We start from the raw sequence: 288,358 nt of genomic DNA, 5'->3' as shown, positions 1-288,358 counted from the left end.
CCATGCAAATAGAAATGAAAATAAACCTGGGGTAGCAATAATCATATCAAAGTAGACTTTAAAACAAAGTCTGTAATAAAAGACAAAAAAAAGGGCATTATATAATGAAAAAGGATCAATTCAACAAGAGGATATAACTTTTGTAAACATATGTGCACCTAACATAGGAGGAACTAAATTTTTAAGATAAATATTAATTGAAATAAAGAAAGAAATTGAAAGTAATACAATAATAGTAGAAGACTATAACACCCCACTTACATCAATGGATAGATCATACAGAAAGAAAATATGTAAGGAAATAGTGGCCTTAAATGACACATTAGACAAGATAGACCTAATAGATATCTACACTACATTCCATCAAAAAAAAAAAAACAAAAACAGAATACACATTCTTTTAAAATGCACATGGAACTTTCTCCAGGATAGATCACAATCTAGGCGACAAAACAAATCTCAGTAAATTTAAGAACACTGTAATTATATCAACCATCTTTTCTGACCACAATGGTATGAAACTAGAAATCAATTGTGGGGGGGGGGGAAAGGGAAAAACCCCTGCAAACACATGAAGACTAAACAACTTACTACAAAAATCCAGTGGGTCAATGAAGAAATCAAAGAGGAAATCATAAAATACCTTGAAATAAGTGAAAATAAAAACACAACTTTCCAAAATCCATGGGACACAGCATAAACAGTTCTTTGAGGGAAGTTTATTGCAATACAGACCTAACTCGAGAAACAAGAAAAATCTCAAATAAATAACCTAACTTTCCACATGAAGGAATAAGAAAAAGAATGAACAATGCCCTAAGTCAGCAGAAGAAAGGAAATAATAAAGATCAGAACAGAAGTAAATAAAATAGAGACAAAAAAATAGAAAAAGATCAACGAAACTAAGATTTGGCTTTTTGAAAAAATAACAAAATTGATAAACCTTCAGCCAGACTCATTATGAAATAAAGAGGCCCAAATAAGCAAAATTATAAATGAAAGAAGAAAAGTTACAACCAATATCTCAGAAATAAAAACAATCACAAGAAACATTTATAACACAACAGGTGAAACAACATAGAAGAAATGAATATTCCTAGAAACATACAATGTTCCAAGATTGAATTTGGAAGAAACAGATAATCTGATCAGACCAATTACTGGTATTGAAATGGAATCAGTAATCAAAAAACTCCTCCAAAACAAACGTCCAAGAGTAGACATCTTCACAGGGGAATTCTACCAAACATTTAAAGAAGAGTAATACCTATACTTCTCAAACTATTTCAAAAAAATGAAGAGAACACTCCTAAGCTCATTTTACAGGACCAGCATTACCCTGATAACAAAACAAGAAAAAGACACTACAAAAAAGACTATTACAGAATATCCCTGGTAATTATTATCTTCAGCAAAATATTATCAAACTAAATTCAACAATACATTAAAAGAATCATACAACATGATCAAGTGGGTTTTATTCCAGGGATATAAAGATGGTTTAATATTCACAAACCAATCAATATGGAACACCACATCAATGAAATAAAGGATAAAAATCACATGATCATCTCAATAGACACAGAGAAAACATTTGACAAAATTCAACATCCACTTAATGAAAAAACTCTCAACAAAGTGGGTATATAGAGACTATAGCTCAACATGATAAAGGCTATTTATGACAAACCCACAGCTAACATCATACTCAAAGGTGAAATCTGAAAGCTTTTCTCCTCTACGATCCGGAGCAAGACAAGGATGCCCACTCTCACAAATCTATTTAACATAGTATTGGAAGTCCTAGCTATAGCAATTAGACAAGAAAAAAAAAAGCATCCAATTGGGAAGGAAAGAATTAAAATTGTCACTGTTTGCAGATGACATGATACTATATATAGAAAACCCAAAGATTCAACCAAAAAACTATTAGAACTAATAAGTAGATTCAGTAAAGTTGCAGGATACAAGATTAATATACAGAAATCTCTTCCATTTCTATATACTAATAATGAACTATCAGAAAAAGAAAGCAGAAAAAATCCCATTTACAATAGCATCAAAAAGAATAAATTACGTAGGAATAAACTTAACAAAGAGGTGAAAGAACTGTACTCTGAAAACTATAAGACATGATGAAGAAAATTGAAGCCCATACAAATAATAGGAAAGATATCCTATTTTTATGGATTGGAAGAATTAATATTGTTAAAATGTCCATATTACGCTAAGCAATCTACAGATTCAAGGCAATCCCCATCAAAATACTCATGACACTTTTCACAGAACTAGAACAAATAATCCTAAAATTGGTATGGAACCACAAAAGATATTGAATAGCCAAAGCAATCTTGAGAAAAACAACAAAGCTTGGGGTATCACATTCCCTGACTTTAGACTATATAACAAAGCTACAATAATCAAAGTAGTATGGTACTGGCACAGAGACAGACACATAGACCAATGGAACAGAATAGAGAGCCCAGAAATATACCCACTCACGTATGGTCAATTAATCTACAATCAAGGAGGCAAGAAGATACAATGGGAAAAAAATCATCTCTTCAATAATTGGTGCTGGGAAAACTGGTCAGCTCCATGCAAAAGAATGAAACGAGATCATTTTCTCACACCATATACAAAAATAAACTCAAAATAGATTTAAGACCTAAATGTAATACTTGAAACCATAAAACTCCTAGAAGAAAACATAGGCAGTACACTCTCTGACATTGGTATTAGCAATATTATTTTGGATCTTTCTTCTCAGGCATGGAAAACAATAGCAAAAATAAACAAATGGGACCTAATCAAACTTAAACTTTTGCACAGCAAAGGAAATCATAAACACAACAAAAAGGCAACCTACTGAACAAGAGAAGATATACGTAAATGATGTCTGATAAGGGGTTAATGTCCAATGCATAAAGAAATCATACAACTCAATATCAAAAAACAACCCAATTAAAAAATAGAGGACCTGAATAAGCATTTTTCCAAAGAGGATACACAGATGCCCAACAGGAACATGAAAATATGCTCAACATCACTAATCATCAGAGAAATGCAAATCAAAATGACAATGAGATATCACCTCAATCTTGTCAGAATGACTATTGTCAAAAGGACAGGAAATAACAAGTGCTGATGAAGTTGTGCAGAAAAGGAAACCCTAACACACTGTTGGTTGGACTGTAAACTGATAGAGCCACATGGAAAATAGGATGGAGGTTCCTCAATAAACTACAAGTAGAACTAAAACATGATACAGCAGTTCCACTCCTTGGTATATATATAAATAAAACAAAAACACTAACTCAACAAAATATGCATTCCAATGTTCATAGCAGTATTTTTAAAAATTTTTATTGGAGTACAGTTGCTTTACAATATTGTGTTAATTTCTGCTGTGGTAACATATTTAGGTCACCACAGAGCACTGAGTAGAGTTCCCTGTGCTATACAGTATGTTCTCACAGTATTGTTTATAATAGCCAAGATACGAAAGCAACGTAAGTGTCCATCAATAGATGAAAGGATAAATAAGATGTGGTATATATATAAAATGGAATATTACTCAGCCATAAAAATATGAAAATTTGCCATCTGCAACATGGTTGGACCTGGAGGATATTATGCTTAGTGAAATAAGTCAGACAGAGAAGGACAAATACTGCATGTTTTTACTTACATGTGAATCTAAAAAATAAAATGAATGAACGTAACAAAACAGAAACAGATTCACAGACACAGAGAACAAGCTAGCAGTTACCAGTAGAAAGAGGTGTGGGGAAAGGGGAAAGATAGGTGAAGGAGACTAAGAGGTACAAACTAATAGCTATGAAATAAGTAACTTAGAAGTATGTAATGTACAGCACAAGGAATATAGCCAATATTTCATAATAACTTGATATGGAGTATAATCTATAAAAATATCCAATCATTATGTTGTACTCTAAAAACTAATATAATATTGTAAGTCAACTAAATTCAATAAAAGAAAAAAATAAAACATATCTGGTAAGTAAAATATGTATACATATATATATATGTATATATATATATATATATATATATACACAAATATCCAGTACACATTTGAAAATGTGCTGAATTGCATTAGTCATTATAAAAGTGTTAATTAAAAACCACAGTGAGCTACCACTACAAAATCATTAAAAAGGCTAAAATATAAATGGTTAAGAATACCAAGATTTGGTGAAGATGTTCAGCAACTGGAATTCTCATACACTGGTGGTAAATTGGTACAAACATTTTATAGAAATAGCTTTACTAAACCTAAGCAAAAAAAATACTCCATTGTCTAACAATCCCACACCTATATAGATATGTATCCAAAAGAAACACATTACAATGTTCCTAGTAGATCTAATGGTAATAGCTGATAATTGAGGAAAACCCAGACACCCTTCCATAGTATTCTCCTATAATGGTATCAAAGGTTGAATTCTCTGGATGACGATTCTGAGATGGAGCTCAGAATCAGTTCAGGATGTTTATTAAGGATCAAAACCTGTGAAAAGAAGAGAAAGGAGGTACTGATTGAACAGAGGAGAAGTGGAACTTTGATGCAGGACCAACAAAGCCCCATTCAGAAACAGGTGGGAATCTTGGTCATGAAGATTACCCATAAGAGTTGTCTAATTTGGATTGAAATAGTTGAGACTATGTAACATTTGTCACACTCAGTAACCAGATGTGGACTGTCCCAGGGAGTGCAAAAGGGAGGAGATTCTCTGCAGCTGAAACAGAACCTGTAGAAGATGACAGCCAGAGACCATTTGCAGACAATGCTCCTGATAGCTGTGCAGCTAGTCTTCCTTGAAGGAGGATCTGAGCAGTCCATCTCAATGATCTCAATTAACGGAATATTCTATCTCCAATGACAATGAACAAACTATTGCTATATTAAACATGGACAAATCCTACAAACATCATGTTAGTTGAGAAAAAATGGCATAATTCTATTTATATGAAGTTCAAAACTAGGAAAAGCTAAACTTGATTTTTAAAGCCAGTATGTGATTACCTAAGAGGAGTGGTTAGTGACTAGGAGGAGCCAAGGAGCTTCCTGGGTGACGGTGATGTCTACCTATCTATTGATTGCATTGTACAAGAATGTGCTCACATTGTTAAAAGTAATTCAACACTATTCCTTATGATTTGTTCACATTTCTGTACGGACTTTATGTGCTAGGAGAAGGCAAATAAAAAGTGATTGATAGTTATGCCTCCAAAAGGTAGCAACAACTTCCACAGAGCAGAAACAACAGGTAATGCAAGGAGAGACAGATAGAAACCCACTGATCACAGGGATTATAAGACACTTCTCACCATTAAGTGGATAACATAAGGGTAAATGTAGATGATCTAAAAAAAAAAAAACTAAATCAAAAGTATGTGGTGTATATATATATTAGAACCATGATGAAAATACAGTTTTTCTAATGCTTATGGAACAGTAAGAACTTCCCTTATATTAGACCACACACAAAAAACACATCTTAATAGTTCCCAAAGTATCAAGGTAATGGAAACAGCACAATGAAAATAACCCAAAATTAATAACATTTCAGAAATGAAAAGGCCCTTACACCGGTAGGTAAAAAATGACCTGTTAAAAGGGAAATACAAAGCAAATTTAGAGATTTCCTTGAAAATAAAATGAAAGTAAATGTATCAAAATTTATGGGCTACAGCATGAAATGCAGGTAAAAAGTTCCCAACTCTTTTAGACATACACCAAGCCTTATCAAAACTTTGTGAATTTTGGAGATTAATCCTTTGTCAGTTGCTTAATTTGTAAATATTTTCTCCCATTCTAAGGGTTGTCTTTTCATCTTGTTTATGGTTTCCTTTGCCATGCAAGAGCATTTAAGTTTCATTAGCTCCCATTTGTTTACTTCTGTTTAATTTTCAAAAATAAATTACTCTAGGAGGTGGCTCAAAAAAGATCTTGCTGTGATTTATGTCAAAGAGTGTTCTTTCTATGTTTTCCTCTAAGAGTTTTATGCAGCTCAATATCAAAAAAACAACCAACCCAATCAGAAAATGGGTGGAAGACCTATAAATAGACATTTCTACAAAGAAGACATACAGATGGCCAAGAGGCACATGAAAAAATGCTCAACATCACTAATTATTAGAGAAATGCAAATCAAAACTACAGTGAGGTATCACCTCACACTGGTCAGAATGGCCATCATCAAAAAATCTACAAACAGTAAATGCTGGAGAGGGTGTGTTGAAAAGGAACCCTCTTGCACTGTTGGTGGAAATGTAAATTGATACAACCACAATGGAGAACAGTATGGAGGTTCCTTAAAAAACTAAAAATAGAATTACCATATGACCCAGCAATCCCACTACTGGGCATGTACCCTGAGAAAACCATAATTCAGAAAGACAATGCACCCCAATATTCATTGCAGCACTATTTACAATAGCCAGGTCATGGAAACAACCTAAATGCCCATCAACAAATGAATGGATAAAGAAGATGTGGTACATACATACAATGGAATATTACTCAGCCATAAAAAGGAGCAATACTGGGTCATTTGTAGAGATGTGGATGGAATGTCATACAGAGTGAAGCAAGTCAGAAAGAGAAAAACAAATATCATATATGAACTCATGTATGTGGAATCGAGAAAAATGGTGCAGATGAACCTGGTTGCAAGGTAAAAATAGAGACACAGACATAGAGAACAAATGTATGGACACCAAGGGGGGAGAAAGGGGGGTGGGATGAATTGGGAGATTGGAATTGACATATATACACTAATATGTATAAAACAGATAACTAATGAGAACCTGCTGTATAGCACGGGGAACTCTACTCAATGCTCTGTGGTGACCTAAATGGGAAGGAAATCCAAAAAAGGGGGATATATGTAAACATATAGCTGATTCACTTCACTGTACAGCAGAAACTAACACAACATTGTAAAAAAACTATACCCCAATTAAAAAAAAAAAAACTTGGTGAATTGAGTCATACTAATATTTTTTCTTCTTAGAATATTCTTTCTTCAGTTTCTCCCTATTAGAATCTTATCCTGCATTTCAGATCCATCTCAAATTAACACTTTCATTGAACACGTCTCTTTGTGCTCCAAAACCAAATATAAGCTTGCCTTGTTTAATAAAGATATAAATGAATTAATTTACATTCTGTTTGATTTCAAAGGTTTAAGTAGGCACAAGAATGCATTTATATATCTTTATGGATGTTTTATTTTCTATTGTTTCTTGCATTTTGTTTATTTGCCAATTTTTATGAATCCCCAATTTAACCCAGGAGGTAGGCCAAATTTTATACATCTATTAAATATATTGACAACTTTGCTTTGGCTTTGTTAATAGATAGTACTAGATAAATATTCTAAATGAAATCAAAATTGTTGAAAAGTTATTAGTCCATTGTATTTATCCAGTCTTTATTTTCTTCATCAAGTATATTTCTTAAGTTTTAATATACAATATACAATTGCAAGTATGGTTTCAGCATTTGTATATGTACAAACTTCTATAGACTCAAATGCAGTGGCATACAACTACACACATTCTAACTCAAGTGAAATTTTTCAATTTTGAATCAGTATTTCTTAATAATTTTTTGAAGAGATTAATATTTTAGATGGAAGAAACTGACATCTTTTTCCCAGTATCTCTATATGAACAATAGTCATTGGTAGCAGTTAAGGGTGCCTAATGTGTGATGAGCATATTTTAGTTCACTCATGACTTTCTCTCTTGCTTCTTTTATCTCTTAATAATAGACTGATAACTTTTAATGTTATACCCCGTTCCTTTTTATAGCAGAAGCTCAGGTCAGTTCAGGTTGAATTTTCCCAAGTGCTTTGATAATTATAAGAACGTTTCTGGTATGTAAGTGAAAACTACTGGTATAGAATCTAATATATCACTATGCCAAAGAATAAATGGTGGCAGCATTCCAGAAAGGATTGAATACATTGAATAGTTGTTAATAAGTTTGTTACTCAGGGGTGATTATTCTCTGTCATTTTCCTTCTCTGTGCTAGCAACTCCAAAAGCAGTTTCTCTAATGAATTATTGAATCAGCCAAGATAAAATAATATAAATGAACATACAGAAATGTCTATTAAGTGATACAATCCTAAAGAGTTTTACGGACTCACTTATTATGTAAAATAATTTTAGATAGCCAAAGAACACAGAAACAATAAGATGAATAAGTACCACCCTGTGACACAAGAATTATAAAAATATTAGTTATATATAAACATGGTCTTAGTAAAGGTACAGTTTAACTATCTGTTTTAGACTGTGAATGTAGAGGAAGCAAAAAAAAAAAAGTAGCTATTTCATGTCACCAAGTCTTTTTTTTTTTTTTTTTGCCGTACGCAGGCCTCTTACTGTTGTGGCCTCTCCCGTTGCGGAGCACAGGCTCTGGACGCGCAGGCTCAGTGGCCATGGCTCACGGGCTTAGCCGCTCTGCGGCACGTGGGATCTTCCCGGACCGGGGCACGAACCCGCGTCCTCTGCTTCGGCAGGTGGACTCTCAACCACTGCGCCACCAGGGAAGTCCTAAAGTATTTTTACAATGAAGGGAGCTGATGTTCTTATTTCACAAAAATTAGTCACTTGATTCACAACTTAGACATTTATAAGGAAAAAATTGTATTGATACTAGTTTTGTTAGATGCTTCCCACAACCAAGTGGGAAAATTATACTAATGTGTTTTCTTCTTTAAAAATTCTTGCATCCCCTCTTTGTTTTCCATGACAAATATATACTAGAGACAAAAAATGCTAAACTTTCAGGTAAGAAAATGTCACTGCGAGAAAAATAAAGATGTTAAGGTCATTAAGTTAAAGAAATGATTTTAGATACTTCTTTGTCTTTTTTATCATCAATATGGATACAAATTGTCCCCTTCATAAAATCCTGAATTTTCAAGTATCAGCTATTAGTTTTTAAAATCATTTACTCAGAAATATGCCAATGTGTTATATATATTTAAAAATCATCTTTAGCCTCAAAATGATTACTTAGGTTAACACTTACTATTAAGAAGTATGGGCTTTATTGTTCCATGCTCCTGTGTTTTGGTCACTTCCTTGACCTGCTGTTTTGTCTTGGAAAATTTAGTTTACTGCTTTGAGCTTCAGTTTTCTCATATATACAATGGTCAAAAACAGCTACTTTATAGTGTTAGTCTAAGAATTAAGATAATAAATAAAAAGGGTCTTGCAGAAGTCTGGCTAATATAACTGCACAATAAACAGACACCATTACTATATAGCATAATATCATTAACTCTACTGTTATTATAAAATATTGCATCTGTCACACTATCTCCTTTAGATTTTTCTGAAATTTTCCTTCAGCAAACCCTATGGTTATTTTCTAAACTTCTATGAACACGAGGGTGCTGGGGTTATAACCTTTAACAACAAGAATCTAGAAAGATACAGCCTTCACTCAACACATGAGGGATAAACTTGCTCTCTTCTTTACAATGGTAAAATAAGTGGTCTTTGAAGTTTGTGAAATTAGTAGTTATTTCAAAGTTTACTTAGTAGAAAGCAATAAACCGTCAGTTAAAATAACTTCACATTATAGATTAGAGTACAGTGACATAAAACAGCAAAGCACAAAAGGTGTGTTTAGCAAATATTTAATAAACAAAGAATAAATGGAGTGAGTGGCCTGAAATCTATTACTTTAACACCTCTTCCTTCATGCTGCACTGGACCATAAAGTCCTCCACTTTCTAGTGACTAATATAATTAATTTACCAATTGCTCATAGAGAGTTCTTCCCTTGGAAGCTCTAAGAGACAGGTCTTCATGTCTATTTGGTATTTCCTGTCTTGCTTTCTCCTTAAAGAAATTCTGCCCCTTTGGTGACATAAACAGTTAATGAGATTACTATGGTCTATTGTTTATTCATCAAAGCATGCATGCTTTTATCATAAAAACAAAAATCTTGCTGTCAGAAAAGTATTAAAAACATTAAATTGTGACATATGAAAATTTGCTCAATTAGTGCTACAACCTTATATAAATCACTTAATTGTTCCTGTATAGGATATTTATGTTTAAACTGACAAGATGTTACTAGAGATAGATAATGAAATATTCAAGTATTAGAGAAGTTTAAGGAAATTATCTAGATATTGCAGTATAGCAAATGACATAATGAAATGAAAATAAGTGTTATGTGAATGTTTATTTTTGCCATTGGTTGCATACAAACAATTGCCATACATACAACAAACCATTTTCTCATTCTCTTCTATTCTCTTTTCCACTATCACTCAGATCACCTTCCTTAATCTCTGCTCCCATAAAAGCAGAAGCCAAGGTAAGGATCAAAGGGCAAGCGGTTTTTCTGAGAGATGCAGAAACAATCTCAGAGCAGTAGAGAGGCGAGATGGGAAAGGGTAGGAAGCCAGCACCCACAGAGATCAACTAGAGTTTAACCACATGGAGAGATTATGAGAAAGGATGTAAACAAAAGTCTTAGGTTTTTTGTACCCTAGGAGTCAAGGGAGAGGGAAGTGGGGTATATATATACTGATTCCTGATCCTCTTGGAGATTATGCTACACCTGGGGAGTGTAATTCCCTGGCATGTCAGTATGACCCCCGAGGGAGAGAGGGTTTCACATAAAGCCCTCAAACACCAAGATGCATATCTTGCAATCAGAGTATGGAGCCTACTGGAGTAGGCTGTTACGGTAAGGTATAAATATTTTGGGCAGGGCACTTACAGCAACTGTACACCAACTTCATAACAGGCGCAAAAGAAATGTTACTCTGCAACTGTTCACAAAATTAGCTAAGAGAGACAGAGACAGAGGAGAGAGAATTTGAGTGAGCTTTTTTCCTCTCCTATGACTGTCATTTTCCTATTTTATAAGGATGACATAAATAAAATTATAAAAAAATCAGTATCTTTTCATATAACCATATTTGTTAGAAGTAAATATACAAGTAGATACCCAACTAAATATTGCAGAGCTCAAGAATTGTAAAAAAGAAGAGGGTTCGTTTGGAAAGAAAATGGTGGGATTCTTATTAATTTCAGAATTATTTAAGCTCAGTTTTATTTTCATGGTTTTTTAATTGTATGCAAGTGAATGAAAAAATTTTTCACATACAAGCTATTTTCATACACTAGCAGTTTATACAGACAGACTTCAGAGTTATAGAGAAAAGGCTCACATTCCTTTCAGTGACAACATCCATTATACACTCCAGTGGAAGAATTTGTTTTTTCTGTTTATATATTCAGATAATAATAACAGATTATTTCTTAACAATGATTTTTTCAATCTCTTTCTCTTCTTTATCATTGTGGAATTTTTAATACGAATAAGTAGATCTGAGTTTTGACCCACAGAAGTGGAGAGCAAGTGCACGGACAGACATGTCTATAGTCTCCAACAGTCTTCACAGCCAGAACAATTACTCAGGTTAATGAGGTATCCAAGCTCATGAGTGTCTGATGTGCGGCATTTGACACCCATCAATTTAATTCCTAGACTCATCAACTTTTAGTGGGAGATTAAACTATGGCTAAGGTTGGAGTAAATGCTCGTAGACTCTAAAATTTATCACGATATTAATAATAACAGATCGCAAATGATCAAATCCACAAACAACTCTTTTACTTCACTTATATTTTATCATAAATATATAAGCAAGCCTAAAAACAAAACCAAATGATATATTTTTTTAAAAAGACCACATTATTTTCTGTTGTTCACAAGCATTCTTATTTCTAGTCATTTATATTCATACACGTGTGTCTACCGTGATGTATATTGTCCTCTTTACTCATGTTCAAATAGTGATGACCCCAAAATATGACAATATACACCATCATTTTATAAATAAACTTTTTTTTCATTTTAGACTGGTTTTGGATTTACAGAAAATGTGTAAAGACTGACAGAGGGTTCCAGTTTGCCCCACAGCCAGCTTGCCCTATCATTAACATCCTACATTATTATGGGACATTTATCATAAGTAATGAACCAACGTTGATATATTCTTATTAGCTAAACACCATACTTCATCTGGATTCCATTAGGTTTTCCTTAATGTCCTTTTTCTGCCCCAGGACCCAATCCATGTTACTTTATAACATTTAGATGTCATATGTCCTTGGTCTCCTCTTTACTGAGGGAGTTTCTCAAAATTTCCTTGCGTTTGGTGACTAAGACTTTTGATAAGACTGCTAAGATATTTAGTTTTAGTCTAAGACTAAGACTGCTCAGATATTTTGTAGAATGTTCCTCAGTTGGGTTTGTCTGATGTTTGTCTGATGGTTAGAAAAAAGTAAATTTTTAGGTTTTGGGGAGGAAGGCGACAGAGGTAAAGTACAATGGTCATCCTATCAGATCAAGGGTACATATTTCAACATGATTTAACACTGATGATGTTAACCTGATCACTTAGCTGAGACAGTGTTTGTCAGGTTTCTCCACTCTAAAGATCTTGGTTTTGTTTTCTCCTTTCCATACGCTGCTCTTTGGAAGCAAATCACTAAGCTCCACTGACACGTAAGGGATGGAGTATTAAATTCCACCTCCTTGAGGGATGGGGACCTATATAATTCATTTGGAATTCTTCTGCACTTGAGATTGTCATTTCCTCCATTTATTTAACTATTCAATCAGTTATTTATATCAACAGAAACGCATGAATATTTATTTTCTACTTTGGGTTATAATCCAATAGTATGTTATGTATTTTGGGAGCTCCTCCAGGTTAGTCCTTTTAACACACCTCCATCATTTTGTTTTTTTGAGCACTTCTTCAATCATATCTTAAATATTCAATTATGATCAATAGGTAGGGAGAAAAGCAACTAACCAAACAAGTCTTGACACCAGACAGGTTTAACTAAACAGAAGCTCCTATTCCCTAAATATTACAGTTAAATTTGTGCTTCATTTCTGTTTGTGTATAGTACATGCAAATCTTGATATTTGAAAGTACTGAGACCTGTTGTACTAAGATATGTTTTACTCTGTCTTTTGATGTTACATTATGTCAGAAATAATTTAGATTTTATTTACACTGAACATGAATTTTAATTGATCTTTGAATATAACCATGTACATTTATGATATTTACTATGTATTTTTCAATGCTTATTAACTATGGATTATTTTAAAAATCATTGGTCCAACAAGATATATGAGATATTTAAAAAGCATTTCCCTGATAAATAAAGATTTTTGTTTTCAAGATACAATTTAATAAACTACCTTTACTGGATCTACAAATCATACATTGAATATATTTTTAAATGATTGATAAAGCAAATAATTTTGTTTAAAAAATGGTCAAACTGTACAGGTTAAGCTGATTTCCCATGAATATTATGCTCACAATCCACCCTACTCTGTAAAGATAACCACCATTACCAGTTTACTGTCCTCTTTCTCAATTGTTCAATATAGTTACAAACATTTAAGAATCTAAGGAAAAACATAGTATTGTTTCTATTTTCATTTTAAATACCTTCTCTGTAACTCATTATTCCCACCGTGAATTGGGTCTAACAGTATTTATGCCTTACAGGAATTTGAGAGGACTATTCCTGTTAAAATGATTCATTCTTAGGTCAACATCTGGCATACAGAAGCATATAGAAGTTTTTAAAATATACTGAGAATATTTTTATAAATACACATAAAACATCTTTCAATATTTTTCAACCATTGCATTGGATTACACAGAATATGTATCTGTATATTTTATTCAAATAATAACTTATGAATTTTTACATTTGTTTCAATTTTTGTTTACTATTTCAAATCACTCTGTCACCATCATTCTTGTGAAAGTTGCTTTGAACGTATATGTAAGTGTAGAAATGCAAGTATGTGGTATTTTAATAGGTATTGTTAAATAGCCCTCCAACATGCCTACAACTATTTATACTCCAACATTTATATCAAATGCTACTGACATTGGATATACTCAAACTTTCAATTTTTTGTCATGCTGATTTGTAAATAAGGGCATTTCTTAATGTTAGTTGTAACTTCCTTGATTACCAGCAAAACTAAACACGTTTTCATCTATTACTAAAGACTAGAATGTCTTATTCAGTAAAGTGTCAGTTCTTATTATTTACTTCATTTTCTATTCAAATATTTGTCTTTTTCTTTCTACATTTTATAAATATTTTAAATATTTCCTATAAATCTCTTTGTTTTTTAACTTTTTAAGTGATATTTCTTTTTGGGTCAGAAGTTTAAAATCCATCAATGTAATCCATCTTTTACATTTTCTTTGCATTTCATATTGTGTCTAAGACTTATTTTCCAATATTTTCTTCTAATAAAGTATTTTTGTCTATTTTTCCTTAAATTCAACAGAAATTTATTTTGGTGAACAGCATTTTATGGATTTATGTTTGTTATTTTTCAAATAGTCAATTGTCACAAAACGATTTATTGACCTGTTCATTCTTTCTTTAATGTCTCAAAATGCCACTGTTATAGTTAATTCTCAAACTAAACTTTTCCTGAGTGCACTATTTTATTCTACTTTTTTTTTTCAAAATTACCTTGGCAATCTCCTGTTTTTTCCTTTTGTATGAGCTTTACAGTCAGTTCTTCAGGTTACATGAAAACACTGTGCCAATTTCTTTAATATACTGCACCATATTTACATATGAATTAAGAGATACATTACAATGCTGATCATTTCTACACAGAAACATATGTTCCTTTATTTAATCATCTCTTTATTTGGGCAGTTTTATATTTCTCTTTATATGGGTATTGCACATTCTTATTAGTTCTGTTCCAATTTATTTTATAATATTGCTATTTCAGATGACAAATTCTTTCTCATATTTTGGAGTAGTTTCTGTTGATGCATAATAAACCTATTAACTTTTATATTACTACTGTATCTGCTCATATCATTAAATTCTCTTGTTTTGTTTCTCAATTGATTTTGTTGCATTTTCTATATGAATTATATTTTCTACAAATAATGAAAGATTTGTCTCTTCTTTTCCTGTGTTTATACTTTTATTTCTCTTCCACAGTATTTATTTTACTAGAAGTCTATGGGCTTTCCTACTGAATAGTATTAATGAGGGCAGTCACCTTGCCTGTGCTGCTTAATTCAAATTGCTTTTATTATTTTTCTTTTCACTAAGTATGAGTTTTGAGGAAAATCTCACTCTTTACTCTTTCTCAAGCAAACACACACAATCACATCAGAAATGGATGATGAATTTTCAAAAATATATTTGGAGCTTCAATTGAGATTACTATATTTTTGCTTTAATATATTTATAAATATTTTCCCTTTGATATTATTTTTAATGTTGAATTATTTTGTTATTGCAGTGCATGAATGAGAAACTTACTTGGTTATAATATGTTATTGTTTTAATGCACTAATATACATTTTTTTCCTTTTTTGCAGTCCACAGGCCTCCCACTGCTGTGGCCTCTCCCGCTGTGGAGCACAGGCTCCGGATGTGCAGGCTCAGTGGCCATGGCCCACGGGCCCAGCTGCTCCGCGGCATGTGGGATCCTCCCGGATCGGGGAATGAACCCATGTCCCCTGCATCGGCAGGCGGACTCCCAACCACTGCGCCACCAGGGAAGCCCCTAATGTACTTTTAATAATATTTTATTTAAGATGTACACCTCCACATGAATGTATGAGATTGACTTATGTGTTTGGGATTTATTTTGTTGTTTGCTTGCCTGATTAAAGTTAACTTGTGTGTTTTCCTCTATTCTTGTATTTTTTATGCTGCCCTTAACTACTTTTGATAGTGGGAATATTAATATCATAAAATAAATTGAATAGCTTCTTTTCCTCTTTTGTGATCTGCAATATTTTAAGCAATTTGGAAATTATCTGTTCCCAATATTTAGACTCTAAGCATTTTTCAAACCATGTTGGCTTGGTGTCTAATGTAAACATAAATCTGTGACTTCCTTCTTATATTATTATGGATTCTCCAACTGGGGGAGTGGCAAATGTTTAGAATTTCTATAAACATAGTATATTATCCACTGGATATAAAAATGTATTAGTGTTAAGCCTTAAACAGTAATAGCTTTTATTTTTTCAGCTTGAAACTCTCATTATTAAACCCACTGTGTGAGTTTTCAAAACTGAATCCAGCCAAAGCTGGGTATAGGAGAGGAGAGATGAGATAGAAAAGCTTTAATTTGGTGAAATTAGAATTTTTAACACCTTTAAATTATGACTATGCATTAATACCTGAGAAGTTCTAAATATAATCTATGGCATCTGTGATCACTTTTATTTAGTGTAAGGGCAGGAAAGAGTGATCCAACAAAGCCAATTTGAAAAAGTGTAAATAAAAATAAATAATAAAGTTGCTTTCTGTTCACTCCTAACAGACTCCAGCTTGCTCTATAAACCCATTCCATCAGCAAGCAGTTATATTAAAATCTTTAGAATCCAGCTCTTACCACAGTAAAGAAAAGTTTTTTATCTTAATATGAAGATCATTTTATCTCCCCATTGCCTAGCCCATGCCTATTCCAGAAGAACACTATTGTTTTACCATCACATCACTATTAAAGTATTTTTCTAAAATGAAGGAATCTTTCAAAATTAATTCAAACCTCCATCTCTAATGAAACAGATAGTTATTTTTGATTAACACTTGAAGTCTAAAAATGGCTGCTATTCTCACCTTGAGCTCAATTCTATATTTCAACAATTCAGAAAATGCAACCACTCTAAAGTTATAGTCCCAGCACCTAGAGCTACATCCTACTATTTAATAAGTACTCAGTAATATTTGACATATATATTTCAAAAACACACATAAAGACAGACACACATTCACACACAGGAGAAGACAGCAATCCCTTTTAATTTTTTTCAGATCTAATATGCTGTTGTGTCCTAAGTCATTTTCCTGCCCTTATGCAGACAGTATGAAAGCAGAGAACTCCCGAGTGAGCTATCTTGATTTTATTATCCATTCATGCTCAGAGAAGTATGATAAAGATCTCCTTCCTACTTATTCTCTTTGTTATGTTGATGTGCAAACATAAATTTAGCTAAAAATTTTTTAAAAAACAGGTTCTGCAGAGGTATTGAAGCATGATTTTGAGTACTAGAGACAGGACAGGACTTTAAAACATCATTTATCCCCTTTAGGAACCTAGCACCTCTTTGCCAATGAGAACACGAAGCAATCAGGGCAACTTATCAATTGGATAAGAAAGGCTTGTGGCTTGTTTTTATGTCTTTTCTAGAGTTCTATTACCAGGAATAAAAAACCCAATGTGCTACAATATATTATAATTTTACTTTTTTGCACTGATTCTTTAGACTTTACACTATATTTGACAGTTGTATGGTCCTAAGAACAAGGATGGCTGCTTCAGCATTTTAACACATTGAATTGTTTATATTGTAGTGTTTCTAGAGAATGAAAAGCAGAAACACCCTCAGTTTTTTTATCCCCTGTTGCCAGGCTTTGTCTATGTTGTTAATGAAGCCAATGAAATTCTGATGAAAGCAGTAATCTGTAAAGGAATGTCTGGCATCAGGTAAGAACACTAATATAGAACCAAACTGTGAGGCACATGAATTCCATAGAAAGGATTTGAGAATTTTGAGCAACACAATCCTGATTCCATCACCACCACCCTTATGTGGGGAAAATGAATTGTCACTGAATTTAGAGGGAAATAATTTTAGCAACTCTCTCTACCTACTCTCAGAAGTTATGTCTCCACCATCCAGCTCAGAATGGGGCATAAATGATATTAACATGGAAAAAAATACCTGAACTGACCCTCAGTTGTCTTGAGCTTCAAAGGGAAACATGACTCCAAATAGAAGCTAGCAGGTGATCTGAGGTGGTCAAAGATGTAAAAGAAAAGTTTTCTCAAAAAAACTTGGCTTCTTTTTGATTCTTGTATAATAATAAAAAAAAATAGAACATGCCTACCAAGGGTGAATTTCCAAATGCATGCTAAAAATATAAAAAGTCAAAATAAGGGAGTTTAATTAGGGGTAGCATTCAGGGGATTTCTTCTTTACCTTAAAGAAAATGTAATGAAAATCCCTAAGAAATATGTTGTCAATATCCAGCAGATGACTTATACGCAGAAAAGGAATATTATTACACAAAACATGTCCTTGGAGTAAATTTTTTATGAAGAGTTCTATATCCTCCAATCTGTCCTATGTGATAAACTATCTTTTATGTCAATGCTAACATTATCAACTTTATCATAGCCTAAAATGAAGTACAGATGCATAAAAGGACAAATTACATCCTGTCAATTGCTTCAACCATATTTTAAAAAATCACAGAACATTGTCCTTTTCTGGGAATATAAAACAAGATTTTAAAAATTTGTTAAAATAAAGCTAGAACTAATATGACATTTAAAGCCATGACATTCTAACATTATAAATCCTGGTGACCTGAATCTCTCTCTCTCTTTTCCCCCTCTTCCTCTCTCTTTCTCCCCTACACAAACTTTATTAATGGACTAAATTCAGAGATTAACAATGGTCTCCTAAGACAGTAAGAGATCAGCTTAAAGTTGCTTGGTTTTTTTTAAATTTTTTATTTTGCTCGACTACTTAAAGTACTTTTAAGGATTTGCAATCTTTCCTAATGTAATGATAATTCAACTTCTAAAAGATCTTCATCAGACCTATGGATTCAGGGATGTGGATGTATGAATAGAGTCCAAGTTCACTGAATGCTAATCTCATCCCTATTGGTGATTTATGGTATGGAACTGGGCAAACTGCCCAACATCTCAATTTTCTCATCTACTAAAAGGAAACAATAAAAGCACTTCTCCTGAAGGAACTGGGTGTGGTTCAACTGGTCAAATATGTTAAATATTAGATAAACACATTTCCATAAATCACATTCACACAAGGAAGCCTTTTCTTGTTCAGATTCAGAAATATTCAAGTGAGATTTTTTAAAGCTTGCCCTTAAAAAAAATCAACATTTTGTTCATTCAGGATTTATCAAAGGTGCATGCTTAGTAAGGCCTTAAAATGCATGCTGCTAAACCCACATGTTTATTATGAACTGATCTTTGACTCGCTGGGTGGGAAATACACCAAGAGGAAAGAATAGTCTCTTCAATAAAAGGTGTTGGGAAAACTGGATATCCACATGTAAGGTAATGAAATTGAACTTTTATCTTACACAAAGCACAAAAATCAGCTTAAAGTAGATTAAAGGCTTAAATGCATGATCCGAAACTATAAAACTCCTAGCAGAAAAGAATTTCAAGAAGAAGAAGCTTCTTGACCTTGGTCTTGGTAATGATTTATTGGATATGACACCAAAGCACACAGTCAATAAAAATAAAAATAGAAAAATGGAATTATATTAAACTAAAAAGCTTTTACACAACAAAGGAAACAGTCAACAGAACGAAAAGGTAACCAGCAAAATCTGAGAAAATATTTGCAAATCATATATTTAACATAGGCTTAATTTGAAAATGTGTAAGGAACTCTTAAAACTCAACAGCAAAAAAAGCAAATAACCCAATTAAAAAATAGGCAAAGAACCTGATTAGACATTTCTCTAAAGAAGACATAAAAATGGCAAAGAAATATATGAAAAGATGCTCAATATCACAAAGCATCAGGGAAATGCAAATCAAAATCACAATGAGACACTGACAAAAAAAAATCACAAGGAGATATCACCTCACCCTCTATTCGGATGGGTATTATCTAAAACACAAGAGATAACAAATGCTGTCGAGGATGTGGAGAAAAAGAAATCCTTGTATACTGTTGGTATGAATGTAAATTGGTACAGCATTATGGAAAAGTAGCAGAGAGTAGAGGTTTGAGGGTCTTCAAAATTTTAAAAATAGAACTACTGTATGATCCATCAATCTCATTTCTGGATATTTACCCAAAAGAATTGAAATCATGATCTCAGAGATATTAACAGTCTCATGTTCATGGCACCACTATTCACAATAGCCAAGATGTGGAAAAAACCTAAATGCCCATCAATAGATGAATATATACAGAAAATATGGTATATACATAAACAGAATATTAGCTTTAGAAAGGAAGGAGGGGCGGAGTCAAGATGGCAGTGTGGGAGGATGAGGAATTCATGTCTCCCCATAACTAGGGCACCTGCCAGACACTGGTGGGGGACCTCAAGGGAAGTTCATAGCAATTCAATCTCACCGCAAGAAACAAGAAAAATCTCAAATAAACAATCTAACCATACAACTAAAGCAAACAGAGAAAGAAGGTCAAAGAAAACCCAAAGTCAATAGAAGGAAAGAAATCATAAAGACCAGAGCAGAAATAAATGAAATAGAAATGAAGAAAATAGCAAATATCAATAAAATCTGGTTCTTTGATAGGATAAACAAAATTGATAAACCTTTAGCCAGACTCATCAAGAAACAAAGGGAAAGGATGCAAATCAATAAAATTAGAAATGAAAAGGGGGAAATCACAACTGACACCACAGAAATACAAAGGATTATAAGAGACTATTACAAACAACTATATGCCAATAAAATGGACAAGCACGAAGAAATGGAAAAATTCTTGGAAAGGTACAATTTTCCAAGACTGAACCAGGAAGAATTAGAAAACATAAACAGACCTATCACATGTAATGAAATTGAAACTGTAATTAAAAATCTTCCAACAAACAAAAGTCCAGGACCAGATGGCTTCCCAGGCAAATTCTATCAAACATTTAGAGGAGAGCTCAGACCTATCCTTCTCAAACTCTTCCCAAAAATTGCAGAGGGAGGAATACTCCCAAATCCGTTCTACAAGGCCACCATCACCCTGATACCAAAATCAGGCAAAGATATCACAAAAAAAGATAATTACAGACTAATATCACTGATGAACATAGATGCCAAAATCCTTAACAAAATACTAGCAAACAGAATCCAACAGCACATGAAAAGGATCATACACCATGATCAAATGGGATTTGTGCCAGGAATGCAAGGATTCTTCAATATACACAAATAAATCAATGTGATACATCATATTAACAAATTAATGAATAAAAACCATATGATCATCTGAATAGATGCAGAAAAAGCTTTTGACAAAACACAAAACCGATTTATGATAAAAACTCTCCAGAAAATGGGCATAGAGGGAAACTACCTCAACCCAATAAAGGCCATACATGACAAACCCACAGCAAACATCATTCTCAATAGTGAAAAACTGAAAGCATTTCCACTAAGATCAGGAAAAAGACAAGGATGTCCACTCTCGCCACTCTTATTCAACATAGTTTTGGAAGTCCTAGCCACAACAATCAGACAAGAAAAAGAAATAAAAGGAATACAAATTGGAAAATAAGAAGTAAAACTGTCACTGTTTGCAGGTGACTTGATACTATACATAGAAAATCCTAAATATGCCACAGAAAACTACTAGAACTAATCAATGAATTTGGTAAGGTTGCAGTATACAAAATTAATGCACAGAAATCTCTTGCATTCCTATACACTAACAATGAAAAATCAGAAAGAGAAATTAAGGAAACAATCCCATTTACCACCACAACAAAAAGAATAAAATACCTAGGAATAAGCCTACCTAAAGAGGCAAAAGACTTGTACTCAGAAAACTATAAAATGCTGATGAAAGAAATCAAAGATGATATAAACAGTGGAGAAATATACCATGTTCTTGGATTCAAAGAATCAATGATGATACCACTCAATACAGAGTGAAGTAAACCAGAAAGAGAAAACAAATATAATAATGCATATATGTGGAATCTTGAAAAATGGTACAGATAAACCTATTTGTAGGGCAGGAATAGAGACACAGACATAGAGGATGGACATGTGGACACAGGGTGGGAAGGGGAGAGTGGGATGAATTGGGAGATTAGGTTTGACATAAATACACTACCATGTGTAAAATAGCTAGCTAGTGGGAACCCACTGTATAGCACAGGGAGCTCAGCTCGGTGCTCTGCTACAACCTAGATGGGTGGGATGCGGGAGGTGGGAGGTTCGTCCAAGAGGGAGGGGATATAGGTATACATATAGTGGATTCACTTCATTGTACAGCAGAAACTAACACAACATTGTAAAGCAATTATACTCCAATAAAAAGAAAAGAAGGAAATTTTGCCATTTCCTATAACATATAGAAATTTGGAGGACATTATGCTAAGTGAACAAGACAAACACAAAAGAACAAATGCTGCATGATCCCGCTTATAGTAGAAATCTAAAATAGTCAAGCTCATAGAAATAGACAGCTGAAGAATGGTTACCAGGGACTCAGAGAAGGGGGAATCAAGGAGATGTTGGGTACACAGTTTCAGTTATACAGGATGAGTAAGTCCTAGTGATCTAATGTACAGAATAGAGCATATAATTAACAATACTGTATACTTAAAATTGGTTAAGAGGGTAGATCTTATGTTAAATGTTCTTACCACAAATAAAAGAGAGAGAGAGGGAATTTTTAGAGGTTAAGTTTATATATTATTTATGGTGAGAGCTTCATGAGTGTATACTTACCTTCAAATTCATCAAGATGTATATATTAAATAGGTACAATTTTTTACATGTCAGTAATGCCTCAGTAAAGAAAAGACAAGCTGTACTCTTGCCCCCTGTAGATATATCCATACACATACCTATGCTTGTTTGTTGAACACCAAGCTGAGAGCTGATATTGACCCAGGAAGATTAAACTTTAGTGCAGGATGCCAAGTAATTAGATAAGTGACATTAGATCATCACTTATAGTCCTGTGCAGTCATGAATGACAATATCAGCTCAAACAAGGGTAAAAGAATGAAAGCCAGGGGTTTATAGAAGGCCCTGGAAAGCAGAGCACCTGCAAAAGTTAAGAAACACCAGGCCAGAACATATTGCCGGCTTTTTCCAGCAGCCATCGGTACAAATAAGACAATTCCTGAGCCAAGTCAATGAATTCACTGTAAATGTTATTTTCCCACATGTGCCCTTTCAGGGGTGAAAATTACAGTAACACCTGTTCTTATCAGAACAGAGTAAACATGTCCTATTACAGAGAATCTGCTGTCATTTAGCAATGGCTTAAACTGTTCGCGATTATTCAAGTCACAAGAATGACTTGCAAATTCATTGTTGAGGGTCTATTATTTTCCCCTATTTTTATTTTCAATAAATGTTTTAAATAATTAAATATTTATACATCTTTTTCATATGTTTTATTATTTTAACATCTTTATTGGAGTATAACTGCTTTACAATGGTGTGTTAGTTTCTGCTGTATAACAAAGTGAATCAGCTATACATATACATATATCCCCATATCTCCTCCCTCTTGCGTCTCCCTCCCACTCTCCCTATCCCATCCTTCTATAGGTGGTCACAAAGCAACAAGCTGATCTCCCTGTGCTATGCGGCTGCTTCCCACTGGCTGTTTTACATTTGGTAGTGTATATATGTCAGTGCCACTCTCTCACTTCATCCCACCTTCCCCTTCCCCCTCCCCGTGTCCTCAAGTCCATTCTCTACGTCTGTGTTTTTTTGCCTGTCCTGCCCCTAGGTTCTTCAGAACCTTTTTTTTCCTTTAGATTACATATATATGTTAGCATATGGTATTTGTTTTTCTTTTTCTGACTTACTTCACTCTGTATGACAGACTCTAGGTCCATCCACCTCCCTACAAATAACTCAATTTCGTTTCTTTTTATGGCTGAGTAATATTCCATTGTATATATGTGCCACGTCTTCTTTATCCATTCATCTCTCGATGGACATCTGATTTTTTTAAAAAAGGAAATCTGAAACACTGAAATCTAGACAGTTTGTTTTCTTTAACTTGTCTTTGCTTCATATTTAAATGAGAAATGTCTACATACTTATTACTCAATCAAATTAATATTTTTTAAGTTTTTAAAAAAAAATTTTAATGGATTTTTCTATTTTAAAATAATTTTATAACAACGTTTTCTCAAATTCAAAACACAATTTGGGAAACAATGCTTTTAAGCACATGCAGAAAAAATTTTAATGTCTCCATCTAGTATTGTTAATTTCAAATAATCAGTAAAATTAAAATTCAGATAAACTAGATATATATCATACGTATAAAATAATTTATAGACTTTGTTTATTTAGAAAATGCAATACAGTTAATTTATAAAATGATTTATGGCATTATTATATAAAATTATATTGGCTATTATATAAACTATTATTGGTCAAAAATATGTGCTTGTTTTTTCATACAAATAATGCCACTTAAGCTTCACATATGAGATAAAGAAAACTGTGGAAATGATTTTATGTAATATAGTTTGTCATTGCTGTGTAACAAACCACTCCAAAACACAGTGGCTTAAAAAGTGAAGATTCATTATTTCCCATGAGACTATATGTCAGCTGGATGGTTCTGTTTATCTGCTCTGGGTGTGGCTGATCTCATCTGGGTTTGCTCATGCATCTGCAATCAGCCCGCAGGTCGGATGGGTGCAGGCTGGTCTAGCCTAGCCTCACATGGGTGATTCAATGGCTTTGTTTCATGTGTTCTCCCCTCCTCCAGTGGTCTTTGTCAGACTCATTTTCATGTAAAGGGAGGAGTCCAGGACAGTGAGAAAAAGCACTGTTTCAAGGTGTAGTATCAGACCTTGGTGCACCATTTCTGCTACAGTGTTCTAACGGCCAAAGTAAGTTACAGGTCAGTTCAGATTCAGAGTGGGAAAATAAATTGCACTTCTTGACAGAGGAAGCTATAAGGTCACATTGCAAGGACCATATATAGGTTAAGGGGAAAAATTGGGGCCACTTTTGCCATTAGTTTATCACAATGTCTAAATTTCAAATAAGGAAACTGCAAGAAATTTAGAAATTTGAAAAATGTCAGTACAAAAAGTTTTAACGACATCTGATTCAAAATCTAGAAATATTTTTGTATTTCCATATCTGTAAGGTTGCTCAATATGTCTTCAAAAATACTTTAAACAAAACGTAGCAGCAATTGCCAAAATAGAATAAGATCTCATATTAAATTATTGTTAGCACTACAACCTGAGATGAGAAAATTTTTTTAAAAAGCCTTCACTGGAATGCTTATATAGATTTCTAAGAAGTGGAAAGTTTATACAACTCAAAGATTTCAGTACAGTCTTAGCATCAGCAGTGTCCTACTGCTAGAATACAATTAAAATAATTTTTACTTCACTAATCTTCAAACCTAATTATTTTCACAAAATATCCCAGCAGTTTCAACCTACTTCTCACAAATCTTTATATCTTAAAGTTGTTTTGCTGTTTTCCCTTGCAACTTCATTACTTCCATAAAACACAAATTAATTGAAAAAAGTGTGAAATAAATTGAATAAGCCTAATTGGCTCTAATCAAGTAAAAACAAATTATATCTTAGAGTAAAAATCTAGCTACTTATGTGGTCAAAATCTACAAAATGTGATTGTTTCTACTACTTGATTGGAAATTAAACATCCTGTAGAAAACCCAGGTATATAATACTAGAAGTATTAGTGATCAATCCTGGGGAAAAGGTAAACTGTAGGATACAGAACTTCATTTTCCTGAGGTATGGCATTAACACAAATTTTTCAGAAGGTATACAGTTTATTGTCACAAAATATATTGGTAAACTATTGCTACATAACAAAGGATACAAACATTTAGTTACTTAAAACAACTATATATTTAGCTCACAATTCTGTGGTATGGGAATTTAAGCTCAGCGGGGATGTTCTGCTCCAGAGTGTAATTTAACCACATTTGTGGTTAGCCTGTGAGTTGTCTTTTGCTATGCTAGCTGGGGTCTCTCAGACATACTTGGAAACTCAGCTGGGACATCTGGTTAACTGTCCACTGATCTATGTTGTCTTTCTTCCTCTAATCCCCTAGTTTGGGTTTATTTAGCTGAGAGCCAGGGGTGCAAAAAAATCAAGTGGAAGAGTGTATAGCCTCACAAGACCTGGGCTTAGAACTGAAACCCATTACTACTAGCTCACTGCACTGGCCAAAATCAGTCACAAAGCCAGACCAGATTAAGGGGGTAGAAAAGTAGAATCCACTTGAAAGGAGGTATGAAGTCACATTACAAATGCATTTATGTATACAGAGGAATGCTTGTGGCCAGTCTTCCAAATGATCTTCTTACAAAATTATAGTTCACAGGTTTTTGGTTGTTATAATGGATGATCGGGGGTGAGGGAGTGATGTAATGGTTTCTAGTCATATAGAGGCCAGAGTTGCTTCTAAACACCTTACAATACACAGGGTGGTTCCCCCACACAAAGAGTCATGGAACCCAAACTATCAATAGTTCAGAGGTTGAGAAACCGTGATATGGGGAGCATGACTAAATTCTTCTCTTCTGGATGGATGATAGATTCTACAATATAGCCTAAAAGTGAATTACTTTAATTAACTTATTTTTGGTATTCATAGAAATTGAATAGAATATATTTACAGTATTAACTTTGTTTCCATTGATTTAATTATACTGCCACTACATTACAGAGCTATTTTTATCACATATTACTCTCCAGATTTTTGTCATAGGCAGGCATATTTTGATAAAGTGACAATCAGTTTACCCTGCAGCTTTCTTTGCTTAGAATTATATCAAGAAAATGTTGCTAGGTTGTTATATATTCTTCAAAACTAAAATAGTCCTTAATAAGATATATATAATGTTTCATCAATTGGTCATTGTCTAATTTATTTAAATTGCTTCTGGATATTTAATTAACTGTCTTGTCATTCTAAATAATACTAAGGTTACACATAAATAAACTTGTATATACAAATAATGGTTTTAAAATTTATTTTTAAGATAAATTATTATATGTAGGATTATAGGCTAAAGCATAAATACATTTTTATGATGCTTTAGAACATTGTCAATTTGATTTCCATTGAGTTAAAGACCTCATCTCCACCAATATGTGTATATATTTTATTCCAGGATTTACAACATTGAATATTATTATATTTTTAATTTTCCCTAATCTGTAATGCAAAATTTATCATGCAGTTGCTTAATTTGCAAGTGTTTAACCTCTAGTGAATTTAAATATATTTTCTTATAACCCTTTATAGCTAAGGGATCTTGGCAAATTAGTTACCCTTGATGAGCCCATCAAATATAGATACAAATAATACATACTTCACAGTAAGTCAGAAAGTGCATGAATAGCACTTAGCCTAGTGCCTAAAAAATAGTGTTCAATAATGTTGACTATTACTTTTTAAATGCCTCATATTTTAAAATAATTTTATCTTGTGTAATTTTTTCTTGATCTTTGTCCATTTGTCTATAGAAGATATAATGCACTTTTAGCCATCTGTATGAATAATTCAATCTTTTAAAACATTAACCCATTTTTTTCATAATTACTCAAAATATTACCCATCTTTTCATATTCCTTTCTATATGTGGAATCTCCTTGAAAGTGTAATCACATTTTTTCCATCAGTGAATGGCAAACTTACACAAAGCAGGTGTCACAGGATCAAGTACACCACTATGATGAAATGGTAATATAAACAATGCTTATATTTCAAAATGGAATCTCCAGAATTTCATCTTAGTGTATGGTCTCCTGTTCACTACTTCTATCAACAGCATAGATGCCATACAATTCAACTTTTTGCTTGACATGAAACTAGGAAGTTAGATATAATTTAGATATCAAGTCTTGGGCACAAAATGATCTTGACAAGTTGGAATGATATGCCAAATAAAATTCAATTCAACAAAGATTTATCGAATGCCAGTAATGTGCAAGATATGTGCTCAGTATGGAAAGCTATTTGTACTAGACTCTAAATAAACCACTTACACATAATGAAACAAGACTAATATTCATGTCTATATAACTATCCAAAATAAATTAACTAAAATAATATACTCTGATGCTATATTATAGAAACTTTCTTTATCCAGGACATAATAATTTATAGTCCCATTCTCCATATCAGGGTTTCTCAACCTTTGCACTACTGGCACGTCAGCTGGATAATTCCTTGTTTTGAGTACCTTCACTGTGCATTGTAGGATTTTAGCTGCATCCGCTTCTCTAGATGCCAGTACCAACCCACCCCCCACCATTTGACAAGCAACATTCTCTCCAGACATTTCCAGATATCCCCTGAAGAGCGAAATCACCCTGGTTGACAACCACTAGTCTTACATGTAAGCACATCAGCCTACTTCCCTACCACTCTTAAAAACAGACATTAACAAATAGGTGAGGAAAGAACCAAAATGGCAGAGGACTTTATACACATGTTAAAAGAAGAATGCTTCTCTGTTGTTTCCTTAATGAGCTTGTCTAGACAAGAAAAGCCTCCCAGGCCACTTAATGACAGCTTGAAATTTTAAAAAACTTTTTATAGGAAAGCACCATCACGAAGTAGTTAATCTACAGCCATCTTCTCTGTTCCTGCTAAATGTCAGACACTGGGCATACAAGTCTGTACATAGCAGCCTCTGTGCTCAAGGGGTCTAGATGTCAATGGAGAAAATGGTCATTAAAAAATTACTTTTAAATAAATCTCATTCACTTCAATTGTGCAAGGTGCTCTTTAAGAGAAGTATCCTATAAGATGGGATTATTTAATAGAAGACTTTAGCCTAAACTGTGGGTTTAGGAGATGATTCCTAGAGAGAAAATAATGTTTAAGTTGAGACTTGAAAGAGTAGTTAAGTTTGGAACTTCCCTGGCTGTCCAGTGGTTAGCCCTCTGTGCTTCCACTGCAGGGGGCGCAGGTTGATCCCTGGTTGGGGAACTAAGGTTCCACACACCAAGCACAGCACCGCCAAAAAAAAAAAAAAAAGAGTAAATAAGTTTGAAGTAGCTGTGAAGTATGACAGTCCCAAGATGGAGGAGAGTGTGTGGGACTTGAGGACCTCAGAAAAACCCAAGTAGCTCAAGTAAAATGAGAGAGGTAAAGAGGAGGGCAAGATGAGTTGCAGATCATGCTGGAAATTTTGAGAGCATGTTGGGATTTGAGATTATAAGACAATTAAAAGTTATTAAAGGTTTTTAAAGAGATGAGGCATGATCATATTTTCTGCTTTGAACAGACTGTGTTTTGTGAAGTCCTGGAGGGTAACTAAGAACTATGGATGGAAAATACAAAGGAACCAATTTCCAGCTCTCTTCTAAATCCCACTTTTTTTTTTTCATTTTTTAATTTATTTTTGGCTGCGTTGGGTCTTCATTGCTGCATGCAGGCTTTCTCTAGTTGCGGCGAGCAGGGGCTACTTTTCGTTGTTGTGCATGGGCTTCTCATTGTGGTGGCTTCTCTTGCTGCAAAGCATGGGCTCTAGGCACACGGGCTTCAGTAGTTTTGGCACTCGGAGTTAGTTGCTCCGTGGCAGGTGGAATCTTCCCGGACCAGGGATTAAACCCGTGTCCCTTGCATTGGCAGGAGTATTCTTAACCACTGAGCCACAGCGGTTATGACTTAGGACTTTTAGGGAAGTCCTAAATCCCACTCTGCTGTAATCCTTGTATTTGCTTGACTGATCAATATACTGGAACCAAAATTCCCATATGCAGCACTTATTGATTATGTAAGTGGTTTTGAAAATGGTCTACATTTTAAGAAAACTTCTGTTCTCAACAAAAATGTTTGCTCTGATTCTAAAATGTTCAGTCATTTTTTCCTATCTAAAAATTAAACACCGTATAAGAAGTTGTAAACTCATCACTGACCTCTTTTAGTAGTGTTGAATTCATCGTTCAGTACTAAAAGAACATTTGACATCATTGCTTAAAAATTTCTTTCTTTTCTTACAGTATTCTTATATACACATCAAAGGGGACTTTGGTTTTGAGTATATGGAATTGTATTTGTATATAACTGGCATCTGATTATGTTTTTGTCAATACAAATTTGAGAGCAAATAAATAACCACTCAGTAACATTAGTGAATGATGCCCTTGTAATTTTCTCCTTGCTACTATGATTTTAATAACAAACATTCATATATAAATTTATATATAATTATATGTGTATATATGTATGTGCATGTACGTATCATATACATAAGATAAATTTCACATACCTCATATGAAATATATGTATTATATATTTTTTGTATTTCTACATAAAGTAACTTCATTAAATCATTTTTTTCAGACAAGGTAATATGCCCACATCTTCTCTTTGAGCAAAAATTCCTAAATGTTTTCTTGATTTAGAATATAAAATCAAATGCAGCCAGTTTAAAAAGAAATAAATACTACGATAAATGTCCCTGGTTGAGTTCACTCAACTTTAAATCTAATCATAATTCACCTTTGCACAACAGCAGTATCAGAGTTCCCAAGCTTCGTCTCAATTACAACAATTCCTGATTAAAATGATCACAATTTGCCTTCAATGAAAAGTTTCAATGGCTCATTATAATCTATTATCGAAACAAAAATACAGATGCCTTATCTAATTAGAATCATATATATAAAAAGCAGACTATTCATTTACTTTTGAATTTTGTCATCCTGTTGTGGAGAAATCTGGGACTTTGGCATCAAAGACAAGAGAGTTTAAATTCCCCAGTTTCACCACTTATGACTCATGGAACAATGAACAAAAGATCCTTGGTTTCTCACTTTTAAAATGGTATTGTCTTACTGTATAGCATTCTCATGAGGGAGGGAACGTTAGCAAAGTGTGCTTACTAGACAATCAAAATTAGTTTTGTCCCTCTTATAGAGGAAAATTTTGGGTAGCCAAATTATTAACAGTCGACATTAACCACTGGCTAGCCAAATGTATCTTGTCATTTATAGAATAAAATGAAAGAAGGTGAAAATGTTTCATTCTGAAGACTAATCAATAGGCACCAATAATTTTATTATGATCCAGCTCACCTCAATGTTTCATTTCCATTAATCCAGGAACAAAATACTACAGTAACATGATAGATAATTAGAGGCAGATTGAAGTAATATTTCGCTATGAAGTAATATAGAGTATTTCTGAGCTCATATCCTGTTTTGAGATTAGTGCCCCATCCAACCAGGAACACCATCTAGAAACCTGCATTGTCATTCAGGTAACTCTCACTCAACTCTCCAAGTCTGCCAATAATCAAATCCCGTTGGTTTTCTCATATGTATCATTCTGAATCTGTTTTCTGTTCTTCATCGAATCTAACATGACTGAAGGTCCAAATTCCTAAGGTTGCTTTCAGCATCTTCTCTGCTCCCTCCAACTGACATTCCACATTGCATCCAGAGGAATGTTTTCAGAAAGTAAGCCTAATGATGTCATTTGTCTTGCTCAAAATTATTCAGGAGCCCCTTCGCCAGGCACCCAAGTTCTTTCAAGATCTGAACGCTACCTCTTTCTTTGGCCTCACCTTCTATCTCATAATTGTTGAAATGCATACTCCTGCAATCTTAACAAAGATAAGGCATTCACCACATGATTTCACAGCACTGCACCTATTGTTCTCTGAATCCTGGATGTCCTAGCTTGTTTGTCTGATTGATCTTCAGTATGCTATTCATGTGCCAGCATGTCTCTAAAAGTTTCTTTGATCTGCACTCTCACAGATTAATTCCTTATTACTCTAAATTCTTTCCTTTTTTAGAACATAATATATTTTTGTATTAGTTTGTTTACATGTCTAAAATTTAGTCTCTTGAGGGAAGGAACATTATCTTATTCAGAGCAGGACATTTAGATATAGCTGTATTTAATGTGGGAATCATGTGGAGAGTCATTTCGATACAGTCAGGCATCGAAATGTCTCTGTCAAAGTGCAATGTATTTGACTTTCATGACACTTCTTCCCTTGTTATATAGGATTTTTACATTCCATTTTAAAAAATGTTACATTCCTATAATATTTTAAATAAAACAAAATTCGTAAGGAAATAAACATATAAAGAAATAATTTTAAGTCCATTAGAACTGAGATCATATTCCTCCCAATGACACGACCTCATATCCTTCAGGGCTCTGTTCAAATGACCATCTTAGTTAAGGCTTCCTTGCCCACCCTGTTATAGGATGCAATGCACACCAAAGTTGCACTCCATCTCCTCCTTCCCTGCCTTGATATTTTCTGAGGTACTCATCAATGTCTGCTACAATCATGTGTGTGTGTGTGTGTGTGTATATATATATACACACACATATATATGTTTAGTTTTTGTTTTTTGCCCTCTTCCTACTAGAATGTAAACCCCATGAGGAAGGAATTTTTGTATACTTTTTTCACATAAACATTTGTTGGCTGAATAAATGAATTTGTCTTAGTTTTGTTTACCCCAACAAGAACCAGAGATCTGATTCAAATACAAGTAGTTTATTTGAGAGATGATCCCAGGAAACATGGGTAGTGGACCAGTTAAGGGGGATAGAAAAAGGACAGTCATCAAAGTGTTGTGTGTTGTCAAGTCAGTTACCTACCACTGTGCATAACAGAAGTTTCACCTTGAGGGAATATACAGAACATGTACATCAGAATTACGACACCCAGTAAGTGAGAAAGCTGAGGTATTGATACCTCAATTACAGGAGGTGATGACCGCCTCCCATCAGTCACTGGTTGACAACTGCTTCTAGGGGTCACTATTTCTCCTGCATTCCTAGTCTGCTGCATGGAAGCAAAGAAGGTTTTGGCTACTAGAGGAATCCTCACACCAAGAAAAGCAGGTCCTGGCATTTAGAAATCAAGCCAGTGTTTACTAAAAAGGAAAAGCCCAAAGGATCTGGGCCAGGTACCAACAGCATCCACTAGAGATTTATAAGAAAGTGTCAGGATATATTATATATAATGGATATAGTGTTTTATACACACACACACACACACATACACATACATACACATATATAAAATGTATTGTACACATCAGAGTTTTCCATATCTTTACATAGAAAATGAGGTCGATTACTCTAAAGATAAAAATAAGGTATCAATGAATTCAGAATTTCAGTTAAACTATCTGCTTTAATAAATTTTCTATTTATGTTCAACTTTGCCTCTCCTCATTTGATTTCAATTATACAAAAGAAAGGTGCACTACATTGATTGGATTGTATACCAATCTGACCCTGAAGATGCTGAAGAAATTTAGGTTATGCAAATGTTCACAATATTCATAAAGTTTAGGACAGATGATTTAATGAGTTATCACTTTATGAACTGATTCAAAAGCTCCAGGCCAAGAAGATAATTTCCACAGAAAGTACAGGAAGAAGTTAATGAAGCAAAACAGGTAATTGCTCTAATGAAACAGGAAAAAGAGGGCCTCTTAACTTCCTGATATGTGGAACACACAATGACATGCAACATTATTTAATTAACACTTGCTTTGGATTGAGACAAAAATTGATCATTAGACTTAATATAATAAATTTATAATATTTAAATCTTCTTAAATTCCCAATATATCATAATTTGGCTATGGAATTTGGTGATGTTAACCTTTAACCATAAAGATATGTTGATTAAGCTATTATTAAATCAATAGTGAACACTAGGAATATATTTACTGAATTTAAGAAATGAATTATTTTTAAGCACTATGAAAGCATTTACTAGAAAGCCTGCAAGGCAACCCTTTTTCTACCTATGTTATTCACAGTCAAAACTGCTTAATTTTCTTTTCAACATATAGATGGCTAACTTATTCTTGGGTGTTTTTATAGCAACAACAATCTAGGATGGCAATTTTCTTGTGTCATTCTGAGTACCTAATTTTATGAATCTGGATTTCTTGTAAAATGGTCCATAATTACAACATTACATTTACAATCAATGATCAATTTACAAATCAATTACAAACACACTAGTGAACAGAATTTACAAAAACTATGTTCATACTTATTTTCAAATATGTATTAAGTTACATACATTAATTCACATTCTTTGTTTCTTATATAACAAAACACACTTTAGAGTCACTAAATTTTTTTTTAATTTTCAGGAGATTACACATCATCCTTTTTCTTTTATGTTTAGAGAATGCATTCTCATCACTAATATGACCTCTATATTTTTAATTTATTGAATCTTACTTCAAACAAAATAGATATATTTGTATATATAAGAATTCACATTATAAATAAATATATACATTTATAATGCCTGGAATGAAACAATTTCAGCTTACTGACAACATATTATAAATAATGCAGAAGAAGAATCAATCACACTAAACTATAGAGCATAAACAAATAGCCCATGTACATTGATTCAGAAATATTATAAAGTACATAGGAAAAAATCAACAAGGGCAAAGTATTTTCTTTGAAGAAACTAATAAAATTAATAGGCACTTCACAAGCCTGATCAAGAAAGAATATATCTTTCCCAAATTAAAAATAAAATAAGTAACATGAATAATTTAAGCCAATAACTGTGAAAAATACTATCAAAAATAACTACCACAATGCTCCTAAGAAACACTTAAAATTCTGTACTGTCAAACTTTTACTCTCCTCTTTTATATCAGATTTCTGTATTCTCTGAATCCAGTAATTCCAATGTGAGCATCCTTTACAAGTCTGGTTTTCTTGTGTTGTTTATGAGTGAGCCAAGTGTTGAGAAGAATAGAAGACACCCTCAGAAAATAGTTTCTAATTTTATGTGGTCTGTATCTAACAGAAAAATATTTTTCCTTTGATTATAGGCCCAGAGCAAACTATAAAATAAGTCTTTTTAAGAGATTAGTATTATCACTTTCCTGTCATCTTCCAATTTAAAAGGAGAGAATGTCTTAAGTGAAAATGAATGAATGAATGAACAAATAAATGATTCAATACATCACAGATAGTAATAAAGTATAGTAACCAAAACCCTCCTGGAGATTATTCACTAAATTTCAGATAAAATTTGAATAATTCTGATTAAATGCTGCCTGACTTCAGTGCATTACTCCGCTCCCACAAGCAAAGTAAACAACATAGATAAATTGAGTAAATGATGATATGCAAAATGTGTGTACCATTTTTTAAAGAGTCTCTATGGGATAGCAGAGAAACTTTGCAGAGGAGGTAACCAACCCCTAAATCTGAGAAAGTGGAGGCAGGAGGACAGGAAGCTGAGACATGAGCAGGTACAAGTACCAAGTTGTTGGTGATGATGAAGAGGCTGTGTGGAGGCAGGCATCTTCCTGGCAGCTGAAGAAAGGGTCATAGTGAGGATGCCGTGCAGAGGTGAGGCTGACCTAATATCTAAGAAGGTGGCAGTGAGGTGGCAGCTAAGCAGAGGTGATGGAGTGTCAAGAGTCAAAGTGGTGGAAAAGGGACTGAGCAAAGCCAAAAAAACTTTAGGGTAGTAAAAAATTTCTTGCATGTCAGAGAACAATTTACAAACATGGCATGTTGGCATACTGGAAAAAAATGCTGAGGTATTGCATTTGAATTGAAAATATTGGTGTAAAACACTTGATTTAAGGTTTTAGTTATAAATAAATATATAGGTAAGTAAATATATATGTACTATATAAATGTATATAAATATATACATATATATGTAAAATATATATGTATTTTCATTGAAAGAATATACAGTTTGTGAAAGAAATGGCTAATTCCAGGGTTAAGTGAGGAAAATAAGATGAGCCTGGAAAATCTTTTGCAAGAAAAAGTAAGTGTTGAAAAAATGATAGGGCTACATCAACATGCAGAAGGGACTCACATGCTAAATCTAGAACAATTTAAGCATCAAAATAAATAATGATAGTAAACAGAATACAGCTCACTGATTAAAACAATTATCCATGAGTCTATATTGATAAAAATAGAAATAAATAGCTTCACGAGAAGGGAAAACATCTACTTATAGTAAAAAGATAATTAACAGCTGCAGAAGAAATGATGGCAAGCATAGTGGTGGTTGATTCACACAGGAATCATCAATGGATGCTTAGGCTAGTGAAAGTTTGAGGAGGAGTAGAATATTGGCATAGATTCAGAGTAGCTTCCAATGAAATGCTTACCAATTACAAATTGGAAAATGTCTTTCTGGAGGGAAAAAAATTTGGAAGACATGAAACTGACATAGTGATCAAGGTTACCATCACCATTAGCAGGATAAGTCCTCAGCAGGCACCTCCTGATGTGAGGCATCTTAGACTAGCACTGTATCAGTTCTATGGAATTTCTGCAAATAATGAATGACTTAAGTTTGATTGGAGGAAAACATCAAATTCAGTTCATTCATAAAAAAGAAACTGTCAAGGTCATACAAGAAGAAGGGAACTGGAAACAGTTACACATTAAAGAATGGAATGACATGTCAAATAGATGCCACACATGATCTTGGATTGGACCTAGAACCAGAAAGAAAAAAGAAACATTGTCTACATGGATATAAATAAAAACAGTTCAAGAAATGTGAATAAGGTCTGTGAATTTAATGGTAGTGTTGTATCAAGGTTGATCTGCTGTTGTCATCAAGGTAGGTTGACCATCTGCCCTACTATGCCCAGGACCAACCAGATTTTACCACAGAAAGTTCAGTATCACAGAAAAACTTTCCCTAGTCACAAAAAGTCACAAAAGTACACTTGCTTTTGAGGATAGGTGCAGAAGTTTTGGGGAAAATTACAAAACTCATACTATAGACAGAATATGATGCTTTTGTATGAAATGAATACAGCATAGATTATCTCCCTTCCATAGTCAAGGTTGCTGTTTTTACCCTGACCACTGATATTAAAAATTATGATTTGTGAGTCTCAAGTATGAATTACTCATTGTTACACCACTCTGAATGATGTGACTTAAGTGTGCAAAGTACATAGGTTGTAATCATTACAGTAACAGTTTACCATTAGCAAGATCAAGATGGCAAAGTTGGAAGACCCTGAGCTCAGCTCCTCCCATGAATACACCAAAACTACAACTATATATAGTATAAATCTCTCTGAAAACAAATAGACGACTAGTAGAACAGTTCTTCTGCAACTAAGGATATAAAGAAAAAAACACACTGAAATGGATAGGAAGGGAAGAGAAGTGATCAACTCAGGACCCACATCTCTGGCAGGCAACCCAAAAGAAGGGGATATCACAAACTTGGAGATCTTCACTAAGAAGGAGGTGTTCAAGCCCCACATTAGGTACTCTAGCCCTGCAGTCTTAATGGGTTTTGGGTACGTTCACAAACTTACTAGCTCTGAGTCTCAGCACAGAGGCAGCAGGTTGAAAAGCACCTGGCACTTTAGCTGGCCTGCCGAAACTGTCCAAGCACACCTCCAGCCAGCACTTGGTTTCAGCTCCAAAACCTTTCCAAGTCAGCAGCCACTGGAGTACTGCAGGAGAAGCCCCAGCCTACCTCAGGCTCCAGCTCTAGAACCCTGGCTCTATGCTGACCCCACCAAGGAAGCAGCCACCAGCTTGCCCCAAGAGAAGCAGCAGCCCACGCCACACTCTGGCTCCAACACCATCACCAAGGTGGTAGCCTCTACCATACCCTGGTAGAAGCCCTGGGCCACAATGGAATCCAGCTCTAGCCCCTCTGGCTTCAGCCCACCTCTGTCAAGATGGAAGCCCCCAGTGTACCCTGTGAGAAGCCCTGGCCCCTGCCTATGTTGTCTCCAACTCTCCCACCAAAGCCACCAGGCACATGCAGTCTGCAAGCATTGCTCCTACACAAGGACATACTTCCAAGACTGGCATAGTCTTGAAATAGTTTTGCCTAATTTCACAAAGACAAAGTGAGAAAGTCAAACAAAATAAGAAGACAGAGGAATATGTCCCAAACAAAAGAACAAGATGAAACTCAGAAAAAAAAAATTAATGAAATGGAGATAAGTAATTTATCTGAAAAAGAGTATTCATAAAAATACTCACCAAACTTGGGGGGAAGAATAGAGGAACAAAGTGAGAACTTCATCAAAGAGTTAGAAAATAGATACCAAAAATATAGGGGAAATCAGAGCTAAAGAATACAATGAATGAAATTAAAACTGCACTAGAAGGAATCAACAGAAGATTAGATGATACAGAAGAATGCATGAGTGAACTAGAAGACAGAATAGTGAAAATTACCCAGTCAAAACAGCAAAGAGAAAAAGGAATGTTAAAAAATACGGTTAGTTTAAGGGACCTCTGAGACAACATCAAGTGTACTAACGTTTGCATTATAGGGATCCCAGAATAAGAAGAGGGAAAGAGCAGAAAACATATTTGGTAAAATAATGGTTGAAAACTTTCCTAACCTGGGGAAGGAAACATACCCATGTCCAGGAAAAACAGAGAGTCCCAAACAAGATGAACCCAAAAGAGATTCACCCCAAGACATATTATAATAAAATGGCAAATGTTAGATATAAAGAGAGAATTTTAAAGACAGCAAGAGAAGAACAAAGAATCATGTACAAGGGAACCTCCTATAAGGCTATAGGCTGATTTTTCAGCAGAAACTTTGCAGTCTAGAAGGAAGTGGCATGATATATTTAAAGTGCTGAAAGGAAAAATTCCACAACCAAGGATACTCTACTCAGCAAAGTTATCACACAGAATTGAAGAAGAGAGAAAGAGTTTCCCAGACAAGCAAAAACTAAAAGAGTTCACTGCCACTCCTACCAGCCTGACAAAAAAAATGTTAAAAGGCCTTGTCTAAGTGAAAAAGAAAAGGCTATACCAAGAAATAATAAAATATGTGAAGAAAAAATCTCACTGGTAAATGTAAATAGGTAGTAAACGCACTGGATCAACCACTTAAAAAGAGAGTATGACGGTTAAAACACAAAAGTCATAAAATCAATAATAACTACAATAAGTAGTTACTGGAAGAGAGTAAATGAAGAAGAAAAGAACAGATGAACAAGTGGGATTTATTCCAGGGATGTGAGAATGGCTCAGTATCCATAAATTAATCAATGTGATAAACCACATTAACAAAAGGATGGATAAAAATTTCATGATGATCTCAATAGGCACAGGAAAAGCATTTGACAAAATTCACATCCATTCATGATAAAACTCTTATTAAAGTTGTCATAAAGGGAACATACCTCAACATAATAAAGGCTATTTATGACAAACCCACAGCTAACATCATACTCAGTGGTGAAAAGGTAAAAGCTCTTCCTCTTGGATCAGGAACAAGACAAGGATGCCCAATCTTGCCATTTCTACTTAACATAGAATTTATTAGAGGTCCTCGCCACAGCAAGCAGACAAAAGAAAGAAAAAAAAAGGAATTCAAACTAGAAGAGAAGTAAAATTGTCACTATTTGTAGATGACTTAGTATTATATATAGAAAATCCTAAAGATTCCACACACAAAAAAAAAACTATGAGGACTAATAAATGAATTCAGGAAAGTTGTAGGATACAAAAATCACCATACAGAAATCTCTTGCATTTCTGTACACTAATAATGAAGTATCATAAATAAAAACCAAGAAAACAATCCTGTTTACAATCACATCAAAAAGGACAAAATAGCTAGCAAAAAAATTTAACCAAGGATGTGAAAAACCTATATTCTGAAAACTGTAATACACTGAAAGAAACTGAAGATGATAAAAATAATGGAAATATATCCTGTGTTCGTGGATTGGAAGAATTATTACTGAATCTAATACTAATTGTGTCAGTATTAGTATCTGTACTACCCAAAGAAATCTGTAGAGTCAATGCAAACCCTATCAAAATTTCAGGGGCAGAACTACGGTAAATAATTCTAAAATTTGCATGGAACCACAAAAGATCCCAAATAGCCAAAGAAATCTTGGGGAAAAAAACCAAAAAACAAAGCTGTAGGCATCACACTCCCTGACTTCAAAGTATACTACTAAGCTCTAAGCTATAGTATTCTAAACAGTATGGAACTGGCATAGAAATAGACACAGAGACCAATGGAACAGAATAGAGAGCCCAGAAATAAACCCACACACCTACGGTCAATTAATCTTCGATAAGGAGGCAAGAATACAAAATGGGAAAAAAACTATCTCTTCAGCAAGTGATGCTGGGAAAGGAGGACAGCTGTATGTAAATCAAAGAAGTTATAATACACCCTAATTCCATGCACAAAAATAAACTCAAAATGGCTTAAAGACTTAACCATAAGATATGACACCCTCCACATATGGTCAATTAATCTAAGATGAAGGAGACAAGAATATACAATGGGGAAAAGGAGGCAAGAATATACAATGGGAAAAATATGCAATTGAAGCACCACTTCAATAAGTGGTGCTGGGAAAACTGGACAGCTACATGTAAAAGAATGAAACTAGACCATATTCCACACAATATACAAAAGTATACTCAAAATGCATTAAAGATCTAAATGTAAGACTTGAAACAATAAAACTTCTAAAAGAAAATGAGGGCAGGATGCTCTTTAACATAGGTCTTAGCAATGTTTTTTTGACTCTGTTCTTTCAGGTTACGGAAAGAAAGAAAATAAACAAATGGGACCTAATAAAACTAAAGAGCTCTTGCACAGCAAAGGAAACCATAAACAAAACAAAAATGTATCTTCCTGAATGGGAAAAGATATTTGCAAATAATATGTCTGATAAAGGGTTGATATCCAAAATATTCAAATTTCTTATACAACTCGATAGCAAAAAAAATCAAATAATCTAATTAAAAAATGGTCAGAGGACCTAAATAGGCATTTTTCCAAAGAAGCCATACAGATGGCCAACAGGCATATGAAAAGATGTGACATCACAAATAAGTAAGGAAATGCAAATCAAAACCACAATGAAATATCACTACACGCCTGTCAAAAGACAAGAAATAACAAGTACTCACGAAGATGTGAAAAAAAAAGAAATCCTCGTATACTATTAGTGGGAGTGTAAATTGGTACATCCACTATGGAAAACAGTATGGAGGCTCCTCAAAAAAATAAATAGAACTATCATATGATCCAGCAATTCCACTTATGGGTATTTATCCAAAGAAATAAAAACACTAATTCAAAAAGATATATGCGCCCCAATGTTTATTGTAGCATTATTTACACTAAGCAAGATTTGGAAACAACCTGAATGCCTATCAATAGATGAATGGGTAAAGGAGATGTGATATATATATATACAAAATGGAATATAACTCAGCCATAAAAAAGAAGGAAATCTTGCTATTTGTGACAACATGAATGTACCAAGAGGGTATTATGCTGAGTGAAGGAAGTCAGACTGAGAAAGACAAATACTGCATGTTTTCACTTATATGTGGAATCTAAAATGCAAAATAGATGAATGAATATAACAAAACAGAAACAGACTCAGAGATACAGAGAACAAACCAATTGTTGCCATATGGAGGGGGCTGAGGGGCTGGGCAAAATAGGTGAACAGGATTAAGAGGTATAAACTACTAGTTTTAAAATAAATAAGGCACAGGGATGTAACGTACAACACAGGGAATACAGTCAATAATATTATACTTACTGTGGTGTAAAATCAGTAAGAACGTTGAATCACTATGTTGTGCACCTGAAACTAATATAATATTGTATGTGAACTATACACTACTCAATACTGATAAATAAATATATAAATAAACACATTCACTCCAAAAATTATCCCATAACTCTGAGTTATACTATGAAATCAACACATATTAACCATTGAACAACTGCTTTCTTGTTTACCAAGTAACACTTTTGTCTTCATTATTTCTATTAAAAATTTGTTATTTCCATTTGTTTTTGAAAAAGCAGTTTGTGACAGAAATTATATCAGCACTTAAGAAAATAAAAACCAACCATAGTGACACTAAAAATTGTTCATCTTTGACATTGCTGTGGATTAACTGTTGTGCTTTTTTATCCAGATAGTCTAGTTTACTATTAACATTGTGATTATTAGGATCAAGTTTTCTAATGGTTACTATAAGAAAAATGAGAATGATTACAATATCAATGCCATCATGATATAAATATCACCAAGAAAGAAGACTAATCTGCTGTGTATTTTAAGAGAGAAGAACACATACAAATGGATTAGGGAGGTTAGTAATCTAGAGAGGGCATACTGGACAATATATAGAAATTAACTGGGGACTAAGCATAGTGGAGCAACAGCTGTGAAAGTACATATGAATACTGAGTATGTCCTTAGCATTGGGAGTGCAGCGTCTTAACCACTGGACCACTAGGGAAGTCCCCGAATACTGAGTCTAATGAGTATAGGATAAGACAGGCAAGTTTTTCTAAAGCAATCAAAAGTTTGTATCTACCAAAAGGTCACTAACTGCTTAATTGGAAATAGCAGCACTGAATTAACTTGGACATAGCACATTAACAAATTACTGCATGGTTTCCTTAACTGATCTATGAAACTAAGTAAATTTACATTACCTGTATCAGAGGTCATAACTACTGTCCTGTGGGTGGACAAAAAAGAGATTTTGATAACAGATGTGTTAGCACTTTACAGTGAAGAGCTGATTCTATCAGATCATACCAAGGACCATGCTTTCTAGACTAAGTGATGCACAGAATCATAGCAACAACAAAAAATGTCCCTACTCCCAGCTCTCAAGTGCTTTGATTTTTATAAAGGATTATCAAAGTATATTCTTGAAATCTGTGAAGATTATAAGGCAACTTGAGAAAACATATAACAAAGAATCATTAATATCTGCCCAAATAAAAATCAGACTTTGTTCACCTATTTGTATATTCAGCAGACAGTTCAAATATACATTTTGGCAAATTCTTTTCAGTCTATAACATCCTTACCAAAGAAAATGATATTTTCTTCTGAATATCTTTCATACCTTGTACATAACACTGTTAAAATGGGTGTGATTTTCCTGTCTGTGATATTGAAGCTTTCATAATTTTTTTGTCATTTTCAGTTTTCTCAAAACATTCAGAAGCACTTTATGAGACTTTCATTTTATAGAAATTGAAGAAGACAGTCTCCCTAGACATGTGCCTACACAATGGCTATCATTGTCAGAAATATTTTTTAAATTAAAATGTTGGCCAATTGTGCCATCATATTTTCAAAATGTGAGACAAGAAGAACGTTCTTCTCTAATGTGGAAATACACTGTGAATGAGAATCATTAAAAGATTTCAGTAAAACAAAAATTTATGTTTTGTTTCTCCAAAATTATTTGTTGATATTTGAAGAGGTTATAAAGAGGAGAAAATTATGGACTGACTGACTGAACCTTAGTTGTTCAATGTTATGTGTAGGTTATGACAAAACTATATAGCCAAAAAACCAGCCTCAATTCTTAGATACAAGATTGCTTCAGAACTCAAAAAACCATCAAAAAAGGTGCAGCCAATTTTAAAAGGACTTTCTCAATTTCTTTACTAAAAATATAACTCATTTGAAATCCACCTTCAATTTCACAATTCAAATCATCTCTATGCTTTAAAACCATTTTCTCTAAGAAAGAGAGGTTTATCCTATGAGCTTCAGAGTGTAGACATGGATAGTCTGTATGATGAATTTATAGATGCAAAAGACATGATTGAAAAACAGATGATCTACCAGAATAAGCTTGTAGATACACAGAGGCTGGACATTTTTGAAGAGTTGGAAGCTAATTCCTACCAGTCTAAAAACCTGCTGTTACTAATAAGTAAAATTCTAAGTATTAACCTTACCTCACACCATATGCAAAAATTAACACAAGATCTGTCAAAGACCTAAATATAAGAAGTAAAACTATAAAACTCTTAGAAGGACATATAGTGGTATATACTCATGATCTTGAATTTGGCAATGGATTCAGATATGACACCCAAATCACAAGAAACAACTAAAAAATGGATAAATTTGACTTGATAAAATTTAAACTTTTGTACATCAAAGGCTATTATCAAGAGAATAAAAGGTAACTCACAAGAATGGGAGGAAAAATTTGCAAATCCTATATCGGACAAGGTCTGGTATCCAGAATAAATAAATAAGTCTTAAACTCAACAACAGAAAAATCTAGTTTAGAAATAAAAAAAGAATTTGAGTTGACATCTTTTTCCAAAGAAAATTACAAAAATGGCCAACAAATACATGAAAAGATGTGTAATATCATTAGCCACTAGGAAAATGCAAATCAAAACCACAATGAGATACCACCTCACACCCACTAGCATGGCAACAATAATAATAATCGTACTGAAAGTAAAAAATGGTGGCACGAATGTGGAGACACTGGAATCACTGGACATTGCTGGTAGAAATTAAAATGGTTCAGCTACTGTGGAAAACAGTTTAGTGTTTCCTCAAAAAGCTAAACACAAAATTACCACATGATGTAGCAATTCTAATCCTAGGTTCACTAGCAAAAAATTTTAAAAATAGGTATTCAAGCAAAAACATATACACAAATCTGTATAGCAGCACTACTTACAATGGGCAAAAAGTGGAAACAACCCACATGGACATCAACAGATGAATGTATAAACAAAATGCAGTGTATCTAAACAATGGAATAGTAGTCAGTGAGAAAAAATGAATAAAGTGCTGGTATCTACCACAACATAGATGAGCCCTGAAACATTAATTGAAAGAAATCAGACACAAAGTTCACATTATATAATTCCATTTATGTGTTATATCCCAGAATAGATAAATCTATGGAGACAAAAAGCAGATTAGTGGTTGCGCGGGCCTTGGGGAAAGAAGGAATGGTGAGGGACTGCTTAATGGGTAGAGGGTTACCTTTTGGGATGTTGAAAATATTTTAGAAACAGAGATAGATTATGGTCATACAACATCATGAACATACACTTTAAAATGGTAACTTTGTGTTATGTGAATTTTTCTTCAATAAAAATTGTTTTTTAAAATATTAACATTAGTTCAAAAACTTCGAAGTATTCCATGATTAAATGCTTCTGTCGAGAGTATACTTAGCTTGATGTCATCACATTGGACTGACATAGAGGTAAGTGTAATATAGGCTTGACCAAAGTGGAGCTACAAGACAAAGTGAATGTTATGTTTGATGGTATTCAGTTCTACCACCATATAAAAGAGTGAAAATATCCTACTGTACCATGTGAAGGAAAAAAAAGTCATTGTTATTTTTATTAAGTATTAGATGATGCCTATTTAATTAGCCTTATTGTTTTTACATTCTCCTTTTAAAAACACATTTAACTATTTTAAGAATATCCAATAATATAGCCTAAAAACTATAAATATCAAATAAATATTTTTAAAACTAGGTTATAAATTGCTGTATCAGAAGACAGAAGGAGGGATCTAGGGGAAGATGGCGTTAGAGTAAGACGCGGAGATCACCTTCCTCCCCACAGATACATCAGAAATACATCTACATGTGGAACAACTCCTACAGAACACCTACTGAACGCTGGCAGGAGACCTCAGACCTCCCAAAAGGCAAGAAACTCCCCACGTACCTGGGTAGGGCAAAAGAAAAAAGAAAAAACAGAGACAAAAGAATAGGGACGGGACCTGCACCAGTGGGAGGGAGCCGGGAAGGAGGAAAGGTTTCCACACACTAGGAAGCTCCTTCGCGGGCGGAGACTGCGGGTGGTGGAGGGGGAAAGCTTCCGAGTCGCGGAGGAGAGCACAGCCACAGGGGTGCAGAGGGCAAAGCGGAGAGATTCCCACACAGAGGATGGGTGCCGACCAGCACTCACCAGCCCGAGAGGCTTGTCCGCTCACCAGCCAGGGCAGGCAGGGCTGGGAGCTGAGGCTAGGGCTTTGGTCAGAGCTCGGGGAAATGACTGGCGCCGTGAACACAGCCTGAAGGGGTTAGTGCACCACAGATAGCCGGGAGGGAGTCCTGGAAAAGTCTGGACCTGCCAAAGAGGCAAGAGACTTTTTCTTCCCTCTTTGTTTCCTGGTGTGCGAGGAGAGGGGATTAAGAGCGCTGCTTAAAGGAGCTCCAGAGACCGGCGCGAGGCGCGGCTAACAGCGCGGACCCCAGAGACAAGCATGAGATGATAAGGCTGCTACTGCCACCACCAAGAAGCCTGTGTGCAAGCACAGGTCACTCACCAGACCTCCCCTCCCGGGAGCCTGTGCAGCCCGCCACTGCCAGGTTCCCGAAATCCAGGGACAAATTCCCCGGGAGAGCGCATGGCGCGCCTCAGGCTGGTGCAACGTCACGCTGGCCTCTGCCACCGCAGGCTCGCCCCGCACTCCGTACCCCTCCCTCCCCCTGGCCTGAGTGAGCCAGAGCCCCCGAATCAGCGGCTCCTTTAACCCCGTCCTGTCTGAGCGAAGAACAGAGGCCTTCAGGTGACCTATATGCAGAGGAGGGGCCAAACCCAGAGCTGAACCCCGGGAGCTGCGTGAACAAAGAAGAGAAAGGGAAATCTCGCCCAGCAGCCTCAGGAGCAGCGGATTAAATCTCTACAGTCAACTTGATGTACCCTGATCTGTGGAATACCTGAATAGACAACGAACAATCCCAAATTGAGGAGGTGGACTTTGACAGCAAGATTTACTATTTTTTCCCCTTTCCTCTTTTTGTGAGTGTGTGTGTGTATGCTTCTGTGTGAGATTTTGTCTGTATAAATTTGCTTTCACCATTTGTACTAGGGTTTATTCCGTCCTTTTTTTTTTTACTTTTTAAAAAAATTTTTTTTCTTAATAATTATTTTTTTATTTTAATAACTTTATTCTATTTTACCTTACTTTATTTTCTTTAATTTTATCCTCTTTCTTTCTTTCTATTTTTTCTCCCTTTTATTCTGAGCCATGTGAATGAAAGGCTCTGGGTGCTACAGCCAGAAGTCAGTGTTGTGCCTCTGAGGTGGGAGAGCCAACTTCATGACACTGGTCCACAAGAGACCTCCCAGCTCCATGTAATACCAAACAGCAAAAATGGTCCAGAGATCTCCATCTCAACACCAGCACCCAGCTTCACTCAACGACCAGCAAGCTATAGTGCTGGACACTCTATGCCAAACAACTTGCAAGACAGGAACACAACCCCACCCATTAGCAGAGAGGCTGCCTAAAATCATAAAAAGTCCACAGACACCCCAAAACACACCACCAGACGTGGACCTGTCCACCAGAAAGACAAGATCCAGCCTCATCCACCAGAACACAGGCACTAGTCCCTTCCACCAGGAAGCCTACACAACCCACTAAAAGAACTTGAGCCACTGGGGACAGACACTAAAAACAATGGTAACTATGAATCTGCAGGCTGCAAAAAGGAGACCCCAAACACAGTAAGATAAGCAAAATGAGAAGACAGAAAAACACACAGCAGATGAAGGACCAAGATAAAAACCCACCAGACCTAACAAATGAAGAGGAAATAGGCAGTCTACCTGAAAAAAAAATTCAGATAATGATAGAAAAGATGACCCAAAATCCTGGAAACAGCATAGACAAAATGCAAGAAACAGTTAACAAGGACCAAGAAGGACTAAAGATGAAACAAGCAATGATGACAGCACAATAAATGAAATCAAAAATACTCTAGAAGGGATCAATAGCAGAATAACTGAGGCAGAAGAATGGATAGGTGACCTGGAAGATAAAATAGTGGAAATTACTGCAGAGCACAATAAAGAAAAAAGAATGAAAAGAAATGAGGACAGTCTCAGAGGCTCTGGGACAACATTAAATGCACCAACATTCGAATTATAGGGGTTCCAGAAGAAGAAGAGAAAAAGAAAGGGACTGAGAAAATATTTGAAGAGATTATACTTGAGAACTTCCCTAATATGGGAAAGGAAATAGTTAATCAAATACAGGAAGCACAAAGAGTCCCATACAGGATAAACCCAAGGAGAAACATGTCAAGACACATATTAATCAAACTGTTAAAAATTAAATACAAAGAAAACAAATTAAAAGCAGCAAGGGAAAAACAACAAGTAACACACAAGGGAATCCTCATAAGGTTAACAGCTGATTTTTCAGCAGAAACTGCAAGCCAGAAGGGACTGGCAGGACATATTTAAAGTGATGAAGGAGAAAAACCTACAACCAAGATTACTCTACCCAGCAAGGATGTCATTTAGATTTGATGGAGAAATTAAAACCTTTACAGACAAGCAAAAGCTAAGAGAGTTCAGCACCACAAAACCAGCTTTACAACAAACACTAAAGGAACTTCTCTAGGCAAGAAACACAACAGAAGGAAAAGACCTACAAAAACAAGCCCAAAACAATTAAGAAAATGGGAAAAGGAACATACATATCGATAACTACCTTAAATGTAAATGGAGTAAATGCTCACACCAAAAGACATAGACTGGCTGCATGGATACAAGACTCATATATATGCTGTCTACAAGAGAACCAATTCAGACCTAGGGACACATACAGACTGAAAGTGAGGGGATGGAAAAATATATTCCATGCAAATGGAAACCAAAAGAAAGCTGGAGTAGCAATTCTCATATCAGACAAAATAGACTTTAAAATAAAGACTGTTAGAAGAGACAAAGAAGGACACTACATAATGAACAAGGGATCGATCCAAGAAGAAGATATAACAATTGTAAATATCTATGCACCCAACATAGGAGCACCTCAATACATAAGGCAAATACTAACAGCCATAAAAGGGGACATTGACAGTAACACATTCATAGTAGGGGACTTTAACACCCCACTTTCACTAATGGACAGATCATCCAAAATGAAAATAAATAAGGAAACACAAGCTTTAAAAGACAAATTAAACAAGATGGACTTAATTGATATTTATAGGACATTCCATCCAAAAACAACAGAATACACATTTTTCTCAAGTGCTCAGGGAACATTCTCCAGGATAGATCATATCTTGGTTCACAAATCAAGCCATGGGAAATTTAAGAAAACTGAAATTGTATCAAGTATCTTTTCCGACCACAATGCTATGAGACTAGATATTAATTACAGGAAAAGATCTGTTAAAAATACAAACACATGGACACTAAACAATATACTATTAATAACGAAGTGATCACTGAAGAAATCAAAGAGGAAATAGAAAAATACCTAGAAACAAATGACAATGGAGACACGACGACCCAAAACCTATGGGATGCAGCAAAAGCAGTTCTAAGAGGGAAGTTTATAGCAATACAATCCTACCTTAAGAAACAGGAAACATCTCGAATAAAAAACCTAACATTGCACCTAAAGCAATTAGAGAAAAAAGAACAAAAAAAAACCCAAAGTTAGTAGAAGGAAAGAAATCATAAAGATCAGATCAGAAATAAATGAAAAAGAAATGAAGGAAACAATAGCAAAGATCAATAAAACTAAAAGTTGGTTCTTCGAGAAGATAAACAAAATTGATAAACCATTAGCCGGACTCATCAAGAAAAAAAGGGAGAAGATTCAAATCAATAAAATTAGAAATGAAGAAGGAGAAGTAACAACTGACACTGCAGAAATACAAAGGATCATGAGAGATTACTACAAGCAACCATATGCCAATACAATGGACAACCTGGAAGAAATGGACAAATTCTTAGAAATGAACAACCTGCCAACACTGAACCAGGAAGAAATAGAAAATATAAACAGACCAACCACAAGCACTGAAATTGAGACTGTGATTAAAAATCTTCCTGCAAGCAAAAGCCCAGGACCAGATGGCCTCACAGGCAAATTCTATCAAACATTTAGAGAAGAGCTAACACCTATCCTTCTCAAACTCTTCCAGAATACAGCAGAGGGAGGAACACTCCCAAACTCATTCTACGAGTCCACCATCACCCTGATACCAAAACCAGACAAGGATGTCACAAAGAAAGAAAACTACAGGCCAATAGCACTGATGAACATAGATGTAAAAATCCTCAACAAAATACTAGCAAACAGAATCCAACAGCATATTCAAAGGATCATACACCACGATCAAGTGGGGTTTATTCCAGGAATGCAAGGATTCTTCAATATACACAAATCAATCAATGTGATACACCATACTAACAAACTGAAGGAGAAAAACCAGATGGTCATCTCAACAGATGCAGAGAAATCTTTCGAGAAAATTCAACACCCATTTATGATAAAAACCCTCCAAAAAATAGGCATAGAGGGAATTTTCCTCAACATAATAAAGGCCATATATGACAAACCCACAGCCAGCATCATCCTCAATGGTGAAAAACTGAAAGCATTTCCACTAAGATCAGGAACAAGACAAGGCTGCCCACTCTCACCACTCTTATTCAACACAGTTTTGGAAGTTTTAGGCACAGCAATCAGAGAAGAAAAGGAAATAAAAGGAATCCAAATCGGAAAAGAAGAATTAAAGCTGTCACTGTTTGCAGATGACATGATACTATACATAAAGAATTCTAAAGATGCTGCCAGAACACTACTAGAGCTAATCAATGAATTTGGTAAAGTTGCAGGATACAAAATTAATGCACAGAAATCTCTGGCATTCCTATACTCTAATGATGAAAAATCTGAAAGTGAAATCAAGAAAACACTTCCATTTACCATTGCAACAAAAAGAATAAATATCTAGGAACAAAGCTACCTATGGAGACAGAAGACCTCTATCCAGAAAATTATAAGACATTGATGAAAGAAATTAAAGATGATACAAATAGATGGAGAGATATACCATGTTCTTGAATTGGAACAATCAACATTGTGGAAATGACTCTACTACCCAAAGCAATCTACAGATTCAATGCAATCCCTATCAAACTACCACTGGCATTTTTCACAGAACTAGAACAAAAAATTTCACAATTTGTATGGAAACACAAAAGACCCCAAATAGCCAAAGCAATCTTGAGAACGAAAAACGGAGCTGGAGGAATCAGGCTGCCTTTCTTCAGACTATACTACAAAGCTACAATAATCAAAACAGTATGGTACTGGCACAAAAATACAAATATACATCAATGGAACAGGATAGAAAGCCCAGAGATAAACCCACGCACATATGGTCACCTTATCTTTGATAAAGGAGGCAGGAATGTACAGTGGAGAAAGGACAACCTCTTCAGTAAATGGTGCTGGGAAAACTGGACAGGTACCTGTAAAAGTATGAGATTAGATCACTCCCTAATGCCGTACACAAAAATAAGCTCAAAATGGATTAAAAACCTAAATGTAAGGCCAGACACTATCAAACTCTTAGAGGAAAACATAGGCAGAACACTCTATGACATAAATCACAGCAAGATCCTTTTTGACCCACCTCCTAGAGAAATGGAAATAAAGACAAAAATAAACACATGGGACCTAATGAAACTTAAAAGCTTTTGCACAGCAAAGGAAACCCTAAATAAGACCAAAAGTCAACCCTCAGAACAGGAGAAAATATTTGCAAATGAAGCAACCGACAAAGGATTAATTTCCAAAATTTACAAGCAGCTCATACAGCTCAATATCAAAAAAACAAACAACCCAATCAAAAATGGGCAGAAGATCTAAATAGACATTTCTCCAAAGGAGATATACAGATGGCCAACAAACACATGAAAGAAGGTTCAACATCATTAGTCATTAGAGATATGCAAATCAAAACTACAATGAGATATCATCTCACACCAGTCAGGATGGCCATCATGAAAAAATCTAGAAACAATAAATGCTGGAGAGGGTGTGGAGAAAAGGGTACACTGTTGCACTGATGGTGGGAATGTGAATTGGTACAGCCACTATGGAGAACAGTATGGAGGTTCCTTAAAAAACTAAAAATAGAACTACCTTATGACCCAGCAATCCCACTACTGGGCATATACCCTGAGAAAACCATAATTCAAATAGAGTCATGTACCAAAATGTTTATTACAGCTCTATTTACAGTAGCCAGGAGATGGAAACAACCTAAGTGTCCATCATCGGATAAATGGATAAAGAAGATGTGGCATATATATACAGTGGAATATTACTCAGCCAAAAGAAATGAAATTGAGCTATTTGTAATGAGGTGGATGGACCTAGAGTCTGTCATACAGAGTGAAGTAAGTCAGAAAGAGAAAGAGAAATACCGAATGCTAACACATTTATATGGAATTTAAGAAAAAAAAAGAAATGTCATGAAGAACCTAGGGGTAAGACAGGAATAAAGACACAGATCTACTAGAGAATGGACTTGAGGATATGGGCAGGGGGAAGGGTAAGCTGTGACAAAGTGAGAGATTGGCATGGACATATATACACTACCAAACATAAAACATATAGCTAGTGGGAAGCAGCTGCATAGCACAGGGAGATCAGCTCGGTGCTTTGTTGACCGCCTGGAGGGGTGGGATAGGGAGGGTGGGAGGGAGGGAGACGCAAGAGGGAAGAGATATGGGAACATATGTATATGTATAACTGATTCATTTTGTTATAAAGCAGAAACTAACACACCATTGTAAAGCAATTTTACTCCAATAAAGATGTAAAAAAAAAAAAAAAAAAGAAGACAGAAGGAAACATGCTAAAATAGTGTTATATTTTTCTTTTTTTATAATTGGTTTAATTAGTAATACAAATTACTACTAACTGCCACTGTTAATCAGTCCTATTTAAATAATAGCATTTGTGTAACAAAAACACAGAATAATACATTTCAAATAAACACCTATTTTTCCTATATTTATGTTAAAATAACAATATGCATGTATATCCTTACTGATTATACATTATATAAAAAATTTTGATCTTGTATGGTTGTGTACTGGGTTGACCTAAAAAGTTGGTTATCCTATTCAGAGGGTTTTATGGAGTAATAAAAAAAAGTATACTCCTTTAGGGGAAATTCCCACTTGAGAATTTAGGAGTAAAGAAGCATTACATCTACAGCTTGCTCTCAAATGGTTGAAAGGCTAATGATAATGGGTATGGCTATAGATACAGATGATATAGATACAGATACAAATACATCCAATTAAACATTTTCACCAAAAAAATAAATTGGAAAAAAATCACTCTTAAGTTACTTTAATTCTTTACACATTATACACTAGCAAAAATATGTTAACTCTATGTCCTTTGTGTTCTTGCATAAGCAAACATATATGAAACTCTTTGAATTTTAATCATTATAAATAAATGATCTTACTATGCCCCTCAAAAAAGTTTGGTGAAAAAATATACCCTTAGCTTCTCTAGGACAAAATAGGATCACATCATATTCGAATTTAGCATCCTCTGGCACAGAGCCTGGCACAGTGCTGCTGTGAAGGCAGATGGCCAATAAGCAGCATATGACGGGAGAGAAGAGGGACACATGAGACAGGACCGGAGCTGATCTTCCTACCCACTGTGTGGCATTAGGCAAGTTACTGGACATTTCCGTGCCCCCATTTATTCTCTGTAAAGCAGCAAAATCAGATTCTATGATGCCATCCAGCTTTAAATAGTTATTTCTTTAATTCCATGGACAAGTAACATAAATATGATCATTTGACTCTGTGAGGCATGTGCTGAATTTAAAACATAAGTAAAAGGGCAATCTTTTCTTTATCATTTACATTGCCATGTTCTGACATACCAACAAAAGGACTGAGTATCTTAAGAGAGAAACCACAGATGTTTGGATGTTCACATTGGCTTATTATCAAGATGCTGAGCCTGACTGCTTTGAAGTGAAAAGCAAACGGAATATCTCTGGAGGATGAAGCTTCCCTTGAGATTTCTCAAATGTGTTTGGTTCTGGCAGGGCCACTCAGCCCTCCAGAGCATTATTCTCTTACAACCCAAACAACTGTCCATATTTTGAAGTGACATTCTGAATAATTTTTTGTTCTAATTATTCAAATAGCTCCACATACTTCAGTTTAAATGTCCTTTAATAAAACTGATGTCATGTCCTTAAATTTTCCTGAAAATTGTATAGATAGAAGAACATTTAGAGACATGCATATATACATAGTTTTCTCAGGGAAAATATAGTATACTTATTTCCAAACTGTTTTATTATTATCTTACTTTTTATATATCCATGAGCAATGTATAAGTTTTTAAAAGATGCAAGTGGACAATTAAGGCATATTTCAACTTAGTTCTTGTTTTCTTTAAACATAATTCAACCAATAGTCAAATCTATTCTTAGTACCTCATCAATTTTATAAAGCTGACTTGATTGATAGTGTATTCCACTTGAATTCATCCACAGGAATGGTGAAAGATAGATTTTATATTCATACTATTTTATTAATACATTGATATTTATTTTCATGTTGCTATCATTTAATTATGGCTCATATCTCACTGGGATCCCCAAGGAGATGCAAAATCTCCTCCAGTTTTAGGAGCATCAGGAGGCCAAGAAGATGTAGAAAGAATTTCTCTTAAGGGGCTTTGAACTTTGTAGGTCCATATTTTAACAGTTGTGTCCCACAAAAGAATAACTAATTCTATAAGACATTAATAGGCATTCAGAAAATAAAATCATTTCGTGGTCAAATTTAGGTAGTACAGAATCCTAGATTCCTTTCTTGGAAATCCATAATACCCAGCTTCATTTTAAAGCTCTGAGAAGTCCCCAACTGAAATAAATCAGTTAAAAAAAAAGGGGGACCTGAGTCAGCTTTTTAAATTTATCAGGCTTCCTCCTGCCTGTCAGACCTGGTCCTCCCTTACTGCCTGGAGATCCACTGTACTCTAAACCCAGCTCTGGCCCAGTCTACCTTTGAGCACCTTTGGGTGTTTGTGGGTTGCCCAGAATTTTCTGTAGACCCTCATAGTCCATAGACTCTAGCCTCAATGGTGCTTCCTTAAAGAAAGCATAAAGATCATTTAATTACTAGAACAAATTACTTTTGATGTCCTCCAGGCTTTAAAATGATTCTTAGTCTATTTCTTACTCAACCTTCCTCTGCTGAAAATTTAGCAGGGCTGTCTTAAAATATCCCTAAATCCTAATGTCAAATAATCACTGGTTGAAGGGAGGGGAGATCCTTAAAATCTGAAAACTTATCTGGACACAGGTACATTCTAGCATTAAAATCAGGTTCAGTCTGATGTATGCTCTTCTAGTAATCCCTTAAATTGAATTTAACTTTGCCTTCTCTACTTTTTTTTAATGTAAAACTGAACTACATTCATGAAAGTGTTTCAAGCTGGGAAGGTTGTATACTCAGGAGGAAGTTCAGTTGTATCTTCTATGCATAAGTTACCTTCTTTTGGGCTTTAATCACCCACCACATTTGTTGTTGTTATTGTTTTCATTTCTGTATCTTGGTGTAGTGTTCATTTTGGGTGATGAGGTAAATATTAAAAAAATATGAACCCTGATGTTTTAAGGATAAAGTGCAACAGTGGAAATGGAAAAAGAAAAATAACATTCTCTGTACCCAACTCTCAGGCACCTGATCTGTGTTTTCTCATTTAACACTCAACAATCCTATGAGTTGGGCACTATATTCTCCAAGTTGAAGATGAGGATTTAAGTTCCAGATTTTCTTTTTTCTAAAAAGAAGATGATCAGCAACTATATTCTCTAAATTTCCCCAATATATCAATAGGCTATAAAATGGTTTGGTGAAATATAATATTCAAATATTAAGTAATTAACACTATTAAAATCATTATTTGAAGTTAGCTCATTTGTTTACTTTTTTGTGAAATTCTGATCCTTCCTTTTGTCCTTTGATACTACATTTACATCAGACTTCAAATCTGAAATAACGATTGGTTATATAATTTAAATAATAATTTCCATAACATTTACTTACTCATTATTCAGGACTGATCAGTAATTTTGGTAAGGACCTCCCAGATTATCTGAGAGGAAAGTTTGATAGTTTCCTCTAACTGTTCTATTCATTTAAATAGAGTACTCTCTATCATTTAAAAAGGAAGCAAAATAAACCCAGATATCCATGCTACACAATGATAAATGATCTAGCATTAAGACAAGCTGGGTATGAGGTGAGTTATTTCCAGAGGGTTCATGCCAATCACCCAAATGACTTGATCGATACCATTCACTATGATACAGTACAATTGCAACTGGAAACCCACAATAAATAAATGGTTGTTGAAATCAAAGCTGGTCAAATTCTTGCCAACCAGTTAATTGTATTTAAGTGCTCAACGTTTAAACACTCACACGGATTTACAGGTTTACAGAAGCAAATGTAAACTTTCTAGTTCTAAATTCATTGAACAAGCAAGGCGCTGTGAAAGTAAATTACCACTAACCCCATCAATAAAGTCAGGCTCCAGACACCCTACACTATATGTCAACATATAAAAACTAATAGTAATGATAGCAATATAACAAATGGTTTGATCTGATCTTTCAGTGACTACTTCAATAAAGCTCCTACTTCTTTTTTTTTTTAATCTTTATTGGAGTATAATTGCTTTACAATGGGGTGTTAATTTCTGCTTTATAACAAAGTGAATCAGCTATACATATACATATATCCCCATATCTCCTCCCTCTTGCGTCTCCCTCCTACCCTCCCTATCCCACCACTCTAGGTGGTCACAAAGCACCGAGCTGATCTCCCTGTGCTATGCGGCTGCTTTTCACTAGCTATCTATTTTACGTTTGGTAGTGTATATATGTCCATGCCACTCTCTCACTTCGTCCCAGCTTACCCTTCCCCTTCCCTGTGTCCTCAAGTCCATTCTCTACATCTGCGTCATTATTCCTATCCTGCCCCTAGGTTCTTCAGAACCTTTTTTTTTTTTTTTTTTTTTTTTTTAGATTCCATATATATGTGTTAGCATATGGTATTTGTTTTTCTCTTTCTGACTTAACTTCACTCTGTATGACAGACTCTAGGTACATCCACCTCACTACAAACAACTCAATTTCGTTTCTTTTTATGGCTGAGTAATATTCCCTTGTATATATGTGCCACATCTTCTTTACCCATTCATCTGTCAATGGACACTTAGGTTGCTTCCATGTCCTGGCTATTGTAAATAGAGCTGCAGTGAACATCATGGTACATGACTCTTTTTGAATTATAGTTTTCTCAGGGTATATGCCCAGTAGTGGGATTGCTGGGTTATATGGTAGTTCTATTTTTAGTTTTTTAAGGAATCTCCATACTGTTCTCCATAGTGGCCATATCAATTTACATATCCACCAACAGTGCAAGAGGGTTCCCTTTTCTCCACACCCTCTTCAGCATTTACTGTTTGTAGATTTTTTGATGATGGCCATTCTGACTGGTGTGAGGTGATACCTCATTGTAGTTTTGATTTGCATTTCTCTAATGATTAGTGATGCTGAGCATCCTTTCATGTGTTTGTTGGCAATCTGTATATCTTCTTTGGAGAAATGTCTATTTAGGTCTTCTGCCCATTTTTTGATTGGGTTATTTGGTTTTTTGATATTGAGCTGTATGAGCTGCTTGTAAATTTTGGAAATTAATCCTTTGTCAGTTGCTTCATTTGCAAATATTTTCTCCCATTCTGAGGGCTCTCTTTTGGTCTTATTTACGGTTTCCTTTGCTGTGCAACAGCTTTTATGTTTTATTAGGTCCCATTTGTTTATTTTTGTTTTTATTTCCATTTCTCTAGTAGGTTGGTCAAAAAGGATCTTTCTGTGGTGCATTTCTTTGCTAAAATTTTAGTAATCTGCTCTTCTATTTATCAAAGGGAGTAATTTAAAAGTAACTGTAGCCTGCAATTTGAGCAGAAGTAAACAAAAATTTTCCCCTTGTCTGTAAGGTTTTTATTTGAAAAAGACCAGTGAATGGAATGCATCGATGCTCCATATAGACTACGGATATGATATACCCCTCTCCTGAAAAATGAAGAATGCAAATGAATGGAAACTGGCTTCACAAAGGAAATGAATAGGTATTCCAAATCCTTATAAATTTCTTATTTCTTCAGCATACATAACTAGATTTTATGCCAGATCTGAAACATTTTAGAACTATGTAATGCATCACTAAGAGCTACTAATTATTGAGAGGTAATTACGTGACAGATACTGAGATAAATGCTTTACATACATTGAAAAAACTTTAAACAGTATAAAATGATGCCTATGAGGGAGTTCTTAGTAACCCCATTTTACAGATTATGGAAATTAGATTTTAAACATTTAGTAAGTTGTCCACAATAACACTGTTGAAGAATGAATGGTTCAAGGATAATCCAATGTAACCACTGAGTGGAACTACTGCACTCTACTGCCTTTCTGATTCTCCTTATTATGAAGCATAAATTTTCTATATAAATGGCAGCATTTCTTTGCCTGCTGTTGTGTAGTGTAGACTCAGTCTTCTAAAGGAACAGTGTGAGTACAGCTGTATGACAGACATGATGCTTTAGAAATACCCAGACACCTGGAAAACCATAACAAATATGACTTGGTAATCAGCTCTTTCCCAGAGCTGTGATGTCTCACATGTCAGAAGTGGTAAGCACTTCCCAGAGCTCTGACAAAATTACGCCCAAATGAAATTTCTTCCTCACTAGGGAAACTCGAGAACAATGAATGACACTGGTACGGCATTTACAAACCACAATCCTGAATGCACAGGGACTTTTTTTTCCTCTCTAAACAACCACCAATAAACAAATCCTTAGACTTGCCTATGGGGAGTGATGTGAATGCAATCCTTACAGCAAATGCTATGGTCACAATAGTAATTACAGAAAAAAAAATGACTTGATACTTCGATCCAAGAAATCAGACACTAGACCAATCTAAATCTTGGGATGGAAACCCAGGTGCAGATTTACGCATGTGTGCAGAAATGACTTTCCTTCAGCTCCCTTTTGAGCCCTCTGCCACTCTGCTGAGTTCAGACTTCTACAGGGAGTAGAGAAATCATGTCTAAGTCCCTGGTATGTCATTTCTCTGCATGGCTCTTGGACATGCACAAAAATATTGCAGATGCCAGCTGTGTTCAAGGCTGCAGTATGCTGATCAGAAATTCTTTCCTCTCACTAAAGAATAAACCTGAATTGAGACTCAAAGAGGGAAAAGGGAAAATGCTCTCACTCCTTTGGGGTTTTAGCAGTAGCCATAGGCTTCAATAGTAAAAATATGTGAAAATAAAGCTGAATTATCATAGAATCTGTACAGTTTTTCACCCCAATTTTAATTTAGTTAGTTGGCTCAGTTAATGATACATATCTTTCAACATACCTCGTTGGCACTACATGGCACATGAACTATGGTTAAATTAACTGTATTTGATCATATAATTTGGCAGGATTCCAATAAATATTTTTTGGAATGAATGAATGAATCACTGATATAACTAAACATATATTTTACAAGTCGAAGTAACATCTTTCCTTTATGCCATAATTATTGGAATGCAAACTGAAAGTAAATGCATATATTTACTTTTACTCAGACCCTTTGACCCTACTCAAGTGAGAAAACCTCCCCAATTCCTAAGAAATTAGTAGAATGCCTTTAATTTAAGTGGAGCTTCCCTCTTCCTGGGATTCTAGAAGCATAGGATTGGAGTTGGAGTGAGACCTTTCCTGTTCAAGTGACACACTCCACAGCAACAGGAAATATTCACATGTAAACACTGAAGAAGGAAGGATATTGACTATAATTAACTGTAAAATTTCTAGGAAAGAAGAAAAAGGGTGAATTTCAATGGCAAATAACTTTAAAAATTCTCAAAATTTTTGCACGTTCTGTATATGAAAATAGAGATAACCAATTCCTTCTATAAAGTATCACTTCACTAAATTTAGCCTAGCGATATGATCAAGACATCTAGATTTTTTTCCCTTAAAGGAGTATGGAGAAAGTTGGAGGAGATAGATAAAACATAATCAACAAAATGTTGATAGTGTTTTGTAACTCATGGGGGTTTATTGCACAAGTTTCTATGTATGTGGTGATACCTTACAGAAAAGCAAACAGAATGTATTTTCTCTACAAGTAAAATCCATTCTTACCTTTTCTAATGTTTTCTCATTCCTATTCACTCTCATTCTTTATGTTTGTTTCATTTTAAAGATTCATATTGTACCTCTAGAAATTCTTAAATTGTTTTTACTATGTTATTTGAAATAATATTTATGTACTGGTAGATTATAAATAACATATTAAATATGCCTAACAGAATACCTAGAACATTGTAGTTGATAAATATGTTACAGATATTATTTTTATTAACTTCTATAATAGATTTAAAGGATTTTTAAAGAAGATATGAGTATGATATCACCATAATAAAAATAAGTTTTTTCAAGTCCCCAAAAGTTATGGGTGTATAAAATCTCCCATCAATTTACCCTTACTGCATCAAAGACTGCATCTTGATTCCTGCAGTTTGTGACAAAAAAAATTAACTTGTGAAGACCAACAAATAATCAAGATGTTATCATCTAATATTCAAATAGCTAAAAATTCTGTTACATTCTAATGATGCTTGGATTCATCTAAAGGTTATATCTCTTTATCGCTATTTCTTAATTATTTAGGGAATAAGGGGGAAACATTTGGTATCATTTATACAAACTACAGAAATTTGGCAGAATATGAAAATCATAAAATAATTCAAGGCATTTATTAAAATTTATTCATAACTCTAAGGTGGTTACATTAGGAAATGGATAATTTAACCCTTGTATAAATTATGCAATTGAGTATAAAACTGCAATGTTTCTAATGTAGAAACATAACTAAGAAATAAAACTGATCACTGTCATTGTTCCCAATGAATTTTTTAAATACACTTAAACTAAGGTTTTAAATAATTCATTTTACCTATGTGATTTCAGAATAAAGTCTTTAACTGAGAGATACATGAAGGAATAGGAACAAGATAAATATAATTAAAATTACCATTCAAAAAAAGGAAAGGCGTTAAGGATTCTCAGCGATAGTTGGTCACTAGTGAAAAAAAATCCTGGTGGGCTAGAATTGCAAAACTCCTTTCCTGGCAATAAAATGGGTTCCTCATATAAACTCTACCTCAGCATTCTGAGAGTAACACCTTTCCAGTTTCTTCTGTTGCCACGGTTTACCCTCTTAGAGATTATTTCTTCTCCTTCATCCCTTGGGGACATATAAGAAATGGATGTTAGAGAGTGGATTCTCCCCAGAGGCTGTCTATTTTCTCCTTGCTCGTCGTTGGAAACTTGAAGGTTGCTTTTGAAATTGAAAAAACACAGGGGTTTTTTTAATGGTTTCTTTGGTAACATGACTATCTCAAAATATATTAAGCATCTGATCTATTTGCTTGCAATTGGTTCCATATGCCAATAACCATATCCAAACTTCTTTTCTGGACTTAACAATTACATTAACTCTGTCTTATTTTACTGGCTTACTTGATTGGCTTTAGCACCTAAGTCTCTGGGCACAGAGGTAGCCATAGATTTTTTAATGCTGTGAAGCCCCAAATTTGTGGACCTTTCCATATCTTTCTCTCTCTGTCTACACACTTAACAATTCTTGCCTGTGACAGATGGTGGGTTTTTATATAATACTTTGTTAAATACAGCTAGAAACAGGTATGGTATGCCAACATTATGGCTCTATATAACAATTTCCCTCAAAGCTGTAGGCACTGTAGAACATTTTCCTTCCAGGTCACTATAGATGACAATTTTACAAATGTTTGGCCAAAGCCTCACAGGTCCTAACTTGCAGCGTCATTTCCCTACATCTGTTACCTAACCACTTAACCAAAGCCACATATTTTAAGGATCTATTATGTGGCACTTATTCCTGGGATCAAATACTGTGTCAGGCAGGGTTCAGTGCAGGAACCATAAGCCATTGCTATGTTTTAAGCATAAAGAAGAACACAGAGAAATAGGCTCTTATTAAACCTTATAGGAAATAAAGAAACATGTTCAAGCCTGAGCCTCTTAAAAAGATTCCAAGAATAGAGAACCGGCTCATCAGGGGAGCTATTTCCTTTGAAACCACCACTGGGGACTGTTCATTATGGCCTACATCTGCCACCACTGCTGTAGCATCCTGAACAAGACAAAGCTAAAGACTCAGCATAAATCAGGGAATATGGAGTTAAATCAAGAAGCCAATGCAACCCCCACTGTTTCTTGACACCTAGGAAGCTAGAAATAAATACTGAAATCGGCGTCAGGATAACGATTACTTTACTAGCTGATTCGCAAGGCGCTATAGCACTATATGAATAGTATCTTTCTCTAACTCGTACTTTTCAAATCTACATGAAGGATTTCCTTTGCACAATTTAATTCACACCAAGAACACTAACTCCAAGGGAGTGTGGAAAGAAAATTCAAAAAGATACTACCATGGCCAAAGCGAGATAATAAAGGATAGAAGCCAACTGTGTGGTAATGGCTGTGATAGGAAGAATTCTCCATCCCCTAGTTATTCCATCAAATGCTAATCTAGTTACTGCTGAGAAGGGATTTTGCATATGTAATTAAGATTCCGATCCTTTTAAAAATGTTTTCATTGAATATATTTGACTTATAATATTGTGTAAATATAAGGTGTACAACATGTTAATTTGGTACATTTATATATTGTAATATGATTGCCATTGTAGTGATAATTAGCACCTCTAGCATATTACATAATTATCCTTTCTTTATAGTGGTTGGAATAATTAAGTTCTAGTCTCTCAGCAAACTTGGTGATTATAGTATACTATCATTGTCTATATTCACTATACAGTATTGTTCATTAGATCTGTAGGGATTATTTACTATTCATTGCAAACTTGTACCTTAAACAGTGTCTGTCTTATCCCCCCAGCCCCCATCTCCTGGTAGCCACCATTTTACTCTCTGATTTTAAGTTTGCCTTCTTTAGAATCCACATATAAGTGGTATCCTACAGTACTTGTGTTTCTCTATCTGACTTATCTCACTAAGTATAATGTATATGCTCAAGGTCCATCCATGTTGTGACAAATGCCAGGATGTCCTTTCTCATGGCTGAATAATATTCCATTCTGTGTGTGTGTGTGTGTGTGTGTAACTCATTTATCCGTTCACCTGTTGATGGATCCAACCACTATAGAAAACAATATGGATAGTAGGATACAAGATTAACATTCAAAGATTGGTTGCATTTCTTTACACTAAGAATAAAATGTCAGAAAGGGAATGCAAAAAACCAATACCTTTTAAAATAGCACCAAAAAAATAAAATACCTAGGAATAAACCTGACCAAGGAGGTGAAAGATTTATATGCTGAGAACTATAAAACATTACTAAAGGAAATTAAAGAAGATTCAAAGAAATGGGAAGATATCCCATGCTCTTGGATTGGAAGAATTAACATTGTTAAGATGGCAATACTACCCAAAACAATCTACTGATTTAATGTGATCCCTATCAAAATACCCATGACATTTTTCACAGACCTAGAACAAATTATCCAAAATTTATATGGAACCATAAAAGACCCAGAATTGCCAAAGCAATCCTGAGGAAAAAACAAAACAAAGCAGGAGGCATAGCCCTTCCAGATGTCAGATGATACTACAAAGCTACAATAATCAAAACAGTGTAGTATTGGTACAAAAACAGACATACAGATCAATGGAAGAGAATAGAGAGCTCAGAAATAAACCCACACACCTATGATCAATTAATCTTCAACAAGGGAGGCAAGAATATAAAATGGGAAAAAGACAGTCTCTTCAGCAACTGGTGCTGGGAAAGTTGGACAGCTTGTAAAATCAATGAAGGTAGAAAACACTCTCACACCATGCACAAAAATAAACTCAGGGGGCTTCCCTGGTGGCGCAGTGGTTGGGAGTCCGCCTGCCGATGCAGGGGACGCGGGTTCGTGCCCCGGTCCCGGAGGATCCCACGTGCCGCGGAGCGGCTGGGCCCGCGAGCCATGGCCGCGGAGCCTGTGTGTCCGGAGCCTGTGCTCCGCAACGGGAGAGGCCACGGCAGTGAGAGGCCCACGTACAGCAAAAAAAAAAAAAAAAAAAAAAAAAAAAAAAAAAAAATAAACTCAGAATGGCTTAAAGACTTAAACACAAGACATGACACCATAAAGCTCCTAGAAGAGAGCATAGGCAAAACATTCTCTGACATAAATCACACAAATGTTTTCTTAGGTCAGCCTCCCAAAGCAATAGAAATAAAAACAAAAATAAACAAATGGGACCTAATCAAACTTACAAGCTTTTACACAGCAAAGGAAACCATAAAAAAAAAAAAGAGAAAACCTACTGAATGAGAGTATATTTGCAAATGATGCAACACACAAGGGCTTAATGTCCAAAATATACAAATAGCTCATACAACTCAACAACAAAAAATCAAACAACCCAATCAAAAAATGGGCACAGCACAGGGAGGTCAACTCAGTGTTTTGTGACCACCTAGAGGGGTGGGATAGGGAGGGTGGGAGGGAGACACAAGAGGGAAGAGATATGGGTATATATGTATATGTATAACTGATTCACTTTGTTATAAAGCAGAAACTAACACCATTGTAAAGGAATTATACTCCAATAAAGATGTTTAAACAAACAAACAAACAAATAAATAAATAAATAAAAATTTTTAAATATGGGCAGAAGACCTTAATTGACACTTCTCCAAAGAAGACAGACAGATGGCCAGTAGGCACATAAAAAGATGCTCAACATCACGAATTATTAGAAAAATTCAAATCAAAACTACAGTGAGATACCACCTCACTGATAAGACTGGCCATCATTAAAAAGTCTACAAATAACTAATGCTGGAGAGGGTGTGGAGAAAAGAGAACCCTCTTGCACTGTTAGTGGGAATGTCAGTTGGTACAGCCACTATGGAAAACAGTGTGTAGATTCCTCAGAAAACTAAAAATAGAATTACCATTACTATATGATCCAGCAATCCCTCTCCTGGGCATATACCCATACAAAACTATAATTCAAAAAGACACATGCACCCTTATGTTCATAGCAGCACTATTCACTATAGCCAAAACATAGAAATAACTTAAATGTCCATTGAGAGATGAATGGATAAAGAAAATGTGGTACATATATATGATGGAATACTACTCAGCCATAAAAAAGAATGAAATAATGCCATTTGGAGCAACATGGATACAACTAGAGATTATCATACTAAGTGAAATAAGTCAGAAAGAGAAAGAGAAATACCATATGATATCACTTATATATGGAATCTAAAATATGGCACAATGAACCTCTCTACAAAACAGAAACAGACTCACAGACATAGAGAACAGACTTGTGGTTGCCAAGGGGGGAGTGGGATGAGGGAGGGAAGGACTGGGCGTGTGGGATTAGCAGACGTAAACTATCATATAGAGAATGGATGAACAGCAAGGTCCTACTGTATAACACAGGAAACTATATCCAATATCCTGCGATAAACCATAATGGAAAAAAATATGAAAAAAGAATGTCTCTATGTGTATAACTGAGTCACTTTGTTGTACAGCAGAGATTGGCACAACGTTGTAAATCAATTATACTTGGACAAAAAAAAGAAAAATATATATAGAGACTCCCCAAAAAATTAAAAATAAATCTGCCTTATGATCCAGCAATTCCACTTCTGGATATATACCCAAAGGAAATGAAAACAGGATTTAGCAGAGATATATGCACTGCCATGTTTATCACATCGTTATTCACAATAGCCAAGACATGAAAACAAGATTATGGTTCTGAAAAGATACATTATCCTGAATTATCCAGGTAAGTCCAAGCTAATCATATGAACCCTTAAAGGCAGAGAAAATTCTCTGACTGGAGGCAGAAGAGATGCTGCAGAAGAGGAAGTCAGAGAGATACAAAGCTTGAGAAGGACTCACCCTTTGAAGATGGAGGAATGAGGCCAACCACCAAGGAACATAGGGGCCTCTAGAAGCTAAGAAAGACCTTAGGCCAGCATCCAGAAAGGAAATGGCAACCTCAGTCCTATGGCCACTCTGTGGGTCTGAATTCTGTGAACAATTTGTATGAACTTGGAAGCAAATTCATGCCCAGAGCCTTCAGAAAGGAATGCAGCCCTGCTGACCCCTTGATATTGGCTATGGGAGACTCTAAGCAGAAAACCAGATGAGTCACTCTGTGCCTGAACTATTTTTTACACCATTTTATTGAGGTATGATTGACATGTAAGAAGATGTGCATTTTTCATGTGTACAACTCAATGATTTGGGGGTAAGTATACACCTGTGAAACTACCACCATGTGCCTTAAATTCTGACATACCAAATAGCGAAATAATAAATATGCTGTTTTTGCTAAATACATGGTAATTTGTTATGACAGCAATAAAAAACTAACACACTAACAGGCCATTAACACACTACACTACACACAGACACACACAGACACACAAACACATTTTTAAAAAGGTCAGGGTAGAGGATTCAGAGAATAGATAAGTCACTTCTGCCCAGAGTTCTCAGAGAAGATTCCACAAAGAAGATGGGATACGGTCTATCTAAGGCTTAAATAAATATAGTAGAGTAGAGAAGGGAAGAAATTTTATGAGTGACAGAAATGGCCTAAGTTAGAAGTCATTCAAGAAACTACAGGGCTTCCCTGGTGGCGCAGTGGTTGAGAGTCCGCCTGCCGATGCAGGGGACACGGGTTCGTGCCCCGGTCTGGGAAGATCCCACATGCCGCAGAGCGGCTAGGCCCGTGAGCCATGGCCACTGAGCCTGTGCTCCGGAGCCTGTGCTCCGCAAGGGGAGAGGCCACAACAGTGAGAGGCCCGCCTACCGCAAAAAAAAAAAAAAAAAAAAAAAAAAAAAAAAAAAAAAAAAAAAGAAACTACAAATCAGATCCATTTTTATGGAGAAGGGGATGGCAGAGCTGATGTTGAAGGACAAAACTGGGAGGAAAAACTGAGACCAGCATGTGGAAGGGCTAAATCAAGAGCTTATTAACAAATTTCAGACAAAAGATTCACATCACAGAATAAATCACAAATGAGAAACATGAGACAAAGCAGTGTATTGCTATAAAATAAAGTACTATTCAAGTTTTTACCAAGATGTTTCAGCTGGTCCATCCAGTTTGCCCTATTATCTCTGAATTTTCCTTCCAACCTGTGGAAATCTTCACCCCAGGAAACCAGCCTCTTAACATTTCTGTACATAAATTTGCTGCTGATATATGCCTATCTATGTCTTATAGTTGCTTAGTCTTATTTACGATTATGTCTATACAATAACGTAAATGATCCAAAAGGAATGAGGACATTATGTGAGAAAGCTCACTATGCCTACATATACCTGTCAGAGATCAGAAGAGGAAAAATATGTTTTCTGTAATTTGCATAGTCACATTTCTAACACACGGGCACTACCTTTTCCCATAACAAATCGCTTGCATATTACACAATAACTTTCTATCACTCAGTTATTTAATTCTGCTATCCATTCAGCAGTAGTCAGATTTTATTCAAGTATATCTGATTGGTATTTATCCTTTTAAAATCACCAGATTCCCTGACCCCACTTTCATCAACAAATAGTTTTTAATTTCCCACTGAAGTATGTCAATGTGACTAGAACACACACATTTGAAGTACATTTATTTTTGCTTGCCAGCGTAGAAGGCTGGTTCTGGATAAGCATCTGTAAACTGAGAAATACAATCACAAAAATAAACAAACACATGCAATGCCTTTTAGCAGGTTCGTGGATGCCTGTGGAGCTGCCATCCTCAGATGATGCATCCAGCTCATTCCAACTGGAACAGCGTTGAACAAAAATGCAAGGAAATTAGGTCCCAGTTTTGGTGCATGCTAGCAGTAAACTCTATATATTTCCTTCTTTCCTCCGCAGAATGGCAGCATTTCATGCTAACATGAGACATCAAATTTCTCATTTAAAGTTCGATTTTCACACACTGTATCTCAAACAATTCACTTGCTATAACTTCAAATACAAATTGGGAGAATCAGCTACATGTGTGTGAATATGAACACTTAGATTTTAAAGCAGACATTTAGTACTTTCACTTATTATTTTAATTTGGTCTCATATTTGGACTATTTTTAAAGCTTTTTTAATGTAAATTAAAACTTTTTTAGAAAGACATCTTCTACTGTCACAATAAGTTTTAATATATCAAAGGTACAGCTAATAGATCTAACAGAAAAGCCAACAACAATATTCATCTAAAGTTTCAAATGTTGTACCTATTTATAAATTTGGCAAACTTCTAGAGATATCAGAAACTTATTTTCTCCTCTGGAAAATGATCGATCTAGTATTTTATAAATTTATTTATTTATTTATTTATTTATGGCTGTGTTGGGTCTTCGTTTCTGTGCTAAGGCTTTCTCTAGTTGCGGCGAGTGGGGGCCACTCTTCATCGCGGTGCGCGGGCCTCTCACTGTCGCGGCCTTCTCTTGTTGAGGAGCACAGGCTTCAGACGCGCAGGCTCAGTAGCTGTGGCGCACGGGCTTAGTTGCTCCGCGGCATGTGGGATCCTCCCAGACCAGGGCTCGAACCCGTGTCCCCTGCATTGGCAGGCAGACTCTCAACCACTGAGCCACCAGGGAAGCCCCAATCTAGCATTTTAAACAGAGGGGAAAAAAACCCTAGACGATTTCATTATAAAATGTCAATTTCCCTGCCTCTTTTAGATCTGGGGTAAGAGAATTTAGACCAACTTTTCTAATCAGTCTCTCTTGCTCCCACTTGGAAACTTCCCCTCCTCTCACCTAAAAAACCTAGCAATGTTTTAAACACAGAAGACAAAAAAAAAAAAAAAAGGAAAGAAAGAAAGAAAAAAATGGTTTTATTTTAATTTGGCTTATGTTGTCACACAGAATTGATTAGCTTTCTTGTAGTTACATAGAAAGTTTAGCATTCCCAGTTCAGGCAAGAAGGATGTGCTGATATTCAAAGTTACTGAGGATCTCTGTGCAGATGACTTAAACCACAGTATAAACACACGGCTCGTCGTTATCTGGCATTTCTCCCAGTTGCCTTCTTTATCATTATTTTGTGAGCATTTCTAAATACTGACCGATGTCTAAAATGCGCTTGAAGATGAGACCTCATTTTATTTCTTCTAGTATCTGGGATATTCCAACCCAAATTAATATATCCCTGGAGGGCCTCACCAATAGAACATCAAAAATTAAGAAGCAAACTTATGAAGTAGACATTGACAACGAATTGTCATGTAACCAAAAGCTGAGGGCTTTCTCAAAAATTAGTGGATTTTTTTTCTGGTAGACCCAACATCATCAAATCCTGTACAACTTCAGAAAGTGTTAGCACAGTTGAAATTATAGAAGATCTTTGGCTGAAAAGTATTTACTTATAATCAATGCAATTAAAACCTGATGATTAGGCCTATCTCTGGATTTTTTTCTTTACTGTAATTTACTGAAAATATTTCTTCACTCAAACAATAAAAAATGAAGGTTTGAAGATGGCAATATGTGCTCTAATTTAGAAACTTAAGAATTTGGGGGTGTTTCTGGAAAGTTTTTGTGCTCTTTGTTCCCTTATAATAACTTCATGGTAAATAGGTTATCACAGTTAATTACCTTGACATGGCTTCTGTTTGTGAATTGGAAAGGGGATAAAACAGATAAACTTTTGAGAACTTCAAATATTTGGAGGTACAGTTTAAAGAAATGGGGTCGATATGAATTAAGAAGGTAAATATGTTTAGCAACTGGAAATACTCAGGTGTATTGACTTACAGAACAATCTAAGTGTGAAATCTCCTTAATCATACACGTCCCAGACCATTAATTACTGTTATATGTAATTATTACAAAGAAGAGATTCTCACTTTTCCTAACACTTTGGAAATTTGACAGTAACTATATGTTTCTCCTGTAATGAGAAGCCTTAGCATGTATTTGTTATCAAATCTCAAAGGCAACTAAAACTAAAAATGGTTCTAACCTAAGGAAAGAATACAAATGCAAATTCTTGATGTGAATATGGTTTTCTTAAATCTATAGTCAGAACCCATTAGAAGTCCTTCAGACACAGGTGAGAGAGTTCCCAGAAAACATGAGGAGCGGAAGGCTCCTTCTGTTATCTCAGCCTTCATCATCCACAGAAATTTCTAAGTTGGCAGAGCAGATGCACAGGTTAATAAAGACATTACAGAAAAGATTTTCAACATGAGTTCTCAGACGGTTATAAGAACCCTGCTGCTCTGAGCCCCAGGTTTGAGAAGTGGGTCATATGTTCTTGCTTAAGTTCACCAGCTCAGTAGTATTTAGGAGAATAGACCACCTGTTAGGTGGGTAATGTATCCCAGCGGGAGGTCTGCACTAGCACCAAAAGGTTATCATGAAACTTATCCCTCATTTGCCCTCTTTCTATATTTTATCAGCATAGAAATGTTGGAAGATGGTAGAAATGAAACATATAAGCATTTTACCTCTTGGGTAAGCATTTTAGAATTTGAGCCCTAAATTCTTCTCACAGAAGTGACTGTGAGCTGTCAGGAACTAGCTTTCAAGCACAGCAGGAACCTTGATAAACAGAAGGAATAATATCTCCATAGGCGACTCTGAATACTGAGAATAAAGGGAAGATAACAGCAAATGAAGGATATTATTGAAAACACGGTTTAAAGTGGAACCTTTGAATGTTTTCCTCCCTTGGAAGGTTGTATCGATTTGCTCCAAAACACACACAAGCAAACATTGTTTTTATTGTGTTCTTATGAAGTTGTGATAAGGCGCCAGGGTCTGAACATATGAAAAAGCAAAGATGATAAATGCAAAGATTAGTGTCCTGAGGAAAATGAAATAGTAGGTGTTTAGGTGCATATGAAAGCATCTTGATAAATTTCTTGTATCTGAAGCTTGTGAGCTTTTATTTGATAAATAAAAACCAAGACACTGAATAATTTGATTAGACTTTGTAATACATTTACCTTATTGAAAATAACCTAACTAAATTCAAAGGCTATCTAGAAGTTGAGACAGTAGTTGGTATTTCTGCGATGCAGTAGCTAAAATTTCACCAAAAACGCAGATGTCTGAAAGAAGGGTACAGAGACTCTGTAATGTTTTCTATTTAAAATGCACTTCTTGGGCCCTCCCATACAAAACTTCTTATGCTCTTAGCCTTCCCCAACTGGACATACTTCAGGGATCAAGGCTCTACTCAGTGACCTCTCTGCACCTCAATTGCTTCTGCATCCCTCTTTGAAATGCCTTTCTCTTAGAGAATAAAACATTTGAGTCCACCACCTACCTTAGGTGTGATTCCAGGAAGCAAACTCTGAGAACTGGAGGTGCGTGTAAGTGATTTATTAAGGACAGGCTCCCAAAAAAATCTGTATAAGGAAGGGGGGGTGGTGTAGGACAGTGAAGGAGAAGACCCCAAGCTAGGGCAGGATTTCAGAAAAAGGCCCAACCTCATCATTATCAGACTCCCCAACAGTAATATTTACTGCTAAAATACAACAGAATAATTATTTCTGCGAGAAAACGATTTTAAACCAAAAGTACTTTCCATTACCAAGTGTAGTAACTACTTCCATGTCCACCAACAGACAGCCTGAAAACACACCCAGTTAAAAAAAAGAAATTCTGTGATGAGCGTATCAGCTAACATTGGAACTGTTTCAGTAAAACTCTCTGGTTGTAAAGGTCTCTGGTGCAGAGGTCTCTGGTTGAAAAAATACATGTAGCCATGAACTTGTTAACATATCTATACTTTCTGAGAAACTTCGTGCTGAAAACTAACATAGCCTCCCATTTGCCCCTGGAGTACCTGAAAGATACAACTGCAAAATTTCCCAGGAAGGACACATCCTCACAGTAGGCCACAAAAGGTTCCTATGGATCAAACTCACAATCCACAAATAACCAACCACAACTTAGTAGTTAAAAAACATATTATGCTTATGATTCTGTGTGTCAGAAATTCCAGCATGGCACAGAAGAAATGGCTTCCCTTTAATATAAAATGACTAGAGCCTCAGATAGGAAAACCGAACAGCTAGGGGTGACGATGTCTGGGGTTTGGAATCATGGAGCTGCATCTCCTCTCCCATGTCTGGTGACTGATCCCAGACGTACCTTCACATGGTTCCTCATTCTCTGGGCTTCCTTCCAGAATAACAGTGTGAGGGTGGTCAGACTTCTTACGTGGTGGATCAGACCTTCAACATAGGGGGGCCCTGTACACAAGGAGAAAGCTACACTGCCCTTTCTGACCTAGAGTGTTAGTTTGGGTCCTTTGAAGAACAGCATCAAGATGGGAATTAGTTGTGCAAGAGATTTATTGGGTCATACACCAGTGAAGGAAAAAGAGGAGAAAGCCAGAGGAGGCAATGAGCATTTTCAGATGGCAATGCAGGTCTGACTCTTATGAGGGAGGGAGAGAAGGGAGAAGTTTGGATAGGCAGAGTCTCTGACTGCAGGACAATCCAGAAAGGTATTAGACAAGCTGATGGGAAGTCTTTAAGCCAAAGATTCATGTCAAAGGAGTCCCACATCTGGTAGGAACAGGCCTGCCTTAGGGTCCCTACTATATTCAGTCACTGACTGGAAACAGCCCATGGGAAGCATCATCTCAACATGAAGGCTGGGGTGGATCCAGAGGGCAGAGACTGAGTTTGTCTTTCATTTAGGCTCCCCACAGCAAATAAATCTGACAGACACATCTGCATGTGGCCAAAACGAGCCTCAGAAGTCATGCACATTCTGCTACAATGCATTGGTTACAAGAAAGCCATTTAAGTTTGCCCAGATTTTAGAGGAAGAAGCATAAACCCCATCTCTCAACAGAAGGAGTGTCAAAGATTTTACAGCCATTTAAAAACAAATAACTACCGCATCTATCTAAGTAAAAAATAACAATAATGTTTAAAATGTATAAATCAAAAAAGCATTATGAACAAATGTTTAAGAAATATGGAGGAAATATGATCTAACATGCAAGATGAATTATTAAAATTCTTTTCCACTGGGAAATAAGACCTGTGTTTGGGAAAGAGTCTAATAGGATACCAGTCTTTTTCATTATAAAATGTTTATTACTATTTAATTTTTGAATCATTTGCCCTTGTTACCTCAATAAAACTAAACAAAAATGAACAAGTAAAGCTTACATTCCCATCCTTAAAACCTTTCTGTGCTTTTCCTCTTGCCAATAAGATCAAGTCTAAACATTTAGTGTATAAGATCCTTCATGATCTGACTTAGCTTTCCAGATTTCATAATACTCAGCATCAGGTGTCTTTTGTTAAGTTCAGCTGTGGTAACAAAGTCCTAAGTCTCAGCTTCTTCCAACACAGCTCAGTGGCTATGCTGTTTCTCAGGATCTAGGCTGAGAAACAGCCCTACTCAGGACATGCTATTCTCTTGACAAAGGCAAATGAACAAGAAAACTGGCAAAACCAACAGGGGCTATTAAAGATTCTGCTAAAAACTGCATGCTGTCACTTCTGCTCATATTTCTCTGACTGAACCAAGTCAATGACTAATTTTGATATTAAGAGGAGACAAGGAGGTGGGGCATACGCCTCCCTTAGCAAGTCCGGCAACAGGTGGGATGTCAATTGCAATCTACCACATGCAATTTCTGTCACAGTAGAGGCTATACACACTTTAGATTTATTTCAATTTCTAGAACACACCCAACAATATTTCCTTCCTGGCACTGAAATCCTATGATTTAAGAAATTTGTTAGGTCATAGAAGTTCAGCCCAGCAGTAAGCACTGTGGTAAAATTTCTGTCTCCGACTGAGTTCACATCTTGATTGTCATATTTGCTTTTAATTAGCAATTTTCCAGAATTATGGGATCTCTGATTTTGGAAATAGCCACAGTTAAGGATGGAGGTGGGGAGGAATATGTGTGAAACAGATGTCCTAGTCTGCTTGGACTGCTATAACAAAATACTATAGACTGTGTGTCTTTTAAACAACAAAAATTTTATTTTCTCATAGTTCTGGAGGCTGGAAAATCCAAGATCAAGGTTCTGGGAGGGATTAGATTCTGGTAAGTTCTCTCTTCCTGGCTTACAGATGGCCTCTTTAACCTCACATGGCTTTTCCTCTGAGCATGTTCAAGTCCTATTAGATTAGGACCCCGCCCTGATGACTTCATTTAACCTTATGAATCTCCTAAAGACCCTATCTCCAAACACAGTCAAAATGGGGGTTAGGACTGCAACAAGCAGTAGGAATAAGTAAGAAATAAGAAGATAATTTATGAAAGACTCAGATTAGTGCTCTAGCAAACAGACGTAAAGATGGGAGAAGATGAGGGGCTATGTCTTGAAAGCACATCTGAGAATGTAAAGAACTTTGTAAATAGAAAATGCCTCCCAATACAACTCAAAGAAATGTGCATAGTGGAAATGTACCAGAGGCTAGCCTAGGGTTCTTGACATACAACTGTCACTTGCCAGCTAACTTCTTCCTTCCATTGCCTCATTATGAAGGAAATGGAAATAAAATATAAAGCTATATCAGTACAATCATTTTTCACCTAGTACATGTGAACTCATGTCATGTTGTAATGTCAAAGAGCAGTAAAAGGAAACAGTAATATGTAAAAATAAATGTTAAAATGGAAAAATGTTATGAAATATTAATAACAATAAAACTGCCTTTGGGATCATGGTCTACATGAAGGGATTTCTTCGTACCCTTGCCCTTTTCCTTTGCTCTTTTGTATGTATTTTCTTCAGCTCCAAAACATGAACTTACCTATTCTCTCCCCTGAGTAATTAGCCTTTAAAATACATGCAGCTAGCTGGAAATACGTGTGGTTCATTTGAAGTGGTTAGTTCTTCAGAATTCTATCCTTAATCCTACATAGTATTCTATCCTTAATCCTACACAGCATCATTATTTGGATAATAATTCACTTTGTAAAATTTAAGCCAAATTCTAATTTCAGCTCTGAGATTTTTAACAAGAGATTAAAACAGAAAAAGTGCTCATGCAAGGAACTTTTCTCTAGGTCACCTCACCCTATGATTGTACTGTCATCTAGACAAGGGCTATTTCACTGTAAGAAATAAAATCCCCACTCTCACTTTATAACTGTCCCCAGTGACCAGTTGCTCCTGTGGTGTCCTTCACAGGTAAGCCTTAGTACCGACAATCTGGTCACTTCTTGGGAGTCCATAATACCCCCAGGACAGAGTAAAAGGCCTGGCACCATTCCATTTCACATAATTGCACTCTTCCTATTTAACATCCCCTTACATTTTCAATTAAATATAACACTTCAGTCTATCAAATCCCTATGTACCAATGTATGGTTGCTATGTTCTAGTTTGTTCTTCACTTTCATGACAGGTAGTTTGCAAAGTCTGTGAATTTACAGTGTTAAAGATTCTATGTAAATGAAAACTACTATCAATTCCATCACAGATCTGACTTTGCCCATTATGAAGGACCTACACACCCTCAGTGCCTTTCCCATGATGTTGGTAGCTTGCCTGGAATGGTATTTGGGTATTGTCCAAAAGTTTGTTGTCAAGTGACCTTTGCTGTTTAAGGGGAAAGATTAAAAATTTTACACCAAAGAAACAGAATCTAGATGGATTGGTGCTAACAGGAAGTGAATGATGAAAGCACATCACATAACACTGGAAGAGGCCATAAAGCTCCATAAAAGCCACCTGCTCTCTAGGCAATTATTTCAGATAATAAAATCACACTAGCCCACTGGTGAATTTACTCATATGTTTTCAATTCAAATGAAATAACTATGGATCTAACATAAAAATCTCAGCAATGGATTTCTGCTTTCAAAGAATAATAGCACTTAACCATATGAAGACCTTTGTAAAGATCTTATACTTTATTTTGAACACTTACACTTTACAATGCATACCAACCCTTTTCTTAACTTAATTCTCCCAATAACCTTTTGTAGTAGTACATGGGTCATCACTGACTACAGTGGCTAGCAATAATTTTGCTCTCTTTATGGTGTTTTAATAATATTACTTAGTTTGTAACCAAATACATAGAATGCAAGTATAACATTTTATTTTGTTCTTCATGACATGTCTGAAGATCTTCTCCTTCCAGCAAAACCATAAAGCTCTTAAGCTTTATACCTATACTTTATAGTGTCTAATGGAACTTAGGACACAAAGTACACATTACATGAATGCTTACAGATGAGACGTATCTGGCCCTGAGAGTTAACTGATTTGAGTCATCGTAGCCAGGTAATGGAAATACCAAATCTAATTGTAAGTTTTCTGACTCAGTGTACAGTTGGCTTTTCTACTCATTGCAGAATTACTCCATTGGGAGATTTGCCCTGAGCATCCTCAGCTGCCCTTGGCCCACCTTTCTGGATGGGATATATCACAAAGTAGATGATGCCATTTCCACCCATTGTGGTCTTATTCACCTAAGAATCAATCTGTGTTTTTTTTTTAAATTAAGAGTTAGAAGTACATAAATCCACAGCATCAAATCCTATTAGTACATTAAATCCACAGCATCAAAAGGGCTTTTCTAGCTGGTTAGGAAATCTACTCAAATATAGGCATGGAAAAAAAAGCATACTTAGGTTTTAAGCAGAATATAATCAGTAACCACAAGCTGCATCTGAGTGCTGATCATTAACAGCACTTTTGTCCCTGGGCCAGTTACTAGACTGCAAGTCACATTTCCTCTTTGCATAGAACAGTGCCTGGCAAAGAGTAAGTGGTCAATACACGTTTAGTCATTTCAATGGCATTATTTTTTAGAATCGTAAACTTTCTAATATGCTTAAGTATTCATTCAAGGGGCTGTAATATGAAAATAATAGAGAAAATGTGGGAGCTTGAGTATTTCCTTTTAGGAAGACCACAGGGATATTGCAATTTCAGAGAAGAATTTGAGTTTGGTGGCAGCTGGGACCATGAAGAGCCTACTGGGAAAAAAAGTTCAGAACGGTGGAAGTTAGTTTCCAAAGGGCCTGTATTCTTGAGGATGTATGAGGATGCAGCAGATTAGAAAAGGAAGTAGCTTTTAGGCAACAAACCCTCTATTAAGCACTTCACATACATTACTTTGCATGGTCCTTGAAGCAAACCCAAGGAGTAGGCTCTGCTATCTCTTCTATAAAGCTTGAATGTACATTTCAGGGAAATAAAAGTCACAAACAGGTCTTTCTTACTTGAAAATATTTGACTTGACAGTTTATCCTGTTGCTGATGAAATACAGGGAAACATAAAGATGAGAGTATAGGAGAATGTTGATGAACGGAGGAGTTTGAGGTACAATTTATAAGGGAGAAAACTGAGATGGAATGCCATGCAGGATTAAGTATCTTCCAAGGTTCAAATGGCTCAGCTCAAGGCACCAGATCTGCTAAGGCCAAGACTGTGGAACACTGTCCAGGAATTCCTATGAATGTTGGTGAGTTGCTTTAGTTTTCCTTAATGAGGATGGGGGACAACTAACTTGAGGAAGTCCAAACTGGGTAGGGTCCCAGAAGTTTTGGGCTTCTTGTGTTGTACTGCGTGAAGCTTGAAAAGACCCAAACTCTGAAGATTCCTCATCATAGATACAGAAAGGGATGTAGAGCTTTGGCTACAATCTCCAATGCAGTGGTTTCAACACTGGCTGTTTTAACCCTTGAATCACGTGGAGACTTAAAACTATTAATAAAAGATGTTATCTGGACTTCAGTCTCAAAAGACTCCAATTTTAACTCATCTAAAGTCTATTACTACTTATCTAGAGCTCAGTTTTAGTTTTTGTTTGTTTGTTTTTCATTGTTGATTTTGTTTTAAATTCCTCCTGGTGATTAGTGTCTGAATCTAAGTTTGAGACCCACTGATAATCCGTCCCCTCATCATTAATGGAGGAGGTAAATTCATATCTTAGAGACAGAAAAAGAGCATGAATATAGTCATTGAAGAATAAAATTGAAAACTGATCATTTTAAATAGACTCAAAACTACATTAAAAACCTAGAAAGTTGAACAAACAATTCTGCATTCCAAAGAACTACATGGGCTAAGCACCACAATTTAAAAAGGAAATGGATCTATATGGCATGTTTAAGATGAAAATTCTAATTTGGGACCAAAATACAAGCAGTTTTCTTCACCTTTAAAGTCTAGAAGAATTAGACAAAAGTGAAATCAAAGGCACATAACCAAAGGAGGAAAATATAGTCTACTAAAATATTGATATTTTCCTTTGTTTTCTTGTATTCTTTGATTAGAAAAACTTTCATCTTTTTATTAAGTATTATGATAACAGGAATGGAAAAATAGTTACTTGTCACTAAAAGAGGGACTCAGCAACTAGTTTAGAAAAAGCAAATTAATTTTCAAAGCATACACTTATTTTTTACTGTACATCAAACTATCCTTGAAGCCTAAAGTTCCATTCAGTATTGTTAATAAGACATAAAAGGCACAAATCTAGCCATGTTTTGGGAAAGTTTGCATCTTTTGTTGTTTGGTTTCTGTTTTGTTTCGGGGGGATTGTTTGTTTATTTGTTTGTTTTGAATTGTAAGTCAGAAATAATTAGATTTTGCATTCTGCTAAGATCATCAAAGCTTGCCTACTTGGTTTTTGGAGGTTCAGAGCCCAAGCAATACGGAAGGCCTTAGTAACAATGTACTTATATTTGCAACTATATTAAATTCAGTGCAGCCCTGGAAATTAATATGCTCTGCCTGACAAGAGAAAAGCTCAACCAAGATACATGCAGACACGTGGCTTTGTTCACTGTGAGAAGCTCTACTAACCAAGCACTCTCCAGTTTTATTAATTCTTCCTGACTGTTGGGTCTTCCTGATTGTTTGTTTGTTGCCATTAGAATATTTCTTTTATAAATTCTCTCAAGGTTGCCATATGTTGCTTCCTACCATCAGTCAGGGGTGGACTGGAGCAGCCAGCAGAGGAAATTGAATTATGGCAGAATTGAGGAAGAGTGTAGCCATTTCTTTCTTACTGAAATACAATTTGGTTTTTTCAGCTGGCAATATGGAATTAGGGAAAATTGCTCAATGAAATAACTATGGCACCATCCAAATGGACAGAGATTTACTGCTAACTTTTTATAGAAGTTAAAGGATAAAACATTTTATAGCTCACATGACAAAATTATAGTAGTCATTTTGGAGGTGTTTATTTTTTAATTCAACATTGTAAGTAATCTACACATATTTCCTTTTTGAGTATTTTTCTGAGTAAAACTCTAGATAGCTAGATTGTTCTGTTGCTGATTGTTTTAATATGAAACTAGCACAATTTAAATTTCTCCCTACAACCAGAAGAAATCTATTGAAAGATCTTCAACAACATTCATGGTAACACAAGAAACACTTTTTAATACTAAAAGTATACAGACAGTGTTTAAAAAGAAATAGGTTGCAAGGTAGAAAAAATTAGAAAGTATAAATAAATAAACACCATGTCTACCTGAATATATAACATGTTTCTACTGTGAAGGTGCATTCATTGTTTGAATTTTAAATTCTACATCTCTAGAGAAAAAACATTGTGGAAAAAGAGATTAGGTTTTAGTCCTTATTCTGCCCTAAACTTGGTGTATTTTATTAGCCAATTACATAATCCATCTATCTCAGTTTCTCACTTTAATTAGTTAATATTTACTGTGTACTCAATAATGCCTGCAAAGAGAATATCAGAGCACTGAGGGCAGAATATGTTTGAAAAATATCAAGGAGGTAAGTGTGGGTAGAGAGGAGCAATCAAAGAGAAGTGATGACAGAGAAGAACAAGAGGTAACAAGTACACCAAATTGGGATTTTACTGTGAATTGAGAGGGAATATATTGGACTAATATAACAGAAGAACGATTCCATTTTTAAGGTGTATCTCTGTTTACAGTGTGAGAAATAGTGGTGAAGGAGGGATAAAGCAAAAGAGGCATGGAAACAAGTTATGCTCTATTTCAACTGAAGAAGAGAGAAATTATGGTACTGTGGTGCAAAGAAGCAGCAGCAGAAGCAGAAGAAAGGAGATAGATTTGAGGTATATTTTGAAAGTAGAACTATAAGAATTTGCTGATATATGGGTGGATTGTGAGGAAAAGAGGAAAGTCAAGGATACTCCCTGGGTATTTGGTCTCAGGAACTAGAAATGTTCAATTAACAATTATGAGATGATAAAATGAGAGAAGCAACATCAGGACTTTGGTTTTAAAGTCATTCGTTATACATCAAAATGAATTCTTTGGACAGTCAGCTTTAAAGTCTGGAACTTACAGAATAGTCAGGCTTTGAGATATAAATTTGGAATTCATCACCATGTAGATAGAATTTACATCCATAAAAGAGGATAATACAATTTAGATAGTGAGTCTATAGAAGAAGTTCAAGAAGTAAACCATAGAGCATTCTAAGGGTGAAAAGAAAGTCTGAGGAGGAGAGAAGAGACCAGCAAAGAGGACACTACAGGAACAGGTGGTGAGGTGGGGTAGGAGCCTCAGAGCCAAATGAAGGAAGTATATCAAGAAAAAGAGGCTGATCAGTTGCTCCAAATTCTGACAATTGGATGAGTAGCATGGGGGCAGGGATTAGACTAGACAATCCTGGATTAGATTCGACATGGCAATTTTGAGGTTATTGGTGACTTGGCGAAAGCTGTTTCAGTAGAATGGTAAAGATAAAAGTCTGATTAGACTAAATCCAAAGGAAAATGAGTGAAGAGGAAGTAGAGAAAGAGAATATAAATTACCTTTGGAGGAATTTCTCTCCATAGAGAAGTAGAGAAATGGAAGCAATTGATGAAGAGGATTTTGGACTGATGAGAAGGTGACTGGGTTGTTTTTGTTTAGGTGTAGAAGTTATTATAGGATATTTGTATACTGGAAAAAAGGAACTAATGAATCAAGAGAAAGACGGAAGAACTGCAGGAGCAATGTCCTTGAGTAGGTGAGAGTACATGATTCCTACTATACATGTGCAGGCATGGATCACTGTGAATAGCATAAATCATTCATCCAAGGTAATAACATCCAAGTGTGTATGTGCTCAGATGCTTGAGGGTAGATAGGTGTGGTGATAAAGCTTACCAAAGTTCCCTTCTTATTGTTTCAAAATTTCTCAATAATCTAGAAAATGAAGCCATCAGCGGGTAATGAAGAGAAGATAATTGGTAGGAGTTATGAAGAGAAAAGTTGAAAAGGCCAGCTAAAACCATAATACTCAAAAAATAGAATTCATAGGGCTGAATACTAGAAAAGAGGAATCAACAGGCAAAGACCTCTATACATATGCACAGAGCGATCTTGAATCTTTCTCTGAATATCAGTCTGTACATATGTAAAGGGAAATTCCATGATGCTGAATGAAGAACAACTTTTAGGGAAAAAACAATTATAGGAGAGCTGTGAGCTAAATAATTAGCAGAACACACTAAAATCCAATGAGTGGCCAATCTTTAACTAGCAGGCATGTAGAAACCTTGGTGACTACATGATGGCAGCCATTGAACCCACAGGAAGGCCATGCCTCAGTTGTGGGGCTAATTTAGCCCAAGTGTAAAGGTTATAACAGATCATCTCTTAATAGGTTAAAAAATGTTAAAGGAATCAAACTTGCACCCAAACTACCTAACTTAAGGCAAGAACAAAGTCCAAGACTCTTTAAAGAAAAAAACAAACTACACATTTGACAATGTAAAGTATACAATGGCAATACCAAAAACACCAGATATGCAAAGAAAAAAGAAAAAGAAAGAAAACATGACCCATAAGCACTGGGGTGGGGGGGGGGAGAAAAAGAGCCAGAAATGACAAAGATAATAAGTTAATGCAAAGAGGAAATATAAACTAAACAACAGATGAGATAAATAGACAATACCGACTAAGATGGTAGATTCAAACCTGGAAATATCAATAATTACATGTAAAGGAAATAATCTAAATATATCAATTAAAAGTAGGTCTTTTCAGATCAGATAAGAGCAAGACAAAATTATTTGCTGTCTAAAAAGAGATACATCTTAAATTTTAAAAAAGAGAGGGAAGTTAAAAGTAAAGTAATAAAAAGAGATATAACATGCACATATTAATCAAAAGAAATATGAGTGGTGAGATAAACATCAGAAAGAGACTTCTGGACAAGAAATAATACCAGGAATAAAGAGGGACATTCCTTAATGATACAGGATTAATTCACACAGAACACATTGCAATCCTAAATGTTCAAAATACATGAAGCAAAAACTGAAAGAACTGACAGGAGTAATAGACAAATCTACAATTGTAGTTGAAGATGTTAACAGACCTCTCAGCAGCTAATACTGATAGAACAAGTAGACAAAAATAAAGAAAGAGAAACCCATAAACTATGCCATCAACCAACTGAACCTAATTGACTTTTATGAAACACCCACCCACAGTAATAGTGAGTGGCATAATGGTCCCCCAATTCATGTCCACCTGGAACCTCAGAATGTAAACTTATTTGGAATAAGAGTCTTTGCAGATGTAATTAAGATAAGGATCTTAAATGAGATCATCCTGGATTAGGGTGTCCCTAAATCCAATGACACTGTCCTTATAATGACTGAAAAGGAGAAGACACAGAGAAGATGATGTAGAGATAGAGGTACAGAGTGGAAAGATGCTTCCACAAGCCAAGGAATATCAAAGATTGTTGGCAACTACCAAAAACTAAGAGAGAGGCATGGAATGGCTTCTTCCTCAGAGCATCCAGAAAAAACAAACCCTACCAACACTTGATTTCAGACTTCTGGCCTTCCCGAATGGTGAGAGAATAAATTTCTGTTGCTTTAAGCCATCCAATTTGTGGTAATTTGTTACAACAACCCAACTACAGTGTAAGGCACATTCTTTCCAAGTGCAAATGTATCTTTCAACAGAATTGAAAAGTCTTGATAATTCCCAAATATTGAGATCATATAGAGAGAATTGCTCAGAATGCAGACTGCAACAAAATTAAATTAGAAATCAGCTACAACCATAAACAAGATGAAATGACAACCCTCAGAGTGGGAGAAAATATTTGCAAATGAAGCGACTGAAAAAGGATCAATCTCCAAAATATGCAAAAAGTTCATGCAGCTCAATAGCAAAAAAACAAACGACCCAATCCAAAAATGGGCAGAAGACCTAAATAGACATTTCTCCGAAGAAGACATATAGGTGGCCAAGAGGCACATGAAAAGAGGCTCAACATCACTAATCATTAGAGAAATGCAAATCAAAACTACAATGAGGTCATCACCTCACACCAGTCAGAATGGCCATCATCAAAATATCTACAAACAATAAGTACCAGAGAGGGCGTGGAGAAAAGAGAACCCTCTTGCACTGTTGGTGGGAATGTAAACTGATACAACCACTAGTTTCTTAAGGAACCCCCATACTGTTTCTTAAGGAACAGTATGGAGGTTCCTTAAGAAACTAAAAACAGAACTCCAATATGATGCAACAATCCCACTACTGGGCATATGCCCAGAGAAAACCATAATTCAAAAAGATACATGCACCCTAACGTTCACTGCAGCATTACTTACTATAGCCAAGACATGGAAGCAACCTAAATGCCTATCAACAGAGGAATGGATAAAGAAGATGTGGTATATATACATGATGGAATATTACTCAGCCATTAAAAGGAACGAAATTGGATCATGTGTAGAGACATGGATGGACCTAGAAACTGTCATACAGAGTGAAGTAAGTCAGAAAGAGAAAAACAAATATTGTGTACTAACACATATATGTGGAATCTAAAAAAATGGTAGAGATGATCTTATTTGCAAAGCAGAAACAGAGACACAGTTGCTCTTTGTAACTGCAAGTCCCTTGAGCTCAGGGTCTTGATGGATAGAAGGTAAATGAATAACAACAACAACAAAATCAGCTACAGAAAGATATTTTGAAAATTTGCAAATATTTTGAAATTAAACATTAAATTTGTACATAAATCATAGGTCCAGGAAGAAATCACAAGGCAAATAAGAACATACCTTGAACTGAGTGAAAATAAAAACACAACATATCAAAATCTGTGGGGGGCAGTTACAATAGCAATTAGAGTTATGTTTTGTTTTAAATGCTTCTACCAGATATTGAGAGAGAACTAAAATCAATGATTTAAGAACACATGGAACCAGAAGAATATGAGCAAATTAAATCCAAACAAGTAGAAAGAACAAAAAATAAAAATAAGAGATGTTAATAAAATAGAAAACACAAAGAGAAAAAATAGTGAAAAGATCAATAAAACCAAAATGTAGTTCTCTGAAAATATTAAAAACATTTATATACCTCAGTTAGAATCATCAACAATAACAAAAAAACCCCATGAATTACTAATAACAGGAATATAAGAAGAGATTCACAGATCCTACAGACATTACCAGAAGGAGGGAAAATTATGAACAATTAATGCCAATAAATTCAATAATCTACATGAAATTTAGAAACTACTTGCAAGACAAAAATTACCAGAACTAACTCAAAATGAAATAGAAAATCTGAATGGCTGTATTATTTATCAGTAGAATTTTCTAATGAAAAATGCATGCAAAGAAAGCCCTCAGACCTTCATGAATTCTGTAAAATACTGTTAGGAAGAAATAATAAATTTCATACAAACTCGTACATCAACATGTAAATGGACACAGTGTAGATCAATCATAAAATAGAATACTACTCAGCAGTACAAATGGACAAACTACTAACCCTGCAAAAAGACACATGATGCATCTAAAAGTGTTATACTGAGTTTAACCAGACCCAAAGAGAGTATATTATATGATTTTCTGTATGAAACTCTAAAAATGTGACAGAAGAAATTGAACTTGATGATTAGCAATTCACCTTAAATTTTAAATTCTATGAATTGATGGAAATTGTATTAATTTCCCATCTATTTACATTTTTAATATCTTGCTAGGCTGTATTTATTTACCTTAAAATAATCCTACTATTTTTGTTATACCATTCCACTCTTAACTAGTGAATGTCTTTTTTTTTCTTTCTATATAAAGTCCTAACTATAGAAACTAACCCATTTTTACTAAATTAAGCCATTATAATATACGTGAATAAAAAATACCAAGAAATGAGAAATTGTGCATTAAATAGATTTTTCAGATTAAGCTTTTCTATGCATATTATTTTCTGCCCATTTGCAAGTATTCTCATATGTCATGTTTCCTTACATGACACCTACATTTGAGACTATTACATATTACATATATATTATAATAAAATAACATTGTATTCCTTTGGACTTCTTTTTCCTAATAGTAGCTAAGTAAGAGTAGATGTGAATATTTGAATTTTATTTAAGTCTGTTTAGTGAAACATTTAAGAGCATGTAACCATTTTTCACATCTCTTCAACACATTTTAGGGTTGAAAGAAAAAGTTGGCATTATGTTCTGAGCTATTTGGGTCTCTTATTAAATAGACAGTAAATTAGAAGAATCTTAATTAATGTAAATATGAGTTCAGTCTCTGTTCAGGTATCCATTCCTACATCTAGAGAGACTAAAAATTTCTTCCAGAACAGGTTTTCTATTCATTTTTCACACTGATTGTCTCCAGACCCAGGAAGAATTAAAAGTTACAGGTTTCACCTGTACATAGACTTTTAAACAATGTATCCAAGTTTTGCTGAGCTTTGGAAAGTATGCTGAAGGTTTGTTTTGTGTTCAGGGCAAAGGTTGACTTCTTCCTTATTACAAAATATTTTGCTACCTCAATCTTTCCATGAAACAAGAGACAGAAATTCCCTCCTGAAAGTCACTGCCTTGCAGGAATACAGAATTACAAGTCAAACAAGAAGGCCTCAGGAGAAACAAAAGTTAATAACAAGTGACCTTATTTGCATCCACATTCAATCAAACAATTCTAGGTTTGTTGGCTTAGTGAGAAAATGATTTTTCCTTTAAATCCTCACAGTATGTTCTTTCTACTATCCTTCCTAATCTCACCATGTTAAAATATTTCCTGTTGGTGGAATCCTGAACAAATACAGTGTTTATATTAAAAGACAGAAGTATCTATAATTGATCTCACATATGCAAATCTGTTTATTATAATAAAGGATAGCTTAAAATTTGGCAGACACTGACCTCTGAGATAATATAAAGACAATAGTCCAGGAAGACTATGACCGTTTCTCTTTAGGATTCATAAGTAAAAAGATAAGTGATCAGTATTAATTGTGAATAATACAAGCATTCCCCAAAACAGATAATTCAAAATAAAGGGAATAAGCATACATTTATTCTTATTTAAGCATGCAAAAAATATCAGATTGCATGCATTATTAAGCACGCAAAAATAAATCTTCTGAGAGAATCTAGGCTTAAAAATTCTTGTTTGCAATCATTATTGATACATTCATCTGTCTGTACTTTGAATAAGAGATCAATGCTAATAATTAATTTTGGTAAACTTCAGACAATATATTTACTTTGCATGAATGAGAGCTGATAAGATTCCAAATACTTCCTATAGAAAGCTCAGTTATCTTCTTTGAACTTAAAAAAAATCAATGACTGGGGCTTCCCTGGTGGCGCAGTGGTTGAGAGTCCACCTGCCGATGCAGGGGACACGGGTTCGTGCCCCCATCCGGGAAGATCCCACATACCGCAGAGCGGCTGGGCCCGTGGGCCATGGCCCCTGAGCCTGCACGTCCGGAGCCTGTGCTCCGCAATGGGAGAGGCCATGGCAGCGAGAGGCCCGCGTACCGCAGGAAAAAAAAAAAAAATCAATGACTGACTTCAATATATGGAAAAATAACATATAAGATTTAAAATCCATATAGAATACATACTTGAGTGTAAGCAAACGTGTATATTGTGCATATGCCTGTTTACAAGGAAACAATCTCATAGAGAACATTGTACACACCCTAGCTATCTATTCCTCAATTATTTTAGTATTAATTTTGTAAATAAATTTTAATGAATATTAATGTGATCTCAATCACGTCTTTTTGATGCATTACCAATATTTGAGTTCCTTGTCTATGGAAAGTACCAACATTTCAATACCTGTTCTATAGAAAGTACTTACTAGAGGCTGGGGATACAAAGATAATTAGAGAATATATGTGCTCTCAAAATCCATAACATAATGAGCCTTACTAAATTTGAAGTATTAGAAAGATGGAATTAAACAATTTCAATCTCTAAAAGGAAAAGATATTAAGGCTTCTTATATCTCTCTCCAAAGTTTATTAAGAAATGACCCGCATTTTAATTTATTTGCTAAATGCTATTTTAAAATTGATTTATTATTCTTATTAGAGTAATACATACATGCACATAATTTTAAATCCTATGGGCTTAAAAGCCAGTGGTTTCCTTCTCTACTGCTCGCCATCTGTTACTCTCACCTAAAGAACCACCATTAACTGGTTACATGTTTTCATTTGTCTGATGGCTATTTTCAAGTCTCTAAAATAATATGCTGATACAGCCCTGTCTCGATGTTCCACTGTTAGAGAGATTTTTAAAAGAAAGACGTTCACAATAGGGATAAAATTTACATTCTGCTGCATAACATAACTAGATCTTCTTTGTTCCTTAGTTGGTTTTAAATGTTGAAAACTCCATAAATCAGAATATGCATTATTACAAATAAAGAAATAATATTCAATGTAGTGTCAAGCAGTATGCTACGACTACATATTTTTCCTGAATTTTTTTAGTATTTTGTATTTCTGCTCTTACCATATTTATATAGTGATTTATGTAGCTTAGTTATACAATATTTTATTTGGATTATTTTTAATATTTGCTTTTTTCTCCAAAAATAATATCTCAAACTTTTCTGAGATCATGAGGTTTTTTTTTTTTAAGTTTATTTCTGCTTTTTAAGTATGTCTGTCTGCACTAGGTCTGGTTTTCTGATTATCTTGATGTTTATTTTTGCTTCAACTATTTCATAGATTTTTTTTAATCCACCCATATTTAAGAATGAGGCAATAGAAAGGCTGCTGGTATCTCTCACTATCTGAGTGGGTACTGCTGACTGGCAGGAAATGTTTAGGATTAGATGTTAGACAGGTAATCCCAAAGGGAATACAGAAGGCTTTGATTTGCAGCAGGAATACCCACTAGCTGAAACATCATGTCATAGTTGCTTATATTTTTTGCAAGAAATATCTTTTTTTATATATGTGGGTTTGAATTATTATTTGCTTGTTGAACATGTACATATCTGGCCTCTCTTCCCTTCATATGCAGCGTTTGGAGCGTCAACTATTTTGTCATGCACCCTCAATTAGTCTTCTCTTTCCTGCCTAACTTCTTACGGCTGTTCCCCATCATCCATCTGATTCAGGAACCTGTGTTGATTTTGCTAAGCAGGCCTCATATTCTAGCTGCACTTTCTCACTTCCATTTCTTCCATCAATCACTCCTCTTCCATATGCCTTCTGTTGTTCTACTGTTACACTTTAAACCTCCTTTATTCTCATTTTAATGCAGTTTCAGGAAGGAGAGGCTGTAAGTGTTTGTTCTGCAAGTGACCACTTAGATGACCTAGAACAAGACATACAACTTATCTGGGCTTCTAATTTTCCATCTATAAAACGGAAGGGGGTTCAGGTATTTGACTTAAATTAGCATTTCCCTCACTATGTTCCTCAGAATACTCATTCCATTAAGTATTAATAGATATTTCATGATTAAATATTAGATGCTGCATAACATATCTACCCCTCGCAATTTACATACACTTTGGTGTAATAAAATCTGGGAAAACTCAGCAAAGGAACTTGTTTAACATTTTGTTACCCAGCATTACTCATCATGGAAATCTATAATTAATGAAGAACGTACAATATCTCAGATAATTAGTGGTCTTTACTAATTTTATATATAATGATTTGTGTATCTTTTAAGAAATGACAAAAGTCTTGGAATGGAAAATCTTCTTCACAGCTTTGATTGATTGTTTAGAAATTACTGTAAAAACACCTGCAAAAAGAATCAATTGACAGAAGTACAAAAAAAAAAAGGCATCACAAATGGAATCGATTTTCTGTTGACATTTGTAAAACACTAAGGCTCTTTCATACAAATTTAGTCAAAAGTTTAGGTCCTGCTAAACATTCTAGGCCACTGTGCAAATCTATACTGGCAATAAGAAAATAGTTTAACAGCGATGACCTAATAATTCCAGTGTTTATAAGAGAGTAAAGCAATCAAAATTCTCTTAAAAACACAGTATGAGTAGTTTAAATAATAACAGAATACTGATTTTCTTGGTGTTTTCAACTTGTAGTATATTATGACTGTGACTTCTAAAAATACTGTATATTCAGAAATTCAACTCTTACTATTTTAAAGCTGAAATCCGAATATTTTGGAGGAAAAAAAGGACAGTTTTCTTTGGCTGGGAAACACAGAGTTAATTCTAGCTTCTCTCCTTATTTCAGTCAGTTCCTATACAGATCTTGTATAAACTTAAACTTAAACTCGAAGTCCATCTCAACTCCCCTCCTCTGTAAAGCCCTCCTCAGATTACACACGTTAACAGAGATACCACTTTTCTGAACTCTCATTATCTGTAACTTTCACTGCACAATTTAGCAGTTGATTTGATTGAACACAGTTTGACTGCAGTGAGTTTATATTGTTTTATCATTTATTGATTCAGTGTGCATTTCCTTATCCTCCCTATTTAAACTGTGATTTCTTAAAAACACCAACCCTTGATCTTATTCAGCACAAACCCATTATAATTAACGAAGATGTTTATTGATTATCTGAGTGTAAAAGGGGAAATCAAGACAGCTGTTTTTAAGCCAAAATATTAATCATATGAAATAGATATTTCTATTTATAACAACAAATAGAAATGTAACATTGTTATAAATGGAATATATTTTCATGCTTTTGGAATTTTCTTTCATTTCTTAATTGTCAAATTTTGTACAACCACATATTGGTATTAGCCTTTTGGCATATATGACTGACATTATTTTATATAGTATCTTTCAGTGTTTAGCACATACTTGTTTCTATAACTGAAAATCTCTCTTGATTAAATGGTAAAACTAATAAAAACAATTCAAATACAACGGGAATGCTACAAATCTTTACCAAATTATTATGTAATAGATACAGAACTAGATACATGTAAGATTAAAATTTAATAATATCTTATCCTTTTCTTCAAAGCTAATGAGAGTAAAATAAATAAATAAAATAAAATAAATAAAAACTATAAATAATTATATTATATTAATTTTAACATATAGGTAGCCTTTAACACAAAAATAATAGAAGAATGCCAAGGAGAAAGGTCACAGGGAATGCCTTATAAGAAGGTAACAATTAAACTAGGCTTTGAAAAGCTATGAAGAACCTGTAGTATACTCTCAGAATTTTTTTTTCATTTATTCAACGAGTACTTAATGCACCCCTACTATGAACCAGAGATATTTTTAATAGCAGCAAATCTTCAACTTTCAAGATTCAATATGGCTCATTAAACTTTCCAAAATCACCAGACCCTACACAGTGATGAGTTTAGGTAATACTATGTACGATCTAAAAGTGCATGTGAAGTTAAAGTAATAAAATGAGTTTTGATTATAGCTTGTAAAATAACCCCAAAGAAAGTTTTAAAATGTGCTACATTGTCTTGCTTGATTGCAACAATTTTTTTTTTTAGATCAAAGTGAAAGTTTTATTCCAGAAGACAGGAATGCTTGAAGGAGAGGATTGCAACAATTTTTTGAAGGAAGAAAGGATTGTTTTAAAGGACAACTTAGATTAGAAAAAATTCTTAGATGAAAAATAATTATTTTTCATAAATTATAGCCACACAAAATATCCTTAGACTAAAAACAGTAGGAACTGAAGTCTAAGATAAGCCGAGGTCAAGACTGCAATGTCACAGAACGTTTAGACAGAACTTGTTTCTTTTTCCTCATTGATTAAGATAATTATCAATATTCCATACCTCATACATCTAGTATGAGGCTTAAGTTGATCAGACCTATTAAGTACTTTGTGTTTTGAAGATAAACTTGCTCAGCTCAATGAGTATGAAACATATATACTGCCAGGAATTAATTAGCTTGATTACTGCTTTCTAAAGTATATTCCTAGGAATCCTAGTCCAAAGAAATGTTCCTACAGTCAAAATAAATTTCAAGCTACAGACTCCAATGTGCAAGGAATGCAATTTTCTATACTTTTCTTTCACTGAGCATAATTTCTAAGTTGGGTTTCCATTCCAGCCTGTTGTGGAAATACAATTTCAATCACTCAAAGCCCATGGGGGACAGGTGGTATCTTGTCTGGGTTGTCATTGTCCATGAAAGCGGCATCTTCCAAGGTGTCCTTTTCCTTTTCTGACGTCTGATGGTTAGGCCACGTGGCCACCCCCACACGGCCTCGTTATGTCCTGTTCAGGGCTGCCAGCTCTTAGTGCTGGGTCCATGCTGTTCTTAATCATGTAGGAAACAAACTTCTCTGGAGCTTTCATGGAGCTAGGACACAGATTCTCTTTGCTTTTATTTCTCAGCTTTCTGTTTCCCCTACCACACTTTCTCCTCTCTATCCAGTTCAAAAAACAAACTTTAGAGAGTTTCTGAAGAAGATACATAATCACAGTGTCTGTCTGAAAATTCTGAATCCAAAACCCTTTCCAATTTGGCATTCTTCAAACTTATTACAGGACACTTAAAGAAAATTCCTAGTAGTATTCACCAGAACAAATGTTCCCTGGAACACAGCTTGAGAAACACCTGCATTAACCCTTGAAATAATTTAGTAGCAGTAAAAGTGCTATTAAAACTTTTTGCTGCTGTTTAGAAATAAGAAAGAAAACTGTATTATGGTATAAACAAAGTTCCCAGATTGTTCTGACATGCAATAATATCTATTTTTAAATTCTATTGTTATTTTATGTTTTGTTTTTGAAATAAATATTTAAAATGGGTACTCAGTGAACAGAATAGGACATTTTATCTTAAATCCAAATTATGTAATTTTGAAATAGTTTCCTTGTTTCAGGGAAATAGCTACAGTCTTCACTATGAATCTGACACCATTAATAGATAATGAATGTCCTTTGTAACATTCTCTAGAGAAAGAGCAGTTTGTCTGCCATGTAATGTCATACTTAGGAGTTTCATTAGGCTTATATAAAGCCTTACTAGTTAGATCTCAAAAGCCTAAGATCTTTTCAAGATTTTTCTTTTTTAGGGCTAGTTCACAATTACTTTAATGTATATTTTTTAGTTTTTAATAATGTGTTTGTAAATTTTCTCACAAAAATTAAAAGGTAGATAAGTATATATTTATCATTAAAAAGGATTCCTACATGTTCTGAAATCAGCATCTTGTTTAGTTTCATGTCCAAATCAATGTTCCTTGGGAAATGGTATATAAATTTATGACTGATGATACCATGATTATCTTATGTATTTAACTCTGCATCCATAAGCAAAATAAATTATGTATGTATGTTAAAATTCACTTTCATCTGTATATTTGAAAATTTCCTGATTTATTTAAGCCTTTAAGAAGCTCATATTTGTAAGTGTGGTAGAAGTAAGTCATGATGAGGAGGTGAGAATGCCTTTGTTTGTAATCAGACAGTTAATGATGTTTGAATATGTTAATATTTGATTCTTCAGGACCAAGAATCTCTGCAACAACAACAACAAAATAAAGATTAGGGCGGGGGAGAATAGATACATGCATGTGTATGGCTGAGACGCTTTTCTGTGTACCTGAAACTCTCACAACATTGTTAATTGGCTATACTCCAATATAAAATAAAATGTTTAAAAAAGAAAGGATTAGGGCAAGTAATGTAAATATTGGGATTATGTAAATCAAGGCAAATTCTTAGATTAAATGGCAGAATAAGTATTTTTCATGTCATGAAAGTTATAGAAACTTTAAAAATTTAACCTTTACACAATTGATGCATACTGTAATCATTTGATTCTTACTATTTAACTCTGTTTTAAAGACAAGATTTCAACATCCAAATATCATTACATAATTTTTATTAAATAAATTGGTTTAAAATATAGGAAAACTGGAATCTATAATCCCTGTGAATGTGTTGTTCCCAGACACAGGGCTAATGAAGTGTAAAATTGTGATATTCACACACAGTTTGAAAGTAACTCTCATTGGTGACTAAGGAGAAAAGAAGGTCAGAAATCATGCTCTACCTTTGATTGGCTATTTGCCATTTGGCAAGGAATTTAATTATGTGCTTCAAATTAACCCATTTATAATAAATGCCTGTCTTCTAAAGAAATTTTATGACTCTATTAATATAAAACCGTTGCAACATGTTGCATTCAAGGTCCTCCTAAAGTGTTAATGTCTGTATATTAATCTGAACTTTTGTTTTATCATTAAACTATCAGCCTGCTATGTGCTAAAGTCTGTTGGAGGTCTTAAAACTTAAGGTATGTCTATACTTGACCAACTTCAGCCCTATAATAACAGGGGGTTTTTGGATAATGGTCTTGGTTAGTATTTGGTTTGCCACTAGTGTAAGCCATTGGATACTTTTAGAAATAGCATAGGAAAGCATAAACAAACATAATCTCTATTATTCTAAAATGACAAGATCAATACCAATTTGAATGATCATGCAGAAATCTTCCTTGGACAGCTGTCCATCTCTGCATTGATGATCAAGCAGTAACTCAGGAGTAATATAGAATATAATTCTCACATCACAAGAACTCTCAGAATGCAAATTGTGTGCCTTATTGTCCCTCAGTGCTGGTAACAAAACTGGGTATGCAGAGGCAAAGAGGAACAGAGTCCCCAGTATGCCAATTAATTTTAAGTCTCCAATGTCACCCAGCTAATTTTATAAGAAATCTCACTGGTGCAGTGTGGATTTTCCTCCACAGAATTTTATTTTGGTGGCAAAGTTCTATCAGCATGGTGACACGCTCTGATTATGCGAAGGTCAAAAGTAAAGGATGGGGCTTCCCTGGTGGCGCAGTGGTTAAGAGCTGCCTGCCGATGCAGGGGACACGGTTTCGTGCCCCGGTCCGGGAATATCCCACATGCCGCGGAGCAGCTGGGCCTGTGAGCCATGGCCGCTGAGCCTGCGCGTCCGGAGCCTGTGCTCCGCAATGGGAGAGGCCACAACAGTGAGAGGCCCGCCTACCGCAAAAAAAAAAAAAAAAAAAAAGTAAAGGATGGTGTTTATCACTAACAGAAAAATCTTGGGAGCTTAAAAAATGAGAGAATATTATTATATAAGAATTATCATTTCTTCATGTACTTATTCATAGTTGCTATTATAAAATAAATTTTATTAAATATAACAATATTTTCAGACCCTTAGTTTTATATTTTGAGGTAGAGCTAGATTGTTGTTTATATACTATAAACTTGGATGCTTTTAATTAGGTTCACATCAATGGGCTTTTGCATGGATTAATTTGTTTTGGATAATGAGGAACATCCTCTGTGTAGCAAGACTAGAATTCAAAAAACAGTGCACTTTAATACTCAACCCAGTGATCAGCATGTACCAGGGATCATTTAAATGGTTTCTAATTTTTATCATAGATTTAAATACATAGAGATCCTAATCTCTACAATCTGCCTTGAGCAAATGATATTCATAGTATAGTAAGAATAACTTGTAAAATAAAACTTGTGTTCAAGTTATCTTGATGCACACATAAACCCAGAGAATTAGAAAACTGAAATAATATTATAAATGAAAACAAAAACTCTCCCTTTTGCCTGAACATGATGTATTGCATTCTTTTTCACAAAATTTATTGTGGTTTTTATAATTATAAAATCCATGTTCAAATATGGTACAATGGGAAAACATTTTTTTAAAATTTAAATAACACAAATGTCACTCATAATTATGCCATCCAGAGATGACTATTTTGAACTCTTGAGTTAACTATTCATTAGACCCTTCAGAACTCTAAGACTGACAAGATAAATGTTAGCTATTTGGCAGCCCCAGAAAAAGTGGGATGTTTGACACACTGATCAACTCTTTTCCTCCTCAGAAGAAGCTGAAAGCTGGATTTTTCATCCACTCACTCTCTGGGCAGAGGGAAGAATCTACTGATCCAAGCTGCCATCTCCTTTCTCCTCCAGGTGGCTAGACTGTGCCAGTACCTACAGAGTTCCAAGACTGGAAAGACAGAATCCAGTCCTCTGGGGACACCCCTCAGAAAAGTTGGGGTGCTGGATGCACAAATTAACCCTTTTCCACACCTGGGAAAATCTGGGAACTAGTGGGTTTCTCCTTGATTATATGGTTTTGTGCCAGGGGTAGGGATCCTGGAGTGTCCCAAATCTCACCACTAGCTTCACTGAGTCTGGTTTCACATTCTCTTAGGAGCAGGAAACTTTTAATTCATTTCTGAGGTTCTCACAAAGAGAATCTGTCCATGAGTTGTTGCTGAATCTTTGTTTGTTCGGGAAAAAAAGAGTCCAGGGTTTCCTGCTCTGCATCTTGCTGATGTCAACTCCATTGGTCTCTCTATTATCATACATTCAAGCTTTTAGTAATATGTTTGTTATGAAGAAAAGTAATTTGAATTTAAATTTTCAATTTATTAAAATATATTCATTTAAATAAGTAGGAATCACAAGACTATAGCAGGAAAAGTGAGTAAGATCATAAGTAAGATTCTTCAACATTGCAGGAAGCTCTCTTCTCAACTATTTCCTTCTAATTCATAAATTTTAAAATGACACTTTTCCCTATCCCTTGTTTCCAGATTTTGTGTGACCATATAAATAACAATAATATTGATAATAATGATTATAATAGGTAAATAGCATGTAGTGAAAGTTTACTATGTACTATTACACTATTAATCAGTGTTGTCACCTTTCCTATCTATTTGATAACACCTTTGGAATACACATGAATTGTTATGAAAGAAACTGTTGAAGCAGGAGTTTAAAGAATGCTATTTAAATCCCATTAAATTGGGATTATATCTTTGATTTCAAAACTATATATAAGTATATGTTTATATAATTATAATATACAATCATAATATATTATAATTATAATATATAATTTTTCTACATTTTCCCTACATTTTCTAGTGTTATAATTATTAAATAATGACCAGCCAGAGTAAAAGGAACACTGTTCATAAGATGAATTTTGCTAGTTCCACAATATAATACCTGAACATATGTACCTTTATTTTGGAAGGCCTTGGATTATACAGATAATATCATAATTGCTCATTTCTCTTAACTTAAAACAGTATATTTCCATGTAATATACAAAGGTAGTCCCATCCACTTTTCCATTTGATCATCACAAAATTAAAACTAGCATTTATCTATGAATAATCAATCTATGCAGTTGGTTGAAATGAATAATGACTTTCTGACAAGAGGTCGTTTTTTATCAGAATAGTTTCAATCTGACTCTTCATTTGACTAAGAATTTCTAAAATCATAACTCCTCACTGTGGTCTTTACCACTAATCTAGTTCAAATGTCTTCCTAACTCAACAATCCTGTCTGCAGTAGTTCTAATATTTGAACTTTCTTCCAGTTTCCAAAATTCTGTCAATGATTCTTCAAGAACAGCAGATGCATGATATGGCTTTGAAAAGGACCACATGGGAATAATGCCTTCAAATTTCTTTGCATAATTATATATTAAATTTTATTTCCTTTGCTTTTGTTTCCATGCTCTTCCAGTGATATAGGCAAACTGAGTTTTGCATTCTGATTCTCACTTAGAGAAAGCAACTCACTTCTTGGCACCTGATTAATTACCAGGCCTATCTTTCATCTTGATTGTCCCTCACAGACACCTCCCTCTGTGTTCTGCACATCCAGTCAATGACCTCATGTTGGCTGTGTGCACATTTTAAAACCTGAGCCAAGTGCATTTGGTAAGGTTTCATAAGCACATGTCTTGTCAGTATTTAAAATTAACATATCTAAATTTAAAGTTTCAAAATGTGCCATCATTTATCCCATTTCTTTCAAACTTTCAATTCTCCATAATGACACAATCCAGCCAAAAAAACTCAAAACCTCCTTAGCTTCTTCTCTTTCGTTCATTCCCATGCTAGCAGTTGTCAGTTTCCCTTTATATTGCTACAAAGCTTCTTTCTAGCCATTCTCCCTGAAAGAACCCCACATGCTCCTGCCTTCACCCCTAGGCACTTTGAATAGCATCAAGGCAACCTCTAGCAGCTAGACCTTCTTTAGACCAACTCTTCTATATCCTCTGCCAAAACACTCACAGAATCATGGAAAAAATGCAGTTTTAAAGCTTTAAAGGGTCTAAGAGATTTAACCCATGGCTTTTCCTGTATTTTCCTAAATCCAAACTCTGATTGTGTCTCCCTTCATATCTGGCTCAAAATTCTCAATGACTTTCTTTAACATAACAAATTAAGTTCAAACATTTGACCATACCATGCAAACTTGTAACCATCTGCAGTCAGTTCATCCTTCCAGCTTTAGCTCTTCCCATTCCCCTCCATGATTTGTATGCCCCAGCCCACCCATCTCAACCCTTTCTAGTCATGTACTAATATATTATTCTCTTCCTTCTTCCATATATTAAGATTTGATTCTTACCTATCCTTAATTCATGCTTATTTCATTTCTGTAGCTAAAGAGAATTTCAATCTTTGAGTTAGTTATTTCTATGTGCATATATCATAGAAATATAACATCAGCATCTCAGGTACCATTTACTGGTATAGGTATCATTTAGTCTTTCTTCCCTATCAAGATAGTAATCTCCTTGAGGAAGTGTATTATTTACATTAGGCTCATTTTTTCCCTTTTATAGAGCACCTCCAATTGAGCTTTACGTATAGGGGCTTTCAATAAATTTTTGAGGAGTGAGTGAATCAAATCAAGGGATAGCATTTACTCATCCCCCAATTCATCCTTTGGAATCTTTTGAGACATATGAGATGAGCTCACGAATTTCCCAGCCACAGGAAAAAAATATTAGCTGACACTTTTTCATGGATCCCTATGTTTTAATAACCATGAACCAAAGATCTTTATTTTTATTTCTCTGTGCTGTTTTGCGCAGTTCTTGCCCCATTATTTTTCTTCTCTGATTAGAGGTTCTGTGTCTACAAATCATGAAATCTTCATGGGTTCAGTGACTTCCTATAGTAAATAAGATGATGTGGCCTCAGTGAATACGGTAACTACCTTGTTATAAAGGTACCTTACAGAATGCACACTCAAAAACAAACAAAAAACGTGATGGAGTGCTGCTTTTGTCTTTTCATCGTCTTGCCTTTTTCCACAGAAAAATCCCACCTCATGCTTTTTTTTTTTCTTTAGCATAAAAATCATGAACTTTTGGGAAAATTAAAACAAACCTTATCATTTTCTGAGTTGTCTCAGTTTTTATATTTTTGTTAAAGAACATGTTATTTACAACTTTATTGAGTTAATTATTTTACAGAAGCATATACAATTTTATTAGTTTTATCAGTAGTTTCATTCTAGGGTTTTGTTTATTAACTATTTAGTTTAGTTTCAAATTAAGGTAAAATAAATCCATATGTACTAAGACTTCATATATTCCTTCCACTTTTAGCTATGATATGATACGAAAATTTTACTTAGAAGACAAATTTCAAATTCCAGTCTCATGAACAAAAGAAGCTTACTTCACATTTTTTTTATACAAAGAATGACAAATTGTGTGAAAGAGTTCAAAAATTAAAATTAACAAATCTGGAGAGTATGCAGTAAACATGGCCGAGCAATATGATATACAGTTGATCCTTGAACAACTTGACGGCTAGGGGGTGCTGGCCCCCACGCAGTCAAAAATAGATATAGATATAGATAGATATAGATATAGATACAGATATACAGCCCTCCTTCAATATCCATGGTTTCAAATCTGTGGATTCAGCCAATCAAAAAACATGTAATACTGTAATATATATTTACTGAAAAAAATCTTCCTATAAGTACAGTTCAAACTCATGTTGTTCAATGGTCAACAGTATATAACATATATAAACTTAGATTTATTTCAGTCTTAATACCTACATAATTTCAAAACTTCCTTGAGTACATAGTACAAATCTACAACTGAAGTCCAACTTTTTTAAGCAAAACCATAGCTCTAAATTTCTGAACTTTTAACATGAAAAAATATATTATTTTGAGATATGTTTTATTAAATGCTGGATTTTTGCTTATGTAATGTTATCTAGTTTGATAATTTAGGTTGTAATGCAAAACTATTCGTCCTTCCTTCTTTCATCCAACAAGCATTTAAGTACCAATCTTGTCCCAGATTCTGTGCGTGGCACTGAGGACAGGAAATTAAGTAAGGCACATTTCAGCCATCAAAGCTCTTACAGCTTAGCAGAGGGACATGTGTGTAAATTAGGACAATCTTGTTTTATATCCTCCCTATGAATCCTAATTAGTGTGTATCATGTATAACAGGGGAAGATGTTAAACTGAACCATATGAAAATGTGGTTTTGTAATTCAAGAGTGATTGAATTTCACCATTTTCCATGGTTCCATTTATAAAAAGAAATGGCAATTCTAAATTAAGAGAATGATGATGAGGAATAAAACAAGTCTTGGATAATGAGTCCAAATTCTCTAAACCAGGTGAAATGCAGATTGCATCAGTCCTGGGCTTGTTTGCCCTCAGATCCATTTCATCCTTCCTCTGCTCTGTGCCACTGAGGGACTGACCCATTTAAGTTGCAGTTTGGCCAATTAAGATTCTGTCTGGAGACTGGAAGGTAGCACTTTTCTGTTTCTGGAAATGTCTTTGGACGTGACTATGTTTTTTCAATGGCTGCAGCTCCTACTGGGAAGACCCACCACTATTTCTGCTTCTTCTGAGTGCCTTTAAGCACTTAGGCTCTGTTAATATCATCTCCCTTCTTTGTTCCTCTAATTTAGGATTTACAGTGTCCTTCTGTTGTGACTATCTTAGCTGTCCTATTGTCCTGCCCAGGTTCTTAGTTATTTTTTAAATCATTTGTCTTAAATTATCTGAGATTCACATATAAGGAATCTTTTCTGTTTTATGAATAGATCTGACTGATACAAAATTAAGGGGCAAATGTGCCCATATCTCTCTTATTTCTGACTACTCTATAAAGATATTTCTTTCCTTTAGGAACAATATGTGATCCACCTCTATCTTAGGAAAGATAAAGGCTATCCCTAAACAGCCTCCTCAGTTCCTTCAGAGAAAACATGATTAAGCCTATAGATCAGCTAATGATTTTTCTGCCCTTAAATGAGCTTCCTTCATCCCATCAACACCTACACCTTTCTAGCAACTGGAAAACCTTAACCTTAGCCAAGATACCTCATGCCAAGTAAACCTCTAACCTCTTCATGATGCTGTTTGGCTAGGATTAAGAATTGAGCAAAATCTTTTATATCTAGCAGACCATAAAATTATCGGTACTGCTTGCTAGAAAACACAGATACTAGCATCTCTATACAGAGATTCTGACTCAGAGTCTGAGTGTGGCAAATGAATCTATATCTCAGTGAAGTACCCAAGAATACTCAGATAAAGGTTTTCCATGGACCGTGATGCTTGGGCGCACCAAGGAAAATAAACAACTGGAGACATCTGGACATTTGGGTTGGAATATTTGGTCTTCTTGTTCAATGCCAGTGGAACATTTTCCCTGAGTTATTCTCCTAAAAAATTGTAGGCCTAGAAACTTTGGAATAATCACATTTACTAAAGAACTCCTTAGGCCAGAACCAGACACCTACACCGCCTATGTCCTTTTGACAAAAAAGCCTAATGATGACTTCAAGGGCATGGCCAAGCATGTTAAATAGATAGATAGATAGATAGATTCCTATATAATACCATTTTACATATACTATATATCTATATAATACTAACATATATATATACATACTTATCTGCTGAAGTGAGATTCAGGTGGATCAATTTACACATGGCTAATATAACAGATACAGTAGAAAACATGAATCTATGAAGATTTATTTTTATTTCTTTAAAGAAAAAAAATAAGTGCCCTGCATGCCCTGTCCAAGAGTTTTAATGGGGTATAAATCTAACATGATTTCATTGGATCAGAAAGCTCAAGTTCAATGATCATTAATATTCTTTACTCTTTTTATTAAGCTATATATAGCAAATCACTCTGAATGATGCAACACTCTGTGATAAAATAAATCAAAATTTATATCTCCTAGTGTTTGTCTTTTCCTTCAGTAATTGTTCCACAAATTAGAAATAAAGATTACATTAAGCATAATTTCTTTGTCATCATTATATATATATAGATAGATAGATACATAGATAAATATAGCTTATATTTACCAATAGTATGTGAGAAAAGACTGGATATTGGTTTGGCTGAAATCTCAAGTTTTCTACTGCACAGGGAAAAGTCAGTGATGTCTAGTTTGTAAGAGGCACCATAAGGCAAAGAAAGACAAGTCAGAGATTGAGATAAAGAACAAGCCAATAATAAATATAAGCAACCAATTTGTAATACGAAAAAGATTTGAAGTAACATTTCATAAAAAATGATGTACAAATGTCCAATAACTACATGAAAAAGTGCCCAATGTCATCAAGGAAAAGCAAATTAAAACTACAGTGAGATACCACTCCACATACCTCAGAGTGACTAAAAATAAAGAGACCGACAACTTCAGTGTTGGCAAGGATGTGAAGAAACTGGAGCTCTCATACATTATTGGTGAAAATGTAAACTGGTACAACGGTATTGGGAATTTTATGACAGTTTCTTGTAAAATTAAATGTTAAATTATCCTATCATCCAACAATCCCACTCCTGGGAATTTACTTAAGAGAAATGACAATGTGTGTTCACAAAAAACATTGTATAAGAATGTTTACTGCAGTTTTATTCCTAAAAGACTCAAGCAGGGAAAAAAAAAAAAACATCAGAGGAGAATTGATAGATAAATATTCAATGGAATGTCACTCACTAATAAAAAGGAATATAAAAATATGAATAAATCTCAAAAATATGTGGAGGAAAAAAGCTAAAGATAAAATTAAAATATTAAAAGAATTTTAAAATATTTTAAAAGATAAAGATAAAATGTAAAATATTTTATATTTTAAAATATCTTGAATAGCTAAAGATAAAATATAAAATATTTTGATCCATAACTAAAAAATAATATCCCAGGACACAAAAAACTAATCTATGATTTTAAAAAAATCACAAAAGTGATTTCAATTAGGATTAAATGACCTAAAAGAATATTCTGGCAACATTCTATATATTGATACGGATTTGTTACAGAAGTATAAGCAATTTTCTTACAAAAATCACATCTAAACTGTGAGCATGCTAAAATCCAGTTAATGAATTTCACATTCAGATATTTGAGGGAAAAACATACCATTATAAGCAATTTACTCTGAAACAAAAAAGTAATAATAATATTTACTGATGGACAGATAGAAGTAAGGACAAATGAACAGATACATGATGTTTTAAAAACTTGCCCTGAAATGATAGGTTGTAAGTGTTGGATATACACATATTAACAGTAACATTCTTTAAAATTTGCTGTACATCAGAAAATTTTTATAATAAAATTTTTAGCAAAATGAACATAGGTTTTGAACAGACTTTGCAAAACAAAATATGCAGAATAAGCATATGTAAAGATATTCACCATAATTAGTCATGAGAAAAATGTTAATTAAAACAGTGAGGGACTTCCCTGGTGGTGCAGTGGATAAGACTCCGCACTCCCAATTCAGGGTAACTGGGTTTGATCCCTGGTCAGGGAACTAGATCCCACATGCATGCCACAACTAAGAGTTCATGTGCCACAACTAAAGAGCCCATGTGATGCAGGTAAGGAGCCAGCGAGCCACAACTAAGGAGCCTGCCTGGCACAACTAAGACTCAGCAAACCAAATAAATAAATAAATATTAAGAAATAAAAATCCCAATGAAATATCACTACACAGCTACAGGGATGTTTAAAATTAAAAAGACTGATGACAGGAAGTGCTGGTAAGGTTGTGGAGTAACAGGAACGTTTATACTTTGATGGTGGGAATATAAAATTGTACAACCCCTTTTGACAACAATTTGGCAGTTTCTTACACCATACAATCACAAAATTCTATTTCAAACTATTAAATCAAGATAAATTAAAACAGATATCCACATAAAGACCTGTGTATGAATCTTAATAGTAAGTTTATTCATAAATAAAGCCCAAAACTAGAAACAAACCAGATGTCTAGCTACTAGTGAAGGCATAAACATATCATGGTATATCCATGCAACTGAATGACACTGAGCAACAATAATGCAGAGTGAATTAGTGATACTGGCAACATCATGGATGAATCCAAAATCATTATGCCAAACAAAAGAAGCCAAATCAAAGGAGTACATTTATATGAAAGTCTAGAAGAGCAAACTAATGTTAGCTTTAGAAAACAGAAAAGGAGTGCAAAGAAGATGAATGAAGTTTCTGAGATGTTGGAAATGTTCTGTATCTTCTTGGCAGTGGTAAGTATGTACACAGGTGAGTGTACTTGTCAAAACTGTAAACTTAAAATGACAGTATTTAATTATAAGTAAATTATACCTCAATGTAATTAAATACAAAAACAAGAATTGCTGTCATTAGCTCTGCTGTGGAAAATGTAGAGAATTCCATGCATGAAGACATAGTGGTAAAAGCAGAGGCCAGTGTCTCCTGAAGTATGAAGGAGAAGACCAGCCAGCCACTACAGTCTTAGCTCATTATTCTCTCCCTCCCCAGGGCATTAGAGGTGTGCTTCACATAGAAATGGTCTCTATCATCACTGAGGGGAGGCAGAAAGGGCAATAAGAAAAGGAGATAGAAAAGCCAATGTCATAAGGTTTGACATTGGGCCTGGTCCTAGAAGTGGAGTTATTTAGAGTGACCATCTGTCCAAATTTGCCCAGGGTCATTTCCTGTTTATTACTCTTGTCCTGGTGCAATTACTAATAGAGCTTCGTTTAACCCTGGAAGGGTGTTCCAGTTTAGTATCTAGATATTACAGTCACCCAAGTTTTTCCAAACACTCAAAGCTGATGGCTTAGAATCAGGAGTAACATGGAAAATCAGCTAGCTAGTCTTTCTCAAGTTTTCACTACTTCTTCATATTTTTAACTCCTGTACTTCACCCCCTTCTCTAAAATTGGAAGCACTATTTTTTCTTTTTTTTTTTTTGTAGTACATGGGCCTCTCACTGTTATGGCCTCGCCCATTGTGAAGCATAGGCTCCGGATGCACAGGCTCAGTGGCCATGGCTCACGGGCCCAGCCGCTCCGCGGCATGTGGGATCTTCCCGAACTGGGGCACGAACCCGTGTCCCCTGCATCGGCAGGCGGACTCTCAATCACTGCGCCACCAGGGAAGCCCTGGAAGCACTTTTATAGACCATTTGTAGAATGTTCCAACCTGTTTCTATCTGTGGTCAAATCTACTTATCAGTTTAAATGCCAGAAACACACACTGAAAACAGATACGAGCCTGTATCCTTTGTCCTAACCTAGCGTTTAGAAGTCACACTACATGTTACAACTTCTTCTTTCCACCTGCTCTAACTGACCACCACATTGCAAAGCAGAACAGAAACTTAGATTTTTAATAACCTATAAAATGTATTAGACATAACTATTAACTTTTGTTACTGTTTAGCAAGGACTTTGATTATAATACTAGAGTTTAATTTGAAAACACTCCTTAAGATACTTATATGAATTTACTCCAAAAATTAGTTCATTCAGCACAAACTCTGCAAGCCAGAAGGGAGTGGAAGGACGTATTTAAAGTGATGAAATGGAAAAACGTACAACCAAGATTACCCTACCCAGCAAGGATCTCATTCACATTCTATGGAAAAACTGAAACCTTTACAGACAAGCAAAAGCTAAGAGAATTCAGCATCACCAAACCAGCTTTACAACAAATGCAAAAGGAATTTCTCTAGGTAGGAAACACAAGAGAAGGAAAAGACCTACAATAACAAACCCAAAACAATTAAGAAAACGGTAATAGGAACAGACATATTGATACTTACCTTAAATGTAAATGGATTAAATGCTCCAACCAAAAGACAAAGACTGGCTGAATGGATACAAAAACAAGACCTGTATATATGCTGTCTACAAGAGACCCACTTCAGACCTAGGAACACAGACAGACTGAAAGTGAGGGGATGGAAAAGATATTCCATGCAAATGGAAATCAAAAGAAAGCTGGAGTAACATTTCTCATATCAGACAAAATAGACTTTAAAATAAAGTCTATCACAAGAGACAAAGAAGGACACTACATAATGATCAAGGGATCAATCGAAGAAGAAGGTATAATAATGGTAAATATTTATATACCCAACATAGAGCACCTCAATACATAAGACAAATGCTAACAGCCATAAAAGGAGAAATCAAAAGTAACACAATCATAGTAGAGGACTTTAATACCCCACTTTAACAAATGGACAGATCATCCAAAATGAAAATAAGGAAGGAAACACAAGCTTTAAATGATACATTAAACAAGATGGACTTAATTGATATTTATAAGACATTCCATCCAAAAACAACAGAACATACTTTCTTCTCAAGTGCTCATGGAACATCCTCCAGGATAGACCATAACTTTGGTCACAAATCAAGCCTTGATGAATTTAAGAAAATTGAAATTGTATTAAGTATCTTTTCTGACCACAATGCTATAAGACTAGATATCAGTCACAGGTAAAAACTGTAAAAAATAAAAACACATGGAGGCTAAACAGTGTACACTACTTAATAACCAAGAGATCACTGAAGAAATCAAAGAGGAAATCAAAAAATACCTAGAAACAAATGATAATGAAAACACGATGACCCAAAACCTATGGGGTGCAGCAAAAGCAGTTCTAAGAGGGAAGGTTATAGTAATACAACCCTACCTTAAGACACAAGAAACATCTCAGATAAACAACCTAACCTTACACCTAAAGCAATTACAGAAAGAAGAAAAAAATCCACAAAGTTAGCTGAAGGAAAGAAATCATAAAGATCACATCAGAAAAAATGAGAAAGAAATGAAGGAAACGATATCAAAGATCAATAAAACTAAAAGCTGGTTCTTTGAGAAGATAAACAAAATTGATAAACCATTAGCCAGACTCATCAAGAAAAAAAAGGGAGAAGACTCAAATCAATAGAATTAGAAATGAAAAAGGAGAAGTAACAACTGACACTGCAGAAATACAAAGGATCATGAGAGATTATTACAAGCAACTATATGCCAATAAAATGGACAACCTGGAAGAAATGGACAAATTCTTAGAAATGCACAACCTGCCAAGACTGAACCAGGAAGAAATAGCAAGTATAAACAGACCAATCACAAGCACTGAAATTCAGACTGTGATTAAAAATCTTCCAACAAACAAAAGCCCAGGACCAGTTGGCTTCACAGGCAAATTCTATCAAACATTTAGAGAAGAGCTAACACCTATCCTTCTCAAACTCTTCCAAAATACAGCAGAGGGAGGAACACTGTCAAACTCATTCTACGAGGCCACCATCATCCTAATATCAAAACCCAACAAAGATGTCACAAAGAAAGAAAACTACAGGCCAATATCACTGATGAACATAGATGCAAAAATCCTCAACAAAATACTAGCAAACAGAATCCAACAGCACACTAAAAGGATCATAATCCATGATCAAGTGGGGTTCATCACAGGAATGCAAGGATTTTTCAATATACGCAAATCAATCAATGTGATACACCATATTAACAAACTGAAGAATAAAAACCATATGATCATCTCAATCGATGCAGAAAAAGCTTTCAACAAAATTCAACACCCATTTAAGATAAAAACCCTCCAGAAAGTAAGTATAGAGGGAACTTATCTCAACATAATAAAGGCTACATATGACAAACCCACAGCAGCATCATTCTCAATGGTGAAAAACTGAAACCATTTCCACTAAAATCAGAAACAAGACAAGGTTGCCCACTCTCACCACTATTATTCAACATAGTTTTGGAACTTTTAGTCACAGCAAGCAGAGAAGAAAAAGAAATAAAAGGAATCCAAATCAGAAAAGAAGAAGTGAAGCTGTCACTGTTTGCAGATGACATGATACTCTACATAGAGAATCCTAAAGATGCTACCAGAAAACTACTAGAGCTAATCAATGAATTTGGTAAAGTAGCAGGACACAAAATTAATGCACAGAAATCTCTTGAATTCCTATACACTAATGATGAAATATCTGAAATTGAAATTAAGGAAACACTCCCATTTACCATTACAACAAACAGAATAAAATAGCTGGGAATAAACCTATGTAAGGAGACAAAAGACCTGTATGCAGAAACCTATAAGACACTGAGGAAAGAAATTAAAGATGATACAAAGAGATGGAGAGATATACTATGTTCTTGGATTGGAGGAATCAACATTGTGAAAATGACAATACTACCCAAAGCAATGCAATCCCTATCAAACTACCACTGGCATTTTTCACAGAACTAGAACAAAAAATTTCACAATTTGTATGGAAACACAAAAGACCCCGAATAGCCAAAGCAATCTTGAGAAAGACAAACAGATCTGGAGGAATCAGGCTTCCTGACTTCAGGCTATACTACAAAGCTACAGTAATCAAGACAGTATGGTACTGGCACAAAAACAGAAATATAGATCAATGGAACAGGATAGAAAGCCCAGAGATAAACCCATGCACATATGGTCACCTTATTTTTGATAAAGGAGGCAAGAATATGCAATGGAGAAAAGACAGCCTCTTCAATAAGTGGTGCTGGTAAAACTGGACAGCTACATGTAAAGAATGAAATTAGAACACTCCCTAACAGCACACACAAAAATAAACTCAAAATGGATTAAAGACCTAAATGTAAGACCAGACACTATGAAAGTTTTACAGGAAAACATAGGCAGAACACTCTGTGACATAAATCACAGCAATTTCCTTTTCAACCCACCTCCTAGAGAAATGGAAATAAAAACAAAAATAAACAAATGGGACCTAATGAAACTTAAAATCTTTTGCACTGCAAAGGAAGCCATAAACAAGAAGAAAAGACAACCCTCAGAATGGGAGAAAATATTTGCAAATGGAGCAACTGACAAAGGTTTAATCTCCAAAAGTTACAAGCGGCTCATGCAGCTCAATAACAAAAAAACAAACAACCTAATCCAAAAATGGGCAGAAGACCTAAATAGACATTTCTCCAAAGAAGATATACAGATTGCCAACAAACACATGAAAGGATGCTCAACATCACTAATCCTTAGAGGAATGCAAATCAAAACTACAATGAGGTATCTCACCTCACACCAGTCAGAATGGCCATCATCAAAATTCTACAAACAATAAATGCTGGAGAGAGTGTGGAGAAAAGGGAACCCTCTTGCACTGTTTGTGGGAATGTGAATTGATACAGCCACTATGGAGAACAGTATGGAGGTTCGTTAAAAAAGTCAAAATAGAACTACCATATGACCCAGTAATCTCACTACTGGACATATAACCTGAGAAAACCATAATTCAAAAAGAGTCATGTACCACAATATTCATTGCAGCTCTATTTACAATAGCCAGGACATGGAAGCAACCTAAGTGTCCATTCACAGATGAATGGATAAAGAAGATGTGGCACATATATACAGTGGAATATTACTCAGCCATAAAAAGAAACAAAATTGAATTATTTGTAGTGAGGTGGATGGACCTAGAATCTGTCATACAGAGTGAAGTAAGTCAGAAAGAGAAAAAACAAATACTGTACGCTAACAAATATATATGGAATCTAAAAAAAAAATGGTTCTGATGAACCTATGGGCAGGACAGGCATAAAGACGCAGACGTAGAGAATGGACTTGAGGACATGGGAATTGGGAAGGGTAAGGTGGGACGAAGTGAGAGAGTGGCATGGACATATATACACTACCAAATGTAAAATAGATAGCTAGTGGGAAGAAGTCACATAGCACAGGGACATCAGCTCAGTGCTTTGTGTCCACCTGGAGGGGTGGGATAGGGAGGGTGGGAAGGAGAAGCAAGAGGGAGGAGATACGGGGATATATGTATATGTATAGCTGATTCACTTTGTTATACAGCAGAAACTAACACAATATTGTAAAGCTATTATACTCCAGTCAAGATGTTAAGAAAAAAAAAGAGTTCATCCTCTCCTTTCTAGGTCCTAATAGATCGTGTATTTCCCAGCTATCAGAACATCTCCATCTCCCACGTTTGTTTCCCCACTGTTGTTATCACCTACCCGCAGTATCCTATCCATGCCTGGCGGAGGTACAGGTGTGCAATAATGGTTTGCAGGTTTAATAAATTTTATACACATCTGACTGCATAAAGTGAAACAGAGAGAGAGACAAAGAGAAAATTGTAAGATATTTTACTTCCTGAGGATGAAGTCCACGAAGCTGGGAATCTTGTATGGCACATTGAATATCCTGAAGACACACTTTACCTAATCAACAATACTGACCCAGGACAGCTCTGGCATTTGCTATACAATTCTCACTAAAGTAGAGTCACTACTTTGGAGTTCAGTGCACTTCCATAGTATATAAGAAACCAAATTTATTAAGAGAAATACTTTACCTTAAAAAGCCACATAAACAAAATAGCAACATATGCATAGAGATAAGTGTAGATATAAGTACAGAAAGGATATACTTTTTGACCCATCATCTTTAAGCTGCAGAGCACATTAATGCTGATTCACCCTTCTTCTGCTCTAGGTACTACTTTTCTTGGAATATCAAACATAGCTGCATGTTAAACAATCTTTTACAAGAAAAGCAGGAGCAATCATTGGAACAATCATATCATTTTGACATTGTATGTATTATTATTGCATCTAGTCACCAGCTCTGGTTGCTAAGGGGTGCAGGTGTCTTGTTTGTAGTGCACTTTCATATGTCACTTTTTAATTACAAGTATGCAAGCCAACCACAATATTAAATTGCTGGAGGAAAGGAGAAAGCAAGGATGAAGCCTTATCTAATCTGCAAAATACCATGATTAAGTGTACTGTCTTTAGTAGGGTGCTATAGAATGTCAAGCGATGAAATTTCCCAGCTGCATTTCACAGAGGAGAAATATTCAAGGGCAACATTAACAGCAACACAAGTGTCAAGGAGCCAGAAGGAAATGGTAAAATGCTAGGTGCACTTTACAAGGGCTTCTTTCTTTCCCTGACATAAGAAAAACATTGATTGGAGTGAGGTTTTTTTTTAAATTTTATATAATTCATGCATAATTTAGAAGAAAATTCACATTAAATGATGCTCTCTATTTATAACTTTGGGTAATGTGTCCAATTTAGTCTTATTGTTTCAGTAGCTGATTCAGAAAATAATCAAAAAATAACACACAAACCTTTAAATTAAAACTCAACTGAGAATGAAAAATGATCCCATAACCCTGAAGTTTTTTTTTTCCTATAATGTATTATTGCTTCAATAAAAATCTATGTTCTCCAACTGACCTATTTTTCCTTTGGCGGAAATTTTGTCTACTACATAAGCAAAGTAAAATTAAAGTCTGGAAAAGGACTTTCTCACAGTTGGTCTTGTTTTTCCAAATATTTACTCTAAGACCAAGGTTTGATTACACAGACAACAACCAAAAAAAGCAGAAAGAAAGTGGTTTGCCGAACCAATAACAAAAGCTTGGATTTTTAAAATACTTCCCAGTTTACATAGCATTTTCACAAATATTACCACACAACTCCATTCCAGTATAGGGAATATCATTCCAATTTTATAAATGAAGCAACTGGGCAATGGAGAATTTAAGCGGGTGCCCACAGTCACTAGCTAGTAAAGAAAAAAGCAAAGCGTCAAGCCCAGATCTTCTCTAAGACAGCATGGTTGCTATCATTGTTACAATCCATCTGTTGTTTGGGTCTTGTGGACTGAAATAAAAACACACACAGCAAGAGCTGTGAGTTTCAGTTTTATTTGTAGACTTACTAAAGACTATGGCCCAGAAGACAGCCTCTCAGATAGCTCTGAGGAACTGCTCAGAAGAGGCATATATGTGATTTTGACAAAGGGGGTACTTTGCCAAAAAGTACCAACAAAGCAGTTATCTCCATAGAGGGTTGCTGCTGGTCACAAGGAACAGATATCTTAGTTAATGGTTTTAGTGCTTTTCTAAGTATAGGAAGATGCAAGATTCTAGATTCATAAAATTGTCTTCTCAAAATATCTATCTGAAGGCCCATTCTGCCAGTTTTATCAGAGCACAGAGCGCCTCATTCCTCATCTCCACCCTGAACTCCTTTCAGGGTGAGTTAAAGGTCAGTGACTACAGTGGCTAGTGACCAAATCCTTGTAGAACCAGGTGGCAAACGACATTTTTTAGTCATCAGTTCAAACTCTCCACATCAGTTTGGAAGATAAGGCAAGAGTACTACAGATTACACAAACCAGCCATAATTTCAGCACAGCCTCAGCTTTTGATAATGCCATGAATATTTAGGATATCATTAAAACTTAGAGATTTATCATAGTTTTAAAAATTTGTATGTGTGTGTGTTTTTATTGGAGTACACATTTCAGAATCGACCATGTTATAAATAAGCTTGTTGTGCAAAGTTAGCCGTTTTTGGAGAAATTATTTAGAATCTTATGTTTCTCACTTGAAAATAACAAAACAACCTGCTCAAGTTGTAAAATGTTCATTATAGTTTTTCTGCTTTTAAACGTCATCATAGTCAAGATTTCAATACCATACATACTTTGTTGCAGTTGTTCTATTAGGAAAGGTTAAAATTGGCATTTGTATAACTAAAAACCTTCTTTGAAAGTGATAAAACTTCAACAGGTTTCTAATGACCCTATGATAACACATCAGGGCACTTGGAAATGGCTGCTTTCATAATAATCACGTTAATGATTCTAAAACCGCCCCCCGCCACCGCAAGGAAAGAAAAAAACCCTACATGTACACGTCTATGGACTTGTCTCTCACTTCACCTGTATCTCGCGGCCTTTCTGTGATTACTCCCCTTACCACCCCACTCCCCCAAATAGCTTCTCTCTCTCCTTCCATGAAATGACGGATAAAACATGTGATTCTTTTCTCATTTCTCTGACTAGGTCTTTAACTTTAAATTGCCTCTTCCCTATTCCATGTAAACCCCTGCCTCCCATTTAAACATGAAGACTCCCCATGGTTTTGCCTTGTTCCTTTATCTTGCTAAACTATTTGTCTTGAGAGGGAAGCAAATAGCAGTAGCAAAAAAAATTCAAGTCTTGCGCCAGGCAGACATGTTCAAATCTCCAGCCTACCACCTACCAACTGTGTAAATTTTAACAAGTCATTTGGTTTCTGGAGCACCACTTCTACCTCTGTAAATGGAGGAGGGTTGTGAATGATAATACCTGCTTCAAAGAGTTGTGAGAATTAATAAAATAAGATGTAAAGCACTAAGCAAAGTGGAACATAATAAAGGTTTAATAAATGGCAGTTAATTTTATCATAAATGATGATCTGATTACCTCCCATTTCTTCTGATATTACAAATATGGAGATGATTTCTAAATCCATATTTTTAGTAATTCTCAACATTTCTTTTAAAAGTCTTTCTCCTTTTCCAACTAACCTGGTCAAAAACGTTGGAACACTATTTCACTTTCTCCTCTCCATTTGATTCATTTTAGGCTGTGCATATATTTATGCTTCTGAAGAACATCTCTGAACATGCTGTTCACTCCACAGCATCCCATACCCATTCGTACTTTCTCCTTACTTAAACATTTTCAAATGTGTTGATTTTCTATTAAATAAAGTTAAAATTCCCTATACATTCATTCATTGATCCATCCATCTATTCATCCATGCATCCATCCATCCACTTTCCACTATGCCTTTGTTTATTCTATTCCTTTGTCTAGGATCTTTTATTGGGCTAAATAAATGTCCTTCACCGTTAAGTTTTGATTCAAAACTTTTGCTAACTCTATCTACTTCAATTAATTATAAAACTTCTTATATACATTTTACACCATATCCTAGGTATGTGCATTTGAGTCCAGACTCCTCTTTTAGGTGTTATATGTTATTACACGTATATTCTTATGTTCTTATATCTTTAAGAATACTTATACCTAGAAAGCTTTAAAATACATGAGGTGACTGAATGTGTAGACTACACACACACTAAAATAAATGCATGTTCAATCTCTCCCTGATGCATATTTACAAAGAAAATGGTTATTTGCACAATTTCTTAGATGATTAGTGTTGGGGAACTGGACCCTTTTCAGTGGTTCTCAAAAATATATTTTGCAACCAGTGTACATGGGAAGTTTCTTGTCTATATGCCTCAAAGTGTACATATTTTAGTAGTTGATAATTAAAATGGCAGGAAATATTAGGACTTGGATGGGGGAAGAATTATTTTTAAAACCCTATTTTCTTTATTTATCTTCATGGATACTATTTCTATTTCCCATTCCATTCCATTGTCATTGTTAATACATGTTTCTTTACTGAAGCTCACATGTAAAATCAGGACATTTTGTAACTAGGCTTGCCTGTGTAGAGTCAGCCATGTTTAGGGAAGTTATTTAGGGTCTTGGATTGCTTTCCCAAGCAGAAAACAACCTATTCAAGTTGAAAAAATGTTGAGTGGTGGTATCAACATTCATATGCCTCTACAATAATAGATAAGAACCATATGCCTAGATGTAATCGGGTATATTTTAAAATATTCTTAACTGCTGCTGAGTTTGGTGCATCCCCAAACTTTAGGCATAAGTCTTTCTAAATCACATGTAGATACTCCCATGGATTACTAACATGTCTAGGACCTCAGGACAGTTGGCAGAGAAAGGTCCTTCTCTGTACTGCTTTTATCCTGTAGCATTATCTCTGATAATTGATTCTATCTCTTCAACCTGCTTAGTTGTTAAGAGATGATTAAGGGATAGCAGATATATGTCTTTACGAATCAATCAGAAGCTGTATGCCATCTACCCCCTTCAAATTACTCTTCACACACTCCCCATCAAGCTGAATCAACTTTAGAGTAATACTTTACTTAACAGCATGAAGCTTCTGAGAGCATCTTTTGGCTTTCCTCTGCAGTTTCACCAAGTTTTCCCATACCGCTCCCTCTCCTTTACATTTTCCTTTTTTTTTGTAATAAAATTCTCATTTTCTCTTTTACCTCAAATATTTTTAGCCATTGATGCAGATTAGATGGTCCTTGAAATTTAAATATGCTAAAATTCTATTCATCACAGACTAAAGATTTTTAAATAAAATGACTCAACTGGAGAACTCATAAATTGATTTTTAAAAAACCTATTTTTACCAATAATAGTAAAACTATTTTCAAGATTTTCCATAACTAGTCATTTGAATTTCCTCATACTATTTCGGGGTTCAGGAGTTTACTCAAATATTTGAGTCTCTACTGCTATGGATTTATCAACCTTCTGTTTCCCATAAAAGTGACTCAAAGTCGTTTTGGTACATTTCAAATATCTTGGAATGATTCTTCAGAAAGCACTGGTCTATTTCATTAACATAAGGAGAGTGGGAGCATTGTTGAATGAGGTAACACATACGAAGTGTATGTAATAAAATAAGAAGTACTGGGCCATCTAAAAGAACATTAATATTAAAGGAGAAGCAGAAAAAAAGAAACCAAGAAAAGGAGAATATAAAATAAACAGCAATGTAGCCTTGTAAGGAGATGGAGTGGAATCTTACAAAGAGAGAAAATTTTACTAAGTCATATGCCTCCTCTTTCAAAAATAACTTTCTTCAAATATATTCCAGTGTCATATGGATTTGACTATATTTCCTGCCAAAGTAGGAAACCAGTCTCTAAAAGAAGTAACAGGACGAGTCATTCTGGGTATTATGTGCTTTTGGATGGAAATTGGCAACACCCTGGTAAAATAAAGACCAACACAGTAAACATGTCTCATTTCATGAAAGGTGTGTTATGAATAAAAAATCAAACATTCATGACAGCCTGTGTCTTATTAACCAAGTTACATTAAAGATAGCATGACACAAACTTTTGAGTCATAATGTAATCAAAATAGATATAAAAATTCTATGAAAATTATTTTTTAAAAAACTAGGTTAAGCTTCTAGTTTTCTTTGTTATTTTAGTTTTACAGTTTCTAAAATAAACACTGCCGTTGATAATTTTCCTCATTCTATGTGCAGTTTAATTTCATTTTAATGGATACACTCAGTCACACATATATACTCTAACAATATCCAACTTCACCTGGATTTTTTACTGTTTGTCCCCAGAATGTCCCAGAACTGAGATGTCTCCCATGAGTCCTCTATCTGTTGAAATCCTTTTTCTAAAAAATATTTAATAGAACATATGTCAGTTTTCTGCCCTTCCCTAATTTCTAGAAAAGCTCAGGCTAAGGATACTGGGTGACAGGAGGTGGAGATGGCCAGTCCACAGGTGAGAATATTTTCATCACAACTAAAAGTGGAGAATAAAGCCAGAATAGAGAGACTTTGGGAGAAAACACAGGGGAAATAGACTCTAGACCTCTATCACTACTAATACAATAGTGACTCACATGTATAGTATGTACCAGGCACTTTTATAACTGTTTACATATGTACTTAGTTAATTCTCCCCAAAAACCCTACGGAGTAGATAATAGAGTATTTCCCATTTTACAGATGAGGAAACTGAGGTGCACACTATTTACATAGCTTGCCAAGGTCAACACAGATTGGTAGATTCAAATACAGACATTTTAGTTTCATAGTTCATACTCTTAACCATGAAAATGTATTGCTTCCCAAGAGAAGAGACACTTTGACCTCAGTAGGACAGTCATAGGTTTTGGCTTTTACTCAGGGAAGCTGCCCACTCCTCCTCTTACTGATGTTTTTCTGGCCTTTCAGATTCCTGTGCACAGGCCACCACGTGAATATAACCCAGTTCAGGTGTGAAATCGCATTAACATATAAATGATGGAAATTTTATACTACTTTGCTCCTGTTATTATTTTGATTCAACAGGGAAAGCAGGCTGATGAGAAAGAACACAAAGATGTTTTTACTCAGGAATTATGAGTTAAGGCAAATTATATGAGAACACTGTAACTGTATTCATGAATCTCTCTCAGCTTTTCACAACTCAGTGGTCTTGTTGACAATTTCAGAACTGATTTCCTTCTGATAAGCACTCATACAGGTCTTCTAATGCACTTGTGCACCATCCTGTTTTGACTGGTCACTGCTTATTCCAGGCCAGTTAAAACTTTTACCCCGGGCTTCCCTGGTGGCGCAGTGGTTAGGAGTCCACCTGCCAATGCAGGGGACACAGGTTCGTGCCCCGGTCCAGGAGGATCCCACATGCCGCGGAGCGGCTGGGCCCGTGGGCCATGGCTGCTGGACCTGCGTGTCCAGGGCCTGTGCTCCGCAACGGGAGAGGCCACAACAGTGAGAGGCCCGCGTACCAAAAAGAAAAAAAAAAAACTTTTACCCCTTTTCTTGTCATTAGTGTTTTTCAACATACTCCTCATTTCTCACTTTCACACTCCACACTTGTAGGTGGGGCAGCAGATTACAGTCAGAAGCAGATGTGAAAAATTGCAATGTTTTTATTCCTGAAAACGGACAAGGCCAAATGGACTTTGTTTTCTCAGTAGAGAAACAAAAAGTAGAAAATGAAGGCACAATTGAGTGTGCTCAATTTAACTTATTCAGGAATGTCTCTGAATGTTGTTTTCTGAAATTTTGTCTTACCTGAGGTAAGACAAGACAAAATGACTGCAAGTTTCCCTCTAGGACCCACCGTGAATTCTATAACATTGGAAAGCATCCTTTGAATGTTTCTGAGGACAGAGACTCATTCACAGGTTGCACATCACCTTCAAATCCTTCCAAGGATCATGCCTTGAAAGAGTAGATCTGAATGAGGGAGAAGGAGGTATGGTTTCTCAGTTTTCTCTCATTGTCTCCATATTCACATACATATTTTTAATTTGAATTTCTCTGAATTTATTTTCTTTATGTTCTCAAAATTATCCATCTATTTAACCTTTGGGCATTTGTTTATAAATCGTGTCACTAGAAAACTCTAAATTCCTGACCAAGGCATTTACAGCTAAAATCATCTCCTTTTCTTTCTTTTTGCATGGTCTTCTCATTTCTTTCTTGTTTTCTTTGATTTTAGATTCCCTTTCAATGCTCATTCCCCATTCTGTCTAATATAACTGATTCTAATTCTTCCTCACAACAGAATTTCTTCATTTTTATTTCACTTTGGATGAACATAATTTTGATGCTATAAACATGTTTTTAATATAGAATATCCTATAAATAAGAGTCAAAACCTTTATCAAATACATCAAATAAATATACATATATTATAAATAACTGAAAATTCCAAGCAGTCAGTAAGACATGGGAGGTGACTCCATCATTTGACAAATACAAATGCTTGCTCTGAGGCCTAATGTCACCATCCTTGGCGATATTTTAAACACCTGCCTTAAGCCAGTGTTATGCTCTTTGACTAGTGGACAGTAATGAGCTAGGTTGAGAGATTAATACTAGCCATGCAGCGGTTGCATTGAAAGTAATAGACACGGGGAGCACTATTATTTATGAGGTATAATTTAAGTTTTGTTCCCACTAAATTTCAGATGTAAAGTTACCATAGCTCATATTTCACAGTTCCTGTTTAAAAAGCAGAAACAAAACAAAAATAAAACAAAATTTAAAAAACAACAGCAAAAAATTAAAATTTGGTTAGCCAAAATAGAGAATTTCACATGTACTTTTTCAAGGTTAGTGATAGATGTAAGAAAACAATCTTATCTTCATATTAGCAATATGATACCAACAATACCTTGTTGCAACTTCTTATGGCTTATGTTTTATTTTCACTCTCATAACCACTGTTTCATTTTTCTCCCAGGAAGGTTTTTATTTTGTAATTGAGCAGGAATCTCTGGCACCTTCCCAGGACAGACCCCTCCCCTCATGTCCTCTGCCTGCCTCTTGTTTGTGGAAAAACTGTAGTCTCCCAGGCCTCCCTTGAGTCACAAAAGCTTGGCTCAAGAATCAGTGACTGAAAAGATGTGAACATGTAGTGACAAAAGTAGCAGTTGGGCCAGGAGAACTGGTAACAATTTAAACAGTCAATCAGCCATATGGCAGCCACAGAATCTTTAGTTCCTCTCTGAAATACATAGATAACAGTATCTGATGCACCTTCCTGAATTGTTTTACAGATACCAAAGCCCCCACCAATGGAAGAAGTTAACTACATCATGACCATGAGCACGTGGCCCTCAGACTGACTGGAGCCTGCACATCAATGTTAACCCCTGTGACACCGCCCTGCTACCTCACCATCAATCAATTAGAGAATTGTTCAGGAGCTGATCACATACCCTGCAACTCCCCTCCCTCACCTGGCCTTTAAAAATGCTTCCCTGAAACCCATAGGTGAGTTCGGGCCTTTTGAGCATAAGATGCCCTGTTCTCCTTTCTTGGCCCTTGCAATAAACCTTTCTCTGCTCCAAACTCCATTTTGGTTTGTTTGGCTTCACTGTCTATCAGGCACATGAACTTGGGTTCAACAACAATTTTTACTCCAGATGCTGAAAATTATATTTAATTGCATCAGTCAAACAGTAATTTTTAGTTGTACTTTATTAAAACTTTAGACTTATTCATAGACTATACACCTAAAGAAGAACCCAACTAAATATCTTTTGGGCTACACAGTAAAAAAAAAAAAATCATCCTATGGTGAATGTTTATTTCTATTCATATACCTTCCAAACTAATGCAGTTCTCTATTTATGCATGGTATCTACACATAAAGCCAAAAATATAGACAATTTGTGCCTTCTTAGGAACATTTTCACACTAGAATTCTAGAGCCCAAGGAATTACTCTCTTTGGTACTTCTATTCACCTGCCAGACATTTTCATATCTTCCTTATTCCGAAGCTTTGGGCTTTACTGAGTTGAGGAAAGTGGGAGCAGAGAACTTCCATAACAGACATAGTAAAAGAGAGAAAACAATCTAATTCTATTATTTTCATAGGATAATAGCACATAAAAGTTTGACTGCAAGAAGTGTTTTTAAAAGGTTTGTTAAAGAAGGAAAGAGGGGCTTCCCTGGTGGCGCAGTGGTTGAGCGTCCACCTGCCGATGCAGGGGACGCGGGTTCGTGCCCCGGTCCGGGAAGATCTCACTTGCCGCGGAGCGGCTGGGCCCGTGAGCCATGACCGCTGAGCCTGTGCGTCTGGAGCCTGTGCTCCGCAACGGGAGAGGCCACAACAGTAAGAGGCCCGCGTACCACAAAAAAAAAAAAAAAAAAAAAAAAAAAAGAAGGAAAGAGAAGGGGGGGAGGGAGAAGAACTGATAATTGGGGCCTTCATCCTCTTCATGTGATGGACTTGAAAATTATACTATGTAATGGTTTGGTTTAAGCCACATAAGAGGTAAACAATTGATGTAATCTTCCATAACATGAAATAATATTATATAACCTTCAAAGAAGAAAAGAAATATGCATTGATATTGCAGCGTTGTTCTTTTATTTTTTGTAGTAAAAACTTCATCTTCCTGTTTCCCAATATTTGCCATAATTATTTTGAATTTTAAAATGCTGTACCATGGGACTTCCCTGGAGGTCCAGTGGCTAAGACTTTGCCTTCCAAAGCAGGGGGTGTGGGTTCTGTCTCTGGTCAGAGAGCTAAGATCCCACATGCCTCATGGCCAAAACACCGAAACATAAAACAGAAGCAACGTTGTAACAAATTCAATAAAGATTTTAAAAATGGTCCATATCAAAAAAAAAATCTTAAAAAAAAATAAATAAAATGCTATACCATTTAACTTCCCCTTGTTTACTTTTACAGTAACATCAATGGCTACAACAACAACACTAGACACATACACACACAAAATGCCAATGGTTTCCAACAACAAAGGTCTCTCACGTAAATAATTAAAGGTTATTGTCTTTTACATGGTAGGTCAAGTGGAAATCTGTTCCAGTTCCAGGTTGAAGGAGGATATAGGATAGAATATTGCCATTTCCATGGCAGACAGAAAGAAATGATAGACCGCTGGTGGCTCTTAAACTTTTTCTTGAAAGGGGTATACATCACTGCTACCCACAATTCATTGGCTAAACCAAGTCACCAGATAAGGTTGCTTTCAATGGGTGGAGAAGAAAAATCTTCTCATAAGGTTGAGTAATAAAAATCACATGATCAAGCCTGATTATGGAGGGGGAGAATGTTTTTCACAAGGAAGAGAAGGAAACATTTGGAAATTGTAATTTAATCTACCACATATAACTACCCAGTTAAAAGCAAGACTAGCAGTTTGCAATCAAGAACAAGTATCAAGACTTTTCATTTTTTAATGAACATGTCAAAATTGAAATCTGCCATGGAATCAGCATTTTTTACATTGCTGCCCTTAGAACTTGTATTAGAAATTTGGAATTTAAATATTTTTTAAATTGTAGGATTGTGTGGTGGATTTTTTTTCTCCAGGACATTTAAATTCCTCCAGCATCAAAAAGTGATTGTTTTCATATCTTTAAAAGCAACTGTAGGCCTTACTATTTGGAATTCACTTTCAAACAAGAAAACTTATTCCACCCTGTTGCTGGCACCATAAGGTGAAAAGTGCTTCTGAGAAGTCGTCTCACCACTAATGGGAATTTTTAATCAGGAAAAGTTGTCGTGCTAATCTAATAGACTTTAAGTTAAGGCCTCAGTGACACTGAAGCCTAAAATATCCCTGCAGTTCTACATATAGAAATCTCTGTATAATGTAGTCCATCCCTAAAGAGGTATTATGCAAATGAATGCATTTAGTTAATACGTACTGTAAACAGATCCCTACTTCTTTATTCCTTTCTAAATCACAGCAGAGATTAAAACTGTAATACTCATATTACCTAATAAATAGCTAAATATTTAAAGTAGATCTGCAAAGAGCTTCAAGCCCAAGATAACATCTCTTAAATTTGGATTGGGCTTTTCCTCCAAAGGTCATAGCATCTTCTTACAGGCTTTCTCCCAAACTCCCAGAAAAACATTTCTCCTAGAAATATGATATCAAGTTACACTAGCTATCTCTGACCACTCAGAGTATTGCATGTTTTATATTCTCATATTACCAAACTCCAACCCAGTACTCACTGACAAATGTAAGAGTGACAATCATCATCATACGGAACATATAAGTAGGAAAAATCACACTCAAGGTGCAGAACATAGCTGATTGGTTACTTCTGATTTCGTGGCCTCACAGTGAGCTAATGTCAATTTCCATTAGAACTCATCCGTGTCACACTGACCAATTTTACCACCAGCAAACGATTTCAGGTGAGAATGAAAACTGAATAGTGATCATTTCATTTGTCTTTAAAACCTTTATTGAATAAAGACAAGGAAGTAGGATGCTAGGGCTTTGGCTATATAAGTTTAAAAGGTTGATTTTTATGAAGATATTTTTCAGCCATCATAAAAGCTGGATGGACAGCAAATCTTTTCCTCTCAGTTATGCAAAAGCAATTGATCAAACAGTGCTGGTTTCATTAAACATGCCCACCATCCCCTTGGGATAACCTATTTTCTGCCCGAGAACTTTCCTTCTCTTTTGGAAGAAGTAAAAAAGAACAAGGATAAGTGATGACTTTTAAATCAGCAAATTTGCTTTTGCTCTTCTGTCTTTAATTTGTTATTGAATTGAGGTAATACATTTCTTTATTGTTCAAGAACAGAGAGGACCCCAGTGCAGTTTTGTAGTTGAAGCAGAAAAGTTTTGCAACTCTACACAGGGGAAAAAAGAGAGGAAACATAAATCTACACTGGTCACTCTCAGAAAAACAGGAGACTCAATCAAGCGCATTACTGCTTACTTAGAGAGGAAAATAGGCCTCAGTGCAGCACTGAAAGACAAGTTTTAAGAGTAAAGGAAATGATCAGCTCAGAGCAGCACAACAGCAGGTAAGTGAATGTTGTCAGAGGGTCTTCTGTATTCTTACTAATGGCCATTTTGACTTGCCATTGGTACCTACTAGGTCATTGTCCTTGAGGCATGTAGAGGTCTGTAATGTCCAGAGAGGCAAGAGTTTTCCAACACCCAGCATTCTCTGAGGCAGCTAGGTCAGATATATGAATTTCAGGACAGAAGCAGAATATACCAGAAAATCTGAGATACAGCTTATGTATTCATCAGTTTTCAAATGCCTGTTCCACTTGTGCCTTGTCCCTTTAATGACATTTTTCAATTTTATTTCTGTTTTGTATAAATGTTTCATTTTTATTTTATTAAAATTCTTTCTTTTTTCATTCCTCTTTTCTTATATCAATGCTTCAAATTTTTCCAGTCCTTTTCCTCTTTTCTGTCCTTTGTGGCACAAAAGAAAAAAGGTAGAGCTCTGACATTTTACTTCCTACTGGAATTTTCTACAACATTTAATTTTATGCAGAAGCACAGGGTTGTCTAAGTAACTAATGGGGTTCACGGCAGTAGCGAAGAAAATCAAGTCTATTATATAAGATATATTTCTGTTTTCATCAAAATTAACCAATTATTCCCCCAAAAATATATGATTAAGGTCCAGTCAGTATCATCAGATTGTGTGTGTTGTAGTTTATAAAATTGCATTTTTACTCTGTATTTTACTTTCTAAAATATTTCCATTGCATATATTGATGGGCTATAACTAGGAACCATGGCAAATGTTTTAAGCTATAAGACCATTGAAACAAAAATGTGATTACAAAAATGAAAATCAACTCCCCTGTACTGGGTTGAATGTTAGCCCCCCAAAAGATATGCTCAGATGCCAATGCCAGAATTTATTAATGTTAGCTATTTTGGAAATAGGGTCTTTTTAGATGTAATTAAATTAAGGATCTTGAGACGATATTCCTGGATTATATGGGTAGGTAGGGCCTAAATAGTATACAATGACACGTGTCCTTGTAAGAAACACACAGACAAGAGAGAAGACACAGGCACATGGAGGCAGAGACTGGAGTGATGTGGTCCGAAGCCAAGGAATACCTACAGTCATGAGAGGGTGGAAGAGGCAAGGAAGCCTTCTCCCCTAGAGCCCTTAGGTTGGAGTGTGGCATGTTGGTTTTAGATTTACAGCCTCCTGAATTGTGAGAGAATAAATTTTGTTGTTTTAAGCCACCCAATTTGTGGTAATTTCTTATGGCAGTCATAGGACAATAACACAACTTCCAAAAGATATATAATATCAAAACCCTCTGAATGAATTTTTAAGAGATACATATAATATATGGAGATCTTTTTAGAGACTGAAATAAGCATTTTCATTTTATAGTTATTTATAGGTTTTTCTTGAAGCACGTTTGCATCCACATTATTTCCTTTGACGCTATATATACAAATTTTCTTCAAGTTCTATTTGTGATTATCTAGCCTCATTGCAATGAGTAAAATAGAGAAGCAGTTCTCTGTGGGAGTGGGAAATTTCCCACAGAAAACAGATATGCTTATTTCTCCTCAGAAAATAAGAATGAAATCATATTGAGGATATTTGCATTAATTTTGAGCTTATTACACCTTAAAATTTTTAGATGAGTCAGAAAGGAAATAATGTTTTGATTTTGAGGCAATACATAATTGTGAATTGCTAATTATTTTGTAAAAATTGATCCAATGAGTAAAATAAAACATTTTAACTCTGTCCTTGAGGCCTAACCCAATCCCAGCATTCCTGCCTCTCTTTACTGCTCACATTTTTTTCTTTTATTTGGTCCATTTATCATCTACTATTACTAATATGTGTCTGTTAACATTGTTAATTGTTACATATTTTGTTAACTGTCAGTCAGCCCTACTTGAATACAAGCCCCAAGAGGGTGGAGATCTGTGTGTTCTGTCCTCTCATGGGTCACCTGGAACAACTCAAGGTCAGTGCTCAACATGTACTGAATAAACGGATAAATGATTTACTCCATTCTCTTCTGCCAAGGTCTAGGGAGAAATGAGCCCCAACCAATGCAGTTGAAGATAGGGAGAAATGAGGATGACTGTTTCTGAAGATCAAGAACACATGATGAAAAGAAAAAAAAAAAGAATGCAGAGGAGGGGAAATTAAAATTTGAGAAGACTTGTCACAGCCAGTGGGTGCTGGACACGAACATTTTTTTACTTTTTATTGAGGTATAGTTGATGTACATAATTATATAAATTTCAGAAGCACAGCATAATGATTCACAATTTTTAAAGGCTATACTCCATTTATAGTTATTATAAATTATTGACTACATCCCCTGTGTTGTATAATATATCCTTGTAGCTTATTGATTTATACACAGTAGTTTGTACCTCTTCATCCCTTACCCTTATCTTTCCCCTCCCCCCCTTCCCTCTCCCTACTGGTAATCATTAGTTTGTTCCCTATATCTGTGAGTCTGTTTCTTTTATGTTATACTCACTAGTTTGTTTTTTAGATCCCCCATATAAGTGATACTATACAGTATTTGTCTTTCTCAGTCTGATTTATTTCACTTAGCATAATACCCTCCAAGTCCATCTATGTTGTTGCAAGTGGCAAAATTTCATTCTTTTCTAAGCCCAGATAGTATTCCATTGTATATATATAACATATCTTATTTATCCATCCATCTGTTGATGGATGCTTAGCTTGCTTCTGTAACTTGGCAGTTATAAATAATGCTGCAATAAACATTGGGGTCCATGTACGTTTTTGAATTAGTGTTTTCATTTTTTTTGATGTATACCCAAAAGTGGAATTGCTAGGTCATACCGAAGTTCTATTTTTAGTTTTTTGAGAAACCTCCACGCTGCTTTCCACAGTGTCTGTACTAATCTACATTCCTATCAAAAGCATAAGAGGGCTCCCTTTTCTCCAAATTCTCACCAACATGTTATTTGGGTTAGTTTTCATGTTAGTCATTCTGACAGGTGTGAAGCCATCTGCTCCTGGACTTTTGTTTGTTGGGAGTTTTTAAATTACTGATTCAATTTCATTACTGGTAATCAGTCTGTTCACATTTTCTATTTCTTCCTGATTCACTCTTGAGAGGTTGTACATTTCTAGGAATTTGTCCATTTCTTCTAGGTCCATTTTATTGGCTTATATTTGTTCTTAGCTGCACATCAAGATAGTCTCTTATGATTCTTTGTACTTCTGTGGTGTCAGCTGTAACTTCACCTTTTTCATTTTCATTTTTATTGATTTGGGAATCTCTTTTTCTCTTGATGAGTCTGGCTAAAGGTTCATCAATTTTGTTTACCTTTTCAAAGAACCAGCTTTTAGTTTCTTTGATCTTTTATTCTGTTTTTTTCATTTCTATTTCATTTATTTCTGTTCTTATCTTTATGATTTCTTTCCTTCTACTAGCTTTGGGGTTTTTGTTGTTGTTATTCTTTTTCTAGTTCCTTTAGGTATCTTGTTGGTTGTTTTTTGACATTTCTCCTCTTTCCTGAGGTAAGCTTGTATTGCGATAAGCTTCCCTCTTAGAACTATTTTTGCTGTGTCCCATAGATTTTGGATTGTTGTGTTTTCATTTTCATTTGTCTCCACATACTGTTTTATCTCCTCTTTGATTTCTTCAGTGTTCCATTGGTTCTTTAGCTTCTTATTGTTTAGCTTCCATGTGTTTGTGTATTTTTGCAGTTTTTTCTTGTGGTTGATTTCTCATCTCATAGTGTTGTGGTCAGAAAAGATGCTTAATATGATTCTATTTTCTTAAATTTACCAAGTCTTGTTTTGTGGCCAAGCATGTGATCTATCCTGAAGAATGTTCCATGTGCACTAGAAAAGAATGTGCATTCTGCTGCTTTGGGGTAGAATCTTCTATATATTTCTATAAAGTCCATCTAGTCTAATGTGTCATTCAAGGCCAGCGTTACCTTTTTGATTTTCTGTTTGGATGGTCTGTCCATTGTTGTAAGTGGGATGTTGAAGTTCCCTACTATTATTGTGTTACTGTCAATTTCTCCCTTTATGTCTGTTAATATTTGCTTTATGTATTTAGGTGCTCCTATGTTGGGTGTAAATATATTTATAATTGTTATATCTTTTACTTGGATTGATCCCTCAATTATTATGTAATGTCTTTGTCTCTTGTAACAGTCTTTATTTTAAACTCTAGTTTGTCTCATATAAGTACTGCCACCCCAGCTTTCTTTTGATTTCCATTTGCATGGAATACCTTTTACTATCCACTCACTTTCAGTCAGTGTGTGTCTTTATATCTTAAGTGAGTCTCTTGTAGGCAGCACATATACAAGTCTTGTTTTTGTATCCATTCAGCCACTCTATGTCTTTTAATTGTACCATTTAGTCCATTTACATTTAATGTAATTATTGAAATATATGTTCTTATTGCCATTTTGTTGTTTGGGGGTTGTTTTGTAGGTCTCTTTTGTTCCTTTCTTCTTTCATTCTCTTCTCTTTTGATTTGATGACTATCTTCAGTGTTATGTTTGGGTTCCTTTTTCTTTTTTTCTGTGAACCTATTGTATTATAGGCTTTTGTTTGTGGGTACCATGAGTTTTCATATATATGTAGAAGTTTTAAATTGCTGATCTCTTTTTTCAAAAACATTTTAAGAACTCTGTATTTGTACTCTCCTCCCCTCATGATTACTGTTTTTGATATCATATTTTACATCTTATTTTGTTGTGTGTCCCTTCTTACTGTGGGACTTTTGTCTTTTAACCTTCCTACTGTCTTTGTGTGTGGGTGATTTACGACCTTTACTGTATGTTTGCCTTTCCTGTTGAGCTTTTTCCTTTTGTGCTTTTTATGTTTTAAGTTGGGGGCTTGTCCTTTTCACGTATAGAATTTGCCTTAACATTTCCTGTTAAAGCTGGTTTGGCAGTGCTGAACTCTTTTAGTTTTTGCTAGTAAAGCTTTTGATCTCTTCATCAAATCTGAGAGCCTTACTGGGTATTCTTGGCTGTAGGCTTTTCCCTTTCGTCACTTTAAATATGTCATGCCACTCCCTTCTGGTCTGCAGATTTTCTGCTGAAAAGTCAGCTGACTGACTTATGGGAGTTCCCTTGTATGTTACTTGTTGCTTTTCCCTTGCTGCTTTTAATAGTCTCTATTTGTAATTTTTGCCATTTTAATTATAAAATGTCTTAGTGTGTTTCTCTTTGAGTTAATCCTATATTTTGACTCTCTGCACTTCCTGGACTTGGATGACTGTTTCCTTTCCCAGGTTAGGAAATTTTTCAGCTACTATGTCTTCAAATATGTCCTTAGCCCCTTTCTCTGTCTCTTCTCCTTCTGGGACCCTTATAATGTGAATATTACTGCTTGATGTTGTCCCAGAAATCTCTTAAACTGTCCTCACTTCCTTTCGTTCTTTTCTCTTTTTTCTGTTCAGCAACAGAGATTTCCACTACTCTGTCTTCCAGCTTGCTGAGCTGTTTCTCTGCATCATTTAATATACTGTTATTTTCTTCTAATGTATTTTTAATTTCGCTTATTGTATTCTTCATCTCTAGTTATTCTCTTATTTTCTAACTCTTTGTTAAAAACTACTAACTTCTCACTCTGTGCACCCATTCTTCTCCCAAGTTCTCTGATCATCTTTAAGATCACTACTCTGAACTCTTTTTCAGTAGATTGCTTATCTTCACTTCACTTAGTTCTTCTGGAATTTTATCTTATTCCTTCATTTGGAACATGTTCCTATGTTGCCTCATTTTGCCTAGGTTGCTGTTTTTATTTTTATTGGTTGGTTACACTTCCCAACCTTGGAGAAGTGGTCTTTTGTAGGAGATGTTCTATGTGTCCCAGCAGCACACTCCCCTCTAATTACTAAAGCTATATACTCTAGGGATGTCCCCTATGAGGGCTGTGTGGGTACTTCTGTTGTGAAGGTTATGTGGGTGGGCTGGTAGGTTTGGTTGGCCCCCAGTCCAGTTGATTGCCAAACCCTGCCTTGTGTGTCAGCTGCTGGCTGCTGGCTGGCAGGACCAGGTCATGAAGTGGCTGACTGCAGAACCCTAAGGGGGTTCTGGGGCTGGTTCTGGCATACTGGTAGGCAGATTCAGTGCTCAGGATGCTTGGGGGCTGTTGCCCACCCACTGATGGGTGAAGCCAGGTCCTGGGGCTAGTGTCAGCCTACTGCCGGGCAAAGCCAGGTCCTGGAGTCTGGTTGCAGGGTCCAAGGGTCCTAGAGCTGGTATCAGATTGCTGGTGGGTGGGGCAAGTTCCTGACATAGTTGGGTGCAGGGCCTGGGTGTCCTAAAGCTTGTGTAGGCCTGGCAGTGAGTAAGCACAGGGCCCACCTGGGCCCAGTGCAGAATCTGGCCTGCTGTTGGGTTGGCCAGGTCCACAGGCTGTGGGGCTGCAGTTTTCTTGTAGCTGGTGTCTGCCCCCTGGTGGATGAGACTGGTCCCAAGATTAGAGCAGGCTCACTGGTGGGCAGGGCCAGGGCCCAGCCTGTCTCAGGGTAGGCTCTGGCCTGTTAGTGGGTGGGCTGGGTCTACAGTGGACACTCACTTTTATCACAATGATCCTGTTATTATGATAGCCCCTTAAGAGTAAGCAGAACATTAAAATATTGGTGGCTGGAATAAAGCATGACCCCCAAAAGGGTTGATAATACTGTGTTCAAAATCATCCACATCTTTTTTTTCAAAGATTCTTAGAAAACCCAGAGTGGGAAGGGGGAATGTGTAACTGCTGCTTTGCCTTTTGTTACTACTGTGTCCACAGCACCACCCTTCCCACTACAGGGTTCTTGCCTTTTTTTGAAGTGATCCCTTGAGTTGACTGGTGTGTGAAATATAAGGGGGGATTGAGCTGGTCCTTATTTTCTCATTCAATTCCTAAAATCATTCTGTAGTTTGTTCTTACAAAACTTTAGCTGAGGGGACAAATATCATTCCCATGTTACAGGTATGAAGCTGAGGTGAGCTATATAAGGGACTTACACAAGATTACCCAGGGAGGTAATTTCGTTGTGGGTCCACGAATTTTGAATTCTGACTTTTCAACTCTTTGTCTCCCCTGTATTATTCTTTTATCAGAATCTAACTTTTAACTCACTAATTCTGTGAGATGGATTCTATCTGTCCTTTATCCTTTTATTCAGAAATATAGTTGAACAGAGGATATAATCAGAGAATTTGGGTATCAGCATTCTTGGGTTTGAATTTAAGTCTGACACTTAATAGTTATATGATTTTGAGAAAATTACCCAGGCTCTCTCTCACTCTCTTTCCACATCTGTAAAATATGGATAATAATAGACCATTAGGGCTTCCCTGGTGGAGCAGTGGTTGAGAGTCCGCCTGCCGATGCAGGGGATGCAGGTTTGTGCCCCGGTCCGGGAGGATCCCACACACTGTGGAGCGGCTGGGACCGTGAGCCATGGCCGCTGAGCCTGTGTGTCCGGAGCCTGTGCTCTGCAACGGGAGAGGCCACAACAGTGAGAGGCCCGCATACCACAAAAATAATAATAATAATAATAATAGACCATTAGACTTTATTATTGTTTCCCAAGTCTTTGTTGTTTTAAAATTTATTCACATATTTATCATCTTCTGTATTTATTACTTCTTGAATATCAAATCTTCCTTCTCAGATCACTTGCCTTCTGTCTGAAGCATATTCTTTAAAATGTATTTTGCTGCGAATGTTCTGATGGCAATCTTTTAGTTTTTACTTGTCATCTCTTGCTCTTGAAGAAATTTCCACTGCTCATGGAATACTGGTTTGAGAGATATTTTCTTTTAGCACACTGAAGATATGATGGCTCCATCTTCTGGTTTCCGCTACCACATATCTGAAGACAGCTGTCAGTCTAACCACTGCACCATTAGAGCAAATCTGCTTCACTCTGGCTCCTCCTAAGATCTCTTCTTGTTGGTCATTCTGCAGTTTCCCTATGTGTGTATAGGGGTGGGTATTTTTTGCTTATCTTCCTGGAGTTTTGTTGAGCTTCTTAAATTGGTAGTTTTGTAATTTCATCTGTCCTGGGTTTCTTTGTTTTTTTACATTATATCTTCAAATAAGTTCTCTGTCATATTATTTCTTCCCTACTTCTAGAACTAAAATTACACGTTTGTTAAATCTTCTTACTCTGTTCTTCATATATCAACACTTTTCCCATTTTATCTTTCTTTCCCTCTTTTTATTATATTCTTTCTTTCTATCTGTCATCTAGTTCACTAATTCCATACTTAATCTGTGTAATAATTGTCCACTAAGTTCTGATTTCAATTACTCAGGTTTTAATTTCTAAAATTTTTATTGAGTTATTTTTCAAATATCCTTGATCATTCTTTATTGTTTCTTACTTGCTGCACATATTTTAAGCTTGGATTTTATGTCGTTAAGCATAACCTTCAGTCATTTAAAAGTCTCTGTGTATAATTCTATTACCAAAAATTTTCTGGATCAGTTTCTTTTGCCACTTGCTGGCTTTTGTTCATGGTGCCTTATTTCTTTCTATCCTTAGTTTTTTTTGTTACTCCTCTGACAGAGAGAGAGACGGAGAGAGAGAGAGAGACAGAGAGAGAGAGAGGAAAGAAGACTGAGATATAAGGGAGAGCTTTCCAGAGAGGATTTTTTTTTAAAAAAACTAGAGTGTAAATTGAGACAGCGGATCCTCATGGGGGCATTTTGTGGTTTCAAATCCTTGGCAATATTCCTTACTCATCCTCTCCTACTTTGGGTCAAGACAGTTATTTTCAATGTAATCCTCTAAAAGGACAGGATGTAGATTTGATCTAAATCCACCCTGAGAGCATTGTCCTTTTGGATCTCAGATAACTGAAAATATTATCCCCTAATGTATACTTTTGGTATGAACCTAGGCAATGAAATCCAAAACTCAGATTTATCAGATATGTAAATGCCTAAAGACAAAAACAAGCATCCTTATTCTGTTTACTCCCTGGATTCTTTCACTCAATTCCTAGCATGAAAGATATTTTACCCTCTTGAGATAACATTGATACTTAAAAGAAGATTTTTTAAACATATATTGCATTTTAGAATATTATTGTTTTTCAGCAGGCAAATCTACGCAGGCATCTAGCCCACCATGTTATTAAAATGGGCATTAAAATGAAAATAGTATTCTGAAATCTTAATTGTTGTATTAAATAACATTATGCAAGAAAGCTCAGAGTTTGGCAAAGAATAAGCACATGATTCATGTTAAGAGTTGTTACTATACAAGAAATTTTGACATTTACCTTAAGTTGAATATGAACTAGAATGTTAGAACTCTCCTTAATCTTTAATGTAGCAATCATGCTCTCTTCTGAATAGTAGATATAGAAAGCACTGATTTCTTTATCTTTTTCTAAGAGTTACAAACAAAATGGCACAACCTCAGGCAGAAATATACCTATGCCCAAGATTACATGTTACTGATGCATTTCTTTCAGTGTTCATAATTTTAGCTCTTTAGCTACATAACTTTTCTCTTTTTTTCTTTGTAAAATGCTCTGGAAATGTATCCACTTGCCCTATGTGTTAGTCAGCTTAGGCTGCCATAACAAACTACCATACTAGGTGTTCTATTTAATAGAAATTTAATTTCTCACAGTTCTGGAGGCAGGAAGTCCAAGATCAGGGAGCAAGCCAGCATGGTCAGTTTCTGACAACAGCTCTCTCCCTGGCTTGCAGATGGTCATCTTCTCACTGTGTTCTAACATGGTAGGGAGTAGGGTGAGGAAAGAAAGATCTTCTTTTCCTTCTCTTTTTTCCTTCTCCTTCTTCGTCTTCTTTTTCTTCTTCTAAGACCAGGGTCCTATCAGATTAGGGCCCTACATTATGACTGGATTTAACTTTACCTCCTAAACACTCTATCTCCAGATAAAATCACAATGGTGTTAGGGCATAAACATATGATATTGGAGGAGACAATTTAGTCCATAGCACCCTGCTTCTTTGTGCAAAGTATGAAGAAATATGAATCTAAGTCACTCAGCCTGTAATATATTTCTTCTCAATCTATCAATGTGTAAGATATTAGTAAGCAACATAGATTTTACCAATTTGACACATCCATCTATTTGACACAATATACTATTGAAGATGTATATCTTTAAACCACTAAGTTAAATATTCCATAATTCTTAACTTACTATTCCACAACTCCTTTTCTGGACCAGTGTGTCAGTGATAACTGGTCACATGAGTTTCTAGATGAAATTATAGGGGAAAGAACTGAAAATAGAAATACAAACACTGATATAAAAATTAAGCCCTCCTTGGCAAGTATATACAATGGAGAAAAGACAGTCTCTTCAGCAAGTGGTGCTGGTAAAGTTAGACAGCCACATGTAAATCAATGAAGTCAGAACATACCCTCTCACCATACACAAAAATAAACTCAAAATGGCTTAAAGACTTAAATATAAAATGTGACACCATAAAACTCCTAGAATAGAACATAGGCAAAACATTCTCTGACATAAATCTTACCAATGTTTTCTTAGGTCAGTCTCTCAAAGAAATAAAAGTAAAAGCAAAAATAAACAAACGGGACCTAAACAAACTTACAAGCCTTCGTACAGCAGAGGAAACCATAAACAAAATGAAAAGACAACCTACAGACTGGGAGAAAATGTTTGCAAATGATATGACCGACAAGGGCTTAATTTCTAAAGTATACAAATAGCTCATACAACTCAACAACAAAAAAACAAATAACCCAATCGAAAAATGGGCAGAAGACCTAAATAGACATTTCTCCAGAGAAGACATACAGATGGCCAATAGGCACATGAAAAGAGGCTCAACATCACCAATTATTAGAGAAATGCAAATCAAAACTATAATGAGGTATCACCTCACACCAGTCAGGATGGCCATCATTAAAAATCCTACAAATATCAAATGCTGTAGAGGGTGTGGAGAGAAGGGAACCCTCTTGCACTGCTGGTGGGAATGTAAATTGATACAGCCACTAAGGAAAATAGTACGGACGTTCCTCAAAACACTAAAAATAGAGCTGACATATGATCTCAGCAATCCTACTCCTGGGCATATATCTGGACAAAACTCTAGTTCGAAAAGATACCTGCACTCCTATGTTCACAGCAGCACTATTCATAATAGCTAAGACATAGAAACAACATAAATGTCCATGGACAGATGAATGAATAAAGGGGATGTGGTATATATATATATATATATATATATATATATATATATATATATATATATACACACACACACACACAATGGACTATTATTCAGGTATAAAGGTGAATGAAGTAACGCCATTTGCAGCAACATGGATGGGCCTAGAGATTATAATACTAAGTGAAGTAAGTCAGACAGAGAAAGACAAATATCATACTATATCACTTATATCTGGAATCTAAAATATGACACAAATGAACTTATCTACAAAACATAAACAGACTCACAGACATAGAGAACAGACTTGTAGTTGCCAAGGGGGAGGGGGTGGGGGAGGGATGGATTGGGAGTTTGGGATTAGCAGATGCAAACTATTACACATAGAATGCATAAATGACAAGGTCCTACTGTATAGCACAGGGAATCCTATTCAATATCCTGTGGTAAACCATAATGGAAAAGAATATGAAAAAGAATGTGTGTGTGTGCATGTGTATATAAAACTGAGTCACTTTGCTGTACAGCAGAAATTAACACAACATTATAAATCAACTATACTTCAATCAAGTAAATGTTTTAAAAATCAAGCCCTCCTTGAGAGAATTAGAAAGTCAAACAATACCGGATAGAAAAATGAGTTTTTAGAAAATATTAAAATTAAGCTACTTGCATGTGTGGAATATATAATGATAGCCAGATACCCATATAAATATAACTAATGCATATTCAGGGACATGGGATGGCTATTCCAGAGAGAGTTTATAAATGAAGGTATATATATGACAAAGTGATCCATTTTGAAGCAAGATGTTGTAAAGGGCTAAACATAAACTTTGGATGTGAATATACCCGAATTTGTAGCCTGGAGTTACTATAAAATTTAGCTATGAAACATTGAATAGCTTACTCATAGTTTTTTGTCTGAAATACTGCAACTAACCACTAGAGATAATATCTAAGTCTGAGATTACTGAATGAATTGAATTAAGTAAGAAAATACAAAACCCGGTATATAAGAAGTGGCTTTAAAATATATTTAGGTCATATTCAGTCTTAGTTTTTTAATCTTTAAAATGCTGATATTATCCCTGGTTTTGATTTCCTGAATACATGAAATTATTTATGTATTTAGTCTAATGGCTAGCACAAAGTATACAAATGCTGCATTTTTACCTTTCTTATTTTTCCCTCAATCTACTAGTTAATTAAAATTGATCACTAATAAAAAAAATTATAGAAAGAAAAGAAAGGCAAAGACACAACACTGGTAAGGCCTTACACTAAAATTTTAAAAATAAAGGGAAACAAGCAAGAAAGTTAAAAAATTCATGAAGGCAGGAGAAGAAAATCAGATGAAAACAACATATGAGAAGTTGAAGAAGCACAGAGTTTATGAATAAGTGGCAGTCAGCAACATTAAGGCCAACAGAGAAATACAAATTTTGAGTGCTAAGAAAAGGGTATTGATTTTGCAATTTGAAATTTACTGGTTTCTTTGAAGAACAATTTCAACAAAATAGTAGAAAAGGAAATCATATTGTGTGGAATTGATGAAAAAATGAGAAGTAATGACATGGTGATAAAAGAATAAAAAAAAGAGTGTGTGATTGCCTAAGGGCTAGAGAAAGCAAGATGAAATGGATTTTTCCCCATTAAAAAATGGAATGTTATGGAATGTTGTTAGTGAAACTGATTGATTTAACAGTGAGGGAAGTAAGGCAATAAGGAAGGGAGGGATCAAGAGCACAGGTGAAGGCACCTATGTAAAAAAGAAGGCACACACTTTTCTTTAATACAGGCAGAAATGAAGAAATAAGAAATGGAAGAATGATATGGTGGAGTTTTGAAAAGTCAAAGACATGATTATAGGAAGATATTTTTACAGGGAAGGGATGGCTGCAGAAGTACACCCTAGATGACTGATTTTTTTTTTTTCCTGTGAGGTAGGAGGTAAATTCATCTCTAAAAGGGTAAAAAAGCAATACTTTCTGATATGGAAGCTCATGGAAACTAGCAAACAACACTTAACTGATCTTGGTATTTCAGCAAATAGGAGAGTGGTTGCATATTTAGCATTCAAAAATAATTGCTGTATTTGGGTCTTGAAGAGAATAGAAATGGTTTGGAAGAGTCAAAATGAGAAAGCAAAAAACAAAAAAGAAAAACAACAAAAAAAGAGGAATGAATTGAAGACATAAACACACAATTGAAGAGTTTCAGTGACAGCTCAGTTGAAGTAAGAGAACATAAATTTGGAGTGAACCAAGTCTTAGAAGATAAGTCCTATTTTAAATCCTAAGGGAAGCTTGGTAATGAAATCCATTAAGAATACACTACCCAATTGAAAACTGAAAAGGAGATTAGGGAAGACAAATGTAATTACTCGAATTGTAATTTGGTCAAGACACCAAGGTTAATAACATTCCTCCTTTTTCAAAAGTTGCCATGAATTTTTTAATACCTTATAATGGCCAGTGCCACAATTTTTATTCCTTATACAAGAGATGAACTCTTTGATATGCATTTTTTAAATGTTAAGCACGTATATTAAGGATATGTATTCACCATGACACATGCACATACATTTACGCCTATACAAATATTAGAGAATGAATTTTTTAATTAGGTAAAGTGCTTGAAGAGAAAATATCTGCCTCTTTCCCTTCCAAATCTGACAAGAAGTTGTGATTAAAACTGCGATCTATCATAATAAAGGTGGAAATAATGTCTGAGTTACAATATTGTTTAAGAGTTAAGAATATGGTCATTAGAGAGACCTTAGCGCAAGCCGGACTCTGCCCCTGTCAAGTTACGTATCATCTATAAACTCATCTACTAACTGTAAAACAGAGACATGAATCCATATTGTATCACAGGGATTTTGAATAATAAGATAAAGCATATAGAATGCTTAACACAGAGAGTAAATTCTCAATAAATATAAATTATTATATTACCTGTTAATAGTTTTAATGCAATGCTTCTTTGATCCCAAGTATTGATATGTGAACAAGCAATTGTGGAAAGCAAGGTTCATAAAATACCATCACTCTTTGGTAATGTCAGAATATGGAACAACCATTTGCCTTATATATTTATTATGCTAAACTTTTCTGTTATACATGTATCTTTCTTGGTGCAAATTCTGACCTATTTGAATTTGTAAATGATCTATTTTATAAAGGGATTTTATCATTTGTTTAATTTTGATGACAATGTTCAAATGGTACTAAGCATTAAATCTACATAACAGTACAGTGAATCTTCATTCTCTCTTCAGAAAGTGTCTCTTTTCTTTTGAGTATTCTTGTACTTGGCAAATATATATTCCTAAAAATATGAGAAAGCTTTAAAAAATTAAATAAACTTACATTTATGAAATATATATATCTCATGTTATATAAATTTCACTGATTGTTATACTTAACAATTATTTCTTGCATTAATATGATAATTCAATTCTATGCTCATTCATGGAAACTGGTTTTAATATTAAATAAAATACATGAAAGAAAACTAACTTTCTAGCATTATTTTTAAAAAGTTACTGGATAAAATATGTATAAACAATATCAAACAACATAACATTGCCATTACCCTTTCCTCCTAAAGTACCTTTAGAAGAAAAGTGAGAGGAAGTGTTTAAGAAATAAAGAGCATAATCTCTGTCTTTAACAAGTTAAAGCTCATATCCAAATATTTTACTGACAAAACTTAGTTTAAACAAAAAGGCATTTCATTAGTCCCAATAAATCTGGGAGATAGAATTACCTTAGGGATTACTGAATCTGTGTGTGTGTGTGTGTGTTTCTTTTATCTGCTTAGCTTCTCCTTCTTTTCTGCACTATTTATCTGTGTGTGTTGATCTTATTCTCTACTACTGAAGAATTGAAGAAAATGACCGAAAACTGATTTAAACTTACACCAACTCAGTTTGAGAACTACTGAATAAAAAAACTATAGTTCCCAAATCCTTTTTACATAATCCTTGAGATCTACATGTCTTTGGTTTTGTGTCCAAATTCTGAGCTAATTACTACGACCAGGGTAACGGAACATTTACTGCTCACATATGTCACATGTCCACCTATATGTTGACAGGAGCTGGAAAACTGTGATTAGTAACCACATAGACCAGAACCCCATTGACAGAAAAGAGATAGCCTCCAGAGCAGAAGGAGTGCTATGGCCAGAAGAATGGAAAGACTGTTGTGCAAATAAAACGAGCAGCTAAGTTAACTTTGTGATAAGATTCCATTAAATCAATAAAGAAAAAGTGGAGTTACAGAAAATACTGAATAAAAATAAATATGTTCTGCACAATGGATGAGGCACTGGAGTGTAGGCCCTTTGTTAACTTTGTGTAGGACTTTGTTCAAATCGTTGCCATTCTCTATAACTTAGTCTCTTCAATTTATTATATAAAACTAGGAGACTGAACTAATCTCTATAGTACCTAATAGAGTAAAAACATTTTAGCTTTTAATAAGCTAACAAATGTGTTTCCTGGGTATTATCAATTTAAAGGAAAGCAGTAGGTGAAAGTAGATAGATACTTGGCTTTGGGGTCAGATAGATCTATACGTCAAATCTGTCACTGAGCAATTATATCAACTAGTACAAAGAAGCAGTTTCCACAATGGTGGTGGGGAGATAGTAATATCCTCTACCTCCTAAGAGTTGTAATGAATACATGTGATAACTGCAGTGCCTGCCATGGAAAGACCCCTTAATAAATGTCAAGTTCTTTTTTTATTACTGTCATTATTATTTTTTATTTTTATACCCCTCAGAAAAGATTTTGCACATTTATCATTGGGTACATGTTTAAACACTTGACATTTTTGTTTGAATATAGAAAACTTAAAAAAATCGTCCTTCTGCCAATTCCTGTGTTCCTTTGGTGATGAGTTCAAGTGAAGTGTTTTTTAAAATAACCCACAGTAGCATTTGGAATTTAGTAAAAATCCAAGGTTCAATTCCATCTAGAGTATTTGGAATAAAATGTTTTCTAGTCATACTAATTATGGGGCCATAGAAAGCAATTATGATGCTGCCTGTTTCTCTCTGCTCCCCTGTCTCAGTAGACAGGGACATGGGAAAAGTGGAACAGTCATCAATAGACACTCCTCCAAAGAATTATGCTATTAAAAGAAATTCTCATCAGAAAATGACACTTAATTGACATGAAAAGTTAAATACTGTTTTATGCTAAGTGGCCATCACCAGTGTTTTTAAGAGCTAATTAAAGAAAAGCACATTTCTTTTTAAAAAGCACTTGTTAAACACACTAAATTCAAAATGATCTTTAGGTAATTGCAGAAAAAGGAATGGAGAACTGCCCCACAATTTGTATTATATACCCTGGTGCAAGGTTCTATTTTATTGGTGATCAGCATGGGATATGGATGTCATTGAATTCAAAAGAGGAACCAAGGAGTAAAAAAAGAGTGAATAAATTGGGCTTCCCTGGTGGCGCAGTGGTTGAGAGTCCGCCTGCCGATGCAGGGGACACGGGTTCGTGCCCCGGTCTGGGAGGATCTCACATGCTGCGGAGCGGCTAGGCCCGTGAGCCATGGCCACTGAGCCTGCGCGTCCGGAGTCTGTGCCTGGCAGCGGGAGAGGCCACAACAGTGAGAGGCCCACGTACCGCAAAAAAAAAAAAAAAAAAAAAAAAAGTGAATAAATGAATGAATACCAGATCACAATTGCTTGTTTTTTCAATTCTCAGTGAGTAGGATTGATAACTTCCTTCAAATTCTCCCTTTGTATTTATTTTCAATATAAATATTTAAGTGTAAAGATATAAATTTAATTATATATTAACAGATGCACCATATAAGTATTTTGGTTGAAATCAACATTTATCCAAAACCAAGACCAAAGGCAAATATCTCCATCATAGAACAAACTGTATGAACTCTGTGATATAAGAGTAAATCTAAAATGAAAATCAAAGAAAACAAGAAAGTGAGGACAATTCAAGATGTCTAAACATATCAAGTGTTAGTGAAGTGAGCACAGGAAAACAGGAACACTCATTTTTTTGCTTGTAAAATTGTAAATTGTTAAAACCCACCCTGGAGGACAATATGGTAATATCTGGTGAATGCCTTATCACCTGGGAATTCCATGCCTATGTATGGACCCTAGAGAAATACTTGCATGTGTGTACTAGATAGGGTGTACAAGGATGTTTACCATAGCAATGTTTGCAGCAAAAATTAGAAAAAATAAACCACAGTTATTCATATGATAGATTAATTTAAAGCTGTAGAACACACTGGCAAATCTCAGAAATATATTGAGTGAAAAGGGCAGAATGTTAAACTTATATAGTCATATTTGCAAGTATTTTATGAAATACAGGTAAGACATATACTACGTGAAGACACATGTAGTCAAGGATTAACTAAAAATACAACAGTTACCTTTGGAGGGCAACAGAGGCTCATGGGATTGCAGAAAGGAGTGAAAATTCAAGTTTACTTTTAATAATAATTGTATAAAGTTTTGAAACAAAAATGACAGGATGAAGAGTAAACAACTGTATATACTATGTTATCTCAGTTATTTTTTATGTTTTAAACCTTCAAATAAAACTCAAGGAACTTCATAGTAAGTTCACCTTTCTAATATTGTAAAAAAAATGTAATACGACTGTTCAGAGCCTCTACTAATCACTAATTCCAGTACTTGCAAATGTTTAAGTCTCCAAATTGAATGAAGAGTAATACACACCCATTTTTTTTAAATGATGCTGCTGTTTCTTTCTATCAGGTTTAGGGAAAAGAATCTTAATTTAAAAATAAAGCTCAACTCCTTATATGACTCAAATGTGACCGATACTATGTCTGTGTATGTGTGTTTAAGAGAAAGACAGGAACTGAAGATGTAGACATAGCAAAGGAATGACTTAAAAGTTTTTGAATATTGAAACCACTAATCTTTAAAATTTAAAACACTAATTTAGACTGTATTGCATCTTTTATTTTTTCTGAAGAACAATGAGCATACTGGTAGTTTTTTAACGTTTTTTAATAACACTGATGCTGAGATGCTGCACAGACACTTTATTTTGTATATTGAGATATTTCTTTGTCACTAAGCTGTACACATTTTGTTGATAATTCTCCAGCACTATGCATTATATAGTTGGGCAAACACAAAGGCGAGAGTAGCTTGGGATTCCTACATGTTCCTGGAGAGAATTTGTCATTTCTTACACTTTATTCATGTATATTCAAAAGAGAACCTACAGGTTCATAAGAAATTCTGACTTTCTTCTTAAATGTATTACATCATGAAAATGTTCATGCTCTGTCACTATTTTGAAAATTAGTACCCAGAAAGCATGAAATGTGATCTTGAACATCCTGTTACCTCTCGACTATTGAATAAACAATGATATACACCACATATAGCTATCCTTAACAATAAGTTTTTTCTATTCCAAAATAGTCCCCATATTCAATAATGTCCCTCAAATACTTCATATATTGGTAAATGCTGTTTAGACAATATTATTGTTGATCTCCCTCCCTCTTCCACTACAATAGTAACTACATCCCAACTTTTAATCTTAAAATCTAGGAAATTCCAGATGTTATACTCTGAGGGAAAAAAAAGGCCAGCAGATGATAAAATTATAAACTCAATATTTCTACGGTTATAAAAACAGACATGTTAAGCTATATTAGGATAGATTACTGCCTAGTCAGTGATTACCAAGCTTGCTCAAAAATGTTTTGGATTCTTTATTAGATAGTAACCCTTCTCCACTGTTCTAAAAGTTTAGTAAAAACTGCTGCTCATGGAGTCAATTCTTAAGAGCGACTGGGTGGTGTGCAGTAGGGTGATCCACTGTGGAAATAGAATAGCATATGCATTTGGTGACATACACTCTGGAGATGAGTTTGGTGGGATAGGTTTATTGGATCTGGAGAAGTTCAGGGTAACTTTAAGCCTCCATCCAAAATCCCTAGAGATACTGGGAGGTAAGGTGGACCTTCACCTTAGGAGAAATAGACATTCAAGGACAATTTTATACAGAGCTTAAAAGTTCTGTCTACTTAAGCAAGACAAGGACTTGGGGGGCATCCAGATGGCTCACATCTCAGTTATATTTATTACATTAAAATGCCTTGGTCTTTAAATTATAAGTTGTTTTTTTTTTTTGCGGTACACGCACAGCCCTCTCACTGTTGTGGCCTCTCCCACCATGGAGCACAGGCTCTGGATGCACAGGCTCAGTGGCCATGGCTCACAGGCCGAGCCGCTCTGCGACATGTGGGATCCTCCCAGACCGGGACACGAACCCATGTCCCCTGCATCGTCAGGTGGACTCTCAACCACTGCGCCACCAGGGAAGCCCAAATTATAAGTATTTTACATGGGAAATCTTGTCCCAATCTTCCCTATTTTACAATGAACCAGCAACTCTAGAAGGATGTAACCAGTTTAAAAGCATGGATGCTTTCTACCTATGCTACCACATTGTCTTTGACTAACATGAAATCTCAGGAAAGCCATGTTCATATGTAGGCAAAAGGAAATTTTTCCTATGGTGTTGACTGAAATATTCCAAGGAAAGTCCCACTGAGAAAATACAATTTCCTACATCTAAGTGCTAGAGTGCTTAAAACTAAAGAGTCATTTATTTGGGCTTATCATAGTCCTCTGTAGGGAATCTATGTTAAACTGTAAATACCCTTGGATGGTAAAAGAAAAGGCACAAGGATGAAATAGGCAGGTAGTCATATCCCTACACAATAACCAACTAGGCCATCAGAAGAGACAAGGGTTGACCACATTAAGGATTTAACATGATGACAAAAATACAGATATGGATGATAGACTCTTAATGGTTTCTTAAAGTTCTCTTATCCCATTGCCAATTTGAAGCAGAAAAATGAAAAAAATCAATTAGAATGGAACTGATAGTTACGCAAATACAAAGATTAAGACAACCTAAATAATTGCAAGAATGAGTTGACTGTGGACTTTGATATAAAAACAAAACAAATCACTGGATTCTTCAATTTTGGAAAGTGAAGAGGGACCATATAAAACACTATATAAATTTGTGTATTACTGTTTCAGGGCCTCATGTTTTCTTTCATCAAGCACCAAAATAAAAGTAGAACGCAGAGCTCCTTAGAATTAGAATAAGGAAGAATTACGATAAACAAAAGGATATATTACCATAAGGAAGAGGTGTAGTCATAAATACAAATGAAAACTAAATAATTTGGGCAAATTAATGAATGTTTGAATGATAAATTACCAGTCAATATAAAAAACCTTTCAAACAACTGCAGGATTTCCTGGACAGGATGGGGCTCAGGGGTAATTTCGAAATCATTTTTGACAAAAAATACTGTGGAGAAAATTAACGTTAACACATAGCAATTCTCATACCCTTACAATTAGTCAACAAACTAGGATTCCTCCTTTTATGAAAGACTAAGCATTATAAATGGAATCAAAATCCTGCTGAAATTACCCATAGGGTACACCATTATGACCCCAGGGATTCCCAATACTGCTAAGGCATTCAATATATTCTAATACTCTAAATCTTCACTGAGCATGTGCAATAGATTATTCCTGTATTAGGTACAGTGAGCAAGACATACATGATTCCTGTACTAACCGAACTTATGGTGTAGAAGAAAGCTCATCAAGAAGAAATTACAATACCTGTTTTTACTATATTTCTCTTATAGAATTACTGTCTTAAAAGAAAGGCACATCATGCGTTAGGACTGAAGAATAGGCGTATATAGCATAGAGAATGTGAGCAGTGGGGCATGTGGCACAGGGTTGGCCTCCTGGTCCCAGTGAAGTTTAACTGAAATCAAAACAATAATAAAGAATATTCCAGTAGATGGAAACAGTGCATGTACATTCCAAACTAGATAGGAGATTGGAATAAAATTTTATTCTGACTGGGGCTTATTATTGCAATGGGGACTGATAGGTGTTAAGGTTGGAGAGGTGTAAATTAGGACCTTTTAATCCATGCTAAAAAATTAGGCTTTTTTTTTTTCCTCTAAGGGCAGTAAAAAGAAATTGTAAGGATTTCACTAATGGGGTTGGCTTAGATTTTAGAAAAGAAATTTACCCGGTTTAAAAAAAAAAAATCTTGGATTAAGACTGAAGATTGGGAAAGCAGCTGGTAGGCTGCTGAAGGAGTTGAAGTCTATAACAATAACTGTTTCTTGATACTTGAGATGGTGGTGATGAGGATGGAGAGAAGGGAAGGATTAGAAAGACAGGACATTGTGGCTCACTGGGAAATAAATGAGGGAAAGAAAGAAGTTAAGGACTCCCAGGGTGCTCATCTGGGTAACCAGATGGCTGGTGGCACCATGATGTAAATTAGGAAGCACACTGAAGAAGCAGGTTCTGTCTCCCAACACCTGAAAAGGGAACACGGGGGTGGGAGTTGGGAGTAGTTCACGGAGATGACAAATTTATTTTAGGAAATTCTGAGTTCCAGGTAACAGAGAGACCTCCAATTGAAAATGTCCTCTAGGCAGTTTGCTATATGGGCTTAGTGAACAGAAGGAAGATGTGTCAGCTAGCCAGGAAATAGATGCTTACTGACAGACTACTATGTGCCAGAAACTGTTTGGTGTTATGTAGAGACAGCCAAGGGTCCTGTTCTCATGAATTTAGAGTCTGGCTGTAGGTACACACTGTCGTGTCATTAGCTGAAGCTAGAGAGGGAACCAGTTTCCTAGAAAGAAGTCACAGATTCACAAGAGAATCAGGTTTAGGAAAGAACCTGGGGGAGCCTACACGTTTATGGGCAATGTACAAAAATAATGGAAAAATAAAGCTTGGGTTTTTTTTTTTTTTCCTTTACAAAATATAGTGGTCTAGTAAGGACTGATAACAGGAAGATGCATTAGATAATGACTTAAAGTTTAAATTAACTTCATCTGCATGGCAGTTGCCAGTGACCTTGGTGTGAGCTGAGCAGGGTCAGTGAAGTGCCATTTTATAGTGGGTTGGGGAGAGAGAGGTGGGAAGGTGCAGATAATGCTTTCCTATTTGTGAGGACGATGATACAAAGAACGATAGCAACTAGGGCAGTAAATAACTGTTGGAAAATGAAGAGTCAATGAGGGAATTTTTTTTAGAGAATGTTTAAAAGTTACTGGGGGGCTTCCCTGGTGGCGCAGTGGTTGAGAGTCTGCCTGCCGATGCAGGGGACACGGGTTCGTGCCCCGGTCTGGGAGGATCCCGCGTGCCACGGTGCAGCTGGGCCCGTGAGCCATGGACGCTGAGCCTGCGCGTCCGGAGCCTGTGCTCCGCAACGGGAGAGGCCACAACAGTGAGAGGCCTGCGAACCGCAAAAAAAAAAAAAAAAAAAAAAGTTACTGGGGAGGAGCCCATTGAGAGAAAATCTATAAAAATTGCCATCTCTCCACTGTCTGAAATAAGAGAGAAAGCACTCTATACCCTAAAACAGGATGCTGAGGGTCATACCTCTTTAGCTGAGGTATATATGCTGATAAAGGAGACCGTCCTCATGATCCCCATTCGATCCATAGCCTCTTACATAGCAAATATAATTTAATGAAGGCCATTAGAGGCTAATAAAGTTCAGCCACTGTCAAATGCGAATGGAACATGTGAAAGGTCTTAACAATTACATACACCACCCAGTAGAACTTTTATTATTAGCACTGTCATTTTCCGTCCTCTAAACTTCAGGCCTTTCTTGTTTACACATTATCACAATACCTTGCCCCTCTAAAAATTATTTTCTCCGGTTATATTAATTACTTGAATTTCAAATGAAGTCCAAAAAGCCTCATATTGGCACTTAGTAGCACTAAAGTTAAAAGGAAAAATAAGAAGATAAACTGTTTTGGCACTGTCTTTCTTTAAAGCCTGGCTTTGGGCCCCGTTTTAAAACATATTACCAAAGATCTCATCGTATTTCTGCCTGTATTCAATAAACGGCTAAGTGGTCGCACATTCATTACGCCATGAGCTGCACACAGATGCAAATGGATACCATTTATAATATTTTACAATGTTTTGAAGTTCCAAGCCCATCCAGAATGATAGAGACCTGGAAAATGTTAACCCACCTCAAAGACTTCTTTTATTGCATTCTTTAATAGATGGGTGCAATTTCTTTGCATGCTATAAAAGTCAAGAAAGTATTTCCATGGTATTAAATGGTAACACATGGAGACCATTTCGTTTTTAAGAAGAATGTTCTCCACTTTGTAATTTGTGTTTTTTAATGCCCTTTTCCTTCCTCTTGTTCTTTCAGGGACAGTTTGATTCAGAGTAATGGAGCGGTGGAAATTAAATGAGGGTGCATGAAGTCCAATGAACTCAGTATACTGCTTATCTTGTAACTATACTTAATCTAAATAACCTTTTTTATGCTCTGCTGGAATGGCAATTTCAAAAGGCTCTATAGTAGTAAATGAGAGTATATGTCAGGAAGGATTTGCTAGACAAATCAGATCTCACAGAGAAGTATATCTATCCATTACTATTTAATACACACTTCAGTTTGAAGGAGGATTTTTGTGTGTGTGATCAGACCATTAACATTTACTGTCATTTGGGCTATGTTTTCTAACTTTTCTCCTTTCCCTTTTTATTTTCATTTATTTTTAATTTATTTTTTCCAATGGAGGCTTTCAGACCAAAATTTTCTCCAAAAGAAAGAATGAAGTGATTTATATACATACGAATCACTGACTCAGTTTTTCTTACCAAATGTGTATTTTTCAGAAGTGAAAGATTTCTAAGGGATAATGTCAACACAAATAGTAGCATGCTAGAAAGAATTTAATCCACACACATAAAACACATGGCAGGCATGTCCTTTGATAACTTTTACTTTCTTTTCAGTGATATAGCTTTCCTTTATTATTATGTTTGAAGGAATGATTTACTAAGTAGTACCTAGAAAACAGCTTTTCTGTCTCAGCTACTGCCCCTCCCTTTGGTCTTTTGTGAAAAGTGGCTAAGTCTGTGCTCAAAGCAGTGGTTAAGTTTATGTGTCAGTTATCTTATAATACTTAGTTTCTTCCAATATCCTAGAGCAGACCTTACGGTACATTTGGGTATTTAGACTTTTCCCTTAGTTCTGGTTAAGAAGCCTAGTATTTTCATCCTATCCTAGAACAGCCAGCACTGCTCTGTTCCTTCCAGACCCCTTCCCATGGGCCACCTTCCCGTTTTGTCTCTGAGACACAGTTAATGCTTGAGGTCTTCCCACAAGCTGCTTGACTTTTTAAAAACTACCTTCCTCCTGCCTGCCTCTGTATATGTTCACTTGCTGCACTTACCCAGTGTTTGCTTCCACTGAGATCAACTAGACATGGACCTTTGGATAACAGGCTCTCGTCATCTAATAAACCACTCACCATCTGCATTTAGGACAGTTCTGTCAGTCCCTCATTGATGGGTGGATACAATTCAACTAAAAATCCCACATCCTCCCAAACTCTTCTATCTGATGAAAGAAATCCAGCCATTACTAGAGGAGTTTAAAGAGAAAATTCTGGAAAGTTAGTGTTTGGATATCAATTTTACCAGAATTGACATATGCAGAATACTTTCATAATTTCAAGAGCAATAGAAATTCCACTTTCCCATACCCTGCAGTAACCTCAGAAGTAGTCACTGCCTTCATCCTGATAAAACACAGGTCTAGTAGAAAGATGTGCGTGAGACCAGCAAGTGCTTCCTTAAGTTGTGTGCCCTATGTGTCTCCTTCTCCTCACCTTAGTCCCTGACCAAGATCCCCTTTTTCACTACCTTAAACTGTCCCATTATAGTCCGACAACATCCAATGACATAACATTCTGATGTGTTCTTTTTAATTTCTATTTCTTTCACATTTTTCCTACTCTCCCCACGACCACCTTAGCCTACACCTTGAAAAGTTCACATCTGTGAGTAGTTTCTATAGCTGATTATTCCAAACATAGTTTCTATCAATATGATACAACCTGTTCTTTAACTTTTGTCAAATAAATTTTGCTAAAAAATTGCTTTCATCAAATCATTTCCTCCATCTAAAGATCCCCAATAACTATAATTTCCAGTTTTATTAAGTACAATATCCTGTGATTAAAATTAAAGTTCTTTACAATTTTGATTCTTAGAGTGTGGTCCCCACACTGGGGACATCAGCAACACCTGGTGACTTTTTAGAAATGAAAATTATTGAGACTCACTCCAGACTTACTGAGTCAGAAACTCTAAGGGTGGAGAGAGAAAACTGTGTTTTAACAAACCCTCTAGGTTATTCTAATGCTCAATGAAGCATGGGAATCATTGGTTATTTTTCCCATCTACATGCTTGTAGGTGGATGTTTACATGAATGAATGTTTTATTTTTTCAAAATGGAAACACCTAATCACATAAACTACATCCTCTGCTCACAATTAAATAGCATCAGAATTAAATAGAAAATTACACAATTTAAAAATCAAATCACTTAGTACTTCAAATGTACTATCTTAATTTTAAAGAGGAAATCCAATTTGCAGTTCTGGACTCTAAAAATTAAGAATATATTAAAACATATGGAATGCAGACAAAACCATACTTAAATAGTTATATTTGTTGATGTTGTAGTTATTAGACTAGAAAGAAAATAATAATTGAGCCGAACTTTTAACTCAAGAAGTTAGAATAAGAAAAACAAAATAATTCCAAGAATAGTATTAATTAAAAGTAGAAGTAATGAATTAGAAAACAATTAAAATACAATTATAGAAGAGACCAATAAAATAGAGTACCCTTTGGAAAATCTAATAAAGACAATATAAATACACAAGGAACTAAATTAAATTTTCTGTCTGCAGACAGAAAGAATACCACACTAATATATTTTAAAATTAACATGAAATGGATATTTCCTTAGAAAATATAAACAACCAAAAAGTAACTCAATAAGAAAACTAAAATTCGAAAGCCATTAGGAAATTTTTGACCAATAAGTTTGCCCTCAAAATGTTACTAGACACAAAAACTTTTATCAACGCCTTCTTTCAAAATCTTCAAGAATGGTAATTCCAGAGTTCCAGAAAGTATAAGAAGAGTGTAAGCTTTGCAATTCATTTCACTAGTGTGACTTTTTATACCATCATCTGAAAAGGGAACTCGGTGCAGAAAACTTCATTCCTAGCCAGTCCATCCAACTAATACATTAAAACAATAAAACACCATGACTAAGTTGACTTTATTTCAAGGTTGTTTCAAATGTGACATACTTACTGTTATTAACCACCTCAGCAGGTAAGAAAAGAAAAACATAATCATCTTTTTAAACTGTCAAAGTTATGTAGTAAAAGTAAATAGCTTTTTAAAATAAAAAACATTCTAACATCTCAGAATTTATTATTAAAAATATACAGATTGCTATGCATATCTTAGATCAATAACCAACAGCATGTTTGATTTTAAAACATATTCTCATTTAAAAGAATGCCTACTAATACTTTTACTATTCAATACAGTTTTGTAAGTTCTAGCCAAGCTAGTGAGACGAAAATGAATAAAGTTTACATTTTGGAAAGGGGGGTATTAATTTATCATTATTTGTAGAGGATATAATATGCTGCTTTGAAAACCCAAGAAAATACTAGAAATTATCATAATTACTAAGAGTTTTATAAGCAGACTAGAGACAGTATAATACCTCCAAAAGTCAGTAGGTTTTCTAATTATGACTTAGAAATAATAAAAACAAATTTTAATACATTTAAAATAGTAAGTAAATACACAAACAGAACAGAAAGATAAATCATAGGCATGAGATGAAAGGTCCATAAACTAACCTGGGTGTAAAACATTAGTATATTTTAGGAACAATATTTTAAATCAAAGACTATGGATAATAAATGGTGTTGAGACCATTTACTTAATTGTCTCAACACAATTAACAAAACAAACTTAAACAAAAAATGAACATTATGTACCAGTGTCACCGGCAAAGCCCATTAACAATTCCCAGGAAATAAAAATAGAATGTGGGTAATAAAGTCAAGTCTAACCTTTTTCTCTTCCTTTGTGCTCAGTCTAGTCTCACGTGCTCACAGTGTCGTGTACAGAGGCCTTGGCCCCGGCACCTCAGAGTTCCCAGTGCGAAATGGCTGCGGCGACACCTCAGCTCCGGACGGTGTGCAGAAGCGCTGCCCACCACACTCAACTCACGATGGCGGCGGCAGGCCACGGGCAGAGACGCTGCGCCTCGCGCTGCGCTCTGGAGCCTGAGCAGCACACCTGTGCGTGCCTGATGAGAACTCTGCCCCTCCCCCTCCGAGGAAGCCCTAGAAAGCATACCCGCCCACCTCCTGGCGGAAGAGCATGGACTCTAGAGCAGGAGCTCACACCTCTCCATTCTCGGATCGAAGAATAAAGCTTTCCTTCGCTTCTGAACCAATTCTGAACCAAACTGTTTCGTTCTATTGGCGTGAGCAACGCCGGGCGGAAGCACCGTTGTTGCGGTCTGACTCAACAGGATTGGTAAACATATCCATGTTTGATTGACAGCAGAACACCATATACCACCTCGGTTTTTAATTTAGATAATGAATGTAAAGGATTTAACAGAGTATCTGTCCCATAATAAATGCTATTTAGGCAACTCCTAAATATTCATAATTCCCAAGACTCTCGTTGCTATCAAGGATATTTGTATTCCAAACGCTGAGGAAAAGTCACCTTGTTCTTCCTGTTTTTCACCACTGTTTATGTGTGTGTGATTAGAATTGCCCCAATCATAACATGATTCGTCTAAGGACCATCAGATCCTAAATTTTTCAATTAGCCTTACTATCGCTCTAATGAAAGACTTTCTTCTGTCAGGATGACATATTTAAACCATAATCTCATCTGGCTTTCTTGAATCCACGCTTTACCTTCTAAAATCCACCCAATTTATTTGAAAAATATTTTAGCCTTTCATAATTTCACTTCACTAATTTATTTATTGTCTACCTCCTATTGCCTCAAGCTGAAACTCTGCAGCTGAAATTAACTGTAAACTCAATTGACCACACACAAAATAGTATTTCTTGTATTCACCTCAGAGGTTCCTCTTTTCTAGTCAAAACAATTAACATGTCTTGCTTTATGTCAGCACCTTTGACTGCTTTCTCATCACCACCCTCTTTTTCCTTTCTGCCAACTTAGAATGGTCACTTCCATTTGTCCAACCTAAATACATTTCATTCTTTAAATTCCTGTACTTAGCCTTACCCCTTCTATAAGAACTTCCTAGACTGTTGAATACCATGGGGATCTCTCCCTTCTCTGAAATTTTGCACTAACAATGCTGCAAAATCTGTTTATAAACATCACATTGCTTGCTCAACTAGATTGTAAACTACTTCTAAAATGGCCAACACAATGCTGTGCAAATAATACTCAATAAATATTTACTCAGTAATTATCTAATTGAAAGGACAAATCCAATTCTATGCCCAGGAAGGTGAAATGTTTTCCCGGGAAAAAAAACAAAATGGAATAAGTGTACATCTAATTATGAAAGTGCTAATGGAAAGAAAGAATTTCTTTCCAAAGCATTGAATTCTGGAGGGTCACATAATTATTTAGGGCAAAAAAAAAAAAAAAAAAAGCTGAAAACATAACTGAAATATCTTCTTATTCCAACCACAAATACTTTTTAAAAATGGCATAATATCCGGAAATTATTTTAAATATAAAATGTAACCAGAGGCCTTCCCTGGTGGTGCAGTGGTTGGGAGATCGCCTGCCGATGCAGGGGACACGGGTTCGTGCCCCGGTCCGGGAAGATCCCACATGCCGCGGAGCGGCTAGGCCCGTGAGCCATGGCCGCTGAGCCTGCATGTCCGGAGCCTGTGCTCCGCAACGGGAGAGGCCACAACAGTGAGAGGCCCGCATACTGCAAAAAAAAATTGTAACCAGAAACTCATTCATGAACAGACCTATACAAAAATGCATTTTTCAGAGCACTTAAACATGAGTATTTCATTTCATAGGCATTTGAAATATAAATTCTGCAAACATTCATTTCCACTTCTCTTTGTTATTATCACTTCTTTCTTAGAAGAACGCTGGTTGAGTTAATTTATTTTTGATGGTGGCATTGAGTGAATTGGCAACCAAAACAACAGGGAATTCTAAGCTGAGGTACATCAGATTTCAAAAGCAGAGATAACCCTTGAATGATATAGCTCCACGAAGAGAGAGAATACAAAGGAACAGCCCCCAGAATTCATTCTCATCTATTTCATTGATTTCGGTAAAGATCCTCTCCCCTGACGACTTTTTAATTTGATTATACATTACTTGAATAAAAATTTAAGTAAAAAGAAAATTCATTTTAAACAATTACCAGGTCTTATATATAGATTTTTATGTAATCTAATTCAATGTTGGCAGCATGATTCCCCTTGACTGATTGATTGATTAAATACGTGGTGTTTGAGCTTCAATGTCACAATATGGTGAAAAGAAATTTAGTTATTTTTTCTTGTGCCCTCCCCTGAAGCCCACGCTCCTTAGAGGATTCCTTACATACAGAAATCAAAAGAATAAGTCTGTTTTGCAAAACCTATGTTTTATTACATTCAAGTCAAGGTTTAAACTGTTAAAAAATGTAATGGCTATTTCATAAGCAAGCTCAGTTTTGGGGGTAAAGATGGAAAAGTAAGGCCAAAACAAATAATTTCCCTTCTCCAACTGTTAAAAAATGAGTAAGGACAACAGAAGAGTAGAGGGAAAAAAAAACATAATTCAACATTAATAACCATACAACCATTCAACCTTATGCCGTAAACCATAGAAACTGTTAGCCAAGGAAAGAAACAGAAAGTTATGGCATAGTGCTGCATATGTACTAATTCCAGCTCCACACCCAACAAGCAATACCAGGGATTGAGTAGGAAGTAAAAATAACATGAGAATTTTTATTAATCTCCCCACCACCTCATAAACACATACACACACACACACACACACACACCAACCACAATACCACAACCATAAATTGGAGAGGAAAGAGTCTGAGTGTAGAAAGTAAGAAAAACATCAGGGCAAAAACAGCAAGCACAGAAGCAATAACTTATAGAGGCAGGAAAGGTGGCCATAAGCTACTCTTTGTTTTCCACTGAAGAAACATAAAATGTATGAACCACAGAAAAGATTATATGGACTTAGAAAGAATAGAAACCAATTGTGTTATGTGTTTAAAGATCTATTTCTTAATATTCTTATTTTAAATTGTAATTATCAATTCTGATTTATTTATATAGAGAGAGTGCACATTCTTTATAGTTAGGATGCTCTGAAATAAAATACTTCCCTTTTTAGAGTGAAGTATCTGATAGTTTTACTTTCAAATTCCTAGTAATGAATTATGTTTTTTTCCTAGCAGATATCAAAGTGTCTGACATATGTAAAAGATAAATACATTTTTATTTAATAAATGAGCCTAAAACAACTTTTAAGGATACCTAAAGATGATTACTTTGGACCAAGCACCGTTACTTTTAGGTTCTTATCTTGTAATTTAAACACTTTTTAATTCTTAGAAATACTTTTTGCCTTGACCATTTTAAGGCAAAAACTAAAGGCTAGGTCTGAAGCTGAATCTTAGGCATCTCCACTGTAATCTTAAGTTTCTGAGGGAATTCCTACTGATTCTCAACATGCCCCAGACCCAGATGCTGAGGACCTGAGGAACACTTTGGTAACTAGGAAGGAGAAATGAAGCAAGCCAGAGTTCTAGGACCTGACTTATCTCTCTGAGTAGTAAGACCATGCATATGAATCAAAATTAAACATTAAACAAAAGCCCCATTTCATTATTAAAAAAAATCAAGTAAACCAGGTATTCTAAATATATAACAAACTCTCAAAGTTAATAAGAAAACATATAACCCAGTAAAGACAATGGACAAACATTTGAATAGTCAGTCCATCAAAAAAGATACATCGATGGCAAATAAGCACATGAAAAGATGCCCAACATCATTCATCAAAATGCAAATTAAAACCACAACAAAATTATGCTAGAGACCTACTAGAATATCTAAGATTAAAAAGCTAGACCATACCAAGCATTGGCAAGGATGTGGAGAAAGGAGGACTCTCAAACACTGATGATGGGAATGTAAAAATTATAAAACCACTTTGGAAAACAGTTCAGTTTATCAAAGAGTTATATGAACTACCATATAATCCTTCCATTACAATTCTAAGTTTACCCTAGATAAAAGAAAGCATATGGGGCTTCCCTGGTGGCACAGTGGTTGAGAGTCTGCCTGCCGATGCAGGGGACACGGGTTCGTGCCCCGGTCCGGGAAGATCCCACATGCCGCGGAGTGGCTGGGCCCATGAGCCATGGCCGCTGAGCCTGTGTGTCCGGAGCCTGTGCTCTGCAACAGGAGAGGCCACAACAGTGAGAGGCCCACATACCACCAAAAAAAAAAAAAAAAAAAAGCATATGTCCACAAAAGACTTGTACCTGAATATTCATCACAGTTCTGTTTGTAATAGCCAAAAACTGAAAACAACACAACTGTCCACTGATAAGTGAATGGATAAACTCTGATGATTTTACAGTGGAATACTACTCAGCAATAAAAAGTAATATAAACAGTATGGTTGAATTTCAAAACAATTATGCTGAATGAAGAAGGCAGACAAAAAAAGGGTACTTACTATATGATTCTATTTATATAAGATTCTAAAACATTCAAGCTAATCTACAGTGGCAGTCGATTAGTGGTTGCCCCAGTACTTGGAGGATGAGGAGAGGTGGCAGAGAGGAATTATAAAAGAACATAAGGAAATTTTTGAGGTGATGGATATGCTTGTTATCTTTATTTTGATTATGGTTTTGTGGATGTATACTCAGGTCAGAAGTTATCAGATTGCACAGTATAAATACATATGGTTTACTGTATGTCATAATTATGTCTACAATGTCAGTTAAAAAAAGTTACTAACTGGTTGTGTATTATGGGTCATCTCAAATAGTGCTCACATCTGCCAAAATGTTTTATGTATACATCTATTTTCTTTCCTTACAAATGATGTTTGCTTCTGTGCCCAAAGTTTACTCAAGATAATAATCTGATTATTTACTCATCACATAGTTAACCTTAGTATGTTTTTAGAATTCATACCAAAATTCCAATTCTCATAGTAAAAAAAAAGGAAAAACAAGGAAAGAAATTATAAACTTTGAGTTTGGGCAAAATAACACATTCCAGTGGAATCAAAGCATCTGATATCTTTCCACATTAAACATTAACTCTGTAATCGCAGAGTCCATGCTCAGTCTAGACTAAACTCTGTTGAGTTTCCAAACTGTCTTCAGATATCCTTTTCTTCATCAGCTTCACTATTCCATTCATCAGCTTACTCTAAGATGCATTTGTTCCTTGAGAGTTCTCCAACAGCAAGCGTGGTTTTCTAGGCAGAGTTGTGCTCCTCTAAAACCCAACAGTATGCCTACTGGTTAGTGGTGTCTAGTCATTAAGTGAGCAGGTGTTGGCATTAGATAGAACTGCATGAATCTCAGTTTTATCTCTTTTAAATAAGTTAATTTGAAACACAGCCATACTTCTATAAGCTTCAATTTCATCATTTTTAAACATAGTATCGCTGTGCTGGACTCACAGCGTTTTTCTGATAATGATCGTATGGCATATGTAAAGCAATTCACACAGTGCCTGACATGTGGTAAGTTTTTCTACATGTGAATATTTATAAAAGTTATTACTGGGACTTCCCTGGTGGTCCAATGGTAAAGAATCCGCCTTACAATGCAGGGGATGTGGGTTCAATCCCTGGTCAGGGAACTAAGATCCCACTTGCTGCGGGGCAACTAAGCCCATGTGCCACAACTACTGAGCTCCTGCGCCTCAACTAGAGTGCCTGCGTGCCACATACTACAGAGTCCACGTTCCCTGGAGCCTGAACACCACAACTAGAGAAGAGAAAACATGCATGCCACAGCTAGAGAGAAGCCTGTGTGCCACAACTAGAGAGAAGCCTGCACGCCACAACTAGAGAGAGCCTGTGCGCCACAACTAAAATCCAATGCAGACAAAAAAAAAGTGATTACTGTTATGTTTGACCTACAATTTGACAAGTATTAAAAGATGTGGCGTATTATAGAACCTTAGAACCAATAAAATTTATGCCATGATTTTTCACTTTATGCTTTTTAGGTTTTTTTATCAAATGAGTATGAACATTAAAACATACACTGGTGGAAAGGTTATCTTCATAGAACATACTTTAAAAAGGAGGTAAACCATGAACTCAGCATTCCCCAAAGTGTACTTGGTGAAAATATAATCCTTCAAAATATTCTGTGAAAAAAAAAGAGTCCCATGGTCAAATAAACTTGGAGAATATTGAATGCTGTATGTTCCTGTGGGGGATTCACAATACAAATGGTATAGTAAGAGTCAGGGAAGTCCTGCAGTTAAAAAAAAAATGTATTTCACTTTGTTTGACCCAATGTTTTTAAAACTTTCCTGAACATAGATCCTTTTTTGTATAAAGTCTATGAATATTCCTTTTGGGGAAAATTGACTTAACTATTATAACTGTTAATTCTTCTATTCTTTTCTATTAAGAGACACAAAGAGTGAAAATACTACTTTCACCTGTCAACAGCTCATGGTCTTGTAAAAAGATTTTCAGAGTCTGGTATTAGGTCCCTAAAGCCTCTATCACAGTGGCAGCTGTCTGCTACCTCAGTGTCTTCCTTGCTTGGCTACCAAAGCAATTCCCTGGGGGGGGTGTCTACCTCTCCTACATTCTTTTCACTTTTAAGCGACTTGACAGAATTCAGAATAGAAACAAGAATACAGTGTCACCTGCATCTACACAAGAACAATGGGAATCACATTAATTGTCTTTTTCTAACCAGAGGAGAGTAATTCCCTCTTTTAAAAAAGACTAATTTATTTAATTTCCAGCCCCTCCATTAATGATCAATAACTTGAAATTTACAATGCTTGATTTAAGTGCAGTCACACTTACTATAGCAGGTTACATCAATTATCAGTTATCTATTGTTATGTTAATGTTGTGTGTCAAACCACTCCATAATCCAGAGGCTTAAAGCGATAAGATCTATTCATAGATCAGTGGATCCAATGAACAGTTCTAATCTCTGCCAGACTCACTCAAGACCTACTATCTGCTGTATCTTGGGCAGGTCATTCCTCTTATTTTGGCTGATCAAATGTTTGGTGGCTGTTGGACTCTGGCTGGTCTAGCTGTTTTTTATGTATTTGTCATATCCATCCAGCAAACTAGCCCAGGACGTTCTCATAGTGCTGAGGTCTGAGAGAGAGAAAGAAAGTAGAAGTGAGCTAGGCCTCTCTGAGGCCAGTTTAAGAGGTGACTCACAATCATAAACACATCATAAATAAATTATAAAATACAGCATAAATAATACAGCAATTATTTATGCTGTATTTTATTTGCAAAACAAAGTTACAAGGCCTACCAACATTCAAGCAATGGTGAAATTGACTCCACCTCTGGACGAGGAGCTTGAAGCGACATTGAAAAAGGTGTGGTTTCAGTGAGGGGTGAAGAATTGGGGGCAATGGTTGCAATTGATCTACTACCATTCCTCTCTCTGGCTTTGGCTCCATAAATTACCACTCACAAATTACAAATTACGCTCACCCCCTCCCAAGATGCCCAAATTCCCTTCCAATTATTGTATCATCTTCAACGTCCAGCATCTTGGGATCTACATGAAGTCTAGATAAGGCTCTTCAGATGCGTCACATTTTGATTCAAAGACTTATGAACGAAAAAAACAAGGTATTTGTACTTTACTAATCCCACCCTGCATGTGATAGTGAGGACAGGAAAATTGCAATAATGACAAGGACAGAAAAATTGTGTTAAACAGCACTCTCATTCAGAAAGGCAAAGATGGGAGGCATGTAGAACTCTCTGGACCTTAAAAATTTTGAAATCCAACTGGGTAAATGCTGCCAGGTTCCCTGACACTGGGAGAAAAGAATGTCCCCAGATTTGGCCTCCATTCTGCTCCCGAGGACAGACTGTTCTCCACAGCTCCACTTTTAGGAAACTTCTTCTTTTCCCATCTCTCTCCTTACCCCTTCTGAAGAGATCAGGGGAATTTACACCCTCTGAATATCGGTTTCAGCTGGCTTTCTCTTCTTAAAAGGATGAGAACCCAGAAGCCATTTTGCATTTTGGACAATCTCAGTACCTTTGAGGCCAGGATGATGAGGCCACTTTTGCCTGTACAACTCCTTAAAAAAATTTTGTTGAACTTTCAAATAATTTGATTTACATCCACTCCACAAATTATTATTATTATTATTATTATTTGCGGTACACAGGCCTCTCACTGTTGTGGCCTCTCCCGTTGCGGAGCACAGGCTCCAGACGCACAGGCTCAGCAGCCATGGCTCACGGGCCTAGCTGCTCCATAGCATGTGGGATCTTCCCAGACCGGGGCAAGAACCCTTGTCCCCTGCATCAGCAGGTGGACTCTCAACCACTGCGCCACCAGGGAAGCCCAACAAATTATTTTTAATCACACTCATTTGGGCCATATCAGACAATTGCGGGAGCCACCCTTTGTTCCTAGCAGCCTTCTGCCTACCTGAGTGGACTAAGCACTTCCTTAACTCTTTCAGAGGTCTTAACAACACATCTTAAGACACACTGATGATTTAATCTGTCCCTAGGCTATAGTTTAGTTTGATAATCTTTTCCTGACTAGAAGGACTAGAGATGAGAAAATGTTTTATTTTGTAGCCCATAAGTTTGGCCCTCTCATGTTGCCTCTAAATTCTGCTTAGGAAGGGCCAGCTTTTTTTTTTAGTTCATCACTTTCTTGCTGTACCACGCACAATTAAGAAAATCCAGCTGATGCTCTCAACATTCTGCCTGGAGATCTCCTTAGGCAAATCCAAAAGTTCGTTAGATGTATTTTCCATCTTCCAAGTTACTGCAAGCAACAGTTTTGTCAATTATTTTGCAACGACATTACATGGATCATCCTTCTTTCCAGACTCCAGTTACAGTTTCCTACCATGGCCCCAGTCCCTGTTAACAGTCTGCTTATCATTTTCCAACCACCACCTGCAACCAATCACATAGCTGATGCTGCATATTTCAAGTTTCTCATATGACAGCGCCCTTTGTCAAGTATCAATTCTGTATCAGCTATCTGTTGCCACAATCAAATGTTGTAGCAAACTACCCCCAAACTCACTGTCCTAAAACCGTAAGTGTTTATTCTTACTCACAATGCTATGAATAGGTTGGGTGGCTCCTCTCATCTTGACTGTGCTCACTAATAAGTCTGGAGTGAGCTGTGGGTGTTTGGAGGCTCTGCTGATCTTGACTGGATTCTCTCAAATCTGTGGAGTTGGCTAATTGTGGGTCACTCTTCTCCATGTGCCTCTCACATCCCTCCAATGTGCCAGCCCATTGTCATGGCAAAGCCAAGGTCCAAGGGGGGGGGGGGGGCGGGGGGGGAAAAAGCACAATCATTTAAGGCTTTTGGAATCCCAGGCTTGGAAATAATGTCTAGTCACTTGTTTGCTAAAATTAGTCAAAGCTCAGCCTAGATTTAATGTGAGGAGACACGATCTATGATGAAAAGAGCTTCTAGGACAGATTGTGAAGGATGTTGCTAAAGACAAGTATGGAAAATTGGGTCCATTTTTACAATCAGTCTACCACATAGGTAAACAGAAATTTAGTAAGTTTCTTCTGATGCCCATGCTTTATTAAAAGAGCCAACAGTTGTGATCTTTCCTATTAAAAAATAATAACTAGTGTTTAATCTTATCATGTCATTTATTATATTGCAGTAAATATAAAAAAGACAAGAAAATAAAAACTCACCCAAACTCCAACCAAAGAAAATTGCACGGTAATTTGATGCTGGTTTCTTTAAAATGTTTTATATTTATTTGATATAGATCCATATATATTTGCATCGTTAAGTTGATACTGCATGCATGATTGTGGATTGTGCTTGTTTCACTTATATCATGAACACTAAGCCGTCATTAAAAATTATTATTAAAACATTCAATGACTTATTCATAGCTTATGTCTATTTTAGATTTCATTACCGTTCTCCTAATTCTGTATGTCTACATGTTTTTGTCAACTTGATTTTTATGGTCTGAGAGGTAATTTCAAGTTTTTCAATGTCTCCGACACTTCATTGCAATTCCTACAATTTAAAAATTTCTTTTGAAGCTGTACTCTATGAAGTATAGAGACTCATGCAGATCTTCATTGTAACGTAATATTTTTCATAAAAATATCTTTCACTGTGACTTGCAGTTTTAAAAATTTCAATTCAACCTTTTCCAATACTGGGAATATTTTATATTTTTTAATCATGCTTCCTCCCAGAACTCTCTGATCTTTATTCTAAATTATTTCCCCTCTTAGTCTCTCTCCTAACACTTGTTCTTTTCCTTTATAAACCCCATCACAATTTTAACTCCATATTTTTTTGTAAACCGCATCAGATATAGTATATTATTTTTGAAAGAAACCATTGATAAACCAGCTCTCCTTCCATGACCCGTTCAAGTACTGAACTCTAACACCTGAAGCAGCTCAGACTACCACTGGTTAGAATGAAAGGTAGTAAATTAGTAGTGCATGAAATATATGCAGCAAATGAAAGCCAAACAGTTCTTTTGTACAGTTCACAGAGAATATTTCAAACCTCTTGTTACAATTTTCTTTTCACTTATTAGATGGTGTAAGTCTAAAACTATCCTTGTTCCTTTTTAGTCCCATGTTTTCATTTTGCAATGAAATGCAATAATCTCTAATGAGCAATGAGTTTTAATAGAAACAAAAGTACAAGTCAAAAAAGAATTAAGTAGGGCTTCTCTGGTGGCACAGTGGTTTAGAGTCCACCTGCCGATGCAGGGAACATGGGTTCGTGCCCCGGTCCGGGAAGATCCCACATGCCGCAGAGCGGCTGGGCCCGTGAGCCATGGCCACTGAGCCTGCGCATCCAGAGCCTGTGCTCCACAACAGGAGAGGCCCGCGTACCGGAAAAAAAAAAAAAAAAAAAGAATTAAGTACATGGAACTTCTCTGGAGGTCCAGTGGTTAAGACTCCATGCTTCCACTGCAGGGGGCAGAGGTTCGATCCCTGGTCTGAGAACTAAGATCCTGCATGCTGTGGTGCAGCCAAAAAAACAAAACAAAACAAAAATTAAGTACTAAATTTCCATTTATCATGAAATATCATTATGAACATGTAACATGCACAAAATTTTTATTGACATTTACCCTCTCCTCTTACAGCCATAGTAATGCAGAGACATAAAAGCTACAAGGCACAAATATGCTAAAGAATTGTCCGTTTTTATTTCAAAAGGTAGTAATTATTTTATGTAAGAAGTCTGGGATGAAAAATAATTTATCATCTGTATTTTAAAAAAGTATGTTTACTTCTCACTCAAACATAAATTTTCATTTAGATCAAATGACTCTTCTAAATTAATTTTTCATTTTTAGTTGAAATTGTCTTGTACATATACTGTAAGTAAAGCTATAACTATTAATGGACTGGCTCCATCAGCATAAGAATTCTATACAGAGTTGGAAAAAAACCAGATTTTTATCAAAGACATGTTTTAAATAGAAAATCAGTTAATTCTCATAGTGTTTTGATATTTTTATATATGATATAAAAATTTGGAAGAGTATTCAGTTGAAGCATAAATATTTCACATTATTATGAGTGCTATTATAAATTCAGTTCAAAAGTTAAACATTAATGTTAAGATTATTTTTATTATTATATTTTGCTGAAAAAAATGTGAATCTAAATTTTGATGGAACACATTGCGAAGACAAAGCAATGGTCTTTCTAAATCAAAAAGCTATGTAGTAGGGATGCTTTTGAAATTAGTTTCAAGAGTTATAATTCATAATTGCTCCCCAAAGCTGATATACTACCAGTATAAATGGGGCCTACAGTTTAGTTGTTGAAATTCCCTTTCTCTCTCTCTCTCTCTCTCTCTCTTTCTCTCTCTCTCCCTCCCTCTCTCTCTCTCTCTTTTCAATTGGATAGTTTGATAATATATATAAGAATAGAATGAAATGGAAAGCTCTATGATTTTACAGCAATTTAATTTGATAATACATAGTAAAGAATCATTTAAAAAAAGCTTATTTGAAGAATTTATTTGTCTTACTTGTCAAGGAAACTTCCTCTGAATAAAGAAAAAAAGACAGCATGTGTGAACTTATTTCATATCAAATGTTTACACATCTAAATAAAATATATAATGTTTATAATAACTCAATTTAACATCATATGCTCTCAGTTTATCAGGGACTTCAGCAACTGCAGTGTATTTTTTCAATTAAACTATTATAATCTACATAGATAACTGCATTAAATGTATTAGCAATTTCAAATGTATTACACAAAAAGTTAACTTTGAAGATTGTTGATTTTATGAAAAAATTGACTTATTTACAGATTATATTCTTTATCAAGAAGGGTAGCATCTAATTAGACACAGGTATACTCTAAAAACTGAGAAAAAGGTGTGAATATGTACCAAGTAAAACTATCTTGCTTATGTTAATTTTTAATGTTTAGACACTAAATCTGAGGGTTTTTTAAAAAAATTATTCTTTAATGTACAAAGATATGTTACTTTTCATTTTGTTAGAGAAAATTGTAAAATAAGACTTGAAAAAGTAAATTATTATATTTACCAATACAATAAAACCAAGAAATATTTCAATAGTTAAATAATTTTAATTAATTTAGCAGCCCTTTTACTCTCAGTAACATCCTGGTTTGGATAATGAATTAGTCTCCTTTCCTTCAGATCACTAAAATAGGTCCTTCAGCTTTCACTTATTTATTCCAATTAGATTTAATCCACAAAGTGAAGTTGATTTTTGTAGTCAGGTCCTGAGACAAAAATCATGAGAAATCTGGTCACTGTGTGTTGTACTTTTATTGTTCTGAACTTTAAGAGTGGTGCTTTGGAATCATTCTCATCTCATCATGTCCTAAATGATCTCCTTCAAGTGAAGGAAAGACAACTGGCATCTTCTACACTTTTACTTCAAAAATGCTAGATAAAATAGCCTTTACTTCACAGACTTTAAAATGGAAGGCTTTATTTAATAATCCAGGCAGTCCTTACTTTACACAGTATGTCAGACCATAAAAATGAGCATATAAGCTAATACCATGCACACTGATCTTAAATAATTAATGGGAAAAATTACAATTGTTCTGTGATCTCTAAAATTACTTTTCCAGAACTTTAAAACTCTCTTATTGTCAATTAAATATATATAGGGAAAAAAAAACATATAAAAATAATATTTGTTTTGTGCACTGTAACTTGTTACATTGAGATTTTAAAGTGCTTTATTTCTTTACAAAAAAACTTACCAAGAATAGTTTTAAGAGTGCTTGCCTTCACTTATCATCTTATAATTTACCATGTGGAGCCGGCATCTTTTCTACACCCTGATGAATTTTCATAATCCTTTCTAAGTTTGGATCAGCTTCCAACATTTTATCCTTTGCACTTGCAATGTTGTGAAATATCTCTGGGAGTTCCTTTCATGCGAAGGTTTTGCCGGTGTCACCTTTCCTCTAGGATATATTCACCCTTTTTGTCACAATCATTTCTTTATTTGTGTTAGTAAGTTCGTCTTCACTAAGTTTCTCCAGGTGCATATCTAGCATCTCTCAAACAGTGGCAGTATCAACATGCCCTTAGACAGCTGTTTCTTCTACACCTCAATTTACATTCAATTCAAATTTCACTTCTAGTATTAAAAGTTTTCCGCTTTTTTTTCACTACACTTTCCTCTTTGTTGTCCATCCCTAAAAGACTTCAAGAGAAGAATCAGCTCTACAGATCATAATTTTTAACATCACCTGGCTGAATACAAGGGGTAAGTCTTGTCAACTGCTTAAGCTTTATTCTACCACAAAGAAGAAAGATTCAGAGATTTTTTTTATAAAAAATGAGAATTTTTACATCAGAGAAAAATAAGACAATGTGGAGAAGCTCGACAGAAGGAAGCCCCAGCAATGTAATGTTTTACTCAGTTGAACCAGGCATGCGGTGTTAAGGCTGATTCTTGAAAGTATGCTACCTCTCTGTAAGTTTTCACAATTCAAATCTAGGTAAGGTAGAACAGCTGGAGGAGACTCAGCTATTGTTTAATTACAGTGAATGATTAGTTTCTCTCCTGGTGACTTCAGAAGGCAAATCTGTATTCCGGGGCAGTCTGTCAATCAACGGGAGTTTTCTTGTTGCTTTCTTTTTCCTTCTTCTTTTTCCTCCAATGAAGTAATTCAGTGATGACTCAAGCTGCTGAACTCAGCAGTTAACATTTTGAAGAACATCCAGGTCTAGCATTTTATATATTTCTAGTCTTTATAACCAGGCCCTAAAATAGGGGAAAAAATGAAGGAAGACGAGACATAAAAAGAGCAAGAAGGGTAGCATCTTCCAAGAAAACTGTCAAGCAAAGAATATCAAATTCTTCTCCCTGGATATTTTGTTCATTCTCTTTCATTTCCACCATGGCATCCCCTCTCTACACTCATTTGAAAGAAAAAGGAAAAACAGCCATGGAGATGAAAGAATAGTGATCTCATTCAGTGTCTCTGTCCAGGTGGATAAAGTGCTATTGGAAAAGAGCTTGAAGTATATTTCTAAAACCTGCAAGGTTTAAGTTGTAAGAGATGTTTCTTCCCTCTTTAGCCCTATCTGAGCTATCTGTACTTTTTTTCCCAGAAACAATCTTTGGCATAACACCTTTTAAAAATCTTTAGCTCATTATCTGTTCTCTATTTTTCAGTTAATCTACAACTAGATGTTTTATATTCAGCTCCAATAAAAAGTCTCATAATCCTTGCTGGAAGAGTCCCTCTTGCCCAAGGTCATACGATAAAAATATATCCTTTCGTAATTATCAAATGAACAAACCAAACTTATAGAGGAAAATACAATCTTGTCATAATTCCTTGATTCAAAGAAAATGCTAAAATTTTTTAATGTTTCTTTCCAATTTAGCAACTTCTGAAATTGCCAACTTTACAATTTTGCTGCATAGCTAATTTAACTGGTGCTTCAATTACAATCATGTGATAGAAATTGTATCTTATACAACCTTATAAAGTGATCCCTGTTAAAAATAAAAGAGGTGTGTCCATTCGTATCAAAAGCCCCAACTTCCTCTTATGCTCTGGAGCCCTTTGTGTCTTGCCTTTTGAAAGACTTGACTTCAGCAATTGTCTCTGGTAGCCTGCCTGATCAATTTCTCCTTCTCTAATTGTTCATCCATTAGCATAAAAGTCTATACTAATCTTCCAACTTAAAGTAGCCTGCCTCATCAATTTCTCCTTCTCTAATTGTTTATCCATTAGCATAAAAGTCTATACTAATCTTCCAACTTAAAGAAATACCTTCCTTAACCCAAGCACTATTTTTAAACTACTGGCTTATGTTTCTATTCTCCATATCATATTAAAATGATACAAAAGATTTTCTACATTGAAGTCCACTTTATTAAGTTCCTTTCACTCTTCTTTGAATTGAAAACTCCCTATTGTTTTATTTAACCAGGAAGAAAGAAGAGGTGGGGAGAGTTTAGATTTGTTGGTTGAGCAACCAAAGTTATCTTCCACATGCTCTAATACATCATTAATGTTTCTGAATATTTCATGTATGTTTGAAAAGAAATGTTTATTATCATTTTTGAGAACTTATTTTAATTATCCTTTTCTGATACTGGTAATCCTTAACATCTATGCATACACACATACCATATGCACTCACACATATACACACACAGAAGCTTGTAAATGTTTTATTCGATTGTTACACTCATTTTTGTCTTTTTGCTTTGTGGTCTCTAACACGGATTTAAAATCTTTTAATTTTTTTTTGTCCATTTCTCCTGGCTTTCTATGAATTTCTTCTTTATGCATTTTGTAACTAGGTACACATAAAAGTTCATGATTCTCATATCACCTTGGTATACTGTTATTATTGCCAGTATGAAATGTTTCCCCTTGCCCTATATAAATAATTCACTTTCAATTCTATTTTGTCTGATAATAACATTTCTTCAACTCTTCTTTTGATTAATCTTCATTGTTGGTAATACATTACTCTACCCTTTTGCATTCAATCTTTTTTATGTATTTTAATTTCAAGTATGGCTCTTGTATAGCAAGTGTATTTGGTTTGGGGAATTTTTAACACATTCTAAGGATATCTATATTTTAAAATGGAATTTAACTCATTAATATTTTTATGATTAATGAATGCTTATAAGTATTCCTGCTATTTTAATATATGTATTCTATTTTTGATTTAAAAAAACATTTCCTTTCTCACACTTCATTTGACTGATCTAGTATATTTCTGTTGTTATGTTTTTATATTTTTCCTATTACATTGGGAGTTATATATCCTTTTCCTTTTCTGCTACTGTAACCCTTAGTATTAAATATATAAACCTCTCAAATACATCAGAATCTACATAGCACACTGGAACATCTGATATTTCAATAATTTTTTAAATGTTTTCATCAAAAATTATTTGGTGTCAGTTATAAGTTTGTTTTTTCACACACCGCTGTTTATTTATACCAAAATCTCGTCCATTTTGGACTTTTTAAATTAAATTTTACAGAAGACATCTTCAAGTAAAACATTTTTAAAAGGTCCATTTGTACTAAACTTTCTGAGGCCCTTTTTGTTCCAAAATATTATTATTCTCCCACTCTTGAATGCTAATAAAGAACTCTAAATTCCAAATAATTTTTCCTAAGATAGTTGAAGATTTAGTTTGCTGATGCCAATTTTATTTCCTTCTTAATAACTATTTTTAAAATAAACCTAATTTTTAAAACAGTTCTAGATTAACAGAAAAATTATGAAGATAATACAGAGAGTTTCAAACATCCCAGCCCCAGTTTCACTTATGTCGAGAGTTTAGCTAAGTTACTCCATGGCATTGCTGCCTTGACAACCATTTTGTTTGGCCAAGCAGCCTACAGTGACCCTAAACAGACACTACTCCCTCATACAAGCACATGTCCTAGATAGCAGCCTGCAGTCACTGTATTCCTGGTAATGACTTACCCAATATCCCTTGCGGTCAACAGTCTCCTCTGCCTCCCAGTGCCTTCACAAGGGATCTACTTAGATAAGATCCCCATGTGGATTACCATAACCGGCCCTTTCAATTTGAACAGACTAATCCACCCTTAGCCTGGGAGCCCCAAAGCACTTCACCCATGGTCCCTAGTAAAGGCATGTGCCCCAGGTCTTTTGTCTCTTTGTCTGCACTCTGCCTTGACCTCCCACGAGGCTCCTCAAGGCATGCTGTGTGCTTCCTCCAGGACATGTGAGTAATAAGCTTCTCTATTTCAATTTCTTTTTTGGTCTGTTGTTGAACTGCTCACCACTCAACACCCTGTGTTCCTTAAAAAGTGTTAGACAAATTCATAACACCTTATTAACACACTAGTATGGTATTATTGTCACAATAAATACCATACATTTTTACTAGCTAAAGTCCATGTTTTAGTCAGATTCCTTCAGTTTTTACATAATATTCCTTTTCTGTTCCAAGGTCCTGTCCTTATCATATTAGTTGTCATGTCCCCTTAGGCTTCTCTTGACTGTGACAATTTCCCAGACTTCCTTTGTATTTTGATGACCTTGGCAATTTTGAGGAGGAGTAGTTAGATATTTTTTTAGACCGTCCCTCAGTCAAGATTTGTCTGTTATTTTTGTCCTGATCCATCTGGGAATATGAGTTTGGGGGAAGGAAGACCACAGAGGTAAAGTTCCATTCTCATCACACCCTAGCAAGGATATATATGATCTATCAACATGACTTATCACTGTTGATGTTGACCTTCACCACTTGGCTGAGTTAGTGCTTGTCAGATTTCCCCACTGTAAATCTACCATTATATTTTTCCCATTCTTACTATGCTCTTTAGAGGGAAATCACTATCTGCAGCCCATTCTTGGGAAATGGGGAGCTCTGCTCAGCCTCCTAGAGAATGGAGTATCATCATTCATTATTTGGAATTCTGTCTAGAAGAGTTGTCTCTTCTTTCCCATCTATTCAGTTGTTTATTTATGTCAACATGGACTCATAAGTATGTATTTCATCCTTTGGATTATAATCCAAACTTATTCACTTATTGTTGAAATTTTTCCAGCTTTGGACATGGGGAACTCTTTCAGTAAGATTCAAATATCTGACCTATATCATTTTTCTCCTCCCTGAAGAATTTCTTTTATGCTTTTTGCAGGGTGGTTCTGCAGACAATGAATTCCTTAAGTTTGCATGTGAGAAAATCTTTATTTCACCACTTTTAAAGGATGAATTCATTAGATATAGAATTCTAGGTTTGTATTTTCTTTCAACATTTCAAATATTCCACTCCACTGTCTTCTCCTTTGAATTTTTTCTTGTGAGAAGTCTGATGTAGTTCTTAACCTTGTTATTCTACAGGGAAATTTATTTTTCATCTGGCTTCTTTGAAGATTTTTAATTTATCATTTTTTACTTCACACTGAATATGATATTCCTAGGTGTAGATTTTTTTTTTTTTTTTTTTTTTGGTGGTACGCGGGCCTCTCACTGCTGTGGCCTCTCCCGTTGCGGAGCACAGGCTCCGGAAGCACAGGCTCAGCGGCCATGGCTCACAGGCCCAGCCACTCCGTGACATGTGGGATCTTCCCGGACCGGGGCACGAACCCGTGTCCCCTGCATCGGCAGGCGGACTCTCAACCACTGCGCCACCAGGGAAGCCCTAGGTGTAGATTTTTTTGGGGGGTATTCATCATGGTTGGTGTTCTTGCTCTTTCTGTACCTATGCTCTGGTGTCTGTCACTAGTTTTGGAAAATTGTCAGTCATTATTACTTCAAATATTCCTTTTGCTCCATTTCCTTTTTCTTCTGGTATTCCAATTATGTGTGTGATACCTTTTGAAATTTTCCTACAGTTATTGGATGTTCTGTCCTGTCCTATGTATCTTTGCATTTGGTTATTAGAAGATTATTATGATCTTTTGGTGATGTCATTTTCCTTGATTCTTCATGTTCCTTGGAGTTTTACATTGCTGTTTTCACAAAGTACTGGTCACATCCTTCGATCTTTACCAGCAGCCTTCAGGCGACATACTCCTTGTTGGTCCTGCTTGTATTCTGAGGCTTTCTCTGACCTTATATGGGTACACCTGCTCCACGCTTCTTGCTCCCTCTTGTGGCAGAATTTTTAAGCTAGTATGCCGTCTCTCAAACTTAAAATGCACCAGGCCCGCTATTGGAAACCTCTCTTTTTTTTTCCCCAGTGGTGGTACTACAGCTCACAATTGTGGCTTCTCCCTTCCCCACACACCCTGTTCAGTGTTTTGTGTGTATTCACTGTCTGTCTAAGTTTGCTTCTGCTGCTGCCCTCGGGAGAATGCACAAGGAGCCAGCCACCGAGAGGAGAGAGGTGTGGGGATCTCCTGATCTCCTCCCCTCCCCCAAGTCATGGAGCTCTTCCTTTAATATCTGAGAGAGAAATGATTTTCTTTAGCAGTGTCCTGCATGGCTGGGAAGGCCAGGTGCTCACTTACCACTCTCCCTTTTCACTGATAGGAGGGATCCCCAGCTTTCTTTTTCTCTAATTCTCTATGCTGTGCCTCCTTGGTGGTGGGGAGGGTGATTCTGGCAAAGTTCCTTCTGACCACTCCAATGTGTCCAAACTTGTTTTGTTCTGTTTTTGCTCCAGTAGAGTGCTGGAATTTCTCCTCTAGGGACCTGAACTTCTACAAAGGCTCTCATGTGTAGGGCATTTGCCACACACATTACAAGGAACTGGCTCACATGATTATGAGGGCTGGGAAGTCCCGGGATCTGCAAGCAGGAGACCCAGGAAAGCGGATGTTACAGATCCAGTAAAATCCAGAGACCTGAGAAGCAGTAATGATGAGGATGTAAGTTCCAGTCTGAATCCAGAGGTCTGAGAACCAAGAGAGCCAATGGCATATATTACTCAGCCATTAAAAGGAATGAAATTGGGTCATTTGTAGGGACGTGGGTGGACCTAGAGTCTGTCATACAGAGTGAGGTAAGTCAGAAAGAGAAAAACAAATGTATATTAACACATATATGTGGTATCTAGAAAAATGGTACAGATGAACCGGTTTTCAAGGCAGAAATAGAGACACAGATGTAGAGAACAAATGTATGGACACCAAGGGGGGAAAGTGGGGGGTGGGGGCGATGAACTGGGAGATTGGGATTGACATGTATACACTAATATGTATAAAATAGATAACTAATAAGAATCTGCTGTATAGCACAGGGAACTCCACTTCGCTGTACAGTAGAAACTAACGCAACATGGTAAAGCAACTATACTCCAATAAAAAAAATCAATAAATAAAGTAAATCTGAAAAAAAAAAAGTTTCAATCTGAGTCCAAGTCTGAAGGCAGGAGAAGGCCCATGTCCTAGCTCAAAGACCATCAGACAAAAAGAGTAAATTCTCCCTCACTCTACATTTTGTTCTATTCAGGCCTTAACATAGAGTGGACAATGTTTACCCACATCCAGAAATACCTTCATAATAATGTTGAATAATGTTGAATCAAATATCTGGGTACTCCTTGTCCCAGTCAAGTTGACACATGAAATTAACATCAGCCAGGTTGAGTTATCATTATTTGCAACATAAAGCATTTTAACTAATATACCAGGTTTGTTACCTCTGAAGGATGTACCATGTCTTAACTAATTGATGTTTCAAACCCAGCACTTTTTCATGATTTTGATTATTCATTATTCACTATATTTTATCTAATCTATTGTATCTTATATTGTATGTGATAATCATAAAATTGCCTCTTTCACTTAATAGCCAATAACTACTAGAGGAGTTTTATAAGAGTGAAAAATAATTTTGTAAGAATAATTAAGGAAGAAACAGGAAGCAGAGTGAATGAAATTTTTTTTTTGACAACCCAAGGAAAATACATAAACACAGGTGCAATGGAAAACCTCAACATCAGGTTACTTCTCTCTCTCTCCCTTCCTCTGTGGCTGATAGTAATTGTATATGTGTATGTGCACACTCATGTGCATACGTTTGCAGATACCAGTGTGTAAGTCAATCATTCCAAAAGCTAAATTTCCCATCAACTGGTATTTTGCACAGCCAGCACTCTATGTGGATTTTCTAACATTATGGTTAGGTGTAATCTTTACATGATAGGACTTTTGGGCATTCATATAACTAATTGCAAGCTTCTCATTCATAGTTCACAGCCTAGCTTATATGTTTTCAAATTCCAAATAGTTGAATAGATTTAAAACTCTACAGTAACATCTGGCAAAGTTTCTGAGAATGAATGGAAGTAAATTTGAACTCTCTTGCTACTTTATGAAAGACTAAGCCATGTTCTATTGAGGCCTCATATAGAGAAATGAGTGGATTCAAAGCACAGTCACGAACTTATTAAAATGGGAACTATTTCAATTAATTAGATGTTTAGAAGAATTCGTGTAGACAGCAAGCATATTTTGTCATATTTTCTTACATAAGGTCACAGCCTCAATAGCCAGGTCCTCCCCATCAGTAGAGTACAAGTGCAGTTAGAGGTGTGATATCAGCAGTTTTGAAAAGTAACTCACCCTGAAATGACTTATTAGCTCATTAACACTTCAAGGTGGAATTTTTTTCAGATTAACTAGCTTCAGCAAGCACAGAATGGGCAAAAGCACAAATGCATCTGTTCTAAAACAAAATTTGTCTCTTATTGCAAAGCTGATACATGTTCATGTGAGGATATTTAGGGAATATACAAAAGTTAAAGAAATATAAGTCATCCATAAGCTCACTACCTAGGATTACTGTTCTTAACATTTTGGGTGAATATGTTCACTTTTCACTTATTTATGTGTATATGAAAATATACATAGTTTAAAATTTAATGTCACTACTTAGAAATACATATGATTTTACTTCTTCATAACTGGATTCATTCACAAGTCTCCCTTTTCACATTTGTAGTGGAAGAAAATAAACTTGAGTTTTCCATTTTAAGATGATCAAAGCACTCCATTTAACTTAATCATTTCTGCATTAGCTCACTCTCATTCATTTAAAGTTTCAACTTCTTTTTCTTTTCTTCCTCTCCATGATATGATGATGCTATGGTCTGAAAGTTCGTATACCCCCAAAATTCATATGTTGAAACCTAATCCCCAGTGTGATGGTACTAGGAGGTGGGCCCTTTGGAAGGTGATTAGATCATGAGGGCAGAGCCCTTGTAATAGAGACCCCACGGGGTCTCCGAGCTCCTACCCCTATATGAGGCGAAAACTCGAAGTCTGCAACCTGATCTCGGGCTTCCAACTTTCTATACTGTGAGAAATACTTTTCTGTTGTTTAATAGCCACTTGGTCTGTGATATTTTGTTAGAGCAGCCCAAGAGGACTAAGACAGATGGCATGGTAGGGCTGCCCTCGTTTGCACACAGATTTGGCCCTTAGCTGAGAGGTCTCAACAGACACAGTATTTGAGTGTGTGTGTGTGTGCCCCTGATGCATCTGCTGCTGATGTTATGTCACAGGCAGCACATGGTATTTCTCCTGCACAGCTCCCTGGTATGGTATCCAGCTGCTAGGCTGTCACCTTGGCCTGTGCTTCAACTCCCATTCAGGTCCTACATTGAACAGTTCCTTTGCTCAAGGATACAAATCATTTCCATGACAAATGGAACATCAATGACTTTTTGCACCTTCCCACCTCCTGCAGTGAGGTACCTGGTAACTACTTAACGCCTCCATTCCAAAAGGTTACAAATCCTACCCCTCCCTCTAGTAACGTACCCCTGCCATGGAACTTTGTGCACCCTTCTAGGCTGATTCTGGGTTCAGTGATGTCACTTCCTTTGGCCATTGGTATATTAGCTAATATGGCTCCAGCAGAGGCTAGTAATACACTTAGGGGTTGGGGTATGTCCTCTCTCTTGCTGGACTTGCTGAAACTACTGTGTGAACAAGTCGAAGCTAGCCTGCTGGAGGATGTGGAGCCACATGGACAGAACTCAGCTGCCACAGACACTGCCGGAGATGTGAGCGAGGACATCTCAGTACAGACAGTACCCTGCAATTATCTGCCAACCAATTATATAATGAGAAGATGATTGCAGAGGAAAGAGTAAATCTAGTTGATGTCAGACCAAACTGTTGGGCTACAGAGTCAAGAGCTAAACAAACTGTGTTGTTTTAATCCAGTATGTTGTGGGATGGCTTGTTATACAGCAATAGATGGCTGACACAGAGAGATGGTTCTCTCAGGCCCTCTTTCTGTCTGAACATTTGCTGCCACCATTTCTGTGTTCTAGTCTGCTTGCGTTGGAGGATGGTGCCCTGTGGGTCAGCCTCCTCCCTGAGTTCCATGTGGTAATTGATGTATAAATAGGGAGACCATATAATTTATTGTCTAAGCTGGGATGCTTTTGAGAGTGAAAGGGTGTGCTATTGATAATTACAGTAGTACAATAATAAGTGAAAACCAGGACTATGGAGGGAAATGAAGATACATAGTCTTATGGGTATAAGTAAATTTGTTCCTTGGATTTCCATGTAGAATTTCTCCAGTAGAAATAAAGATTTCTTTGCCCCATTACCATCCATACCCTTAGGGTTTGTCTTTAGACAGTTTGGGCTGCTATAAAAAAATTACCACGGACGGGATGGCTTAAACAACAGCAAGTTATTTCTCACAGTTCTGTAATCTAGGAAGTCCAAGATGAAGATATCAGCATGGGTGGGTTCTGGTGAAAGCCTTCCTCCTGAGTTGCAGATGGTCATATTCTTGCTGTGTCCTCACAGGGCAGAAAACAGAGAAAGTGGTAGCAAGCTCTCTTGTGTCTGTTGTAAGAGCACTAATCCCATCATGACGGTTCTATCCTCATGATCTCATTACCTCCCAAAGACCCCATCTCCATCATATTGGGGATTAGGGTTTGAACATAGGAATTGGGGGGGGGAGGAGACACAAATATTCAGTCCTTTGCATAATTCAAACCCAGAAGGAGACAGAACCAGGATTCAATGGCTTATATGCACCTGTATTGTCTCTCTAGGTCTCCTTTTTTTTTTTTTTTTTTTGGTGGTACGCGGGCCTCTCACTGCTGTGGCCTCTCCCGTTGTGGAGCACAGGCTCCGGACGCACAAGCTCAGCGGCCATGGCTCACGGGCCCAGCCACTCCGCGGCATGAGGGATCTTCCCGGACCGGGGCACGAACCCGTGTCCCCTGCATCGGCAGGCGGACTCTCAACCACTGCGCCACCAGGGAAGCCCTAGGTCTCCTTTTTGATTCTGATTCTTTCCCTCCCTCTAGCCCTCAAGTGGCTAACTCAGTATCGCTTTTTCAGCTGGAGAAATATGATTATATCTTGGAGAAGCCATACTGCACAGAGGTGAATAGCATGTCCTCTGGAGCCAGAATACCTGAATTAAAACATGAGCTCCTCTACTTACCAGCTGTGTATAACCCTGCTCAACTCACCTAAACTTCCTGTGCCTCAGTTTCCTCCTCTATAAAATAGCAATACTAATACAACACCTACTGCACAAGGATTCAACAACCTAATATGTGAAAAGTACTTGCAGCAGTTGATTTCATCCAGTGCAGAGCATTATAATTTTAATTATATCCTACCATGCATAGGTAGGATATAATTCACCCAGTTCTGTGATTTTCTTGGGTCTAAGTCCTCATGGCTCTTGTTTATGATCTTCCAATCCAACAATTCATAGGAAAACTCATAGAAAAACTTTCTGCCTTAATCCTCTAGTTCTTATATACCACATGTGCTTTGGTTTGTGGACTATTGATTTGGCAGTTGAATTTTAAAACTCTATTTTAAAAGTTAAAGGAAGATTGATCACTTTGGTAAGATGCTTCCACTTTTCTCTCCTTAGAGTAATAGGTATACACCTTGTAACCTGGTCTTAGTTGTGGAAGGGGTGTAGGGATTAAAATATAGTTATCAAAAATGAAAAAATGGGCTTCCCTGGTGGCGCAGTGGTTGAGATTCCGCCTGCCGATGAAGGGGACACGGGTTCATGCCCCGGTCCAGGAAGATCCCACATGCCGCGGAGCAGCTGGGCCCGTGACCATGGCCACTGAGCCTGCGCGTCCGGAGCCTGTGCTCCGCAACAGGAGAGGCCACAACAGTGAGAGGCCCGCATACCGCAAAAAAAAAAAAAAAAAAAAAAAAAAAGACAGCAATTACATTTTAAAATATTATTCCATTATATACAAATACAGTTTTTAATGTGATTATCCTCTACAGATATTCCTTGACTTACAGTGAGGTAACGTCCAGATAAACCCACCCTAAGCTGAAAATATTTGCATTTAATACATCTAAGCTGCTGAACATCATAGTTTAGCCCAGCCTACCTTAAACGTGCTCAGAACACTTACATTAACCCACAGTTGGGCAAAGCCATCTAACACAAAGCCTATTTTATAATAAAGTGTTGAATATCTCATGTAACTTATCGAATACTGTACTGAAAGTGAAGAACAGAATGGTTGTATGGGTACAGAATGTTGTGAGTGTACCTTTTGTTTACCCTCCTGAACGTGTGGCTGACTCCCTCACTGCTGTTGCCCAGCATCATGAGAGAGTACTGTACCATATATTGCTATCCTGGGAAAAGAGCAAAATTCAAAATTAGAAATACGGTTTCTACTGAATGCACGTTCTTTCACACAATCATAATGTTGAAAAATCGTTAAGTCAAATCATTGTAAGCCAGGGACTGTTTTTACATATTCATAGTAAACTATTTTGCCATTTTGCACAATATATATATATACACATATATATATATATAATTTTTAATAATTATAACATAATGGTGATAGAATTTATTTTACCAGTCTTTGAGCATTTAGAATTATTTCTCTGATATGTTATGTGAATGAACACCTTATAGCAAAATTGTAGATAAATATGTCTTTAGCATAAATCTGTAGAGATGAATTTGCTGTAACAAAGGGTATTTTCTATATTTTGCCTATATATATGTGTGTGTGTGTGTGTATGTATATAGATAGATAGATAAAGAGATAGCAAGATAGCGAGAGGCACCTCCAATATATCATTAGATATTTGGTTGGTCTTTAGTTACGATGACCTTGTAGAGACAGTTATGAAGTTAGAGTCAGAGGGTGGACTATGGAAATGGGTTTTCTGGGTGACTAGAAACACTTGACCCGTCCTCAACAGGGATGGGGCTTTGCTATTAATAAGCATTCTTGGGTTTCGAGCCAGAATTAACTCGAAACCCAAGAATGCTTCAAATGTCAATGAATACTCTCTGTAAGGGTGTATATTATTTGTGACTCTAAAGTCTTCATGAATTTTAATGCAAGCCAATAATACAAAACAGTTGCCAAACTTTTTCTATAAAGGGTCAGATAATAAATATTTTAGACTTTACAGGATATATGGTCTCTGCTGCAATTACTCAACTTTGGAAAGTAGCCATAGACAGTATGTAAATTAATGAGGGTGGCTGTGCTCCAATAAAACTTTATTTATAACACAGACTGTAGTTCAGATTTACACAGCAGCTGTAGTTTGCCTACACCTGGTATAAAAGGACTGTGCATTAAATAAGTAGGCTTTCCCAGCTCTTCATATCTTGCACTATGAGGGGTTGTATACTCCCATTAGGAACTTGGGAACCAAGAACAGCTAGCTAAGTTACACTATATTTTTCCCACATCATGCGGCTACTCTCTTCTGAGAAATATGAGACAATCTAATCCACAGTGGCTGTTTTTCTGTGAGTACGTATGTGTTTATGTGTGCAGGAGAGAGAGAATGCCTGTCATTCTGTGGCAATGAATAATCTTAAACAATAGAATATATTTCTATAAAAGTTGAATCAGCTAACACAATCATTAGAATTACAGAAAAATGCACCCTTCCCATATAACAAAAATATAGTACAGTATATTGATTTGTTTAAGCTTAACTGATTTGACAGATTTTTTTAAAAGACAATTCTTTTTTTTTTTGCTTTAATTTGTATTTCATAGATTTCCAATGTGTTTAAACTTTTTCTTCCTTAAAATTGAATCGGTTATAATAAGAATTAGGTCCCAGACAAGTTTATGCTCCTTCTGGAATGACTGGGCCACAGACTCTGAGAAGGCTCAGAAATTCACATGCACTCTCTGAAGTTGTCTCTTGAAGCCACAAAGCAATCAGCTGTGCCTAAGACACTGTGGTCAGTTGTTTAGTAATGCACTCCTTCCTTCCTTCCCTCCCTAATTAAGTTAGAAATTTTCCTCCTAATTAGGGAATTATGGATTTCCTTCCCTAATGAAATGTTAGTACATAAGGTCTTTGCCTCTAGGTCTGTTTTCTATGGCACCTGTGCTAAGGAAGGGTGCATTTGATTCCTGTGTATGTATGTGAGAGAGAGGCTAATTCAACTTTTTTACTTTCAAGAGCATTGTGTCATTTTGGATAGTAGATGTACCCTTCTAAAAATACCTTGCATATGTTAATGTGAAATTAATTTTTATTACATTGCATTCACATGACCTTACACAATATAAACACTTCATTCATTTTCTTATATTAATAATTTTGTGTTCAAGTCAAAGAAGTAGAGAGATAAGGATGCATTATTTTCAAAATTTTCGTTCTAAATATAAAAGCATGGAGTGAAAAAAATAGTTTTAAGTGCCAAACCACTTAGCTGGGTTTTCTATGAAGTATTAGTAAGTGACACACATGGCTTTAATTGAGAAGTGAAAGACTATTCATTCAAGAATGGCCATTTTCTTTAAACTAGTATTTCAACACACAATTTGCCCCTCACTCACTGCTGAAACCGTCACCTCCTTCAAGTTATTCTACAAAGGAATCATTTTTAAAGAATCCTTTTGTCTTATTTTACTTCACAGCACTTACCAACAACTGACATATTTTAACTTTTACCTATTATTGTTACTTCAATTCACTGAAGTTTAAGGTCTATGAGGACAGGAATTATTGTCTGTTTAGTTTATTGTTGTCTTCCCTGTACCTAGAATGGCACAGACTTGAAATATAGTAGGTATTTATTCATTTTTTTAAAAATGAATAAATGTGGATTTAGGAAAAAAGAAACCAGGGTCAAAATTTAGATTATTACAATAATGACTTACACTTGTAAAACATCTAAGAAATTTCAAAGGGGTTTTCTGTATATCAATTCAATTATACCTGATAAGAATCTTGTCAGACAGGAAGAAGAGTTGTTTTGTGCACATTTTACAGATAATCTACAACTTTTAGAGTTTGTGTGACTTCTCTAAGTTAACCATCTCAGTTATAGGAGGAAGCATCATCTTTACTGCTTTGTCAGATTTTAAGACTGGTATTGGTGTTATTAATCTTTTAAGAATAAGTTATTTCTGGTTATAATATTATAGCAACTAGAGTTCATTATATTGTGACTACATAACTCTTATATTTTGAGACCATTGACATTGTGTCAACTGATGAATTTCCTTTGATACTGAAACACATAAACAAGAAAGGGAAGAATTAAATGGGGCAAGTGTTGAGTACGTCTGCTGATTATAAAACACACACACACACACACACACAACCACAACCCCCCCACATGTGTGCAGAGGCTGTACCATTAGATAGTATTCTAAAGGGAACATATCACTAGATAATAATTCATTACCTGCTGTTCTGTGATCACTTCTTGTGGAAAGTCTGCTGATAACCCTGGCATTTTCATCATTCCCAAATCTAATTTCTTCTTTTTACTTCAACTTATCACCTCTTATCTTACACTAAAAAACCTTTTCTATTTTGTGCCATTCAAGAACTAATCTCCTGGGCCTCCCTGGTGGCGCAGTGGTTGAGAGTCCGCCTGCCGATGCAGGGGATACGGGTTCGTGCCCCGGTCTGGGAGGATCCCATATGCCGCGGAGCGGCTGGGCCTGTGAGCCATGGCTGCTGAGCCTGCGCATCCGGAGCCTGTGCTCCGCAACGGGAGAGGCCACAACAGTGAGAGGCCCGCGTACCACAAAAAAAAAAAAAAAAAAAAAAAAAAAAAAAAAAAAAAAAAAAAAAAAAAAAAAAGAACTAATCTCCTGACCTGCTATTCTTTTTTTTTTTTTTTTTCTTTTTGCGGTATGCGGGCCTCTCACTGTTGTGGCCTCTCCCATTGTGGAGCACAGGCTCCGGACGCACAGGCTCAGCGGCCACGGCTCACGGGCCTAGCCGCTCCGCGGCATGTGGGATCTTCCCGGACCGGGGCAAGAACCCGTGTCCCCTGCATCAGCAGGCGGACTCTCAACCACTGCGCCACCAGGGAAGCCCTGACCTGCTATTCTTGCCAATCAAATTAGTCGGAACTAATTAGCAAGAAAACAAATGTGATCATCTAAGGAGATTTTTGTTTCCTGCCTTATTGGAAAACAAAGACTGTGGTGGTTGGATTATTCGGTAAGTAGCAAAATAGGCAATTCCCATTTCTAAAGCAATTTAAAAGCCAAAGGTGGCTTCAATTATTCACCAAATATGTATATCTCATGTGTTAACCAGGGACAGTACAAAACGATGAAAGAATAATGGAATTTCTCAATCAACTCAGCTCTATTATATACAATGCAGAGATGTGCTCTTCACACTAAAACAGACAATGAATACACATTGTGCGACACGCAAGGCTTAAAAATAGAGATGTGTGGGTGGCCAAGTATCTTCTGTGACAAAGATCTGATCTACTAATTATCTGCAACACATTTCGGGTCCCACGACTGCTACCCCAATCTTTTCACAATTCACCAGAGGGTGATTTTGGCAGGTTGTCAGCAGGCAAACAGGGAAATGAGTTGGGAAACATTAATAAAGGTTGAAAACAACAGCTTTTCATGCTTTGAGCTCATCATTCAAGTATAACAAAAACTGTAAGATGAGGAACGGGGACAATAGGCCAAGAAGATAAGAAAGAAGCAACCATTAAATGACTGTAAAGTTACATTTGTGAACCTCTTGTCAAATGTGTCTGTTGTAGCTTTTTCTTGAAGTTTTCTTATACTTTTTCTTTTTTAGAAAATCAACCAACGAATATGCACTCTCTATAATAGTGAAACACTTCTCCTCCTAGATGCAGCAAAATCTTTGTCCCTTTTAACATAAAAAATAACAACACAATATTTTTTCCCAAGAGGAACAAAACTGTAACAGCTATAAAGATATTCATCAGAAGAACAGAACCAGAGAATAATGTGGAAACTAGCTTTGTTATGACTGATAAGAATAATTCCATTAACAAGACGGTAGTCCTAATGCCTTGAACTCACTTTTCTGAGGCATAATTAACCAACAAGTGGCAAGGCTAAAAGTAGATTCCAAGCCTTCCAGATCTTAATTCTGTGCCCTTGACACTGTGTCACCACTCTTCATCCATGTCTTTTATTTGCTACACAGATGCTTGTGCATTATTCTCAAAAAACCCACAAAAGTGCCCCCTTACTATTAATCAAATGATCTTCTAATATCATTGAGTAGGCATCTGCCAGGACACAGGACTGGGAATTGGGAGACTTTAGCTATAATATCAGTGTTCAGTAATCTGTGGTCTCTGCACACCTCACTTAATTTCTATTTCTCCACCTCCTTCTTAGACCTTTCTTTGGTCCAACAAACATCTCACTTAGCATCTCTACTTGGCTATCTCACAGACATATCAGCTTTACCATATCCAGAACTGAAGTCTTGTTCTATTACCCCTCATTCTGTTTTCCCCCCAGCCTTTTCCATCTCAGTAAATAACATCTCAATAAGAAACACTCCGTAGCTCGAGACAAAAAATTTAGAGCAATTCTTTATGACACACTCTCCCTAAATCCCAATATTAAATATTTTCTCAAATTATCTATATTCTGCTACTATAAGCCTATTCCAAGCCTGAATACCTGGTTTGATACTATTAATATCATATTCCACTTCCCTCTCCATACCATTCTCTACATAGTACTGTACTTAAAATTTATTTAAACATGTAAATTGGATCATGTCATCACTTGCTTAAAGTCCATGAAAGTCTCCTTATTACTCTTAAAATAAAATTCAAATTCCTTTTTATTTAGGTCTATCGAGTCTCATCTTGTGCCACTCTTGCTTTCGTTGGCGATGCTCCTGACATACTGGTCTTTTTCCAGTTCCTTACTTGTTCCAAGTTGTTTCCTATCTCAGGGTGCCTTTGCACATGCTCTTTCCTCTGCCCAGATCACTTTCTCCATTGCCCCACATAGCTGGTTCATTCTCATCCTTCAGGTATTAGGCTAAATATAACTTCTTAAAAGAGGTCTCCATTGTCCCATCCAATCTAAAATAAGCCTCCATCCCCTTATTCACTCTCAGCGTCACCAATAATTCTCCTTGGTAACACTCTATTATTTTGCTAGGGTTGCTGTAACAAAATACCACAAACCAGGTGACTAGACATGTACTGTTTCACAGTTCTGAAGGCTAGAATCTTGAGATCAAGGTGTCAGCAGAGTTGGTTCCTTCTGAGATCTGTGAGGAAGACTCCGTTCCATCCTTCTCTTCTAGCTTCTGGCAGTTTGCAAGCAATCTTTGACATTACCCTGATATCTGTCTTCATGTTCACATGGTGTTCCTCCCGTGTTCATATCTGTATCTGAATTTCCCCTTTTAATAAGGAACCAGCCATATTGGATTAGGGGCCCAGCCTACTCCAGTGTACCCTCATCTTAAATTAGCTAATTACATCTGCAATGAAACTATTCCCAAATAAGATCACATCCTGAGGTACTGGGGGTTAGGACTTGAACATAAGAATTTTTGGAGAGTACACAATTCAATTCATAACAAGCACTTTTCAAAATGTATTGTGTGTGTGTGTGTGTGTGTGTATTTGCTTATTTTTTTAGTGACCATTTCCTCTACCAGACAGTTTATCTTTTACTTTTTTTTTTCACATAGATACACCCAATGCCCTCAACAGGTTTGGCACCTGATAGTTGATAAATATTTATTGTTTTTCTACACATGTAATTGCATGACTTATAAAGTCTATTACTGTTCTGAATCTTGCGATTTTGCTTTCTCTATACCCAGTTTTATCCTTATAATTTTATCCAATGCCATCCTAGGGCAAAGTTTTCAAAATGTAAACCATATGTCAAAATAAGGCAAACATAAATTCTGTTTTGCTCTATAATTTCCTAAATAATTCAAACCAAAGTATATATGCTTTAAGAAAGGGAATGGAAGTACTGCCATAGTTCACTTGGTAATTTTTCAACCAACTTTCCATTTACTTTAGCTCTGAGGAATGAGACCTGAGAATAATAATATAAAATGTAACCCCACTATATATTACACTGTATTAGAGAAACTTGAGAGAAAGCACCTCTACAATTCAAAACACCACTGGCTTATATCATACTGTCTATGGAGGAATTGTCTTTCCTTCTTTTTATGTCCATCCCACTCCAACAAGAGCCCTGAATCCTGTAATAGCCTACTTTCTGAATAAATTGAATCCTGCATTTATTATAAATTTCCTCAGCCTTCTCTTACTCTCCCTTCTTACCAGTTCCATCTCCTATGCTGTCAAAAAAGCATGAGTCTCCCATTTTAAGAAGGCTTGTTTTAAATCTTCCAAATCTATTATTGGATCTGGTCTCTCAACTCAACCTCTTTATTTTTCTTCAGCCTCTTTAAATCAATCATGTCACCTCTGCTAGACGAATCTTCCAAAATTGCCATTTTCATTATGCCACTTCCCTGACAAAACTATATTGGTACCATATCACCTGTTGGATCAGATTAAAGATTCCGAGTCTCCATTAACTAGCCTCAGATTGCTCATCCCTTTTTTTAACTTCCACTATGTCTCAAAGTTAAGCCATCTGCTTTATTTTTCCAACAACTCTTGCCAATTTCAACTCTCTTGCTTTATTTATGCTGCTTTTCCAAGTGAGAAAGACTTGACTACTTCTTCCTGAAAAATCCAGCTCTATCCAGTCTTCAATTTCCAGCTAAGGAAGTTCTTCTGGTAGGGTTGACTCTTCCAGTCCATAAAATCTCTGTCTGAAATTCTGTAGCAATTTTATTTGGGAATCAAAGACAGAAAATATATGTATTTTTAGTTAGATGAGTGAACACTAAACTTTTGGTTCATCTGTGCTTTTTGGCATTCTTCATATCTCAGTAAATAGACAACTAACTTCAGCACCATCCACAATTAAGCTTGAGCTACATGGAATCAATTAAGGCAAATCCTTAAACAAGATGGAGTTTATTTCATGTACAAACTATTCTCTTTATATTTTTGTTTTATGCTCTTATTATTTTAATACCTAAGTACTTTCATCACACCAGCTAATGTATAAAGTAGGAACAATTGCAAGATTTCATAAGAAATAAATTACATCTAAAATAAAACTAGAGAAGGTCTATAGCACTTAGTAGAAAGCCTTCACAAACACATGTCAGCAGAAATCACGGAAATTATAAAGCTATAGAAAGTTCATGGAAAAACACTGAATATTTTTCTCATCCTAAATAATGTTTTCTCTGATAACTTTATTTTGTACCTAGTTGCCTTAATATTTTTAACCACATATAACATATTAAAAGATTATTATGCTCCTGACTCAGGATTCAACTTCAAACTTACAGTGTAATACTGATTTGGGGAAAATGGGAAGCACAAGGATAAAAGAATATTAGTAGTACAAAAGTGTGTTAATTAAGAATGCATTTCTTTAAAAATACTAAGAATAATCTCACCCACATAGAGAACACATTATCCATAGCTTATGTAAAGTGGAAATACATTAAATGCTGGGCATGTATTCAACAATATTAACTTTGTGATGCTTATAAAAACTGTGAAAAGTGTAAAATTTTACACTTTTGACTTATTGTTCAGAGTCTCTCTTCCATACTAGACTGTCAACTTTCTGAAGGTAGTGGCCATGCCTGTGTCCTTTAGTATTCAATCCCATCATACAGACCAGGTGGCCAATACTAAGGTTACTAGCCACATGTGGCTATTGTACACCTGAAACATGGCTAGTTCAAATTGAATTATAACTAAAACACACTGAATTTTGAAGTCTTAGTAAAAAATTACAGTATATCAATAATTTTTATGTTGAAATAATACTGTACATATATTGTGTTAAATGAAATTTACAAAAAAATAAAATTTACCTGTGTCTTTTCTACTCTTCTTAATGTGGAAGTTACAAAATTTTAAATTTCACATGTGGTTTAAATTATATTTCTGTTGGACTGTGCTTATCTCGACTGTGCATAACACCTCATAAGCCTTCAGTAAAGCCCCCTTGAATAAGTGAACACATTTCATAATAAGTTAAAGTAGCTGTATCTTGCCTCAATTATTTATTGTCAGTTTATAATATTAACTGTTTAAAACCATAGTTTAAAATTTATTTTAAAATATTTATTTATTTATCTTGCCTGCGCTGGGTCTTAGTTGTGGCACACAGGATCTTTGTTGCGGCATGTGGACTTAGTTGTGGCATGCTTGTAGGATCTAGTTGCCCGACTAGGGATCAAACCCCAGCTCCCTGCATTGGGAGCACAGAGTCTTACCTACTGGATGAGGGAAGTCCTTAAAACCATATATTTTTTAATTCTAGAAAATTTCAATTTTATGCTCAAAATATCTGACTTTTTTTTCCAATATACTACTATCTTTCACATTATTTATCCATGCAGCACAAATAAATTTAATTTTTTTCTAGGCTGTTCACGTGACACATTAAAACATGTCTGTTTAAAATAAAATCCAAATTTTCAATTTTCTACATAAACCAAACAACATATTTCATACTTAATTTAAAATTGGATTACTATTTTCTTTGAATTGACTAGATGTTTTGACATTGTTAATCTTTTTGGTGATACATACTATCATATTTACAACAAATATTTACCAATATACCTTGAAATAAAGGTATATGCCAATATATCCCCCAGCAAGGTTGTTCTGCCTCCACTCTGTTCTACAGACAGCTTGCTCACTGACACACAAGTTCTACTACCAAGAACCAGCCTATTCACCTATGTTAGTCCTTACAGGCAAGACCAAAGCTCTCTTGAATATTAAAATTTAATAGAGCTTGGGAAAGTCTAGCCTAAGAATAATTAAATTAAGAATTACAGTTAGAGCCTGTTTTTGAGCACACCATATTGCCATCTGCTTCTCCTCTACCTTAGGCATCCATGGTTTATCAAATTGAGATTTTGATCTTAATGACAAGAAATAATCATGGACCCTGACAGAATGCAAAAGCAAGAGGAGCTTTCCAGTAGCACAAAGATATAGAACTTCTAAGCAGCATTTTTTTCTCCAGAAAATTTTAGAACTGGCCAGAGAAATCTAGCCCAACCCTCTTATTTTACAAATGAATCAACAGATGCCTTGAGAGGTTGAGACTGCTCATTGTTCAGAGTGAGACCACTGGGATCTGCATCTAATTCTCTTCCCTTTGTAGCACATGATCCTCCTTTCACCCTGAATTTATTTCATAAGACACATCCATATTGACTAACTGAACTGGGTTTCAAACAAGACATCAAAATTCCTCAAACTTAGCATATAAGAGAAATAATCAGTAGAAAAGAACAAAGATTGCTTAAATTCAATGAGGACAGTGAAATAAATGATGGCAGCCATAGATAATAACAAATCACTTTTTTTAGCATGATAACTTCCAAGGATACCATTTTCATTTTATTTTTTTTATGATTCCGAGCATGTACATGTTTTTCCTTCTGTATCTATGGGTACATTTTCCCTAATTACAAACTAAAATCTTATGCAGTGGAGGCACTCTGAATCCTCATACCTTTCCTCCTTCTACTCTTTAAACTCTTTAGAATCATTATTTCTAATCGTCATCTACAGGTATCTTATATGATTTTTAATACTTTAGGCAATCCTCCTTTATAACTAGATTGTGATTACAAAGTGTTTTGAGAACAGCTACTATGCTTTATAAATCATTATTGTCCTAAGAGACTTTCACCAGAGGTCTAATACTCAGCAGAGTGCACTTTGCATATTAGACAATCAATAGATGCAAGTTGATTGACTGTTACGATTCATTGAGTTTGTGAGAGGGAGATTAACATGTTCCAGAGGCTGAAGGCAAGATGTGTGCCATTGGTAGTAGCAACTGGCAATACCTATAGTTGACTATGTGTCATAAGGACCCCTGATCAAATACAGAAGTGAGGGGCCAGGCTACGCAGCTCTCCATGCTAGGGTTCTGTAATGTTCACACAAACTCTGTGGCCTCACACCTCTTGCACTGTTTTTCTGGATTACAGGTCATAGCACTTTACAGACAATGTCATATTTGCCTTTACAGTGTTCTCTGATTGTTGAGAAGGGGCTAATGCTTAGCCCATTTCCCTCTATTACCACAGGGAAAAAATATAAGCAAAGAGAGCCTGAATCATTTATACAATGCTGCACCATAAGGCAATGAAAGAGGCAGGTGCAGGTCTCAGATGGTTGTCCAAGTCCAAATTCCATGCTCTATCTGCTAGATAGTCCTGCCTTCCCCCTCAATAGAATATTTCCCTAGATAGTTCCTGAAACATTTATAGCAGAAGCCTGCAGAGTGACTGTTATAGAAGTTTGTGGAAAACTTCCAGGCATCTAAAAATGTAAGAAACAGCCACATTTCACTTTGGGTATTCACATTTGAGAAGTGATGTGGGTTTTTTTTTCTCCCCTCATATATTCAAAAGTTTGATCTAAGGCAAAAGTTTTACTATTCCTCCCTAAAGTGGAGGAGTGAAAACACCCATGAATTTTCATCAGTTTGCTGTAGGCAGAAATTTGCCAGTTTGCAGGAAAATGGCTTAAAAATTGAAGCTGAGATGAAATACTTGAACTTCTTGTGTGAACCTATGAAAGTAATATTTTTCTTTATCAGCTGATATGAAGGTTTGCACGACCCTATGTTACTTCAGTATAAAAGTGACTTTTCCTGTCCGAAATGTCACAAAACTCTTTGGATTCTTCAGAACACATTCATAAAAAGATTCTCGTCCCCTTAATTTGGGCATATGCCATCATTTCCCTTTTATTCTTTATCTATTCCCATATTTAACAGAAGTTCCCTATAACTAACTTCCTATATCCTTCACTATGAAGTACACTTAGGGAGGAGTGGTAAATGGGATAAAACTGGAAAACTTTCTCAGGGTATCAAACCCCGCAAAGGCCAGAGACTTGCCTCCTATCTAGCTGGAAACCATAATCATATTGAATGCAGTCGAGCCCCTGACTGAGTTGCATGCTGAAATATACATGTTGGGTTGGCATTTGCCCAAATCATCAACTACATCGTGTTAACATGGTGCTCATTTAGGCCATTTGGATGTCAGCAATAATTACCATAGGCAAAGGCACTTATGCTGCAGTGTGGTTCTCCCACTAATGGGACCAGAAGGATCCATTTGATGACACCTTGCTCTACTTATTTCTTTGTCACCCCCAGCTGGTGAGTCAGCTTTACCTTTATGGCATGTATTTAATTAAACCCATTTCTCAAAGATATTTTTCATTTCAGACCAACAAATATTTCTGGAGGCATCAACTACCTGAAAGCTGCTATAATAGATGTTGTAAAATATTTTTGCTGATAATGATATTAGTAATGTAAACATGAATTTATAAATCCATCCAATCACAGGTATCTGTTTGTTCAAGAAATTAGTTAGCATTGTAAGATATATGCTTCCTGTTTAACTGACTTATGGATGAAGGACGCAATAATCCTTTCACTAATATTCTCCTTCTGCAAACCATCTTGTGAGCTTTCTTAATTACTAGAATTTGAAGCCAATGAAAAGGTTAAACAAAGTGGACATATCAGAATATTGAAGCAAGTGGAGGTTTTGACTTTCATTATTTTTTGACTCCTATGTATCTCTACTTCACTTTCTAATATAGATCCTGCTTTAGAAGTATTCTGTTGTCAGACAGGCATGAGTTTTTTAGTTGCTTGTTTAATAATTGTGGGGAAATTGTACATATTCACATGCTCTTGTTGGCTGATCCTTCCTGTCTTATATTAAAGAAGAAAGAATTGAAAGGTTGCTGGGTGGATTAGGTGCACTTGTTATCATTACTGAATGAAGAAAAGCCAACCAGTATTTACAAGAAGCAAGAAATACTCATGGACTTATTAGTATTATGAAGCAGTCTAGATTTAGGATACAGTTTACTTAAACTCCACAAATTGACTGATGTTTCAACAGCAATGTGTACTGAAGGTTCTCTGAGAAGCAGATGCCAAGACAAGATCAGATGGGCACGAGATTTGTTAATGTCTGTGAGAAAATTAGAAAGGAACCAGGAGGGTCTCCCCTCAGACCAAGATGTTTATCTGACTCTTGAGAGGACAAAGGGAATAAATGTTGCCTGGAAGAAGGTAGATCTAAGAAATCTGGCAAGGTCAAAGGCCAATGGGAAGGACTGAGCCCAAGTGGCCCATTAGAGGAGTTCTGCATCTCCAGTAATGACCTAGCCTGCTTCTCTCAGCATTGCTGTCAGCTTTGGCTGGGAACAGTGATTGAGAAGGCAGCCTTGGTGTGATAGTGGTGATGGATTTCAGAGCACAGTGCTTGGAGCCATTGCTGAACTATGCTCCCCTCAGTTGGAGCTCTGAGAAACACAATTTGACGCCTGCCTCAGGCCACCTATTGCATCACATATATCTACTTTCCTCACTGGTTGGGGAGCATCTTATCCATGGTTCCCATGGGACTCTCTACCTGACAAGAAACTCAGAAGAGGTAGTGTTGATGCAGTCAATCTCGAGACCATAAATGATATTCAAACTATCCCTCCTCTGTTATTCATTCAGAATTCCCTTCATACTCAGGGATCGCCTCAGCACGTTGTTGGTGGCACACCTCAGTACTAGTGTGACCCAAACCTTCTTTCCTGAGAGGTCTGTATCCTTGGTTAATCAGACCCTCAGATGGCAGTTACTGCACATATCCATTCACAGTTACAATGGGGCACATGAGTGCTAGGAGGTACCCACCTGAACCAACTGGGGGCTGCATATATTCCTACCCACTCCTACTGTATGAAAAGTAGCTCTGTGGCCTCTTGTTATCAAGGTCACTTGCCTCTACCAGTATGATGACTTCTCTTCTACCCTGGTGGTGTCTGGGCACAAGGAATCCAAAATACCCAGACAGCAGCTGTAACATGCACTTCAATGGAACCTCTTATGTGTCCCTTGGCAAAAGTATGTCCCTTTTACTCACCAGGACCCCCAACTCTGCAAAACCCAGAGCACTGCGTAGAGAGGAACAAAATCCTTCAGCTGGTCATTGAGAGAGATGGTCCATGAGGATAATCCTGCTTCTATTCTATGGTTCCCAGTTCCCTATATTCTTTCCCTCGGGGACACAGCATCACAGAGCTGTCTCTGATTTAATGAATACACTACATCCTGAGAATGGTTCCCTATAAATTCAGAGTGTTGTCTCTGGACTGACACTTTGTCTGGGTTTCTAGAGGCTGTTCCAGAGTTCTGTGGGGCTGGCTGGTACACTATATTCTACATGGTACACTATGTGATACAACCAGTGGCTCCCAAGGTCATCTGGCTTTACCTCACTTCTTTAATTGTGAGGTGCGCCCACTATTTGGATGTTATGGGTTCAATATCTGAAAATTGACTCATGCTTGGGAACTGAGCAAGAGATTTTTATCTTTTACTGAGGAGATTGTCCTTAATCCTCAGACTCCTGCTCCTCTTTTGTTTCCTTTTTTTTTTTTTTTTTTTTTTTGGTTGTAGCTATTGAACAGCATTCTTGCTCCCAGGGACGCCATGTTCCATTAACCATCCTTAACCACTCCCTGTGAGTCAAGCTCATTTGGCTGCCCCTTTCACCTTGCTGATCTTTAGAGGAATTGTGGCCTCCTGGCCTCTGGGGCCTAACTTTGCTACCTGGTTTCTAAAGACTGTATCTGCTTTTCAGCCACATTAACACAGGGAGATCAGTTCGGTGCTTTGAAACCACCTAGAGGGGTGGGATAGGGAGGGTGGAAGGGAGACGCAAGAGGGAGGGGATATGGGGATATATGTATACGTATAGCTGATTCACTTTGTTATACAGCAGAAACTAACACAACATTGTAAAGCAATTATACTCCAATAAAGAAGTTTAAAAAAAAAAAAGACTATACCTGCTTTTCCTACCATCAGCTCTGGCTTGCAAAGGAGGCTCCACAGAATTTCTGATACTAGTGTCCCTATCACCAGCATTTTGGTGATGGCCTTGGAGAGTAATGTGACCTCTGGTTCCCTCTGGGGAACACATTCATCTGCTGGATCTTCTGGCCTCAGATAATATATCCACTCCAGTATGCCTGCTTCCCTCAGCCTCTTTATTTCTGCCTTGAATATTAGATACCATAAGTCAGATGTTTCTACTTCATTTAATGTTGGCCATCATTTTTCTTAGGTCTCCAAGAGCCACTGCAGCAGTGAGTTTACTTCATCTCCTAGGGTCTGTGCTAGGATATGCCTTGTCCCAGGAAAGTCAATTAACTGTCCCACATCAAGAATACTTGCTTACATAGTCTTACATTCTGGCCTCTTTAATGAAGCATCTTCAAATTCCCATCACAGGGGTATTCTCCTGGCTCAAGTACTTATTAGCTATTTCTTTCAACTCATTCATTGTATATAGTCTCTCTCCTTTTTTTTTTTTTTTTGCGGTACACGGGCCTCTCACTGTTGTGGCCTCTCCCGTTGTGGAGCACAGGCTCCGGACGCGCAGGCTCAGCGGCCATGGCTCACGGGCCCAGCCGCTCCGCGGCATGTGGGATCTTCCCGGACCGGGGAACGAACCCGTGTCCCCTGCATCGGCAGGTGGACTCTCAACCACTGTGCCACCAGGGAAGCCCTCTCCTTCTTTTTGAGGCCTTCTTTTTGAGGTAATCCTGGGACTTACCAGGTATCAGCCTGCAGCAAGAAATGGAGAAAGGGATCACCTGTCTCCTTGGGAGGAGAGTTTTTCATTTGTTTATCTTGTCTTTTTGTTTCAACAGCCACTATTCTTATTGCACATCTACCACGTGTCCAATCCTTCCATGCGTGATGTCATTCAATCCTCACAATTAATTACCACAACCAGGACTATGACCACGACCCTCAAGAAACTGAGGCTCAGAAAGGGTAGTCACTTGTCCGAGTTCCCCAGCTGGTAAGTGTTAGAGGAAACATTCTAATCCTGAGCTGTCACATTCCAGAGCCCATGTTCTTTCCACTTAGCCACCAGTTACTCTTCTCAGTGGAGGGTCCTTGGTGAAGTCTCTGGTGTGGACAAATAGTCACTCCTGTGGAAATTCCTGATGCGTGTTACAAGGCAGGGTTGGATTTGACAGGTGTTGGTAATAGGCGTCAGGACATTTCAGGGACCCCAGATACTTCTTGGCCTAGAGACTCCATGTACAGCAGACAGGCAGACTCTCACAGTTCCATGGACAAAAACTGGGGTTCCAAGGAGACAGACATTCACCTTTCTGTGGTATGAATGTGTAGGTACCCATAGGCTCTGAATCACACATCATGCAATCCCACCAGAGGGCTATACAGTCTTGGGATATGCATCTGCTCAAATACGCTCACCATCTTCACACACACACACACACACACACACACACCACTCAGGATGTTGAGGCAGGCTAGGTCATATGAGGCTGGATGTGGTTGCATGACACTGGCCAGCAGACAACCATCGTGAGATGCTGAAGATGCTTCCATTGCCACTGTGGTGGTCACCTTGGGCAGCAGGGGTTGGGCAGGCAGCCACACAGAAGGGCAGGCAGTGTCCAATCACACCCACTTGATACAGCAGCAAACCCAGCAGCAAGAGTGAACCTGAGGCAACCAGAGCAATGCCTACTGACAACATGGCAGCCAGAGGCCAAGCAGGGGAAATGGCCAGGCCAGCCAGCACCAGGATGGTGACCAGTAGACAAGGCCACCAAGCAGCACCATGAGGGCGTCATCACCTCCACAGCTGTGCAGCTGACGCATGCAGTTCATGTCCTGCTCAGCTGAGCTCATCAGCTGCTGAACCAGAACCAGAGGAGCCAGCAGACAGAGCACAGTGCCTCCTACCAGCTGCTACTTGCTCAAGAAGCTGCTGGTGGGGGAGAGCAGTGCCAGGCTGGCCACAAGGCCTTCAGTAAGAGTGATAGCTCTTGCTCAGGAAGGTAGTAGTCCACCTCTGAAGCCCAGAAGGTTCATGGACAAATGCAGAACTAGTGTCAAGATATCCCCATCCTATGTCTCAGGGCCCCAGGTTTTCCCAGCCAGCACCCTGGCTTTGGCATAACAAAGCAGAACACTGGGTGATCATTCAAATGTCTCTCAAGCCCTGCAACTCTATTAGATCTTCAGCCTGTTGAACAGCTCTGTGTTTTCACTACAGGAAATAAGGGCCTCTTTGTAGGATACCAAAGCTTGTTAACAGCCCTCAGTCTCTTACTATTATCCCTCTGCAGGGCATAAATACAACTTAGAAGGAACTAGCCAAGTTCACTGTCTTTAAAGGCATTGTTAACAAAAAACTTTCAAATGCCTGACTCCTCATCCCCTATCACAGCCTTGTTCTTCACGGAGACATTTTCCTGCCACCAGCAGTGAAATCCTTAGCAATTAACATTGCTTTGTACAAGGGAGTATCATTGCCCCACCTACCAAACAGGACAACATCCTTCCTCTTCACCCACAAGGCGATGAGTAAGCCAGTCCTAAATACCTATCTTGTTTTCTTGGAAAACTCCTGACACCACTTGTGTTATTTGGGTACTGTGAGAAGCAGATGACACCTAGACAGAATTAGATGTGCAAAATTTTTTTTAGGGAAAACATCTGTGAAGGAAACTGGGGAAGGAGCTGGAGGAGAGTGGGAGAACTGACAGTATGCAGGGCTGACCCTTGTGAGGGGAAAGAAAAGAAAGGAATGTGAGGTGCAAGAGTAGTAGAGAATGTGGCAGTTTTAAGAAAGCTTGGCAAGGCTGGTGGTGAATCTTCAAGCCAAAGTTGCCCATCAGAGGAGTCCCCCATCTCCCAATATCAGGCCTGACTTAGCATCCTTCAGCCCCTATAGCAACATGATTGCTGATTAAGCTAATGAGTTAGTGCTTAGTTTCATCAAAACTTAAAAGAAAATAATGTAGAGATCTTCATGGACTGTATGTCTTTATTTTGCTATCTTTGTGTCACTGCTGTAATCCCTACATTCTCTTGTTCTATAATTTTATTGTTATTAGCTCTTTGAAGTCCTCAAGAATTTAAAAGTGATTTTGTAAATTACTTTATGATTAAATTATTATGTCTACATTGTTATGTAGAGAACCCTGGATGAATCAGTCTGTGGGGGAGGAGGGGAGATTACAACTGGTTTTTTTAAAGAATATGTATTCTCAATTATAAATTGAACATAATTAAAAGACTAAATTGTTTTGGTAAAGATTAGTCAATCTTCATATGGTATTGCATCAATACATATATCACTTCTACAGATGCACAGCAAGCTTCAGCCTTTCCTTCAGTTTTCCTGTACTAGCTTTTTTTTTCCTATTGCCGTATTCATCTGTGCATAAAGCCTGGAGATAACTAATTTTACCTGCATCTCCATCTTTGATGGAATCACATCAGGCTGTATTAATTTCTATTGAAGTGCAGTGTTCACCACAATTCAACATTAAATGTCTAGAGACAAGGGAGTGCCTAAATACTCCAAATTATCTCTGTTATAACTTATTTGAGATTATCATTTCACATGTTTGGGGTTTATTTTTTTACTTTTATGATTTCAAATCTTTCCATTTTTACCTGAGTCTCTCCTATATATTTAATACCCTATTCACATTATACATAAAATATGTTTCTAAAGGTCCAAATGTTTCTGGCGGGAGACATAGAGCATAAGGACTTTAGTAACCAAAGTCTTCTTCTGAGTGAAATTCAGATGTATGTCTTTTCAAATGATTTCAGAGAAAACAATAAACCTTGTCAATACAGTGCAATTGATTCCAGATGCCTGTTATTATTTTATAAGAATGGCCCATCTCCAAAGAAATTATCAAATCGACCACGAAGAAATCCACACTGATATTAATATTGGCATTAGAACAGCAGAAAATAATGTACTCTGCTCATTTTCAGTTGGATAGACACAGCCTTAGACAACAGACAAACATTTTCAGTAAACAGTATGGTGAGTTAATTTCCTTTGAATCCTTTATGAAGACAAGGGATTTATCACAAATGGAGTTCCCATTATGAGTCATGTTCTTTACCAATTCTCAATGCAGTCTTTGCTAGGTTTGAAGTATACATGAGCCAAATACACTCCTTTATTGGATGCAGTATGCCTGCTTACACTCTCGTCATCAGAATATGGATGGGATCATGTAGAAAACTGAACAACCTATTTTTGGACTTTCAGCTTAAGTAGAAGCCACTCTGATAAATGATTTTATCTCTCATTTTCATAGGTTCATAGGTTCATGCTTAGCCTTCAAGGGTGAAGGCAATTGCCAATCAAGGAATATACCCACATCCATTAGAAGTATACATATAAAGGAAAAGAGGAGATACCCACCCAAAGAGCGGCCTGAGGAGTAGAAAAAAGAAACAAAGTAATAACCAAAGAAAGTGAACATGTCTCTATGCCTTCCCATTTATTCTCACTTTATTCTTTATAATTAAAACCCATATGCTGCAATATGACATTATTGTGTTTCTGAAGATTCCATTTTTCCATCTAGATACAAGGCTCCCTCAGGCTGGCTACAGATTTAGGGAGGAAGTCTTATATGTCCCCTAAAGTAAAGGTCCTTAACTCAGTGTAAGAGAGTCATCTCACTTTCTAAAATTGTGTGCAAAATAGTGTAAACATGCATTTATCTAAGGGGAGGATTCATAGCTCTCATCAAGTCCTTATCCAATCTATAAAAACAACTACAACATTAAATAATATTAAGGATTACTGTTGTATTTTCTTTGTGTTCGTTTGTTTTTTTCCTGCTTCCTGTCATATGTCTTTCACTGCTAAGAATTTCTGCAGCACTATGGAAGTACTTGCCTTTGAACTTAACCTGAAAGTCTAGTGCAACTTCACTCTTCCTCCACTCCAAATCTTTGCTTTCAGAAGATTCTTGTATCTCTATTTTGCTGAAAAGATGTCACGTGATGTGATCATTCCAATTTAAAAGTGCTTTTTCTCTGACAAAGGTAATTTCCTCTTTTTCAGATGACAAGTTCCTCATATTCTCTAATATTTACTTATCCACCCTAGACATCAATCACACTTCTTCAAGTTCCCCATGATCCCAGCTATTAAACTTTCTGCTCTCCCTCAAGCCTCATCAATTCTACCTAGGCCTTAATGCAACTTGTTGAAATTCACCTTCTCCTTTCTTCTTTACCAACACATTCTTCAAAATTTATAACACTCAAAATGTCAAAGAGAATGAGTCCAACTGTAGCAGTAGTGGAGGAAGGCACAATTAAGTCTCAGATTAGTCTGGGAAAGGCATTTCTAAATACTAATTTTATATTTATATATATATTTATATGTGTATATATATATATATATATCTCAGAAAGAAAAATAAGAATACATTTTAATATATATTTTTAAACATCAATTAAAAAAACTAAATTTAATGATAAAATACAAACTAAGAAAAATATTGGTAACATTAGAGTAGATACAGTGCTAATAACCTCAATATAAAATTAGTTCTTGTAAATCAATAGCCCATGAAAAGATTCCTAAGAAATATCCCAAAAGAAAATGTGTAAAAAACATGAACAGTTAATTCAGATACGAAAAAAGTACCAAGTTATATTTGTGTTGAGCAAAGATAGTTTGAAAGCCTAATTTATAAGCAAAATTAGTAGGTAATATAACTGAAAAAGAATAGGAAGTTAGTAAAAGCAAAAAACAAAACCAAACAAAAACAAAAAACAAAAAACTCTGATACATGCATACCACTAAACACCATACAATTTCAAAGTCACTTAAAAATGAATCTAATAATCTAGAAAATACTTATATTATTATTTAAAGCAGCAGGTTATAAAACAGTACTGCATAGCACCTTTATTTTAAAGCTGTATCTATATACAAATCTGGAAATATATAAACCATAATGTTAACTTCTTTTATTCTCAATGATAGAATTCTAACTGACTAATTTTCTCTGGGATTATATCATTCTATAATTTCTAAATTTTCTAAGGAAAAAGTTAGGTTTGTATGTTAGACATAAAAGAGCAGAAAAAATAAATGTTATTTTAAAATAGATTACAAAAAGATGATTGAAAAATCTATGATTGAAAAAAATTATTTTTAAATGGAAAATATTGTTTTTATACTAACTTATAAAGTTTACAGTTAGCAATAGAAAAATACTAAGGTACTCCTTCTGTTCTAAAGCCAGTGCTCCTTACAGATTTATGTAAACCTAAAAGGCTTCTGCTCAAAGTAGCTTATCACTATAAGAAAAGCAGTGATTTAATTTTAAAACTTTTCTCCATTAATCATAAATATTAGAGTCCTGGGGAAAAAATGACATGTAATTTTGAAAATTTGATTATCTTTGAAAAGATAATCAGTTTTCTCTAATAAAATAAAAAGTAATTGACTGATTTTATAATTTTTTGCATAAAGATAAAAATACAACAGGAATGAGAAAGAGCCTTGTAAACTGCAAAATCAGTGCACACTTATTTTATTAGTTACACTATGGTATTTAAGTGGAATATTTTCTTCTTTTGTTACCTAGGACCTCAGATAGTTAATAACTCTCAAATAATAAATCAATGTCCTAAATGCTGTAGACATACTGCATACTTTCTGTTTGGAATTACTTTCTTGAAAATAAATTACTTTCTTTTAAAAATAAACTGTCAACTTTTAAGATTAAAAAGAATGTATTTTCTGGCATTTAAAAAATGTTATGCTTGGCACTCTTGATTGATTAGATAGATGATAGATAGATAGATGATAGATATAGATGTGACACGAATTCATATATGTATATGCATGCATGTTCACATTCTCTGCCAAAATAAACAAGTTAAAATATCTGAAAAATGGGTTGAAGATAATTGAAAAGAGAATCCTTCACTCCTTACCAAAAAAATGATGGATCTAGCATCAAGACACAGATATCCATTTGTTTGAACCTCTAAAAGTTAGTTGATAACAGAGCTTTGTTTTTCCCAGAAATCTTACTTCCTCCTGATGTTCCAAGAACTTGATCATTTCCCACACTTCTAGAGAATCTATGCTTTTCACAAGCTTTGCTGAAACTCCTCTAGTGGTATGAGCAAAATGACTGACATAGCTTGAGAAAGAATGCACAAAAATCACTAGTGTGAGGTTGGCCATGTCCTCCTGCGGAAACAGTCAGAATGTGGCCCAGCTCTAATAGCAAAGAAGGAAATAGAGAACATACATCTGGGCAAAGAGCAAATGATGGTAGCAATTGTATCCTCAGAGATGAAGGGATTAAAAACAGCATTGCCATTACTCAAAAATACCCATCAAAATCATGAATGCTAAGAAATCCCAAAGAAATTAAGAAAATCTAAATATCTCCCCAAAGGGGCACATAATTTTAGTGATAGGAAAACATTTATACTTCATTACTCTTTTAAAGAATCCTGCTAGCAAAAGACATCAATATTTGTTTGAAAATAGGATGAAAGCCATATTTGGCAGGAGCACATGTGAAATCTTTCCAGAATGTATTTTTGTTCTCAATGGAACAACAAAACTTGATTTTTCTCCAATTTTAGAAAGGCACACACATATTTATATATGTATATGTTTGTGTCAAAGCAAATGAAAAGTGTAACTTTAAACAGGTAGTCCTCCCTCCTCCCTCACTCAAGTCATTCTTTTCCCCTGACCAACACGCATAAACACAATCAGTAAAGACTTAGACAGTTATGATAGCTGTATTGATGCTTTGAAGGACTGTGTGTGTGTGTGTGTGTGTGTGTGTGTGAGAGAGAGAGAGAGGAAAACTTTGTCAGGTGTCTTTTTTAAAATGTGCTTATATAAATGATATGTATCTATGAAAATATATAGTTTATAAATATTATCATGTTATGTCAACTGTCTGCAACTTACTTATGCTCAGAAATATGTCTTTGGGAACTTTCCATTTTAGGTACATCTAAGTGTTCCTTTTAACTATACAGAAGGTCCATTACATAATACTAGCCGATATTTACTGAACACTTAGTATGTGCAATACACTTTTGGTGGTTTATTTGTATTGTTTCCTTTAATTCCCACAAATGAGTTAGATGTTCTTATCATCTCCATTTTACAGATGAGAAAACAGAGTCACAGAAAATTTCAGCTATTGCCCCAAGTTCACACTGCAGGGAAACAGCAGAGCTAGGTTTTTAATCCAGATAGGCTGATTCTTCTCTCAGTATTCGACATCATCCTTTATAAATGCCTAAGATTTTTTAAAGATATACCCTCATTAGTGGACAATTAGCTAATTGCATATTTTTTTTAAAAAAATAAACATTGCTACAGTAAACTTCTTTGTCTTAATCCTTTATATACACAAATGAGCACCCCCTGACGTATACACTTAGAACTGCAGTTCCTAGTGGAAGGTTACTTGCATAGGTTGTCCTTTAGAACTTAGCTTAAACTAGAGCCTAGAGGTTAAGACCCCTCAGCTATAAAATCAGACAGATCTAGATTCAAATCTGTTTGTCTACTTAGGGGCTTTGGGGAAAAGGTCTCTCTGAACATGTTTATTCGTATGTGAAATGAGTATAATGACAGTACCTCTCTCAAAGTTTTACTAGAGATTAAATAAGTTAATGCACACAAAGAGCTTAATCTAGTGCTTAGTACATAGTGAGTATTCATGATCATTATCAACTTCAGTGGGAAACCTTCTGTGAATCCCACATCTATTCCCATTTCATCCCGCAGTAGATTATAACCCATACATTATTCCTCCCCATTATATTATAAGCAATCACTTCTTTTTCTGTCTCTCTCTCTCTCTTTGGATTTCAAGCTTCCTGATAGAAGGCACTATAGTTTCTATATGTATCAGAAATACTGGAAGGCACCTACTACCATTCATGTTTTATGAAAGAACGATTAATGGAGGTGCAGAAAATAGATTCCTAAACTTCTAATTCTTCCCCATCTTTTTGGCTATCAATCTAAATACCCTTAATAATACTGATTTCTTTACATTCCTTCCATCGAAGCATACCTAATTTTCCTTTGTTATATTATTTCATGGGGCAATGTAATTAAAAAAAAAAAACTAAAGAAAATGAATTTTAACCAGCTGAAGTCTCTCTGAAATATATAGCTGGGCCAAAGCCAAAACAACCAAAAATATTTGACACAGTATTCTGATCTGACCAAGATATGACAACCACACAGGCTCCTGCAGGCCACAAAGTAAAAATGTGGTTTCAGCTCTCAGATTTCGTTATTCACATTGATCAAAATAAGTGGAGAATGAGAAATTTCCATTTCACTCTGTGTTGTATAGACACAGCATGAAGTTGTTGCAGTTTGTTTTATTCTGTTTGCCTGGAGGAAAAAGTCGTTTTGCTGTTTTAATAATACACTGAGACAGTTTAATGACAGATGGGGTTTCAGAACTCTTAATCAGCTTGCCACGATAACTGGGGTAAACTGAGCCTGTGCAGCCCTAAAAAAGATGAAGAGAAATGTCACCTAACTTACAGTGAACATGCTAACAGAACTTATCATATGCTTTCAAATTCTGTTTCATTAATTTTGCAAGTTTTTTCCATCCTCTTTCCCTGTCTCTCTACTTTTTTATTCTTACTTCGTTCATTTGATTCTACCTTTGTGTGTTCATAACTGACTCCAACGCCTATATTTGGAAATTTTGCCTTCATTTGAATAGGAATTTGGGATTCATTCTTAGTAAGGTCAAACGAAAAAAATATCTGCAGCTGAATTTGTGTGTTGGCCAAAGTACAAAAGTGAAATGAAACGTAGGGAAAGTATCCAAAATGAGAATGAAAAGAAATACATGAGTGCAGGGAACTGGAAGTGGTCTGGGTTTCATCTGTCTGATCTGTGTAATTTCTCCCTTTTACCACTGTTTTCATCATCCTGTATATGTATGTTCCATAATTTGTTATAAGAAAACTGTGAGAGAATTTAAAGGATGCAGTAGAGAGTTAGGGGCTGAGTTCAGTTCTCACATTCATTTTCTGTACTGGGCAGTAAAGGGTTTAGGTCACAGGACCTAGAGAGAGCATTCATCCAGAGTGTGATAATGGGATGTGGAGAGACAAAGCATAGAAGAACAAGAAACAGGGTTCTGTCCCTGACCAGATGCAAACTTGGAAAGAAGCTCTGACAGCTTCTGCCAAAAGAGCAATACTGTAAGGCACAGGCAAATGTCCAGATGGCCCAGTCAGCCCCAATCCTACCACCATGTACCCAAAACACCCATTAAAGGTTGGTGCACAGCAGCATTGATCCTGTGCCCACTGTGATGTGCTCCAACTCTAGTTCCGAAAAGCAGCATGATTATTTCTGACTCCTCTTACGACTACACTAATGAACTGTTCCTTTAGCTATCATGTAAGATTTTGAAAGAAGTAATTGGCTTACTATAGGAAAGAGAAATATTAAAATTGCATCTTCAATGTCATAGAAAAACCTCCCCATGTCATAATCAAAGTTCCAAAACAAAGAAATAATTAGTTGGAGCTCTAGTGGAAAATATGTGTATGTATAATAAAGTTCTTACATTAAGTCTAGTGCCTTAGCGCTGCAGAATTGGTAAAACTCTCAGCTGTAGGAGATGCCTCTATCTTGGTTTTATCAAGATGCTCTTCTCATGCAAGTTTCCTAGATTTTTTGCATCACTGTATAGTCAGTATCTGTGACCAATACCAATCCATAACATACTTGGCATTTCCTTATATTTGTGCTGATAAATATTTTCATAGAGGTCTTAGTATATCTTATAGTCATTGTTCACTTTTGCAAACCTCATGGAGAATCTGCATTTTTTTAAACCTCTGTGGCTCTAAGCACAGTTACTCCTAATTTGATATACCCACAGCCAAAATGCATTGTGGTTCATTAATTTAAAAAATTGGTGTTGGGTAAATGCTCTCAGTAACTTATTACTTGGACAGAGTTGCTTACTGAGTTGCATTCCAACTACCCCAAAGTAATTGATTATACTTAGTTCTTGGATAGTCCTCTAAAATAACTTCCCAAATTGGCACTAAGATGTTATATACACATCTCTAGGTCAATGAGGTATGGTTTGCTAAAGCATTTATTCAGCCTCGTAACCATTTACAAATCACTTACTGAACACACACTTGTGGAGAGGCACTGGGAAAGTCCTGGGGCTATGAAGACATAGTTTATTCACAATCTGATGGAGAGAGAGAAATGTGTAAACTAATGTGCATAACATGTGATAGATACTGTAAAAGGGATACAGCAGAAGAAAAAGGGAGTCGTCAAGTCTACTTGGAAAGAGGGAATAGTCATTTCTACAGTTCAAGAATTCCTGGTATACCATCAAAAGAATATCAGATGCAGCTAAAATGTGTGTCATTAAACTAATATATCGAATAATGGACAAAACAGGATATTCAGTGAGCTCTCTAGAATTCTGCCCTTCTTTCTATTCAGAAATAAAAAGTGAGTTCATAGTTTGCAAAATGTTTATCTCGATCAGGAAAATAAAGAAAAATATTTGTTTCCTAGTATCTCTTCTAGAAACTCCCACAGTCTTCTCACTTTGGGTTGTGTTTTACCTCCTGTCAGGATATAGTAAAGTCAATCTTTCCAGTGAATAGTTAATGGCTGTGTTCACCTCAGAAGAAAGTCAGGGAAATGTATGCATTTTGTACATTTCACCTGCAGAATTATATTTAGGGGATTAATTTTTGTATATTCTATTCTCCTTTGAAGTTACTCTTTTAAAAAGCATATTTTCAAATTCTTTAATCAATATAAAATTTTAAAAATTATACATTAAATATTCTCTGTGAAATACATCTTGATGCTACAGCCCCTCATGTTTAATCCTTCATACAAATTCAAGATAAAATTGTAGAACTATAGTATTAATTGCAAATGTTTTCTATAAAAAGCTTTTGATGATTTTCATGTTTTCAGATACGCAAATTCCATTTTGAGGTATCTTTTTTGTTTTCAAAGTGTCATCAATAGAAGTAAGTCATTCTTAGTTGTCAGACACACAAAGACTAGTAACAACATTTGTTAGCTGATTCATAGGATTCTCGAGTTAAGATTGAGGTGATTATTTACTGTATAAAATCTCTAAAAAGCATGAAATTCTCTTTCCTACTCTCATCTTCCTGAAGTCTATGAAAATTGATCAGTTGGAATACTTCACATTCTACTTCCTCTAAAAAATAAAATCAATGAATAAATATTAGGTAGAACTTGTCTTTATTGCAGACATTTTATAATCCAATCTTAAGAATAAGAATTTTGATCTACAGATGATGATAATACCTAATGCATGGTCATTTGTTTCATAACAGAAGGAACACAAGAATTATTTGACCTATATGGTCACATGAAGTTTTTGAAACCATTGAATAATGCCTTCACTTTAGTAGAAAACATAGGAAGGCATTTGAAAGAATATAATCACTCATCATGCTTTCCCCTAGGACAACCACTATTTTCTTATCCACACACAAAAAAAGCATGAACAAAAGCACCAGGAAAATTTCGATTACTATCACTTTCATAGCAATGAAAACTATTATGATGTAACAAAAAAAGATAGTGAACAAATCACAACACACATAAATGCTCAAATTTTTGCAAATCTCTTTTGTCCATTAAAGTTAATAAATAAATTTTTTTCATAGTAATAATAGTTACAGACATTGCATAAAGTTAAAATGTCCATCAAAAAGAAATGTTACCACTGATAACATGCATATGTTGTGTATGTTTTGTGTATTTCTCAGGCTTAGAAAATGCTATTGAGATTGTGGGGAAAACAGGGCTGACACTGGGAGTTATCAAATTAAACAAAACCAAGTAAATAAGTAAACCTTGTTAGTCACAAAGGCAGTGGGAGCAGCAGGGACTGGACTGGAGGCAGCGAAAAATGTGCTTTTTAATCTTACCTCCTAATTCCCCACAGGAAATATGTTGATTCTTGGTGCAATCGGTTCCCATAAGAACTCAAAGGAGCCCTGATGATTTCTTTACTTTCCAGGAACTACTATAATAATATTTTTTAATTATTACAAAGCTTCCACCCAGATGCTCAGGGTGCTGTATCAACAATTAAAACATCATCATCGTAAACAACAATAATTAAAAACACATAAAGAGCACAGCACAAAACAGCCACAGAACACTGAGCACAAGCCGTGTTGAAGGGAGAACGGTCTTTTTGCAGTGTTCCTTATAATGTGATATTGCGTAGCCATTTTCTGAAGTTCAAAACCATAAGCAGTTCTAAAAGCATCATCAGTTTACTAACTACAAAATGCCTACAGGTTGATCTATGGAACATGGCTCTCATACTTGGGAGAATTATCTAGTATCCATTGTCTCCTTTAAAATCAGAACTTTCAAAAAATAATGTAATGCCAATTAAAATGAGGAAAGAACCTGCAGACAGGGCTTCTGACAGAATAGAGAATCTTGGCAGGATTTTAATAATTCCGTCTCCTGTTTCATGTTCCTCTGGTTGTGATGATTAGTAAGTTGCTTAACCCATTTATGGTTTTATTTCAGCATCTGTGAACAAGGAGTAGAATTGTTTCTGGCACTAGAGAAATTGCTTTAAGTTGTACAAACTAAAGATTTTTTTTTCTCCACCGAGTTATTCACATAACCCTCCCCACAAACCTGATGTTTAACCAGGAATACCAGCTCTCTGATTTGAAATACGCATTTTTTAAAAAATTTATTTTAAGGAAATAATTCAGTGACATCTTCTTTATAGAAATGCCAAATACATTTTTAATAAAGTTAACTTTTTATTGAAGTCTTTTCTACACACTACAACATGAACAAAGTATACATGTTTAGCTAGATAAATGATCCGGAAGTGAGCATACCTATATAACCACCACTCTGATAAATAAATGGAACAATTCCAGCATCACAGAAACCTCCTTTCTGTCTGCTCAAGTTACTACTTTACTTCCAAAAGGTAACTAGTAGGCTACCTTCTATGGCCATCTCTTTGTGCTACCCGGTTTTGATCTGCATGGAAATAGATCTCTACTGTGCCTAGTCTTTACGACTCTTCTTTTGCTCCATGTTATGTTTGTGAAATTCATCCACTGTGCTGTGTATAGCAGCAGTGCCTCCACTGACATTACTGTTTGGCCTCACTTAGTGTGAATATGCCCCAATTGACTTGGTCATACCAGGTTTTCGGCTGTTCTTATGAACATTCCCATACATGTCGTTGAGTGCACGCAGGTTTTCATTTCTGTTAGGTACACACCCATAGTAGAATTGCCTGCTCATAGAATTTGTGCACCCAAACGTTCTGCTTTAGTAGACATTTCTATTCAGTTTTCCAAAGTGGCTGGCTCTTTTTACATAACCACCATCTGAATGGAAGAGTTCTAGTTGCTCAATACCCTCATCAAGAATTTTCATTTTCAGCTTTAAAATTTTTTAACTTCATTTTAAGTTAATTCATTTGGTTTCATTTTTCGTATTACCTCATTAGGGTTTTAATTTGAATTTCTGATGACAAATGATATTGAGCAATTTAGTATATGCTTATTGGACATTTGAATATCTTCTTTTGTGAAATGCCTCTTCAATAATTTTGCCCATTACTTTTAAACTGAGTTGTCTGTATTTTCCTTAATGATTTTAAGAAATTCTCTGCATACTCCTGATATGAGTCCTTTTTCAGTATTACCAACATGTTCTTCCACTCTGTGGTTTGTCTTTTCTCTTTCTTACTGGTGACTTTTAATGAACATAAGCAATCAATTTTAATAAAGTCCACTTTAGAAGTCTTACTTTTATAGCAAAGGGTTTTGGTAGCCAACTCAAGAAGTATTTATCAACTCTCAAACCACAGACATTCTCCTTTGTTATTTTTCAGAAGACACATAGTTTTACCTTTGCATTTAGATCTACAGCTCACGGAGACACGATTTCTTTTTTAATCATTTGAAGTAAGCCTAAATATTAACTTTTATTTCCCATATGATGTCCAGTTGACCTAGAACCATTTACTGTAAACAACATCTTTTTTCCTATTGCACGGAAGGGGAACTTTATCATAATTCAAGTAACTATAATGAGGTTCTGTGTGTTGCTTTATTTATCTATTCTTACTTCATTAAATTCTGAATAATTCCTGAATTACTAGAGTTTTATAAGTCTAGATATTTGACAATGTCAGATTCCCCACTTTATTATTTTTCAAGATTGTCATTTCTATTCTAGTCTTTTGCTTTTCCATATATAATTTAGATTCAGCTTGTCAGTTTCCACCAAAAAATTTTGATTGGAATTCCATTAAATGTATAGATCTGTTAGGGTATATTTGATATTATTACAATATTGAATCTTACAAACCATGGATATGGCACCTCTCCCCATTTATTAAGTCTTCTCCAATTTCTCTTATGTCTAGCCGTTTTGCTTGTAGAGAGTTTACATATGTTGTGTCAAATTTATTCCTGGTATATGATGTATTTTAAAGCTATTCTAAAAGTTATAAGTATATAATTTTTATGTTCCAAAATTTTCTTATATTTAGAAATAAATCTAATTTTATGTTAATATTGTATACAGAAACATTGCTGAATTTATCAATTTTACTAGTTTTTCTAAATTATATCATATGCAAATAATGACAATTTTTTTCTTCTCTTCCAATACTTTTCCTATTTATTTATTTAATCCCATTTCACTGGCCAAGATCCCCAGAAAAATGATGAATAGAGGTGGTGATAGTGGCATTCTTATCTCATTTGTCTCAAAGGGCAGCTCTCAATATTTAACCACTAAATAGGATGTTTGCTAGAGGTTTTGTTGATATCTTTTATCAAATTGAGGAAGTTACCTTCTATTCCTAACTGCTAAGAGTTTTTATCATGAAAAGGTATTGGACTTTATCAAATACCTTTTCTGCATCTATTTTAATGACCATATATTTTTCTCCTTAATCCTATTAACTCAATCCTGGGAAATTACACTGATTGATTTTTGAATGTTAATCTCAATGTTGAATTTCCAGAATGAACATGCCAAATAATTTTCTTTGCATTTTCTATGAGACTTCCAAATAAGAGAAAAATGTTTCATTGCAGAATTAATTGGGCCTTTAAAAATCTATCCTATTTTCAACAAGTTCTGACGCCTTTTTCTAAGGCATTCAAAGTTCCTGCCAGACAGAGTTCACGTCACCGGTTTTCACTTATCCTCAAGCATGTTTTTGTAATGATCTGGGAAATTCATATTTTCTTTGTCCATTTCAGCTCCTATAACCTAGAAATCAGTTTCTGAATATCTTAATATAGGAATAAATATTAAATGTTGTATATTTATTTTATTGTAGGAAAATGGGTTACTCTTAAACCAGTGATTTTTTTAAAACATTGATCTAATAACTGGTTTGAAATTATACACACATGGCCTTTGTAATAATCAGTTCTGGGGTCCCCTTTAAAACACTGATGAAGGCCTTTAGAATTATAAGTCGAGTTGTCTGAGCTTTCTCAGATCTCAGAGTAGCAACGTATGCTTCAGCCCCTTCTTCCAACCTATCTTACACTTCTAGATGGCAAGTTTCATGCAAACAGGAAGATAAGGTTTATGAAAAGTCCATATAAAAATTTTAAAAATCACACAAATATGTGTAGCCTTAATCACTCTAAAAACACATATTTCCTTCTACTATACCACCAACATTTGGAAATGGAAATGCTATATACTAAGTACCATAGTATGGGAGTACTTAAGTTGGAAGAGACTTGGCTTTTCTAAAAAGTATTTGGGAAAAAAAGAAAAAGGTTAAATTATACAAAAGGAGCAATAACTAACCAGGAAGTGGGTGAAAGAATTTAAAAGCAAGCCATTCAGAATTTTAGAATTGCCCCACATTTTAGGGGAGGCAATTAATAGCCAGTATTTGGGACTCCAGTAATGTTTCATGTTCAAGTAGAAAAATGTGGTAACTAAGCCAAGATGTTAGTCTGGGAAGCAGCTGCAGCCCATTTTAGAAGTACACACAGGCGGGCAGTCCATCAATGCTGTCACTAAGATACCAAATTTAGCATAAAACAATAAAGCTTGGGAAAAAATCTAACAAAAGCTTGGAAAAAAATCTAGGAGACCGGAGGAAGATGGCGGAAGAGTAAGACGCGGAGATCACCTTCCTCCCCACAGATACATCAGAAATTCATCTACACGTGGAACAACTCCAACAGAACACCTACTGAACGCTGACAGAAGACCTCAGACCCCCCAAAAGGCAAGAAACTCCCCACATACCTGGGTAGGGCAAAAGAAAAAAAGAATAAACAGAGACAATAGGATATGGACGGGACCTGCACCAGTGGGAGGGAGCCGTGAAGGAGGGAAGGTTTCTACACACTACAAGCCCCTTCGCGGGCGGAGACTGCAGGTGGCGGAGGGGGAAAGCTTCGGAGTAGCGGAGGAGAGCACAGCAACAGGGGTGCGGAGGCCAAAGCGGAGAGATTTTGGCACAGAGGATTGGTGCCCTCAGGCACACACCAGCCCGAGAGGCTTGTCTGCTCGCCGCCGGGGCGGGTGGGGCTGGGAGCTGAGGCTCGGGTATCGGCTTTCAGTCGGAGCGCAGGGAGAGGACTGGGGCTGGCGGCAGGAAGAGAGCCTGAAGGGGTTAGTGCTAGCCCAGAGGGAGTCCGGGGAAAGGGTCTGGAGCTACCGGAGAGGCAAGAGACTTTTTTCCCTTTTGTTGCCTGGTGCGCGAGGAGCGGGCATTCCCCTCCCTCCCCTCTGCCTGAGTGAGCCAGAGCCCCCGAATAAGCGGCTCCTTTAAACCCGTCCTGTCTGAGCGGAAGAACGGACGCCCTCCGGCGACCTATGCGCAGAGGCGGGGCCAGGTCCAAGGCTGAGACCCGGGAGCTGTGAGAGTAGAGACAGGGAAATCTCTCTGTGCAGCCTCTGAGGCAGTGGATTAAAGCTCCACGGTCCATTTGATGTGCCCTGCGTCTGTGGAGTGTATGAATGGACAGCGAATCATCCCAAATTGAGGAAGTGGACTTTGAGGACAAGATTTAAGACTTTCCCCCCTTTTTACAACGAATTATCCCAAATTAAGGAGGTGGACTTAGCAAGATTTCAGACTTCTCGCCCTTTTCCTCTTTTTACAACGAATTATCCCAAATCGAGGAGGTGGACTTGGAGAGCAAGATTTTTGATTTTTCCCCCTGCTCTCTTTTTGTGAATGTGTATGTGTAATCTTCTGTGTAAGATTCTCTCTGTATAGCTTTGCTTCCACCATATGTCCCAGGGTTCTATCGGTCCGTGTTTTTTTTTTCAATAATTACTTTTTAATTTTAATAACGCTACTATATTTCATACTTTATTCTATTTTACTTTACCTGCTCTTTCTTTTTTTCCTACCTTCCCTTCCTCCCTCCCTCCCTCCGCTCCTCCTTTCCTTCTTTCTTTTTCTTTCCTCCCTCCCTCCCTCCCACCCTTCTTCTTTCCACTTTCTTTTTCTTTCCTTCCTCCCTCCCTCCCTCCTGTCTTTCTTTCTTTCCTTCCTCCCTCCCTCCCTTCTCCCATTCACTCTTCCTTTTGCTTTCATTCCTCCCTCCCTCCCTCCTTTCTTTCCTTCTTTCTTTCCATCCTTCCTCCCTCCCTCCCTCCTTTCTTTCTTTCTTCCTTCCTTCCTTTCTTCCCTTCTTCCTTTCTTTCCCTCTCTCTTTCTTTCTTCTACTAATTCTTTCTTTCTACTTTTTCTCACTGTTATTCTGAGCCGGGTGGATGAAAGGCTCTTGGTGCTGCAGCCAGGAGTCAGTGCTGTGCCTCTGAAGTGGGAGAGCCAACCTCAGGACACGGGTCCACAAGAGACCTCCCAGCTCCACATAATATCAAGCAGCAAAAATCTCCCAGGGATCTCCATCTCAACACCAGCACCCAGCTTCAGTCAACGACCAGCAAGCTACAGTGCTGGTCACCCTATGCCAAGCAACTAGCAAGGCAGGCACACAACCCCACCCATTAGCAGAGAGGCTACCTAAAAACATAATAAGGCCACAGGCACCCCAAAACACACCACCAGACGTGGACCTGTCCACCAGAAAGACAAGATTGAGCCTCAATCACCAGAACACAGGCATTAATCCCCCCCAGCAGGAAGCCTACACAACCTACTGAAACAACCTTAGCCACGGGGGACAGATACCAAAAACAACGGGAACTATGAATCTGCAGCCTGCAAAAAGGAGACCCCAAACAAAGTAACATAAGCAAAATGAGAAAGCAGAAAAACACACAGCAGGTGAAGGAGCAAGATAAAAACCTACCAGACCTAACAAATGAGGTAATAGGCAGTCTATCTGAAAAAGAATTCAGAATAATGATAGTAAAGATGATCCAAAATCTTGGAAATAGGATAGACAAAATGCAAGAAACAGTTAACAAGGACCTAGAAGAACTAAAGATGAATCAAGCATCGATTAAAAACACAATAAATGAAATGAAAAATACTCTAGATGGGATCAATAGCAGAATAACTGAGGCAGAAGAACGGATAAGTGAGGTGGAAGATAAAATAGTGGAAATAACTGATGCAGAGCAAAATAAAGAAAAAAGAATGAAAAGAATAGAGGACAGTCTCAGAGACCTCTGGGACAACATTAAACGCACCAACATTCGAATTATAGGGGTTCCAGAAGAAGAAGAGAAAAAGAAAGGGACTGAGAAAATATTTGAAGAGATTATAGTTGAAAACTTCCCTAATATGGGAAAGGAAATAGTTAATCAAGTCCAGGAGGCACAGAGAGTCCCATACAGAATAAATCCAAGGAGAAATACGCCAAGACACATATTAATCAAACTGTCAAAAATTAAACACAAAGAAATCATATTAAAAGCAGCAAGGCAAAAACAACAAATAACACACAAGGGAATCCCCATCAGGTTAACAGCTGATCTCTCAGCAGAAACTCTACAAGCCAGAAGGGAGTGGCAGGACATAATTAAAGTGATGAAGGAGAGAAACCTGCAACCAAGATTACTCTACCCAGCAAGGATCTCATTCAGATTTGATGGAGAAATTAAAACGTTTACAGACAAGCAAAAGCTGAGAGAGTTCAGCACCACCAAACCAGCTTTACAACAAATGCTAAAGGAACTTCTCTAGGCAAGAAACACAACAGAAGGAATATACCTACAATAACGAACCCAAAGCAGTTAAGGAAATGGGAATAGAAACATACATATCAATAATTACCTTAAATGTAAATGGACTAAATGCTCCCACCAAAAGACACAGAGTGGCTGAATGGATACAAAAACAAGACCCATATATATGCTGTCTACAAGAGACCCACTTCAGACCTAGAGACACATACAGATTGAAAGTAAGGGGATGGAAAAAGATATTCCATGCAAATGGAAATCAAAAGAAAGCTGGAGGGCTTCCCTGGTGGCGCAGTGGTTGAGAGTCCGCCTGCCGATGCAGGGGACACGGGTTCGTGCCCCGGTCTGGGAAGATCCCACATGCCGCGGAGCGGCTGGGCCCGTGAGCCATGGCCACTGAGCCTGTGCTCCGGAGCCTGTGCTCCGCAAGGGGAGAGGCCACAACAGTGAGAGGCCCGCCTACCGCAAAAAAAAAAAAAAAAAAAAAAAAAAAAAAAGAAAGCTGGAGTAGCAATTCTTATATCAGACAAAATAGACTTTAAAATAAAGACTACTAGAAGAGACAAAGAAGGACACTACATAACGATAAAGGGATCGATCCAAGAAGAAGATATAACAATTGTAAATATTTATGCACCCAACATAGGAGCACCTCAATACATAAGGCAAATACTAACAGCCATAAAAGGGGAAATCGACAGTAACACAATCATAGTAGGGGACTTTAACACCCCACTTTCACCAATGGACAGATCATCCAAAATGAAAATAAATAAGGAAACACAAGCTTTAAATGATACATTAAACAAGATGGACTTAGTTGATATTTATAGGACATTCCATCCAAGAACAACAGAATACACATTTTTCTCACGTGCTCATGGAACATTCTCCAGGATAGATCATATCTTGGGTCACAAATCAAGCCTTGGTAAATTTAAGAAAATTGAAATTGTATCAAGTATCTTTTCCGACCACAATGCTATGAGACTAGACATCAATTACAGGAAAAGATCTGTAAAAAATACAAACACATGGAGGCTAAACAATACACTACTCAATAACGAAGTGATCACTGAAGAAATCAAAGAGGAAATTAAAAAATACCTAGAAACAAATGACAATGGAGACACAACGACCCAAAACCTATGGGACGCAGCAAAAGCAGTTCTAAGGGGGAAGTTTATAGCAATACAATCCCACCTTAAGAAACAGGAAACAACTCGAGTAAACAACCTGACCCTGCACCTAAAGCAATTAGAGAAAGAAGATCAAAAAACCCCCAAAGTTAGCAGAAGGAAAGAAATCATAAAGATCAGATCAGAAATAAATGAAAAAGAAATGAAGGAAACAATAGCAAAGATCAACCAAACTAAAAGCTGGTTCTTTGAGAAGATAAACAAAATTGACAAACCATTAGCCAGACTCATCAAGAAAAGAAGGGAGAAGACTCAAATCAATAGAATTAGAAATGAAAAAGGAGAAGTAACAACTGACACTGCAGAAATACAAAAGATCATGAGAGATTACTACAAGCAACTCTATGCCAATAAGAAGGACAACCTGGAAGAAATGGACAAATTCTTAGAAATGCACAACCTGCCAAGACTGACTCAGGAAGAAATAGAAAATATGAATAGACCAATCACAAGCACTGAAATTGAAACTGTGATTAAAAATCTTCCATCAAACAAAAGCCCAGGACCAGATGGCTTCACAGGCGAATTCTATCAAACATTTAGAGAAGAGCTAACACCCATCCTTCTCAAACTCTTCCAAACAATATCAGAGGAAGGAACACTCCCAAGCTCATTCTACGAGGCCACCATCACCTTGATACCAAAACCAGGCAAGGATGTCACAAACAAAGAAAACTACAGGCCAATATCACTGATGAACATAGATGCAAAAATCCTCAACAAAATACTAGCAAACAGAATCCAACAGCACATTAAAAGGATCATACACCATGATCAAGTGGGGTTTATTCCAGGAATGCAAGGATTCTTCAATATACGCAAATTAATCAACGTGATACACCATATTAACAAGTTGAAGGAGAAAAACCGTATGATCATCTCAATAGATGCAGAGAAAGCTTTCGACAAAATTCAACACCCATTTATGATAAAAACCCTGCAGAAAGTAGGCATAGAGGGAACTTTCCTCAACGTAATAAAGGCCATATATGAGAAACCCACAGCCAACATTGTCCTCAATGGTGAAAAACTGAAACCATTTCCACTAAGATCAGGAACAAGACAAGGCTGCCCACTCTCACCACTCTTATTCAACCTAGTTTTGGAAGTTTTAGCCACAGCAATCAGAGAAGAAAAGGAAATAAAAGGAATCCAAATTGGAAAAGAAGAAGTAAAGCTGTCACTGTTTGCAGATGACATGATACTATACATAGAGAATCCTAAAGATGCTACTGAAAAACTACTAGAGCTAATCAATGAATTTGGTAAAGTAGCAGGATACAAAATTAATGCACAGAAATCTCTGGCATTCCTGTACACTAATGATGAAAAATCTGAAAATGAAATCAAGAAAACACTCCCATTTACCATTGCAACAAAAAGAATAAAATATCTAGGAATAAACCTACCTAAGGAGACAAAAGACCTGTATGCAGAAAATTATAAGACACTGATGAAAGAAATTAAAGAGGATACAAATAGATGGAGAGATATACCATGCTCCTGGATTGGAAGAATCAATATTGTGAAAATGACTCTACTACCCAAAGCAATCTACAGATTCAATGCAATCCCTATCAAACTACCACTGGCATTTTTCACAGAACTAGAACAAAAAATTTCAAAATTTGTTTGGAAAAACAAAAGACCCCAAATAGCCAAAGCAATCTTGAGAACGAAAAATGGAGCTGGAGGAATCAGGCTCCCTGACTTCAGACTATACTACAAAGCTACAGTAATTAAGACAGTGTGGTACTGGCATAAAAACAGAAAGATAGATCAGTGGATCAGGATAGAAAGCCCAGAGATAAACCCACGCACATATGGCCAACTTATCTTTGATAAAGGAGGCAGGAATGTACAGTGGAGAAAGGACAGCCTCTTCAATAAGTGGTGCTGGGAAAACTGGACAGGGACATGTAAAAGTATGAGATTAGATCATTCCCTAACACCATACACAAAAATAAGCTCAAAATGGATTAAAGACCTAAATGTAAGACCAGAAACTATCAAACTCTTAGAGGAAAACATAGGTAGAACACTCTATGACATAAATCACAGCAAGATCCTTTTGGACCCACCTCCTAGAGAAATGGAACTAAAAACAAACATAAACAAATGGGACCTAATGAAACTTCAAAGCTTTTGCACAGCAAAGGAAACCATAAACAAGACCAAAAGACAACCCTCAGAATGGGAGAAAATATTTGCAAATGAAGCAACTGACAAAGGATTAATCTCCAAAATTTATAAACAGCTCATGCAGCTCAATAGCAAAAAAACAAACAACCGAATCCAAAAATGGGCAGAAGACTTAAATAAGCATTTCTCCAAAGAAGATATACAGACTGCCAACAAACACATGAAAGAATGCTCAACATCATTAATCATTAGAGAAATGCAAATCAAAACTACAATGAGATATCATCTCACACCAGTCAGAATGGCCATCATCAAGAAATCTAGAAACAATAAATGCTGGAGAGGGTGTGGAGAAAAGGGAACACTCTTGCACTGCTGGTGGGAATGTGAATTGGTACAGCCACTATGGAGAACAGTATGGAGGTTCCTTAAAAAACTAAAAATAGAACTACCATATGACCCAGCAATCCCACTACTAGGCATATACCCTGAGAAAACCATAATTCAAAAAGAGACATGTACCAAAATGTTCATTGCAGCTCTATTCACAATAGCCCGGAGCTGGAAACAACCTAAGTGTCCATCATCGGATGAATGGATAAAGAAGATGTGGCACATATATACAATGGAATATTACTCAGCCATAAAAAGGAACGAAACTGAGCTATTTGTAATGAGGTGGATAGACCTAGAGTCTGTCATACAGAGTGAAGTAAGTCAGAAAGAGAAAGACAAATACCGTATGCTAACACATATATATGGAATTTAAAAAAAAAAATGTCATGAAGAACCTAGGGGTAAAACGGGAATAAAGACACAGACCTACTTGAGAACGGACTTGAGGATATGGGGAGGGTGAAGGGTAAGCTGTGACAAAGCGAAAGAGAGGCATGGACATATATACACTACCAAACGTAAGGTAGATAGATAGTGGGAAGCAGCCGCAGAGCACAGGGAGATCAGCTCGGTGCTTTGTGACCGCCTGGAGGGGTGGGATAGGGAGGGTGGGAAGGAGGGAGACGCAATAGGGAAGGGATGTGGGAACAGATGTGTATGTATGACTGATTCACTTTGTTATAAAGCAGAAACTAATAAAAAAAAAAAAACAACAAAAAAAAAACCTCTTCCTATGTTGAAATCTTGTTTGTTGCTAACAATGTATTTGCGTTTAGTAATACCCCAAGCCTTCCTTTTTAATTTGCTGCTTCTAACAAGTAGTGAGCTAGGGAGAGCAAACAACAATTCTATTAGATGTGTCAGGAGGAAATATGCTCTTGCCAAGGACTTGGTGTACTTGCTCTATGAGCACAGGAATTTTAACACATGGACTATGTGAAGTCTCCTTTTGAAGTATAACACCTATATTTGCAAACTTCGTGGTTTTCAGACAGGTTCTAAAGAGTGAAATTTACCAGAAAAGCAAATTTCAGGTAACTGAAATGTTTCCATCCACATTTATATTTCTTTCCTTCTGCTGGGAATTTTCATGAATGTTTGCTGTTGTTGTTTATGATAACAGGCTTAAAAATGTAACAGAATGGTCTTAAAAGATGATACTTTTACAGATATGCTGTGTAAATGTGCTGGATTTAAATGAGTCATAATGATCTAACAGAATTGCTTTTAAGTTATTTTAATTTTTCCCCCATTACATGTTTCTTCAGTTAAATTAAAATTTTTCCAAATGCTTAAAAAAAAAAAAAAAATCTAACAATCAGGGTTTGGAAGCTCATCTTCACCGAGAACATAAAGCTTGTGATAGGTTTGCTGTAATACGTTCATATGATTTAGCTCAGCTAAAACATTTTTTAGTTCTTTGTAGTAAAATATGTGGTCTTCTCTGCCTTCACTCTTTGAAGTCTACTAGCATAATCCATTTTACCTAATTTATGAGAATGTTTAATCAAAAAGGATTTTGAACTTTTATTGTACCCTTCAAACAATGTCTGAGGATCATCTCCAAATGTTTTGAATTCCTACCAAGTAGCACTGTGCCTGCCATTTCCAATATAGGTAATAAGAAACCCTTATTATGTGATAAATAAATGTTTGATTAAAGAATGAAACAATTCAACTTTCAAATTTTATCTTTCAAAATCTTGATTGTGAATAGTCCATGGATCAAATTCATTAGCCTATATGAGAAAAAAAAGTTCATGTCTTTACTAGTACCTCTCATTTGTTACTACTAACTTTTAGGCAACCTTGGAGTCTGGGATCCATGTTTGAAACTATGTTACTTTAATAATGGAAGTAAAGCTTTCCACATACTCTGAAGATAAAACATTATTAAGGTGCAAAAATAAGAATCTTTCCCCAAAGAGAAATCACATATTTGGGGGGATATTATTTTGCTCCAGTTGGCCTTACTAATTTTGCACTCAAATGTTACTTTTTTGTGTTACTTCTTATGCTACCCATGCAATTTCTAGTGGGGCACTTCAAGAAAAGGCGTTTTCCAAAAATTGAAGTAAAGAGGCTTACTTTTTATATGAACACTTCCTATAATAGCTTTATATTGTACTTTCAGAAATATCTTGATAAATAAAAATGATTAATTTCATGGCCTTATTTATTAATCATGGGCATCCTCTAATTATCTTCATGTTATACTCATTGATAGCAGATTGCTTTCCTCAGATTGTATAAAGCAAAAATGGCTAGTGTTCAAGCACTTTGAATAAAATGTAAAGGAATATGACATCACCTTAAAAGAACAAATGTGGTTCATAGCATCCAACACGGCAGGATTGCCACTGTCATCTTCACAACCAGTGGCTACCTTGTCAATCCTTCAAATATTCCAGCATTTTGTTTTCTTTAATTATTAACTTAAACAATGAAATAGGGAGGAAACTTTAGCCACTTCTACAAGAAAAGCATAAAACAACTTCTAGGCCAGATTTTGTTGTTCTTCACACATTTCTCTCGACTTGGTTAAGAGCCTTGGATTATGGAGTGAGAATGGAGAATCTTGCTGGGAATTCTAAGTTCTCTCAATAGCAAGCGGAAAAGTTGATATGTAATATTCTTTATTAACTAACCGGAATCATCTAAAAATCACCATGTCACATTCATAATTCAGTTCAGAAATTTAGAGCTAGAGATAGGGAGCACTAACACTTGAGAATCGCACAAAGCACTTCATTGGGTGTTCAGTCTGTTTGTACACAAGAAAAAAGGGGCACTTCTAGAAAAGAGCAAGTTTTGCTACTTCCATTCCCTGAAAGGATAAATGTTCTTAATTATACCTGGCAGTACGTTTGAATGAAATGTGCCATGTTACTACATTTGAAATGTGTTTTTTTTTCAGTGTTAGGTTGATGACATTTTTAGTCTTGGAGTTTATTTTTCTAGAAAGTTAGCAATCTAGAAACAAATATGAAGAATCATAGACTTTTTAACTGAAGAGAGGTTATAGATTAATTCAAGTAATTACAACCATACTTTAACTTGTTACTTGAATTCACTAAATGTTCATTGAATGAAATTCTAAGTTGAAATATCTCAAAATAAATTCACATTTTTACTCTTCTAATGACATCTCCTTTTCCCAGGTGTGAACAGACCTAATATGCAATAGATAAAATTTATTTTATTGTGTATACTATATACTATATAAAGCATCTATAATCTATGTATGAGAACAACATTTGTATAAAGTACACATTCCAAGGAAATTCCCTGGTGGTCTAGTGGTTAGGACATGGTGCTTTCACTGCTGGGGCCTGGGCTCTATCCCTGGCTGGGGAACTAATATCCCATAAGCTGTGTGGTGTGGCCAAAAAAAATTAATAAATACATAAAATAAAATATTAAAAATAAATTTTAAAGAAAGTACACATTCCAAAGCATCATAACTCAAAAATTTCAATTCATAGAAATTTAAGCTATACTAACATTAGTCAATTATTTTTAAAGCTATTTTATATAATTTATGCAAATTATGCATGTTTATAGAATATATTATATAAATATTAGAAATAAGTACATAAATATTAATATATACAAAAATATATTCCTAAATAGATTAGGATTTTTTTATAGATTCTGTTACAGCAATTGAAAATAAAACAAATTATGTTAAAAAAAATTGAGAAGTGGTTAACAAACTGCATTTCACAATATCTAGAAATAATCACACTCACACATTATGCCCAAATATATAATAGCATTGCTTTACCAGTGTTTTCATCTTAATGCAATGATCTTATTACTAGAAAACTGTGTATTCTCTAGAAAGCAGATGTTTCCTACTTTGCAATATGCATCCTTTGAACAAGTTCAATATTCATTAAAGGTAAATTCTATTAAATCCAGGTGTCCCTTATGATTTATCTATTACTCTTAATCTCAAAAACACTCTGTTTCTTATACTCCTGTGTCTTTTTCACATAGTTCTCATAGTTTCACATAATTGCAGACTGTTACAGGCTGTAACTCTGTCCCCTTTTGTTTACATGGCACCTAGTGGATGTTCAATACATGTTTCTAAAATAGTATTTAATAAATTATTCCATTTCAGAAACTCAAAATATTGACTTCCTGATATAACCTCTCAGTGTGTCATTTATTCATCCATTCTTTTACATTCTTCTGCCATTATTTCATACTTAGAAGTCCCTCAACTTACAGTTTTACCCATGCTGAATAATGCCATCAGAATAATGATTATGAATCAATACTGTCATCATACCATGCTTCTACACTAAAAATCATCAACCCTTCCTATTGCCTATAGGATTAATTAATTAATTCAATCAAAAAACACATCTATTGAGTGTTTTCTATGTACCAAAATATCATTCAAACTTCATGAAATGGAATGTAAGTCCCTCCGAATTTGGCTGTAATCAACATGTTCAACAACATCTTCAAACTCTGACCCTCTTGGATCTTACATTCTAGCTAAATTTTTTTCTTTTCTTGCCTCCCTTATACATAGCTTGTGCCTTCCTACTTTCCAAATTTTGCACGTTAAGACTGCTCTTTTCTTCATGGTCTACCCTAGTTTTTAAGACATGATCAAAATTTTCCTCTTTTATGAAAATTTCACAAACCATTCCAGATATGAATAATTTATTTCTACTGTACAATTTCATTTATCCTTCAATTACAGGCTGTCTTCCAAAATATTTAATTTTATTGTATCCATTTTTATTAGGGAAATCAGCATTATATAATGAAAAAATTAAGGGCTTTAGCATTGCCCATATTTAAGTTCAAATTCCCAGTAAGCTACATACTAGCCAGGTGATCTTGGTTAAATTAATTTCTGGATGAGTTTCCTATCTCTAAAGTAAAATTAGTAATAACTACTTCCTAGAGTGATGGTAAGAATTCAGTGAAATAGCATTGGTACTTATTGACTATGATTTTCCTACAGTCTTGCATTTTTTAAATATACTTATGTTTACTAATTAATAATTTGCAAGCCCTTGAGAGCCAAAGGGCTTTATTATGTTTTACTATGTACACTGCTGTAAAGAATAGAATCATAGAAAACATTTCTTTAATAATGGATTTTTTTTTTTTTCGGAATGCCGGCCTCTCACTGCTGTGGCCTCTCCCATTGCGGAGTGCAGGCTCCGGACGCGCAGGCCCAGCGGCCATGGCTCACGGGCCCAGCCACTCCACGGCATGTGCGATCCTCCCAGACCGGGGCACGGACCCGTGTCCCCTGCATCGGCAGACGGACTCTCAACCACTGCGTCACCAGGGAAGCCCAATAATGGATTTTTTATGTCATTTTCCTATTAATACACTTATGGGGAAAAAATAATCTATGGATATAAGGACATGAGAGGAAGATGATACCCTATCGTTTAACAATTTATGCTAAATTGTACATGTGTGTGCATGTATGTATGTATTTTTATATATGTTTAAGTTTACATATTATATGTAATATACAAGTCTACTTGTATATATAGGTATGTACAATATATAAATACATATACACTCTCAAACATGTATAAGTGTGTGTGCATATATATATGCATACATGCATACACACATATACTCATATACAAAAATAATTAAGCCAGATAGGAAGTTGAGTATCTTGGGTTGAAATATTTCTACATAGCACAGTTCTGTTGGATATGCATTTGGAATTAATAATGCACTTTCTCAGAGAGCCATATATCAACATTCTAAGGCAGATTTCAAGCCTTCAGTTTGAAGAGGGCTCAAAATGTGTACTTTAAACTGATCAGTTTCAATTATATTAAAGGAAGATGAATAAGTCAGTAAAATATACAAAAATTATTTCTGAGATTATACTAATTAAAAACTTATTTCTCTAAATATTTGCTTTTAAAGAGCATTTCTGGATTTAGGTGGAATTTTAAACTTAATCTTACATTGCATTATTGATTAACTTGTTTAAAGGAGTATTCCCATTTTTCCATATTTTATTTCCTACACTGAATTCCAAGCACACAGTTCTGTGGCAGTGCCCTTCACTTGTTCTTTCCAGTTGGAATGCATGGCTAATCTCTTGGGGGAATGTTCTTGCTATTTATTATTGATTTTACAGTTCAAAATGTAAGTGGGCAGTGAATGGGCTGGATTTCAGATTAGGGAATAACCACTAAGAAGAAGAAACCAGTTGGACACTTGTGGTAAATTGCTATTTTCTGTCTGAATTTTATACCTAGTTATAGGTAGTTTACAGAATTAAGCTCCATATGGACAAAATGTTACTAAGGGGACTACGACATAACCTGTATGTAGTTACAGATGCTTCTCTCACTCCTTTGGGACACATTTTAGGAGAAACATGGCATAATCAGGGATTTAGAAATAATGAAAGATTTGCCTATGATCTGTTTTTCATGGATTTACCAGAGCTGAGATAAGAAAACAAACACACACAAATGTTAGCTGTAATAGCATTAAAGCAGACTAAACAAATGTTCCCTGAACGTGTTTACACACACACAGGCACACACATGCACATAAACACATAAAACGCTCATACCACCACCACCAGCAGCAGTTAATTCCCAGTATAGAAATAATTTCAGTGCTTTACAGTATTGGAGAAAAAAAATGATCTGTTATAAAAGAATCTTTATGAATTCCCCAATTGTATGGATTTTTTGGCTTTATATTGTCTAAGTTAAACTAATGCAGATGTCCCAAGTGCTGACCTATCAGGAATCTTCCAACTTATAATAATGATTTGGGGTTATACATTACTATTCTTTAAAATGTATTATAAATAATGTATCAGCCAATGTTCATCCAGGAAACTGAAACCACTAAAAATTTGAAACTAATAAAATGTAATGCAGGGAATTGGTCATACATATGATGGAAGAGCTGAAATGACCAAATAGGGGAGAGGAAGCAACACTAAGATTAGCAAAAGCATGAACCCACTTCCTCCCACAGGCTCAAGAGATAATACAAAGGAGTAGATGATATTATTTGGGCCCAAGGCCCTATATTACAAGGAGTCTGGGGCCAAGGTGGACCTTTCTAGCAGGAGCTGGACCCATGAAGGAGATAGAGCTATTGCTGGAGAAGCTGCCTGAAGTAGAGAGCAAAGGGGAGAAATAATCTAGATTCTTCCTTCTGGGCCTTCCAGGTGCCAACCTGTAACTCTCATTGGCGAACCCTGGCCAGAAGGCAGCTGACACAGGGAAAATACCTCCTGCTGGGGCAATCCTCCCAAGATTTTCCTTTCTGAAGAAAAAAAAAAAAAAAAAAAGAATTGATCTGAGAGTAAATAGGTCCAGGATCAAAACATATATATATATAATTTCTACATTAAAAAAATTTTATTGGAGTATAGTTGATTTACAATGTTGTGCTAGTTTCTACTGTACAGCAAAGTCAATCAGTTATACATATACATATATCTACTCTTTTTTTAGATTCTTTTCCCATTACAGAGTATTGAGAAAAGTTCCCTGTGCTATACAGAAGGTCCTTATTGGTTATCTATTTTTTATATAGTAGTATGTATATGTCAATCCCAATCTCCCTATTTATCCCTCCCTGCCCCTCCCCCCGCCCCACTTTCCCCCGGTAATCATAAGTTTGTTTACTACATCTGTGACTCTATTTCTATTTTGTAAAAAAGTTCATTTGTACCATTTTTTTTAGATTCCACATTTAAGCAAGATCATGTGATATTTGTCTTTCTCTGTCTGACTTACTTCACTCAGTCTGACAATCTCTAGGTCCATCCATGTTGCTGCAATCATTTCTATATTATATTGTCAAATTTCAAACTATTTAAAATTCAATCTACTATCTTGAAATCCCAGATTTATGTAGAATTCCATCACCAAGCTATAAAAAAAAAAGAAACAAGACAATTTGGAGGTTAAAGAAAAATTGTTTGCATTGCCAAAAAGCTTAGACACTTCTCGACAGGGAGAGGTCAAGATGGCAGAGTAGGAGGACACTGGGCTCACCTCCCCTCATGAACACATCAAAACTACAGCTACATATAGGGCGACTCTTGCTGGAATCCACCTGAGGACTAGCAGAACAGCTCTTCTACAGCCAAGACTGTAAAAAAAGAGCCAAACAGAGTCTGGTAGGAAGGAAGGAAAAACGATCTGATTGGTACCCACACTAGTGTGGGACCCAGAAGAGGAGGGGGATATCACAGGCTCAAGGGTCTTCCCTGGGGAGCAGGGGTTCAGGCCATGTATCAGGCACCCCAGACCTTGGGGCTGACATCGGGAAGATGAGCCACCTTAGCTGTTTGAAAACAAACGGGACTTACTGGAGGCCAGTAAGAAACCAAGACTCTGCCCTTGAAGAGCTTGCACACAGACTTGCTGGCTCCCAGTCACAGGGCAGAACAGTAGATTGAAAACTGGGGCTCTGGCCAGCTTGCCAGGACTACCCCAGCACAGCCCCCCCAGCCCACACTGGGCTCCTGCTCCAGCCCCTCTTACTCCAGTGTTGCTCATCACTAAGGCAGAGGCTGCCAGTACCAACAAAAGTATGCACACTTGGAGGAAACAGAGCTGGCTCAGACCTGGCCCTGCCTCTGCCTGGGATAGAGGCAGCCATTGCCAGCACATACTTTGGTTCCCCCACTCAGGAGGAAGCAAGACTAGCTCCAGGGAGGAGACCTCCACAGCCAGCATGCATCCTTTCAGGCACTCAGAAGGAAGTGAAGCTAGCCCCAGGACAGAGATTGCCATCCCAGAGGCAAGTCCTTGTGCATACTTGGGAGGGGGTGGGCCCAGCTCAGTAGTGTGGCACTAACTCCTCTGGCTGTGACCCAGCCTGAACCAAGGCTCATACACCAGCCAGCACTCACTTTGGGGTACACACTCAGGAGAGAGCAAGGCTAGCTCCAGGGCAGAAAATACTGTCTCTGGAGCTCCCATGCCTGGGTGTAACTGGAAGGGGGGAACAGTAGGGAAAAGGTAAAACCAGAACAGATGTTCATCCCAATGCCTTTAGGCCCCATCCATACCCCAAACCAAAGCAGAGACTGCCACCACACCCAAGAGGAACCCCACTTTCTCAGGGTTCTTCCTCCAGACCCTCAGGCGTCACCCCCACCCCCAACAGAGCGGTGATGGTCACTGAGCATAGGAGAAGCCCTGGCTGGCACCTGGCTCAGGCTCTGGCCCCTCTAAGTCCAGCCCTACCTCCCACCAAGGCTCTGGTTGCCAGCACACCCCAGTGGAAGAAGCAGCCCGTGTTCACTTCAGATTCATCTCTCCCACCAAAGCCAAAGAACACACACAGACTACATAGAGAAGTTCCCACACAAGGACACACCTTCAAAACCTGGATAGGTAACTGTTCACCTAATTTCATAGAGACAGATAAAGTAAAACAAAATGAAAAGACAGAGGAATATGTTTCAAATGAAAGAAAAAGAAAAAAAAATAATGAAACAGAGAAAAATAATTCACCTAATAAAGAGTTCAAAGCAATAATAATAAGAATGCTAACTGAACTAGGGGAAAGAATGATGAACAGAGTGATAATCTCAACAAAGAACTAGAAGATATAAAAAAGAACCAGTCAGAGCTAAGAACACAGTATCTGAAATGAAAAATATATTAGAGGGAATTAACAGCAGATTATGTGATACAGAAGAATACATATGCAATCTGGAAGATAGAATAATCAAATTCATCCAATTAGAACAACAAAAAGAAAAAAAAATTAAATAGAACAGTTGAAGTGGTCTCTGGGACAACATCAAGCCTACTAACATTTGCATTATATGAGTCTCAGAAGGAAAAGAGAGAAAGAGGTAGAAAATATATTTGATGAAATTATGGCTGAGAACTTCCCTAACATGAAAAAGAAACAGACACCTAAGTACAGAAGTCACAAAGTCCCAAACAAGATGAACCCAAAGAAACCCACACCAAGACATATCATAACTAAAATGGAAAAAGTTAAAGGTAAAGAGAGAAAACAAGCAAGAGAAAAACAGAATCACAAACAAGGGAACCCCCATAAGGCCATAAGCTGATTGTTCAGCAGAAACTTTGCAGGCCAGAAGAAAGTGGCATGATATATTTAAAGTGCTGAAAGAAAAAAACCTACAACTTAGAATGCTCTACTCAGCAAGGCTATCATTCAGAATTGAAGGAGAGAAAAAGAGCTTCTCAGAAAAGCAAAAACTGACAAGAGTTCATCAATAATAAACTAACCTTAAAAGTATTAAAGGGTCCTCTTTAAGTGGAAAAGAAAAGGCTACAAAAAGAAATAAGAAAATATAGGAAGGGAAAAATCCTACTGATAAAGGCCAATATATAGTAAAGACTGCGGCTCACCACTTAAATAAGCTACTGTGAAGATTAAAAAACAAAAAAAATTGTAAAATCAACTGTAACTAAAATAAACAGTTAAGGAATCGACATGAAGATGCAAAATATGACATCAAAAACACAAAATGTGGGGAAGGGGAGTAAAAATGTAGATATTTTAGATTGCGTTTGAAAGTAAAAGACTATCGGTTTAAAACAAGTGCATATATAGTTACAGGTCAACATATATCAACCCCATGGGAACCACAAATCAAAAACCTATGACAGATACACAAAAACTAGAGAGAGAAGAGCACAAAAATAACACTTGAAAAATATCAAACTGTACAGGAACAGAATAGAAGAAGAAGAAAAGAACAGAGAAGAGCTACCACAACAGCCAGAAAACAAGTAACAAAGAGGCACTATCTATTAATAATTGGTACATTCCTAACAATAATCACTTTAAATGTCAGTGAACTAAGTGCTCCAATCAAAAGACATAGGGAAGCTAATCAAATAAAAAATATAAGACCCATCTATATGCTGAAGGGATGAAAAAAGATATTCCATACATATGGAAATAACAAAAGAAAATCTGGGATAGTAATACCCATATCAGAAAAAGTAAACTTTAAAACAAAGACTATAATAAAAGATGAAGAACAACATTATATAATGATAAAGGGATCAATAAAGAATAGGATATAACATCTGTAAAGATATATGCACCTAATAAATTAGAATCTAAATATATAAAACAAATGTTAACAGATATAAATAGAGAAATTGACAATAATACAATAATAGTTGGAATTTAACACCTCACTTACTTCAATGGACAGATCATCCAGACAAAAAGGCAGTAGGAAAGAGCCACCCTAAATGACACATTAGATCAGTTGGACTAAATAGATATCCGTAGCACATGCCATCAAAAAAACCCCAGCAGAATACACATTCTTTTCAAATGCACATGGGATGGTGTCCAAGATAGATCTCAGGCAAGACCACAAAACAAATCTTAACAAATTTAAGAGGACAGAAATTATATCAAGCATCTTTTCTGAGCACAAGGGAATGAAACTAGAAATCAATTACAAGAAGAATAAAATGAAAACCACAAACATGTGGAGACTAAACAATATGTTACTAAAAAACCAATGAGGAATGAATAAGGTCAATGAGGAAATCAGAAAATACCTTGAGGCAAATGAAAATATAAATCCAACTTTTCAAAATCTATGGGATGCAGCAAAAGCAGTTCTAAGATGGAAACTTAGAGCAGGACAGGCATACCTCAAGAAATAAGAAAAATCTCAAATAAACAACCTAACCCACCATCTAAAGGAATTAGAAAAAGAAAAACAAACAAAAGAAGTCAGCAGAAGGGAGGAAATAATAAAAACCAGAGAAAAATAAATAAAATAGAGACCAAAGCAACAATAGAAAAGATCAATAAAACCAAGAGGGACTTCCTTGGTGGTGCAGTGATTAAGAATCTGCCTGCCAATGCAGGGACATGGGTTCGAGCCCTGGTCTGGGAAGATCCCACATTCTGCAGAGCAACTAAGCCTGTGCACCACAACTACTGAGCCTGCGCTCTAGAGCCTGTGAGCAAAAACTACTGAGCCCTCATGCCACAACTACTGAAGCCCGCACACCTAGAGCCCATGCTCCACAACAAAAGAAGCCACTGCAATGAGAAGCCCATGAACTGCAAGGAAGAGTAGCCCCCACTCACCACAACTAGAGAAAGCCTGCACGCAGCAAAGAAGACCCAATGCAGCCAAAAATAAATAAATGTATTTAAAATATAATAATTAAATAAATAAACCAAGAACTGTTTTTTTGAAAAGATAAGCAAAATTGATAAGCCTTTAGCCAGGCTTACTAAGAACAAAAAAGAGAGGACTCAAGTAGACAAAATAGAAAATGAAAGAGAAGTTGTCATCAATAACACAGAAATACAAACAATCAAAGAGAATACTATGAACAGTTATATGCCAACAAATTGGATAACCCAGAAGAAATGGATAAACTCCTAGAAACAAAACACACAGTCTTCCAAGACTGAATGAGGAAAAAAAGAAAAAATATATATATATATATACTCACACACATACATACACACACACATTTTTATTAATATATACATATATATATTATATAGTCTAAAAGACCAATTACTAGTACTTAAATTGGATCATTAATTTAAAAACTCCTAACAAACAAAAGTCCAGGAACAGATGGCTTCACAAGGGAATTCTACCACACATATAAAGAAGAACTAGTAACTAACTTCTCAAACTATTCCAAAAAATTGAAAAAGGGGGAATAATTCCAAATTTATTCAACATGGCCACAATTACCCTAATACCAAAACAAGACAAAGACACCAAAAAAAGAAAATGACAGGCCAATATTTCTGATGAATACAGATGCAAAAATCCCAAACAAAATATTAGCAAACTAAATCCAACAGTATATAGAAGGGATCATACATTATGATCAAGTGGGATTTATTCCAGGGATTCAAGGGTGTTTCAGTATCTACTAAGCAGTTAAGGTGATACACACCACATTAACAAAATGAAGGATACAAATCACATGATCATCTCAATAGATGCAGAAAAAGCACTTGACAGAATTCAACAGTCATTCATGAAAAAAACTCTCAACACAGTTGGTACAGAGGAAATATATCTGGAAACACAGGAAACATAATAAAGGCACAGCTAACATCATACACAATGGTGAAAAACTGAAAGCTTTTCTTTTAAAATTATGAACAAGACGAGGATGCCCACTCTCACCAGTATAGTATAGTATACTATACTATTTACAGAAGACCCTTACGTCTCCACACACACACACAAAAAAACTTAGAACTAATAAAGTAGTTTCAAGATACAATATTAACACTCAGAAATATGTTGCTTTTCTATAAACTAATTATTAACTATCAGAAAGAGAAAGCAAGAAAACAATCCTACTTACAATTGCATCAAAAAGAATAAAATGCCTAGGAATAAACTTAACCAAGGAGGTGAAATACCTATATGCTGAAATCTATGAGAAACTGATGAAAAAAATTGAAGATAATACAAAGAAATGGAAACATACCCAGTGTTCATAGATTGGAAGAATTAATATTGTTAAAATGTCTATAGCAATCATAGCAATCTACAGATTTAATGCAATCCCTATCAAAATACCCATGATGTTTTTCACAGAAGTAGAACAAATAATCCTAAAATTTGTATGAAACCAAAGTAGAAATCAAATATCCAAAGCAATCTTGAGAAAAAAAAAGAACAAAGTTGGGGGTTTCATGCTTCTTGACTTCAGACTGTACTACAAAGCTAGAGTAATTAAAACTATATGGTATTGGCACAAAACCATACATATTGATCAATGGAACAAAATAGAGAGCCCTGAAATAAACCCACACACTTATGGTCAATTAATCTACAACAAAGGAGGCAAAAATATACAATGAGGAAAAGAGTCTCTTCAATGGTGATGCTGTGAACACTGGACAGCTACATGTAAAAGAATAAAATTGGCATATTTTCTCACAAAAATAAACTCAAAATGCATTAAAGGCCTAAATGTAAGACCAGAAACCGTAATACTCCTAGAAGAAAACATAGGCAGTCCACTCTTTGACATAAGTTTTATTAATACTGTTTTTGGATCTGTCCCTCAGGCAAAGAAAACAAAAGCAAAAATAAACATATGGGACCTAATCAAACTTCAAAGCTTTTGCACAGCAAAGGAAACCATGGACAAAATGAAAAGACAACTTACTGAATGGGAGAAAGTATTTGTAAATTATAAGAGGTTAATATCTAAAATATATGAACAGCTCATACAACTCAATATCAAAAAATAACAAACAGCTTAATTAAAAAACTGAGCAGAGGACCTGAATAGGTATTTTTTCAAAAAAGACATACAGATGGCTAACAGGCACATCATACAGATGGCTAACAGGCACATGAAAAGATCCTCAAAAACACTAATCATCATGGAAATGCAAATCAGAACCACAGTGAGATATCACCTCACACGTGTCAGAATGGCTATCATCAAAAAGACAACAAATAATAAATATGGCAAGGATGTGGAGAAAAAGGAACACTTGTTCGCTGTTGGTGGAAATGTAAGTTGGTACAGCCATTAGGGAAAACAGTATGGAGGTTTCTCAAAAAATTAAAAGTAGAACTACCATATGATCCCGCAATCCCACTGCTGGGTATATATCCAAAGAAAAGGAAAACACTAATTCAAAGAGATACATGCACCCCAATGTTCACAGCAGCATCATTTACAATAGCCAAGATACGGAAACAACCTAAACGTCAACAGATGAATGGATAAAGAGGCTGTGGAATATATATACAATGGAAAATTACTCAGCCATTAAATGAATGAAATTCTGCCATTTTCAACAACATGGATGGGCCTGGAGAGTATTATACTTAGTGACTAAGTCAGACAGAGAAAGGCATATGTTCTGTTTTCACTTATTTGTTTGGAATCTAAAAGAAAACAAACAGAAAAAACAACAAAATAAATATAACAAAACAGACTCATAGATACGGAGAACAAACTAGAGTTTATCAGTGGGGAGAAGGATGAGGTGAGGGGCAACATGGAGGAAAGGGATTAAGAGTTACAGTCTACTACTTATAAAAGAAATAAGATACAAGGATTTATATATTTCACAGGGAATATAACCAATATTTTACAATACATTTAAATAGAGTATAAACTATAAAAATATTGAATCACTATATTGTACTCCTCAAACTAATATAACATTGTAAATCAACTATACTTCAATTAAAAAAAAATTCAGATACATGATGTAAATGCCAATAACAAGTCCATTTTTATCGCAGTTTATCAAGCAAAGATAATAATTGCACTGAATCGTTTGGATAAATATACCAATTATATACTTCGTATATACTCCTCACTGTATCTTAGTGTTTATGTCATCATCTTTTCTTAAAATCAACATCATTGAATATGGAAAAATAGTGGTGGATTTTTCAAATGTATTTTTGTACAATTGAACAATTTTGTAAATTAAATATTAATACACTTGATTTGAGAAAAAACACAGACAGTCTTAACCCGTTAAAGTATTACTATCACTTATTCAGGAAATAACTGGTTAATCATGTCAAGGGCAGATCATAGACTGATTTTTTTCTAAACCCTTCACAGACTCTGCCACTCTAGCTATAAGTTAAAAGGGTCAAAATATGGTCGATATTTTTAAATAAATAGAAAAAAGGTTTTTTCCATAATACACTCTAATTAAAAATTACATTTAAACTCATGGGAATGTAATCAATAAAATAAGCTTGTGGCATTTTTCTGAATCTATTTCCATTATTCCCTGGTGTCTCACCAAAGGCCCATTTCTTTAGAAAATCATTTACTTGAAAATAGTCTTATAAACTTCAAGAAGAAACTAAAATTTCTTACCTATTTCCGGTACTGCCATCTCCAATATATAACAAACTTTGTCTTTGCTGTATGAGAGTGCAGGAAATCGTACACAATGACAGATCATAACTACATCACAGGCTACCATGATTTGGCACCTAAATCAGTCCTACCTCATTTGACATATAACCTCACCCCCTTCAGACTACCAGGTTAACCTTGAACACCCGAATTCCTGATCCATCTTGGAATACCTTAAAAGACAATAAAGCAAGATAGACTACTATGATAAACCAACTGAAACCAAGAAACATAAACTTATCTAAAATGATAAAATTATAAGGACTAACTCCAGTCAAATACCACTGTAAATATGTCTCTTAACTATACCCCTTGGTAAACATACTAGCAGAAATATACTGGAGTGTGCTTATCCATGATATACATTCAGCAGGATACAACTGATTTTTCTTATTAAAGAAAAACCTGAAATTTATAGATTTATTGGTTGGGGGGTGATGACTGGCTGTGACAATGTTGGAGAGGAAGGACATTTTGGGAACTATGTTGGTAGAGGTAGACCTTTCCAAAGGAAGAAGCATTTGCCACAATAAAGCATAAACCAGTTCCCTTGGAATGGCACCTATCTTTGCCCTACTAAAAAATCATCTTCAGAATATTCTGATATTTGGGGAAAAACAAACATCCAACAATATTCCTGAGACTAGAGATAGGAAAATTCTAGCACCAAATCTTGAACTATTCTCATGTCGTCATTCCATCCCACGTATAAAGTAAAATGCAATAATGGAATTAGAATTCTAGGTTATAGGGGATGAAGACACTTGGAGCTTCTTTCCATTAAAAGATAATTAGCAAGCCTAGAATGGGACTTATTACAAGAAACTCTAGGTGAATCCTGAGTCTCTCATCTGTACACCTTGAAAACATCCTTTCCTAGCAAGAAAGTATATCCACTCTTATTCACAATTATATATTCATAATTATTAGAAATGTTTTAAGTTTCTGTTTTAGAAGGAAGTACAAATTTAGAGTAATCTATTATCTCTTCATTATTTCCAGTTTATGAAAAAATAACCAGAAATTAGAGATCCAAATATCATTTGATAATCAGCAAACAGAATATTCTGTTTTTAAAAGGGTCTATAATATTAAAGAAAGATTAATCAAAATGGCATGGTCAAAGTGGCTACACTGTTTTAATATGAAGGAAATATAATAGAAAGGAAATGGAAGCCTCAAAATCAGACTATTTAAGACTTTCATCTCTCAAGTGGAAGAAATTCTAAATAGAAACGTTTTGAACATAAAATGCCTAGTTTGATCAATGAACCAGAACAAATATGACTAATGGAGGAGGAGAAAGAGGAAGAAGCAAAGAATAAGTAGCTAAAAAAGTTCATTTTTTTCTTATTGTTTTTGTTGTTCTTCAGACCACCTTTTAAAAATAGATTGATCTTTAAGTTAATGAAAACAAGACACAAACACAAAATAAATAGAGTAATAAAATCCTTCCATAATATGAAAAAGATAAAAAGGGAGCACAGTGGCTTTCAATCCATAAAAGAGCATATAATAAATGGTAGCTTACACTAAAATCACATATTGTCCTGAATACATCTATTTGCACATAGATAACCTACACTGATTTAAAATATATGCCTTTTCAAACTTTTATGTCCAGAGACACATATATCTGATGCCAAGAGACACATACAAAAAGTAATAAATCCATATGTAATTCCAGGTTGATAAACAATATGCATTAACAGATACACTATTGTAAGTGATATATTTCATTTGTGTTTGCTTCATGTTTTTTTAGAGGAATATATACTCATATATGTGTGTATATGTGTAATCTATTGCTACCCATGCACACTCAAACAAACACTTTCAGATAAAAGTGATGGTTGAGAGTGCGTGAATTAGTGGTTGCAAGGAAAGCAATTGTACAATAGAGATTACAAGATGTATACTGGAGTACCTCTCATAGTCTAAAGGGAGCTGGCAACCACAATTCAATGGAGTAGGAACCTGATCAGGTGTGGATAATTTAGCATCAGCAACCTGTAGATTTTCCCCCTTGAGCTCTATGATTACTGCGACTTAGCCACCAATTCTCAGTAACATGTTTCTCAGTTGTAATTTTCAAGGGAGAGGATTTGATGGACCCAGCTTGAGTCAGGCATTCAATCATTCATTTACGCACTCATAAACGAATTGTGCATCCACCGTATACAAGATAGTACAAAGTACTGGATATACAGAGGTTCAACAAAGCAGGCATGTGAAGGCCATGAGGGTGGGTCAGCAGGACCACACAGCAGAAACAAGGTTGGATAGGCTTACTCTTCATGAGTAGAAAAGAGAGGATCTGCTGATATCCAAATAGGGGTACACTACATGGATATGGTGAATAAGGTAAGTAGAGGTTGGTGAATGTGTTAAGTACAAAAAGACTAGAGCTGGTAGGTAGAGTGTAGTTAGTTAACTGGACAAAGGAAAGAATTTGAGGAGGCGAGTGAGTTGCCTGCCAAAAAATCCTAAGAAACCACTTCATGGCTAGATATTTGAACTCAATGTCTTAATACTATTGGTAAGTGAATTCAGGTTCAATTACTTAAAATTAACCTTCCTGAAGGATTTGAAGTTGGAAAGAAAGATGCATCTATAAAAGAATTTCCATCTTTAGCCTAGTACAGTGAGTTTACAAAAGGTAAGTATCCTATTTCATGTTCTGTGGATTGTGAAATTTCACCAATGAAATACAACTTTGAAAACATGTGTTACCCTAAATTATTGTCTTTAATGTTGTGTTAATTTAAACTTATTTCTCTTCTCCTTCATACTGGTAGCTTTAAGTCAAGAGAAACTTGCCTTGAGGAGGCAATTATTTAACCCCACTTTCCCATCATATAAAATATTCTCTGTTAGATTAGAGAGGTAATAATTATTTTATGTATGGACAAAGTACCAGTTACTGATGCCCTAAACCTTTTTGTACAAGGCTTTGTCTTTAAAATAGTATGCCACATAGCTTTTTACCTTATTTTCACTCTACAATAGAGGGATCTTAGTACAATTAAAGGGATATTGCATTTTTACTAAGAAGACCTGAACCAATTATTAATTAATAGAAATGGCAAGTAATTTTGAAACTTTTCTATACCTCCCCTTGGCCCAACAGCATTATATTAGCAGAATTAGAAACCACACATATGGACTTTTCCAGTTAAATAAATCTAAGGCACTATGAGCTGTGCATAATAAAGTAACAATTTGAGATCCCTGCCAGCGCACATAAAAATCAAACAGTGACTCATTTTTCTCAAGAAAGACAATTTGAAAGATAGTCATCATAAGATTGTGTAGTCTGAAACACTAAGAGAGCTGTGAGAAAAGTAAAAATATAGACTTCAGATTAATAATTTTAGAACACTCATAACATTGATAGAAAAAAAATTACAGCATTTTACCTACCTAAAGGAATTATTCAGGAAGTAACTTTTGCGAATTAATTTATTTTATAAATAATAATTACGTGCTTTGAATCAGGGACAAAATACAGGAAAAATACAGATACAGATGGTCTAACCTCACAGAATTTCTAACAATGTGAAAGGCACACCAAGAGGCCATACTAGTTCAGTAGGTTAAGAGTTAGGAGAAGGGAAGTAGAAGACTTCACGTGAAAACCCAGGCTGGGAACTAACCATCCTACTTGGGAGAAGAGGGTGGAGGCTAGGCTTCCAAAGCTTTTTGAAGCTAAGACCTGAAGGCTGAGTTAGCCTTGAGAAGAAACAGAAAGTGGGTGGGGCAATGGGGTTAGGGAAGAGGGTTTTCCAGCCAAAGGAACCATTTTATGCAAAAGGTCAGGAGATCAGGAAGGCAAAAGAATAAGACTTGTTTGAAGTTTTGTTTGAAAAAAATTCAGGAGGACTGAGGTCTAACCACATTAAGGAACTTTACCTTTTCCCACGAGAGATGGAAATAATTGTGTGATTGCATGCAGAAAACTAAAATCATGAGATTTCCAAAGTAATCTTTGGAAACATTACCTGGTAGAATATGTGGTAGGATGGTTAGGAGGTTTTCTCACAAAGGTAGATGAGAAATGATGAAAGCCCAGTGGGACAGTAGCAGAGGGGAGGAGAGATGGATTCATGCAACAGATACTGAGAAAGTAAAATGGAGAGTATTTTGAGATTTATTTCATATGGAGAGTTAGTGAAAGGGAAGAGTAAAAATATGGTGTCCAACTTCCCTGGTGGTACAGTGGTTAAGAATCCACCTGCCAATGCAGGGGACACAGGTTTCAGCCCTGTTCCGGGAAGATCCCACATGCCGCGAAGCAACTAAGCCCGTGCACCACAACTACTGAGCCTGCGCTCTAGAGCCCGTGAGCAACAACTACCGAGCCCGTGTGCCACAACTACTGAAGCCCGTGCGCCTAGAGCCCGTGCTCTGCAACAAGAGAAGCCACTGCGATGAGAAGCCCGTGAACCACAACAAAGAGTAGCCCCCACTCACCGCAAACTCGAGAAAGCCTGCATGCAGCAACGAAGACCCAGCACAGCCAAAAATTAATTAATCAACTAATTAATTTTAAAAAATGGTGTCCAAGCATTGCTTAAGCAATCCAATGGTGTCTGAGACTCTCTGTTAGCAAAGCAGTACTGGGGAAGAAGGAGTTATGTATCATTATCTCTCCCTAAAAATGTGAGGAGAAAGAAAAAGCAAGCAGGCTAATGAGTTTCAATTTTGAAGTGTTCTAAGAGCTGGATAATTGAAAAGAGTCACAATTATTCAAGATGACATAAAAATAATATAAATAAAACAGTAATGTCAGAGATGCCATACCAGAAAATAAAACACAAAAGGAAAATGAAAATAATTGTATAAATGAATTGAAAAATATAAGGTTAGCAAAGGAAAAAATAGATCAATTTGCTAATTTGAAAGGTGAATGAAGGAGATTTGAACTTTAGAATATTGATTTGGCCGTTAGTTGATGTTACACAAATCTGACAAAAATCTTGGAAAAGGAAACCCAGGAATGAATTTAAAATTAGGTTTAAACAGTTTCAATATATTAGATGTTTTAAAACCACCTATCTTATGTACTGTGAAATCCATCTCAGGAGTATTTATACTTAAGAATATGTATTCTTTTGAGATATTAGGTGACAAAACAAAACAAAACAAAATTGGAATGAGTAACACTTTGTTAAAATGGAGATGTATATCCAGTGAGATATAAATGCCCCCCTCAGGAACCTAATGAAAAATGTTTTCACATATTAAAGCAGGCTACACATATTTGTCAAAAATAAATCATGTCAAGCATAGTGTTTCTCTTTGAACTTTTAGGTAGGAAAACGTAGTATATGTTATGTGGAAATTATTCTGGCTTTGAACATTTGCACTTGGCAAACAAAGGTTGGCAAATGAGAAGACTGATAGCTCTCTCGCATATAAAGAATGTCAAAGAAGAAATTGGAAAATTAGACAAGAGTCTGCATTGAATATAAAAAGGAGGAAAACTTCAAATGAAAGGATTATTTCTTTCAGTCATGATGACAAAAATAAAATCATACAAGTGAATTTAATAATCTAGACTTGCTTCTTTCAACTAATTAAAGACTTTGTGTTTAAAGCACATGTAAGAATTATAAAAGGATAATTAAATTGATTCTGTCAATTACACAAGTTTTAAGTACCCACCGTGTACCAGGAAAGGCTCTGAGGATACAAAGATGAGAGGTATTATCTTTATCCTCGTGGAACTTAGAGTATAGCAAGGAATTGACAAGTAACAAAGAAACTGCAGGTTATGATAGAGGAAAGACCTGAGGAAGCATATGGAAAAAACAGCTAAACTTACATGTCAGGGAAATCTTTTCAGAGAAAGTAAAGCCTTAACTGAGATTGGCAGGATGATGAGAAAAGCTAACCAATGAAAAAAGGAAATAGAGTCCAGGCAGAAGGAATAGTATATATAAGCATCCAACGAGAAATTTTACATGTCCCAAGTTGAAGTGTAGGAGAAGAAAAGGGAAATGTAAGAGATGTGACTAACCGAGATGAACACATTATCAATCTTTATTAGAAAGTATACTTATATTTGGTCATTTTACAGATATTGATACTTTGGGCACAACAGCATGGTTTATGTAACACCATAATGAATCAGAAGTTCATTGTGTACTTCCCCAAAACAGCAACAACGAAATACTTCCAAATATCTTTCCAATTTTATGGCTAACTTATGGCCAATTTTTATTCCTAGTTGTATGGTAATTAATTAAATAATTAAACAATTAATGTATTAAGTATTTGTGTTGAGTAAAGGAGATAAGAGGATAAATAGTATTTCTATAACTTGTTAGCCAACTAGAGTATTTCTAGGTTCAGTGCTTTATCATTCTCAATACTTTGTCTCTGTTGATTTCTCTTCCTAAAAATGAAAGTTTACCAACAGAATCTCTTGACAATATCCATTGAACTCCTCTCAAATAGGCTACCTCTTCTTTAGTATCACTCACACCTTCCAATACGCATCACAGGCTGAAGAAAAAAAGAAAAACAAAGAGGAAGGAAGGAAGGGAGGGAGGGAGGAAGGAAGGAAGGAAAATTTCGGGGGAAAAATGTGTTCTGTTGGTGGTAACAATACCCAACCGTGATCAGCTTAAACCAAGAAGACTGGACTTGTTTAACACATATATTTGTTTAGAAAATAATCTGGAAGAAGTTGATTGCTGTCATTGGATTAGTGGCTCAACAATGTCAGAACCAGCATGCCTATAGTTTTCATGTCTTTTCCTCACAGTCACTAGATAATGATTGCAGTCCTGATCATTTTTACTACAGTCACAATGGGAAGAAAGTGGAAAGGAAAGAATCAGCTTTACCTTTTCTTTTCAACAAAAGAATAAAAATATTTCCAGAATCCTACTGGAAGACTCCCATTTATGTCTTACGGTTGAAAATATTTTACAAGGTAGCACTTAGTTACAAGAGAAGCTGGGAAAATAATTACAGCTTTTCTAGATACTATATTGGTGTTAGCCAAATGACAGATGTTGGGAATGAGTGTTGGACCTATACTAATTTTGATTTCTATAAGGAAAAGAATCAGAAATTTGAAAACTGAATGAGGGGCTTCCCTGGTGGCGCAGTGGTTAAGAATCTACCTGCCAATGCAGGGGACACAGGTTTGAGCCCTGGACCAGGAAGATCCCACATGCCGCAGAGCACCTAAGCCCATGAGCCACAACTACTGAGCCTGCACTCTAGAGCCCATGAGCAACAACTACTGAGCCCGCGAGCCACAACTACTGAAGCCCACGCACCTAGAGCCCGTTCTCCACAACAAGAGGAGCCACCGCAATGAGAAGCCTGTGCACCACAACAAAGAGTAGCTCCCACTCACCACAACTAGAGAAAGCCCGCACACAGCAATGAAGACCCAGCGCAGCCAAAAATAAATAAATAAATAAATAAAATTTATTAAAAAAAGAAATTTGATAACTGAATGAATATTTTTAAACTTGCAAAGAGTGGATACCTGTAACTCGAATCCCCACTCCCTTGTTGGAAAATAACTTTTAACCTCTCTGAGTTTCAGTACCTTCATGGGAAGACAGAAATACCATACACTTAGGTAACACAGTTGCATTATAAAGATCAAGTGAGATATTGCGTGTGAAAATGCTATGTGAGCCACTGAGGACTATAAAATATTATACATTATTATGTTGGGACTGTGATAGACTAGAGATATGGATATGAATAACCAAGTCACACATAGTGTGAATTATTTTAATTCAAATGTCTTTTTGTTGGGTGATCTGAAGGTAAAAGAGTGAAACAAATGGCCAGCTACACTATTTAACTCAATGTAATGAGACAAACCATGACTGGCATATTGCTTTTAACCACTTTTTTAAGTTATTTCAGTCACCACATTCAACTCCTAAGAACAATATCAGTATCAAAAGATTATTAAACCATGTTTTTCTACAGAAAAATTGAAGCATCTATAATATTAATCCAGAAAATGTTCGCTAAAGCCACTAAATAATCTGCAGATTTTTGAAAGCTTAGCATATAAAAAGAGGGTTTGAGGGCTGAAACTTTTCTATATGGCCTTAAATGTTTCAGAAGAAAAATAATAAAGAAATGAATTTAATCTCAAATATAAAGGAAAAAACTTGATAGTCAATGTGGCTGATGAAACTTTCCAAAGATGGCAACAATTTCTCTCTCTCTCACAAGCTGTTCTGTGATGTAACCTTGTCACTCTGGCACTCAAGAGGTGGAATCTATCCACCCCACTGAATCCAGGCAAGCCTTGTGACTGCTTGGATCAACAGATTATGGCAGAAGCTGCAAGCACGTAACTTCTGAGGCTAAGGCATATTAAGCCTTTCTACATCTATTTGGGTCACCTGTAATGCTCACTCTTGGGATGATCCCTTTCATGACCTAGCCATCATGCTTAGAGAAGCTTAAACCACCTGGAGAGGCTAAGTGTAGACACTCTAATTGATAGTCTCAGCTGAGCTCCCAGTCAACAGCCAGCTTCAGCTGCCAGCAATGTTGTGTGCCCTCTTAGACATCCAATTCAGGCAAGTATTCAGATGTCTCTGGGTCCTCACTTACACATGTGAGAAACCATAGTGAAAATCATACATCTGAGCTCAATCAATGCACAGAAAAATGAAAGCAGTGATTTGTTATGCAGTGAGAAATAACCAGAATAGTCAAAGATGAATAAACGTAGTAAACACTATTTCATAAGGCATCAACTTTCTAATGTTTATTGAGTGCCAACTATATGTCAGGTACCATTCTGAAGTACTTTATATACAATATGGCACTGGGTATTCACACAAACATCTCAGGGAGATGCAATTATTATCTCCATTTTACAGATGAAAAAACTGAGACACATAGAACTTAAGTAAAATGGGTCACCTAGCTAGTGACCCCTTAATTTGTATTAAATTAGTCTTCTTTAAACACATTAATGACAAGAACAGATAAGAAGTTACCTTGGGTGTACACACAGCTAAGTGTTAGCTTCTTGTTTCTAGGATAGGTGATTTCTATGCCTGCCACACAAGGAAAGGAGGAGGAAGGGGTAAAGGAGGGATGGCTAGAGAAGGAGTAAAAAGAAAGTGGGTCACATATATGTTTTTATGCCAAAATTACTATGCAGTTAAGAGTAGTTCAGAGTGGTCCTTCATTCTTTCATTCATTCATCAAATTTTTAGTAAGGTTATAATAGATACTAAGTACTGTTTAGACTCAAGAGATAACAGTGGGGGAGAAAAAAAAAGCAGTCCCCATGCCCTCAAAGAGCTCACATTCCCATGACTACTAGGTTTTTTGTTAGAAATCTATATAAAAAGACTAGAGAACCAGCTGGAGAAATTATTGAAGACAGATCCAAGAATTAGAAGTGTTGCAATAGGAAGCTCTTAAGCTTCTTTTCAGTCCCAAGATCTTAAGACTTTACTTTGCAGAGGACTCATATCCACTTTTCACAGTCTGATAATCTAGGTCAGATAGATACAGCCCTGGTTAGCAGGAAAAAAAGTATTGGTGGTGTCTTTTAATTCCAGCGAGCTTTCTGTGAATTCAGTCAGAGATATTATTTTGTAGGGTGTTTCATCACCAGATTGCTCTTTCCTCCCTAAACTAGGCTGACCTCAGAACCGAATGACATATTTCTTCTTAGTATCTGCACTGCCACAGAAGTCCCTAATGACACCACAGCTATAGAACAAGGAGACTCAAATAATGTCTATTTTTGGAGGAAACTTGGGCTTTACCACTTTTTTGAAGGTGACATGGGAAAGTAGGGCAGGACTAATCACAGGTAAGATTGGATTTTAAAAAAGAAGAGAAAAAAAAGCTTTTCATAAAACAGAGTGTTATAAAAAAAAATGAATCATAGATTGTAGGTAAGGGTAAGAAATCATGACTAACAGAGCCAAATCTTCAATAAGAGCAGGGAGAGATCTTCCTGCAATGAAATAAGATATTTTAAAGAAATAGTTCTGAACTCTTTTAGCCCTTCTAAAAGTAATTCTTAAACCCTCTCCACCCACTCAATGAGTTAACTATTATATTTTAGCTCATTTGCAGTACATGAATTGTGCTTTATAGGCTTTTGCCATTGTTTTCCATGATCTAAAGTTAATTTCATTTAAGGGGACTTCCCTAATAACTCATAAAGTTTAAAAAATGCCAACTTCTGTTTTCACAAGACCCTTTGATTCGAGTTTTGGCGGCTTTTTGAAAGCCAAGTTCCACGAAGGAAATTCTACCATAAATGCTGCCAACATAGGACTGAGCTCCCCAGGGAGCCGAGACAATCTTTGTCAATGCTCTAAGGTAAAATTTCTTTTACTTCATCTGTATGGTTTTTATCATTTTGGGTGAACCTGATTCTCATTCCATTCTACATCCTTTGAGGCATTTCTATTCAGAGGGCTCACACTGACTTCATTAAGAGGATCTGTGAAGTGCAGCTCCACTTGGCCCTGAAAGCTTCTACTGCCTTCAGAAGCACAGGAGCATGCTTTAGACAGTTAATGTAGCATCCGTAAGCACAATGCCTTGACAGCCACTACAGACAGAGAAATGTTTTTATCTCCCTTGATTTTTTCCCTTAACTTTCTCTGATGAATATTCTCTAATTTATAAAGAGACTTTATTACTTTGTCACATTTTTTAAACTTTTTCCACATGTAGGCAGTATTTCCATGTCATATGTACTAGATGGGCATTTTTTTTTTCCTTTTCTTTTTTGTGGATTACCTCAGTGAGTTAGTCAGCTGGTGCTTTGTGGGTGAGGGGAGCTAAAGAAATAAAAGAGAGCTATCCAAGCCCTGGGCTTGGTCCTTACCCTCCAAAAATAAAGGGTAATGATGAGATCCCTCAGATGGATCTCATCAGCTCTACACTAGCAGGGTGCCTGGAAATGCTGAGTACTCCTTGCTGGATCCTTTGCTCTGGAGAACTGCAGATAGCTAAAGCAATGGCCAGTACACAGAGACCACAATGAAGTCAATTCGAACACGATCCAATGTAGTCAGATGTCCTACATGTCAGGCTACAGTGGATGAGACACTACCCTGGTTGGTCCAAGCATTGTCCCAGGGTTGGATCTTCCTGGGAGCATTACAGACAGGAGCTCATTTCTAGCTCTGCCTTGGACTGCTATCATTCCTCAAGGAACATCTTAGGAGTAAAATCCCTCAGGAATGCTTTGAGGATGTTCCTTTGCCCACTTTTCAGCTAATGAAGACCCAAACTGTTCACTGATTCCCATAATATGGCAGTGATTTGCTTTTTCTGAGGAAAGCTTAGTATAGTGAGAAGAGAGAAGACTGTATAGTACTCAGTAATTATTGGGCTTTGAAAGCAGAATAATCACCATCTGGCCACACTTTATGTGTATCAGCTCATTTATCCTTGCAACAAACTCATAATCAGGCATTCTCAGGTCCATGGTTCATACACACAAATGTGCCCATATACACAAATGTGCATATACACAGAAGAATCTTAGGGAGAATAAATACCCCAAATTTTAGACATTACATGCAGAGCAAGTTTTAGAATTTAAGTCTATCAGACTTTTGAGCTTTCTCTCCTGTGATTCTGTCCCATTTTTACTCACTAAATGTTAGAATTTAGTGGAAGGTAATTCAACTTCTTTAAAACTTAGTTCATTCATAAAAGGAAGAGATAGAATATATTTGCCTATGGAATTACTGTAAAGATTAAATGGGATAACATATACATAAGCCAGTTCTAATCAGTCCTAGGACAACGTCCTAAATAAATATTAGCTCATTTCTCTTTGCCTGTGTTTCCTAGTGCATGTCCACCAAGAGGCTCTTCCAATAATTCTAAATGCCAAAAGCGTAAGTTATTCATAGAAATTGTCTATACATGTAAGACATATATTTCGGGATTTTATTTGTTTTTTCATCATTTCAAAGGCCCATTGTTTTCACTCAGGCAGTCAGTCTTTAGTCCCACAGACATTCATTGGCTCCAGACTCTTTATAAATGGCCCTGGAACTAAAAAGACGAAAACACAGGCCCTCCATCTAAGACATTGCTGAGTCTGAGAAATAGACATTTGCAATACAATGTGAAATCCACTGTAATACAAGTGAGAACTCACAGAAGCAAAACCTAAATTAACACTAATGCTGTCTGGAAAGGTTTGGGGAGAAGGAAATGTGTGAGCTGAGAGTAGAAGACTGGGTAGGAGTTAGCCAGGCAACAGAGAGAAGAGGTACTGCTGGCACCAAAACACATAAGACACGGTGGCATCCAGGAGCTCTAAGTACTCATCCCTGAGGGAACAGGCATTAAGTGAAAATCCAGCATCCAAAAGCCTGTGTGGCCCCATGTTGATTTAGACTGGCATTCTTACCTAATCAAGTCTACAGCAAGAGTTCAGACAATGAAATGCTTCAAGTTGGGTGAAAAATATTGATACTTGGTTATCAACCCATCGGAAGGAATGTAGTCACTCATGTGAACTGGGTGCTTAGTCACATTAATACTGAGAAGAGATTCTAACCTTTATCTTGGCTGGCAAGGAGAAGTAAAAGAGAAAAAAGACTCAAGGGCGAAAGATCAAGCGCAAGATTACTCTCCTTCAGGGAACTGAAATACCAGAGGTATTTGCAGTAATACTGCAGTGTCTGCAGTAATTTGCAGTATTACCAGATACTGTAATCAAAAGCCTAAGGACAAGGCTCACTTGCAGAAGAGTAGTGCAAGGCTCTGGTTCCACTAGACTGTGCCAGACTCACTCCGAGCATCCACCGTACAGGGTAGACACGTAATTCCTGACTCAGTTAGCTGGCTGCCCTTGGTCAGCTGTTATGCTGTCTTGAAAAGCAAGGAATATAGTATTTGAAGCAAAAACAAACCAAAAAGTCCTGGGCTTTAGATTCAGACACATACAAATCTCAGTTTGGCCAGATTCTCTGTGTGCCCTTGAGCACATTAGTACTACCATCTTTGAGCCTCAGTTTCCTTATCTGTAAAGTAACCTGCAGAGCCTGAATCACAGAGATGTTGGGATTAGCAAACATAGATAAAAAAGAACTTTTCACACTGAAAAGCACTGTATATTAATATAAAAATATTATTTAAATTTGAGTGCACTTGATATACATGTATTACAGTTTGTATTATCTTAAATATACAGAATATTTACACATTTATGGATTAATTGATTTCTGAATATGCCTATCTATTCTGAAACAATAGAACCAAAGTAATTCCCATTGTAGTACCTCACTCTAAAGTTAATTCTTCTATTTTCTAAATTTAGTTATGTCTACTGATTCAGATTTCAGCAGTTGTAGTGCTTTTCATTTGCTAATTTAGCTTAGCTTTTATAATAACTGTAATCTCTAAGATCAAATCGATATATTCATAACAATGTCTCCACACTGTTTTATAATATCATAAATGATGAGATAAACTCACAGTTGTTCTTTTTTAATTGATTTTTAAGAGTTAGATTTAGACCTTCAAATTTTCCTACTATTGATTTGATGCTTCTGAATGGAAACAGCAATGTTGATATTTAAAAATTATTCCAACTTTACATATTTCCTCAACACAGATCAGCTTTGGGCAAATCTAGCCATGTCAGATGCCTGCTTAAATGCCTTTAATGGCTCCTTATTGCCTTCAGGAGCAAATCCAAGCTCCTTAACTTGGCAATCAAGGTCTTTCTCATAATCAGTCCCTTATATACTTTCAGCTCATCCCTGCCACTAAACAACCAGCACCCTGAAACCTCAGCTACTACAAACATTTAAAGTCCCAGATGTGCCATGCTCCATTTTTCCTCCCTAATTTTTTTGGCTGTTCTTTGTCCAATAAAGTCATACATTCCATCACTATATATATATATATATATATATATATATATATATATATATATATATATATATATATATATAGTACCTTCCACGTGTAAACCTCCAGGAATGCAGTCAATGGCATCAGCTCTCTCAGTCTCCTTTCTTGCTCTCATCCAACGTCACCTGCCTCTGTTTAGCTTTGCTTTTAGATAGAATCTTTTCCTAGGTCAGTAAGGTAACCACTGCTGGTCCCAGTCCTACATGTTGTATGTTTCCTGAGAGCTCCAGCACAAATCACAAGAAAAACTCTGATTAACTCAACTTAGATCAGACCAGAATCAATGTGGTCATGGGAAGGGAGAACTTTCATTCTTGCTAGTTTGAATGATACACAATCCCAAATTTAAAAAATACTATGAAAAAAATAAAGGGTAATTCTGGTCTTCCAAAAGAAGGTATACTGAAATGACGGAACTCATATATAAGATATATATATATATATATATATATATATATATATATATATATATATATAATCACTTCTTTCACAAGCATTATATGCATCTAACCTAAGGAATTAAGTACCTCTTATTTACTGTTACAAATATCTCTCAGGTTCCAGTTGTGTATTAATTCTTTCCACTGAATCAGCTTATTGGACAAAGGAGCCAACTTTTAAAAAAAAATGTAATATCTAAAATTAGAAATCCAATTATCATGGTAGTGTTTAGTTAAAATTTGAAAGAAATTTAAAATAAAGCATTTTTTAATTAATAATTGCACAGTGTGAAAATGAGTAATCCTAATATAAGAGCTAACCAAATCAAAGTTACCACCCAGCAAGCACTGGTCCTAAATATTTCTAAAAGAGAAATACAATGCTGGAGAAGGAAAGGCAGAAGGAGAAAGGAAGAGGAGGAAAAGACAAGAGAGAGGAAAGTAGGAGGAAGGGAGAAGGAGGAGAGAAACAATAGGGCTATTATAGCAAAAGAAAAGGAACTCTTTGAGGACTAGATGTTTTTCTCTCCTCACACCACATACCAAACCTAAAACCTCATGGTGCAATAATCATGGATGTTTTAAATATCTAAGACACTAAGGCTGTCTGAATCTGTTCCTGAGAATTGGAAGTAAGAAAAATAAATCCTTCCTCATGTACAAAGATTAATTACATAGTTTAGCAAGGGTTTCTAAGGCAGCAGGTTTTCATTGACATGCAAATGGAAATCTTTCTTTTGCATGAATCACCCTGAAAGTACTAATTAGAACTTAAAATTCCTGTTTGTAAATCATATGAATCTTATGAAATATGCTTCTGCCTTAGAGAACTGTTTCCTAAGGGCTACCATATGACCAGAGTGTGGAGCAGATGTTATCAAACAGACAAAGACAACCTTTTAAAACTCAGAGCAGCTCGTGATAGCTGGGGTAGCAAAGCCCTATTGGATTTCTATAAGTAGGCATGAGGAGGGGAAAAAGCTTTCTGCTAAGTGGTCCACTAGGCTTTTAGTTAGGTGAGCATTTGTACTCCTAGGTCATAGTCTGTGAAAGTAAATAAGTTAAAATCCCTGATTCAGTTAGGAAGATGCAAAAGTGATCCGCTTATAATTTAGAGGAAACCATTAGAAGCCAGGACTCAGATTCAATTGGAACTCAATCTTTATTGATCTGTATGTAAACTATATGCTGAATATGATCAGCCAAACAGTGTCTGTAAGGATCTCTTCAAATACAGCTTGTTTTGCTTTACTCTGGGAAGCCATGTGGCAAGATTATAACAGTGTAATCGTACCGGGAGAGGCCTTGACTCTGAATATATTTAAGATATTTGCTGAAAACAAAATAAAACAAAAAACTGAATCATTATGCTGTGTAACTGAAACTAACCCAATATCGTAAATATTCAATAAAAAGAAAAGAAAAACAAAACACCTCTAAGAGGAGCTCCCCAGCCTTGTCAAAGATGTCCTTAGCTGATGCTGTCCATTGTCCTGATCTGTAGGTACCATCTTGATATTTTTCATTTGCAGCTGTTATAATCTGGAGCACATCTTGGAATCTGGACCATGAGAGCATTTTTGTTCATGAGGTAAATTATTCATTTTAAATCAAATTAAAAGAGTACTGGAACATAAATGACAAAAGAATATCTTCCAACTTCCATCTACTTTCTCTTTGACCCTGATAAGTCTTCTACACCTCAATATCTTCTTTTTCTTTGTTTTTTCACTCATAACACTGAAATAGATCTGAACTTGAGCCCTGTCCCATGTTCTCTCCTAAGATACAAAAATCATGTGACATCCACTTTGCCTCCAACCAGTGAGCTTCTTAATTTAATACATACTGTGAATAGTAAAGGCCAGAGACATAACCAGGAAGTCACTTTAATGGCATCAATCCTGCCTTCTCTTTTGCTGCTTTCCTAGCACAGCTAAGATTTAGCTTAGGTGACTGCAGTCCTTCCCTTTCTCACTCACTCCCCTCCCCTTCAGATGTTCAATGCATATTTCCTGTGGTCCTATCTTAGTATTACTTATTCTCAGAAGAGCAAACTTTGGTTGAAAGGGATTTTAGATATCCAAAAGCTGGTTTGTAAATAATGTAGAAAATTAGGATTGATCTTCTCAGGTCTTTAAAAATCATAACACCTGTCCTGCTGTTCAAGGTTCAGAAACCAAAGAAAAAAATCTGAAAATATACAACTTAATCCTAGCACATCTTATATTTTCCTACTTGGTTCCCATATCTATGCAAGACTGTACTTAACTCACCAGCCAAAGCACTACGTATGTGCTCAGAGTTTCAAATGATACTATCAGTACTCTGTGAAACAATGCACTTCTATTGTCAAAAACACACAGCTGCCAAATTTGTAATTACTTTATTACGTAAGCAGAATTCGTTCTTCATCTCTCAAGATTACAGGAAAAGAAAAGGAAATACTAGGTTATCTTGTTAGGAAGTATATGTTCCACCATGGCAAAGTAGAAAACGCTATTACCTTAATAATTATCCATTTGCTCTTTAGAGAGAGAATAGGTCTTTCTTTGGGGAAGAACCTTGATAAGGCATTTGGTATCGTAAGATCCTGAGAATATGGGTCTTGGTAGGAGAAGCCACAACAAAGCTAAAGGATGAACAAGCCTGCCTGAGACAAGGAGATGAGTTTTAATCTCTCTTTGGAAGGAGGAGAACACAGAGGGAAATGCAGAGAGAAGGAAGCAGATGGGTGGGCAAGAAAGAAGCTGAGATGCAGAGGTCCTTAGATTGGGAGTATCAGTGGAAATTTTCTGGAAATGGGGAGACTAATATTTTAAAGTGCCAGGGTTCAATTTGAAGTTATTTCCACTATAAATGACCTTTTATCTTCTCACACTTCTCCGATTTTACAACTCTTGAAGAGGGGTGCATATTGGGGGGGGAAGTTAGGGTAGAGTCTGCTTCATGTCTGCATAAATGCCATTACAATGACTATATGTCAGAAAAGAAGGAAATGAGAAGTAGAAGGGACCTGGAAAACACAGGCACCACCCTCCCCTCAAAGTGCAGAAGCTTGAGGATTTCTTTGGCTTCCATTAGGCATGAACAGATGTCCAGGTGAGTCTCAAGGGATCAGGAAATCCCAGTTGATATCTAGGTTATCTCATTTCCTAATGGGGAACTTTCATCCATCTGTCAGAGTTTCAGGAATACAAAACACTAAGGTGTCTTGCCTGGCTGGGAAGGGCATCCTCTTGCTTCTGCTGTGAGTCTCAATGACATTTATAGCAGAGGCTAGATAAGCAGTGGCCTGAAAGAAACTCACAATGGCTTTATGAACCCATATGAATCAATCCCAACAATATGTGCATAAGCAGTCAGGTCTTTTTTTAAGCAATTGAGAGTAGAATAAGAAAACAATCAATTATTAAATGGGTCATTTTTGTCACCATTGTCTATGTCACACTCAGTCTAGATATGCACCACAGAACATTTTATCAAGTACAGAATTAAACTTAAGGTCAAAGAAAAACTAAGGAAGGTGGTGTTTATTTATTTTTTTTTTTGGTCAAAAATATGAAAGTTTAGTTAATATTCTTTGAATTAATTTAAAAAATTAACCACTGGATGATGTATGATCTCCAGCAACCATGGCAGAGTTACTGCAGGCAGAGAAAAGCTACCCGTTAGTAGCTGTATAAAATCCAAAGGATAGAGCTGCAAAGCATTGATTCCCTGGTAAAGGATCCCAGGGACAGAAGAGGAAGAAAAATATACCCACCCCACTGTCACACTTATTCCATTCTTTATAACACAGAGGAGTTATAAGGTTTCTTTGACAAGGGCTGTAAAATACTGAGAGCTCCCCAGAGGAAGGAGTAACCGAGGAACAAGGTTTTATTAATTGCAGGGTTTATTAAGCATGAATCAATTCCCTATGCCTCCTCATATAACTTGGGCCTACTATTCATTTATAGGAATTTTTAGGTCCAGAATAATTTTTACAAGCCTTTATCTTTCAAGGCAGATGGAGGCTGGGATGCAAAGTAGTTCTTACTATATTTTTTTCTACGAGTGACTATTTTATACTTCATAATATCTTTTCGTTATAGTGATTTTTTTCCTATTTTTGTTTTCCTTTGTCCCTTTTTAATCTGTATGTTTCAAAAAAAGGAAAAAAGAAAAAGGGGAAAAAAACCCAGGTTGTTTTTCTACTTGTGAGAATTATGGTCTGTTCATATTTTTGGCCCCAGTGCTTAGCACAATACATAGTATATAACAGATGTTCAATAAACATTTTCTGAGTGAATGCCTAAATTATCCTTCTGAGCCCATAAGCTGGCTGTGTTCTGTTTCTCTCCCATACCTAATTTCAGTCATTCCTCCTTGAGCTCTGTGTCTTGCAGGTAAAGCTAACTAGTACAAAGTGCATCAACAGGGTCCCACGCACTGAGGCTTACTTATGACTTTAGTCAATGGGAAGCACCACAGCGTAGAAAGGAGAATGAAGTTTGGGTATTTATTCTCCATGCTTCCTCCCTGACAGGTTACTACCAAAGACCACAGCTCCTGTCAGATGACCCTCTCCATTTCTCTCTATTCTAGGAACCACTCCGTCCTGGTGTCCTTTCAAGTCTTGGGATAAACATGACTTCAAACAGTTGTTAGCCCCAGGGAACTTCACAGTACCTTATTGGTATCTCTAAACCCTGTCCATGACTTTGGAAGTAGTCCCTTTATTAAACTCTCCTCAGTTACTCAATTGATTGTGTCATCTCTTTCCTGCTGGGACCTTGACTAATACAGACTTATGATTTATAAAATACTATCAAAGTTCAAAAGGTAACTAAATGAAAATTTCAGTATCTGAACATTTTTTAAATGACAGCTGAGTCTGTTGATCATCTGCATACCTCAGGCTGTCCTTTTTTTAACTGAAGGCAGAATTGGTTTTTATTTATTTCCTGAGTAAATGTTTAACCAGTTTTATTGAGCTAGTTATGATGTGGGAGCTCTGTTCTGATGAAGGTGCTCAGAGGTGTTTTGTAGCTAGTAGCTACAATAGTTATGAAAATACATTTTAATTTAAAATGTGCATTAAATTACACTTCTGTGAAATTTTAGATTAAAGTAAGAAGAGTAATAAAAAAACTACATGAAATATATTGTTAAGAAAAGTTATTTCGATGATTGTACAGTAAAATTTTACTAAATGTTCATTTATACTGCAAATAAGGATATTGAATTAAAACACGGAGCTCAAAATTTCTTTGAATCACTCTATGTTATTATACATGATTGAATCAATGGGGTTGTATTTTTATTTTATGCATCTATAATATAATAAATTATACATGTAATTAATTAAGAGTATAAAATTATTTCCAAAAATATCTAGTGTCCTGAATTTTAAGTAAATCATTATTTGAGTGGAATTTATTTCAATATATAATAAAAACTAAATTAAAATCCATACTGCTTCAATATTAAAGAAAAATTAGTCATTTTAACCTTTTCCAAGATATTTAATTTTTTTAATATCTTTATTGGAGTGTAATTGCTTTACAATGTTGTGTTAGTTTCTGCTGTACAACAAAGTGAATCAGCTATATGTGTACATATATCCCCATATCCCCTCCCTCTTGAGCCTCCCTCCCACCCTCCCTATCATACCCTCCTAGGTGGTTTCAGAGCATGGAGCTGATCTCCCTGTGTTATGCAGCAGCTTCCCACTAGCTATCTATTTTACATTTGGTAGTGTATATATGTCCATGCTACTCTCTCACTTCGTCCCAGCTTCCCCTTCCCCTCCGTGTCCTCAAGTCTGTTCTCTACATCTGCATCTTTATTCCTGCCCTGCCACTAGGTTCATCAGTACCATTTTTTTTTTTAGATATATCAGAACAACAACAAAAAAGGCATGATAGCATTTTTTCATTCATCTTCATACTAATTTCCCCAACTCAAATATAAAGATAAAGAAAAAGTCGTAAGGGAAATGGTGTAAGAAAGAAAACACTAGGGGAAAAAAGCTGTCAAAGTATTATTTCCCTTCTTTCCTCCTTGTATATCAACATTGGGGCTCTTTATGCCAAGTGGAAGCTTATAAAATGTAAGATTATAGCTGGATTGGATTAAATTCAAAATGCCCTTTAGCATCACTCTCAGTTTTTTCTTATATGGATGAAAGAACAGATTTATCTTCCTGGATTATCATTTTTTCCCACTTGCCAGTGTGTTTTGGCAGAGTGAGAAGTGGAGGTGGTAAGCACGGTGGTACTCATATCTTCATCAATTATAAAATCACTCCCTCAGTCATTTTTTGCTACTGAGCTCCTCTCTTTTTTCACTTTTCTTTGTACACTGGTATATGAACTTCTTGCTCTCATTAAATCACTTAGCCCAGATAGAAATATTTATTAGGGATAACTTGAGAACACCACTCTAGAAGCAATAACCAGAACACTGGTTCCTTATGCTGGTGCATACTATCGTTTAATTACCCACTGGCCTGACTCTGACATTTTTTGGTACCAAGCATTTATCACCTCATAAATGTGCTTTCTCCAAGTTCTGTCTCTCCCCCTTGAAGTGCTGTCTATACAGTTGCCCAATTGAGTTTCTTAAGAACCCAATGTTATAATTTCAGAAAACAAAGTCTTTGCTCATTGTTCATTGCTTCCAGTCTAAACCTCTCTGTGTAAATTTTCCCAAAGCTGCTTGATTTGGTTGCTCTCTTCACGCTCAATCATATGCCCTATTTCTTCCTACCCAGTTCTCTTGCGCTAGTCATACCAGACCGAAGAATACTATCTAACTCTTTCTGTCAACCAAAGCTATGCTTATGCCTGCTTACACTGGTCTATTGCCTTTTCTATTGGTTTATATCTGTTCTATTTTTCTTTTTTAATGTTTTTTTAAGCAATCTTCCAGGCAGTAGATGTTGGGGAAGTTTTGGAAGGAAGAAAAAGCAAAGGGATGAAGCATCATCACATACTGAGTTCTTAAAGTCATTGGCTTTTGACTTCAACGGCAGTGGCACAGGGTCCCAAAGAGCTACACAAAGCCAGAGATCCCTTGAGTTTTGGAAAAGAGAATCTGAAAGCCTCCAAATCCATTGCTTATTTTTAGTTTTATTAAATTTTGGCCAGAGAAGGTTGTCCATGTATTACCAATTCTCTGATATTTCTTAAGACTTCCTTTATGGGATAGGATGGGGTCAAACTCTGTAAATGTTCTACATATGTCTAAAAACTATGATTTTGCTTGGTTTATTGGATGAAGCTACACACACACACACACACACACACACACACATGCACACACATAAATGTAATGAAGATGATAGTTTGTGTTGTTCAAATTATCCAAATCTTCTCATTATTTTTTCCTGCTTAATTTATAGTTTCTATTATAATTCCCAGTGGATGCAGAATTTTTTCAATTCCTCCTTTTATATCTGTTAGATTTCTATTTAAGTATTTTGAGGGTGTATTTGAATTGGATTAGCCTCTGGATTTATTATCCAATTTGTCAGTGAATCCCATCTCACCAAATGAGAAGCTTGGTGTAGCACTATGACTACAGGACTGTGTCATAAACACCAGACATATTGGATTAGAAACATATTTAAGAACTATTAGTATGGCTGATAGTTGGCATATTATTGGAGATGAACATGTGCTATTTCATGGTAGGATGACATCTAATTCACTTGTGTCCACATTGCCCAGTTCACACCCTGGAACTCAGGGTTGTCAATAAATGATTTCCAAGGGCAGCAGAGTTTTTTCTCAAGTATGGTGATAATAAAGCAAAGTCAGGACAATGGTTATAAACCTGTTGAACCCATTGTCCAAATTCTGATTCCCAATTAAACAGTTCAAAGGAAGGTCTCTTTTTCTCTTCTTTTTTTTTTGGCTGTGCCATACAGCATGCAGGATCTTAGTTCCCTGACCAGGGACAGAACCCATGCCCCCTTCAGTGGAAGTGCAGAGTCCTAACCACTGGACTGCCAGGGAATTCCTGAAAGGAAGGTTTCGTTTGTAGATTTTAAAAATCATATGAGTTACAAATCATAGATCAAACAACTGAGAAGATTATTATGATTGAATTTGGGGAAAATCTGAAAAAGAAGGAAAAGGAGAAAATACTATGAAATGAGAGAAATAATACTAATTCCTGTGTTACAGCACAATTAATGTACTTTAAATTGCTTATCTCAACAAACACCTTAACAATCTTATGGTAAATATAAACATCTCCATTTTATAGAGGAAAAACAAGACCAGAGTACCTAAATAATTTGCTCAATTTCAAATAACTAGTAACAAACTGAGACAAAGCAAAAATATGTCAATGTCCTGCAGCCAAAGATCACCAGGGATACAATCCTAGTTGAGACAGGTTTGATTCAATACTTACTGTGTTGGGAATCATGGGGTGTCTAAGAGATGGTTAAAAAGAACCTTTCATTGGATTTTGGTTTTGATTGGCTGATTTGGAGCAAGAGGATCTAAGGAAGCAGGGGTTCACACAAGATTGCATGCTGTCAGAAAACAGGGGAACTTCCATGATTGTGTATCTCAACAAACCTAACTGACAAGGAGAGGAGACAAGAATGAAGATAAAACTGTAATTGATAAAGAAGTAGCAGTCATGAATTCTGGATGAGTAAGGGGGTGTTTGATATTTTGTGGGTGGCATAGTGACCTTGTTTTTGTCTGTGCTTAGACAGAATTATGAAGTGGCCTTGCTTTATCTCCTTTTATCATGATCTCAGAGTAACCCTGTCTGAGGTTGGTATTCTGAGAGATAGTTTATGTCTAGTTAGAGAATAACATGACCTAACTGTGAGTGCCAGGCGGGCTTCTGAATGTCAGGGGCTGCTCCTTATATCTTTCCCATCCAGAACTCAGAAGAGATCATGTTCCTTCTAACCTCACCAGTTTTCAAAAGTTGAAAGAAACCTGAAGAATGATTTTTGCATGTCCGTTTTCCACCTCTGTAGTATCTATTTAATAGCGACACATTGAGTTAATATCAGAGAACAAAATATTCTACTCTTATTTCCCAAGAGGGAAAAATATATTCTGAACCAAACTTAAGAGTTCTATAAGGAACATAGAAGTCTAAACCAAAAGGAGATATTTATAAATTACTCCTTCAGTGAAAGACACTGCCATTTACTACAGAACAAAAAGAACCTTGTAAAACAATGTGGGAGTAACATTTGACAAAGCTGTCTACTTAGGTGTTGAACTTTTCTGCCTTCTTTCCTTTTAAAATTCTAGAACACATGCTAAAAGAATAAAAGTTGACTCAGATAGCTGTAAAATTAAATAGTTCAAAGGATGAGGGTGAAAAGCAATGATCTCTTCCTCCGTTGATGGAAAACAGCCTTTGTGCTTCATTAATGCACAGGCAGCTGTCCCTTATCCCTGATGGAAGCCTGAAGATACAATCCTTGAAACATATATCTACTTAAATACAGAGAGATAAATCTTGAGGGTACAGTTTAGTGAAAAACAAGTTACTGCACAAATTATCACATGAAATACCTACCAAGTTATTTGGCAAAATTTGATGAAAACTTAAGGAATGTATTTCTTTCTAAAACAGTCAATCAATTAAGAGTATTAATAGACAATACTGTTGGCTGTTAGGGGAAAATGAATGTGATGGTATTTATAGAGTGACTCTATGTTCTGTCAAATCCTGGTTCCACTACCTATTAGTTGTGTGAAGTGATCAAATAACCTTTCTGTGACTCAGTTTCTTTTTAGGTAATAAAAATACCTGCTTAGGACAGAAATAAAGACACAGACATAGAGAATGGACTTGAGGACACGGGGAGGGGGAAGGGTAAGCTGGGACGAAGTGAGAGAGTAACACTGACATATATACACTACTAAATGTAAAATAGACAGCTAGTGGGAAGCAGCTGCATAGCCCAGGGAGATATCAGCTCTGTGCTTTGCGACCACCTAGAGGAGTGGGATAAGGAGGGTGGGAGGGAGACGCAAGAGGGAGGGGATATGGGGATATACGTATGCATATAGCTGATTCACTTTGTTATACAGCAGAAACTAACACAACACTGTAAAGCAATTATACTCCAATAAAGATGTTAAAGGAAAAAAGAGAGAAAAAAAAAACCACAAAAACCTGCCTAGCCCTTCCCACAGGGCTTACTGGAGAAGAAAAATGTTTATAGAAGTACTTTGTAAACTAAAAAGCACCATACGTGTACAAATCATCAATATCTAAGATACAACATACCCAAAATGTTCTAAAAGTAATCTGTATTAATTCATTCACAAATAAGGGCTCATTTTATACTTTTACTTTATTTCCTTCGTTTGATCTTATACCGTTATTAATTCAATATATTCAATATTGAATTGTACTAAATATGTGTTCACATGCCAAGTATATGAAGCATCATGTTACTGCGAAAATTTAAAAATTTAAAGAATAATTTACTTTCTAGAACAAATGAGCATAATAAAAGTGGGCATCTTAAATTTAAAAATTAATAGGATTGGGCTTCCCTGGTGGTGCAGTGGTTGGGAGTCCGCCTGCCGATGCAGGGGACACAGGTTCATGCCCCGGTCTGGGAGGATCCCACATGCCACGGAGCGGCTGGGCCAGTGAGCCATGGCTGCTGAGCCTGCGCGTCCGGAGCCTGTGCTCCACAACGGGAGAGGCCACAACAGTGAGAGGCCCGCGTACCGCAAAAAAAAAAAAAAAAAAAAATTATAACACTATTGCAATTAATTTAATTTTTAGCTATTCTGAAGACAAAAGAAGCACATCAGTAAAGAAAAATAGATTCTGAGATGCCTGCTGATAAATGTACACACACTTGGGAGTAGCAAGAGGTTTTGTCCATAGTGCATCTCTAGTTTCAGCACATATTTTGTACAAATTATAAAGCATGGGTGATCTCTGTTATGGCAAAAAAAAAAATTAACAATAATATATAAGACCAGTTGGGCACAGACTCATCTTTTCCTCCGACTAGTCAGTTCCTTTTATCAAGTCAGAGCCAAGTTCAGAAATCGAACAAGTAGTTAGAAAAAAATTTCTTAGAGAAAGATAGCTACAAACTTATTTGTGACATGTTCTCTATATCTACTTAATAAATTTGATATTAGATCCCTGGCTTTAAATTTATAGCTACTGGTCCTGCTGATAATGTTCTTTGCCATCAAAGTGTTAAGTCACTTAATAACAGACTCCCTATGAGTTATTTTCTGATAGAAACCCTTTAGGGCAATGTCTCCATTTCTGAAATTAACGCTTTAATTTTGATTATAATTCCCTACTCTCTTGAGTTATCTAAATAATTGAAGTCAAGATTACTTAATTAATCTGAGTATTGTATTAGCTATCATTATACTACTCTACTATTTGAGCAGAGAAAATATAGCTGTTGAGTCAACCTACAGGTGTAACCCTGTCCTTTTCTCTCTGATTTATGTAACAGCTGTGCCCTTTAGTTCAACTCCACACAGTTCAAAGGCGACTCTTCTACATAGTCCGCTCTTGCTGGAGGCCATTACCTAATTGGCTACCCTCTCGTCCAGATCCATCAGTTCTCAGACAGCTTCTTCACAGGTGAAGCAAAGTATAGGCATGTCACTATTAACAGACAGACTTGGGGAAATATTACTGGGGTTGTGATCAAAAGACCAAGAAATATGCACACTGTTTTTCTCTGATGTTATTCTCTGACAGACTAGAGAAGACAGGAACAGTACAAGTGATTTCAAATGATGTATAATGTTGGATTTTTGCTGCTGCTGTTACTGCTATTGGTGGTAATATCAGTGGCTGTAGCAATGCCATTAAGCATCTTAAGTCACATACTAGTAAATGATTTATTTAACCAAGATTAGTTGAATACATTTTATGAGCCAGAATTTGTGCAGGGATTACTACCTGCAATATAACACAACTAGTACCACTGGACCTCTCAAACCACAACTACCCTAAAACAATGACCAACTGATAGATATGGAGTGTGAAACAAAGTTTGTTGTTCAATCATGAAGCCCAGCTGTAGATAGAAAGATGACTAATGAGGTAAGGTAATATCTGAAGGCTGGTAAAGGATATTTCCCCATAATATCCTTATCCTGATTATATGAATTTACATGTGTGTGAAATTACTTATCACTGACTTAACTTGATAATTGTGATCTCAGATGGCACTTATAAATAGCATAAATAAAATGATGGATGATGCAATTTCCTGACTATTAGACAGTCAGTAATTACTGGGTGCTAAAGTAATTGTGGGATTTGAAAATAAGTACACTCTACTTCTAGAGTCAAGTCATAAATTTTTCAGAATATGATCAACAATTCAAAACAGAATATGAGTCCTGAATAAGCGTTACTGAGAATGAAAGCTGTAAGAGTTGAGAGGAGGAAAGGTGAGTGAAGACAAAGGTGGTCAAAGTTTTCCGAGTGCAGAAGAAATACACATTTGACATTAAAGAACAAGTAGAGTTTTAATAGAGGAGGAAATTTATATCTATAACCTTTTCTTTCAGTTTTTTTTTTTTTAGTTAAAGAATTCCAAGCCAGTACTAAGAGGATTAATTTATTCTAAACAGATACCTAAAATTTAAAGTAAATGACACTAAGTAAAATGTGGTGTCCTATATTAAACCTGTGAAGCCCAGTAACTGTCAGCTGAGTCTTACCACTTATATACAACTAACCAATTATGTCTTTTCTATGAAAACACATGTACTCATTTAATGATTCAAATATATTTTAATTAACCAATATCAAATGTCAAGCATTGTGTTTAAAACCAGCATGCTATCATTAGTAAAATATATGACCCTGCCTTCATAGATATTTTTCAATACAATGGGAAAAGCACATAATAATAACAATAATCAACAAATAAATAATGCTATTATTTAAAACTTGTGTAAGTGCTAGAAAAGAAATGAGCAGGTTTTCATCATAAAAAGAAAATACTGGGTTGGAAGTGGGAGCCATACTTCCTAAGATATGATAGGAAGCACAGTCTCAGGAGGCACTGTTTAGTTAGGATATGATGGTGAAAAGGAGACAGCTTCGCAAAGGGAAGGGCAGATTGTGTATGCAAAAGCCCTAAACAGGGGATTGTGCAAAGGCCCTGAAGGAAGAATTGTTTTTGCAAAAGCACTATGTAGAACTTGACAGGTTTGAAGGACAGAAGTGAAGTCAGTGCAGTTGAAAGGGGGAAACAGAAGGAGGTGAGGATGTTGAAATTGTCAGGGGCCAACAGTTTCAGTAATCATAGGACCAAGTGAAATTGGAGGGGCTTTTGAATAAAGGAAAGTGTCATTATCAGATGTATGCTATAAAAATATTGCTCTGGTTGTAGAGGAGCAATAAAAGGAAGAATGCAAGTCAGAGGCTGCCACAGTCATATCTAAGCAAAAGGGGATGAGAGCTGGGATGATATCTTTCAAGGTATGTATTAGAATTAAAATCAACAGAACTGGCACTGGATTGAATGTGGGGGATGAGGAAGAGAAGAGAAACAGGGATTGAACAAATGAGAGAACAGTGGTGCCATTTGGTGAGATAAGAAATATTTAAGAAGGATTCAGTTTGGGAGAAATCAAGAGTTAGCTTATACAATATATGTAAGTTGTCATTATGCTGTACACCTTAAACTTATACAGTGCTGTATGTTAATTACAGGTCAATAAAACTGAAAGAAGGAAAAAAAGAGTTAACTTTTGGCCATATTAATCTTGGCACGCCTATAAGACACGTGTGAAGATGTCAGGTAGACATGCCTAAACTCAGAAGAGGAATTTGAGCCAGGGGCATATAATTGAAATTTTTTGTAACATAGATAGTACTGACATTTGGGGAACTAGATGACATGTGTAGAGTTTAGATAGAAAATAAAGGTCTTAAAACCAAGAAAGAGAAGTGTTTCAAGGTGAGGAAGTGGTCAACCAAATCAAATGTTTGGTATGATTAACTTCAAGTGAAAGGTGATATTCTCCCAATTTTCATTCAGGTGCTTGAGTGCAGGTACTGAGAAGATAAATTATTGAATTCATCACGGTTGGTATTTTACAGAAATATTAAGAAAGAGGTGAGATTTTTAAGTTATGTTTAAGAGAGTGATAAAATAATGGACCATGGACTCAAGAATGGAAGTATAAATGTGAATAGTGAAAAGATAGTGGAAAATGAGCAATTATAATGATGCATTTGAAACACAAGCTCTACCAAAGGAGAGGGAAGAATGAGCTATGACTATAGAATAATGAGAAACTGCGGCATCACTGCATTTGAGATCAAGATGTTATTGAGAAATTGCTGTAGTAAGATTATTGAGCAAGGACTATGGCAGAGAGAAGACTGGGGTCATTGAGTGTGATATTTGCATTTGAGATTTTGGGGGTCAGAGTTGAAGATAATAGAGACTGATGGCTAAAATGAAATTAAGAAAATGGTCATAAGAGAGAAAGAAGTCATGAATTTGGAGGCCAAGATTTATACTAGTGATACACAGGGATTTAGAGGCCAACAGCTGCTGGGCTGAAGGAGAAAGGTGTGATCCAGAGACTAAGGTCTTCAAGAAATAATGGGAATTTCTAGAATGTTTGGAGATGAAAGTAGTGAATAAGGTATAGAACTACTGCGGAAGCCTCAGTGATGTAGAATTTTTGCAAGAAAGAGAAGACATGGGGAGTTAGGAAGAAATATCTTCCACTTCACAGCTGTAAGGAAAGGGAGATATAAGAGTAAATACAACCTCCATTAGGGATGGATGCTGGAAACATGGGACTACCTAATTTCTTCTAAGACTAGCATGTAAAGAGAAACTCCCGAAACAAGATTAAGGTTATAGGAGACTGTTGATTAAAGAAAGAGAGACTCGGTCAAATATTATAAATAATTTAACTAGAAATTACTAGTTATAAATACATTTAAGAAAAGATAAAATTGAGAGATTCATTTTTTAAAAATATTGGTACTTAGGAGAGAAGATCAAGATGGTGGAGTAGGAGGATGTGGAACTCACCTCCCCCAACAAACACATCAAAAATATATCTAGGGCTTCCCTGGTGGCGCAGTGGTTGAGAGTCCGCCTGCCAATGCAGGGGACACAGGTTCGTGCCCCGGTCCGAGAAGATCCCACACGCCGCGGAGCGGCTGGGCCCGTGAGCCACGGCCGCTAAGCCTGCGTGTCCGGAGCCTGTGCTCCGCAACGGGAGAGGCCACAACAGTGAGAGGCCCGTGTACCACAAAAAAAAAAAAAAAAAAAAAAATCTACAGAGGAGCCCGCTGGCCAATCAGGCGGCTCTCGTGCAGGCAGCTAGCGCCAGGCTGTGGAGCGCTGAGCCGCGCGTCTTGCCCTGCACTGCCCAGACTAGCGAACAATACAGTCAAGATGGCTAAAGGTGATCCCAAGAAACCAAAGGGCAAGATGTCTGCTTATGCCTTCTTTGTGCAGACGTGCAGAGAGGAACATAAGAAGAAAAACCCCGAGGTCCCTGTCAATTTTGCAGAATTTTCCAAGAAATGCTCTGAGAGGTGGAAGACAATGTCTGGGAAAGAGAAGTCTAAATCTGATGAAATGGCAAAGGCAGATAAAGTGCGCTATGATCGGGAAATGAAGGATTATGGACCAGCAAAGGGAGGCAAGAAGAAGAAGGACCCAAAAGCCCCCAAGAGGCCACCGTCTGGATTTTTCCTGTTCTGTTCTGAATTCCGCCCCAAGATCAAATCTACAAACCCTGGCATCTCTACTGGAGATGTGGCAAAGAAGCTGGGCGAGATGTGGAATAACTTAAGTGACAGCAAGAAGCAGCCATACATCAACAAGGCAGCAAAGCTGAAGGAGAAATACGAGAAGGATGTCGCAGAGTGTAAGTCTAAAGGGAAGTATGATGGCACCAAGGGTCCTGCTAACGTTGCCCGGAAAAAGGTGGAAGAGGAAGAGGAAGAAGACAAGGACGAAGAAGAGGAGGAGGAGGAGGATGAATAAAAAGAAACTGTTGATCTGTCTCCTTGTGAATACCTTAGAGTAGGGAGCGTCGTGATTGACACACCTCTCGCCCGAGACGTGTCTGTTACCAGACGTGTCTGGTAATTAGGTTTAATTACCCAGTTGGATCATAATCATATCGTAGTCTCTCAAAGTGCTCTAGCAATCGTCAGTGGTTTACATGAAGTGGCCATGGGTGTCTGGAGCACCCGGAAACTATATCAAAGTCGTACATATTTCCAAACATTTTTAAAATGAAAAGGCTCTCATGTTCTTCTCTGTGCACTTTGCTGTTGGTGTGACAAGGCATTTAAAGATGTTTCTGGCATTTTCTTTTTTTTTTAATTTGTGAGGTGGTGCGTTAACTCTATGGTCATTGGCTAGGAATCCCGAGTTCTCAACGTACATATCTATAGTTTGTAAAAAGAACAAAGCAACCGAGACACACTCTTGACGCTTCTTGCTTGGCATGGAGGCTGTAGGAGCGATGCCTTCTGGAGGGGCCGTAGCTCAGGGCGTGCACTGTGGGGCTGGACCTGTGGACACTGCAGTGGGCATCCATTTAGCTTCAGGTTGTCTTGTTTCTGTATATAGAGACATAGCATCCCGCTGCCATTCTTAGCTGTGGAAAAGGTGGTGGGGGTGGGGATCAGCTGGCATGAGAAGTGTTTTGGATCCTTTTTAGTTGAAGTGCGGTAGTTTTAAACTGTTTGTTTTTTTAAACAAACCATAGAACTCTTCATTGTCAGCAAAGCCAAGAGCCACTGCACTGATGAAAGTTCAAGAACCTTCTGTACTAAACATGATCTGCAATGTTCTGTTTTTTTTTTTTTTGTATGTTTAGAATGCTGAAATGTTTTTGAAGTTAAATAAACAGTATTACATTTAAAAATAAAATACATCTACATGTGGAACAATTCTGATTGAAAACTAACTGAAGATTAGCAAAAAGACTTCTCTACAACCAAGGCTATAAGAAAAACCCATGCTGAATTCAGTAGGAAGGGAAGAGAACCAATCAGGTTGGTTGTCCTTGGAGGCGACTCAGAAGAGGAGGGGGATTAAACAGACAGAGATCCTCCCTGGGGAGTGATTGGTTTGAGCTACATATTGGGCACCCCAGACCTGGGGCCCAAAACCAGGAAGACGAGCTCCCTTGGCTGGAGGGCTGGCAGGACTAACATGAGGGCTGTAGAAGCCTGAACCCCACTAGTGAGGAGTGCACACATACTTGGTTACTCCTGAGACAGGGCAGAGAGGGAGAATTGAAACTGCACAGGATGCTGCCTGATTTTTCTCAACCAGCCCAGCACATACCACAGCCTGAACCAATAGCCCACTGTGGCTGCGCTTGCTTCTCAGTGCAGCTCTACACTGGGGCAAGGACTGCCGTGGCCGAGGGAAACCTCAGCTGTGAGGGACAAAGGTAGCTTAGACTAGGAGCAGCATATGAGCAGGGCGGGGACAGCCATCACTGGTGCTCACACTGGCAGCGCATCAGAATCAGCCCAGGTTCCTGACTGCAGCCAGCACAGCCACAGCCCCTGCCCAGATCCATGCTGAGCCACCTGCACTAGCCCCTCTTGCTCAGCACTGCTCCCCTCTGGGGTAACAGTTCTAGTGCAGGGAGAAGGGAGAGCACTTAAAGCGCTTAAAGAGAAAAGAGTCAGCTTGAACCAAACCCTCAGGGCTTCTGACCAGCAATGTGGGACCCGCCCCCGTCCCCCATAGGGTGGTCTGCCCAGTAAGCAGAAAAGAAGCCCCTGCTCACAGCTGGCTCTGGCTGTAGCCCCTCCATCTTCAGCCCCACCTACTACCGAGTTGATACTTGCCAGCATATCCCGGGGAAAGACATGACTTGTGTTCATATCAGATCCAGATCTCCTACCAATGCCACTGGGCACAGAGACAGTATAGGGACACTCCCACACATGGACACCTCTTCAAGATCACAACAGGTAATGGTTTCACTTACTTTCATACAGACAGAGAAAGTTGAGCAAAAGTAGAAGACAGAGGAATATGTTTCAATTGAAAGAACAAGAGAAAAACCCTGGGGGGGAAAAGAAAAAACTGCCAAGAAAAAGAAAGAAAGAATTTACCACATAAATAGGTAAAAGCATTAGTAATAAGAATGCTAACCGAGGATCCGAGCTTCGAGATGGCGGAAGAGTAAGACGCGGAGATCATCTTCATCCCCACAGATACATCAGAAATATATCTACACGTGGAACAACTCCTACAGAACACCTACTGAACGCTGGCAGAAGACCTCAGACCGGTGCTCGAGGAGAGGGGATTAAGAGCGCCGCTTAAAGGGGCTCCAGAGACAGGCTTGAGCCGCGGCTATCAGCGCAGACCCCAGAGACGAGCATGAGACGCTAAGGCTGCTGCCACCAACAAGAAGCCTGTATATGAGCACAAGTCACTCTCCACACCTCCCCTCCCAGGAGCCTGTGCAGCCCGCCACCGCCAGGGTTCCATGATCCAGGGACAACTTCCCCGGGAGAACTCACGGCGCGCCTCAGGCTGGTGCAACGTCATGCAGGCTTCTGCCACCACACGCTCGTCCCGCACTCTGTACCCCTCCCTTCCCCAGGCCTGAATGAGCCAGAGCCCCCGAATCAGCTGCTCCTTTAACCCTGTCCTGCCTAATCGGGGAACTGTCGCCCTCGGGAGACCTACAGGCACAGGCAGGGCCAAAAACAAAGCTGAACCCCAGGAGCTGTGCGAACAAAGAAGAGAAAGGGAAATCTCGCCCAGCAGCCTCAGGAGCAGTGCATTAGATCTCCACAATCAACTTGATGAACTCTGCATCTGTGGAATACCTGAATAGACAATGAACCATCCCAAATTGAAGTGGTGGACTTTGGGAGCAATGATATATATATATTTTTCCTTTTTCTCTTTTTGTGAGTGTGTATGTGTATGCTTCTGTATGTGACATTGTCTGTATAGCTTTGCCTTTACCATTTCTCCTAGGTTCTGTCTGTCCTTTTTGTTTGTTTGTTTGTTAGTATAGTTTTTAGCGCATGTTATCATTGGTGGATTTGTTTTTTGGTTTGGTTGCTCTTTTCTTTCATTCATTCATTCATTCTTTTTTTTATTACTTTAAAATTTTTTTAATAATTATTTTTTATTTTAACAGCTGTATTTTAATTTATTTATTTTTCTTTCTTTCTTTTTTCCTCCCTTTTTTTCTGAGCTGTGTGGATGACAGGGTCTTAGTGCTCCAGCTGGGCATCAGGCATGTGCCTCTGAGGTGGAGAGACAAGTTCAGGACGTTGGTCCACCAGAGACCTCCCACCTCCACGTAATATCAAATGGCGAAAATCTCCCAGAGATCTCCATCTCAACGCCAAGACCCAGCTCCACTCAACGACCAGCAAGCTACAGTGTTGGACACCAGACGCCAAAGAACTAACAAGACAGGAACACACCCCTGCCATTAGCAGAGAGGCTGCCTAAAATCATAATAAGATCACAGACACCCCAAAGCACACCACCAGACGCGGACCTGCTCATCAGAAAGAAAAGATCCAGCCTCAGCCACCAGAACGCAGGCACTAGTCCACTCCACCAGGAAGCCTACACAACCCACTGAAACAACCTTAGCCACTGGGGGCAGACACCAAAAACAATGGGAACTATGAACCTGTAGCCTGTGGAAAGGAGACCCCAAACACAGTAAGTTAAGCAAAATGAGAACACAGAGAAACACACAGCAGATGAAGGAGCAATGTAAAAACCCACCAGACTAAACAAATGACAAGCAAACAGGCAGTCTACTCGTAAAAGATTTCAGAATAATGATAGTAAAGATGATCCAAAACCTTGGAAGTAGAACGGAGAAAATACAAGAAACGTTTAGCAAGGACCTAGAAGAACTAAACAGCAAACAAACAATGATGAACAACACAATAAATGAAATTAAAAATTCTCTAGAAGGAATCAATAGCAGAATAACTGAGGCAGAAGAATGGATAAGTGACCTGGAAGATAAAGTAATGGAAATAACTACTGCAGAGCAGAATAAAGAAAAAAGAATGAAGAGAATTGAGGACAGTCTCAGAGAACTTTGGGACAACATTAAACACACCAATATTCGAATTATAGGGGTCCCAGAAGAAGAAGAGAGAAAGAAAGGGACTGAGAAAATATTTGAAGAGATTGTAGTTGAAAATGTCGCAATATGGGAAAGGAAATAGTCAATCAACTCCAGGAAGTGCACAGTCCCATACCGGATAAATCTAAGGACAAAAACGCCAAGACACATATTAATCAAAATATCAAAAATTAAATACAAAGAAAAACCATTAAAAGCAGCAAGGGTAAAGCAACAAATAGCATACAAGGGAATCCCCATAAGGTTAATAGCTGATCTTTCAGCAGAAACTCTGTAAGCCAGAAGGGAGTGGCAGGACATACTTAAAGTGATGAAAGGGAAAAAACTACAACCAAGATTACTCTACCCAGAAATGATCTCATTCAGATTTGACGGAGAAATTAAAACGTTTAGAGACAAGCAAATCTAACAGAATATGGCACCACCAAACCAGCTTTACAGCAAATGGTAAAGGTACTTCTCTAGGCAGGAAACAGAAGAGAAGGAAAAGACCTACAAAACAAACCCAAAACAATTAAGAAAATGGTAATAGGAACACACATAATGATAATTACCTTAAATGTAAATGGATTAAACGCTCCCCCAAAAGACATAGACTGGCTGAATGGCTAGGAAAACAAGACCCGTGTATATGCTGTCTACAAGAGACCTACTTCAGACCTAGGGACACATACAGACTGAAAGTGAGGAGACGGAAAAAGATATTCCACGCAAGTGGAAATCAAAAGAAAGCTGGAGTAGCAATTCTCATAACAGAGAAAAAAGACATTAGAACAAAGACTATTACAAGAGACAAAGATGGACACTACATAATCATCAAGGAGTCAATCCAAAAAGAAGATATAACAATTGTAAATATATATGCACCCAACATAGGAGCACCTCAATACATAAGGCAAATGCTAACAGCCATAAAAGGGGAAATCAACAGTAACACAGTCATAGTAGGGGACTTAACACCCCACTTTCACCAATGGACAGATCATCCAAAATGAAAATAAATAAGAAAACACAAGCTTTAAGTAAAACTTTAAACAAGATGGACTTAATTGATATTTATAGGACAGTCCATCCAAAAACAAGAGAATACACTTTCTTCTCAGGTGCTCATGGAATATTCTACAGGATAGATCATACCTTGGGTCAAAAATCAAGCCTTGTTAAATTTAAGAAAATTGAAATCGTATCAAGTAACTTTTCCAACCATAACGCTACGAGACTAGATATCAATTACAGGGAAAAAATCTGTAAACAATACAAACAAGTGGAGGCTAAAAAATACACTACTTAATAACCAGGAGATCACTGAAGAAATCAAAGAGGAAATCAAAAAATACCTAGAAACAAATGACAATGAAAACAAAAGGACGTAAAACCTATGGGATGCAGCAAAAGCAGTTCTACGAGGGAAGTTTATAACAATATAATCCTACCTTAAAAAACAAGAAATATCTGAAATATACCATCTACCTTATTACACCTAAACTAATTAGAGAAAGAAGAACAAAAAAACCCTAAAGTTAGCATAAGGAAATAAATCATAAAGATCAGATCAGAAATAAATAAAAAAGAAATGAAGGAGGGCTTCCATGGTGGCGCAGTGTTTGACAGTCCGCCTGCTGATGCAGGGGACACGGGTTCATGCCCCGGTCCAGGAAGATCCCACATGCTGTGGAGTGGCTGGGCCCGTGAGCCATGGCCGCTGAGCCTGAGTGTCTGGAGCCTGTGCTCTGCAACAGGAGAGGCCACAACAGTGAGAGGCCCTCATAGTGCAAAAAAAAAAAAAAAAAAAAAAAAAAAGAATTGAAGTACACAATAGCAAAGATCAATAAAACTAAAAGCTGGTTCTTTGAGAAGATAAACAAAATTGATAAATCATTAGCCAGACTCATCAAGAAAAAAAGGGAGAAGACTCAAATCAATAGAATTAGAAATGAAAAAGGAGAAGTAACAACTGACACTACAGAAATACAAAGGATCATGAGAGATTACTACAAGCAAGTATATGCCAATAAAATGGACAACCTGGGAGAAATGGACAAATTCTTAGATAAGCACAACCTTCCGAGACTGCACCAGGAAGAAATAGCAAATATGAACAGACCGATCACAAGCACTGAAATTGAAACTGTGATTAAAAATCTTCCAACAAACAAAAGCCCAGGACCAGATGGCTTCACAGGTGAATTCTATCAACATTTAGAGAAGAGCTAACACCTATCCTTCTCAAAGTCTTCCAAAATATAGTAGAGGGAGGAACACTCCCAAACTCATTCTACAAGGCCACCATCACACTAATACCAAAACCAGACAAAGATGTCACAAAGAAAGAAAACTACAGGCCAATATCACTGATGAACATAGACGCAAAAACCCTCAACAAAAAACTAGCAAACAGAATCCAACAGCACATTAAAAGGATCATACACCATGATCAAGTGGGGTTTATCCCAGGAATGCAAGGATTCTTCAATATAAGCAAATCAATCAATGTGATACATCATATTAACAAACTGAAGAATAAAAACCATATGGTCATCTCAACAGATGCACAGAAAGCTTTTGACAAAATTCAACCCCCATTTATGACAAAAAAAAAACCTCCAAAAAGTAGGCATAGAGGGAACTTACCTCAAGATAATAAAGGCCATATATATGACAAACCCACAGCCAACATTGTCCTCAATGGTGAAAAACTGAAACCATTTCCACTAAGATCAGGAACAAGAAAAGGTTGTCCACTCTCACCACTTTTATTCAACATAGTTTTGGAAGTTTTAGCCACAGCAATCAGACAAGAAAAAGAAATCGGAAAAGAAGAAGTAAGGCTGTCACGGTTTGCAGATGACATGACACTATACATAGAGAATCCTAAAGATGGTACCAGAAAATTACTAGAGCTAATCAATGAATTTGGTAAGGTAGCAGGACACAAAATTAATGCACAGAAATCTCTTGCATTCCTATACACTAACAATGAAAAATCTGAAATTGTAATTAAGGAAACACTCCCATTTACCACTGCAACAAAAAGGATAAAATACCTAGAAATAAAGCTACCTAAGGAGACAAAATACCTGTATGCAGAAAACTATAAGGCACTGATGAAGGAAATTAAAGATGATACAAACAGATGGAGAAATATACCATGTTCTTGGATCAGAAGAGTCAATATTGTGAAAATGACTCTACTACCCAAAGCAATGTACAGACTCAATGCAATCCCTATCAAACTACCAGTGGCATTTTTCACAGAACTAGAACAAAAAATTTCACATTTGTATGGAAACATAAAAGACTCCAAATAGACAAAACAATCCTGAGAAAGAAGAATGGAGATGGAGGAATCAGGCTCCCTAACTTCAGAGTATACTACAAAGCTACAGTAATCAATACAGTACGGTACTGGCAGAAAAAGAGAAATATAGATCCGTGGAACAGGATAGAAAGCCCAGAGATAAACCCACTCACATATGGTCACCTTATCTTTGATAAAGGAGGGAAGAATACACAATGGAGAAAAGACAGCCTCTTCAATAAGTGGTCCTGGGAAAACTGGACAGCTACCTGTAAAAGAATGAAATTAGAACACTTCCTAACCCCATAAACAAAAATAAACTCAAAATGGATTAAAGACCTAAATGTAAGGTCAGCCACTATAAAACTCTTAGAGGAAAACATAGGCAGAATACTCTATGACATAAATCACAGCAAGATCCTTTTTGACCCACCTCCTAGGGAAATGGAAATAAAAACAAAAATAAACAAATGGGACCTAATGAAACTTAAAAGCTTTTGCACAGCAAAGGAAACCATAAACAAGACGAAAAGACAGCCATCGGAATGGGAGAAAATATTTGCAAATGAAGCAACTGATGAAGGATTAATCTCCAAAATTTACATGCAGCTCAATATCAAACAAACAAACAACCCAATCCAAAAATGGGCTGAAGACCCAAATAAACATTTATCCAAAGAATATATACAGATTGACAACAAACACATGAAAGAATGCTCAGCATCATTAATCATTAGAGAAATACAAATCAAAACTACAATGAGATATCATCTCACACCAGTCAGAATGGCCATCATCAAAAATATCTACAAACAATAAATGCTGGAGAGGGTGTGGAGAAAAGGGAACCCTCTTGCACTGTTGGTGGCAATGTAAATTGATACAGTCACTATGTAGAACAGTATGGAGGTTCCTTAAAAAACTAAAAATAGAACTACCATATGACCCAGCAATCCCACTACTGGGCATATACCCTGAGAAAACCATAATTCAAAAAGAGTCATGTACCACAATGTTCATTGCAGCTCTATTTACAATAGCCAGGACATGGAAGCAACCTAAGTGTCCATCGACAGATAAATGGATAAAGAAGATGTGGCACATATATACAAGGGAATATTACTCAGCCATAAAAAGAAACGAAATTGAGTTATTTGTAGTGAGTTGGATGGACCTAGAGTCTGTCATACAGAGTGAAGTAAGTGAGAAAGAGAAAAACAAATACCATATGCTAACACATATATATGAAATCTAAGAAAAAAAATGGTCATGAGGAATGTAGGGGCAGGATGGGAATAAAGATGCAGACCTAGTAGAGAATGGACTTGAGGACACGGGGAGGGGGAGGGGTGAGCTGGGACAAAGTGAGAGAGTGGCATGGACATATATACACTACCAAATGTTAAAAAGATAACTAGTGGGAAGCAGCTGCTTAGCACAGGGAGATCAGCTCGGTGCTTTGGTACCACCTAGAGGGGTGGGATAGGGAGGGTGGGAGGGAGGGAGACACAAGAGGGAAGAGATATGGGGACATATGTATATGTATAGCTGATTCACTTTGTTATAAAGCAGAAACTAACACACCATTGTAAAGCAATTATACTCCAATAAAGTTGTTAAAAAATTTAAAAAAAATAAAAAATTTTTTAAAAAGAATGCTTACTGAAATAGTGAAAAGAATAGATGAACACAGTGAGAATTTTAACAAGGACCTAGAAAATATAAAACAGAACCAGTCAGCACTGAAGAATACAATAAATGCAGGAATTTACACTAGAAGGAATTAACAGCAGACTATGTGGTACAGAAGTACATGTACGTGATCTGGAAGACAGAATAATGGACATCACCCAATCAGAAAAACAACAACAAAAATTTAAAAAATGAGAACAGTTTAAGGGACCCTCAAGATAACATCAAGTATTCCAGCTTCACAGTATAGGGGTCCCAGAAGGGGAAGAGAGAGAAAAGGAGGATGAAAATATTTTCACTAAAAACCAGGAACAAGACAGAGATGCCAACTTTCGCCACTTCTATTTAACATAGTGTTGGAAGTCCTAAACACAGCAATCATATAAGAAAAAGAAATATAAGGAATCCAAATTGCAAAGGGAAGTAAAACTCACTACTTGCTGATGACATGACACTATACATAGAAATCCCTAAAGTCTCCAATCAAAAACTATTAGAATTCATAAATAAATTCAGTTAAGTTGCAGGATACAAGATCAGTATTCATGCTGGTGTGATGAATTGGGAGATTGGGATTGACATGTATACACTGATGTGTATAAAATGGATGAGTAATAAGAACCTGCTGTATAAAAAAATAAATAAGATAAATTCAAAAGAAAAGAAAAGAATGAGAGAAAATATTTGCAAATGATATATCTGGTTAGGGATTAATATTCAGAATGTGTAAAGAACTCCTACAACTCAACAACAAAGAACCAACTTTTATAGAAAGAACCAACTTGAATAGACATTTCTCCAAAGAAGATATACAGATGGCTAATAAGCACATGAAAAAATGTTCAACATCATTAATCATTAGGGAAATGCAAATCGAAACTACAATGATACCACTTCACACCCATTAGGATGGCCATTATCAAAAAAAGCAGAAAATAACAAGTGTTGGTGAGGATATGGAGAAATTGGAACCTTTCTGCATTGCTGATGGGAATGTAAATGGGTACAGCTGCTGTGGAAAACAGTTTGATGGTTCATCAAAAAGTTAAACATAGAATATGATCCAAAATCCCACTTCTAGGTCTCTACCCAAAAGAATGGAAAGCAGGGACTCAAATAGACACTGCAACACCATTGTTCATAGCAACATTATTAATCATAGCCAAAAGGTGAAAACAGCCCAAATGTCCATTGGTGGATGGAGGATAAACAAAATGTGGTAAATCCATACAATGAAAAATTATTCACCCTTAAACAGGAATGAAATTCTAATACATGCTGCAACATGGATGAACATTGAAAACATTATGCTAAGTGAAAGAAGCCAGACACAAAAGGACTAGTATTGTGTGACTCCACTTAATATGAGGTGCCTAGACTAGGCAAATTCATAGACACAGAAGGTAGAATGGTGGTTGCCAGGGGCTGGAGGAAAGGCAGGGAATGAGGAGTTACTAATAGGTACAGACTTTCACTTTGGGGTGATGCAAAGCTCTAGAGATGGATTGTGGTAACGTTTCCATAAGAATGTGAATATACCTAATTGTACAACTGAAAATGGTTAAAGTGGTAAAAAAAAAAAGGAAAGAAAGAAAAAGATTAATATTCAGAAATCTGTTGCTTTTCTATGCACTAATAATGAACCATCAGAAAGAGAAAGCAAGAAAACAATCCCATTTACAATTGCATCAAAAATACCTAGGAATAAACTTAACTGGAGGTGAAAGATCTATACTCTAAAAACTATAAGACACTGATGAAGGAAATTGAGGATGCTAAAGAGAAATGGAAAAATACCCAGTGTTCATTGATGAGAAGAATTAATATTGTTAAAATGTCCATTGCAATCATAGCAATCTTCAGATTTAATGTAATACCTATCAAATTACCCATGACGTTTTTCACAGAACTAGAACAAATAATTTTAAAATCTGTATAGAAACACAGAAGACCCTGAATAGCCAAAACAACCTTGAGAAAGAAGAACAGAGCTGGAGGAATCACACTCCCTGACTTCAGACTATATTACAAAGCTACAGTCATCAAAACAGTATGGTACTGGCACAAAAACAGACATATAGGTCAACAGAACAGGATAGAAAGCCCAGAAATAAACCCATGCACTTATGGTCAATTAATCTATGACAAAAGAGGCAAATATACACTGGAGAAAAGACAGTCTCTTCAATAAGTGGTGCTGGGAAAACTGGACAGCTACACATAAAAGAGTGAAATTAGAACACTCTCTAATACCATATACAAAAGTAAACTCAAAATGGATTAAACACCTAAATGTAAGACCTGAAACCATAAAGCTCCTAGAGGAAAACAGAGGCAGAACACCCTTTGACATAAATTACAGCAATAGTTTTCTGGGTCTGTCTCCTAAAGTAAAAAATTAGAAAAAGCAAAAATAAGCAAATGAGACCTAATTAAACTAAAAGCTTTTTCACAGCAAAAGAAACCATCAACAAAATGAAAAGACAACCTACTGAATGGGAGAAAATATATGCAAGTGATATGACTGATAAGGGATTAATATCCAACATATATAAACAGCTCATACAACTCAATAACAAAAAAGAAAACAACCTGATTCAATAATAGGCAGAAAAATGGAATAGATAGTTTTTCAAAGAGGAAATACAGATGGCCAACAGGCACATGAAAAGATGCTGAACATCACTAATCATCACAGAAATGCAAATCAAAACCACACTGAGATATCACCTCACACCTGTCAGAAAGGTTATCAACAAAAAGACCACAAATAGCAAATGTTGGCAAGGATATGGAGAAAAGGGAACCCTTGTACGCTGTTAGTCGGAATGAAAATTGGTGCAGCCACTGTGGAAGACTCTATGGGGGTTTCTCAAAAAACTAAAAATAGAATGACCAAATGACCCAGCAATTCCACTCCTGGGTGTATATCCTAAAAAACCCCAAAACACTAATTTGAAAAGATACATGCACCCCAGTGTTCATAGAAGCATTACTTACAATTGCCAAGATGTGGAAACAACCTGTGTCCATCAACAGATGAATGAATAAAGAAGATGTGGTATACACAACACACACACACACACACACACACACACACACACACACACACAATGGAATACTACTCAGCCATAAAAAAGGACAAAATTTTGCCATTTGCAGCAACATGCGAGGACTTCGAGGGCATTATGCTAAGTGAAATAAGTTAGAGAAAGATAAATACTGTATGATATCATTTATATGTGGAATCTAAAATATATGTGGAATCTAAAAATACAACAAACTAGTGAACATGACATTAAAGAACCAGAATCACAGATATAGAGAACAAACTAGTGCTTACCAGTGGGGAGAGGAAGGGGGCAATATAGGGGTGGCAGAGGGAGAGGTACAAACTACTGGGTATAAGATAGGCTCAAGGATGTATTGTACAACACAGGTAATATAGCCAACATTTTGTAATAACTGTAAATGAAAAGTAACCTTTAAAGTTGTATATAAAAAACTAAAAATCGAGCTACCATATGATCCTGCAATCCCACTCCTGGGCATATATCCAGAGAAAAACATTTTCTGAAAGGATACATGCATCCCAGTGTTCACTGCAGCACTGTTTATAATAGGCAAGACATGGAAGCAACCTAAATATCCATCGACAGAGGAATGGATAAAGAAGATGTGGTACATATATACAATGGAATATTATGCAGCCATTAAAAGAATAATGAGGGACTTCCCTGGTGGTGCAGTGGTTAAGACTCATGCTCCCAATGCAGAGGGCCCAGGTTCAATCCCTTGTTGGGGAACTGGATCCCACACGCATGCCACAACCATGGTTTGGCATGTCACAGCTAGGGAGCCCACGAGCCGCAACTAAAGGAGTCCACCTGCCACAACTAAGGAGCCCGCAAGCTGCAACTAAGACCCAGCACAACCAAATAAATAAATAAATATTAAAAAAAAAAGAATAATGCCATTTGCAGCAACATGGATGGACCTAGAGATTGTCATACTGAGTGAAGTGAGTCAGACAGAGAAAGAGAAATATCATATGATATCACTTATACACAGAATTGAAAAAGAAATGATACAAATGAACTTATTTACAAAACAGAAACAGACTCACAGACTTAGAGAACAAACTTATGGTTACCAGGCGGGAAGGGTGGAGGGAAGGGATAGTTAGGGAGTTTGGGATTAACATGTACACACTGCTATATTTAAAACGGATAACCAACAAGGACCTACTGTATAGCACAGGGAACTCTGCTCAGTATTATGTAACAACCTAAATGGGAAAAGAATTTGAAAAAGAATATATATATATGTATAACTGAACCACTTTGGTGTACACCTGAAACTACCACAACATTGTTAATCAACTATACTCCAATATAAAATAAAAAGTTAAAAATTAAAAAAATAACGTTGTAGAAAAAAAAAATCTAGTGCTGTACCAGGTCTTAGCACTCAATAAAAACTCTTTCCACTTCCATTTTTATTGGAATAAATAAATAAACAAATAGTAAAAAGGGGGGAAAGTGTCAGATTGGTTGGTTGGCTTGTTCTTTGTTCCTACAGCTAGCAAATGACAGAACTAAAATGAAAGCCTCTGAATCTCACCCAAGTGCTTTATCCACATCACCAAAATGTCCTGGTTTCCTCGTGTTGGAATGGAATTTTACAAGTATTAATCACGTGCTTGCCTAGAAAACCCACTATGTTCATCTCAATCTGCTATTTCCTATCAGGACATAAACAGAAGAGACAATAGAAAGAGTAATGATTTCTTTTCCTCTCCAATACATAGTGCATCTGGAGGTGGATGTGCCATGAAGCTAATAGAGCTGAAGCTTTCAGTTCTCTCACTTTCCAAGGCCCTGGCAGTGTTCACTTGGTCATATGTTTTATAAAATTTATAAAATTGAATATTTGTGCATATGTCTTCTTATATGTCTTCCAAAACTACATAAGCCCTGGGTTCCACAAAACCCTGATCTAGATACACAAAAGCCCCCATGTGTAGCCAATTCTATGAAAATTCCGTTCCAATTTCAAAGAAAACATGATCTTAGCCAAACAACAAAGTCACTCTTTGATCCTTTTTTATCAATTATTTTGTAAAGTTTAGAAAGATTGTGATCCCTAATAGATATCATGATCTCCTTAAGAACAGAGGATTCGACTTAGTTCAACAGTTACTTTTCATCTGGAATTTCTTCCCCAAGGTCCCCAAATATCTAACCATCTTGCTCCATCATTTCATGCTATTCTCTGTCTAAATGTCATTTCATGGAGATTCCACCCTAAACACTGTATCTAAAGTAGCATCCTCCCACCCTGTCCTCTCACCCTGTTTTAGTTTTTGTCATAGCACTTGTGACTATGGACATATTTCATATTATTTGTTACATGTGTATTATTTGTGTCCCACCCCTCTCCTATGGAAACTTTGTGAGAAGAGTCATCATGTCTTATTTTATTGATGTCCCATCAATGTCTAGAAGAGTGGCTTTTACACTGTAGGCAATCAATAGAAAACTGTGGAGTGAATAAATATTTACAGAGCACCCATGCCGTGTCAGGACTGAGCAAAGCCCTGGGAATTCAGCAGTGAATGAGGCAGATAACTTATTATAGATGTTAATAAGTAATTACCCGTGCAATGAGTACTTCCAACACAGAGTTACAGGTGCTAATGGAGTGTACTACAAGGGCACTGGCATAGCCTATCGGGATAAGGAAGACCTCTCTGAGGTAGCGATGTTTATTTTATATGACTTCAGAGGCCTTTGTGCGGTCATTACATGCAAGGGAAAGAAGACAAGGATGTTTTACTCCTTTTTCAACTCATTATAAGCAGAAACCTTCCTAGTATTGGAAAATGCCACCACACCAAACGAAATGTGCTACTTCTGTATAAACTGATTTTTCACATGACAAGAAATAGTCAGACAAGCTGTCAGATCAGTTAATACAACAAATAAAGGATTAGATTAGTTGAACTTGAATTTATCTACTAACTCAAGGAGACTATAATTAATTACTTTATTCTTTCATTACATAAATATTTATTAAGCACCTACTTAATGTCAGGCATTGAAAAGCTGAAACTCAAAGTGTTGTCTCTGAGAATTTAGAGTATCCTAATTGGGCTCATCTCTTGCTTTCCTGCTATATTTCAGTTCACAGACAACTGCCAGCTAATCTTCACAAATGTCAGTGCTCAAAATATTCACTAATTCTCCAGCCCAAAAAGCAATGCAAACTCCATACCTGCCATTAAAGGCCTGCTATTCCTGGCCCTAAACTTACTTCCCAGTGCTAGTCAACTCTAGCCTATGCTGTGATTCTCTGTTTATTGCTCAGAAGTACATGGACAGGAATATGCCTCCTCATTTTTGCTTGTAAACCCTCAGCCTCTGCTTCTCCCAGGCCTTTTCAGCTGTATGGAAAAGTGTCTCCATGTGGGAGCTCACTCCTTCCTAATGCCTGAACTAAAAACGGATAATCACCTTATATGATGCAGATGTTGGAAGTGGACTGGGAATAAAATTCCTCCTCGTAAAATGAGAATCTACTGCTGGCTCCTAACGTGCAACCGTCCTGGGCCATTTGTCATGATGACACAGTGGCAGAGCTACCACTTCAATTTTTTATTTGAATTTAATGTCCTTGTTAATCCTGGAGTTCTGCTCTGAGCTCTGGCTTTCTTGGCTGGGGCTCTGATCCCCTGCCTGGATCTTGTCAGGTTCCATCCAAAATAGGTGGGGCTCCTGGGTCCAGATTCTCCTACCTACAGTGGCTGCATCTGGACTCAGTCCAAAAGGGTGGCCTGTGTGGCGGAGACATAAAGGCCAGAGCTCAGCTGGGCAGAGTTGTCACCTAGAATGAGTAAACAAAAGTCATGCCCAATAGACTGGTAAGGACAGAGAGGGAAGCCAGGAAGGTGGTAATAAATGGAGCCAAAAACTACAAGGAGCTTCCCTGGTGGCGCAGTGGTTGAGAGTCCACCTGCCGATGCAGGGGACACGGGTTCGTGCCCCGGTCCGGGAAGATCCCACATGCCGCGAAGCGGCTGGGCCCATGAGCCATGGCCTGCTGAGCCCACACGTCTGGAGCCTGTGCTCCGCAACGGGAGAGGCTACAACAGTGAGAGGCCCGCGTACGGCAAAAAAACCCCAAAAAACAAAAAACAAACAAACAAAAACTGCGAGCAAAATGAAGGCATCCAGGAGCTACTTAGGTACCAGGAAATGAGCTGAGAGGTAAAGTCTTGGGGAAAAGAGCAAGAGGGAACAGGACCTTTGCCATAATAGGGGCTGGCGTGCCCAGTTTGTCTGTTGGTGGGTGCCAGCTTCACGGCTCATTGGTAATGCAGGAGAGGGTGTGCAGCAAACAGCTGCTAGAGGTCTTGTTCCAAAATGGATTGATCATCCGGAAACAAAAAACTGACATCTGCAATCAGCAAACATCACAACTGCCTGGAAAACCCAATTACCTTTCCTTTTAGATATCAAAACACTAAGTATGTCCCCGTTCACCATGTCGCACCCTTTAGCCATTTGAGTTGAATGGTGGTTATTCCACTCAAAACGCTAATCTTGTTGCTAGGCCAGTTTGGGCAGTTTCAATCCCATCATCCTCACCTTCCTTATATGTTTGTTGCTGAAAACTCATTTGCCTTGGGACAAAGCCTGCACCCGCAGGACAACATGTTCCACCCTATCCACCTGAAAAGTCCTCTTCTCTCTTTTTGCTACTCTTCTGCCTTGGAGATCTAACTCAAGTTTTGTCTCCTTCGTATGTCATATATCACCGGAACCATCTCCACGTGGTCTCTGCAGCTACTGAAAACTATAATCCTATTTAAAGATATTTGTTAAGCATTTTATTCATTTAACATTTATATAGTACTTAGTCTGTGCTAGGCATTAAGTGTATTACAAATATTAACTCATTTAATCTTCTTAACAGCACTATGAAGTAAGCATTATTACAGTCTTCATTTTACAGATAAAGGAACTGAGTCATAGAAAGCTTAAATAATTTGCCCAAAGACCCTCAGCTAGTAAGAGCCTGAGCTGAGATTAGAACTGAAGCAATCTAGCTCCAGAGTCTGTGCCCTGAACTACCTACCTTTCTAGGCTGCTTCTCGGATTATGCTGAACTTGCTTTGTAGGCTATACTATAAGTAAATACATAAAAAAGCTAATCCTAGATCCATGGCTTCTTGAAGGTAGAAATTGTGCATGTAGTTTTTCAGTGCCAAGGTTTTGTATATATTATACATATGTCTATCTGTACACACATATGCTCTTTATATACACATATACATGCTTTGCATATATAAGACATCAAGAAATGTTTATTGACTATGATACTGAAAATAATATCAATAAAATTAAAGATCATTTAGCTATTACCAATGAATTAGCTCTTATCACTGTATGCAATCAAAAGTAGGATGTACATGAATAATTCAGCTAACCTATTTATTTTTTCCTTGAAACATCCAAATGATTTGCACAAATCACGTATTTGTATAGGATCTTATAATTCAATTTACTAAAACTTTGAGGTGACTTATCCTTGAAAAGCACTATAGAGAATAAAATTCAATATTGTTCCCACTTGACACGTAAACTTATAAATAAACCATAATTCTTTCTAAAGGACAAAAAGCCTATCTTTTGTCACCCCATGAATTACGGGATATGTATTTTACTTCCTCTGTCAGCTGTCACTCTTGTGATTTCCAGAAGCTCTTCCATTCCTCTGGATAGCAAGGTTATTCTAAAGCAAATGGTGAAAAAGTCAAAAATGTAAAATAACTTGACACTAAAGGGTAAAATCTCTCCTAGCAAAGTGCCAAAGAATAGATTAGCAGCTTTTCTTCTCGAAAATTTTAAGATGAAATTATAAGCAATAGGCAATTTTCAGGTTGTCAAATATCTATAATCACTATGATTTCTGAATTTAATACAATGTAGCTATATTATTGTACATTTTGCTAAAATATACATTTTACATTTATGAAAACCCACTAAAAATTATGCAGTCAAATTTCAAAATTAAGGGTTTCTTTTTTAACTTCTAATATGTGATTTCCATTCCATTCAACAAGGCTACTATAAGGCTATTATAAGGATTTTTTTCCTATTACCACTGCTGAAATATTTAAACATGTGAAAGAAATACCCAAGTGTTTCTATGTAAAAAGAAATAGCATTCTTTTGAAAACATGAATTATATAAACTATAATTAGAGTTTCAAATGGAAAGTGTTTAAACTAAGATTACAAATTTCTGTGTTAAAAAGATACTGAGACATTCAGGGGAAAAAAGTAAATGCCGACTAACTAAATTAATTCTCCCACATTCCAAGCTGTTCTATCTCCTTCTTGACTTTCCCTCTACCATTATTTGATGATACATGAACATTTGTTCTGCTACAATGAATTCAGGTGAATTTTGCTTCTCTTACCATGAGAGTTGGCAGTTTCTTTACCTGAAATATAAATTTTTATTAATCTTCAACTAAACATGGTCTGTTGAATAAAGTAAACTGATATAGGTAAAAATACAAATTGAATGCTACATGTTCAAACTAAACTGGAAATAATTTGTTAATTTTTTTAATAAAATGAGTTTTGTGAAGTTTTTAGGAACACACAGTAGAGAGCTAGAAATTACATGAGTAACAGATCAAGGCACCACAAGGTAAAATGTGGGAGAACTGGACAGGAACCAGTGAGTGTTGAACTGACTGAGAATAAGAAGCACTAGAGTAAAAGAAGTTGTTTTAATAAGCTGTTTATGAAATTTAAAAAGATGACTCCAAATCACACATACTAAAATTTTTAATGTCACTATTTTTGTAATCAGGGTAGCTCTTTATCCATCACAATCCTACGTTCATAAAGGAGAGGACTCATATCCTTCTTTACACTCTCCTAAGCATCCACTATAGTTCAGCTATAGCACATAACCAATTAGAAATGCTCTCTCTCTGGTATTATTTGCCAAAGGGGAATGGTAGCGTTCTTCCATTTCTAAATTATTTTGTTGTGTTTCCTATGAACATAAAACTGGGTATTGTAAAATACTAGGAACAGGATAGTAGGAAGAGAGTATATTGATACCCATATTAATAAAATTTGGCTTGTTTCTGAAGACATAAAATAAGAAAAACTCATTAAACCAAAAAAATTCTTGCAAATAATACCTTTATTAAAGTAAAACATATATACCCTAGCACATTAAATACCCTGATGATTTGTAATACTAATATTTGTTTAAAAGGTACTCTTCCTTCAGCATTGCAGCATAGATTTACAAGATCTTTCTGTGAAGTATTACTATCTCAAACCAATCAAAGTTAAATAGCACCAGTCAGGAATCAATTTTCCAGGCTTAACAAATGTCCAAAATGTTTACTGTCATTGAATTTATATTCACTATTTGGAAGTGTTAGCAAAAGAATCTAGTACTTTGAGCACTGCCCCAAAATATAACAGGGTGGTCAGATGACAATTTTATGAAATTCCAGTTCTAAATCAGATTTATTAAAAGTCCACATGCAGAAAAAAGGTTATAATGATTTAAAAAAATCTTAATCAATTTGTGTTAGTTTTAGATAGTATTTCACCAATCTGGTGAGGTGAACTATTTTAATAAAATATTTTGAAAGTCTACATTTAAAGATAACTGAGAATATTCTATATTAAATGTAATTTGTTTCAAGTTAGAGAGGGGAAAATATGTGGAGAGATGCCTCTTGCTTCATTTCATCATCAATTGATCTTTGACATTCATTTTTTCACTTAAATCTCTCTGGGCTAAAAGATAATCTGAGTTCTTTTCCCACTTTCCCTCCAAGGTGTGCAGAAACTCACAGCCTTGATAGCACATTATCGAATTTGCTTTCCCCTTCACCTAAATAGTCCTTGTGCCTATTTTTGTGAACATCCAGAGAATTGCTACCATCTAGTGTGCATGATTTGGTTAGCTGACTCACATAGCTATCCTCCTAACCTACTGAACTAGCTTTCAAGATACTTTTTGTTTTCTTTTTAATGTCTATATTCTTGAGGCAATGACTTTTAAAATTTATTTTCTAACTTTTCTTCCAAGTCTTAATCTTATCATATCAAAGAAAAGGGATGAGACTGTCTTTTTTTTTTCCCCACTGGAGGCTTTCTTAATAGATACCCAGAAGTATATGATTCCTTAGTCAGTTAACCAGGCTCAACTGCATAGTGCCAACAGCTAATAAAATAATGGTACCTAAATTTATATAGTGTTTGATAGTTTGCAAAGCATCTTCACAAACTTTATTTGATCATCACAAAAAACTTTGAGGTGGGCAGGTCAGAGATGATCACCATTTTATAAATGAGTAGAGTAAAATCACTGTGTTAGCACAGCTGATGCAATAGCAGAGTTGGAACTAGAAGCCAGTTCTCTAATCCTGTCTCCAGTCCGCTCTTCCCTAACACACATAGTTCCTGTGATATGTGGAGAACTCTGTAAATATCTCTCGTCTTACTTTTATATGTTTATATATTCTAGTACCAAGATAGAAGGATTCTGTTACTCAAATAAATTGGTAAATAAACATTTTATGTCTTCTGAAGTTAAGTGATATATAAGGAATGAAAACTAATTTATCTTTCCCCAATATAATTAATGTTTTAAACAGCAAAACTAATGAGAATATTTATTCTCAAACTATAAATATTTAGTGTAAGGTCTTGTTCTTTAAGTTCCAGTTTTGCATTTACTTTCAATACAATAAATCATCGTTATAAAAGCTTCACATTATTGAGGAAATATATTCAGTGAGTAATTTCAGTGAAGGAAGATCTCCACACAACTTTTTAGTTTTTGACACTTTAAATATTTAAACATTATACACAAGTATATTACATATGTTACTCATCCCTGATACCTTATCATGAAAGTTGGGTATTAATATTATAGGAAAAAATGATGCTTGAGTATAAATATTGTTGGAAAATTGAAGACTGAGTACAAATGGGCAATCACTACTGGAACACTGTACAAGTTTTTCAAATAAGGAGTGGTCAGAAATCATGCATAATGCAGTGGTGCACTAGCTAACAAGAGACCAGTGAAGATCATTTCAACCAGAGTTGGACAAGACTCAGAAAAATCCACCTGGTGAACAAAACCCAATAGTTTCCAGTCATCCTTTAAGTCCAGACAGGTGTTAGTCGAAGTCAAGGATGCATATTTAAATCTGAGACCAAGGAACAAGGAGCCACCAGAAAAAAACAAAAAACAAACAAACAAACAAAAAAAAACAGCAACAACGTGCAACTTGGCCCTTCCTCTCCTAACTCAATGGGAGTTTATCAGGCCAAAAGGATGGAGAAGTGAATAGTTATCCAGCGAATTGGTCTTCATCAACAGAGTAAATCTGGATAACTGAGGCTTTGTGATCCACTTCTACTTGAATTGTCCTGAGCTCATTCAATATAATATGTAATTATGCAACTCACTGCTTTAATTCTTAGTCATGAATTCATTGCTAAATGTGCATTAGGGATGCAGGATTATATTAATATAAGATGATTATAGAGATCCTGAAAGTTAACTTCTTTTGTGATCTTTTTTTCTTTCCCAGTTTACGGTTTCACACTGTGGCTTGTCTGTCTCTATATTAAGGAAGAAACTCAAATGTTAACCAAGGGCTTAAAATTGAATTAAACCAGTTTTCTCCCTACCAAATATATCCAGATTGATTTTACATTGCTTTGAAGCATCTAATTAGCCATATTTTAAATATGGAAATGAAAAGATATTTTAGTCCAATAGACATCACAGGCCCCGCAAATATTGAGTTCAGAAAGGATTTATTGATCTTGTATATATCTGGCCTTTATCACATTTACTTGGTATGTTCTTAAAAATTATCCCCAAAATAGCTTAGCATTTTTCCTCAGGAAAAGAAGAAGCAGAGCAAAGGAGGAATAAAAGTCTACTCTACTCATTTTGGGTGAGTCATAAGTCAGCATTCCACTACAAAGACTACTTTACGTTATTTCTCACGGCTTAGAAAGAAGTGTTCAGAAGCTATCCCAATGAGAAACTGTCTTTGTAGGTTTCATGACAATGCTCTGTAAATTTTATTATTTCTTCAGGCTTTCTTCTATATACAAGTATTAAATATCTCAAAACTTGGACTTGAACCATTTAATTATTAAGGTCAGAAAATGTTAGTTTTTATTATTACTGAAATAGATTCTTCAAGCCTGCAATAAATTTTTTGGAGCAGAATTTTAATTAATTTAATTGAATAAGTTACTTGTTTATAATTCATTTTCTTGTTCTGGTTCAATAAACATAGAGTACATGACATGTATTAATGTATTAGGCCCAGTAAAAGGTATCCTAGATGTGAAAATGAGAAGGATGCGGTCCCTAACCTAAGGAACAAGAACACAAGAGAACACAGACACACACACCTTTTCAGTACAATACAACAGTGGTTTTTTTTGCAAAAGATGCAAGTAGGAGACACATGAGGGACAATAACCCAGTTTGAAGTAGGCATAGGGAGAGGCTACAAAGTTTAGGAAGCATCCTTAGAATAGATAAAGCCTGAGATTTTTCTTGAAGCAGAAGTCAATATTTTCCAACAAATGTAAGTGTGCCATCTACACCTGCATGAAGAGAGTGAGTGCCTTAAATTTTGCACCCTGGCCACCTCCCTTGTCTCACCCTACTTTAGAGGCTCAAAAAGAAGATAACACTTTACATCACCATCTCAGGTATTCTGCTTAAAATAGATTTCATAGGAATTACAGAAATTGGCTAATTCCTGACTGCACATTCCTAAATAATTTGGATTGTTTTATATGTGATATGGTAGTCAAATTCAGAAAACACAGACATGTAATGCTGGATATATTTTTGCTCCATTTATGGTCTTAAATAAATATGCATGCCAGAGGGTCTCTTCTCAGTTAGGTTTTGTAGGAACCCAATCATTCATATAAGTATAAAAAAGGGACTTGAATATATTGGTTGCTGTTCTCACAAATGGAATTTCTAAAATCTCAAAATTGGTGATTCCTAGAGAGACCATATAATTTACCATGTAAACCAGAACACAGTTTAGAATGAAAGAAAGTACTATTTATAATTTTGCTGCAACAGTGGGCATACACCAAGACTGTCACAGCAAAGATAGGACGCTCAACTACCCTAATTATTCCCATAATTCTCATAAATTTGAGAATTATGAGAAACACAGCAGCACCTTTAAAAATGAAGGAAGCTTCCTCCTCAAATCACCACCTAGGAGACCTAGAACCAAGCAGAGACTTTCTTTTGCCTTGGCCTCAAACAGCATGGATGCTCTGTAGTGTCTGTCTATGCCCTGTTTTCCCTGATAAGGGAGGCATGACCACAAACTTAGATGTGTTTTGATTGTCCATCCTCAGCCACTCAGGCAAATCACAAAAGGTAGTCAGAGGGAGTTAACCTCACTGAACAGACATGTCTGAGTAGGTCATGTAAGACCATGCTGTGGAGAGCAGCTTTCACTCAGCCTACTGGAGAATATTGACTCTGAGCTACTCACTCCTTCACGAAAAGTTTTCTTTTATATATTTGTCACTCTGACCCATCTCAGCTGGGTCATTTTTTAAAAAGATGTCCAAGTTAAAAAGAAAGTCCTGTTGCTTATATAAGAAAGAAAACAAAGTGGGGAAAAAAGAAAAACAAACTCAAAACTAAAAAAGGATTATTTGAAGTATCTCTTCCTTCTTTTCCTTCAGTATCTTGAGATATTTAAAGGGCAAAGTGGGGTCAAAGATGAGGACAGTATAAAGAAAAGAAGCAATTTGGATTGTACTTTGAGACTACTTCTTGCTACTTCTCTCTTTTTTTCCCATTGACTACCTCTTTGATATTTGTCTTCAACCTTCAGCCAATAATTCTCTTTTGATAACAAGGCAGTAACTCCATCTGATACAGAGAGCTCTAATATTGACTATGAGGCATTTTCTTCTTTATTTCTAGAAGAACATGGAAGTAATATACCTAAAGGTCCTCATAAGTCATTAAGATTTCTCTACTGCCTCCCAAAGGTCTCACTGTGCTGGCTTTACCCTGTGGTTGAATTACTGCCTGCAGGATACCACATTTCATACAGTTCTTCAGCCTAAATTCAGAACCTCAGATTTTTCACATACTGGGGAAATAAGAATGAATTAGGCATACTTTATGCCATCAAAGAAACTTAATATCACTTCAGGGAATAAAATATCAAGATCAGGCGTTTCTATTTTCTGGACTTTCACTGATACAAAGCAGGAAAATTCCATCACATAAAGTGTTATCTAGATAGGAAAGTAGGAGTTTAATAGTTCTCAGCATTGCCCTAGGGAGACAATCCACCAAATGCCAGGCTGTGGAAGCACAGTCACCGTTTGTTGTGCCAAATTTCATCAGCTACCATAACTTCACTCTGTGAAGATCATCTCTGCTTATGTGTTTTTATGCAAGGTGTCTTACAGCTAAAATATCTATGGTATTTATTATAATAGTACATCATTAGCTGATTGTTTTGCAGCGCCCCTAGTAAAAAGCATTTTCTCCTCCTCAAAATCTGTTAACATAAGTAACCCTGGAACTCAAGTTTACAAATTCAATTTTGCTTAACTTATAATTTTTCCTTTATTTCCCTTTAGTTTATATATTTTTAAATAAGTGGTATGTTAACACAGTTCAAAAATGAAAATAATATAAAAAGTATGTACAAGAGGAAGATCCTCTTACCTTGTCCTTTCACCCAATCCCCATCCCTTCAAATTACACACAGTAACCACTGTCATTAGTTTTGTATCTATCCTTCAAGCATTGCTTTATGCTTATACACACAATTCAAGCATATACACTTAATTACCCATTCTTTTTTAACTTAAAAGGTAGCAGATATTCAACTTTCCTTGCTTTAGGAGTTTACTAATTCTACAATTTTTCTCTTTTCAAATTCATTGATCCTTGATTTTCTTCTTTCTCTATTCTTTTAATTTTTATTAGATTGTTTTGCTCTCCCCTTTCTTACTTTTTGAGTTGAAGGCTGTGGCAGAGACTATAAAATGTGCACCAATTTCTTCCTCCTCTTCTCCTGAGCACCTAACTCAACTCTACACTTCCCAGACTCCCTTGAAGTTAGATGTGCCCAAAGGAGTGATTCCAAAGCCAATGGAATGTGAAGGAAAGTAATGTGATCTTTCCCTGGGTCAGGTTTTCAAGAAGAATTTGCATCTCCTCTGCAATCTCCTGGCTGGTGGCAAGTGATGATGAAGCCCTAGAAGATGACAGAACCATAAGATCAAAGGATCCTGGGTGCCTGAATTACTGCATTTAGGTGAGCCCTCGATGACCAGTAACTTAGTGTATTAGTGTATTGCATGAGTACGAAATAAACTTCTTTGTTATTTGATTCATTTTATGTTTGTATTACATGTTATAGTATGTTTATCTCTTCTGATATTTAGAGTATAGTATTTTTAATGAATTTGTTATCACTATAATTAATTTATAATCTGTGCATACCCATAGTGCTCTATATTTTGTCATGTCTGTTCTCTATCATGAGCAGTGATAAAATTAGCATTTTTCTTCTATTTTCTCTTCTATCACATAATACTTTTCAATAGTATTACATATTTTTCTTTGGCTATAACATATGCTTTAGACTTCTCTTACCACGTTTTACTGAATGGAAGAATCCCACTTTTTCACATATAAGTATCTCTAAAATTGAAATGTGTCTTACAGTCAAAGGTAAGTTACAATTGTAATTGGAGGTGTGTTTTTTTGGCAGAGCTCGAAATAGAGCATTTCACAGTTGAGAGTGCCTTAGACATGATTTGCACTCTATGAGATTTCTGATATTCAACTGTTTGGGGATTATAAAATGGCAATTCCATATAGTTCAACCTAATATGTTTTCCAACTTTAAATAAAAATTTGAGACTTGATTATTACAAATGAAGCCATTATCAAACACAGTTCTTCCCACCTTCTTTCACCCTTCCTCTCCCAATGCTTCTAAGTGAAATCATCCTTCCTGTTACAAGCAATAAGATTTACATTTTATACCATCGTTCGAATTCCCAAATTTATTTTGATCTTTGTTCTAGAGTTAGATATATTCAGTGCTCACTTCCAGTCCTTTTGCTGAAGCTTCCCCAGATGACTCTTGGTTGACCTACCAGACAGCTCTGTAGCTGTTCCCTCCTCTATTATCACAAACACAGACACACTGCTTCCTGCAAGCATTCTGCCTCTCTATGTAGGCCCACCGCCTCTCCTCAGGGAAAAAACCGTGTCCAGAAAGGCTTCCGCCTCTAGCCCTGCTCACCTTAAGTTCAGGAACACTGGTAAAGGATAGAGCTGTTGCCACTTCAGGAAGTGTTTATTGGCTTCCATTTTCTGAAACCTCCTTTTCCTGGGCCCTCTCATCCTGTTTTGTGCCTCTTCCCTTTTATTCCTCCCTTTAACTAGTCTTCTTCCCTTTAATTCTTCCTTCATGGTTTCCACCAGAACTCAGATGCTCATGGCAGTTCCTACCTTATTTTGGAGTATGTGTGATTTCTGTCTCCCAGTTTAATTGCAAATAAAATTTGCAGGCTTTTGTTTGTTTGTTTTCCATCCTTCTTACTACTCTTTTTATGATTTGCAGGAGAAGGGTGAGAATGCTGACTTCTACAGCCACGTTCACACTGGTAGTCAACTTTATTTCAGAGCAGTTCTCCATATACAGATGTGATGAATCAAATGTAAAAGAAAGCTTTATGAGTTAGAAGTAAACTGAATTTGCTTGATCATAATTAATGTAGTTTGGAAAAGCGATTCACTTCTAATCAATCAAATCTTCATGTGTTAAAAGACAAGTCTGTGTGATATGCACATATATAACAATACAACATTTGTAAATAAAAATTGTTGGTTATTTTCCTTAGAATTATTTAGTGCTTAAGTAAGCAAATTCATGATACTGTTACTTTAAAGAAAAAACAGTAGTATTAAAAAAAGGCACAAGTATCTTCTCAAATGCTCAATATGTCTCTAAACTGAAATGCCATCTTGGCTTTTTAACTGATTTCTTTCTTCAATCCATCATTTAACATCTGAAACAATACACTTGCAGTTGATGTAAAGAATGTTATTTGTATATTTGTTTTTTAAATTGCTAATACACAACTTCAGATCTTCTGAGAAAGAATATACCCACTTCTCTATTAAATATGGATCAATATCATTCAAGGTGAAGAATATATCAGTCAATGCACAAAACAAGAACCCTTCAAAACTCCTCACAACATTCATCTTGCCATCACTTAATATATTCCTGGGAAATGAGCCATGAACAGCAAAATCAAAATAAAACACACAAATTTGAGAGATCCTGATTGCAAAAATTAGTTTTACACAATTCTATATTCATAGGGTGATTTTGCCCAGTAGAATGTAGAAATATTGGCTCATTCTTCAAATCCACAGTCTAAACTATTAAAATGTTCCGTGTTGTTATTTTCATAATTTACTGCCATTACTTAAATATGTGCTATTTACATTGGTAATACACTGTAGATTCTAAGAGAAATTCTCGACACTCTTGAAAACAGATTAAAATAAATATATTCGTGTGTGGGCATTTCTTCTCAGAAACTAATTTTTGTTGCTTTTGGCAGAATAATGCAGTTACTTGACCAAAGAAGAGTTATTTTAAGAAAGCATACATCTTCAGGAGGAGTACGTAAAGATTAGTAGGGAAGGAAGGCCCACCTGAGCAGCAAGCAGGATTTGTAAAATTAATTCACGGATGATAAAAGTCACATCCAAACTGACTGCATATTCTGTTACTGCTTCTAGCCCAGAAATGACAAAGAAGTGGTTTGCATGATACCAATTCCCCATTCCATAGCTCTGGCAGACATTGCTAATTGATGACAGCAGTCCCTCTGTCTTTGAATGCAGCCTCAGCACCTTTTTCAACATGGCATTACAAGTAGCCACCTCCAAGCAATCACACTTGACCTCGCTTGGAACCTGTTCCCCAATCCCATCTGGTGCAGCGTTATCCACAGTTTTCTTAAACTAACCAAGTCACACCCTACTATTTTCTGCCAAACATACTTTAGAGCCACATAAGACTTATTTAGGTCTAAGAGCTTTAAAATGGATAATTAGCCTTTGGATACACTAGTCCTTGAGCTCTAAAGTCTGAGTTGACTTCAGGTTATCAAAACCACAGTCAGGTGCAAGACAGACTGTAGGACACTGCTGCCTTAGAGTTTTGCCAAGAGTTTACATGGGGTTTGGGACCTTAAAAGGGAGTAAGTAGAAAAGGAAGCACCTCCTTTTAAATCACATCTATCAATTTCATCCCTGAGTTGTCTTTGGATTATCACAGCCTAGGGCTATCCTGCTGGAATAGCTCTGTGACTGGAAGAGCACTTCTGGAGAGACCTGACATTACAAGACTCAAGTGTATTATGGAGCCACGAAGAGTGGAAAGTATGCTTGGGTAATGAAGTGGAAAGAACTTTGCTCAGCATATTTGGGTTCAAACCTTTCTGCTACTATGTGTGAATATTAATAACTTTAAACTCTTCTCACTTTGGGTCTTCTCAGTTCTAAATGACAAAATCTCCCGCAGGGCCTTA

The 288,358-nt window shown here is 36.1% G+C and overlaps 1 protein-coding gene across 1 annotated transcript; it reads left to right on the top strand.

Moving 5' to 3' along the window:
• Positions 1-258,910: 258,910 nt before the first annotated feature.
• Positions 258,911-259,528, top strand: LOC307052112 (high mobility group protein B3-like; the record flags this gene model as incomplete). Its single annotated transcript, XM_079702908.1, has 1 exon — positions 258,911-259,528. Exon 1 carries the CDS (start codon positions 258,932-258,934, stop codon positions 259,526-259,528), a length of 597 nt encoding a protein of 198 aa, XP_079559034.1. The 5' UTR covers positions 258,911-258,931.
• Between the last annotated feature and the right edge of the window lie 28,830 nt (positions 259,529-288,358).

The sequence above is a fragment of the Hyperoodon ampullatus genome, assembly GCF_949752795.1.
Source record: "Hyperoodon ampullatus genome assembly, chromosome: 4".
NCBI classification, from domain to species: domain Eukaryota; kingdom Metazoa; phylum Chordata; class Mammalia; order Artiodactyla; family Ziphiidae; genus Hyperoodon; species Hyperoodon ampullatus.
Note: the sequence above shows the minus strand (reverse complement) of the source record. Positions and strands in the feature narration are given on the sequence as shown.